The sequence below is a fragment of the Mobula birostris genome, chromosome 31, assembly GCF_030028105.1.
Source record: "Mobula birostris isolate sMobBir1 chromosome 31, sMobBir1.hap1, whole genome shotgun sequence".
Lineage (NCBI taxonomy): Eukaryota > Metazoa > Chordata > Chondrichthyes > Myliobatiformes > Myliobatidae > Mobula > Mobula birostris.
Window position 1 is genome coordinate 2970502 of NC_092400.1, and position 243793 is coordinate 3214294.

Here is a 243793-nt window from a genome sequence, read left to right on the forward strand (position 1 = left end):
CACACATACATACACCTATACATATGCATGTGCTCACACATGCAGTCACAAGTATGTGTGTACACAAAAACACAGACAATACACATTCAGACAGAGATTGATGGTGAGAGGTTGCTGGGGGGAGATTCACCAGGAGGTTGCCTGTATTGGAGCATTTCATTGACAAGAAGAGACTGGATAGGTGGGGACTGTTTTTCCTGGGGCAGAGGACTAGTGAGATATATAAAATTCTGTAGGGGTAGATGGTAAGGATATGTACCTATGGTGGAGGTTGTTCCGTATTTAATATTTAAGTAATATTTGAATAATCTTGTACATATATTGGTTGATTAAGCATTCTTATATCACAAATCATTACCGGTTATATGTATAAATGCATGAATTGCATATGTCATCACGCTACCACGGGGTACGTGCGTGCCTCGCTTAAAGTAAACCTAAAGTTAGACCTGAATTTTGGACTCCCATGTCTTCATTTTAAATAGTTTAAAGTTTTGAAGTTACATATCATAACATTATTAACAAGGTATTTTTCAAGACAAACCCGAGATGGCTACCGACCCATTCAAGTGCAGTGAGATGTTCGAGTTCACAGCAAGGAACAGTCAAATGTTTAAAAAAATGCAGCCAGCACATGCAGAGGTGTCGAGTTAAATGGAAAAATTCAGGGTTCATAAAGAGTATGTACCAGGTGATAATAATCATTTAAAAATATCAGCAAAATATTTTCATCATTTTAATCATTTCTTAATGCATGCATTACTAAATGACAATAAAAGGGGATTGCGTGTCCTCATAATCAGAAATGGCGGGCTGCATTGGAAAGATTGACAAGTTTGATTACACGGCGGATAATTGGGGCCACTTACCCACAGCTGGGGGATCTGGTTCACGAGCATTAGGGCGTGTCCACACACCGGTCGGCCTGCGTGCTACATGTTCAGGGGCCAGACCTCCTCTCTGTCCTCTGTAGTTCAGCCTGAGTCCGAGAGGAGTTCAGTTTCCTTGTGTTGAGAGGTTGTACACTAACAGAGAGAGACTTACATATTCAGCTCTGCTTTCTGCAGGGCTGTTAGCCAGTGGTGGAAGCTGAAAGTGAGAGAGACAAGCACTACCCACAACACTACCACACGACGCATCACAACAACCGTTTTGACACCATTGCAACAGTATCTACTCAGAAAAACTGCCTTTTCCAAAAGCTCCCTTCTGGAAAGCTTTATAGGACTATAAAAACAAAAACTTAACACCATTTTAAAAATTTCTTCCCCCAGGGAGTTAAACTGATCAAATATTCTAGTTTGCCCCCCCTCATCTATTACCCCATCACCGCACTGCTCTATAAACACTTTAAACCACATTTTATCATGCTGTTTACATTGTAAATACATGCTGGTATTGATGTATTTGCGCACATTTAATTCTATATCCATACGTTAACCTTTAACTTATATATATAATCCTTTTTTGTGCATAATTGTTGAATGTTGTTTTTTGTTGCATGTTGTATGAACACACAATTCAAATTGCTAATACATGTGAATATACATGGCAAATAAAGCTGATCCTCAACGCTCGGCAACAAGTGGGCCAGGACGTCAGCTTTGTGCCCAGCTTTGAGGCCCATTCGAAGAGCGGAGGCTCAGATCTGAGCAGTAGGTTAGAGATTCTTCTGCTATTACGAACTCATCTGGACACAGATATTAATTAAAGCGAGAACCAGTCTTCAGGAAATAACGTTTCATTAGTTAACTTCCACTGACATCTTAAAGCCATCAAGACCAACGTCAGGTGTGGGACATTCTGATCTGTACCGTTGCAACGACACAGGGGAAGGTCTCTGTTAATTGACACTCATTGAAACCTTCATGATGAATGGGATCGGGCAAGTGGGCATCACCTGATTAAAGGCATATCCTTGCTGCTTTATGCACAGTTCGGGACAGATCTGTTTTGACTATGTGTATGTTCAGGGAGCCATCCCCCAACGCACTAGCAAATCAGGTATAATTTGGGCACGCAAACTCGATGCTGGAAATTCAGGCAACACACATCTAAGTTGCTGGTGAATGCAGCAGGCCAGGCAGCATCTCTAGGAAGAGATACAGTTGACGTTTCGGGCCGAGACCCTTCATCAGGTCTTTTTTGGGCACCTGGAGTTTGTGCCCAGAAACTCTCAGACCAGCCATCAGTATTTGAACATTCACAGAGGTCCTCCGCTTGGGGAGTACCCCCATTGTAAATATGTAATTCTGACAAAGTTATCTATGTACACTCAAAAGGTGAAAGTTCCTCCGTTTTAGACATGATCGAGTATGAGATATTGAAGGACAGGCTGGAGGACTTGCCTGCTGAGGCTCCGTGGGTGGAAATGAGGAATAAGAAAAGGATAATCCAGGTGTGGGTTGATGGAAATAATAATTCAGCATAGATTAGATGGGCTGAAGGGCCTGTTTCTGGGCAATAGTGCTCTATGACCCTATTAAGTAGGGCAATTATAACAACTGAACCTGCAGACAACTTATTGTTGTCTTTGTAGTTAAAAAGGCATAGAACATTGCTTCGCTGTTCAGTTAAGAGTCAGGAGAAACAGATTCTCCAGAATGTATTGAATAAAGACCTTGGATATCTCTCTGCTAGGCTCCCTGTGTGAGTACTTCAGCAGTTGCCACACACTGCTACCTGGGTGATCTCCAGTGTGAGTGGCTTGCCTCACTGGAGGAGACAGCTGCTGTCAGGGGGCCAGGCAGCTGTTATCCAGGAGCTGACTGTCGAGACTGCCAAGGCTCCAGAGGATTTTGTGACAATGGTGAAGCTTGGGTCGCAGCGTACCCAGCCTCTGCCGTGGGAATCCGAGACTTTTTGGAGAGGTTGATAGTAAAGACCGCTCCCCTCTTCCCCTGCAGGCTCTCTTGCTGGTATCTCACGGATGGCAACCACACAGCAGCTAGATATTGCATGCAAATGGGCTCTCTAGCTTAGACATTGCTACCATCATCTACTCATTTACACTAATCCTGCATTAATCCCACATTCCTGAAAGCTGGCAGGAGGTCCTCCCAAGGCAAAAACTCCTCATGGCGTCCAATATGAAATCCCACCTTCGTCACCTTCCAATAGAAGGGGAGGTGGGAACAAGCAGCATTCACAAAGATTTTTGTAGCAGGGCAGTGAAACCTCAGAGCAAAGGAGAGGTATGAGTCTTCTGAGCAGACGATCAGTTTTTAAATTAAATTTATGTGTCTATTATCACTCTGTTAATGCACCAGCTGTAAGATCGGGGGTTCGATTCCCGCTGCTGTCTGTAAGGAGATCGTACAACTCAGTGGCCATTTTATCTTGCATCTAATAAAATGGCCACTCAGCGTATGTTTGTGGTCTTCCACTGCTGTATCCTGCCCACCTCAGGGTTACATGTTGTACTTACAGAGGTGCTCTTGGGCACACCACTGTTGTAAAGCGTGGTTATTTGAGTTACTGTCACCTTCCTGTCAGCTTGAACCAGTCTGGCCCTTCTCCTCTGACCCCTTCAATAACGAGCCACGTCTGCTCACACGACTGTCACTCACTAGATGTTTTTTTGTTGTTTTTCACACAATTCTCTGTAAACTCTAAAGACCGTCGTGTACGAAAATCCAAGGATACCATCAGGTTCTGAGATAGAAACCATAGAAACTACAGCACAGAAATAGGCCTTTTGGCCCTTCTTGGCTGTGCTGAACCATTTTCTGCCTAGTCTCACTGACTTGCACACGGACCATATCCCTCCATACACCTCCCATCCATGTATCTGTCCAATTTATTCTTAAATGTTAAAAAACAACCCACATTTACCACCTCGTCTGGCAGCTCATTCCATACTCCCACCACTCTCTGTGTGAAGAAGCCCCCCCTAACGTTCCCTTTAAACTTTTCCCCCCTCACCCTTAACCCATGTCCTCTGGTTTTTTTTTTCCCCTTGCCTCAGTGGAAAAAGCCTGCTTGCAGTCACTCTATCTATACCCATCATAATTTTATATACCTCTATCAAATCTCCCCTCATTCTTCTACGCTCCAGGGAATAAAGTCCTAACCTATTCAACCTTTCTCTGTAACTGAGTTTCTCAAGTCCCGGCAACATCCTTGTAAATCTTCTCTGCACTCTTTCAACCTTATTTATATCCTTCCTGTAATTTGGTGACCAAAACTGAACACAATATTCCAAATTCAGCCTCACCAATGCCTTATACAACCTCATCATAACATTCTAGCTCTTATACTCAATATTTTGATTAATAAAGGCCAATGTACCAAAAGCTCTCTTTACGACCCTATCCAAACACTCCATCTGACACCAGCAATCATTCCATGTTCAAAGACACTCAGATCACATCCCTTCCCCATCCTGATGTCTGGTCTGAACAACAGCTGAAACTCTTGATCACGTCTGCGTGCTTTCATGTGTTGAGCTACATGATTGGAAATGATTAGATATTTCTATTAATGAGAAGACGTACAGGTGTACCTAATAAAGTGGCCACTGAGTGTATGTTATCCCTGTGACCCCGTGGGATTGTTCCGGGTGACATGGTTTCCTCCCACATTCCAAAGATGTATGGTTAGGTTGAGTGTTTCATTTAAAACCATTCTCTTTGTTTCCCTGCTGGATAATACTCTGTCTATTTAAGTGTAATATCAGTAGCTGTGTAACCATTTCCATAGAGATGTTTTGAGGCAAAGCCCAGCTCGGTGGGAGGAGGCATATCATGTTTCAAGAGTGACACAGAATGAACCACAAGTCACTTTTCTTTCCGGGACAAGACAATTCTCATTCACTTGAAACAGTGGAGTTGCAAAGCCGTGAACAATCAGAGAATATGCAGACCTCACAATGGAAGTTATAGTATTCTATACCTCAGAACTATTTTCAGCAACGCATGTGGAAGTCACTTCTCAATGATAAAACTACTGGAATAACTTAAACCTAAATGAAAGTGAAATGTGAGAGCGTTGTGTCTGACCCAGTCTCACACACTCAGATGTATGGCAAAATTAAAAGTACCCTTTAAGTGCGGCTGGTAAGGGCGATGAATATTCCATCAGCAGCTACCTATGTCATAACTCGTTCATCAAATGTACACCTGATGCCTGAAGTGATGTACTCAGATCAAAAGGGACCAATGAGCTGTGCATCTTACCCCGACCTCTGTCTTCAAACTGAGTAGGATCAGAGAGCAGCCAAGCAGCGACTCTCAGCTTAGTCAGCTCTCAAACGTGTCAAGAACCTTGAATTGTCCTGAATGTCTCCTGCACTCACTAACATTCAAAGAACAATAACATTAGCAATCAACATATTATAGAAAATATAAAGGAAGAAATATTTCTAAATATATTGTATACAAAAACATTAAAATATAAACTCACTGAAGAACAATTAAATGCAGTTAAAGTTTGTTACAGTGATTAGCATTTGGAGAGTCTCAATGGACAAAGGGGAGATACTGGAGGTGTAGTGTAGAGTCACAGACTGACCGGTACTGGGAGTGGGGTGTAGTACCAGTGGCATGTTCTCCCCTCTCCGATACAGAGCAATAGATCAAAAGGCAACGTGTGCTCACCCTCTGCTCTCACTTCGATGTTTCAATCTCCCTTGTCGCTTTAATCGGTGGACAATGGAAGCTTTAATCAGCAAATGGGGTCAAACTTCCCATTTCGTTAAAATTATGCTGTCTTGTATCAGCATTTCTGTCCTGGGAATAAGGTGCTCGTGGTTGATTCGATCAATGCCTCTTAGAATCTTTACACCCCTCTGTCAAGTCAACTCTCATGCTCCTTTGCTGCAAAGAGAAAAGCCCCAGCTCCCTCAGTCTCTCTTCATAAGACATGGGCTCTGGTGCTGGTAGAGGCAGAGACATTGGGGAGTTCTACGAGACCTTTAGACGGGTCCATGTCTAAAATGGGGAATGGGATCATTGTGAAGTATTCAGACTCATTGACGATGTCAACAGGCTTTATACGTCATGGTTGTGAAAAGCGGAATGACTGGAGTTTGATACAGGATAGCCGATGTTGTCCTGTTCCACAGAGAGTGAGGCAAACCTTTGGAAGGGACTACCCAGGAAGGAGGTAGAACAGGCCAACTTCAGTGATATTTACAGGCAATTGACTCGCATCCCAAAAAAAAAATCGAAGCATCAGGAAATGAACTACTTTCTGCCTTTGATTTCTCAAGCCAACCAGATGAATTACAGTGGTCTTTTCCTGTCCTGTTCCCATTTGATTAGTGCAGGAAGGCTTTGAAAGGGTCTTGAGAGTGATGGCAGACTTGTTCCTTATTGATGTTTGGATAGTGTGGAGAAGCAGTCCATCTTTTCAATATTGGGTGTGCACCAGAATGTCCACCTGCAAAACCTGTTCTCAAGATCCGTCTATTTAATATTGGGTATGTACCAGTATATCCACCTGTAATACCTGCTCTTGGGGTGTACCACACTCTAATGGACATGTTTGATGTTAAAGACATCAAAGTATTTAATATGCTGCAGCACAGGTATGAATGTGTGATTGCATGATTTGGTCACTAGAACCTTACAAACTACCCCAAACACTTTCTGATTTTTATTTTAAGCATGACTATTTTAGAGATACACACAGTAACAGGCCCTTGTGACCCAGTGAGCTCACGCCACCCATTTACACCTTCATAGAGTCATAGAGAAGTACATCACAGAAACAGGCCTTTCAGCCCATCTAGTCCATGCCGAAACCATTTAAACTACCTCCTCCCATTGACCTGCACAGGGATCATAACTCTCCATACACTTACCATCCAGGTACCTATCCAAACTTTGCTTCACATTGAAATCGAGTTCGCATACATCAGTTGTGCGGGCAGCTTGTTCCACACTCTCACGACTCTCTAAGTGAAGAAGTTTCCCCTCATGTTCCTCTTAAACTTTTCACCTTTCACCCTTAACCCATGACCTCTGATTGTAGTCCCACCCAACCTCAGTGGAAAAAGCCCGCTTGCATTTACCTTATCTATGCTCCTTAAAATTTTGTATACTTCTATCAAATTTCCTCTCAGTCTTCTACATTCTAAATACAGTCCTAAACTATTCAATTTTTCCTTATAACTCAGGTCCTCCAGACCTGGCAACATCCTTGTAAATTTTCTCTGTAATCTTTCAACCTTGTTTTCATCTTTCCTGTAGGTAGGTGACCAAAAATCCACATGATGTTCCAAATTAGGCAATTAGGCCTCACCCACCGTATACAACTTCAATATAACATACCATCTCCTGTACTCAATACATTGTGCCAAAAGCTTTCTTTATGACCCTATCTACCTGTGACACCATTTTCAATGAATTATGGACCTTTGATCTATAACACTCTTCAGTGCTCTACCGTTCACTGTGTAAGACCTACCCTGGTTGGTCCGACCAAAGTGCAAATCCTTGTACATGTCGGCATTAAAATCTATCTGCCATTTTTCCAGCTGATGCAGATCCCTCTGCAAGCCATGATAGCCTTCCTCACTGTCCACTACACCCCCAATCTTGGTGTCATCCGCAAGTTTGCTGATCCAGTTATCCACATTATCATCCAGATCACTGATATAGATGACAAACAACAAAGGTCCCAGCACCGATCCCTGCTGCACTCCACTAGTCACAGACCTCCAGTCGGAGAAGCAACCATCTGCTAGCACTCTATGGCTTCTCCCACAAAGCCGATGAAAACTCCAGTTTACTACATCATCCTGAATGCCGAGCGACTGAACCTTCTTGACCAGCCTCCCATGTGGAACCTTGTCAAATGCCTTGCTGAAGTCCATGTAGGCAACATCCACTTTCCTGGTAACTTCCTCGAAAAACTCTCTAAGATTGGTTAGAGATGACCTACCATGCACAAAACCATGCTGACTCTCCTTAATCAGTCCATGTCCATCCAAATACTTATATATCCCATCCCGTAGAATACCTTCCAATAACTTTCCCACTACTGATGTCAGACTCACTGGCCTATAACCTCCTGGTTTCTGTTTAGAGTCTTTTTTAAACAGTGGGACAACAGAATCTGAGGGAACACCTAGTACATAGGTATCCACCCTGATTTGCCTCAGGGTAGCAAACACCCTTTCCTCTGTAATCTGTACAGGGTCCATGAAGTTGATGCCGCTTTGTCTCACTTCTATACACTCTGTATCCATCTCCTGAGCAAATACAAATGCAAAGAATGCATTTAAGATCTCCCTCAACTACTTTGGCTCCACACATGGATTACAATTCTGATCTTCCAGAGGATCAATTTTGTCCCTTGCAATCCTTTTGCTCTTTTCCCTAAGGATTCCCCTTCACTTTATCTCTGGAGCAGCTTCATGCCTTCTTTTAGCCCTCCTGATTTATTTCTTAATTGTTCTCTTGCATTTCTTATGCTCCATGAGCACCTCATTTGTTCCTGCTTGCCTATACATGCATCTCTGTTTTTCTCTTAACCAGGGCCTCAATATCTCTTGAAAACCATGGCCCCTACACTTGTTATCCTTACCTTTTATTCTGACAGGCACATACGAGCTTTGTACTCTCAAAATTTCATTTTTGAAGGCCTCCCACTTACCAGGTATGCGTTTGCCAGGAAACAGCCTCTCCTAAACCACAATCGCCAGATCATTTCTGATACCATCAAAATTGACCTTTCTCCAATATAGAATCTCATCCTCCAGACCAGACCTATCTTTTTGCATATTTACTTTGAAACTAATAGTATAGTGGTCACTGGATGCACAATGTTCCTCTACACAAACTTCTGATGCCTGCCCTGTCTCATTCCCTAATAGCAGATCCGGTAAAACACATCCCATTGGGACTTCTATGTACTGATGAAGGGAACTTTCATGAACACATTTGACAAACTCTATCACATCTCATCCTTTTACAATATGGGATTCCTGGTCAATATGTGGAAAGTCAAAATCACCTACTATTACAACCTTATGTTTCTTACAGAAGTCTGTGATTTCTTTACAAATTTGTTCCTCTAAATCCCTGGGAACGTTGGGTGGTCTGTAATGCATAGTAGCCCCATTAACATGGTTGCACCTTTCCTATTTCTCTGTTCTACCCACAATGCCCCACTCGTGTTCTCCAGTCTGCCCCGACTGAGCACTGCTGTGACATTTTCCCTGACTAGCAACACCACCCCTCCACCTGTAATCCCTCCCACTCTGTCGCGTCTAAAACAACAGAACCCCGGAATATTGAGCTGCCAGTTCTGCCCCTCCTGCGACCAAGTCTCACTAATGGCCACAATGTCATAATTCGACATGCCGATCCATGCCCTGAACTCGTCTGCCTTTCCTATGATACTTCTTGCATTGAAATATTTGAGGTTCAGGACACTAGTCACACCTTGCTCACCCTTTTGATTCCTGACTTTCTCTGAGGTCGTACCAACATTTTTCTCCACAGCCTCTCCATTAAGTGTTCTGGCACTCTGGTCCCTCCTCCCCAAACTCTAATTTAAACCTGCTGTGCAGCATTAGCAAACCTTCCTGCTAGGCTATCAGTCCCCCTCCGGTTCAGGTGAAAACCATCCCTTCTGTACAGGACCCACCTTCCCTAGAAGAGAGCCCAATGATCCAAAAATCTTCTGCCCTCCCTCCTGCACCAACTCCTTAGCCGTGTGTTAAATTGCATAATGTTCCTTGTTCTAGCCTCACTAGCACATGGCACAGTTAAATCACAACCCTGGAGATCCTGCCCTTTAACTTAGCACCTAACTCCCTGAACACCCTATGCAGAACCTCGTCACTCATCCTACCCATGTCATTGGTACCTACATTGTCCACGACCTCTGGCTATTCACCCTCCCACTTTAGAATGCTGAGGACTCAATCTGAGATATCCTTGACCCTGACACCCGGGAGGCAACATACCATCCAGGAATCTCTTTATCGCCACAGAATCTCCTGTCCAATCCCCTATCACTGCAGTACACCTCTGCTCCCCCCTCCCTTTCTCAGTCACAGAGGCAGACTCAGAACCAGAGATCTGACCACCATGACTTTCCTCTGTTAGATGATCCCCTCACCCCAACAGTATCCAAAGTGGTATACCTGTTCTTGAGGGAACTGGCCACAGGGGTACTCTGCACTGGCTCCTTAAACCTTTCCCCCTTCCGGTCTCACAGTTTCCTGTGTCCTGTGTCCTGCATGTTGGATGTAACTATCTCTCTATACGTCCTATCACCCCTCCAGCCTTCTGAGTGATCTGTAGTTCATCCAGTTCCAGCTCTGGCTCCTTAAGGTGGAGTGCTAGAAGCTGTAGCTGGATGCACTTCTCGCAGTTGTAGTCGTCAGGGACACTGGAGCTCTCCCTGCCTTCCCACATCCCGCAAGATGCACTATCCTGCCTGGCATCTCTACTGTCCCAACTGAGTAGATGTAAAGAAAGGAGGGGAAAGAAAACTTTACCTCCAGCTTTTCTTTTTTGCCTTCTCTGACTGAAGCCTCGAAGAGCTAAAGCCTCACCATCCTATCTCTGTCCACTCTGACGAAGACCACTGCAACAATGTCCGATACCCTACCTTCCTTTAACTTGCTCTTGCTAATCAATCCCAAATGTTGATTGGTCACTGGTCAGAGCTCAAATAAACTGCTGTGACCCGACACTGCCCTTTTCTACTCGGGCATTGGACCTGAGTGAAATCCCCTCCTTGCAAACTTCTGTTAGCCCAACCGCTCACTGGTCAGAGCTTAAAGAAAAAGTTCTCTGTTCTCTGATGTAGAGAAGTTAAAGGTCAGGCCAGAGTCTAGGCATTTTCTCTGCACTCCATGTTTGAAGGCTAGTGGCGTGGACAGGTGATGAAGGATATCTGGAGTCTCGGCCACTGCTTTGCACTTGAAGGCTAGTTATGTTGGCATTGCTGCTCCACTCTGTGCTCAAAGGCCAGTGATGTGGGCATGAGACGAAGGGCATCAAGGGAACAGAACTCTGCTCCGTGCTGGAAGGCCAGCAACGTCGAAGGACACCCGTGGATGTTGGGCTAACCCAGGATCAGATGTCCATGTGGGGAGGAGACACGAGGGCCGGTGAGTCCACAGGCCTGGAATTCGGGGCCCTGTGATTGGCTAGTCAGAGGGTTGATACGGAAGATTGACGATTGGAGTTTGAAGCCTGAACTCTGGAGAACGGAGGCCCGGAGGTCAGTAGTTGGAGGACTGTTCATGTCTTTGAGTGGATGGGAGGGAGGAAAGGGGCTTTTATTGCAGTTGTTATGTTTGCTGCTTGTTGTGTTCCTGGTTGTTCTGCTGAGTATTGTGGGCATGCTATGTTGGTGCCAGAATGTGTGGCAACACTTGTGGGCTGCCTCCAGCACATTCTCGGGTGTGATGGTTGCTTTTTTAAAAATATTTTATTTATGATTTTCTACAAACTACAGCATAGAAAAAAATCAATGGTATAAATGGAAGGATCATTGCAATACAGACAAAAATAGCAATAATACATAACTTAACAAATGAGCAAGTCACCCATATTAAAAATGAAAAATTAGAAAGGAAAGCACCCACCCCACCCACTGTCCAACTCCAAGCCAACCATTAAAGTATAAATACTTGAAAGGACATTTGAGATAAACTTTTATCACCCCAGAACTATATATTGTAGTAAAAAGAGAAATGAATAATAATAATAAAAAAAGCAGCCTGCCACCTAATCAAAGAATCAAAGAAAGCTGGAAATGCAGGATCTGACTATCAAGGGAAGAAAAAAAATACACCTGTCAATCTTGGTGAGAATTATGAAAATATTCGAGGAAAGGTCCCCACACCTTATGGAACTTTATGTCCGAATTAAAAAGTGATTAGTAAATCTTTTCAAGATCTAAACATTATCCCTAAGCCATTGAACATGGGTAGGGGGAACTACATCTCTCCACTACTGCACGTCTAGCTAAAACAGAGGCAGAATACCATGTTTGTCGTTTAGCCGGGATCAAATGCTTGTCAGAGTCTCGAGAAATACCAAAAAGATCGATCAAAGGATCAGGTTCCAAATGACAATTTGATATAGAAGATAAAGTTAAAAAAAAGAACCGTGTGATGGTTGTTAATGCAAATGATGTACTTCACAATAGACTCAGCGTCAACTTTATTAGTTACAGGAGCTGGCCGTTGAGCTTATGTCTTGATGTACATGTGATATATTAGCATCTGAATATCTGGGATTGGTGGTGTCTTTAAATATGTTGGCAGCTTTACTGAGGCAGCAGGGAGAGTAGCCATAGTCACAGGAGGGGAGGTGGTGGCTCTGTTCTCTATTACCTGCGGTTTCTTGTGGTCTCGAGCGGAGCAGTTGCTGTATCAAGCTGTAATGCATCTGGATAGGATGCTTACTATGACGTATCTATAAAAATACTTGACTGTCATTGGGGGAATGTTGAATTCCTTCTGAAGAATAGAGGCACTGATGTGTTTTCTTGGCTGTGGCATCAATGTGGCTGGACTAGGCAAGTTGTTGGAGGAATTTGCACCTCAGAACATGAAAGTCTCAACTATCTCCACCTCAGCACAATTGAAACCGACAGGAGTGTGACTCCACCTGCTTCTTGAAGTTAATGACCAGCTCTTTCCTTTTGCCAATACTGGTACCCAGGCAGAATGCGAGGGGCTATTGACTGCACCCTGGTAGTAGAGGAGCCTAAGGGTGGGAGTGGGGGAGGGGAATTAAAATAGTTTGTAACCAAGAGATCCAATTGGCCATGGTGATCTCTGAACTGCACAGAAGAACGGAGTTGAGCTGAAGACCTGTGTACCCAACAGTGCCTCCACTTTGGGGTGGATTGCTGATGGGGGGAGTGAAGTTACAGTAGCGAACACAATACAGTAACTGAGCTGTGCATCCCACCACATCAGACACCAACAAAAATAAATGAAGAAACCTGAAGACCTTTGTGATTCATCTGATAATTTAAATTACAATTGATTTCTTGACATTAAAACCTATTCTTAATGCTGATTCATCAAGAGGAAAGAACTTCCAAGGTCCATCTTGTAGTTTTAATTGAAAACAATTCTCAGGCATCATTATCACTAACAAATATCACTGGACAACAATATTTTTCAAAAGTGTTGCTTCCTCAGAATATTTCTTGGTTTATGATAGACCACTTGAAGCTGAGTACAAATATAATTTCAGTCTACTTGTCTCATGTAGGAATTTGGAGAAACAAGAAGTTAACTTTTAATAAATATAATGCATTTAATTGCTTTACAGTGCTGATGCTTGGCAATAGTTCAACTAAGCTAAAAATGCTTTGTTGATGATTTTCATTCGTACTCAGTGTCTGAGGCATCTCGTTTAAGTGTTCAACAATAATAACCAGCATTAAAGGATTCCAGTTGCCCTGATACCATTTCTCTATGACTGCAATGTCCTGGTGAAACCTTTCACCATGCTCGTCACTGACAGTGCCAGGATTTGTAGGGAAGAAGTCTAAATGGGAAAGTAGAAAATGAATCTTTGGTGACAAGTTACACTTCATGGTTTTGTTTGCTTGAAGCATGTTGTCAACCAGCTGCATGTAGATTGGTGCTGTTTAGTTGTCTAGAAAATTTTCAACAGTGTCCTTCAATGCCTTCCATGCGATTTTCTCTGGTCCCATTAGGAGTTCTTTGTGGACCAAAAAAAAATGCCTTCCTTAATCTTAGCATCAACTATTCTGGGAGACATCCGTCTTTTATATCGAAACCCTTCATGGTAATTTTTGTGCCTGGTGACAGCAGATTCCATCCTTGCAGTCTTGAATGTTATGCTTCTGCTTTTGACAAACCCAAGTCATTGATCAGGTAATTTAACTCAGATTGAGTTATCAGATGAGACTCACTCGACATAAAGGGTTCAGAATTTGTATCAATATCACTGTCGTTTTTTATTCCCAGTCCGTGCATCATGCCATCTTTGTCTGCCTCCTCTGGACTCCATATCCTGCTTTTCTAAAACTTGTCCTGCCATGCAGCATCTCCCCTGCCTAAGCACGCCCAGGCATGCCCGACAAGATAGAAAACTTTTCAGCTGACATTGTGGGCAACATTTTAATTGACTTAACTTATGAATTGAAATAACAAATATAGGTGATTTTTAAAAAATAGTGCGTGGTCGGTAAATTTCATGGTGACTTTCATGATTGGCAGTCCAAAATAATTAGGATACACCAAAAGGTATTCAGGAAGCAAAATCTTTGTTGTCCAGTGTATTTAATCTGTCTCACTTTTCTAAAGTTTTAGATTCCCTTGAGATGCTTCACGGTTCAGAAAGCTAGGATTCAAGGAGGAACCAGCAGGACAAATGGAATTATTTTCGGAGGAGACTTACGAGGATGCTGCCAGCCCTTGAGGGATGGTTGAGGGTGATCAGGCTGAGACTCTTTTTGCTGAAGCATAGGTGATTGAGGGGTGATCATATTGACGTGTCGTATAACCATAAGGGGCATTGACAGATTTAATACTCAGCCTTTTCCCCAGGGTTGGAGAATCAAGAACTCGAGAGCACAGGCTTAAGCTGAGAGTGGATAGATTTAATAGGGACAACTTTTTTATCCAAGAGTGTCAGTATACGGAATGAGCTGCCAGAGGCAGTGGCTGAGGCAGGTACATTAACAACATGTAAAAGGTACTTGGACAGGTAGATAATAGGAAATGTTTAGATAGATATGGGCTAAATATAGGCAAATGGGACCAGCTTAGGATGGAAATCTTCTAGGCATGGACCATTGAGTTGAAGGGGCTGTTCTCACATTGAACGACTCTACAACTCTGCTGTAGGAAGTGGATTTGGAAGATGTTCCAACATGAACCACTAACCACAACCCTAACTTGAACATCAAATTCTGGCCCAAATCTTCAGCCTTACTCTTAGGTGCCGATAAAGGCTTATTTCTACTCCAGTTCTGAAGGTTCTAAGGAGACCGATGAAGCCAACGTGGGACGCTCAGAATCCACCACAGTTAGGACAGGAGGTTACAGATGGGATGGGGGAATAGACACCTAAGCAGGACGCCTGTTCCCTTTGTGCTCCAACCTGATGTTGTTAGCAACAACCAGAATGCTCACTCCAACTAATCATGGGGCAGAGTTTCCCAGAGTCTGTGGGGATGCTATATTTCTTGAAGAGACTTCGAGCCCATCCTTGAATCATTTCTTTTGTCCACCTGCTTTTCTTTTCCCATGATAGTAGTCCGCATAGTGTGTGTGTGTGTGTGTGTGTGTGGTTAGCAAGTGAATAACATCTCCTGTCCAACAGAGCGGACTGGATGTAACACGTGCCCGAGTGTTGGGGACACCGGCCTGGGAGAGGCACTGACTTTGAATTCCTTACGCATTACCAGTGGATTTGGAAGATTTTACAGAAGGTTGATATTACTTCTCCAAAATCTTGAGCTACCTGTTATGGGTAATCCTGGTCTCTGAAGCTTACAGAAGGGAACGTGTAATGTATGCATCTATTTCTTTCAGTGTAATGACTCGCCTTATCACTATTTATTGACAGCGAACTTACCTATGCGATTGATCTGTTGTTCGCTCTCTCTCTCTCTCTCTGCAAAGTGAATATACCAGTTACCTCACCTCCGTGTGCGTGCTTTTATTTAATTGATATGTAGTTGTACAGACACAACAAATTGGCGTTGAATACGAACCTGGATGTCGGCAGATATCACCAACTACACTGACAGTTATGAGATGACAGAGTTTGGAGGAAGGGAGAGACAGCGGAAGGAAAAAGTGAATCAGTATGGAGAAGGCCATCACGGACGCGTAAGTAATTGTGCACGGTACTCAGTGAGCAACGCACAACGAGCAAAGTTAAAGTGCAAATAAAGTGATGATGGCCTTAGTCAGGAAAGTTGATGACTTTGATAGGGCTAACATGGATTGGGAATTGTACATTGAGACGGTTGAACTGTATTGTAATGTGAATGATGTGGGTGAGGAAAAGAAACTCTCCACGCTTCTTAGCCTAATGGGTACATTTATAGGCTTTCCCTCAACTTAGTAACTGCTGAAAAGCCAGCAAGCAAGATGTCTGACGAAATTGTTGCAATTTTACACAAACTCTTGAGCCCAAAACTGCTAGTAATAGCTGAGAGATTTAGATTTCACAAAGGAACCAGTCAAAGGATTAACGCATTTCTGAATGCATTGCAGGACTGCACAAACTTTCCTAGTGCTGTGACTTTAGAGATGGACTTTCTGATGCACTAAGGGACTGGCTTGTATGTGACATGTATAGTCAAAGCACTCGAAAAAGACTACTGTCAGAAAGACATCTAACCTTAGAACAGGCATTAACCATTGCAATATTGTTGGGGTCAGCAGAAAGAGACATGCCAGAGCTACAGAAAAATAGTTTAGAATGTGAAATGCACAAGAATGAAATCTCATATTGTGGACATGTCAGTGGCAAGCAGGGCTTCCATAAGTCACAAGAGAAGATTGAAGCTTTGCTGCAAGTACGCAATCTGGAAAGTGTGTCACAACTTATGTCATACTTGGACCTTATAAACATCTACCAGTGGTTTCCTCTAAATCTTGCTACAGTGCTAAACTCATTGAACACATTGTTGCAGACAAGAGCTAAGTGCAAGTGGTCAGAAAGATGGGAAAGAACATTTCAGGAAATAAAGAGACTATTAACATCAGATGAACCCATTATGACCCATCCCTGCCATCAGACTGGAGTGTGATGCGTCCCCTTATTGGATTGTAGCCGTTTTGCCACACACTATGAAAGCTGGATCTGCATGTCCGATTGCACTTACTTCGAGATCACTGACGAGCGTAGAACACAACTATTCTCAGATCGACTGGTGGCCCTTGGTTTAGTATGGGTAATAAGGAAGTTCCACCACTACCTCTACGGACAAAAGTTTACTTAAGTGACAGACCGTCACCCCCTTCTGTCCATTTTCAATCCCAAAAACGTAATCCCAGTGATGTCTGTAACCTGGTTGCAAAGCTGGGCACTTTTCCTAGGAGCCATCTCTTATGACATAGAGCTCAAGGGTACCAAACAACAGCAACACTGACGGCTTGTCACGTCTTCCACTGTTGGCAACTTAGGAAGAAAAGTCTTCATTCTGTGACCAAGCAGAAGTGTTTCACACCACATTGGTGGACTAGTTTCTGGTAAATTCTGAAACACAAAGGGAAACAAGGAATGATCAGACATTGTCAAAAGTCTATGACATCACCTTACAAGGATGGCCAGCTCGGGGTAATCCTGTGTTCCCAGAGTTCTCAGTCAGCTAGACCAACTGTCCGTATGTCAAAGAATGGTGATGTGTGGATCTCGTGTTTTGGTTCCCTCTAAACTGCACACTAGAGTGTTGGAAAATCTGCATGAAGGACACCTGGGTACAGTCGAGATGAAGAGTCTCGTCCAGAGCGACGTGTGTGGCCAGAAATAGGTACACAGATTGAGGACTTGGCCAAATGCTTTTTGGGATGCTACAAGATTCAAAATGCAACCCCACAAGCCCCATTGCACCCGTGGGAGTAGCCGTTCTCACCATGGCAAAGAGTACATATTGACTTTGCTGGACCATTCATGGACTCCATGTTTCTGATTGCTGTGGATACTCATTCAAAGTGGCCAAAGGTTATACCAATGAAGTCAATCACATCAAAAAAGGCTGTCTCTGCTTTGAGGGCCATCTTCGGCAGAAATGGCTTACCTGAACAAATTATGAGTGACAATATGTCAGAAGAATTCCGACTGTTCATGAAGAAAATGGTGTCAGACATTTCAAGTCAGCTCCTCACCACCCAGCAACGAATGGGTTAGCTGTAAGATATGTCACAAACCTTCAAGAAGTCTATTAAAGCTATGGACAAGGAGGACATTTCTCTTCAGCACAAGGTGGACAACTTCCTTTTTGTGTATCGGAACTCTGTTCATGCGACAACAAATCAAACACCTGCAATGCTGTTCATGAACAGGAATCTGAGATCTCGTGTAGACCTCCTGAAACCAGATCTACAGAGGGAAGTGCAGAATAAACGGCTCAGCCAGTTGCCAAGTAAATCAGCAAGGAGCTTCGAGGTTGGACAGGAAGTCTAGTGCGTGATTACTGAGAAGGCAAGTGGACACCCGGTAAGATAGCTGGACTACTGACGTACACAGTGGATGTTGGAGATCATACACGGAGACATCATGCGAACCACATATTGGATGCTCTGCCAAAGACACTTGGGTCGATTACATCCAACAAGACGGACACCTTGCAGCCACTAGGTGTACCTCTGGGTGATGATCATGTCACCAACAGCAACGCAGAGAAAACCGTCTTTGACAAGACACCTACCAAACTGACTGCTACACAGGTATATGGAGGAATTTAAGGTGGGGGGTTATATGGGAGGTCGGCACAACATTGTGGGCCGAAGGGCCTGTACTGTGCTGTACTATTCTATGTCCGGTGTTAAACCTGATGCCACTCCCCAGGTCCAGAGGCGCTATACTGAAAGTAACAGAGTACCACCAAAAGAATGGATCTTTAGTATAGTGAAGTTAGTTATGGACTGTTATTTGGAAAGCATGTCTATTTGAATACGGTTTGTTAAAGGGAAATTGAACGTTTTGTTACATATATAGCTTTATGTTAAATTAATCTAAAGGGGGAGGAAGTGTAATGCATGGATCTATTTCTTTTAGCATAGTGACTGCCCTTAGCACTAATTATTGACTGATAACATATCCATAAGAATGATCTGTTGTTTGCATTCTCTCTCTGGAAAGGGAATATACCAGTCACCTCACCTCTGTGTGCCTGCTTTTACTTAATTGATATCTACAGACACAACAGAAGGCATCATTGCAGTCCAGTTGACTATGAGCTCTGTATTGGGTTTGAGGTCTTGATCTACAAACAAACTTTTTTCCTCAGAGGCCAACAGTTGTGAATTTCACCAGCAGTATCTCCCTTCCAAGATGCACACCACTATAACCTCTAACTTTGACCCAGGTATTCCATAACACCTTAAGTCCCATCCTAATTCAATTCCTGTTAATAAAGATAAAGATTAGCTTTATTTGTCACATGTACATTAAGACATACAGTGCACTGCATCTTCTGTATCAAATCAAATCAGCGAGGATGGTGACAGGGCAGCTCGCAAGTGTCGCCAACTGGAGAGAACTCACGCAGTCATGGGGAGAATGCACAAGCTCACTCCAGTGGTGGGAATCGAACCCCAAGCTTACAGCACGTGCTGTGAAGTGATGCTCTAACCACTACACTACAGTGCTGCCCCAAAAATGAAAACCAGCACCTGACCAGCAACTCTCTATCCTGACTACCCACAATCTCACCGTGTCCTCTAATGGCTGAACCACCTATTCTAAATTAAAAGACTAACCTACACACGCTTTAACTTCAGACTAACCAAGCTGAGTGATGAGTCAAAATCTAGAATGCAGACAGATCACCACAGTCTGCTCCGGATTTGAACAGCCCTACCAGAGCTGAGAGGATTGTACATTTGTTTGGTGACTAAATCTCCTGATGGCAGTGTAATTCTCAGCCTGCCACCGAGAGCTCCCATCTGCTGACTGCTCCCATCGGGACTGAATGACATCTGACAACTTCGGTCAGTGCCTGCAGGAACTGACAGCAGGCTGAGAGAGTTATTACTCAGAAACAGATCTCCATCAGCACCTCTTCCCTGGAGACTGGATGACACTTGTCATCTGTGAAGCCGTTGCCCACTTGGTCTCCGCACAACGTACCAGGCATCAGAAAGGGTGCCCAGAAGTGCGTGTGCTGGTATCGTACCTCTGGCTGTTTCTCAGGCACTGATCAGTGAGGGCCATCAGTCCCCATGGGGGCCCTCCACGTTGTAATTGGACCCACCAACTCATGCGAGGGCTGGTGCAGGAAGGAAGGAAGGGGGGCCCCTCATTGAAAGAGAACTCAATCTCCTCATGGTGTCACAAAGCAAGTCCTGGCGCAGCACACAAATCATCCTACCTGGATGCATCACAGCTCAGCGTCACAACTTCTCAGTCCAAGACTGCAAGAACTTGCAGGGAGTTGTGAACACAAGCCCAGCACATCAGACAAAGCAGCCTCCGTCAACACTTCCCACTGCCTCGGGAAAACTCCCAACAGAATTCAGGAGCCCTTCCCAGTCCAGTCATTCTCTTACCTCCCCCCTTCCACTGAGCAAAGGATACAAAAGCTTGTGAACAGGGACCACCGGACTCACAGACAGTTATCAGACCTCTGAACAGACACTGTAAGCTGAATTCTTGATCTCCCAACCGACAGTACCTCATTATGGCCCTTGAACATTATTTACCAACTTCCACTGCACTTTCTTTGTCGTAACACAACAATCAGCAAATCATAAACTCGGCAGATTCAGCAGCTGCTGGCAATATAAAGGAACAACACAAAATGCTGGAGGAACTCAGCAGGCTAGGCAAGATCTATGGAACAGAATGAACAGTTGACATTTCTGCCTGGATAGAACACAGTGAAAAGCTTTTCACTGGATATAATACACCAATTCTGATTTCCCTTACACACCAGCTGGAGGTCCTGTGCACTAGGCCAGGGTGCCTAGAGATCACCAGGACTGTATTACGAGGATGGGAGGATCCCCACCCATCGAGCAAAGCAGAAATAGATTCCCATTCCTCACAAGCCCCATCGGTGTGAGGTACCTATCACAGCAAGCCTTGGTATGAGGTGCTTTCCGGTGGCGATCAGAGGCTGCTGCACGTACTCACGGCCCTGCAGTGCAGAGCGTGAGAGTCCGCCTGCTCTGCCCGGCTCTCCCAGTGGTTCACAGTTGAACTGCGATGGTGGCTGACAATCAGAATGTGGAGATGGTTATTTGTCCAGTCTCTTCATCAAGACCAGGCAAAATCAGGAAGGGGAAAGGAATGAGTTCAAGCTGACAGGTCCCAGTGGCCACACATTTTAATTCCACATCTCATTCCCATTCTGATATGTCTATCCACGGCCTCCTCTACTGTAAAAGTGAAGCCACACTCAGGTTGGAGGAACAACACCTTATATTCCATCTGGGTAGCCTCCAACCTGATGGCATGAACATCGACTTCTCTAACTTCCGCTAATGCCCCACCTCCCCCTCGTACCCCATCCATTATTTATTTATATACACACATTCTTGCTCTCTCTCTTCTTTTTCTCCCTCTGTCCCGCTGACTATACCCCTTGCCCATCCTCCGGGGTTCCCCCCCCCCTTTCCCTTCTCCCTGGGCCTCCTGTCCCATGATCCTCTCATATCCCTTTTGCCAATCACCTGTCCAGCTCTTGGCTCCATCCCTCCCCCTCCTGTCTTCTCTTATCATTTTGGATCTCTATCTCCCCCTCCCACTTTCAAATCTCTTACTAGCTCTTCCTTCAGTTAGTCCTGACGAAGGGTCTCGGCCCGAAAAGTTGATTGTACCTCTTCCTAGAGATGCTGCCTGGCCTGCTGCATTCACCAGCAACTTTGATGTGTGTTGCTTGTTAGGTGACAGGTGGAACCAGGTGAGGAGGAGGGCAGGCAGGTGGGCAAAGAAGCTGACAGGTGATAGGTGACAGGTGACAGGTGAGACCAGGTAAGGAGGAGGGCAGGGAGGTGGGTGAAAAAGCTGAGAGGGGATACGTAGACAAGGCAATACGCTGATGAAGGAAGAAAGAAAAGCAAAGAGGAGGGGAACCGGAGGGAGGTGATGAGCAGGTAAAGGTGAGAGAAGGGTTGAGAAGGGGGAATGGGGAATGAAACATCAGAGAAGGAGGGAAGGGGTGAAACCACCAGAAGTTAGAGAAGTTGATGTTCATGCCGTTGGACTAAAGGATACCCACATGGAATATAAGGTGTTGCTCCTGCAGGTTTGAGTTTGGCCTCATCACGGCAGCAGAGAAGGTCATGGACAGAAATGTCGGAATGGGAACGGGAATGGGAAGTCGAATTGAAAAGGGTGACCACCAGGAGAACCTGCCTGAGGTCCGTTATGGCCTGCGTTGTCAGGCAGCCCACAGTTTTGTCATTTGGTGATGAACGAGTGAGGCCACAGCTCCACCTAATGGTGTAGCAGAGTGAGGAGGCGGAACTCTGTGTAACAGTCAGTCTCAGGATGGGGTTCTGTGTGTAACAGCCAGGGTCAGGACAGGGTTCTGTGTGTTACAGCCAGGGTCAGGACGGGACTGTGTGTGTAACAGTCAGGGTCAGGATGGGACTGTGTGTGTAACAGCCAGGGTCAGGACGGGACTGTGTGCGTAACAGTCAGGGTCAGGATGGGGTTCTGTGAGTTACAGCCAGGGTCAGGATGGGACTGTGTGTGTAACAGCCAGGGTCAGGATGGGACTGTGTGTGTAACAGTCAGGGTCAGGACAGAGATGTGTGTGTAACAGCCATGGTCAGGATGGGGTTCTGTGTGTAACAGTCAGGGTCAGGACAGGGTTCTGTGAGTTACAGCCACGGTCAGGACGGGACTGTGTGTGTAACAGTCAGGGTCAGGACAGAGCTGTGTGTGTAACAGCCAGGGTCAGGATGGGGTTCTGTGTGTAACAGTCAGGGTCAGGATGGGGTTCTGTGTGTAACAGCCAGGGTCAAGACAGGGTTCTGTGAGTTACAGCCAGGGTCAGGATGGGACTGTGTGTGTAACAGTCAGGGTCAGGACAGGACTGTGTGTGTAACAATCAGGGTCAGGACAGGACTGTATGTGTAACAGTCAGGGTCAGGACAGGGTTCTGTGAGTTACAGCCAGGGTCAGGACAGGGTTCTGAGTGTAACAGTCAGGGTCAGGATGGGGTTCTGTGTGTTACAGCCAGGGTCAGGACAGGGTTCTGTGAGTTACAGCCAGGGTCAGGACAGGGTTCTGAGTGTAACAGTCAGGGTCAGGATGGGGTTCTGTGTGTTACAGCCAGGGTCAGGATGGGGTTCTGTGTGTAACAGCCAGGGTCAGGATGGGACTGTGTGTGTAACAGTCAGGGTCAGGACGGGACTGTATGTGTAACAGTCAGGGTCAGGACAGGTTTCTGTGAGTTACAGCCAGGGTCAGGACAGGGTTCTGAGTGTAATAGCCAGGGTCAGGATGGGACTGTGTGTGTAACAGTCAGGGTCAGGATGGGGTTCTGTGTGTAACAGCCAGGGTCAGGACAGGGTTCTGTGAGTTACAGCCAGGGTCAGGATGGGACTGTGTGTGTAACAGTCAGGGTCAGGACGGGACTGTGTGTGTAACAGCCAGGATCAGGACAGGGTTCTGAATGTAACAGCCAGGGTCAAGACGGGACTGTATGTGTAACAGCCAGGATCAGGACAGGGTTCTGAGTGTAACAGCCAGGGTCAGGATGGGACTGTGTGTGTAACAGTCAGGGTCAGGATGGGACTGTGTGTGTAACAGTCAGTCTCAGGACGGGGCTCTGTGTGTAACAGTCAGGGTCAGGACAGGGTTCTGACTGTAACAATCAGGGTCAGGACAGGTTTCTGAGTGTAACAGCCAGGGTCAGGACGGGACTGTGTGTGTAATAGTCAGGGTCAAGACAGGGTTCTGTGAGTTACAGCCAGGGTCAGGACGGGGCTCTGTGTGTAACAGCCAGGCTACTGAATTCCCAGGCACATGATCTTTCCTTGAAGGGTGGTCCAGTCAAGGTATTTAAACAATAGACAATAGGTGCAGGAGTAGGCCATTTGTCTCTTCGAGCCAGCACCGCCATTCACTGTGATCATGGCTGATCATCCACGGTCAGTATCCAGTTCCTGCCTTCTCCCCATATCCCTTGACTTCAGGACGGGGCTGTGTGTGTAACAGCCGGGGTCAAGACAGGCTTAGAGGACTAGTTAGAATAGTTAAGGAGAAATTACTTGCTCTGATTGGTTGACAAAATGGAAAGGTGGATTCGAAAATATGAAGGTGACTTGAAGGTTGGAGGTGTTGTGAATTGTGTGGAGAGTGATTATAGGTTGCAATGGGATATAGGTGGGATGCAGAGCTGGGGAGATTCCATCCGGAAAAGTGTGAAGCACTATACTTTGGAAGATCATACTTGAAGATGGAGTACAAGGTTAATGACAAGGTGCTTAGCAATGGGGAAGAACAGAGGGAACTGGAGGTCCATGATCATGGATCCCGCAGAGCTGCCATGCACGTTGGTAGGACGATAAGAAGGCGTAAGGTGTGTTGTCCTTTGTCATTCTGGGGACTGAGTTCAAGAGCCATGAGATAATGCTGTATAAGACCCTGGTAAAACCTGTTCTGTTCTAGTCACCTCATTATAGGAAGGATGTGAATCTTTAGAGGTGATGCAGAGGAGATTCACCAGGGTGTTGCCTGGATTAGAAAGCATGTCTAATGAGAAAAGGTTGGGTGAACCAGGGCTTTTCTCTTTGGAGCAGAGGAGTACGAGGTGTATAAGATTATGAGATGCATAGAGTAGAGCCAGTAACCTTCTCCCGGATAACATCTGTTTAAGGTGAGTGGAGGAGAGTGTAGACGGGATATCAGGTGTAAGTTTTTTACGTAGAGGGTGTTGGTAGGCACCTGCACTGCACTGCCAGGCCTGGTGGTAGAGGTAGGTACAATAAGGACATTAATGAAACTCTTAGGACATGACTGTAAGAGGCTTCCATAGTTTCACTGCCCTCTAGGTGAAGAAATTTCATCTTCTCTTGGTCCTGAATGGACATCTCCTGATTCTGACCATCTCAGCCAAGGAAAACGTCACCCCTAGATCTACCCTGAATGTTTGTTTCAATTTAATCACTGCTCACTCTTCTTAAGCTCCAGATACTATAGGCCTAGTCTTCTTAAAATCTGTTGAATTGACAAGCCCACCTTGCCAGGAATCAGCCTGGCCGAGTTTTGCTGCACTTTCTCCATGTGAGTATGTCTTTGCTCCAACAGGAAGACCAGATTTGAACTCAGTATTCTGCATGTGGTCTCACCAAGGCTCTTTCTAATTGGAATAGGGCGTCTCTGCTGTTGTACTCAATGAATTCCTTCAGCTGGAAGGTGGTGATTGTATGGAATTCGTTACCAGAGACGGTGGTGGAGGCCAAGTCAACGAGTGTATTTAGGGCAGAGGTTGATAGGTTCTTCACTGGTAAGGGGATTAAGGATTACAGTGGGAGAAAGAGGGTGAAAAATAAATCGAATGGTGCAGCAGATGATGGGACAAATGGCCTAATTCCTCTCATATCTTATGGTCTTATAATGTAGAACACAATAAAATCGAAGGAGTTTTCGGGCACTCAGCCCCTCCGTCCAGCTGCTCTGCTCCAGGCCCTATCTCCTCCTCTGTGTCAGATCCACACAGCTCTACATTAACTCTTCTGTCACAGATATACCTGCCTCCTCTTTAAAAAACTCCAGCGTTCCACAAGCCTCTGGAGTAAAGGGCTCTACAGATTCACATGCTCAGCAAGACAAAATTCCCGTACACCTCAGTCAAAGGTTTTGAAGATTAGCTTTATTTGTCGGATGTACATTGAAACATCCAGTGAAACACATTACCTTTGCGTCAATGACTAACACAGCCCCAGGTGTGCTGCGGGAAGCCTGCAAGGGTCGCCATGATCCTGCGCCAATGCACCTTGCTAACCCTCGCTGGTATGTCTGTGCAATGTGAGGGGGAACTGGAATCCCTGGAGGAAACCCATGAGGTCATGGGAAGAACGTACAGACACCGGGGGAATTGAACCTGGATCTTACAGATAACTGCTACACTACTGCAGCAGCTTCGAAGACCGTCCCACAAGCTGTCTGCTGGAGGAACTCAGTGGGTTGAGGAGCATCTTGACGGGGAAGGAACTGTCAGAACTGCCCTTCTCGTAGATAACACAGCCTTCAGCCCAAATCCTGCATGGTCCCATTTGCTTCAATTTGTCCCGTATCCCTCTAAACCCTTCCTATCCTATCCAAATATCTTTTACACCCAACTCTACCACTCTTTGTGGCGGCTTGTTTCATCTAAGCAGCACTCTCTGTGTGAAGAAGTTGTCCATCACGTCTCTTCTAAATTTTCTCTTCCCACCTTAAACCTTCTCCGATCTCACCACTCCCCTTCTCCTCTTTATATTGGCCAGCTCCCCTCTCCACTCCCGGTCCTGATGCAGGGTTTCGACCCGAAACACCAACAATGTCAGGTGCTGCTCAACCCACTGACTTCTTCCAGTGGATTGGTTTGAAGTTCAAAGTTATTTTTTTTCATCAAAGTCACCATATACTACCCTGAGATTCATTTTCTTGCAGGCATTCACGGAAGAACAAAAAATACAATAGAATCAATAAAAAACTACACACAAAGAAAGACTAACAACCAATGTACAAAAGAAGACAAACTACAAATACAAAAATAAATAAATAAATAAATAACACTGAGGACACGAGTTGCAGAGTCCTTGAAAGTGAGTCTGCAGGTTGTGGAATGAGTTCAGGGTCGAAGTGAGTGACGTTATCCATGCTGGTTCAGGATCCTGATGGTTGATGCAGAATCTAGGGGCCCTGCGCCTCCTTTCCGATGGTGACAGTGAGAAGAAAGTGTGTTGTGGATGATGTGGGTCCTTAATGATAGATTATTTTCTTGTGTCAGGGCTCTTTGCAGATGTGCCCGCTGGTGGGGAGAGCTTTTCTTGTGACGGACTGTGCAGCTCCAGATTCCAGCCTGCATAGTCCCTTGCGACCGTGCCTGTGCTCCTGTTCGGACTCTCCCTCACTACACATACTGAATGGAAGCACTTGCCTTTCTCACTGCTGTGTGTTGACTCTCAAACTCCTCCAAACTCCAAGACCTTCCGGTCTCTGTGACATATGAAAGAAAAGGGTTAGACAGCTGACCAGAGGGAGAGTGTGCAGACGCCACACAGGGATCAGGATAGAGCCCGAGTCCCCAGGCTTCGTGAGGCAGTGTCTCTACCGGCTGCTACACGGTGCCGCCCCATTGCTCAGCTCTCATCACGCTAGGTAACAATCCCTTCGGGTTTAAGCTTTCCACAGATTGCTGTAGCTAACGCAGTTTCTACACACAGAGTATTCACAACACTTTTACACGATGCTTTGTGTGTTGTATACATTAGAAATTCGGGCTCCATTTCGGGGTCCCCATTGTAACAGACGTTCAAGCACATGGGGAACTCCAGCCCACTTTATTTCAACAGTACTTTAATTTTAATTGTGTGCACTACCACCTACTGGACATTAATCTTCAATTCCTGAAAGCCCCGAAAAAGATTGGCATCTCTGTTGCTACCAACGCACAACGTGCTTCTGCCTCAGCCAGTCTTAAAGTTGTCGATTTAAGCAAAGAAAGCACAAGCTAACTCACCAACTCAAACTCAGTAACAAAATATGGCGAAGCACAAGTCATTGGGCCCTGTGGAACTTTTAGAACATCAGCGATGTGGCGCAGAACATGAATGGTTTCACATCACAAAAGCAAAGAGTCCCTTAGAGAATTCTCTAATCATTTCAATAAAACAAGTTTAGCAATAATAAAATCAGCAGTCAGTGAGAACCAGAGCAGCCTCTGATATGTCTAACAACATTAGGTTGTTTAATTTTCACTAAAGACATGAATCTAATCAAAAGTCATCTAATTATTTCTATTCAAGGGGTGGTTTGAAACAATATGCTAAAGGGTTGTGTGGAATAGGAGCTTGACTCTTCATCCGGTAGATCTTAGTCTGAAATATTTAAAAGAGCACATAATAAAGCAAAGGTCAAGTGAATCAAGGTGTGGCTTATTAACATTACCTAACCTCCAAGACCTCGCTGATTTTATCTGCTGACGTACACAGTTCCCCATCCCCCGACCACATGCCATCAATTTACATTTAGCTGCCTGCCTTTTCAAAGAGGCAAAGACCAAAAGAGTTTCCTCTTCGTTGCTCTTGACACGCAAGCCTTGAGCAAAAAGGGCAAACACTGCCTGCCAGTTATCCCCGACACAGATGAATCCAGATAAACGTAGACCTAACAGTCCAAGAAAATTTCCAAAATCATTCCCACTGGGCAGAGGTTGCAGTTGCCCCAACTTCAATTCTCCTTTGCAAGCTTCAGGATTATTTCTGCCCTCACAGTCCACTCTTACAGTGACCCTCTCCTGTCCCACTGCTGTGTAAAGATCCCTTGTATAGCAACCCTTTTCTATTCACTTAAACCCAACTCTGACCCCTCCCTGATGACAGAGCATCAGTTTCCTTCTCTTGGCCACTTCCACATCCCATTTATTTTCTTTGAAATACACATTTGCACTCCTGTTTTAAAAAATTGCTAAATGAATGAATGAAGGAACAGGACTGGGACAAAAGATTTATTGTTTCCTGAAGCCGAGAGGAATTCCGATTTGGTGGCAGCCCTGCTGGAGGTCTGACTGCCCCTACAGACATTTGTTGGTGATTAGCTGCTGCTGTGCATCAGGCAGCTTGATTCATGCACCGGCAACCTTGCTGCATTCCTGCGTGAAACTGCCGAGCTTCCTCACTCCCTTCTTGCCCCTGTCAAAGTATCATTCAAGATTCAAGAGTGTTTAATATCATTTCCTGTATTCGGGTATAAAGAGAACAAAATAATTTTTCTTCCAGAAAAACAGTACAAAACAGAACACAAAAGATAAAGAACACAGTAATAGTAATACAACTCAAATAGTTTATATACATTGACTGAGCGTATGTCCATAAAGTGAGGCTAGGCTGTACATGAGCTGACTGACAGGAAGTAACAGAGTGGGTGGAGGTGTTTGTTGATCAGCCTTACTGCTTGGGGAAAGTAACTGTTTTTCAATCTGGTGGCACATAGCCCCCTCCCTGATGGGAGAAGGACAAGCAGTCCATGAGCAGGGTGGGTGGGATCTTTCATGATTTTACTGCTCCAACGTGCACATCACTTGCTGCACACACACACACAAATCAATCACGTGCACATGTATGCAGAAACACAGGCATATAGTATACGCACCCACACAAAAAATGCATTTCCAAGTACAAAGAGTTACATCCAAAAATAGAAACACACACACACAACTTAAGCACGTGCAGAAACACAGGCATATAGTATACAATCACACGTAGACATGCATTTCCAAGTACAAACAAAGAGTAACACCCACACACAAACACAACCACAGGTTGCTGTGGACACAATACAATAACACACTCCATATGACAGGGGACGACAGATACTGTGCATATAATACAATAGCACACTCCATTATACAGGGGATAACAGCTACTATGTACACAATACAATAACACACTCCATATGACAGGGGACAACAAATACTGTGTACACAATGCATTAACACACTCCATACAATGGGGACAACAGATGCTGTGTATATAATACAATAATACACTCCATACGACAGGGGAGAACTGATACTGTGTACACAATACAATAACAGACCGTTTAAGACACTGGACAGCAGATACAGTGTAGACAACGCAATACCAAACTCCATACAACAGGGGACAACAGATACTGTATACACAACACAATAACACACTCCATTATACAGGGGACAACAGATATTGTGTTTCCAACCCAATAGCACACTCCATACAATAGATACTGTGTGTAAAATACAATAATACACTCCATACGACAGAGGACAACAGATGCTGTGTTTACAACACAACAACACACATCATTATACAGGCTTCAACTGTAACTGTGTATACAATACAATAACACACTCTATTATACAGGGGACAATAGATACTCTGTACAAAATACAATAAGGGACTTCATATGACAGTGGACAACAGTTACTGTGTACACAGTACAATAACACACCCGATTCTACAGGGGAAAACAGATATTGTGTATACAATACAATTACGCACTTTATTACACAGGGGATGACAGACAGACACAGTGTACAGAATACAATAATACACTCCATTATACAGGGGAAAACTGATACTATGTATATTATAAAATAACACAGTCCATTACACAGGGAAGGGCAGATACTGTGTAAACAATACAATCACACTCTGTTATACAGGAGACAACAGATACAGTGTACACAACACAATAACACACTCCATATGACAGGGGATAATATATACTGTGTATACAATACAATAACACACTCCATTATGGAGGGGCAACAGATACTGTGTATACAATACATTAACACACTCCATTCTACAGGGGATAACAGATAACTGTGTACGCAATAGAATAACACACTCCATTATACAGGGGACAACAGATACTGTGTATACAATACATTAACACACTCAATTATATAGGGGATGACAGATACTCTGTATACAGTATAAAAATACACTCCATATGACTGGGGACAACAGATACTGTGTACACAATACAATCACACACTCTATTATACAGGGTACCACAGATACTGTGAACACATTACAATAGCATACGCCATTATACAGGAGACAACAGATACTGCATACACTTACACACAGTCCATATGATGGGAACAACAAATACAGTGTATACAATACAATAACACTCCATTATACAGGGGACAACAGATACTGTGGATACAACACAATAACACACTCCATGCGACAGGGGATAACTGATACTGTGTATATAACATAATAACACACTCCATTATACTGTGGACAATAGATACTGTGTACACAATACACTCAATATGACAGAGGACAACAGACACTGTGTTTACAACACAATAACACACTCCATATGGTGGGGGACAACAGATACGTGTATACAATACAATAACACACTCCATTATACAGGGGACTACAGATACTGTGTATACAATACAATAACACACTCCATACGACAGGGAACAACAGATACTGTGTACACAATACAATAACACACTGCATTATACAGGGGACTACAGATACTGTGTATACAATACAATAACACACTCCATACGACAGGGAACAACAGATACTGTGTACACAATACAATAACACACTGCATTATACAGGGAACAACAGATACTGTGGACACAACACAATAACACACTCCATATGGTGGGGGACAACAGATACTGTGTATACAACACAATAACACACTCCATACGACAGGGAACAACAGATACTGTGTTTACAATACAATAACACACTCCATTATACAGGGGACTACAGATACTGTGGACACAACACAATAACACACTCCATGCGACAGGGGATAACTGATACTGTGTATATAACATAATAACACACTCCATTATACTGTGGACAATAGATACTGTGTACACAATACACTCAATATGACAGAGGACAACAGACACTGTGTTTACAACACAATAACACACTCCATATGGTGGGGGACAACAGATACTGTGTTTACAATACAATAACACACTCCATTATACAGGGACTACAGATACTGTGTATACAACACAATAACACACTCCATACGACAAGGAACAACAGATACTGTGTATACAATACAATAACACACTCCATTATACAGGGGACTACAGATACTGTGGACACAACACAATAACACACTCCATGCGACAGGGGATAACTGATACTGTGTATATAACATAATAACACACTCCATTATACTGTGGACAATAGATACTGTGTACACAATACACTCAATATGACAGAGGACAACAGACACTGTGTTTACAACACAATAACACACTCCATATGGTGGGGGACAACAGATACTGTGTTTACAATACAATAACACACTCCATTATACAGGGACTACAGATACTGTGTATACAACACAATAACACACTCCATACGACAAGGAACAACAGATACTGTGTATACAATACAATAACACACTCCATACGACAGGGAACAACAGATACTGTGTTTACAATACAATAACACACTCCATTATACAGGGACTACAGATACTGTGTATACAACACAATAACACACTCCATACGACAAGGGACAACAGACACTGTGTTTACAATACAATAACACACTCCATTATACAGGGACTACAGATACTGTGTATACAACAAAATAACACACTCCATACGACAAGGGACAACAGATACCGTGTATGCAACACAATAACACACTGCACAGCAAGGAGGGCAGGCTCTGTACATCGCAGTAATATACCCTTGGTGGCCACTTTATTCGCTACCACCTGTACATAATAAAGTGGCCATTGCATATATATTTGAGGTTTTCTGCTGCTGCAGCCCATCCACCTCAAGATTCAACGTGTTGTGTATCCAGAAATGCTCTTCTGCATACCATCATTGTAAGGGTCACTGCCCCCTTCCAGCATTCCCCTCTGCTCTCTCTCATTAACAAGGTGTTTGCACCCTCAGAAATGTCACTCACTGGATGTTATTTTTTTGTTTTTTGAACGCTCTCCGTAAACTCCAGAGACTGTTTTGTGTGAAAAGCCCTGAGATCAACAGTCCCTGAGATATTCAAACCAAGACTCCCGACAATCATTCCACATTAAAGGTCACAGATCGCATTTCTTCCCCATTCCAACATTTGGCCTGAACAACAACTGAACCTCTTGGCCATGTCTGCATGCTTTTATGCATTGCTCTGCTGTCACATGATTGGCTGATTAGATATTGGCATTAATGAGTGAGTGTACAGGTGTACCTATTAAAGTGGCCACTGAGTTTATAAGTCTGTTGCAAGGGAATTAACAGATCCCGTGTATTCAATCACATCAACTGCAGTAGAGGGAAAAACAGCTCTAGAATCAGAATCAGAATCGGGTTTAATATCACCTGAACATGTGGTGAAATTTGTTGCCTTACGGCAGCAGTACAATACAGCACTTCGTAATAAATTTATAAATTACAGTCAGAAGTATACTGAATATAAAAAATAAATTAAATAAGTAGTACGAAGAGAGAGAAAACATATTGAGGAACTGTTGATGGGTTTGTTGTCTGATGGTGGAAGGGAAGAAGCTGTTCCTGAAACAATGGGTGTGTGTTTGCAGGCTCCTGTACCCCATCCTTGATAGTAGCAATGAGAAGAGGGTATGCCCTAGATGATGATGGTCCTTAATGATGCTGCCTTTTGGAGGTGTCCTAGATGTTTGCCCCCATGATGGAGCTGGATAAGTTTACAACTTTTTGCAGCTTTCTTCCGATCCTGTGCATAGGCTCCTTTGTGGTGATTTAATATTTGAAAATATTATAAATATATTGTACGATTAAGTATGCTTTGTTGTTTAAATAATTCATTACAGGTTACATGTAAAAGTATGTGAATGGTATACGTCATTACGTCACCATGTAATATGCGGCATGCCTCACTACAGTAAAAATGAAGTAGACACATTATTCCCGCCTCCATGTATTTCTTTCAATTAGTTTTATGTTTTGGAGTGACAAAACGTAACAGTAGCAATGAGGAAGTTTTAAATAACCCAATATGACTACCTGCCTATTGAAGCGCAGCGAGACATTCAAGTTAAAAAGAAAGCACAGCTTGAGCTTCTTCAGGAAGTGACAGAGATGGTCAAGTTAGAACAAGGCAGAAAATGGACAAATTTCACGGGTCCATAAACAGTGAGTGCCAGGTGATAATGACCATAAATTTAAAAGAAAAAACAGAAATGGCTGGCTACAATGGAAAGACAGATGTGTTTGACTGCACAAGAGATACCTGGATATTGTATATGGAGTGAATTGAGCAGTATTTTAAAACAAATGAAACAACCAATGAAAACTGAGTGCCATTTTTGCTGAGTGCTTTGAGTGGAAAGGCATACAGCTTACATGAAGCTTGACTGCTCCAACCAAACCAGCTGAAACGAGCTTTGCTGGTAACATGAAAGTAATGCAGGAACATTTAGAACTGAAAGAGCTGTTGATTGCAGAACACTTTAGGTTTCATGAACAGAATTGAAAGGAAGGGGAACCCATTTCAGCGTACTTGGCTGAACTGAAGAGAGCGCCTGAGCATAGTCAGTTCAGTGATGGGCTTAATGATGCACTAAGAGATCATTCTAGTTTGTGGAATCTTACAAGAAGGCATTCAAAAACAACTCCTAATTGAAGCAAAACTCACATTTAAAAGAGCATTTGAAATCACTGTATCAATGGAAGCAGCAGACAGAGATGTTATTGAGTTGTAGTCGGGAATGAAAGTGAGCGTGAACAAATTGTGATGTCTGAACAGAAGCCTGCCTGGCTGAACAAATTGCACTACAGTTATGGCAGGGGCTCACAAACACCACACCAATGCAAGTTTAAAGGCAAAAATTGCAGAAAATGCAGCAAAGTAGAACAAATACAAAGAGCATGTCAGGTAGACAAAAATAAATGGCCTGCAAAGGAAGATAAAATGATAAAAAATCAAGTTGCAGCTTCAGAAAGAGCACTAATCTGCATGCTGTTGATGAAAAGTTTGGTAATGATGAGTGTGACACAGGACTGAGTAGTCTTGAGATTTATAATGTGAAAACTCACAAGAGACAACCAGTATGGTTTATACCAGAAGTGATTGGCAAATTAATTAAAATAGAATTGGACACTAGCTCAGCTGTTTCAATTATTCCTCAAAATGAGTTTGAATGCAATTTCAAAGATACTGAACTGAAGGAGATATCCGACTAAGGACTTACACTGGACGAAAAGATAACTCCTGAGGGAATGACATTCGTAACAGTGAAATACAACAACCAACAAGTCACACTGAGCTTGTATGTGGTAAAACCAGGACAGCCAACAAGTGGCTGACACAACTACAACTTGATTGGAGATCCATCCACCATTTGCACGGCCCCTGCTCTGAAACAGAATCAACTGAAAGTGAATTAAGAAAATTCCAGCAATCTCCAAGGATGGCATTGGAAAACTCAAACACATCAAGGGTAAAATAGTGTTAAATGAAAATGCCACACTCAAATTTCACAAAGAATGTCTAATTCCGTGATAAAGTACCCAGCGAGCTAGATCACATGGAGGCTGACTGAGTTTATTCCAAGGTTGAGGAAACCCACGGGCAATGCCAGTAACCAAGAAGGATGGTTCTGTTAGGATCTGTGGTGATTTTAAGGTCACCATCAACCCAGTACTGAAAGTACATCAATACCCTCTGCCCAGAATACAGGATATCTTTGCAAACCTTTCTGGAGAAAAACACTTTAGCAAAGTGGACTTAGCTGAGGACCATCTGCAGATGGAGATGGAAGAAGAGTCTCAGCATAGACACTCACAGAAGGATTTATCGCTATAATAGACTTTTTTTTGGAGTAGCATCTGCACCTGTACTGCACTCTGGCAGAAAGCTGTGGACCAGGTGCCACCAGGCTGCCCAGGCACTCAGTGTTACCTGGATGACATCACTGTTACCCGTGAAGATGACAAGGAACATCTCCATAATCTTCAAAACAATGTTAAAAAGATCAGAAGATCATGGGCTTAGAGCACAATGCAGTAAGTGTGAATTCTTTTAATCAAGCATCACTTACTGTGGTTACACCACTGACGAACAAGATTTTCACAAATGTGCTGAGAAATTTCAAGCAGTGGTGGATGCCCGAGGGCCAAAGGATATGTCATGGCTGTGGTCAATAGCAGATACCTGCCAAACCTAGCTACTGGGCTTCATCCCCTGAACTCATGAATACAGATCCGGAAGAAATGACAATAGATAAAGCAGTGTGAGATGTTTTTTAAAAAGACAAAGGAAATGGTGACATCAGACACTGTATTCACACATTATGATCCATGTTGTCTAGAGAAGCTTGCCTCTGACAATTGGCCTTAAGGTACAGATTCCGTCATGACACATGTTGGTGATGGAAGTGAATGCCCCACAGCCTTTGCATCATGTTCCTTTACTGGAGGAGAAGAAAATTATGCACGATTGACAGAGTCCTTGAGTCTGGCTTGGTGTGTAAAATGTTTCAACTACTACCTGTATGGGAGAGAGTTTACCCTCATTACTGATCACCAACTACTGGTGTCCATTTTCAATCCACAGAAGTTTGTCCCACTAAAATCAGCAGCAGGAATGCAGAGGTGGACTTTGTTTCTTGGAGGACACAGTCAAGATTAAATTCAATCATGGAAATGCTGAGGGGTTGTCCCAAAATGCCTGAAAAACTTACCAAAGAGGACTCTCCTCTTGACGTATTCTCCCTAATGCAAACTGACAGTGTCCCTATTAGGGCAGAGATGATCTAAAGGATGACCAGAAAAGGCCCACACTGTCTCGGGTCTATACGGCACCTTACAATGGCTGGAATGTGCAGCACAAATTCCAGTTCCCGCATTTTTACCAGCACCAGCATGAACTTGCTTTTGACAGTGGGGGTTGCCTTATGTGGGAAATTGAGAGTTGCTGTACCATCCAAGCCGAGAGCTTAAAGTGTTAGCGGAGCTACATGCTGGATACCTAGGCATGGTCAAAGTGAAAGCATTGACTCGAAGCTTTGTCTGGTGACCTGGAATAGATCAGCAGATCGAGCAGCTTGCCAAGGACTGTATGGGATGCCAACATGCCCAGAAGATGCCAAGAGCAGAGCCTCTCCATCCCTGGGAATGGCCTGCATTACCCTGGCAGAGGGTTCATGTGGATTTTGTCAGACCATTCATAGGCACAAATCTCTTGGTAGTAGTAGATGCAGCTACAAAGAGGGCAGAAGTGTTCCCAGTAGCCTCCACTACAGGCTTGCATACTGTTGAAGTTCTGAGAAGGACTGGTGTTCCACAACACTTAGTCAGTGACAATGGACCACAGTCGTGGAACAGTTTCAGTCATTCCTGAAAATGAATGGAATAAGTCTCATTATATAGGCACCACACCATCCAGGTAGAATTCACTCGTCAGAAAAGGTAACCGACTTCTATCTGATATACAAAAATACAGTGCACAGCACAGGGAAAGTTACAAAGTATAATGTATTAGAAAACTTCACGCCGCAAGCTCTGTACAATATAGAGGAAAAATACACTTCACAGCACAGAAAACAGACTCAGTTTACAATCTGCAAAAGCTCTCCAAACTATGGTGAACCGCCCCTGCATATAATGTACAGTGACATGCAGCACAGCATGGCTACCGTCCCTGCCTTTCTTATACAACATCACACTCCACAGCACAAGGAGGAACAGACTGGTGAAAAATGTACAATAACGTGATCCTCAGCCTGTCATTTCAAAGATCAATGATCGACTTTAATCACCATCTATATTTACATGTAGTATTAGAGATTTGCTGTGGTGTGTGGATGCAACGTACAAAAAAGCCCGACAACATTCAAAGTTCAAAGTAAGTGTATTCTCAAAGTACATACACGTTACCATACACAACCCGGACGTTCATTTCCTTGTGTGTACCACAGTAAATACAAAGGGACACAATACAGTCAGTGAAAGAACAATCCAAGGGACAAACAACAGTGTGCAAAAGACAATAAACTGCAAATACAAAACCAGAAAATAATAATAATAAATAAGCAATACATTTTGAGAAAATGAAATGAAAGGTTCTTGAAAGTGACTTCATAGGTTGTGGGAACAGTTCAGTGATGGGCGAGTGAAGTTGAGAGAAGTTATCTCCTCTGGTTCGAGAGCCTGATGGCTGAGGGGTAATAACTGTTCCTGGACCTGGCAATGTGTGTCTTGAGGCTCCCGTACCTTCCTCCTGATGGCAGCAGTGAGAAGAGAGCACGGCCTGGGTGGTGGGAATCCCTAATGATGGATACAACAGGAATTTTGCAGATGCTGGAAATTCAAGCAACACACACCTAATGATGGATGCTGCTTTCCTGTGACAACACTCCATGTAGATATACTCAATGGCGGGGAGGGCTTTACTTGTACTGGACAGGGCCGTATCCACTACTTCTTGTAGGCTTTTCCATTCAATGACATTGGTGTTTCCATACCAGACTGTGATGCAACCAGTCAATATACTCTCCACTACACATCTATAGACGTTTTTCAAAATGTTATACGACATGCCAAATCTTTGCAAGCTTCAAAGAAAGTCGAGGCACTGTCGTGCTTTTTTTTTGTAATGGCACTTACGAGCGGGAACCAGGACAGATCCTCTGAAATGACCCCCTGATGAGGACTGGATCTAGTACCTCCAGTTTCCTCCTCCTGTAGTCAATAACCAGGTTGTGGAGGAGATGGGCTTGCCAATCCAAAGGGAGGAAGTCAAGGATGCAGTTACACGAGGAGGTATTGAGACCTAGGTCTTGAAGCTTGCTGACCAGTTTTGAGGGGATGATAGCATGGAATGCCAAGCTGCTGCCAATGAAGAGCATCCTGATGTATGCATCTTCACTGTCCAGATGTTCCAGGGTTGAAATGGCATCTGCTGTGGACCTGTTGTGACGGCAGGCAAACTGGAGCGGATCCAAATCACTGCTCAGGCAGGAGCTGATGTGCTTCATCGCCAGCCTCTCAAAGGGCTTCATCACAGTGCATGTAAGCGCTACTGGACGGTAAGTCGCTGAGGCAGGTTCTAACCATTCTAAAGAATAAAAAATTATATAAAATAAGTATGGAGATTAAAGTAAAGATAAGGATAAAATGTGCATTGATGCATAAACACCAGCATGTATTGCAATATAATCAGCATTATAAAATGTAATTCTAACGTAATTGTAAAATGTAATGTATAGGGTTTGCAGTACAGTGCAGTGATGGGAGTTAATAGATAGAGGGGGCTTGGAGGGGGCTAACTAGAATGGTTGATCAGGCTGGAGGAAGAAACTTTATATTAAAATAGCATGAAGTTTTTGCTTTAATAGCCCTGTAGCACTTCCCAGAAGGGAGCTTTTCGGAAAAGACTGTTTGCAGGGTGGGTAGTGCCCATTTCTCTGTCTTGGACACATACAAGTCCTGCAGCGATGGTAGGCTGCAGCCAGCAACCTTTCCCGCTGTCCTGATGTTTCCGGGTAGTTTTCCATTCTGTGAGAGGATGCTGTGCCAAAGCAGACAGTAATAGCTGAGGTGAGGATGCTCTCTCTGATGGCAGTGTAGAATTGCACCTGTATGATCCAGGGAAGGTGGAATTTTAACAGCTTCCTGAAGAAGTCCCACCTTTTTTTTGTTAATGAAGGAGGTAGGACTCTCCCACACGGGGTCCTGCGAAATAATGGTGTCCAGGAATTTGAATGTTGAAATGGTGTTGAATGTTTAACGACATGGGAAACAACATGTAAAAAACAATGACACACTTAACAGCACGGGAATAGACCCTGATTACACTACACCATATTTCACCCTACAGCATAGGTAACTTTCCCATTTCTAACATCCAATAACATATCCACAGCACTGGACACAGTCCACCAACTGTATATTTTTATACAGCATCATACTCCAATACATAAGTCATTGAAACAGCATCTAGCACACAATAATGCATCACAGAACAGGGAAGATTAACACACCTATATATAATAAACAAGAAAACATTGCACAATAGGCAGTAGCCCCAGTGTACAATATATAAAAAATGCACTGCATAATGCTGGGAACAAACTATACAACAACATACTCTACGATGCAGGAAACGACAGTCTCTGTTACACCATACAGGAAGACCCTGAACAGAATCTGTGCAGGAAATACAACAAGTCACAGTTTGCATAAAATATGGCACACTCCACGGCTATAGGGACAGACCATGCACACGATACACAACAACACATTGCACAGCGCAGGGAGTAAGCCACACGTACTAAACGGCAGATTTCATCACACAGAGAACAGAAACTGTGCATACAATACTGTATCAGTCAGAACTAGCAGAAGATTCAGCATATACAGTAATGCATAAAAAACACAGTCCATTGCACAGGACTCAGATCCTGTATATAAAGCACCATAGTTCACTCCACTGAACAAAAGACCCTACACCTCTTAGCCATAGTGCAAACTACAGCTCAGATTATGTTTTATAATGTATTCCACAGCAAAAACAACAACAGATCCTGGTTGCCATATATAACAACTCTTCACAGCTGATTTATCCACCTTCACCTACCACCTCCCAACATCTCACTTCATCACTCCCTCCCTGCCCACCCAACCCCTCACCTGGTCTCACCTATCACCTAGCTACTTGTACACCTTCCCCTCCCCCCACCTTCTTATTCTGGCATCTTCCCCTTTCTTTTCCAATCCTGATGAAGGGTCTTGGCCAGAACGTTAACTGTTTGGGTCCCTCCAAAGATGCTGCCTGACTTGCTCAGTTCCTCTGGCATTTCATGACATTATTCACCTCAAGCAAGTGAAATTTTCCTCCCTTACAGCCCGTCCAGAATTGCAATCAGGTCTTGCCTCACGGTGATTCCAGCAACATTATTTTCCATGGTGAAAAATGATTCAAGGTATCTATTTAGTGTAGACAAATTTCCTTTTTAGTCTCTGACAGGCCCCAATTCTCTTCTTACAACCCTTCACCTGTTCATAACATTTTTGGACTCCTTTTTATGTTTACTGCAGGCTTGCTGCTCTCTGATTGGCTTCCTTATTTTGTGTTTTCATTCCCCTCTGAATTTTCTCGACCCAGCCTGGTTCTCACCAGCAGTAACGATCTAACATCTGCCACCAGCTCATAAACTCTCATAAATTTGTGGTCTTCTAAACCTCTGCTACTTGTGTTCAGTTCATGTCTAGTCCCGTTTACTCAGCAGTCCCATGCATACAAGCTTACACTTTCCGCACGTAAACAGTACCTCCACCTTTAAAGGTCTCCTTTTTCTTTCCGGTCCTTCCATGACCTTTTTTTTTGCATCCTACAGCCACAAGCAGAAAAATATCTGAGCTCCTCCAACCCTGAAATCTTCATTATCCCTGAATTAATTGCCTCACTGTTGGTGGTAGTTCTCTCAGCTGTCCAAGCCCTCTCTCGCATTCCTGCACTAAACCTTCCAGCTCTCAATCTCTCTCTCCTTCTTTTATACTTTCTGAAGTTTTTCCTCTTTGACCAAACTTTTGGTTATCTGCACAAATACTTTTATGAGACTTAATATCATATTTTGTCAGATTATTACTCCGAGAAGAGCTTTGAGATATTTTCCTCTAGCATAAATGTTACGTAAACACACTCGTATCTTTGCCTGTTCATGCTTGTGTACGTGTGTTTGCCAGCTTGTCAATGGATGTGTGCCTTTGTCGGATTAGCATGTGACTCTGTGTGTGTGTGTGTGTGCGTGTGTGTGTGTGTGTGTGTGTGTGTGTGTGTGTGTGTGTGTGTGTGTGTGTGTGTGTGTGTGTGTAAGTGTGTGTGTGACTCTGTGTGTGTGAGTTTGAGTGTGTATGAGTTTGTGTGTGTGTGAGTGTGTGTGTGAGTGTGTGTGTGTTTTCATTCATACATAAGTATAGAACACAGAACAAGTATAGAAATATACCTAAGTACAGAACGTAGACGTATCGGGGCCCTTCAGCCCCTTGACGTGGTGCTGACCTTTTATGTATGTGAGTGTGTCCCTCAGAGTGTCTGTGCCTACAGTATGTCTATCTGACGATGCACATATATCCATGTGCTTTGGGTTCTGTCTATCTATGTGTCTATGCCTGTGTGTAAATGTCTATATCGGTCTATGGTTTTGTCAGTGTTTTTGTGCATGTGTGCCCGAGCATATTTGTGTGTCAGTATTTAGATGGATGCTTGTTGTTGTAGTGTATGTGTATTATTGCTTATGTGTATCGATGTCTGTACATTTTTTTTTTAGATTATGAGGACACGCAGTCGTCTTTTATTGTCATTTAGTAATGCATGCATTAGGAAATGATACAATGTTCCTCCAGAATGATATCACAGAAACACAAGACAAACCAAGACTGAAAAACTGACAAAAACCACATAATTATAACATATAGTTACAACAGTGCAAAGCAATACCGTAATTTGATAAAGAACAGACCATGGGCACGGTAGAAAAAAGTCTCAAAGTCTCTCAAAAGTCCCATCATCTCACGCAGACGGTAGAAGGAAGAGAAACTCTCTTCCTGCCACGAGCTTCCAGCGCCGCCAACTTGCCGATGCAGCACCCTGGAAACACCCGACCACAGTCTGACTCTGAGTCCGTCTGAAAACTTCGAGCCTCCGACCAGCCCTCCGACACCGAGCACCGAGCACTATCTCTGCCAAGCGCTTCGACCCTGGCCCCGGCAACAGCAATTGGCAAAGCCGAGGACTCAGGGCCTTCCCCTCCGGAGATTCTCGATCGCACAGTAGCAGCGGCAGCGAAGCGGGAATTTCATAAGTTACTCCAGATGTTCCTCTGTGCTTCTCACGTCTGTCTCCATCAAATCAGGATTGTGCACGGTACCTACTTACAAATATGATATCATTTCGGAGCGGCCGCGCACGCTGCGTTGCGTCACCATCTTCTGCTCCCTTCCATTTATTTGTGCATTTCTCTCAATGTCTGCATGTGCTTCATTTTGTCTATGTGTATCGGTGGAGGTCCTTCAAGCCAGAAGGACTGGGAGGGTGAGCTCAATAGCCAGCAAGGTGTTTTGCAATGTTTTGTGGAGAGCAATGGGCATGACCAGGCACAGCAGAAGTCATGGCCATCCATCGCAACCAAGGAGGACCCCAGCTGTGATGACTCCTCGCACTACTGGACCCGGACTTCTGAGGTTGAGGGAGTGGGACTGCCTCAGCGCTATGCCTTTTCCACTTTAAAAACTCTCCCCCACTGGTGTGAAACTTTGAAGAAGCCTCCTTCACAGATTTGAAGGGGCTCCGTTTCCCTTCCTCTCCAGTCATGTTGAAGGGTCTCGGCCCAAAACAATGACTGATTATTCCCCTGCATAGACTCTGGCTGACCCACTGAGTTTGTCCAGCTTTTTGTGGGTGTGTGCGTGTGTTGCTCCAAAATTGTTATCGCTGGATACGAAACAACCAATCAATCTCTCAATCACCTACGGAAGGCATTACATGTACATGTGCACGTGTACTGAGTGTGTGCGTGTACGAGTGTGTGCGTGTACTGAGTGTGTGCGTGTACGAGTGTGTGCGTGTACTGAGTGTGTGCGTGTACGAGTGTGTGCGTGTACGAGTGTGTGCGTGTACGAGTGTGTGCATGTACTGAGTGTGTGCGTGTACGAGTGTGTGCGTGTACTGAGTGTGTGCGTGTACTGAGTGTGTGCGTGTACGAGTGTGTGCGTACTTACATGTATGTGCATGCGTATCACAATCAGAATCAGATTTATTATCTCTGATGTAAATGTTTTACAACAGCAGTACATCTGCCTCTGTCAGTCCATGCCAGGCTTGGTTTCTGAACGCTGCTGTCCTCGACGTGCACAAAACCTTAACACAATGTAAGTGTACGTCTCACTGCACTGGAGCCCTGCATGCATCCACAACTGAGTGACTGGCAAACCTTATTCTTTTTAGTGAGGAAAAGCCACAGGTTAGGTGTTACTTTAGTCAGAAAGAGACTTGGAGCATGAATTGTGATGCTGCATTTCTGTGATGGCTTTATTGTGTGGTGGGATGCTTATAGACTGACTAAAAATCTGCCAAGTGATTCTCCATACAGAGCAATAACGTGAATAAAATATTCAGTAAGTGTGTCCCTGCAAAACCTGGGAACATCCAAACCCGGGCAGGAAGTGTGAACTACCAGCATCCCAATGAAGAGGGGATATATAAAGTGTATAAATAACACCGAGCTTGCTGTAAAGGCAGAGAGAAGAAGCCTGGAAGTAGTTAAGAGGATTAAAATTCATCCAAGGAAATGGCCAGGCACTGGCAAGAGCCTGCTCTCTATCTAACCCTGCGCTCACAGGGTACCCTAAATCAAACCTCCCCGTGATTAAAGAAACTAGTGTTAGGTACGCTTTTTTCATCGAGAGGGAATGATCTCCTAGTGTACAAACACTCAATTCATAGATTATATTTGAGAAGGAGGTCAATCTAACATTAAATTCAACTCCATGCCTTTGCATCAGAAAGAGAGGGAGGGAAAAAGAATCAGCTGGGATTCCTGCTCCTAAATGCCATTTAATTACTGTTGTTACAAAGGTGGAGGTCGAGAGGGCAAGGGATTTCGTTCGCCTAATGATACTATCCAGACTCACCTCTGAAGATGGCCAGGCAGTCTGCGAGGCGGGGGGAGGGTGAGGCCGGAGCTTAGCGGGGCCGGGTGACGGAGGGGCAATTTTAATAGAAGAAACCAGAACTGGGAGAAACTAGGCGGTCTGGATCCAGAGAGACTCCAGTTGAGGGGCCTGATAGTGGAGAGGGTCCATCTGTAAAGGGGTTAGTACTAGAGAAGTTGAATGCCCAGGTCAGAGGGCAGGTGCAATAAGGAGAGGCTGGAGTGTCGGAGGCTGAGGGAAACCCTGGTAAAAGTTTGTAACAATATGAGAGGCAGAGATGGAGCGGACAGCTGGTACCTTTTTTCTCTAGGGCCGAAATGATTAATACTAGAGGCATGTACTTATGGTCAGAGGGCGTAAGTTCAAAGGAGATGTGCGGATCAGGCAACTTTTACGCAGAGAGGGCTGGGTCCCTGGAACGTGCTGCCAGGGGTGGTGGGGGGAGTTGGAGGTATTTAAGAGGCTCTTGGATAGGCACATGAATATGGAGAGGACAGAGGCATTAGTAATGATTTGGAGTCATTAGAATTGAACTTTCCAGAATCACCGGATTCTGGAAGACTGGAAAATTGCAAATGTCACTCCACTCTTCAAGAAGGGAGAGAGGCTGAAGAAAGGAAACTATAAACCAGCTCGTCTGACCTCAGTGATTGGGAAGATGTTGGAGTTGATTGTTAAGGATAAGGTCTCAGGGTCCCCTACTATCCAGCCTTGTCTTAAATATATTTACTAAGGTAAATTCGTTGGGCAGAGAATTCCACAGATTCACCACTCTCTGGGAAAAGCAGTTCCTCCTCATCTTCATCCTAAATCTACTCCCCCAAATCTTGAGGCTATGTCCCCTAGGTCTAGTCTCACCTACCAGTGGAAACAACTTTCCTGCCTCTGTCTTATCTATTCCTTTCATCATTTTATATATTTCTATAAGATCACCTCTCATTCTTCTGAGTTCCTGTGAGTACAGACCCAGGTGACTCAATCTCTCCTCATAGTCTAACCCCCTCATCTCTGGAATCAACCTGGTGAACCTCCTCTACACTGCCTCCGAAGCCAGTATATCCTTCCTCAAGTAAGGAGACCAGAACTGCACGCAGTACTCCAGGTGCGGCCTCACCAGTACCCTGTACAGTTGCAGCATAACCTCCCTGCTCTTAAATTCAATCCCTCTAGCCAACAAAAGGGATTAGATAATTTGTAGGTTGAGTCTGTGGTGAGGAAGGCAAATGCCATGTTAGCATTCATTTCAAAAGGACCAGAATATGGAAGCAAGGACTTTATTAAGCACTGGAGAGGCCTCACTTGCAGTATTGAGAGCAGGTTTGGGCCCCTTATCTCAGAAAGGATGTGCTGAAACTGCAGTGGGTTCAAAGGAGGTTCAGGAAAATTATTCCAGCATTGAGTGGCTTGTCATATGAAGAGCTCTGGGCCTGTATTCACTAGAATTCAGAAGGATGAGGGGTGAACTCATTGAAACCTACTGATGGTGAGAAGCCTTGACAGAGTGGAAGTGGTGAGGATTTTTCCTATGGTGGGAGAGTCTAAGATCAGAGGACACAGCCTCAGAATAGAGGGGGGCCTTTTAGAACAAAGATGAAGAGGACTTTCTATAGACAGAGAGATAGGAATCAGTGGAATTCTTTGCCACAGGCAGCTATGGAACCCAAGGTTTTATGTATGTTTAAGGCAGAGGTTGATAGATTCTTGACTGGTCAAGGCATGAAAAGATACAAGGAGAAGGCAGGAAATTGGGGCTGAGAGGAAAATTGGATCAGCCATGATGAAATGGTGGAGCAGACTCGATGGGCCAAATGGCCTAATTCTGCTCCTATATCATATGGTCTTGTGGATATGGACCATGTGCAGGTGGGAGGGATTAGCTGAACTGATGTCATTGGCTTAATGAGATTGGCACAACATTGTGTGCCAAAAGGCGTCTCCCTGAGCTGTTCAATGTGACTCAGAGTGGTGAGAGGATGAGTGAAAAAGTAACAGAGAAGGTCTGGTCTAAGGAAAGCATGGCGTCAAGGAACCTGATAATGGAGCAGATCAGGTAACTCAGGGCAGATGAGTAAACCTGAGCCTGGAGGGATCCTGCTACTGAGTGGGAATGGTCTAGAGTGTTTGATAGTGAGACAGCCTGCTCTAGCATGTCTGGTAATGAGCGGGTCTGGTCGAGGCTGACTGGTAGTGAGAGGGTTTGGTTGAGGGTGTCTGGTAGTGAGAGGGACAGGTCAAATGTGTCTGGAAGAGAGAGGGATTGATCTATGGTGTCTGGTAGTGAGAGGGACCGGTCGAAGGTGTCTGATAGTGAGAGGGTTTGGTTGAGGGTGTCTGGAAGTGAGAGGGACGGGTCGAGGGTGTCTGGTAGTGAGAGGGACTGGTTGAGGGTGTCTGGTAGTGAGAGGGTTTGGTTGAGGGTGTCTGATAGTGAGGGGGACCGGTCGAAGGTGTATGATAGTGAGAGGGTTTGGTTGAGGGTGTCTGGAAGTGAGAGGGACTGGTCGAGGGTGTCTGGTAGTGAGAGGGATGGGTCGAGGGTGTCTGATAGTGAGAGGGACAGGTTGAGGGTGTCTGGTAGTGAGAGGGACTTGGTCGAGGGTGTTTGGTAGTGAGAGGGACAGGTCAAATGTGTCTGGAAGTGAGAGGGATTGATCTATGGTATCTGGTAGTGAGAGGGACTGGTTGAGGGTGTCTGGTAGTGAGAGGGACCGATCGAAGGTGTCTGATAGTGAGAGGGTTTGGTTGAGGGTGTCTGGAAGTGAGAGGGACTGGTCAAGGGTGTCTGGTAGTGAGAGGGATGGGTCGAGGGTGTCAGGTAGTGAGAGGGACGGGTCGAGGGTGTCTGGTAGTGAGAGGGACTTGGTCAAGGGTGTTTGGTAGTGAGAGGGACAGGTCAAATGTGTCTGGAAGTGAGAGGGATTGATCTATGGCATCTGGTAGTGAGAGGGACTGGTTGAGGGTGTCTGGTAGTGAGAGGGTTTGGTTGAGGGTGTCTGGTAGTGAGAGGGACCGATCGAAGGTGTCTGATAGTGAGAGGGTTTGGTTGAGGGTGTCTGGAAGTGAGAGGGACTGGTCGAGGGTGTCTGGTAGTGAGAGGGATGGGTTGAGGGTGTCTGATAGTGAGGGGGACAGGTTGAGGGTGTCTGGTAGTGAGAGGGTCTGGTTGAGGGTGTCTGCTAGTGAGAGGGACGGGTCGAGGGTGTCTGGTAGTGAGAGGGACTTGGTCAAGGGTGTTTGGTAGTGAGAGGGACAGGTCAAATGTGTCTGGAAGTGAGAGGGATTGATCTATGGTATCTGGTAGTGAGAGGGACTGGTTGAGGGTGTCTGGTATGAGAGGGTTTGGTTGAGGGTGTCTGGTAGTGAGAGGGACCGGTCGAAGGTGTCTGATAGTGAGAGGGTTTGGTTGAGGGTGTCTGGAAGTGAGAGGGACTGGTCAAGGGTGTCTGGTAGTGAGAGGGATGGGTCGAGGGTGTCTGATAGTGAGAGGGACAGGTTGAGGGTGTCTGGTAGTGAGAGGGACGGGTCGAGGGTGTCTGATAGTGAGAGGGACCGGTCGAGGGTGTCTGATAGTGAGAAGGACTGGTCGAGGGTGTCTGGTAGTGAGAAGGACTGGTCGAGGGTGTCTGGTAGTGAGAGGGACGGGTCGAGGGTGTCTGATAGTGAGAGGGTCTGGTCGAGGGTGTCTGGTAGTGAGAGGGACTGGTCGAGGGTGTCTGGTAGTGAGAGGGACGGGTCGAGGGTGTCTGATAGTGAGAGGGTTTGGTTGAGGGTGTCTGGTAGTGAGAGGGTTTGGTTGAGGGTGTCTGGTAGTGAGAGGACGGGTCGAGGGTGTCTGGTAGTGAGAGGGATGGGTTGAGGGTGTCTGGTAGTGAGAGGGATGGGTCGAGGGTGTCTGGTAGTGAGAGGGTCTGGTCGCGGGTGTCTGCTAGTGAGAGGGATTGGTCGAGGGTGTCTGGTAGTGAGAGGGACGGGTTGTGGGTGTCCGGTAGTGAGAGGGACTGGTAGAGGGTGTCTGGTAGTGAGAGGGATGGGTCGAGGGTGTCTGGTAGTGAGAGGGACGGGTCGAGGGTGTCTGATAGTGAGAGGGTTTGGTTGAGGGTGTCTGGTAGTGAGAGGACGGGTCAAGGGTGTCTGGTGGTGAGAGGGTTTGGTTGAGGGTGTTTGGTAGTGAGAGGGACAGGTCAAATGTGTCTGGAAGTGAGAGGGATTGATCTATGGTATCTGGTAGTGAGAGGGACTGGTTGAGGGTGTCTGGTAGTGAGACGGACGGGTCGAGGGTGTTTGGTAGTGAGAGGCTTTGGTTGAGGGTGTCTGGTAGTGAGACGGATGGGTTGAGGGTGTCTGGTAGTGAGAGGGACCAGTCGAGGGTGTCTGGTAGTGAGAAGGTCTGGTTGAGGGTGTCTGCTAGTGAGAGGGACGGGTCGAGGGTGTCTGGTAGTGAGAAGGACTGGTCGAGGGTGTCTGGTAGTGAGACGGACTGGTCGAGGGTGTCTGGTAGTGAGAGGGACGGGTCGAGGGTGTCTGATAGTGAGAGGGTCTGGTCGAGGGTGTCTGGTAGTGAGAGGGACTGGTCGAGGGTGTCTGATAGTGAGAGGGACAGGTTGAGGGTGTCTGGTAGTGAGAGGGTCTGGTTGAGGGTGTCTGCTAGTGAGAGGGACAGGTCGAGGGTGTCTGGTAGTGAGAGGGACTTGGTCAAGGGTGTTTGGTAGTGAGAGGGACAGGTCAAATGTGTCTGGAAGTGAGAGGGATTGATCTATGGTATCTGGTAGTGAGAGGGACTGGTTGAGGGTGTTTGGTATGAGAGGGTTTGGTTGAGGGTGTCTGGTAGTGAGAGGGACCGGTCGAAGGTGTCTGATAGTGAGAGGGTTTGGTTGAGGGTGTCTGGAAGTGAGAGGGACTGGTCAAGGGTGTCTGGTAGTGAGAGGGATGGGTCGAGGGTGTCTGATAGTGAGAGGGACAGGTTGAGGGTGTCTGGTAGTGAGAGGGACGGGTCGAGGGTGTCTGATAGTGAGAGGGACCGGTCGAGGGTGTCTGGTAGTGAGAAGGACTGGTCGAGGGTGTCTGGTAGTGAGAAGGACTGGTCGAGGGTGTCTGGTAGTGAGAAGAACTGGCCGAGGGTGTCTGGTAGTGAGAGGGACGGGTCGAGGGTGTCTGATAGTGAGAGGGTCTGGTCGAGGGTGTCTGGTAGTGAGAGGGACTGGTCGAGGGTGTCTGGTAGTGAGAGGGATTCGTCGAGGGTGTCTGGTAGTGAGAGGGACGGGTCGAGGGTGTCTGATAGTGAGAGGGATGGGTTGAGGGTGTCTGGTAGTGAGAGGGATGGGTTGAGGGTGTCTGGTAGTGAGAGGGACCGGTCGAGGGTGTCTGGTAGTGAGAGGGTCTGGTTGAGGGTGTCTGCTAGTGAGAGGGATGGGTCGAGGGTGTCTGGTAGTGAGAAGGACTGGTCGAGGGTGTCTGGTAGTGAGAAGGACTGGTCGAGGGTGTCTGATAGTGAGAGGGTTTGGTTGAGGGTGTCTGGTAGTGAGAGGGACAGGTTGTGGGTGTCTGGTCGTGAGAGGGACCGGTCGAGGGTGTCTGGTAGTGAGAGGGTCTGGTTGAGGGTGTCTGCTAGTGAGAGGGACAGGTCGAGGGTGTCTGGTAGTGAGAGGGACTTGGTCAAGGGTGTTTGGTAGTGAGAGGGACAGGTCAAATGTGTCTGGTAGTGAGAGGGTTTGGTTGAGGGTGTCTGGTAGTGAGAGGGACCGGTCGAAGGTGTCTGATAGTGAGAGGGTTTGGTTGAGGGTGTCTGGAAGTGAGAGGGACTGGTCAAGGGTGTCTGGTAGTGAGAGGGATGGGTCGAGGGTGTCTGATAGTGAGAGGGACAGGTTGAGGGTGTCTGGTAGTGAGAGGGACCGGTCGAAGGTGTCTGATAGTGAGAGGGTTTGGTTGAGGGTGTCTGGAAGTGAGAGGGACTGGTCAAGGGTGTCTGGTAGTGAGAGGGATGGGTCGAGGGTGTCTGATAGTGAGAGGGACAGGTTGAGGGTGTCTGGTAGTGAGAGGGACGGGTCGAGGGTGTCTGATAGTGAGAGGGACCGGTCGAGGGTGTCTGGTAGTGAGAAGGACTGGTCGAGGGTGTCTGGTAGTGAGAAGGACTGGTCGAGGGTGTCTGGTAGTGAGAAGGACTGGTCGAGGGTGTCTGGTAGTGAGAGGGACGGGTCGAGGGTGTCTGATAGTGAGAGGGTCTGGTCGAGGGTGTCTGGTAGTGAGAGGGACTGGTCGAGGGTGTCTGGTAGTGAGAGGGATTGGTCGAGGGTGTCTGGTAGTGAGAGGGACGGGTCGAGGGTGTCTGATAGTGAGAGGGTTTGGTTGAGGGTGTCTGGTAGTGAGAGGGTTTGGTTGAGGGTGTCTGGTAGTGAGAGGACGGGTCGAGGGTGTCTGGTAGTGAGAGGGATGGGTTGAGGGTGTCTGGTAGTGAGAGGGATGGGTTGAGGGTGTCTGGTAGTGAGAGGGACCGGTCGAGGGTGTCTGGTAGTGAGAGGGTCTGGTTGAGGGTGTCTGCTAGTGAGAGGGATGGGTCGAGGGTGTCTGGTAGTGAGAAGGACTGGTCGAGGGTGTCTGGTAGTGAGAAGGACTGGTCGAGGGTGTCTGATAGTGAGAGGGTTTGGTTGAGGGTGTCTGGTAGTGAGAGGGACAGGTTGTGGGTGTCTGGTCGTGAGAGGGTCTGGTTGAGGGTGTCTGCTAGTGAGAGGGACAGGTCGAGGGTGTCTGGTAGTGAGAGGGACTTGGTCAAGGGTGTTTGGTAGTGAGAGGGACAGGTCAAATGTGTCTGGTAGTGAGAGGGTTTGGTTGAGGGTGTCTGGTAGTGAGAGGGACCGGTCGAAGGTGTCTGATAGTGAGAGGGTTTGGTTGAGGGTGTCTGGAAGTGAGAGGGACTGGTCAAGGGTGTCTGGTAGTGAGAGGGATGGGTCGAGGGTGTCTGATAGTGAGAGGGACAGGTTGAGGGTGTCTGGTAGTGAGAGGGTTTGGTTGAGGGTCTCTGGTAGTGAGAGGGACGGGTCGAGGGTGTCTGGTAGTGAGAGGGACTTGGTCAAGGGTGTTTGGTAGTGAGAGGGACAGGTCAAATGTGTCTGGAAGTGAGAGGGATTGATCTATGGTATCTGGTAGTGAGAGGGACTGGTTGAGGGTGTCTGGTAGTGAGAGGGTTTGGTTAAGGGTGTCTGGTAGTGAGAGGGTTTGGTTGAGGGTGTCTGGTAGTGAGAGGGACTGGTCGAGGGTGTCTGATAGTGAGAGGGACGGGTTGAGGGTGTCTGGTAGTGAGAGGGATGGGTCGAGGGTGTCTGATAGTGAGAAGGATGGGTCAAGGGTGTCTGGTAGTGAGAGGGACCGATCGAGGGTGTCTGGTAGTGAGAAGGTCTGGTTGAGGGTGTCTGCTAGTGAGAGGGACGGGTCGAGGGTGTCTGGTAGTGAGAAGGACTGGTCGACGGTGTCTGGTAGTGAGAGGGACGGGTCAAGGGTGTCTGATAGTGAGAGGGACTGGTTGAGGGTGTCTGGTAGTGAGAGGGTTTGGTTTAGGGTGTCTGGTAGTGAGAGAGACAGGTCGAGAGTGTCTGATAGTGAGAGGGACTGGTCGAGGGTGTCTGATAGTGAGAGGGACTGGTCGAGGGTGTCTGATAGTGAGAGGGTCTGGTTGAGGGTGTCTGGTAGTCACAGGGACTGGTCAAGGGTGTCTGGTAGTGAGAGGGATGGGTTGAGGGTGTCTGGTAGTGAGAGGGATGGGTTGAAGGTGTCTGGTAGTGAGAGGGATGGGTTGAGGGTGTCTGGTAGTGAGAGGGACAGGTCAAGGGTGCCTGGTAGTGAGAGGGACTTGGTCAAGGGTGTTTGGTAGTGAGAGGGACAGGTCAAATGTGTCTGGTAGTGAGAGGGTTTGGTTGAGGGTGTCTGGTAGTGAGAGGGACCGGTCGAAGGTGTCTGATAGTGAGAGGGTTTGGTTGAGGGTGTCTGGAAGTGAGAGGGACTGGTCAAGGGTGTCTGGTAGTGAGAGGGATGGGTCGAGGGTGTCTGATAGTGAGAGGGACAGGTTGAGGGTGTCTGGTAGTGAGAGGGTTTGGTTGAGGGTGTCTGGTAGTGAGAGGGACGGGTCGAGGGTGTCTGGTAGTGAGAGGGACTTGGTCAAGTGTGTTTGGTAGTGAGAGGGACAGGTCAAATGTGTCTGGAAGTGAGAGGGATTGATCTATGGTATCTGGTAGTAAGAGGGACTGGTTGAGGGTGTCTGGTAGTGAGAGGGTTTGGTTAAGGGTGTCTGGTAGTGAGAGGGTTTGGTTGAGGGTGTCTGGTAGTGAGAGGGACTGGTCGAGGGTGTCTGATAGTGAGAGGAACGGGTTGAGGGTGTCTGGTAGTGAGAGGGATGGGTCGAGGGTGTCTGATAGTGAGAAGGATGGGTCAAGGGTGTCTGGTAGTGAGAGGGACCGATCGAGGGTGTCTGGTAGTGAGAAGGTCTGGTTGAGGGTGTCTGCTAGTGAGAGGGACGGGTCGAGGGTGTCTGGTAGTGAGAAGGACTGGTCGAGGGTGTCTGGTAGTGAGAGGGACGGGTCGAGGGTGTCTGATAGTGAGAGGGACTGGTTGAGGGTGTCTGGTAGTGAGAGGGTTTGGTTTAGGGTGTCTGGTAGTGAGAGAGACAGGTCGAGAGTGTCTGATAGTGAGAGGGACTGGTCGAGGGTGTCTGATAGTGAGAGGGACTGGTCGAGGGTGTCTGATAGTGAGAGGGTCTGGTTGAGGGTGTCTGGTAGTCACAGGGACTGGTCAAGGGTGTCTGGTAGTGAGAGGGATGGGTTGAGGGTGTCTGGTAGTGAGAGGGATGGGTTGAGGGTGTCTGGTAGTGAGAGGGATGGGTTGAAGGTGTCTGGTAGTGAGAGGGATGGGTCGAGGGTGTCTGGTAGTGAGAGGGACAGGTCAAGGGTGCCTGGTAGTGAGAGGGTTTGGTTGAGGGTGTCTGGTAGTGAGAGGGATGGGTTGAGGGTGTCTGGCAGTGAGAGGGTTTGGTTGAGGGTGTCTGGTAGTGAGAGGGACGGGTCGAGGGTGTCTGATAGTGATAGGGACTGGTCGAGGGTGTCTGATAGTGAGAGGGTCTGGTTGAGGGTGTCTGGTAGTCACAGGGACCGGTCGAGGGTGTCTGGTAGTGAGAGGGTCTGGTTGAGGGTGTCTGGTAGTGAGAGGGACTGGTCGAGGGTGTCTGGTAGTGAGAGGGACAGGTCAAGGGTGCCTGGTAGTGAGAGGGACTTGGTCAAGGGTGTTTGGTAGTGAGAGGGACAGGTCAAATGTGTCTGGTAGTGACAGGGTTTGGTTGAGGGTGTCTGGTAGTGAGAGGGACCGGTCGAAGGTGTCTGATAGTGAGAGGGTTTGGTTGAGGGTGTCTGGAAGTGAGAGGGACTGGTCAAGGGTGTCTGGTAGTGAGAGGGATGGGTCGAGGGTGTCTGATAGTGAGAGGGACAGGTTGAGGGTGTCTGGTAGTGAGAGGGTTTGGTTGAGGGTGTCTGGTAGTGAGAGGGACGGGTCGAGGGTGTCTGGTAGTGAGAGGGACTTGGTCAAGGGTGTTTGGTAGTGAGAGGGACAGGTCAAATGTGTCTGGAAGTGAGAGGGATTGATCTATGGTGTCTGGTAGTGAGAGGACCGGTCGAGGGTGTCTGGTAGTGAGAGGGACGGGTCGAGGGTGTCTGGTAGTGAGAGGGTTTGGTTGAGGGTGTCTGGTAGTGATAGGGATGGGTTGAGGGTGTCTGGTAGTGAAAGGGACCGGTCGAGGGTGTCTGGTAGTGAGAGGGACGGGTTGAGGGTGTCTGGTAGTGAGAGGGATGGGTTGAGGGTGTCTGGTAATGAGAGGGACGGGTTGAGGGTGTCTGGTAGTGAGAGGGATGGGTTGAGGGTGTCTGGTAGTGAGAGAGTCCAAGAGGTCCAGTACTGGAGGATCCACTAAGAATGGAAGAAGTTTGGGTCTAGTACAGAGGGAACGTGTTGGAGCCTGGTTTTTGAGGATTTACCAACGAGGGGGTGAAAATATGTCTGAATATATTTCCTTATCGTAATGGTCAAAAGGGCAGTGCACTGATTTTTACCACAAGCTGTGATCTGGTGACACGTTTTCACACGTTTCACACTCAGATGCTTTCCATTTAGTTTAAAGAAAAATGGGTAAAAGATATGCCACACATGTTTCCAGTTGAAGGGTCATCCCTTTGAAGGGTGACGGTGCTGATGGGAGAATTTCAGCACTCCCTGTCAAAGCAGATTCATTGAATTAGATCTTAGTTCATTCAAAAGCTGGAGATCAGAGTGACGACCTACTGGACACTTTGAAGCCTGTGATACAGCAGGTCAGGCTGTCACACTGGCTGTCGGGTAATTCTTTAGTCAACTTCTGTCTGTTATCTGTAAAACCCGCTGTTTCACATTCCACATCGGCACTGATCCTGCCCCCGATAGCTGGACAATTAAGACCACCTCCCACACACAGCCGAACAGTTTGACCACATTAATGTCTCGGAGACTGCCTTTTCACTGGCTGACACAAAGATAAACACTTCCCAGGATGAAATGAGTTCCCCCAATTAATATCACATCTGTTTATAAGCAAAGCGATTTGGAAACCCAATAGCCCAGGTTTTCGAGGGAGAGAGAGAGAAAGGGAAATAAATGCACAGGGAATATTGTGCACTTCTTCCAGTGACTAATCCTCGTTTCAAGGCTGTTTGTTAGAAGACAAGATGAATGTATGGAGCGGTCACATTGTGTGAGCCTCTGTAAGTGCAGGTATGCAGATCCCCTGATGCGGGAAGCCGATGAGGCGCGATGGTGCTATTTAAGGGCCGTTTGAACTCCTTGCTTCTTTTCTCATCATGTGCACTGCCGCGGCTTCTCTATTTGTGCAAAAGAGGGAAGTTAACTATTAGAGGCCCTGACCTTTCACCCCGGGGTCAGTGCCCTGGAACTGAGCAGATGTTTCGCTCCGTGAGCAAGTTGAGAATGCCTGGAGTTCCCAGGCAGAGAGGCGCCAGGCTCAGGCCAGAGACCTACCCTGTAAACTACAAACACAGGTCCATACATTCAGGTTACAAAGGCATCTGCCCCCCCAACCCCTAGCTCCTTAATACTGATCAAACTGCACCCCCCCCTCACCACCCCGTTAAACACACACTCCCACTCTGCACAGCCACCCTGTGAATTCCTGCAGAAAGCATCATTGCTTGCGGGAACTAAATCATCCAGAAAACAAACGCTTGGATTCCCCAGACACATTCCCACACTTTTAAAGTCCCCTTTGGTTCTCACTCACACGAAAGTAGCCCTTTTGAAAAACTCGCCCTCACATAAACCATCACTTAAATCCCCAACACCCCTGCTCACAGTATTAACACCCTGGCAATCGTTAAAGACTCTCCCATTTACAGGTCAAAATGAGCTTGCACAGGGAGAGAGTGGGAGAGCTGAGAAGCACAGCCTCACACACCGAGCTTGATACATTCACACTCGGGAGTAATTGCTGTTACACACTGGTCACACCTCACACTTCTCCACACAATAACATACTGAAACTATCGGTGAGGTTAGCAGACACACGGGAGTATTCACAAACTCAGTGCTGATCTGCGATGTGGACATGTGTTCACAAACCGTACAAATACAATGCATAAAACACAAATACAATGAATAAAACACAAATACAATGAATAAAACACAAACAGCTCACAGACCCAACAACGTCAGGAATGCAAAAGCACAATATTACCTAAATGTGATTCCCTGGAATGCACTCTCCACCCTGCCTTCTGGTACAAAACAGTCACTCTCTGTCAGTCCTTCATTATAGAAACCATCCAATTTTCATACCTGCAGATACCAACAAAAAAATTAAGCCTGGACTGTTTCTATCAAATGGCACTGATTACATCTGATTGTACCAATGCTTCAAATTAAAAATGAACCCCCCCCCCACACGCACACAAGGCCAGGACACCCAGTCACTCAGTCACTCCCAGTGAGGGGTCATTTAATCCATCCCATTTATAAAAGCAACCCACCAACAAATCTTACATTCACAAATGCACAAGTATTCCCATTAACACTCCCAGTTCTCAGCTTTAGTCTCTCTCTCTCTCTCTCACACACACATGCACGCTGTAATACAACTGCCTCCACACACACATACCTGCCTGTACTCACACATACAGCATGCATGCTTTAACACGCTTTCTTCAACACACGCACCCACACACCAACTCACTCACATACTCAGTGCTGACACTCCCATTGAATCACGAGCACATACACGTGTACGCTCACAAACACTGAAAAATATTTAATTCGATGAACTTGCAGATTTTTCTTTAGAATTTTGGTTAACGCTCTTCATTATTGGACTTTTAGTAAATATTTGTATCATGTCTGGGAGATCTTGCTAGAGGTACCCAGTATGTCAAACCGCATCTGTGGGGAGAATGTACCTCCATATGATTTGATGGTGAATGCTTTTCCTGGTCAACAGTATAAGTTGCCCGTTGTTTCCGCTGATGACGTAACCAGTATGGGAGGAGGCTTAAGGTGAAAAAGCCATTGTACTGGGGCTGTTCCACTCTCCCGGCCTCAAAAATGTTGGTGCACTGGTACAAAAAATCATCATGTCTGGGCACTTGCTTGGCTGCAGTGGAAGGCCATGCTGATTTCGTCTGCCCAGTCCATCAGAACTGGGTTCACATGCTGGGGCAGGCATATCCCTATCTCACGGGGGTTGGAGATCCCTGGCTACCCTCATCTGGTTTAGCCAGCCTGTCGGAGTGACGTAGTGGGGTGTGGCCACTGTCGCATGCAGACAGTTACTTGGAGCCACAGGTGAGAGCTGGGTGGTGGGTGGGGAGCAAAAGTGGATGATCTGCCCCTGGGCAGAGCACAACAAGCCTGCCATCAGAGGTGCTACCCTTCCCTGCACACCCCATACACCCCTGGTCAACAGCGGCTCTGCTGTAAGACCGTAAGACCATAAGATACAGGAGCAGAATTAGATCATTTGGCCCATCGAGTCTGCTCTGCTATTTCATCGTGACTGATCCAATTTTCCTCTTAGCCCCCAATCTTCTGCCTTCTCCCCGTATGCCTTCATGCTCTGACCAATCAAGAATCTATCAACCTCTGCCTTAAATGTATATAAAGACTTGGTTTCTACGGTTTCCTGTGGCAAAGAATTCCACAGATTCACCACTCTCTGGCTGAAGAAATTCCTCCTCATCCCCGTTCTAAAAGGATACCCCTCTATTCAGGGGCTGTGTCCTCTGTGACACTGCCATATCTGAGTCAGACTGATTGTCAGGCTGTCCCGGGTCAATGCATGTCTGAGCGAGCGGGAGGCACGAGGACCAGCCAGTCAGCGTGCTTGGAGTTTGAGCTGCAGGATCCCGTTATTGGCTGGTCTGAGGGTCAGTACGGAAGACTGAAGCCCCAAGGTCAATCAAAAGTCTGGGAAACAGCGTAGCGATACATTAAGTTTCAGAGAAGGGGGAGAAATGGAGGGAATAAGGGGGACTGTGTTTGGGGTCCCACCATCAGCTAGTCCGGGGATCGATACCAAAAGTCAAAGCCTGAAGGTCGATCAGAAGTCCGGAAGTTGAAGCCCAATGGCTGGAGCCTTGAGACTGGAAGCCCAGAGGTCTGTCCTGGAGTTGGAGTACTGTCCATGTGTGAGTGGGAGGCAGGAAAGGGATTTATTTTGCTATTGCTGTTTTGCTGCTTGGTATGTTCTGTTTTGCTGTGCTGTGTTGTTCAGTTGAGCATTGCGGACATGCTATGTCAACATCTGAATGTGTGGTGACACTTGCAGGCGGCACCCGGCACATCCTTGTGTTCAAAGGTTCATTCATGATCAAAGTAAACAACTCTGAAATTCTTCTTCTCCGGATGGCCATGAAACCAAGAAAGAAAAGAAAGGAAAGATAGCGCGATCATCAACCCCCAAATATTACCCACCCCCCACAAAAAAAAATGAGAAAGATCGGGTGAAAAGCACAGAAAACAAAAACTCTGTAAGACCAAAACAAGTCTACAGTCCAAGTCCACATCCAAATCACACAAAACCTGGGCACCATTCTCCAGGCACAGTGACAGGATCTCCCCTCTCCGGTAGCATAGCAGAGCGATCCTGAGCAATCAAAAGGCAGGCAGCCCGCACTCACCATCAACCTCTCCTCGATGATTCGATCTCCCTCATCGCTTTAATCGGCGAACAATGGAAGCTTTAATTGGCGAAATGTAGTCAAAGATCGGCTTGTGCGTCATCCCGCAGCTTGCCCACCATAAGGTTTGTGCACACTGCCTCTCTCTCCTGGAATCCTCTCAGAGACTGCAGAGTGCTGAAACACCCAAACAATCTCCAAACAGCAAATCACAGACTCCACAACAGTTCCAGAATCACATCCAAAGCCAACAACAAACATAAAAGACATAAAAGAAGTGAAATATATTGTTTTGTGGTCTATCCAGAAGATGCCGTCTGTAGGAGTGTGATACGCAGGCACCATCTTGACCGGTGTGTTGGTTGTTAACACAAACAACTCATTTCACTGCATGTTTTGACGCTCATGTGATAAATAAAGGTGAATCTATCTGGAGGAGAGGACAAGGCAGAGTGAATGATACAGCTTGGTGTTGGCCGAATGTTTGTCAGTGACAGCTAACTTCTGAAGGAGCAGAGTGGTAAGTTGAAGATAAATGAGGACAAAGGAGAGAGGAGAGCTATACCAGAACAGTGAGGTGCACAGCACCAGAATGACTGGAATTACAGCGAATTCAGGACATGGCCAGTTGGGGTCTGCAGAGAGGAAATAAACACAAGAGAGTCTGCAGATGCTGGAAATCCAAAGCAACACACACAGAGTCCTGGAGGAGATCAGCAGGTCAGGCAGCATCTACGGAGAGGAATAAACAGTTGACATTTTGGGCCGAGTCCCTTCGTCAGGACTGGGAAGGGAGGGGGAACAAAGCCAGAATAAGAAGGTGGGGGAAGGGAAGGAGTTCAAGCTGGCAAGTGAAGCCAGGCGAGGGGCAGGTCGGTGGATGGATGAGGGGGTATGAAGTGAGAAGCTGGGAGGTGATAGGTGGAAAGGGTCAAGGACTGAAGAAGGAAAGATCTGATAGGAGAGGAGAGTGGACCGTGGGGGAAAGGGAAGGAGGAGGGAGGTGAGGAGAAGAGAAAGGGTAAGAATTGAGCTAGAATGGGAATGGAAAAGAGAGAAGGGGGAGGGAGGAGAAATTACTGGGTGAGAGAAATCAATGCCCACGCCATCAGGTCGGAGGCTACCCAGACAGAATATGAGGTTTTACTCCTCCAACTTGCGAGTGACCTCATTGTGGCAGTTGGGGAGGGCATGGGCTGGCACCTCAGAATGGGAATGGGGATTTGGAATGGTCGGCCACTGGGAAATCCTGCTTTGGTGAACAGATTGAAAGTGTTCGACAAAGCAGTTCCCCCAACCTACACCAGTTCTCACTGATGTAGAGGAGTCCGCACCAGAGACACTAGATGACCCCGACTGACAAGCAGGTGAAGTGTTGACATGTCGGAATGGAAATGGGATGTAGCCACCGGGAAAATAAATGTGTTTAACATTCCACATTGATGACTTCACATTAGAATTTTCCAGGTCTGACACAAACTGGAAGGGCTGGTTGGATTAATGCTGAGAGCTGAGGACTGTAACATAGCCAGACAGGGGTACCTCGAACCTGCACTGGACTGCTTACAGTGCAAAAGAGCGAAGGCATAGAGCTCCGAGTGACAGGATTAAAGTAACAGGCAAATGGACGCGTAGGGTCACCGCTGTTGGCTCAGCAGATTTGTTCTGCAGACGGGTCCCATTTTGTAAGTCGGAAGAAAAATCTCAGGAATAGTTAAACAAGTGATCAAAGGAATAGTAAATGGAATTTAACATGGGAAAACACAAAGTTGTCTATACAGAGGTAATTAGGAAAACTAACAACATTATAATTTATTGTGAGGAAAATTGAATGAACATTGGTAAGATCACATCTGGAATACTGCGCATGGTGCAGGCAGTGTAGGTGAAGAAGGATATAGATGCTGGAATTTGGACCAACACACAGAAAATGCTGGAGGAACTCAGGCAGGGACAATTCCTTTTCTTCCACAGTTGGTGTCAACCGGTTCAGTTCCTCCAGCAGATTGTGTGTTGCTGCAGATCCCTGTCTCCACACACGGAGGTGGACCATAGGCTAATCAACAGCACCAACCGGTGGAAACAGGCTGTAACAGCACCTTCACAATGCACAGTTTCAGTTTACCCACCTACTATGTAAAGTTTGCCCCAAGATGCATCGCAGGTAGTCAAACTGAGCCATGCTTCCGCTGATGAGATTGATAATCAGTGCTTTCAGACGTCCATTGATCTGCCCAAAGCCTCGAGAAACTACAGATAGTTGGGGACGCAGCTCAAAACATCATGGAAACCAGCCTCCGCCAACAGACTCTGTCTATAAGACCATATAGAAGCAGAATTAGGCCATTTTACCCATCGAGTCTGCTCCACCATTTCATCATGGCTGATCTGATTTTCCTCTCTGTCTCATCTCCTGCCTTCTTAAGGTATCTCTTCATGCCTTGACCAATCTATCAACCTCTGCCTCTGCCTTAAATATACACACAGACTTGGCCTCCACAGCGGCCTGAGGCAATGAATTCCACAGATTCACCACTCTCTGCCTGAAGAATTCCTCCTCATCTCTGTTCTGAAAGGACACCCTTGTATCCTGATCTTAGACTCTCCCATCACAGGAAACATCCTCTCCACATCCACTCTATCAAGGCCTTTCACCATTTGATAAATTTCAATTAGGTCACCCCTCATTCTACTGAATTTTAGTGAATACTGGCCCAGGGCCAACAAACGTTCTTCACATGACAAGTCATTCAATCCTGGACAACAGCTATCTCACAGCTATCTGGACTATTCCTTTTCTCACCCTGTCTCTTGCAAAAACGCCATCCCCTTCTCGCAATTCCTCCGTCTCCGCCGCATCTGCTCTCAGGATGAGGCTTTTCATTCCAGGACGAGGGAGATGTCTTCCTTTTTTAAAGAAAGGGGCTTCCCTTCCTCCACTATCAACTCTGCTCTTAAACGCATCTCCCCCATTTCACGTACATCTGCTCTCACTCCATCCTCTCGCCACCCCACTAGGAATAGGGTTCCCCTAGTCCTCACCTACCACCCCACCAGCCTCCGGGTCCAACATATTATTCTTCGTAACTTCCGCCACCTCCAACGGGATCCCACCACTAAGCACATCTTTCCCTCCCCCCCTGCTCTGCATTCCGCAGGGATCGCTCCCTACACAACTCCCTTGTCTATTCGTCCCCCCCATCCCTCCCCACTGATCTCCCTCCTGGCACTTATCCGTGTAAGCGGAACAAGTGCTACACATGCCCTTACACTTCCTCCCTTACCACCATTCAGGGCCCCAAACTGTCCTTCCAGGTGAGGCAACACTTCACCTGTGAGTCGACTGGGATGATATACTGTGTCCGGTGTTCCCGATGTGGCCTTTTATATACTGGCGAGACCCGACGCAGACTGGGAGACCGCTTTGCTGAACATCTACGCTCTGTCCGCCAGAGAAAGCAGGATCTCCCAGTGGCCACACATTTTAATTGCACATCCCATTCCTATTCTGACATGTCCATCCACGGCCTCCTCTACTGTAAAGATGAAGCCACACTCAGGTTGGAGGAACAACACCTTATATTCCGTCTGGGTAGCCTCCAACCTGATGGCATGAACATTGACTTCTCTAACTTCTGCTAAGGCCCCACCTCCCCCTCGTATCCCATCTGTTACTCACTTTTATGCACACATTCTTTCTCTCACTCTCCTTTTTCTCCCGCTGTCCCTCTGAATATACCTCTTGCTCATCCTCTGGGTCCCCCCCCCTTGTCTTTCTTCCCAGACCTCCTGTCCCATGATCCTCTCGTATCCCCTTTTGCCAATCACCTGTCCAACTCTTGGCTCCATCCCTCCCCCTCCTGTTTTCTCCTATCATTTTGGATCTCCCCCTCCCCCTCCAACTTTCAAATCCCTTACTCACTCTTCCTTCAGTTAGTCCTGACGAAGGGTCTCGGCCTGAAACGTCGACTGCACCTCTTCCTACAGATGCTGCCTGGCCTGCTGCGTTCACCAGCAACTTTAATGTGTGTTGTTCATTCAATCCTGGAATCATTTTTGTGAACCTCCTTTGAACCCTCTCCAGTTTCAGCACATCCTTTCTAAAATAAGGGGCCCAAAACTGCTCACAATACTCCAAGTGAGGCCTCACCACGGCTTTATAATACCTCAACGTTACATCCTATACTTCCCACAGCCTCGTTAAAGCCACCAGCGTAATCACCCTACCCACACCAGGCATTGTTGTTCCTCCCTCCTCACACAGAGCAGAAGATATAAAAGCCTGAACATACATACCAGCAGACTCAAGGAAAGCTTCTCACCCACTGTCAGAAAACTATTAAACAGATCCCTGGTATGATAAGATGGGCTCTTGACCTCACAATCTACCTTATTGTGACCTTGTACCTTATTGTCCACCTACATACACTGCACTTTCTCTGTAACTGTAACACTTCATTCTGCATTGTGTTATCATTCTCCCTGCTCTACTTCCCCTGTAATATCACAATGCACGGATGTGATGAATTGATCTGTGTACATGCATGCAGAACAGTTTTCCACTGAGCCATGGTAAAGCACGGTCAGAGATGGCCATGGAAATTGCATCCTAGGCGTCTAGATATGCAAGCCTGGCCAGCACGATATGGAGAGCAAGCTGTTGCCCATGTAGCAAGCTCTCCCTCTCCAGGCACCTGATGAACCCAAAGGAACGGCAGGGACTGAGTCAGTTTGGCACCAGCAGTGTCACAGGAGTTGCCAGTCAGTGTTGAACTCAGTGTAGGACTGCCTTAGGGACTGCAGTTCTGGATTTTTCCCTCAGGGTTTACTCCCGAACCTTTCCCCGTGAGTCGCAAGGCAACTGTGGCCTGAGATCAGAGTTTTCCTTCTCCTAGGTAGGCTGCCAAACACACAGTTGATGAGCCCCATCTTAAGGCACCAGTAACCTGCCTTTGCCCCTCTCCTGTCAGTAGAGATGGTTTCGCCGGGCTTCGTCGCTAAGCCACAGGTGAAGGCCAGGAGCTGGACTTGGTTGTCAGAGGCTATCTGAGGTGCATGCCATTGGGAGCATTGAAAAGGTGGTGGGAGCTCGTTCCCATTACCACCCCCGGCTGTAACAACATTGAGGAACCATGGTACCTGTGACAATAGTAATCAATTTATTAATTTGATCAGTTAGATTTCTATATTTCGGGACAGAGTTTTAAAGCCTCATTGTCTGCGTTTCTGTCACCAGTAGAGACAGGGTTGGGTCAGGCCTTCGACTTAATGTGAATTGCAATTTGAAGGAGACTGAGTTAGATTGTGACACTTCAACAGTACAACAAACTGGACTTATGTTAGACCTTTAAGTCAGCAAAATGTCTTCAGGTACTTCAGAGCCTGACTGCATTGGTTTGCTATAGTCACATGTACCAAGTTAAAGTGAAGAGCTTTTGTTTGCTGTTCATGATTACATCAAGGTAGCAAAAAGAAAACAGGATGCAGAAAATGGCGCTGCTATTACAGGACGCAGAAAATGGCGCTGCCATTACAGGACTCAGAAAATGGCGCTGCCATTACAGGACGCAGAAAATGGTGCTGCCATTATAGAGAAGATGCGGTGCAGGAAGTCAAATAAGGCACAAGGGCCACAACGGGGTACAACACACACAAAATGCTGGAGCAAGTCAGGGAAACAAACTGTCAATGTTTTGGACTGAGACTCTTCATCAAGACTGGAAAGGCAAGTGGGGTGGGGGTGGAGGGAAACGTACCAGCTAGCAGGTGACACGTGAGGACCAAGCCAGGGTGAAGGGGGTGGGGGGATGAGGTAAAAAGCAGGGAGGTAATCGGTGGGAGAGGTAAACAGCTGAAGAAGGCAGTGAGGACAGTGGAGCATAGAAGAGGGAGAGGAGGGGAACCACAGGAGGTTAGTGGGCGGGGGATAAGGGGTGACAGGGTGATCATTGTGGGGAATGCAGAAAGAGAGAAGGTGTGGGGGTGGGGGAGAAGTTAGAAGTATCAGTGTTCATGGCGTCAGACTGGAGGGCACCAGGACAGGTTGTTGCCCCTGCGACCTGAGTCTGGTCTGATCATGGCTGTAGAGGAGTAAGGGGCATGGACACACGTCAGAATGGGAATGGGAAGTTGAATTGAAATGGCTACCACCAGGAGTTCTGGCATTTTGTGGCAGACAAAACATCATACAAAACAAGGCATCATCCCCCCTCACCTGGTTTCACGCACTCAACACCATAATTCCATCCAGGCTCGACAGGAAGCTCAGAGACCTCGGCCTTGACCCTGCCTCATGCAGCTGGATCCTGGAGTTCCTGTCAGATCGCTGGCAGGTGGTAAGAGTGGGCTCCCTCACCTCTACCCCTCTGACTCTCAACACAGGAGCCCCTCAGGGCTGTGTACAAAGTCCCCTCCTTTACTCTCTGTATACCCATGACTGTGTCGCCACCCACAGCTCTAATCTGCTGATTAAATTTGCTGATGACACTACACTGATTGGCCTAATCTCAAATAATAATGAGGCAGCCTATAGAGAAGAAATCATCACCCTGACACAGTGGTGTCAAGAAAACAACCTCTCCCTCAATGTTGCAAAAACAAAGGAGCTGGTTGTGGATTACAGGAGGAATGGAGATGGGCTAACCCCTATTGACATCAATGGATCTGGGGTTGAGAGGGTAAACAGCTTCAAGTTCCTCGGCATCCACATCACCGAGGACCTCACGTGATCTGTACACACCAGCTGTGTGGTGAAAAAGGCATAACAGCGCCTCTTTCACTTCAATCGGTTGAGGAAATTTGGTATGGGTTCCCAAATCCTAAAATCTTTCCACAGGGGCCCAGTTGAGATCATCCTGACTGGCTGTATCACTGCCTGGTAGGAGAACTGTACTTCCCTTAATTGCAGGACTCTGCAGTGGTACAGACAGCCCAGTAGCTGTGAACTTCGCATGATTCAGGACATTTACAGAGACAGGTGTGTAAAAAGGGCCTTAAGGACTATTGGGGACCCGAGTCACCCCAACCACAATCTGTCCCAGCTGCGACCATCCGGGTAACGGTGCCGCAGCATAAAAGCCAGGACCAACAGGCTCCAGGACAGCTTCCTCCACCAGGCCATCAGACTGATTAACTCACGTTGATTTGAGTGTATTTCTATGTTACATTGACTGTTCTGTTTATTATAAATTACTATGATTGCACATTGCATATTTAGACGGAGACGTAACGTAAAGATTTTTACTCCTCATGTATGCGAAGGATGTAAGAAATACAAGTCATCTCAATTCAATCTCCTGACAGTTTGTGATGGGCCCTCCCTACACTTCCTTATTTTGGCTTCCTGCCCCCTTCCTTTCCAGTCCTTATGAAGGGTCTTGGCCTGAAACATCGACTCCAACCTCCCCTCCATCGATACTGCCCGACCTACTGAGTTCCGAGAGCATTTTGTGTGCGTGGCTCCAAATACAGTACAGAAGGGAATGAATATTTAAACGGAAATTCTTGAAGCACCAGTTCACAATACAAACAAAAACAAAGCACTGATACTGCTGGAAGTGATTTGTAACTGATGCTGACCTGTTAACAGCCACCAAACCTTGTTAGAAGCAGGGAGCTGAATATTTATTCTATTGTCTTTCTGAGTAAAATTGAATTGCCCACGTCCAGTCTCGGCCTGAGCTCCTGACAGTCTCAAATATGGCCCTCGCAATCTCCAAATAGTCACAACAGTCCAACACTACTGAGCATGCGTACATCCGGAGAGAGCGAGGCGTGCGGCAATTGGTTGCCGAGGTAACTATTCCCGGATGTGGAGGCTGGAGGTGCGGGCGGTGGAAAGGTAATGGGAGGTTCCGGGTGAGATGGAAAACGGGATGAGGAGCGGGGAAAGGGGGAAAGGGACGAAGGGATAGATAGACAAACGGAGGGGAGGGAACTGGGGCCGCGAAAGGGGATGGGGAGGAGAGAGTGGGGACCGAATGAGGCGGGATTGGGTAGCTGGGCAATGAAGTTGTTCTGAAACTAAACATTTCAGGGGCCCAGGATGTCTGAGGTACTGTGGACCGGGGAAACCAGGCTGGAGCTGGAATTAAACAGGGTTCATGTTTTAGACTTGAAAAAACAGGTGTCCTTGGGTGCCTGACTTGGCCAGGAAGAGTGACATCTATTGAAACTGCGGGGAACTGGGATGCAGGGAGGCAGTGAAGCTAGGACAGGAGGGAGCTGGGAGCCTGGGAAGTTCTGCACTGTACATTTTTGTACATTGAATACACAGGCCTGGGAATCAGAATAACTTTCCCTCAGGCAGAAGTAATGTCTATGTGTTGTGCTGCCCTATCTGTTATGGCCCATATTTCTGCCAATATTGTCTGTTGTAATAACGTATCACTTCTGTATGTTCTGATAGGAGAATGAGTTGGCCTCGAATGTCTTCAGTTTGCTTGTCATTCACTAAGATCGCGGCTCATGCTTAGCTATGATATACAGTGTATTCTTATTAATTGGGACACATTTTGGTACATTTTGGCCCAATTAACTGGCTGCCCCAGTTAGCTGAAGTTTCATAGAAATAGCTAAAAAGGTGGAAAAAAAGACAAACTACCATTTAATCAAGTAACGTGTTATGTATTTAAATGAAATACAGAACAAATTAGAACACAACCAATGCTACTGCAGTACTATAAACTATTAGTTCCTACAGTGTACACCGCCATGTTCTTTTGATTCACTGTAAATGAACAAAATTATTGGAGACACCTAGTGACTCCAGCCACTGAGGAGAACCAGGGTATCCCTGTTACCTCAGTTCCTGCAACCCAGCCATCGGGAACCAGGGTATCCATATTATCTCAGAGCCTGTAACCCCTGCCATCGGGAACCAGGGTATCCATGTTACCTCAGAGCCTGTAACTCCAAACTTCTGCTAATGCCCCACCTCCCCCTCGTACCCCATCTGTTATTTATTTATATACACACATTCTTTTTCTCTCTCCTTTTTCTCCCTCTGTCCCTCTGACTATACCCCTTGCCCATCCTCTGGGTTCTCCCCCCCCCCCCCGTCTTTCTCCCTGGGCCTCCTGTCCCATTATCCTCTCATATCACTTTTGCCAATCACCTGTCCAGCTCTTGGCTCCATCCCTCCCCCTCCTGTCTTCTCCTATCATTTTGGATCTCCCCCTCCCCTTCCCCCTTTCAAATCTCTTACTAGCTCTTCCTTCAGTTAGTCCTGACGAAGGGTCTCGGCCGAAACGTCGACTGTACCTCTTCCTAGAGATGCTGCCTGGCCTGCTGCGTTCACCAGCAACTTTGATGTGTGTTGCTTGAATTTCCAGCATCTGCAGATTCCCTCCTGCTTGCATTTTTAAATAATCTGTCACCAGAGCTCGCGGACATCCTGGACATAGAACACAGAGCACAGCACAGTATAGACCCTTCAGCCCATAACATTGTGCCAGCTTTTTAACCTACTCTGAATCAATCTAACTCTTCCTTCCTACATAGCCCTCCATTTTCTATCTTCTGTGTGCTTATCTAAGTGGTTCTGAATATCCTGTAGTGTACTCTCCATGTACTCACCACTCTCTGTGTGAAAAAAACTTACCTGTGCTATTTCCCACTATCCTTCAATCACCTTCAAATTACGCCCCCTGGTATTAGCCATTTCTTCCCTGGGAAAAAAGTTTCTGGCCGCCTTCTCGATCTATGCCTCTTATAATCTTGTGCACTTCTATCAAGTCACCCGTCATCCTCCTTCACTCCAAAGAGAAAAGCCTTAGACTGCTGGACCTGTCCTCATAAGATATGCAACGTTGTAGTGGTTCTGGTTGAAGAGCTTTCTGTACTCTTTTTGGGTCGGAGTCCATTTGCTGGGTTGAAGTTAGCAGCCATGACGTAAGCCTCTGTGTTAGTATACGCTCTGGTGCTGGTGGCCTACGGACTGTCAGCAATAACTGGTTTTGAGGTTTCAAATTAGATTGAAACCCATTACATCTGGCACAGCGGTAGTGAAATATAAAGGAAGTATAACAGCAGGTGAAGAGCTGATCTTCAAAAAGACTGCAGTGATCACTCCAAGCATTGCTGTTGTGGGCAGCTTGATTTCCAGCACCTAACTTAGGGAGGGTAAGGAAAGGTCAGGTTTTCCTTTATGATTATCCTCTCACCTCAGCCGCATTCTGTCAGCCAGCTCCATCAGGCCTCGGCCAGTAAAATTCAGAGCAGAAGACCTGAAGACTGGGTGGGTTTGGAATCCAGAGTAATTAAATGGGGTCACATTAGTGAGGAATATAAAAACAGACAGTAAGAGGATCTTTAAATATATAAGAATATTATATATTGTCTTATTTAAATATATATGAATAGAGAAATAATTAAATACCAGTATGTATTTACAATTGGAAATATGAGCTGATATGTATTTTCACACATTTATTTCATATCTATATTTCTAACTTTATTTTTACATAATTCTTTATTCTTTGCAGTTGCTGAATGTTTTTGTTGCATATCACACCAACACAGCACAGCAAATTCCTCATACTTGTAAATGGATATGGCAAATAAAGGTGTTCCTTGATTGCTGAATGATGGAAGAGGTCTGAGTGAGTGACTCTGGGGAGGTGGCTGAAGAGTTAAGCAGTTATTGTGTGCATCCATCTTTAAAGGATAGGATATTATGAATATTGCATTCAGAAGGAGTTAGATACCATTACCGTCACTCAGTATCAAACAAACTTATAGGGTAATGATTCCTGCAAACATAAGGAAATCTGCAGAAGCTGGAATTTCAAGCAACACACATGAAAGTTGCTGGTGAACGCAGCAGGCCAGGCAGCATCCCTAGGAAGAGGTACAGTCGACGTTTCAGGCCGAGACCCTTTGTCAGGACTAACTGAAAGAAGAGCTAGTAAGAGATTTAGTAAGAGAGCTAGTAAGACGATACTATGCTTAAATTTGGAGAAAATTAGAAGTAATCTTTATGATTCCTCACTTAAATTTGAACAGACCTGGAGATCTTTTATTCAATATTGTCATTTAATGTAATTTTTTTTCTCTTTTGTTCCATATTTATATTCCCTTCTTGCCTTTTTTTTAACTGTTTTTAATGGAGGTCAGGTTTGAGGACGTGATTTTAAGTTCTTTAACTCTACCTGTTTCCAAGTTAGTCCATTGCTTTGCTTTGCTTTTAGTTTAGTTGCACGGTGGGTTTTTTTTGGGTCTTTTTTTGGGGTTTTTTTTTTCCTTTTCTCTATTGATATATATAAAAAAATCAGTATACTATTATCTTACTATATTATTTCATGTTTAAATTGCACTGTTTGTATCAATTTTTTCTTCTGTATTAATAGCTCCTGTAATTTCTAACAGTGTATTAGTGCCTTTATGGTTTACCCTTTGTATACTTATTTAATAATAATAAAAAGATTTTAAAAGAGATTTGAAAGTGGGAGGGGGAGGGGGAGATCCGAAATGATAGGAGAAGACAGGAGGGGGAGGGATGGAGCCAAGAGCTGGACAGTTGATTGGCAAAAGGGATATGAGAGGATCATGGGACAGGAGCCCTAGGGAGAAAGAAAAGGGGGAGGGTGGGAAACCGAGAGGATGGGCAAGGGGTGTAGTCAGAGGGAGAAAAAGAGAACGAGAGAAAAAAAATTAATAATAATAGTAAATAAATAACGGATGGGGTACAAAGGGGAGGTGGGGCATTAATGGAAGTTAGAGAAGTCAGTCTTCATGCCATCAGGTTGGAGGCTACCCAGATGGAATACAAGCTGTTGTTCCTCCAACCTGAGTGTGGCTTCATCTTGACAGTAGAGGAGGCCGTGGATAGACATATCAGAATGGGAATGGGACGTGGAATTAAAATGTGTGGCCACTGGGAGATCCTGCTTTCTCTGGCAGACAAAGCGTAGGTGTTCAGCGAAACGGTCTCCCAGTGATTCCTGGCCTGGATGGCTGGTATCTTAGGATCCTAAAATAGCAATTGCCATTGACGTAACAGATGCATTAGTTATAATCTATCAAAAAATCTGGCTAGATGCCAGAAGATTGGAAATTTGCCAGTGTGACACTCCTGCAGAAAAGGGAGGGAGGCATGTAGTGACAGGCCAGTAAGGCTAACGTCTTTTGTCAAAAAACTGTTAGAATCAATTATGAGTGAAATAATATCACCACACTTATAAAGTTATCATTTGTATCATTCAAAGAGATCAGCATGACTTCATGAGGGGGAAATGGTGTCTGACAAATTTATATGAGTTTTATTGAGGAATTCTGGACCAGTGTGGATCAACAGGCACGAGTAGATATACAACAGCTTCTATCAGGTGCCTCACAGTACGTTAAGTCATAAGATGTTATTTATTTTATTTAGAGATACAGTGCGGAATAGGCCCTCTGGCTTTTCAAGCCGCACCACCCCAGCAACCCCCGAGAACCAAATTTAGCCCTAACCTAATCACGGGACAAGTTACAAATGACCAATTAACCTACTGTGGGAGGAAACCGGAGAACCCGGAGAACCTGGGGAACACCCACCCATTCCACGGGGAGGACATACAGAGACACCTTACAGGACTGAACTCCGAACTCCGAGCTGTAATAGCATCACGCTAGTTACTACGCGACTATGGTGCCTGTTGGAGGCAAGATGTTGGCGTGGAGAAGCAAGTAGGTAAAAGGGGATAATTGTTAGGTTGACAACCTGTAACCATTGGGGTATCACGGGATTCAGTGCTGGGACCACAAATGTTGACAGTATATATTGAGGCAATGTGTAGTGAGGAGAGGATGTTGATAGGACAACATCGCAGTCAATAGGATGAGTTGCAACGTAAAAAGCGGACAAAATCGAAAAGAGTGAATACAGGACTGAAAGTGTTACACTTGAATGTGCACAGTGTATGGAATAAGGTAGATAATCTTGCAGCACAGTTGCATATTGGTATGTATGATGTTGTAGGCATCACTGAATCATGGCTGAAAGCTTATAGCTGGGAGCTTAATGTCCAAGGATATACTTTGTATCAAAAGGACAGGCAGGAAGGCAGAGAGGGTGGTATTACTCTGTTGGTAAAAAAATTAAATGAAATCATTAGAAAGAGGTGACATAGGGTCAGAAGATCTTCAATCGTCGTGGATAGAGCTAAGGAACTGAAAGGGTAAAAAAGAGATCCCCAAACAGTGGTAAGGATGTCGTCTACAAATTAGAATGGGAGTTAGAAAGTGCATGCCAAAGGGGCAATGTTACAGTAGTCATGGGGCATTTCAATATGCAGGTAGATTGGGGAAAATCAGGTTGTTGCTGGATTCCAGGAGGGGGGATTTGTAGAATTCCTACAAGATGGCTTTTTAGAGCAGCTTGTGGTGGAGCCCACTAGGGGATCAGCTATTCTGGATTGGGTGTTGGACAATGAACCGGAATTGATTAGAGAGCTTAGGGTAAAAGAACCCTTGGGGGCAAGTGATCATAATATGATCGAATTCAGCAATTCAAGAAGGCATCTCATCACCACCTTCTCAAGAGCATAGGGATGGGCAGTAGATGCTGGCTTAGCTGGCAACACCCACATCCCGTCAATGAGTAACTTTAAAAAAGAGAGCCTTTTCTGGTTGGCTGCCAGTGACTAGTGGTGTTCCATGAGGGACTGTGTTGGGACTGATTCTTTTTGCATTATATGTGAATGATTTGGATGATGGAATTGATGGATTTGTTGCAAAGTTTGCAGATGATAGGTGGAGGGGCAGGTAATTGTGAGGAAGTAGAGAAGCTACGAAAGGACTTAAACAGATTAGGAGAATGGGCAAAGAAATGGCAGATGGAATACAGTGTCATGAAGTGTGTGGCCATGCACTTTGGTAGAAGAAATTAAAGACTTGACTATTTTGTAAGTGGAAAGAAAATACAAAAATATGAGGCACAAAGGGATTTAGGAGTCCTTGTGCAGGATTCGCTAAAGGTTGATTTGCAGGTTGAGTCTGGGTGAGGAAGATAAATGCAACGTTAGCATTTATTTCGAGAGGACTAAAATATAAAAGCAAGGATGTAATGCTGAGACCTTGTAAAGCATTGGTGAGGCCTCATATGAGTATTGTGAGCAGTTTTGGGCCCCTTACCTTAGAAGGGATGTGCTAAAACTGGAGAGGGTTCAAAGGAGGTTCACAAAAATGATTCCAGCATTGAATGGCTTGTCATATGAAAACTGTTTGATGTCTCTGGGCCTGTATTCACTAGAATTCAGAAGAATGAGCGGTGACCTTATTTAAACATATCAAATAGTACTTTATACTTTATTGTCGCCAAACAATTGATACTAGAACGTACAATCATCATAGCAATATTTGATCCTGCGCTTCCCGCTCCCTGGATTACAAATCAATAGTAAATATTAAAAATTTAAATTATAAATCATAAATAGAAAATAGACAAATGGAAAGTATGGTAGTGCAAAAAAACCGAGATGCAGGTCTGGATATTTGGAGGGTACGGCTCAGATCCGGCCTTAATAGAGTGGATGTGGAGAGGATGTTTCTCATGATGGAAGGGCCTAAGATTAGGGGACACAGCCTCAGAATAGAGTGGTGTTCTTTTAGAACTGAGATGAAGGGGAATTTCTTTAGCCAGAGAGTGGTGAATCTGGAATTCTTTGCCACAGGCAGCTGTAGAGGGCAAGTCTTTATGTATATTTAAGGCAGAGGTTGATAGATTCTTGATTGGTCCGGGCATGAAGGGATATGGGGAAGAGGCAGGAGATTGGGGCTGAGAGTAGAATTGTATCAGCCATGATGAAATAGCAGAGCCAAATGGCCTAATTCTGCTCCTAAATCTTATGGTTTTATATCAATCACTTGGAGGTTTGAACGGAGTATACAGTAGACAACTTTGTGAATGACACAAAAGTATATGGGAAGGTAAGCTGCAAGGAGGATGCAGTTTGCAGAGAAATGTTAATAATGGGCAAAAAATTAAATGGAAAAAGAAAATTTTGGAAGAAAGAAAAAAAATATTTAAATGGAGGAAAAACTACAGAAAGCTATGCTACAAAGAAATTGGAGGTTTTTGTGCATGAAATACTGAAAGCTGGCACACAAGGTAACAGCCAAGAGTTTCCAACCTGGGGTCCTACTATTAGCCTTTCAAAAGGCTGTAATGAGATGATATTGACAGCAATGCACACACATCTTTTGCTACTAGGAAGGAATTTAAACTGCGCACAAAAGGTTGTCACCCTCTACCTCATTGGCATGTTAAGTGTATTTCATGATTGTACACAATCACATTTGCTTTTCCAGTTTCTGGTGAGGACTGTGTTAACAATGCAGAGTTTGCAATGATTTGTCTTCAGATTTTGGAACTGGCTTATTTATACTTTTATTGAAACTATTGATTCACTGCGTTGAATTCCAAAGAACTGCTAGTTCACTTAAAGTGGAATGGCTTAATGAAACAGTAGAAACTGCTAAACCAAAAGCTCATGAGGTCAGGAACGTGCAGCTACGAGAAATATTTATGTACAATACAGAAGCTGGTGTTACCTGCGTGTATTGTCGCGATGCTAAAGTTGCTGGAGAATTTGCAAGTGGGAAGAAGTGGAGTGATATTTGGAAACTTAACTTTTTAAAATGTTATTTAGCAAGCAAATCACAGATGGACGGTATGTAAAAGCTCTGTTGAGGAAATCTTTCATTACCTGCAAAAGGCTTGCTACATATGTTTTGTGAGAGTGCAGATGAACGAGAGTGAAAACAATCAAACCCAGAGGAAATCGAAGTTCTTATTTACAGTTATTTTATTTCTTTTAAACAATGAACAACAAATTGGACTTGGTAGTTTATTATCCTTAGAATAGCTTCAGGTTTACTTCCACTTAAAAATTCATTGCATATGTGTTGTCACTGGGCAAAAAAATTGCACAGCACAAGGTTTTTGCGCACACTGGTCATTACAAATTAGAGGGAACATCGATCGAGAGGAATATAGACAATTTTGTTTCTCCAAATTAAAAAAAGATAATATTTCATTATAGGTGCTTGAGAAAAGCTTCACTATAATGATCCCTGAAATGAAGAGATTGTCCTACAAAGAGTGGTTAAACAGGTTGGGATTCTACTCATTGGAGCTTAGAAGTACAAGAGTCAATTGCAAAAGGGCTAAACCAGGTAAATGTTGACAGAGAGAGAGAGAGAGAGATATGCAGAATTTGGAGCAGGGACATTTGAGAGGGCTGTTATAAGTCAACAGTTGAGTTCTGCATTTGCTGTCACATGCGCCAGATGGCTAAAGATAGGTTCTTCCTTCTAATAGTAACATACCATGTATCGCTTTATTTTTTGATAAGCTGGTAAATTCATAAGTTTATTTTAATTCCTGCTACTTAATTATCCAATGTTAAATGTTCTATCTGCAGGATTTAAGTTCACATCTCTGGATCATTTACTCAACCATTATCAAAACGACCAATACACTAATAACACCTCACGTCCACTCAGGTCATGCTGGTTAGAATGAGATGACAGCTTGCAAATCCTGGCACAGCTCACAATTTAACACTCTAATGTCATATCAAGAAATCTTTTGTATTATTAATTAAAAAATTTAAAGCTCTTCTGGTAATCACTGTTTTAAAATAGATGTTTAAATAATGGTAATCCAGTGGCATTTTGTGGTGCTTTACTTGTCAGTTGGCTGTTTTGGCAGGTTGGCTGCATTGGAATGGTTACACCACCGCCCTCTACTTAAAGCAAGGTGTGTGGGGATTGTGCCTCTCATGGAGATTCTCAAGTTCCTTCATGTGAAAGCACGTGGTGAGGTGTATCCGGGCTCTGAAATCTGCCGTTTCCGTGTCCCTGATAATAAAGTGGGCTGGGATGTTCCGTGGACAGATTACAACCCGGTCGATTACACTGCCTCCTCCGTGTTGAAGCAACCACCCTGGGCAGACCCACCTTACAGGTACGCTGATACAATGGGTGTGATGAGTGATTGGCTTCCATTTCACACAGAGACTTCATACTACACCTGATTATTATCTCTGTTTTGCACTATTTTTAATCTACCTATTTTATACATACTCACACACACTTACTGTAATTGACTTACATATTCATTTCTATATTATCATGTAGTGCTGCCGCTAAGTTAAGAAATTTGATGACACATGCCGGTGATTATAAACCTGATTCAAATTCTGACCTAGGCAGGCTCGCTGTATTCTTGCATTGTCCACTTCACTGGGACAACTTACACTGATTCCACCTAGCCAGAGCTTATAGTTCAGCAGTGTTTTTTTTCTTCCCCCATCATAGTCTCCAGAGTTTTCAATTTGACCCATCCTTTGACCCTTTTCAATCTCTGATGTCCTGGTGACATTGTCCACAGGGGTGAGCACAGCTGTATCTTTGTGCTGATGATATCTAACTGTATCTATTCAGTCCTCTAGCACCGGACTGGTTTACGGCTGGGTTAACCTTAATTACTTCTCACTAAATATTAGGAAAATCAAAACTGTTGTCTCAGTATCTTAGCCACCCATATTTCTTTTCACTTCCCAGCTATATGCATAGACTGAAAAGACTGCATTTCTCTGATTCTTAAGCTGCGCTGTCAACTGGATCTACTCTTCATACAAAGAGCATCTAGATCTAGTTCTCTAATAAAGCTTGTCTTCAGTCTCTGTCCTATTGACATTCATTATCATTTGCAGATTATGCTATTTGCATGCTGAAATTGATACTAAGGAATAATGAACCAAGGCACATCGCTGGTACCAGAATTCAGACCAACCCTGATCTAATTAAACAAATTCAAGTGACCCACTGTTCCTATAATCCTGTTATTCTTCATCACTCTTGTTCAGCCACATTGGCATCACCTTATGGAATTCATCCCTAAATGCCTTCACTTACAACCCCCTTCTTCACATCCAGTTATAGAATCAAGTTGTTCAACACGGAAAATGGTCCTTCAGCCCATACTTGTCCATGCTGACCAAGATGTATTCTCACTTCCCAGCACTTGGTTCTTATCCCTCTTGTCATTCATATTCTTGCTCATGTACTTATTAAATGTTTCTAATGTACCTTCCTCAACCATTTCCTCTGGCAGCTGGTTCCACGTATTTGCCACCTGCAGTGTAATAAAAAAAAGTGATCCTTAGGGTCTTATTAAACCTTTCTATAACCATAAAACTACGTCCTCTAGCTTTAGATTCATTGACCCTGGATAAAAGACCACTCATCTTATCTATGGCCCTCATAATTTTAAATACGTATCAGATTAAACCCCTCCCACCCCCATTCTCCTACACTCCAAGAAGTAAAGGCCCAGCCTTTATAATCTCTCCTTATAACTCAGTCCCTCAGATCCTGGCAATATCCTTGTAAATCATTTTTGCAGCCTTTCCGGTCTTTGAATCTATCTCTGAACGAACTTCTGGTTACTGCTAACATCTCCTGCCTTTGTTTGTTGTGTGTGATAAGGAAGTGTTTCAGTGTATTTGTCCACATGAAAATTTAGTTGAAGTGTTATTGCATGCCAGCTATTGAAGAGACTGCTGCAATAATCTGAAAGGAAACAGATCCCATTGTTTTTTTACCAAAATTATAAGATTATTGAGTATGAATCAGTTTAAATGAATTTGAAATATTCCAAATGAATACATCTGATTGAAACCTGGAACCATATTTTGTATTGCCTCTTGTTCTACAATCTGACAGAGGGCAGGGTCTAAAATAAAAGATAATCATATCAGTTACCTTTGGAACAGCCACATGGTGTACTCTTGCTCCGGCATCTATGTTCTCTTGTTTTCTGGCTGTATCTGACTGTTGAATTGACCATCTGTGGTGACAAGCTTTGGATAATTAATGACTTGATTACCAGTTCCTTGTCCACAATATGCTGTTAAACACTTGTAACGCAGGCCATAGAGCTATCAACTGAAGAGGCATATGAGAAGAAGGAACTTGTTGAGAAAATCGTTTATATAAATACAAGACCTTCCAAAGCCTTTGTTTAGCTAATGAAGTACATTTGAAATAAAACAGGTCAGGAAACATCTGTAGGAAGAGATAGAGAGTTGATATTTCTGGTCAATGACCTTTCATCAGGACTGTTAAAAGTTAAAGGTGTCTTTGTAGTATAGTCACTGTTAAAAAGTTAGGATTGTGGCAACTGATTTCTCACAGCAGGGTCTCAGAGTTGGCAATGAAATGATCAGATAATCTGTCTGTTGAGACGGGGTTTGATGGATAAACATTAGCCAGGACTATGGGTAGGGCTCCTTGGTCTTCTGATGCCTTGAGATCCTTTGCATTGATTTGATGGACAAAGGCGGCTCTGACAGTGGAGTCATTTAGCATTGCACTTCCATGTCAGTCCAGATAATGTAAAGGGACTTGAATCTACACTGTATTTCTCAATAGTGTGGAATATCCACCCATCTGTGATTAGGACAGGTACGATCTTTTAGCTCAAAGTAAGATTTATCAGACTACATACATGTCACCACATACAATCCTGAGATTCTTCTTCTGCAGGCATACTTAGCAAATTTATAGAATGGTAACTGTAAAGAAGATCAATGAACAACAAACTGTGCAAATACAGATATAAATAAATAGCAATACATAACAAGAGCATGAAATAACAAGATAAGTAGTCCTGAAAGTGAGACCATCGGTTGTGGGAACACCAGAAATAGAATGAGTTCACTTACAAAGTGCAAAAAGCATCATAATAATACTAACTGGTATTAAATCTGAGGGTGATGTAAGGGTAACTTTGATATATAAATATGTGTATATCAGTTGTATAAATATGAAATAAGATTAATAATACTTCACAATGTGGGACATGGTACCAGACCTGTAGTGTTTCCATTATCATCCTCTTCGTCACTTCTCCCATTCATTCATTTCTTACCTTTGTACTGTAATACAACATAGAAGCTAGCCATTCAATGTATCTTGTCCATTGCCAACTGAAGTGTTTCTTTGAGCTAGTTCCACTTACAGAGATCTGGCCCATATCCCTCTCAATTTTTCCAATCCATATACCTGTGCAAATTTTTGCAATAAATGTGATGCAACTCTAACTCAGTTTCTTATCTTTCTTGTTTTAATTTACAGAAATGAAGGAGAATTGGTTAAGCCGCTGAAATTTAATCATTTGGATGGTGACGTAGATCGACGGTCCTATACAGGAAAATATGAAGTGATAAACGGGTTCCCAAGGTGTGACTTACTTGCTCACTGTTAACTAATGCAGATAGGTATATCCAGACCCACGTAATACTTCAGCCTACCCTTCTCTGATCTTACTCTCTTCTTTTGGTGAAACATGATGTCTTTTAGTTATTTTGCTCATGAAAAGCTGAATGTTAAGAGATTTAAGAGGAGGACTCTTTGCTCATAATTGTGTTCCTGTGTGTTAAAAAGCTGCATCTGCAACACAATGATGTTCCTGTACAGCCTCAATGCATTGGTTGGGAGGCCTGTTGCACTCTTCCCATTTTTTTATAACACTGGAGGAAGGCATTGAGGAAATTTGGTACAAACTGTCTCTTTCCGAATTACCCCTAACTGCTAATGCAACATGGCAGCTTGAGTGTACCACTTACAGAAGAATAATTCTGTAGAATGTGTAAATTGGGTAATGCAATACTTTAGTTCATTCCCAATTCATAACACCTTTTATCTTGATGAGAACTGCTATGTTTCAGTGTATTTCCACTGGAAGGCACTGAATGATGTTATACAAACTCTATTAGAAGAGAGAGGAGCCGTAAAGTCATTCCAGAAGTTGCTTATGGAGCATTGTGGAAATTGCTGTGACAGCAGGACACCTTTCTGTGGACTGTAAGAGGTTGAGTTAGGTAAGGGAGGGAGGAAAAAAGCAAAACAGTTTCACTTTAAAGAGGGTGCAGGGGGGATTTGCCTGGGTTAGAGTGCATGTCTTATGAGGAAAGGTTGTGCGAGCTAAAACTTTCCTCCTTGCACAAAGGAGGATGAGAGGAGTCTTTATAGAAGTGTGTAAGATGATAAGAGGCATTGATAGAATGGCAACGAGTGCCTTTTTCCATGTGAGGCAGTGGCTAACATGAGTGGGTGATTTGAGGAAAGTATAGGGGGAATGTTAGGTTAAGTTTTATTTTGCACAGTGGTGGGTGAGTGGAACGCACTGCCAGGGGTTGTGGTAGAGACAGATACCTTAGGGGCACTTAAGAAATTATTAGATAGGCAAATGGATGAAAGAAAACTGTTGTGTGGGAGGGAAACATTAGATAGATCTTGGTTTAAAAATTGTGGGCTGAAGGGCCTGTACTGTGCTGTATTGTTCTATGTTCAACGTTTTAAACAATACGTAACGGGTTACATAAGTGGAATAATTGATGGGAGTAAGAGGTGATTGGACTTCGTGTTCACTCTTTGTAAGTGGTAGGATGTCTTGGGCTGCAGTTAGATGAATTTATCCATTAATTTGTGCTAGTGTGGGGTTGCCCATTTAAACTGGCTGCCAGTGTTGGCTGAGGTGCTTAACTGGTGCTCCTCCATGTTATTCTGTGCCTCAGGAACCCTTGTGGACGGACTGGATTGAAAGGGCGAGGACTCCTGGGAAAATGGGGCCCTAATCATGCAGCAGACCCCATTGCGACAAGGTGTGTGCTACCTCATTTGTTTATTAAGGCACATTTTACAGATCTCTCTGTATTTCAGAATAACTGATTCTGAAATTAATGTAAAGCAATGTATTGAAATGTAACCTCCCAGTGCACTCACTCGTATTTGCAAAGATCCCTATTAGAACAGTAACAGGAAATTGACCCCTTGTGCCAATTCTGCCGTCCGTTCAATCTGAACTCCATTATAAGGTAATAGTTATGCTGATTAAACCTCTCACTTTGCTTCCAGTATTTGTTTTCAGAGTTTATTCAGCTCCATTGTGTCTGTTCTCCCCTCCCCCACCCTCCTTTCTCTCTCTTTTTCACTCTCTGTCTCCGTCTCTTATTTTGAGTTACACACTTTTAACATATACCAAGGACTCTTTCCTTACATCAGCTCTCCCATTTATGGCACTTCCCCATGCAACTGCAGGAGTTTCTGCATTTGCCCTTTTACCTCTTGATTTCCTACCATCCAGACACCCAGACACTGAAGTAGCCACTCACTTACACTATTAAATACTGTGTCCAGAGGATTGTGTTCTCCTCTATATCATTGAAAGCAAATGCAGATTGCCAGCCAGGCACAGTACAATTCTCGGGATTCCACACTGAATTAGACAGAAAACAATCCGCTGGAGGAAATCAGTGGGTCACGCAGAATCTCTCAGATGAAAAGAATTGTTGACATTTCAGGTCAAGACCCTGCATCTCAATAAGAACATCATTGAAGAGCTCATGAGCAGGTGAGAAGTAGAAACCACAGAGGTGGAGCAGTGTGAGGGAGGTCTCAGAACTACTGTTGGAGAGAGAGAAAACTTCTTCAAAGTGGGCATACTATGGACTCATTTTCAAGGACTCTACAACTCATGTTCTCAACAACAAGTATACCCCTCTGGATATTGCTGGGGGGGCGGGGGGAATGACCCGTCAGGGCACAGCAACAGCTGTCTGGCCAGTGGCTCTGAGTTTCAGCAGGAAAGGCTAAAGTCAGGGAGAACGACAGCGATGGGAGACTTGATAGTTAGATTTCTCAAGCTTTCGGTACAGCCCCCCCCCTTCACCATTCCCCATTCACATTTCCCTCCCTCACCTTATCTCCTTACCTGCTCATCACCTCCCTCTGGTGCTCCTCCCCCTTCCCTTTCTTCTGCAGCCTTCTGTCCTCTCCCATCAACTTCCCCCTTCTCTAGCCCTGTATCTCTTTCACCAATCAAACTTCTCAGCTCGCTACTTCACCCTCCCCGCTTCCTGGTTTCACCCATCACCTTGTGTTTCTCCCTCCCTCCCCCCACCTTCTTACTCTGACTCCTCGTCTTTTATCCTCCAGTCCTGATGAAGGGTCTCGGCTCAAAAGTCAACTGTACTCTTTTCCATAGATGCTGTCTGGCCTGCCGAGTTCCTCCAGCATGTAGTGTGTATTGAAAGGAAATTACAGGCCAGTTAGCCTGACTTCAGCGGTTGGGAAGATGTTGGAGTCTATTATTAAGGATGAGACTTTGGGATACTTGGAGGCACATGACAGAATGAGCTTGCCTGACATCTAACAGGCAGGTTAGACAAAGAAGAATCATTGGATGTTGCAAATTTGGATTTTCAGAAGGCCTTTGACAAGGTGCCACACATGAGGCTGCTTAACAAGCTAAGATATTACAAAAAGGATACTAGCATGAATAGGAGATTGGCTGATGCACAGGGTATTATGGTCCCCACCCTATCACAGACACTTTCTTTGTTTTCTTCCACACTGCAACTTAAAACATGTAATTTCTAATATTCCCTGTTCTGATGGAAGGTTTCCAACTTGAATCAATAATTTTATTTTGTCGTCTTCATGTCGCAAGATTGATTAAACTGCTAGATGTTACTGATGTGTCTGCTCTTAGCTGACACAACACTGGATGAAAGCTAGGACCTCACGGTACCACACCATGTAGCTAGGTAAGGGATGGGAGGTTCAGGGGGGATATTACAGAAAGGTTTTTCCTCAGACAATGGTTGGTACGTGGAATGCACTGCCTGAGTCAGTGGTGGAGGCAGATACACTAGTGAAGTTTAAGAGATTGCTAGACAGGTATATGGAGGAATTTAAGGTGGGGGGTTATATGAGAGGTAGGGTTTAAGGGTCGACACAACATTGTAGGCCGAAGGGCCTGTATTGTGTTGTACTATTCGATGTCCTATGTCCATTGTCCTCCAAACAAATGAAAGAAAAGTGTGTTTGCTCCTACATACACCAGTCTTCAATGAAAATACTTTGCAGGGTGGTGGTGTCTGATTTACAGTTTCGTCTTGCTTTCTGATAGAGATTCTAAAGACAGTTGTTTGTAATAAAGAGTATATTTTGGACTATAAATGTTTTTAACAGTATTACATAACTGTTGATTTGACAGAGCTTGCATTAACATGCAAATAGCTGTGGCCCAGTGCATGGTGATAAATTTTCAGTGTCTTGCTTCTGTGGTGCATCTGACTCTTCTTTGCCTCTCCCTGTTTCATGTCTCTCGCTCTCTCCTGCTCCTTTCCAGGTGGAAGAAGGAGGGTGGAAAACTGGTGACTCACAATTGCTCTGGGAAGCCAATCTTGCAGTTTGTGGCAATTTGCAGAAGAGACAACAAGGAGTGGGCAATTCCTGGGGTAAGCATGCGAGCTCTGGCTTCACCCACGTTCGAGGTATTCCGTGATGGCTTAGATTAACAACATCTTCTCAGCACTTCTGCTGCTGCCATTTTATGTCTTGCCTCCATTTTATGTTATCCTTCTGTGGTGAATGGTGGCCTATTTTCTGGCGTCGTTTCCATTACTCTAGTGTTCTTTCGGTACCTCACCTGACTGCTGTCTTATTTAGTGATATAGTATGGTAACAGGCCCTTCTGGCCCAATGAGCCCTCACCACTCCATTACACCAATGTAACGATTAACCTGCCAACCTGTATGTCTTTGGAAACTCGAGCACCCAGAGGAAAAACACGTGGTCACAGGGCACAAGCACCTTACAGATAGTGGCGGGAATTGAACCCGGGTCACTGGCGCTGTAATAGCGTTACGCTAACCACTGTCCTTATCATACCACTGATGTTCTTCAGGTACTTAGTGGGAATCGGCAGTTGTTTGACAGTCCAGATGACTGGAGTCTCTGCAGTCCCATGCTGCTTCTGTGAAAGGAGCTGGAGCCGAGCCTGCCCCCCTCAGTCTCAGGGTCAGGAGCGCCCAAGGACAGCTGATGTCACCATAGCTGAAGGCAGCTCACACCAACGAATAGAGTCTGTAGCTCACACAACAGAAATAAAATTCTCTTATGCTTCTGGCAAATAGCCTCAGTGGCTCAGGCAGCCCCAACCAATTCCCTGAAGAATGAGAGTCCTCAGCACAAGCTGGTGTTATGCTAAGAATCTCACCCATTGTTAAACTTGGCTATTATCATTTTGAGGTATAATCTTAGGGAAGAGAACATTTTAAACTGCTTTGAATGTAATGCTGAATCCAAGATCACTAGTTTAGAAACACTGGTTTCAGTCAGCCTGTCTGGAGACTGTTTATGCGGGGTGAATTAGTATTTTCAATAGTTGGATTAATATCTGATTCGAGACAGGAGCGAAAACTATAGACCCTTTCTGAGGCTGCATTTGCATTTTGTCTCCTGACAGGGAATGGTAGACCCTGGCGAGAAGGTGTCAGTTACACTCAGACGAGAGTTTGGAGAGGAAACGTTGGACTCCTTAAATCTATCAGAAGCCGAGAAGCAGAAAGTGAAAGAGTTAATCAACTCCCTGTTTCAAGCTGGAGAGATGGTTAGTGTTATAGTCTCTGATCTGACACATGGAAGGTAAACAGAGGGGAAGTCTATAATGCTGTCATTATATTGAGAGCACATTTATAAAATTGCATTCTCTATGGTCGTTTGGGAATTTTATGGGGCCTGTTATAGTAGACAGTTGAGCTTAGTTGGAAGGTCTTGACACGAAATCTAGGCTGTCCATTTCTCTCCACAGACGCTGCTTGGCTTGCTCCAGTGGCCAATGTTTGGACTGTTGGAAAGTTTGAACTATGGTGTTGGGGAAAGTTAGAGGAAATTGTTAAATCTGGACCAGTGTAGTTGATTCTTGCAAGGGTACAGCTCCATTGTGTTCCTGCCAGCTTCCATACCCTTTCCAGGCTGACCCAGTATACCAAACGTCAGCAGCTTCTTGAGATTGGCTGGAGACCAACCGTGGCCCCATCGAAGCATGGTGCACTGAAAGCCTATCAAGAACCAACCTTCCATTCAGATTACAGAGTGTGCGAGGGTGGCAGATCTACCATTTCTCTCCTTGATAATACACACAAACATAGGGATTGTTACATGAAATCCATCTGCTGGTCAATGATAAATGGTCATTGACTAATTGCAGTGACTAATCTGCATCAGTTATTCTTTAACATAGTGGACAGCCCTGCCTGGAGAGCCTTGTTTATTAAAGAGTTTCAAGTCGAGTCACTTTTTATTGTCATTTCAAGTCGTCAAGTCACCTTTTATTGTCATTTTGACCATAACTGCTGGTACAGTACAGAGTAAAAACGAGACGTTTTTCAGGACCACGGTGCTACATGAACAATACAAAAACTACACTGAACTACGTAAAACAACACAAAACTACACTAGACTACAGACCTACACAGGACTGCATAAAGTGCACAAAACAGTGCAGGCATTACAATAAATAATAAACAAGACAATAGGCACAGTAGAGGGCAGTAGGTTGGTGTCAGTCCAGGCTCTGGGTATTGAGGAGACTGATAGCTTGGGGGAAGAAACTGTTACATAGTCTGGTCATGAGAGCCTGAATACTTTGGTGCCTTTTGCCAGATGGCAGGAGGGAGAAGAGTTTGTATGAGGGGTGCGTGGGGTCCTTCATAATGCTGTTTGCTTTACGGATGCAGCGTGTGGTGTAAATGTCTCTAATGGCGGGAAGAGAGGCCCCGATGATCTTCTCGGCTGACCTCACTATCCGCTGCAGGGTTTTGCGATCTGAGATGGTGCAATTTCTGAACCAGGCAGTGATGCAGCTGCTCAGGATGCTCTGAAGACAACCTCTGTAGAATGTGGTGAGGATGGGGGGTGGGAGATGGACTTTTCTCAGCCTTCGCAGAAAGTAGAGACGCTGCTGGGCTTTCTCTGCTATGGAGCTGGTGTTGAGAGACCAGGTGAGATTCTCCGCCAGGTGAACACCAAGAAATTTGGTGCTCTTAACGATCTCTACGGAGGAGTCATTGATGTTCAGCCGAGAGTGGTCGTTCCGCTTCCTCCTGAAGTCAACAACCATCTCTTTTCTTCTGTTCACATTCAGAGTCACTCTGCACCAGTCCATTAGCTGCAGCACCTCCTCTCTGTATGCTGACTCATTGTTCTTGCTGATGAGACTCACCACGGTCATGTCATCGGCGAACTTGGTGATGTGGTTCGAGCTGTGTATTGCTGCACAGTCGTGGGTCAGCAGAGTGAACAGCAGTGGACTGAGCACACAGCCCTGGGGGACCCCGGGCTCAGTGTGATGGTGTTGGAGACCAGCCATTCCCCATTCTGGCTCCCCTCTTACCCCTTCTCTTCTCACAGGCCCTGCACCTCCCTCTTGTGCCCCTCCTTCTTCCCTTTCTCCTATGATGCATTCTATTCTCCTGTTAGATTCCCTCTTCACCTATCAACTCACAGCTTCTCACTTCATCCCCGTCTTCCTTTCATTGATTTCACCTGTCACCTGCCAGCTTGTACTCTTGGATTGTTCCTCCTCCTTCTGCAGACGCTGGAAACCCACAGCAACACACACAAGATGCTGGAAGAACTCAGCAGGCCAGGTAATGTCTATGGAGAGGAACGAACAATCAATGTTTTGGGACAAGACCCTTCATCAGAACTGGAGAAGAAGGGAGAACAATCCAGGAGTTCAGGCTCGCAAGTGATAGGCAATGTAATCAGCAAATGGAAAATTGTGCATCCTGATGCCTTCCCTATCATTGTGGGAGATTTCAACCAGGCCATCTTGAACAACTACCACCAACATATCACCTATGGAACCACAGGAGCCAACACACGATCAAGAATGCTTACTGTATCATCCCACGTTCACACTTTGGAAAGTCCGGTCACCTGTCTGTACCTCTACTCCCAGCATATAGGCAGAGATTAAAGACCGCAGCACCAGAGGTGAGAACCAAGAAGGTATGGTGAAGGGAGGCAGAGGAGTATTTACAGGGCTGCTTTGAGTTGGTGGACTGGACAATATTCACAGATTCGTCTTCAAGTCTGAATGAGCACCACAGTTCTCACTGACTTCATCAAAACCTGTGTGGGTGAGTGTGTGCCTTTGAGGAGATATCCAAATGAAAAGCTGTGGATGAACCAGGACATTTGTAGTCTGCTGTGGGCTACATCTGTGGCATTCAAGTGATCCGGAACTGTACAAGAAGTTCAGGTATGACCTATGGGAGGCTATCTTAAAAGTGACAAAACAACTCCAATTAGGTTAGAGATACAATCCAGTGCATGTCAGCTCTGGCAGGGTCTGCAGGCCATTTCTTGCTACAAAGCAAAACATAACATCATGAATGGCAGTGATGCTTCACTCCCAGGTGACCTCAATGCCCTTTATGCTCACTTTGAAAGGGAGAGTAAAACTAAATCTATACGAATACCTGCAGCATCCGGTGACTGTGATCTGTGTCTCAGAGGCTGATGTTAGAACATCTTTCAGGAGGGTGAAAGGTGTCAGGCCCTGATGATGTACCTGGTAGGCCTCTGAAAACCTGTGCCAACCAACTGGTGGGAGTGTTCAGGGACATTTTCAATCTTTCACAGCAGTCGGAGGTTCCCACTTGCTTCAAAATGGCAACAGTCATAATAGTGCCCAAGAAGAGCAGGGTGATCTGCCTCAACAACTATTGCTCTGCATCCAGGACATCTTCAAGGAGCGAAGCCTTAAGAAGACGGCATCCATCATTAAGGACTCCCCCCAATCATCCAGGATATGCCCTCTTCTCACTGCTCAGGGAGGAGGCACACATGCAATGTTTTAGGAAGAGCTTCTTCCCCTCTGCCATTGGATTTCTGAATGGACATTGAACCCATGAACATTACCTCACTACTTTTTGAACTACTTATCTAATGTAACTATTATACATATATACTGTAATTTATAGTTGTTATTACTATGTATTGCAATGTACTGCTGTCGCATAACAACAAATTTTACAACATATGCTGGTGATATTAATTCTGATTCTGGTCCTGTCTCCTGATCACCCAGTGGCATTCACATCTACTGCGATGAAGTGATGAAGTGCTTTGAGAGGTTGGCCATGGCTAGAATCAACTCCGGCCTAAGCAAGGACCTGGACCCACTGCAATTTGCTTATCACCACAATAGGTCAACAGCAGATGCAGTCTTACTGGCTCTCCACTTAATCTTGATCACCGGGACAATAGTAATACATATGTCAGGCTGCTGTTTATTGACTACAGTTCAGCGTTCAACACTGAGTTCTAACCAAAAATCTCCAAAATGTAGGCCTCTGTACCTCTGTACCTCCCTCGGTAACTGGGTCCTTGACTCCCTCACTGTGACACCGCAGTCTGTGCGGATTGGAAATAACTATCCACAGTCAACACTGGCGTACCTCAAAGATGCACGCTTAGTACACTGGCCTACTCCCTCTACACCCACGACTGTGCAGCTAGGCACAGCCCAAGTGTCATCTATGAATTTGCTGACAACACAACCATTGCATGCAGAATTTCAGATGATAACAAGGAGACATACAGGAGCAAGATAGATCAGCTGGTTGAGTGGTTTCACAGCAACAACCTTGCACTCAACATCAGTAAGACCAAAGAACTGATAGTGGACATAAAGAAGGGGAAGTTGAAGGAATATGCACTATCCTGATCAAGGATCAGAAGTGGAAGGGGAGAGCAGTTTCAAATTCCTGGGTGTTAACATCCTGGGCTCAACATATTGATGCATTTACAAAAAAGGCACGGCAGTGGCTATATTTCATTAGGAATTTGAGGAGAATTGGTATGTCAGCAAAGACACTGGCAAGTTTCTACAGATGTAACCACGGAGAGCATTGTAACTGGTTGCATCAGCGTCTGGTATGGAGGGCCATGGCACAGGACTGGAAAAAGCTGCAGACCTCACCAGCTCTTTCAAGGCCACTAGCCTCCGCCACCATTTCTGAATGGGTTATGAACCCATGAACACCTCTTCAGTATTTTTCCCTCTCTTTATGCACTACTTAATTAATCTTTTTGTATATTGTAATTTATAGTTTTTATTACTATGTATTGCATTGTATTGCTGCCACAAAGCAACAAATTTCAATCCATATGCCAGTGATACTATCCCTGATTCTGATAGACACTCACTCTGCTCCCTGTTGTTTCTTCACTGGTTTATCCACCCCTCACTTCACGTCCTGTTAAGTCAAGGATTTCATTAATTAATCTCAGTGCAATGGGCAAGTGAGACAGCGATGCTAGAATCCAAGCTAAATGTCCCTTTAAATGATCACTTCTCAAAATTGGAGAGAAAGTGGTGGCTACAGACCAGTCCATCACAGGTAAAATCCTCCTCACCATTGAGCACATCTACAAGGAGCGCTGTTGAAGGAAACCAGCATCCATCTAACCATTTAGGACATACAGTCTATGTGCTGCCGCCATCAGGCAGGAGATACAGGAGCCTTATGTCTTTTACACATTTGTTGTTTGTTGCTCTATATTTAGGTATAGTTTTTCATATATTCTATTGTATTTATTTTCTTGCAAGAAAATGAATCTCAAGGTAGTATGTGGATACATGTACACTACATACCTGGACAATAAATGTACCTTGACTCTGAGATTTCCATCTCTTTAGGTGTACAAAGGATATGTTGACGATCCTCGAAACACTGATAATGCTTGGATGGAAACTTTGGCCATGAATTTCCACGATGAGACAGGTAATTATTTCTGATTTGGCTGTGGTCCTTACAAGGAGTAAATTTAAATGTTTTTTTTATTGTGAGGACTTAGACTGCCTTGTTACTTGTGGAATTAGGTTCAACCACTGGACTTAGTTGCAACTGAAAGAACAGAGGTTTTAACTTCCAATTTTCTTCCTCCCGATTAGAACATCTCAAGTCATGTTGTAGTCAATGTTAGTAACACAGCAATATCATAGCTAATTGGATCACAATAGAGTCCTAGAGAAAGCAGTGATCTTAAGACTAGATCATTATTTTTGGTAATGTTTAGGGTTGTTTTCTTACAGAGAAATAAACAACCGATGTTTCAGGCCAAGGACTCAAGGTCCTGGTGAAGGGTCTTGGCTCAAATGTAACAGTTTATTCCTCTCTATAGATGCTGCCTGAACTGCTGGATTCCTCCAGCATTTTGGGTGTGTTGCTCGTTACAGTAAATGACTGACCCTGAACATGGTTCCAGTAACCACCTCCATTCTGAATACACTTACATAAACAAACCCACGCAGTCTGATTAATAACTTTCTCCGCATTAGTACGTAAATTAACAGACCACATAGTCAGTCTCACCACTCTAGCAGTTAACTCCTGATGACCTTGTAGTGTTACTTGGCTTCTGTCTTGCTTCAGGTGACAGTGTAGGAAAGCTCAACCTTCAGGCTGGGGATGATGCTGGTGCGGTGAAGTGGATGGATATCGAGCAGAAGCAGAAACTATACGCCAGCCACACACAATTCCTCCATCAAGTAGCAAGGGCAAAGAATGCTCACTGGTAAAGGGGAATACTATCCACCTTTAGACAGCCAGCAACAGCACGGTTTGCTCCAGCAGCTGTACGTGAAGTTAAAGGCGGTGACTTTCTCTTCCTTTCCAAACTCGAACACCATCAAGATCCCTACAGCAACAGGAGAAGGAGCCTTTCCAAGAAGGAATTCAGAGAGAAGCTTTAATTCTACTTTTTTGGTTCAAAGTTCATTGATGCCTTGGCTTTAGATTTTGTATTCTTGTGTGACACGGGCTGTTTTTATTTCTCTTTCTCTTGCTGGCACTGACCACTCACACACACCTACTCTCTGCAACTCACAGCCCAAAGGGCAAAGCAGAAAGTTCGATCCCAGCTCGTTATACACTAGGTGCCCATTGCACAGTGTGAGTGTCCCATAGTTCCTCCAGTAGATTGTTCCCGTTTTCACCACTAATACCCCCATGTCCTGCAGGAACATCTGGACAAAGTCAGTTACTCAAACTGGAGATCAAAAACATATACCTTCACCTCAGTTCTGGATGCACTGAGCTTCAGAATGTACTCAACATTTGGCTTGAAGGTGAATGCTAAACTTTTTGGGTGCAAGCATGGGTTTGTGAAAGAGCAGTTAATAATGGATGCAATGAACCGAACAGTGCTATCATTCTGTTGTCATTCTCTCTGTGACCACACGAGGTATCCTCTAATTGTTGTAGTTTCCTCCCATGTCCTTGAGACCATGTAGATGATAAGATAAGATTAAAGTTTATTTACCCTGAAGAAAATTATTGTTCCAAGGTTGTTCAGTTGGAAATATATACTTTAAAATACAAAATGTAAGCATTGAGGTATGAAAGAATACAAAATGTGCATTAAAAAGTAATAGTGCAAAATACAAATGTGTAATGAAACCATATACTTATATACTTAAGGAGGAGGAGTTGCAGAGTCTTACAGCCACAGGGAGAAAAGATCTCCTGTGGCAGTCAGTGTTGCACCTTGGTGAAATCAGTCTGTTACTAAAGGTGCTCCTCTGTTTGTCCAGTATGGAGGGGGTGAGAGGGATTGTCCATAATGCTCTGTAGCTTCTGCAGCATCCTACGCTCAGACACAACCACCAGGGAATCCAGTTCCACCCCCAGAACAGAACCAGTCTTCCTGACGAGCTTATCGATCTTCTTGGCATCAGCTGCTCTCGCCCTGCTGCCCCAGCAGACCACAGCATAGAATAGAATGCTGGCCACCACTGAGTCGTAGAACATCTGCAGCAAATTACTGCCAATGTTGAATGAGCAGAGCCTCCTCAGGAAGTAGGATGAGTGGTGGAATCTGCAGAGAGCTGGTGGGTTGTGGGAGAGTAAAATGAAGTTAGTGCGTGTTGACAATTGATTTGGACCATTATGTGCTGTATAACTAGCTGGGTAGAGCAAAAACTTTAGTTAGTTCTAGGCTTCCGCAGTTGCCATTTCCCCCCACTAGGTGGTAGTGCAATCACACAGGTCAGTACAGGATGGGGTGGGGTGGGGAGAATGGGGAAGTGGTGGGGACAGAGGCCAGAGGAGAGGCAATCGCTTGTGGCCTGGATTAATTGTCTAGACTGAGGGGAGACTATTTCAGCTCAGACAATGGTCAAAACATTGCTCACACTGGCTTACAACAGCTGGTGAACCTTTGTTTCTTGTCCACACTCGCCATTCCTGATGCGGGGACTTTGACCTGAAACATTAACAATTACTTCAGCCTCTCCCCACCCCACGGATGCTGCTCGACCTGCTAAGTTCCTCCAGCAGATTGTTTGTTGCCCCAGATTCCAGCATCCGCAGTCACCTTATATCTCCAAACATAATATCTTAAACACTTCTGAAAACCTTCACTTTGGGTTATCGTCATTGAGAACCTCCTACAGATGTTTCACTGCCCAGACGGGGGGCATGAGGGGTTACCCAGGCGGTTGCTCAGGATGAGTAGGGGATGATATTCCATTTCCCTGCCTGACCCTCTTCATCCTTTAAAAACTCTTAAGTAACCTAGGTTTAGTCAGTCAGATGTGAGAGTATTGAAGACCTCAGAGTACACGGAGTATAGAATAACCAGCTCCAGTTGGACATATTTGTGGAAGTCTGCAGCACAGAGCCAGTTGTGGCGATTCAGGGGATATTTGCTGTAACCAGTACAGGGAGAAGCACCTCGAGAAGTCTTGGACTCAAGACAGTTGTATGGCTGAGTGTGGTAACAAGCTTTACGGAGTTAAACCCTTTTTGAAATCATAGATTGTCTGTCACTAATAATGCCTTGAATAATGTGAACTCTTGTGTTTAGATTGGAGTACAAATTTGCTCCCAAACTGTTTCTCCTTCATTTTCTGTCATTCATTAAATGATTAAATGTACGTCCTCTCTGTGTCTGGAAATTTCTAAAATAATAATTGCAGGTTTCAGCTTTTAGATGACCAGAATTGTGATTTAAGTTAGCTCCATGATTGCTGGGCTGGAAAGTGGAAGTATCACTCTGAGTCTGTGCCTGAACTTGTTATCTAGTTACTGCCTGTTGAAAATTCAGATGAATGGTCTCTACTCAAAACACCAACTGTCCATTTCCTGCAGTAGCAAACCCTATTTACATGCAACGTGACCTGTTGCTCAGCCAATTGGAACATTAAGATAAACTGTCAATCCACATTATTACAGTAATAATTTTAACAGTTTAACTACTTGCAATGAGAGGGTCTGATTATTGCCATCTCCAAGCCCCTGACTCAATATCTAGAAAGTCAAATGAACCAATTATGTACAGTAAATACTCAGGCCACAAAAGCAGCTCAGAGTCTGGGTTATCTTGTAGCAAGCGACTCACCTCCTGACATCCCAAAGGCTTTCCAATGTCTGCATAAGTCAGGAGGACAACAGCTGCCTGTTGAGTGTAGCTCCAGCAGCTTTTAAGCAACTTAAATTCATTCAGGATGAAACAGTGCATTTGCTCGGCACTCTGACGATCACCTTGCTCGTTCACTCCTTTTGGCAGTTATGCATCGTAGTTGCAGTGTCTACCACCTACGAAACAGACTGCACTTACCCAGGCTTCTGCAGCAGCACTTCCCAATCCCATGACCTTGGCAGAGGTGAAGGGTAAGGACAGCAATCACTTGGGAACATCACTGCTTTCCAGATTGCCTCACCATCCTGACTTGGAAATATATCATTACTGGTCCTGAGAAACTCAGTTACAGAGAAAGGTTGAATAGGTTAGGACTTTATTCCCTGGAGCGTAAAAGAATGAGGGGGGATTTGATGGAGGTATATAAAATTATGATGGGTATAGATAGAGTGAATGCAAGCAGGCTTTTTCCACTGAGGCTAGGGGAGAAAAAAACCAGAGGACATGGGTTAAGGGTGAGGGGGGAAAAGTTTAAAGAGAACATGGGGGGGGCTTCACACAGAGAGTGGTGGGAGGGTGGAATGAGCTGCCAGATGAAGTGGTAAATGCAAGTTCACTTTTAACATTTAAGAAAAACTTGGACAGGTATATGGATGAGAGGTGTATGGAGGGATATGTTCCGTGTGCAGGTCAGTGGGACTAGGCAGAAGAATGGTTCAGCACAGCCAAGAAGGGCCAAAAGGCCTGTTTCTGTGCTGTAATGTTCTATGGTTCTATGGACCCGATAGGACCACAGAAGCACTTTCACCAGAAGAACTACAGTGCTTCGAGAAGGTGGTCCAGGACCTCCGTCATGGACGTTGAGCGATGGGTAATAAAAAATGGTCTTTTATTACCCATCCCTCGACATCCATGAAAAAGTGATCCAAAATGAATTCAAAGATGAATTTTAAAAGTTGCTGAAAACTCAGTCAAGTAGTGTCTGAGGAAGAGAAACCAATTAGATATTTAAGAAGGACAACCTTCCTCAGAACTGTGGGAGTAGTTCTCCCTCATTGTTAACTGTTATTAGGCTTATGTCCTTTTCACTTTCTTTCCACAAAGTGCCTCTAACTGTCAGTCCTCATGCTCCTTGCCACCTAATTTGTCGTAATTAATTTCCATATTGCTACTGCCCCACTTCTGTTCCAGGGAAGGTTCCCTGACCTGAAATGTTGACTGGTTTCTCTTTCCACAGATGCTGCTTGACTGGCTTAGTTCTTCCAGCACTTCTGTTTTTGTTTCATGTTTCTGCATCTGCAGTTTTATTTAGTCAGAGTCATAGAACACTGCAACACAGAAACAGGCTATTTGGCCCATCTAATCTGTGCTAATCTATTTATCTGCCTAGTCCCATTGACTTGCACCCAGACCATAGCCTTCCACACCTCTCTCATCCACATCCATATCAGAATCTCTCTTAAACGCTGAAATCAAACACACATCCAGCACTTTCGCTGGCAGCTCGTTCCACAATCTCATCACCCTCTCAGAAAAGAGTTTCCTCATGTTTCCTTAAACGTTTCACCTTTCACCCTTAACCTATGACCTCTAGTTCTAGTTGCACCCAATATTAGTGGAAAAAACCTGCTTACGTTTACCATCATAATTTTGTATACCTCGATCAAATCTCCCCTCATTCTCCTACACTCTAGGGAATATAGTCTTTGCTTATTCAATCGTTACTGATAGCTTAAGTCCACAAGATCTGGCAATATCTTTGTAAATTTTCTTTACACTCCTTTAGTCTTATTGGTATCATTTTTATAGATTGTTGACCAGAACTGCGCACAATATTCTAAATATTTTGCGAAGGCCAATTTATTTTTCAATTATGATGAGTTGGTCAAGTTTATTGTCAATTGCAGAAGGTCGTCACGGACATAAATGCAATGAACAAATTTCGTGCAGTAGCATTAGAGGCATAACGTTTAAAATAAAATTACGCAAGTACGAATTTCAAATAAATTTTACGAGAAAGTGGTCATAGTGTTACTATAACTGAGGAAATGATTAGGGCTGTACGTATATGATGTTATTTCATAACAGAGTCCCTACCTGGAATGAGGGATCTCCTATTATGAATAATTACAGTAATATGTCCATAGCATTGTCGGGCTCCGGAATCCTGCTCCAGCTCATCAGCTTTCACTGCTCCTGGGAGCGCATAGTTGGTGGGACCGGTTGGGTGACATTTGATTGGCGGATACGAGGAGCGGTGTGTCGGTGAACATTGACCGGAGGAAGAAAGGATCAAAGCGTCGGCGGGTGAGTGCCCTTTCGGAGCCGTGCACGGAGAGAGACGGCGGCGACCCAGGTTTCGGAACGCGGGGCGAATCGGAACCTGGAGCTCGTAACATTCACGCCGGACGGCCTGTGGGGAGGCTGGGGCTCCGCCCTCGCCCGTTTATCGGGACGGCCCGGCCCGGCCCCGCCTGCCTGCCCGCGGCACCAAAACATCCACTCCGTCTCCGTCTCCGTCTCCCTCACCCCTCCCACTGGCTCGGTCTCTTCACCTCCACCTGGTCCGTCCCTCCCTCCCCCAATCACCCTTCACCCGGTACCCCACCCCCAACCCTGCTGCTTCTCCCATTGACTGACCTCTTTGCCCATTTTATTTGTTTAGTGGGTTTTACGGAGCTTCAAAGGATGGGCAACACCAACAGCGAGCGTGCAGCGCTAGAGCGCCAGGGGGGTCACAAGGCCTCCCGAAGAGACAGCACTGGCAGCGCTATTAAGGAGCACGACCGTCCCAAGATTTTGATGGACAGTCCAGAAGATGCAGACATCTTTCACGCTGAGGAAATCAAAGTACTGGTATCTCCACAAAGGATTTTAATATTTTCTCCATCACGTACTGTTCTCCGTGTTCCCTGCTTTGCCCACTAAACTGCTATTTTGCAGAAGATAATTTCCTTTCTCCAACTCTCCCAAAGAGTGCCGGTGTGGTAGGAGGTGACAGGCAATAAAACCACCAGGTCCTTACACTTGCCAAAAGTACATGTGAGGAGCTGTCAATGAGCAACCTCAGGAGTTAGACACAGGCAGTGTTTGTATTCGTCCCAAAGCTGAGCCAGGTAGCAGGGAAAACTGCGGGCTGGAATTCGGCAAAGCACCAGCCATAATCTTCCAGTTGTCTGTAGATGCAGAGTGCTGCTGGAGGATTGGACAATGTTGAATCAGAGAGCAGGAATGTTCCTGGTTCTGCCTAGGCTCTGTTGATCAATGAATGGTCCAAAGAACAGAAGAAATAAAGAGTGGACCACTCGGCCCTTTAAGGCTGCCCTGACATTTTCCCTGACTGATCTACCCTGGCATCCACTTCTCTCCTATACCAATTCCTTATACTCTAGTTCTGAATTCAAAAACATATCAATCTCTCTCAATACCTCCAATGATCTAGCCTTTGTGACCCTCCAGGATAGAGAATTAGGTTCATTACCCTCTGTGAGAGAAGAACTTGCTTTTCATCCTTCTAACTTCTTTGTGGATTATCTTTATCACTGCCCCATTATGAGGTCGTCTATAGACACGCACAGTAATGTAATGCGGCCTCAGTTGCTTTTTAATTCGAAATAGGTGAATTCCATCCATAACCCTTTGATGACAACTTCTTTCTCCTCCCTTAGTCACTTCATTTGCCTTTCTCCTTATCCTCTGTCAACATGTTGTTTTCTGGAATGTTTGAATGTTTCGCACTCCCTTCTACAATGTCCTGGATCACAGCATCAGAAAAGGACAGTAACTAAAACATACACCTATCCTTTACTCTTCTACTTCTACTCTACTGTTCTGCCACCCCTCCCACTGAACAGTTGTTTCTTCTGTTGTGTTTTCATACCCTGGATTACCACTGCTACCCAAATACAATAAATGTTCTTTCAATAAGAAACTATTAAATTTAAATCTATAGCATGTAATCCTCATCATTAAAATCAATGGTATTGCTGCTTCTGTACCAGTTTTAATCTAGCCAGGTTGTTTATGCAGATTCCAAACTCTATGTGGCAGGGAATTGCTTCCCCCTTGAGTTCCTTTGCACATACTCCAAGCACAAAGGGGTTAACAAATCATGTGCACGTGTCCAGAAAAGTTAGAGCATTGTAAGTTGCCTGCTGCAACAGCAATGGGGCTCAGTGGTTTTCCAGAGATTTCCCCATAAGATGGGGGACACTCATTGGGACTGATGTGGCTGGTGTAGATCCCGGCCAGGAACTTGCTCATGCTGTAACCACAGGGCAGTAGTTGTCAGTCCTTCTGTGTGGAAGGAAGAGGCAGGGTAGAAGAAAGTCATCAAGATCTTCACACACCAATTCTGCAAGGAGATTACCTGCATTCATAGAATGTTGATTGTACTGAGTCTGTGCATTTTGCCAAGGTCTCCTGAGCAGTTAATTTGTCACAAGACTGTACTGAGACTGCCTAACAGATTTCACTAAATTCACACAGGTTTGCTCCGACTGCTGTACTGAAGCAGATTTGTTATCTGTTTGTAAGTCAGCTGTTCCTGGGTTTCCTTCCCTTGCGATGAAATGTAGTTAAGAAAGTTGAGTTTTAAATCGGCCAGTGATTGGGTTCATTTTCAGAGTTTTCTTCTGCCTTCAAGGGCCCAATGGAGAAGGATGAGTACCTTGCCTGGCAACAGGACCTGGAAGTGACTGACAAAATTTCCAAGCAGGCTCGCCCGACTGTGTTTCGATGGAAAGGGGGTGGGAAAGAAGTTTTTATCTCTGGATCCTTCAATGGCTGGACCAACAAAATCCCACTTACCAGAAGGTAGGTCTCCCTGAACCCCTCCTCGTAAGTTTGACAGGAGTGCTGGCTGCTCTCCGTGATGGTTACCAGAGACCTGCTGTGGGTGTGAGACAGATGACAAGCACTCTTTACAGAAAGACCAGACTTGACTTGGAGTAGTATATCTATGTAGGAAGACTATAGTTCAGAGGTTTAGTAAGTGCAGACTGATGCAAGAATAGTTTTCATTTATATTAATGATAATGGGTCCAATAATGTTGTATTGCTTCATCCAATCATTGGCACATGAGTACCTCAACTAGATAGTGATGCCTCGTAATAACCTCAATGGGGAGTTGTAGCATTAGGTTCAACCACTGTAATAAAGAGAGTTATACTTAATTGCAACGACAGATAGATGACCTTTTGGAAACAAGAACTGTGGCTCCTGAGCAGTAATCATGACAACTGCAGCACAAACCCGATGTGCAATATAATAATTTCCATGGGCTCTTTGACTTTCTGATACAAGTTTGACAGAGAACCAATGAGAAATCTTAGGAGCTACACATGGGTGTGTTGGTTGTTTTCCAAGGGTTTTGTTGAACTCCCAGTGGAGGAGGAGTACAAATGTCTCACAGTATGCCATCAATTGCACCATTTGGTGCATTTCATACTCAACTGCAATCAGGAGTGGATGGGCCCCAGGGTGCCAGACAGTTCTGTTCTTTCTAGTTGCATTTCGTTCCAGGTTTAGCTGCACAAGACCGTTTAACAAGCACTATGTGCCTCGTATTTCCATATGGTGTAGAAGGAAGCCATTTGGCCTGATGAATCTTGGAGCAATCCCCTAAACCCCATTTCCCTACTTATTTCCTTGTAGCCCATTCTGTCTCATGAGACCATTAAAGTTCGTGACAAAAATTTTACAGTAACCAATTAACCTAATGACCACCACATCTTTGAGATGTGAGGGTGGGAAAATGAGTCATCTGGGACAAATTTGTGTGCTCACAGAGAAAAGCGTGTAAACACCATGCAGGCAACACAAGAGGTGAGAATTGAACTTGGATCACTGGAACTGTGAGATGGAAACACCACCCATTTCACTGCCAGGGACATTATGAACTGACTTAGCAGCATCAGGCACATCTCATTTCATGAGCTTAATTACTGCTGTACCTTGCCTCTACAGTCAGAATAACTTTGTGGCGATTCTGGATCTCCCCGAGGGTGAGCATCAGTACAAGTTCTACGTGGATGGTCAGTGGACTCACGATTCATCAGAGGTATGAGATGGTTGCGTTCTGTAATTCATTAATGAAAGGGAGCCAGGATATGTGGGAACTAGTACACGTTGTGATCGGCCATGTTATAGGCACTGTTCAGCGTTCATTTATTGTCAAAGTATTTGTGTCATATACAACCTTAAGATTCACTTTCTTGCAGGAAAAACAATGAAACTCCAGTAGAATCACGGTAGCAGCACAATAGTGTCGCAGTTAGCATAAAGCTCTTACAGTGCCAGTGATCCAGGTTGCTGTCGTTACGGAATTTGTACGTTCTCCCTGTGAGCGTGTGAGTTTCCCCCGGGTTGCTCTCTGCACAGAGTTTGTACGTTCTCCCCGTGAGTGCATGGGTTCCCCCCGGGTTCTCCAGTTTCTTCCCATATTCCAAAGAAGTAGGGGTTAGTGGGTTAATTGGTCATGTGTGTAGTTGGGCAGTGCAGGCTTGTTGGGCCAGAAGGGCCTGTTACTGTATTGTGTCTCTAAATATAGAATCCACGGAACACCACACTATGACAAAAAACGCAAACGTCCGATGTGCAAAGGGGACAGATTGTTCAAATAATAAAAAAGTAAACAAGTAATACTGAGAATGTGAGCTGCCGAGACCTGGGGGGGGGGTGTTGCGGGCTGCCGAGACCCCGGGCGGGGGGGGGGCGCTGCCAAGACCCTGGGGGGGTGCCCGCGGGCTGCTGCTGAGTCACTTCAGCGCCGAGGTGAGTGAAGTTGGTCCAGGGGCCCAGTGGCTGCTGGGCAACAACTGCTACGGAGCCTGGCGGCACAGGCCCCAGGACTCTTGCGCCTCTCACCGGTGGCAGTAGCGAGTAGAGAGGGAGAAAGATCAAACGCAGGTAGACTGGACGGACTCGGGTGGGGCATCCTGGCTGGCACAGAGTGGTGGGGCTGAACTCTGGGTTGTTTACTACTTGAAACTTCAACCCCGCCATGGCTGTCTCTTCCAGTTTGTCAGTTTTTGTTGTGCGTGTTTTTTGTGGAATCGCAGGTGTTTCCGTTTTCCTGTGGGTGCTTGCAAGAAAATGAATCCCAATGTTATGTATGATACATGTACTTTGACTAATGGGCCATTTTTGTGGCATGGAGAATCTTCACCCTGGAATTTTTATGTCTAGTGTGGACAGAGTCTAGGAGCACTCAGTCTCACAGTAGGCTGGGCCAGAAAACCACTGCAGTACCAAGTCTTGCTCATTATTTTTCTTAAAGAATACTTGAATTTAATTTCAGGTTCTTATCACTTATAACCAGCTTTGTGTGGAGACCATTGATCAAAGGGATATTGCCTGCATATTTGATCCTTGGCCAGGCTGTCCTGGCATCCGCCTGACAATGTGGGAGGGTGTCCCTCCAGAAGCACGATTACCACTCCGTTAGTCTGTTCTCATCGGCAAAGAATGGAAGGGGTAATTAGTACTACAGTCAAACAACACTCACTTAGCAACAACCTGCTCACAGAACCTCGATTTGTGTTCTGCCAAAACCACTTGACTCTTGACCATTTCACAGTGGTGGTGCGAACATGGACAAAAGAGCAGAACTCTGCAGGTGAAGTGAGTAAACACCTTTGACATCAAGGCCATATTTGGTTAAGTATGGCTGCTAAATGTCAGTCAATGGGGATCAAAGAGGAAACCTTCTGCATTTCCTGCTACTTAGACAATGAAGTTTATTGTCCATATCCAAATGAAGCAAGACTTGGCCAATATCTAGGCCTGGGCTGATAGCAGACGAGTAACATTTGTATTACACAAGTGCCAAGCAATGACTATATCCACAAAAAGAAAATCCAACCCCTGACATTCCATGGCATTTCCTGAAATCCCCCTATAATAGTACACCGACCAGAAACTGAACTAGCATAGCCAAATACATGATGTAGCTGCAGGAGCAGGTCAGAGGCTAGGAATCCTGTAGTGGGTAACTCACCTACCATACCAAAGCCTGTCTGCCATCCACAAGGTTCAAGTCAAGAGTGCAATGGAATACTCTCCTGGCCTGGATTGAATGCAGCTTGAACAATACTTAAGAATCTCAAATTTAGATAAGGACATTGATAAAAACAGCCCATCCACAACTGTTCGCTCACTTCACCACCAACACACATTAGCAGCGGTCTGTACTATCCATTGGTTACACTGCAACAACTCAGACTCGGTAGACCGACTCCTTCTAAACCCACAACCTCTGCCAGTTCAGACATGGGCTTCAGAAGTATGGGGAATACCACCCCTCGAAGGTACTCCTCCGTCTTTCCCCCCACCCCATGAATTTGAAAATAGGAGAATTTTACAATCAGACTTTAACTGGGAGGCAGGTAGGTCAGCCAAAACAAGGCTTGTGAGTAAAGAGGATGGCGTGATTTGTTGGGCTGGTGGTGCACAGGCTCAGGAGGCATGATGGAGGTTACCAGATTGGGTGCATTCTGGCTGGGTTGAGGGATGTTCCAGGGACAGAAACCAGTACTCAGTTTTGTCTCAGGTAGACGGGGTCAAATACAACACAAGGATAATGAAGCAACTTCTGTAGCTTTGGAAAGATGTTGGTGCTAGAAGGCTTTGCAGTTTGCACGTTGATGTCTTGTGGTTGCGATGTGTAAGTTTTGAAATGTGCTGTCTCTCCAGCCTACCACCACCAGCCAGCTCGGCACCATCAACAATGTTATCCAGGTGCGGCAGACGGACTTCGAGGTGTTTGATGCATTGATGGTGGATTCGCAGAAATGTTCAGACATGTCGGGTGAGTCGGAAGTGTGAGAGGTGAATTGTGATAGGACTTGAAAAAGTGCTACATGCAGTGTTAGGGTGACAGGAGGAGGAGGAGCTGGCTGTTTGCTGAAGCTATCCGATGAACTCCACATGCCTACTCTGACACCACTTGGTCTTCGTTTATTCCATTTCCATCCTGTTAGATCTGTTTCCATTGCCCTTTCTGTAACTGGCCATCACAAGTGACTGTGTTTAAAACTGCTCCCTCAAGCTGATTGTCAGAAGACCCAGTGAGTTCATAATCTAGTATCCATCCAGCTCCCATCATTTCTGCCTGTAGTAAAATTAAATCTCCTCTGAACATTCTGTGCTGTGAGGATATGGCCAGCTTCTTTTCCCTCTCCACATAACTGAATTCCTGTATGCCTGGTATGTTCTGGTAACTTGTTCCTTTACCTACTCCAAAGCCTTAACAATTCCCAAAGTGGCATGCTTGTAGAGCTGCTAACCTGAACCCATTGATCCGGTTAAGGCCTATTGAGCATCTGGCAGACGCTCCTCAACTTCTTTTAACATTGTCCTTTTTGGGTTATTTGCCTTTTTTTTTATTAACAAAATGTATTTTTCACACATCCACTTTGAGCTAGAAATGCGTTAATGAAAATGATCTCATACTCATGAATTCCTGCCCCTTTTTCTCATTGATCAGTTTTGCTGCTACTACCCTTGTTTACATTAAGCATTTTAGCTACCGTCATGGCTTTTGTTATTGATATCAAAGTAGGGTTAATCTGGATGATTAATTTTTTTTAGATCTGTCAAGCTCTCCCCCTGGCCCGTATCATCAGGATCCTTACGTGTACAAGCCAGAGGAGAGAATTAAAACGCCACCTATTCTGCCACCACACCTGCTCCAGGTCATCCTGAACAAGGACACAGGCATTTCAGTGAGTTCAAGCCATTGCTCGTTCTCTGATTAATGACACGATGTTTGATGGGTTGAGGTTTAGCTTACTGGGAGCAATGCTTATACCAGCTGAATGACCAATATCCGATGAGGCAGCTTTTCATTGGGATACTGTACTTAGTTAATCAATTTTGAGAGCTGTTCAGGATTTGTGTGAGGATCCAGGGCATGCCTGTGCCTGTGATGAAATTGTGGCAGTGCTGCCTGCGGACGCACTATGTACCGGTGTCCTTGGGACAACCTGGTTTTGAGAGGATCTGAGTTCTCTTCGTAGGTCTCACAAGAGCACAAAAGGAGGAAAATAAATGTGCTTCTGGCTGTCTTTCACTGGGTGAGGGAACTCTATTAGCTGTGGGCGGCTGTTTATATTGTCATCCAGATGATCAGTATAGAATCACAGACATTAGGATGCCAGTGCTTTATAGCAGATAAACTAGGTGGTTTTAAAGCATGTTTTTCCACTATCTGAGTAGATGAGTTTGTATTTGTCCCTGGATTCTGGTACAGTTCTTGATTTATTATCGTCACTGATCGTGCTATACATAATTATATTGTGTACGTGTGCCTAGTTCTGCACACGAGAGATATTTTCCTTTTTTGCCGATGCGATGTACATACTGTGGAATACCACACATGTCCAGTGCTGTGAATGCTCATCAGTTGCCCAACGTCGTGAGACTGGGCACTCGTTCTGATACATATGAACTGAGTTGCCATACGTGTTATTATCCTATGACAGTCTGTTCGTTAAGTGTTTGTGTATATCATTCTGCTTCTAAGCCTACAAAGATGTACTTGAATATTTTTGTTGTGCCATTTGCACATAGCCACCGTCCTAACCAGTAAATTTGCAAAAACCCATCTGTTGTTTTATTTTAAAAGCTTATACTCAATGGATTCTTAATCTGTTAAAAACAGCAAACTTGTCTTCATTTTTTCACTCTATTAATTTGTTAGCCCAGAATGCAGTGGATGACCTTCACCCCCTGTTACTGCTTGACCAATGCCCCCCTAAAGTCGGCTGAGGACCCCAGCATCGTATCGACACACTGGGTTGAGCAATGCTGCAGAATGATAACCCAGTGCAAGCCTCCAGTATCTCATGGTCATGAGAGGCTGAAATGAAGAAGCATTACTAGGGCTCTTCTGTTTGGAATAAGGGAAGGTGAGAGGTGACTTGATAGAGGTGTATGAGATGCTAAGAGGCATAGACAGAATGGACAACCAATGTTTTTTCCCAGAACAGAAATGTCTAGTACAGGAGGGCATCATTTTAATGTGGTTGGAGGAAAGTATAGGTAGAATGGCTATCAGTGTTAGGTATCTTACGCAGAGTAGCGGGTGTGTGGAATATGCTGACCCGGTGGTAGTAGAGGCAGATACATTTGGGATATTTTAAGAGACTCTTAGGCACTTGGATGAAAGAATTTGTGAGAAGGAAGCATTAGATTGATGTTGTAGTGGTTTGAAGGACTGGCCGAAGGACCTGTTCTGTTCCATGTTCTGTACAGAGAGGGTCCCATTCTGATCCTGGTGTGTTTGCTTGCTCTTAGTGTGATCCTGCCTTGCTTCCAGAGCCAAACCACGTCATGTTGAACCACCTGTATGCTCTGTCCATCAAGGTGAGTATTGCTCTTTTTTAAAAATGTCTTTACTCTTCAATCTATCTGCTTGGCCAGAAGTACTAACCCTCCAGGTTCTCCTACTGACTGTTAAATTCCTCCAGTCAACAGTCTGTCCTGGACGGAATTTGCTTTAAGTGATAGGGAATGGGAGAGGTGGTTCGGTTACGAATTCACTGGAATGACTAACGATATTTAAAAGGATCTTTTCCTCAAACTTGAATTTTACAGAAAGATTCAGAAAACACCTTACTGCTTTATTTTGACTCTTTTTCAAATTAATAAAAAAGATGGGAAATTAAAAGGAAAAAAATGCAAAAACTGCACATCTAACTCCAATTGTGTGTTGCTGTTCTTTCAGTAACATTCACTGCTGTATCTTGACGTAAACTGAGAAGGAAAAGTTCAAGATTCACTGGTCAAATTGTGGAGCTCATAAGCTATGAGCTTTTATTTCTTTGTTTTCAGTCTTATAAGAGGGGTCTGATATTCAGATTGATTTAGTACATGTACATTGAAACATACAGTGAAATGCTTTGTTTGCATTAATGGCCAACACAGCCTAGCGATGTGCTGGGTGCAGTCCACAAATGCCACTGTGCATTTCGGCACCAACACAGCATACTGATGGTGCTTGGCAGAACAACACAGAACACAAAAACAACAAAACATTAACAGCAAAATAAGCAACAAAACAAGCCAGTCCCTCCCACCCATCCATTCTGATATGAAAAGTCAGCATTTGCACGACCTCTCCCATCCATTCCCCTTGCACTTTGCACTGCACCATATCGATTCTCCAACTTTTGTACCTAGCCCTCCTCCTCCCTTGTGAACCATCACTCCCGCACGCAAGCATCTTGCCCACAAGTGCCACCAGAACAAGGAAGTCACTCCCACTACATTCCTTTATCCTGATAATTCTTTAAAGATCCAACACGTCAAAGGAGCACATACTATCTATTAGAATAGATCCTTTTTTTTTAAAAAAAAAGGAACCTGTTGAGGAAGATAGGTTAATTCTTCCAGTTACCTAATTTTTATTCACCCAAAGATTTTTGATATCAATGCTCTTTGTTGGATCTTGCTACTCATGTCGTATGTACTGAGATACAGACTTGGTACAATGTTAACAGTTCATTTCTCTAAATGAACAGCTGCCTGTCAATCATTGGGAGCATCCTTTGTGACATCCCAAAGCAGTGAACTGCACTGCTTAAGTGGAATACGTGTACCCTCACTATCCCCTAGTTACCCACTCCAACTTTCACAGTTCTTACACCCCTATCCCTGCCATACACAGTTCTTCCCCACCTCCAGACATTTTCCAGTTTCTCCCACCCAGTTTTACCTCATCTTTCATAACCTTGGATTTCAGACATAGTGCACCTCATGTCTAAAGACTACTTGAAGTTCAACGCCAAGCCCTTTCTATTTATTAATATGTACACACAGAGACTATTCGGCCTATTGGGTCCATATTGGTTCCCAGTTCTGTTCTTCTCTTCCTGTTCCCCTGCAGCTTAATTTCTGTCTCATGCCCATCAGCTCCCTGTGGTTTCTTTGCCAGGGACCTACACTTTGGGATGTAGGGGGAAGCTGGGGTACGAGGGCAAATGTGTGGAACCGCAAACTCCACACAAGGAGCACTGAATGTTATGATTGGCCCCAAGTCCATGGAGCTGTGGGAGGACAACACCACCGTCTGATATTACACTTGCTGCATTTTGGTGTATAGCTCCCAGGTGTCAGCAAAGAGGAATTGCCACATTGAGTTCCCTGAGCTAATGCTGAGTCCTGTGCTGGAGATGGTGTAAGCTTATCCCATTGCTGCCGAAGTGCATTGTGCTTTATAACTGTGCAGTGGTGTTGGGTTTGCTCTTTGCTGAGTACTTGTCATTGTTCACAGGATGGTGTCATGGTATTGAGCGCCACCCATCGTTACAAGAAGAAGTACGTCACCACTCTTCTCTACAAGCCCATATGACCTGTAAAAGCGGCTCCATTCTCCCCCTCCAATCAGGAAGCTCCATTTTCTTCAGCAGTCGCTCGCCATTCGTCAGTCACTGTCCTGGACTAGCTCAGCAGGATCTTGATCTGATTGAATGGGGCAGTAACTGCGGGAGTCCGGGCGATCCTGTCTGTGTCTGCACACCTACTTCCTGCTCCAGAAAGGGAAATCTGGAATCGGCTGCCAGATAAAGTGCCTCTGATTCTCCCTCAGACTGTCACAGAGGTTCCCAAAGCTAATGACGGGCTGCACAGTCATTCCTTGCTGTGACACCTCCATTTCTATTCCATTCATGTTAGAGTTTCTTCCCACTCTGTTGGGAGGAGAGTACTCTGTGCTCATTTGTAACACAGGCTGGAATCGCTGTGAGTTAAGCAATCATGGTGCTACGACAGGGTACACTCTCCAACCTCACAGCGGGACAACATCATTTTCCAATTACTTTCACAAAGGAATCACTATCAGGGGAAAGCTGATAAATAAATGGAGCTCTGACTAGATCGGGGAAACCTGCACAAATGTAAGTAAGGGATCAAAAAAGCTCAAAATTTAATGTAATTGAAAACTGGCTGGAATTTCAGCCTGCTTTCTGTCTGTGCTCCACCATAACTATATTCACTGAGCTGTACTCCACAGTGATCAGTCTGCAGTCTGTACAGGCAGGGGCTGGCGTTCCGTGATCTCCATTCTGCCCCCGGTGTCGCGGGGACTGTACAGGTGCCTATGGCAAAGTGGGGATTTGGTGCTCTGTGAATCACTCCTGCGACACTGCAGTAATCTCAATTTCTCACTGCATTAAAGCTGCTGCATTCACTGCATCCTGCTGAACACTTCCAGCTACCGGAAGTTGCCATAGAATAGCAGCAGCCCTATAATCGTCTCTGGTTTAGTTTGTGCCCATTGCATATTTTAGTTCTTTTTTTCCCACTCCTGCTGTGAGATCTCACCCAAGGGACCATTCATCCTGTTTGACCCCAAATAGCTGGGGTTATCCCTCCCTGTTCGTAAACCCCATTAATTCCTGCAGGTCTGGCCCTGCCTCCTCATAACCACACAGATTCCAGTGGGCCTGCCCCTGCCTCCCCGTAAACTCCATTGATTCCAGCAGGCCTGACCTTTCTTTCTTGTAAATCCCACTGATCCCAGCCAGTCTGGCCCTGCCTTCTTGTAGTACACAGGTCCTAGCAGGCCTGTCTCTGCCTCCTAGTAAACCTTATTGATTCCAGCAGGCCTTACCCTGCCTCCTCATAACCCCATTGATTCCAGCAGGCCTGACCTGGCCTCCTCATAAACCCCATTGATTCCAGCAGGCCTGACCTAGCCTCCTCATAAACCCCATTGATTCCAGCAGGCCTGACCCGGCCTCCTCATAAATCTCATTGCTTCCAGCAGGCCTGACCCAGCCTCCTCATAAACCCCATTGATTCCAGTAGGCCTGACCCAGCCTCCTCATAAATCCCATTGATTCCAGCAGGCCTGACCCAGCCTCCTCATAAATCCCATTGATTCCAGCAGGCCTGATCTGGCCTCCTCATAAACCCCATTGATTCCAGCAGGCCTGACCCTGCCTCCTCATAAACCCCATTGTGTGTCTGAGCCCGTTGTATATCCTAGGCTCTCCATTACAGCCTGAAAGATGTGATGAAGAACCGGGCCTGGTTATTTGGGTGCCCTGTGCATCCTGTTTTACTAACTGAAGAATTTGGAGAGATCCAGGGAAATCGATTTCCTTGTAATAGCTATGGTTTCAGCAATTTTTTTTTTTTAATGACTGCCAGATTTTTCTCTCTCACAAGTCTCTGAAATATCATGTACATTGGATTTTGTATAGTTTGCCGGCTCATTGACCGGACAGTTACGAATGGTGCATGAGATTATTTCTGTATTTGTTGCACTCTAATGGTAATTGTGAACCTTTTATTGGGAGCAAGTCACCATGGAGTTCTTTGTTTGCGTGTGTCACCTGACAATCAATAAATATTCTGATGACACCTTTCAGTCCAATTAAGTTGCAGTGGATATTACTGAATTGTTTTAGGAAATATAATTGCTGTTGGATACTGAGGCACTGTTGGTTTCACAGGTTTTTACTATGCTATTAGAGTCCTTATTCCATTGAAGGGTGAGCGAAGGTCCAAGGCCCGTGGTTGGTATCTCTACTGATGGTGTTCAAACGACAGGAGGTTTTATTTGCTCCGTGAACAGGAACATATTCTGATAAGATATAATGAAGGATCTGTGTGGTACTATAGATATAGGATGATAATTCTCTCACTGTGGTACAATTACATCATAATGGGTGATTATAGGCCTGACCCAGTGCGTCAGTGTAGCAGTGATTGCTGCAATTTGGATGTTTCAGGTTCTTGTGTAAGTGTTAATCACAAGAGGGCACTTAGTACACAGACTCCCGTTATAACAATTATTTTTCTTTCTTGACTGAAAGCACTCATCTGTGACATAACTCAGAATATTGTGTTCTGGTCACCACATTTATAGGAAGGATGTGGATGCATTAGAGAGGGTGCAGAGGAGATTTACCAGAATGCTGCCTAAACTAGAGGACATAGCTTATGATGAAAGGTTGAGAGAGGGGGTTAGCCTACAAGGAGAGATTGAGTCAGCTCGGACCAGAAAGATTGGGTGAACCAGGGCTTTTTGGAGGGGGGAGGATGGGAGATTATAGAGATGTACAAGATGAAAAAAGGATAAATTGAGTGGATAGATACTATTTTCCCAATGTGCAAGTAGATAATACAAGGGGGCATAATTTTAAGGTGACTGGAGCAAGGGGGAAGTCAGAGGTGAAAAAAAAAGTGCTGGGTGTATATAATGCTCTGCCAGGGGTGGAGGTAGAGGCTGATACATTAGGGACATTTAAGAAACTTTTAGATAGCCACATTGGAAGATAGAAAAATGGAGGGCTATGTAGGAGGGGAAGGGTTAGATTGATATTAGAGCAGGTTAAAAGGCTGACACAACATCGTGGGCCGTAGGGCCTGTGATGCTCTATGTTCTCTCACTCTGCTGGTCACTAGTGTCAAGCAGGGCATCAATATCTTGTCCAACAGCCTGTTTAAATGTCATTCAACAGTTTTCAGGATCAGTTTTCTGATGTATGCTTTGCTGTCAAGGCTAGCGTATATTATTCATTCCTGTTGCCTTGGAGAAGGTTTTGGTGAACTGCTACAGTCCTTCTGGTGAAGGTTACTCCATTGTTGGCATTGAGTGGACAGTCCTAGGAGTTAGACAGCGATGAAGAAAAACTGATGGCATTTCCAAGTGTGGCTGGCATGCATTTCAATGGGGAACCAGTAGGTGGTGGTGTTCTGCTGTGCCTGAAGCCCTCATTTCTCTTAGTAGATTTGCCTATTATTTGCAGAAGATGCACTCTGCAGTTACTGCACTACTGGTGGAGGAAGTTAATGTTTACTGTGAGGTGGGACTCCAGTCAAGTGTGCTGCTTTGTCCCGGACAGAGCTTGAGCATCCTGAATGCTGTGCTTAACCTCTTCTGCTCTACTCTCTCTACACCCATGACTGTGTGACTAGGCACAATCCAAACGGCATCTATAAATTCACCGATGCCACTGCGGTTGTTGGCAGAATCGCAGAATGGTAATGAGGTAGGTAAGTTGGATTTGAGTGCTGTCACAACAGCTGCCTTGCATTCAACATCATCAAGACCAAGGAATTGGTTGTGGATTTCCAGAAGGGGAATTTGAGGGCTCACACATCCATCCTCACCGAGGAGTCAGCAGTGGAAATAACAAGCAGCTTCAAGTTCCTGGGCACCAGCATCTCAGAGCATCCATCATGGGCCTAACGCATTGATACAATCACAAAAAACGCACTTCAGCGGTTCGACCTCTTCAGAAGTTTGAGGAGATTTGTTATGTTATCAAAGACTAGCAAATTTTTACAGATGTACAGTGGAGAGCATTCAGACTGGTTTCAATGCACAAGATCATAGGAAGCTGCAGAAGGTTGTAGACTGAGTCAGTTCCGTCACTGACGTGAGCCTCCCCACCGAGAGGATTTCAAAAGGCCCTCAGGAAGGCAGCATCTGTCGTGAAGGAGGCATCCATCATGAAAGGGCAGGACATACTCTCATTATTACCATCAAGAGCCTGAAGGCCCACAATCAACATTTTAGGAACAGTTTCTTCCCCTTTGCCATCAGATTTGTGAATGGTCCATGAACACTACCTCACTGTTCCTCTTTAGAATTATTCTTTTCATTGTAATTTATAGTAAATATTTATGCTTTGTACTGCTGCCACAGAACATCGAAGTTCACAACATACAATACTATGTAATGGTCTCAGACTTTTGTACACCACTGTAGTAATTTCGAGTATTGCACTTAGTGATGATAAGTCTGATTCTGATCTGGGTCTCTATTGCAGACTGCGAGTGGGGAGGGGAATCACAGTTGGGAAAAGGGGAAGGAACGGGACGCACCACAGAGACGAGCTGCAATGATCAATAAACCAATTGTTTGGAATCAAGTGACCTTGCATGGTGTCTGAGGGCTGGATGTGTCTGCACCCGCACCAACCCACCCTGGTACACCTTCTCTGCTACTTGTCCCACACCCCTCCTGCCCCGCTCCACTCTCACCATTCCCAACATGCCTTACTCCTGCCCAAGGCTTTTGCACAGTACCGTACGTCAGTGACAATATACCTGATTCTGGTGCTTCATACATTCAGCCTCAGTAAGTGTAGAGTATTCCATCCTGCAGCTGATTTGTGCCTGGTAGGTGATGGAAAAGCTGTGCACTGTGGGGAGGTGAGTCACCCGCTCGGTCTCTCAGCTGCTCTTGTAGCCATGGCTGATCCAGTGGAGATTCTGGTCCGTGTCGATGTGAGGCACTTGGTGAGCAGAATAACTCCGACTGTGAAGGGTATGTGGTTAGATTCTCTTGCTGGAAATGGCCGTTGCCTGGCACTAATGTTACTTGCCACTTATCAGGCCTTGTTGTCCATACTCTGCTGCATTCAGGCATGGACTGCTCTTACAGAGGAGTTGTGAATACTGAGTGTGTAGGAAGCAGGAAAGTTGCTGACTTCAGAGAAAGGAATGCTTTTAAAATAGCTGAAAATGGTGGGACCCCTGCTTCTGCCTGGAGTAACTGCTCGTGCGATCAGTCTGTGTTACAAGATCACAGTCCAACAACCGCATCCATCTTTCCCTGTGCAACCTGTGTTTCCAACCATGGGAGTGATTTCCCTCTGACTTAAGTTGTATCAGTGCTCCTTGATTCTAAAGGCAGTCTCTCTCTTGCTTCATCTGTTCAATTCAGCGCTGTAGTCCATGTTTGAACAAGCCGTGGTCATATGTGGAGTCAAGCAGACCATAAGACATGAGAGCAGAATTAGGCCATTCGGCCCATTGAGTCTGCTCTGCCATTTCATTAGGCTGACCCATTTTCCCTCTCAGCCCCAATCTCCAGCCCTCTCCCTGTATCCCTTCATGCCCTGACCAATCAAGAATCTATCAACCTCTGCCTTAATTATACATAAAAATGCTGCCCATGGTACACAATTCCACAGATTCACCACCTTCTGGTGAAAGAAATTCCTTGTTATCTCTGTTCTTAGACACCCCTCTGAACTGAGGCTGCGTACCGTCAATTAATCATCTTTTCCAGTGTGGTCTTTCGGTGTTGCATCATTCAAGTAATCGTAAAGAAACCCAAGCAAGATAGCACTGAGCAAGGTGCTGGTTAAATGTTATACTTCTGGCTACACCCGTCTTCAGTAATTAGCTGTAATGGATTTGTCCTGCTGCTTATGAAGAAGACCTCATCAATGCTGTGGAAGTATTTTCAGCAGAAAGACTGCAGCAGTTGAAGAAAGTGGCTCATCCCTATGTTCTCAGCCAGTACAGATGGGCAGTAAATGTTGCCCTTTCCAGTGACATCTACATTACGCCAAATAAGGAAAAGGGTTGGTAAGAAGGGAAAAGCAGACAGATTAGTTTTTGAAAGCTGTGAGGTTTCATCGTGTAAACAAGTATAGTGGTAGGCTGTTCCTCTCCACTTCCCCAGAGTTCCTCAGTTAAAACCTGTTGCATTTGTGCTTATTCTAAGTACCACAGAATTCTGAAACTGACAGTCTTCCCAGACTTCCCCGTAAGGCTGCACTGGTGACTGCATTGAGAAACTGCTTATCGCTGAGGAGTCCCTCTGGGAAAGGGCAGTGTGGGGTTGGGGTTGGGGCAAGTTATCTACTCTACTGTTTCTTACCCCCAGCAGAACTGATGTTACTGTGAATCACATCGCTCAGCATTCTTGAGATATTACACAGTCAGCTGCAAAAGAGATAGCCAGCTTGCTTCAGTGATTCAGCTGTAGCCAATTAAAATAAACAAGTCATTGAACATTCGAAGTATTCAGCAGCAACCAACTTCTGTATAGAGTATGAAGGGATCTCTGAAATGGTCACCGGGGGGAAGGGATGTATTTAGACTCTTTGGTGAACTGTCAATTAATCATGTTTTGTGGTATGATGGTCTTTCAGTGTTACATGACTCAAGCTCTCAATTAGCACCAGGGTACAAGACAGAACTTGGGTGGAGATAATCCTACCCGCTTTAATTTTTCTTGCTCTTTGTACTGACCTTTTGACTGATAACAGAGGACGTTAAAATTAGCTTAGCTTGTACGAAACTCAGTGCATCAAGCCTGTTGTGTTAAAGTACCAATCAATGCGTCTCTCCTCATCCCAAGACCCATGAAGAGCTGGTTTGTTTACTAATGGATAGTAACATGCAAGGTTGCAGTTAATGCGTGCAAACAATTGATTCAGTTTATGAGTTGCAGAAATTTTCTTCACTGTGACACAATTTGCTATAGTTAGTTGAATCAGTGATAGGATTACATATCAAAATACAGATTTTAACATATATGCATGAAAGCACCTGTCTCTCCCCCTGAGCTCCAGTCACTGACACCAGCACACAAGCTGAGAGCAGCAGTTTTGCATCTGTTGTTGCCATTAACGGGAGCAGCTTGCAGGCAACAACACGCACTTCTTCAACACTTTAAGAACTTGCAAATTGATAAGCCACTGCCACTCAACCCAGTATATAAATATTCTCCATTTGCTGAATCCCACTGCACGGTTACTTTGGCAGACTGAGGTATCAGAGTGTCAGTGGTATCCTTTTTACTCCTGAGTCAGGGGGTCAGATCCAGTCCACAGACTTGCCCTCACAGTACTGGCACTAATGTTAAGGAATGATGAACTATCAAAGCTAAACTCATAGTACTGTGAGACTTCCAATGTAATATTATTTTAAAGAGAAGTAGTGCAGAGTTTCTAGTTTCCTTGCCAACATTTATCCCTCACTGAGATGATTTAGTCTGTAACTCGCGAGTATCAGATCTATTATCACTGACATGCCGTGAAATTTGTTGTTTTGAAGCAGCACTACAGTGCAATACATAAACAATTGTAAGCTACAATTAGAAATATATAAAAATAAATCATACAAAAAGAGCAGAATAGTGAGGTAGTGTTTTTCATGGACCGTTCGGAGTAAATCAGTGACTATGGAAAAGATGTGCATAATGAGCTGTTTTGCTTCCAATATTATGACTATCTGCATTTGAAAATGTTACTTGATTAAAGGAAGAGCTTTAGGACAACTTGAAATAATGGAAGGCATTATTTGAAAGTAAGTTTGTTTAATTTGCCTGCATTTGGTCCATACCTTTCTGAACCATCCTATTCATGTATCTCTCTAAATTCCTTTTAAGCTTTGCAATTGTATCACTTCCTCTGGCAGCTCATTGTATCAGCTTTTCTGTGTGAAAAGCTTGCCCCTCATGCCTCCATTTAAAATTTTCAGCTCTTACCTTAAACCTATGTCCCCTAAGTTTTGGACTTCCCTCCCTGGAGGGAAAAAGTGACCATTTACCCTACCTGTGCCCTTCTAGGTTTTAAATTCAAGATCACCTCTCAGCCGCTTTGGCTTCAGGGGGAAAAATGCCCCAGTTGTTCATAAGTTGAACCCTCCAGTCCTATTTTTGAAATGGCTATTAATAGAACTTTGGCCTGGGCCATTCTTCCTGTATTGGTGTACCATGTATGTGACCGTAAAGGAACAGAATTAAGCCTTTCGGCCCATCAAGTCTACTCTGCCATCTCATCATGGCTGATTTATTATCCCTCTCAACCCCTGTTCCTATTTTCTCCCTGTAACCTTTGATGTCCTTACTAGTTAAAAATCTATTAACCTCCACTTTAAATGTACCCACTTCCACAGCTGTCTGTGGCAATAAATTCCAGATATTCATTATCCACTGGTTAAAGGAATTCCTCCTCATCTCTGTCCTAAAGGGATGTTCTTGTATTCAGAGGGTGTGCCCTCTGATCCTAGACTCCCTCCACTATAGGAAACGTCTTCTCCACATCCACTCTATCTAGCTCCTTCAAAATTCGATAGGTTTCAATGAAAATTTCTCTAAGCTCCAGGGAGTAGAGGTCCAGAGCCATCAAGCACTCTGCATTTGTTAAAACCATACTGTTTGTGTGTGTTTCAGCATGTACAAACATATGGGTTTAACAAATGCAGCAAAAGTAGAGAAATGCAAAGATCTGCTGGAACATCTGTGACTGCTTTGTTCAGCTTTCCAAATACATCACCCAGTGCACATGAAGATTCCATATTTGCCTATATTACAGTGCATTTCTCTTTTTGCAAACATGTTTGCAAAGTAAAACCTTATTCATTCATTTTCTCTCTCCTTGATCGTAAAAGGATGGTTTCATTGGTATTGCATGAAATTCTTGGCTCACTTCAGCAGAACTTCATGCTGATTCTTCCAGTCACCACTGAATTCACATCTGGAATACAGTCAGCATCGCTTTGTGATAGATTCTTGTAGGAATGATACAATTTATGAGTATATTTACAATTTTATTTCCTTGGTTTCTACGCCTCCTCCTTCTATGGGGGAGGCGTGGGGGGAATGGCATGTGTGGAGATGCAGCCATTATCTGGTGCTGTCTGTGGAGTTCTCAGTTTCCCCCATGAACATGTACATTTCCTCCCATATTCCAAAAATGATTAATTTGTAACTGTAGATTGGTAGAATTAGATTAGGGAGGATCTAAAGCATTTCTTTTTACCCAGAGGGTGACTGCAGTTGGGAACACTTTGCTGAGGGGGTGGCGGGATCCACCCCATTTAAAAGGTATCCAGATGAGTCACAAAGGCATTGTGGACCATGGTGAGAGGGCCTGGTGGTCTGCACGGACACAATGAACTGAACACCGTGTCTCTCTTCTAGGGGCGGCTTCGGCTTCTCACTGGACAGGGTGGACTAATTCTCCACGCCCACCATTCTATGTGTGAGAGTCACTGGTGCCGGCCGTGAGCCCACTCACCACGCACGTGCGCCCTCCCTCTATTTTGCTGCCATCACTGTCTCCAACCACCTCTCTCTCTCTCTCTCTCTCTCTCTCTCAAGAGGGAGTTAGTTTATAAGGGATTGAGTGGAGCATCTGGCATTTTACAATGCAGCATTCTTTTTTAAAGAATCTAACTTGATTCATATCATTCAGCTATTCTGTAAACTGTGATGAAATGGCAGAGGAGACACGATGGGCCAAATGCCTTAATTCTGCTCCTTTTTCTTATGGTCTTATGAAGACACAAGATAAAGCAACAGTTGATAAACCCTAATACACAATATTGCTTGTAACTAGTAGAGTCGCTGCCTCACCAGAGAACTAGGTTCAATGCTGTCTGTGTGGAGTTTGCATGTTCTCCCTGTGAGTGCGTGTGCTTCCTCCCACTTGCTGAAGATAGGCTGGTAGATGAAATGGCTGCTGTAGTTGAGAGGTAGAATCTGGAAAAGTGTTGAGAATAAATGTGATGTGATGGTGGTTGGTGAAAGGTCTGTATCCATACTGTCTCTCTCGATAACTTCAAGGCAAACTCTTCACTCACATTTTCCACAAGCTCAGCAGATAATCCTGGACCTTGCATATCTTCCCCAGGAACTTCATGTTTAAAGAAAAGCCTTGAAGTATTACAGTCTCTTTATTTTAGTTGTGACAAAACTGTAAGTAACATAGACCAGAGTCACTGGTTTATTTACAAGTAACGCACAGAAAAGATAATGAAATTGTACTTCCTCAATTCTGGAAGAGAATTGAACCTGTAAGCAAAAATCAAGAATAGCACCCTCTGTTTCCACACCTTTCTTTGTTGCATGGTGTGAGAACTGGGCATACTGGGTAAACTAAATTACCAACAGCAGTTTATTGAGGTGGGGCTGAACATGTTCCTTTCAGCTCAGTCTGAAAGTCCAGCTGTACCGTATACTCACCAGCATGATGTTTTGAACCATTTTGAATTTCTAAAGCTTATTCCTCTGAGAGTTGTGTCAGGTGACAGTTTTTTCACTGTTTGGCGGGGGAGTGAATTGCTGGACCACTGATAGAAGTAGTAAGTTCACTGAATGGACTGCAGCAGTTCCAGCTGAGTGACTATCATCAAGGTGGATTCATAAGAGAATATAAGAGAATGTCATGGGGTTTATGCAATGATTTCTAGTCGATATTGACATTAATGCACTCATCAGAAACAGTGGATGGTGCACCACATTAAATCATTTCAACCATTAAACAATGAAATAAATGTAGACTTGTTTAAAACTGATCTCTTTTAACACACACTTACAAGATTTTAACATTTGCACCTGAAATATTGTCTTCATAGTAACATTTATCTTAAAAGGAGTTTCAATTTCTGTTAAAATACAGACAGAAACTTTGTACAACCAAGTCAAACATCACCTGTTATTGCTGGAGGGGTAACACAAGGGATTAGTTTCATATTAAAATCATACAGTTCTCAATCACAATTAAAGTATATATGGCATTAAATATAGGTCAAGTATTTTGATTGTCCATATAGGGTAGTTCTTAGATTTATTCTCGTGTTAAGTATATAAGAGATTTAATGTCTTTAGTATAATATTGCTAAATTATGTTGTTTCTCGTGTGTTCCTATGTTATCCAGCTTCCAAGTTTGATGGGGAAAGTGATTTCTGAGATTTCTATTGTTATAAAGTACTAAAATATAAATTTATCAAATTTTCCATTCCCTAATGATAGTAATCAATTCGTATTAAAACAAAGTAGATCTGAGCTCAAGTCAGCTTAAAAGGAGAAATCATATCAACTGCATAAACTGTATATGAAAGGCACAAATTACTCATAATTCCATTTTCATCAGGCCGCTGCTGGGGGATTTCCAAATCACTCAGTCTTTCTCAGTGATCGGCTGTTCACTGCTGCTGCAGAGGGAAAACAAACAAATAGGTTAAAAGTTGCCAACGCTGGAACAGAAAATGTCAGAAAGCCACAGCAATCAGTCATGGTGTGATGCAAGGTGATTAAGGGGTACGTGGATGACTGTCTAAAGTACTTGAATTTTCTCTTGAAGAGTCTTAAGGTGCAAAGTAATAGACCAAATGCTGGGAAGTGGGATAAACATAAAGTCCATCTTTGGTTGTCATGGACATTATGTGCTGCCCATTTCTCTATTTCTCTAATCTAATATAACCCAGCCATTAGATATAGAAATACATTGGTCTACATTTCCAGCAATATCTACTTACATTAAACTTCAACAAGCTGTTCAAATATTGTCATCAATAAAATGTGACAGTATTTAAGGCCAAACCAGATAGTTCATCCACCCACCAGACAATTATAAACTCGACATTCTGCAGATTCCAGAAATCTGGAGCAACACACAAAATTTTGGAGGAACTCAACAGGTCTGACATTTCTTTGGCATCCGTTAGTCTCATGAGACCATGGATTTGCGCCTTGGAAGGTTTCCAGGGCGCAGGCCTGGGCAAGGTTGTATGGAAGACCAGCAGTTGCCCATGCTGCAAGTCTCCCCTCTCCACGCCACCGATGTTGTCCAAGGGAAGGGTATTTGGACCCATACAGCTTGGCACTGGTGTTGTCGCAGAACAATGTGTGGTTAAGTGGCTTGCTCAAGGACACACATGCTGCCTCAGCCAAGGCTCGAACTAGTGACCTTCAGATCACTAGACGAACACCTTAACCACTTAGCTACACACCAACACGTCTGATATTGCCACAGATGATAAGACCATAATGTAACAATCAGTGCAGTAATGTGCAAAATCAGTGCAAAACAGAACGACACAAGGACTGTAATGCTCTCTGAAGTCCTGTGAAAAGAAATGTTAAAGTGACAATAACAGAACAACCGAGAAAGGTAGAATTAAGAGACCGACAATTTGGGGAGGGGGTGTGAAAAAGGTGATTGGTTCAAAAATATGATAGCAGCAGGGAAGAAGTTGTTCTTAAATCTGGACATCCGGGCTTTTAAGCTCCTGTACCTCCTCCCAGAAGGCAGAAGATAATGGCCTGAGTGGCAGGCGTCCTTGACAACACTGTTTGCTTTTCTGACGCCACACAGAGTGAGGATGGACTGGGTGGACGGAAGTGATGAGCCTGTGACAGACTGAGCAATGGTCACCACTCTCTGCAGGTTCCAACAGAGTAGAGTTATCGCCATACCCACTAAAATGATACCCTTGAGAATTGCTTTCTGTAGTGCATCTGTAGAAGCTTGAGAGGTCATGAGTTAAGGGTGAAAGGTGAAATGTTTAAAGGGAACATGAGGGGAAACTTCCTCACTCAGAGGGTGGTGAGAGTGTGGAATGAGCGGCTAGCAGAAGTGATGGATGCGGGTTTGATTTCAATATTTAAGAGAATGGCTATGGTCCGGGTGCAAGTCGATGGGACTGGGAAGAATAATAGTTCAACGGGGACTAGGTGGGTGAAGGGCCTCTTTCTGTGCCGTAGTATTCTATGATACAAGCTGAGTGTTCTCAGACACCTGATGTGCTTTCATGATCATAGCATCAGTATAGAGGGAGCAGGGGAGGTTGTTGGTGTGGTGGATATCAGAAACTTGAAGCTGTCAACCACCTTATTGTTAACATTCATTGCCTCAAAGAACCTAATAAAAGTTCTCGATTCTGCTGATCGGCAGATCTTGGCAATTTGTATTCCTGAGCATAATTCTCCAGTTTTCCCCAATCACCAAAACCTTTGTTGTGTTGGCTGCTGACAAAGCTAATGAACCTCTGGTTATATAGTTGAAAATCAAGACCACAGTGACACTAGCAAACCAGCTTCACCTTCTAAGTATAGAGTGACTTTCTCAAGACAATTATCAGCACATCTTTCATCCACTGGCATATATTTAGATTTCCGTCCTTCCTTCTTGTCAAGAGCATCGGAACAAGTGTTGTGGAAAATATCAGGTTCAGGTGTAGTATTTCCAGCCAAGCCTCACATTTCAAGAATCTTCTGTCGTGGATATTTCCAGGACATTAACAATCAATGTGTTAATAATTTAGCTGTAGTTTCAAAAGAAATGAGCTCTCTTTTGACTCTTGTGTGATGGTTTTAATCGAGTTTTCTGGCTGGTCTGGATTAGTGGATCTATTCTCATCTGCAGTTGCACCTTTCCTTTCTTGACTGATTTTGTATGAAAACATTGAACACTACACACAGTACAGGCCCTTTCAACCTACTGTAAGGTCAAACTAACTCTTCCCTCCTACACAGCCTTCCATTTTTCTATCTTCCATGTGCTTATCTCAGAGTTTCTTAAATGTCCCTAATGTATCTGCCTCTGCCTCTACCTCCACCTCTGCAGCCATTCCATGAACTCACCGCTCTCTGTGTAAAAAAACTTGCCTCTTATACTTTCCTCCAATCACTTAAAAGTTATGACCTCTAGTATTAGTCATTACCGCTTGATTTATTTAGTGATCAGAGACGTAGTGTGGTAGATTATGTGAAAAATCCAGCAGTACATTCTATTAAACATGACATCCCTGCTAAAAGCAGAGGAAGATCTGTTTACTTACACAGTTCCCTCTCAGAAATGGAACCTATGAGAGGTCTGAAAGCCAAACTCCCTGAATGTAATGAGGTCCAGTTCAATACAGGTGACGCTGACTCGACCTTCCTGCCCTGAGATGGGGTGGTGCCCTGCATGTCAGCCAGCCTCTGCTCTCCATGTGTGAGCCCAGGCAACAGGCATTGGTATTGTATGCACAGTGGTAAACTGCATTGCAAACCTTGTTCCTCTTAGAGCCATAGGGAGGCACAGCACACTCGGTCCGGGCTGTCCTCCAGCCACCCATTTAAACTGATCCTATCTTTATCCCATTTGCAGTTGCATCTTCCCTTTCTTGACTGATTTTGTATGAAAACATTGAACACTACGCACAATACAGGCCCTTTCAATCTACTCTAAGGTCAAACTAACTTTTCCCTCCTACACAGCCTTCCATTTTTCTATCTTCCATGTGCTTACCTCAGAGTTTCTTAAATGTCCCTAATGTATCTGCCTCTACCTCCACCTCTGCAGCCATTCCATGAACTCACCGCTCTCTGTGTAAAAAAACTTGCCTCTTATACTTTCCTCTGATCACTTAAAATTCTTTATCCCACATCAACTCCTCCCAGGTTCTGCCCCTCACTTACGCACTGGGGGCAATTGCCCTACCGACCTACACAGCTTTGAGATGTGGGCGGAATCCAGATGACCTAGAGCAGAGGTCCTTAACCTGGGGTCCGCGGATATACTCCAGGGGATCCGTGAACTTGGATGGGAAGAAGTAACATCTAACCTCTAGCTGAAATTTAGCATTTCCTTCAATTATGAATGTAGGCAGCAAACCCCAGCAGTATTTTAATAACTGTATTTCAATATAATTGGTTTCTTTTGTCATCCTTGGTATTTTATTTCATACGTTTAAATTCATTATTCTGAGAAAGGGTCCATGGGCTTTGCTGGACTGCCAAAGGAGTCCATGGCATAAGAAAGGTTGAGAACCTTTGACCTGTAGAGGAAAGCCATGTCACAGGGGGACGTGGAACCTCCATGCAGACAGCACCCCAGATCAGTATTGAACTGGGTTTTCTGATGCTGTGAGACAGTGGCTCTACTAAATATAATAATGCATCACCCACTATCCCTATCCCTCTTTAACTCCAAAATATTGCTTGAAAACTGTCAAAAAGAAATATGTTATTGACAGAATTGGCTGGCATCTTTCTTGTGACTGGATTGTCCCGTTACATTCTTATCCCTTTCCCCGAAGCCCAGATGATCGTAAGACCCTCGATTCCAGCTGCAACATTCTGGATCTGTGTGGCTCAGTTTTGCATTCAGCAGATTCCATACTTCACACAAGTAACAATGGGATATACTGGGAATACTTGGGGGCCATGTCATTGGATATATTTAAAGCTGAGGTTGAAAGGTTTTTGATTAGTAAGGGCGGCAAGGTTAATGGGGAGAAGGCAGGAGAATGGAATTGAGAGGGATAATAATCAGCCATGATGGAGCCCCAGGTTCAACGGGCCGAATTCTGCTCCTATGCCTAATAGTCTTATGGTCCACTCAACAATCAGGTTCTTTTGAACCACATTTGCACCTCGCACACCCCGCCCGGCCTCTTGGTGATTACTGCATCCCAACTGTGGAAGGTATTTCCAGCATGCACAGTAATCTCATTTGTATTTAACAGCTCAGTATCATGAGGTTTGCCTGCTAACTTCAGATCAAATCCTGTTCCTGAACCAATTGCTTTCGATCATCTACCCATTACACTCTCAGTCCAGGAGCAGGGTCCACACAGGTTTTAAATCGTTGACCATCGCTCTTCCTCCACAGATGCTGCCTGACCCACCAAGTTCCTCTAGCAGTTTTTTTTTAGCTTTATTACACTAGCTATTGGTTCTTTCTTATGGGAGGGAAGTAACCTTCAGTATATTTGTAGTGGAATACATCATTGACATGGATGAGTGCAGAGTGGGAAAGTTTAACAGCCTGCAGAAATTTATAAACTATTCAACAGGGTACTATCCCGTAAACTCTACGATATCAGATCTGGTTCAAAACCAGGCCAGGGTAAAAAGAATACGAAGTGAGAAGGTCCCTACCATTGAGAAGTGAACGATGCAGTAGATTGTGATCACTATTAATCCGGTGATAATCGCTGCAATGGAGACCAGCGTGGCCATGTGTCCCAGCTTCTTTCCTCCATCAACATCCCCCCTGTTGTAGCTGTGCAGGGCCTGAAGGACAGAAAGCCAGTGTCAGTGGAAAAACTCACCGTGCACTTTAACTTTGTGACCAGAGTGGAGCTTAATGCTGAGAATTTGTGGTTAAACCACGAAACGGTTCAAGGATCCTTCCTCAGAATGGAAAAACGGAGCAAACCTACCTTTGTTAAGTTGCAGAGAGGGAGGGCTGTGGATACGGAGAGTTGCAGCAGGGTGGAGGAAGAGAGAAAATTAATGAGTGGTTAGACAAAGCCATTAAGCGAAGCGTTCTGACTAACTGCATCATGACCTAGTACAGAAACTCCAGTGAATGACAATGCAAAGAGCACAGAGAGCGGTCGGTTCATCCTGTGGCATCATGGCTACAGCTCTCCCCACCTGCCCAGTGTTGTTGGAGTTCCACTCACCCACCCTGCTGGACAGTATCCCATTGCAGTTCTGACATGTGCCCTGCAGAGAGTTAAAAGGCTGGAGCAGAGAACTCTACAGAAAGTGGTGGACACAGCCCAGTCCACCACAGGCAAAGCCGTCCCCACCATGGAGCACATCTACATGAAAACAGCATCCATCATCAAGGACCCCCACCACCCAGGCCATGCTCTCTTCTCAGTACTACCATCAGGCAGGAGGTACAGGAGTGGGGATGATTAACCATTTATTCTTCTCCACGTATGTTGGCCTGACGTGCTGAGTCCCTCCAGCATTGTGTGTGTGTTACTCTGGATTTCCAGCATCTGCAGAATCTCATGTTTATGTACAGAACTGGTTTCCTAAACTATGGAAAGATTTTCTTGCAAAGGAGAGAATGGCAAAGATTCACGAGGTGTTTCCTGACTTTGATTTGTGAGCAGAGGTTAAGCAGACTGGACATATTCTCTCAAGTTTAGACAAATGAGAAGCGATTTTACTGAAATGTCTTAAATTCTCAGAGCTTCATTTCCCCGGCTATAGTGTCAAGGACCAGGCCAAGTCTCGAAGTAAAAGGTTTCTGAGTACATTCAGAAATGATATTTCAAAAGAACCATCTTAGCTATTAAGGAATTTAAGGATAAGTTGTTAGGCTGGGAATGTGGGACTGAGACAAATAAACAGCTGTTATCCTATTTAATGGAGAAGCAGAAATAAAGGATAGATTGGCGTTTTTAAAAAAGCTATCCTGATGCAGAATCTCAATCTGAAATGTCAACACTTCCTTCCTCCTCAACACAGATATTGCTTGACTTGCTGAGTTTCTCCTGAGATTATTTGTTACTCCAAATTTCAGCGCCTGCAGTCTCTTGTGTCTCCCTTTTTTTCAATATAATGTTCACCATTTGGCACTTTTGGAAATATATTCAAACTTCCCACCAAACTCTGCATGTGGCAGTTCTTCCTAACTGCATGGTGGAAAGTCTGACTTTGATCTTTGCCCCAGCTTCTCAACTATGAATAGAGTTTCTCTCTAACCACACACCAAGTTCATTACCACTGGCTTTTCCCAGAGCAACACCTCCCCAGGACTGACTTAAAGAGTTTGCTGTCAAACATAATCTTCTTCTGCACATTGGGTGAGGAAAGGTGAATTGCAGAAGGTTCAGATACCTTTTTTTCATGCAACAGTGCTGGTGAGCAGATCTCTACAATTTTATCTTCGGAGAGAACCTTATACATGCAGAATTTGTACTTATCATGTTGGGCCCTGAGAGCTCAATGTTGTGTTGGGTTTGGGAGGCACTGGAAATGGCTGCTGTTTGGAGGCTCTGCAGGATCTCAAAGGGCCTTTCCCCTTCACCCAGTACCTGAACAGGATGGGACGGAAGGCCTGCGATGGAAGGCCACAGGCGGAGCTGGAGGGCAGGTTCATGGGCACATTCTGATTGATGCTGGGCCAGTGCGGAGGCTGTGTGATGTCATACGCAGACCACAAGTACGAGGGTTTGCCATATGTTGCAGAGGGAGGTGTTAAAGAAATTGGGACAGAGGGATGCAAAGGGAACCGGATAAACCAGCAGGAAAAAGGGTAGGGATTCCAGGAGCAAGCACTCCATTCACTCCTAGAATGAACAGTGCTGGGAAAAATTACACACCTGGGCCTTTCCACTCTTCCTTCAGCTGACGGTTTCCTGAGACGACGGCTATTTGATCCAGAAGTCTGCTAAAATGTAAAGCATTGTCCTCATTAACACCCTTTGAGGAATGACCCTCCCAAAGATAGGTTCTGTCATCTCCAATACCCCCCAACCGTAATATCTGTTTGAGGCTGGATTTCAGGTTTTAACATGTGACACCATTCTTTGCAGACACAACCCACCCTACAAACTGTCTTGTTCAAGAGCTCCCTTCCAAAAAGTGCTATAGGGCTATTCAAACAAAAAAACTTCACACCATTTTAAACATCTCTTCCTCCAGGCAGTAAATCTGATCAATCATTCTAGTCAGCCCCCGTAAACATCCACTGTCTATTGCCTCAGCCACTGCACTGTAACACTTCAAACCACTTTTTATCAAGTTGTTTACTTTGTAAATACATGCTGGTATTGATGTATTTTATACATGGTATTCCATGTATACCTTGAGCACGTGGCCAAGTGGTTAAGGCGTTCGTCTAGTTACCTCAAGGTTGCTAGTTTGAGCCTCAGCTGTGGCAGCATGTTTGTGCCCTTGAGCAAGGCACTTAATCACACATTGCTCTAGTGTCTGTGCGAGGAGTGGTGCCCCACACAGACTTCCAATCTGTGTCTTGTAAGGCATGAAAATACCCGACGCAGGCCTCTCATGGTCTGAGTCGACGTTCCCTTCCCCTCCGTATCCATACCTTAACCTCTAACTTTAAGTTTTATATTCTTTATTCTTTGTTTTTCATTGTACAATGTACAAACACCACAGCAAATTCCCAATACATGAGAACGTATAGGGTGAATAAAGTTGATCCTGTAAGGGGTTACAGATTCCCCTGTTGTCTCCACAAGCTACAGTGGAAGCGTCAGTCTCCACTTGGAGATCAGTGGCGATGGGTGTGGTTGTGGCTTCTTCACCCCTCCTGAGTGCAGTAGTTGCTGTCAGTCACCAAAAAATAGGATCGGAAAAATGCTGCAGAGAGCTGTAAACTCAGGCAGCTCCATCACGGGCACTAGTCTCCCCAGCATCAAGGATATTTTCAAAAGGCGATTTTTCAAAAATGCAGCATCCATCATTAAGGACCACCACCATCCAGGAGATGCCCTCTCCTCATTGATAACATCAGAGAGGAGGTACAGGAGCCTGAAGACATACACTCAATGTTTTAGGAACAGCTTCTTACCATACACCATCAGACGTCTGATAGACAACGAACCCATGAAGACTACCTCATTATTTTTGCTCTCTTTTTGCACTACTTTTTATTTTTTTATTTTTTAATATACAGTATATATGTTATAAGTTATATATATATTTATGTGTTGCACTATACTTCCATCACAAAATAACATATTTCATGATATATGTCAATGACAATAAACCCAGTTTTGCTCCTGATTCTGACAACCCTATCCCATTGTGTCCGCACTTTGAGGGAGCTGTGGACTTGGACCCCAAGGTCTCTTTGTACATCAGTGCACTTAAAGTACTTGCAATTGATGCGTCATGACAGAATTTGACCTCCCATTACCTCACACTTTTTCTGTGAGCATTAGTAATGTAAACCTGCAGCCAGAAATGTACAACACTGACAACCCATCATCGGAAAAGTCAGGACCCATCTCCAGGGAAAGCAGAGGCAACAGCCTTAGATTCACAACAATGTCGCGAGGACTCTAGGGACTGAGAGGTTGGGAAGGCTGTGTCTTTATTCCTTGGAACACCAGAGACTGACGTGTATAAAATATTGAGAGGTGTAGATAGGGTGAATGCATATAGTCTTTTCCCAAGAAAGGGGAATTAAAAACTAGAGGACATAGGTTTAAGGAGAGAGGGGAAGGATTTAAAAATCAAAGCAAATTTATTTCACAGTGTGTACAATATGTCACTACATTGAGATACATTTTCTTGCAGGAAATTCACAGGAAAATGAAGAAATGCAATCCAGCCCATAACAGCTCTAGTTCATTCCATTCCCAACCTTCTCCCAAAACACTGCAAACTCTTTCAGGTACTCATGCAATGCCCTGTTGAAGACCACAAGGGGATCACCTCTCACCTCCCCCACTCTGTCCTAGTTTTGAATCACTGGTCTTGAATGTCACAGATCTAGCCCTCAGAAGACTACGAATCTCCTGGTACAACCACGGCTTTTGGATTTGTTATGTCCAGTATGTTCTTGAAGGCACAGACTCATCTACACAGGTCTTGGTGAAGCCAGTGACAACTGTGGCATATTCATTCAGATCTCAAGTTGAATCCCTGAATATTGTCCAGTCCACCTGCTCAAGGCAGTCCTGTGACCATATCTTCGTGGTCCTCACCACCAGTGCTGTGGACCTTATTCTCTGTCTACATGCAGGGAGTAGAAATACAAACAGGTGGGCGGACATTCTAAAGTGTGGGTGTGGGATGGAAGCTAAGCATTCTTGATGGTGGTTTAACAGTGGTCAAGTGTGTTGGCTCTTCTGGTTCCTCAGGTGATATGTTGGTGGTAGTTGGTCAGAGACTTCTTCAAGTCAGCCTGGTTAAAACCCTGCACAATGAAGGCGTTAGGGTGCACAGTTTCATGACTATTGATCACAGTGCTCAGCTCCTCCAGTGCCTGCCTGCTGTGGAATGTACACCATTACCAGGAAACTCCTTTGGTAGAAAAATAGGATGACACTTGGCCACTAGACATTCCAGGTCAGGTGGGCAGGACTGAGACAGAATTGTCACGCCTGAGCACCATAATGAGTTAATCATAAAGCATTCTCCCCCCTCCTCTGACTTTAAAAGACTCAAGTGGCTGACCTTTGCATAGAATGATGAAGCCATCAGGCTGCAGCGCTGCATCCAAAATGGTGGAAGTGAGCCATGTTTCCATGAAGCAAAGTACATAGTAGTACCAAGTGTCCCTCTGGTACTACAACCTTGTTCTGAGGATTTCATTTTTTTTCATCTGGAGACTGTACAGTACACACACAGCAGAAGTATCGGGAGTGGGGATTTAAGGGCTCTACGTTTCAATTGTACCCGTAGGCCAGCACATCTTACCTACTACCGTTTTCTTAAAGGGAAACTGCACTCATAACCCAAGTCTGCTGTCCAGAGTCCGTCGATTTTGAGGATTGATAGATTTTTTGAACGTCTTAAAACAACATTGCCTACTGAAGTACCCATGTCTGTGTCTCTGGATTTCAGTTGTAACAGTCCTAAATGATGAATCCAATTGAAGCTGCATGTAAAGGGTCACCACTTATTGGTGCCATTGTCTGGTTATCCATGCTAGTTCAGGAGCCTGATGGCTGAAGGGTAGTAACTTCCCTGAACCTGGGTTGGCGTAGGACCTGAGCCTCCTGTGCCTCTTTCCCAATGGCAGCAATGAGAAGAGAGTATGGCCTGGGTGGTGGAGATCTTTGATGATCTTTTATTGTGGCAGGGCTCCTTGGAGATGCGGCCAGTGGTTGAGGATGGCTTTTAAGTGATATACTGGGCTGTATTCACTACTGTTTGTAGGCTTTTCCTTTCTTGGGTATTGGTATTTCTATACTAAGCCATGATTCAACCAATCAGGATACTCTCTACTGTGCATCGATAGAAGTTTATCAAGGTTTTAGATGACATGCCGAGTCTGTGGAAACTTTTAAGAAATCACTCCTGCATCCTCTCAAAGTCTTTTACATCAGCCTTTGAGGAATCTAGAAAAGGGCACAACACCCTGTTGTAGCCAATCTGTATTTACAACAGTTGATAAGGACTCAGCTGAAGGACACAACATGACAGATGATTAATGCCAGACCAGAGTTAAAGATGCAGCCAAGGGCACAGAAAGGCAAGGGAAGGGTAGGGAGAAATTCCAATGCCTTGGCATCTAGGCACAGTCACCAATGGTGAGGCAATTAAAGTCAGCAATGATCACAAAGCCACAATGGGGAGACTGCAAACCTTCCAACAATCTGAAACCAGGAGGTGCTTAAAGAGAGGGGCCAGAGGCAGCCAACAGAGAGATGAAAAATAGGATGGATTTTTTTTGGTGGAAAGTTAGAAATACAGCTGGGATAATGGATGAACAGATCTTTTTTGAGCTGGAGTGCAGACAACAAAAGTTAACATGCATTTAGGAGATAGAGTGAGAAACTGCAGATGCTGGAAATCTGGAGCAACACACACACAAAATGCAGGAGGAACAGCAGCACGTATGGACGGGAATGAACAAGGTGGATAGGTCTGGGAAGTGGGGATGATGTGAGAAGTTGGGAGGTGATAGGCGGCAGAACAAAGAGCTGAACGAAATGGAATCCGATAGAAGAGGACAGTAGCCCATGGAATAAGAGGGAGCGATGGGCAAGTTGTGAAAGCAGCGGTGGGGAAGGAGAAATGAAGGGGCCAAAAGGAGAGGGGAAAATAAAATGGCGGGGGGAAGGGGGTGGTTACCAGATGTTAGAGAAATTGATCAAGTTCGAGATTACTGAGACAGGATAAGGGATGTTGCTCCTACAAGTAAAGGAGGCCGTGGACGGACCCGTCAGTGTGGCCACTAGGAGATTTTGGCTTTCACGGCAGACAGGGCGAAGATGCGTGATAAAGCAATCTCCTAAGCTGTATTTGGTCTCACTGAAGAGACCACATCGGGATACTGAATGCAATAGAATACCGAAATGCCTTATTTACTGGCGTCGTTCTCACCCCACCCAGGAGGTTCAAGCTGCACACAAGCCTGCAGTGTGGAGGAAGATGCCCTCACAATAGGCCGGGCAAGACTTTTTGCCGGCGAGCTCCCCGGTGTCGAGGCCACCATCCCTCGCCCGGTACAGGGCATGGGGTTCTGCCGGTGCGTTGCGTTGCCGCACAGTCGCCGGTGCCCTTGACTACACGGCACCGTCGCAATCCTTCCTCCAGCTGTAGCACCTGCTCTGAACGGTGGGCGGCCGTGAAATCCCCACTCACGAACCGAGATAGTGGTCACCCTCCGGCGAGCCGACAGAAAGCAGCCGGGTAATGTTTAGACATTCCAATAATTGGACGCGCGGACTCTTTTGCACTTGGAGATGGGTTTTACCTCAAGCCAAGATTAAAATATATCCCTCAGCTATTTATTGCCGGGGAGCACGTGAACTCGTAAGAGTTTAGCGATCTGCCACCCGTTGTAAAGCTCGCAATAACATGATCTGCGGACTCCCCCGGGACGGTCATGAAAACCGCTACAGTTCAATACCTCCACCCCACACACTTTTCACTAAAACACCCTGTACAGGTCGTTACGACATGACTCCGTAACCCAACAGTTCGCAAGCGGACCGAGTTCCCACTCGACAGGCGGTACCGGCAACCCCACAGCAGCCGTAAATCCAACCCACCCGGCGCGCAAGCCATCGTCCGTATGTACGGCCCGTACGTAAACCGGAGGTTCGTAACCTGGGGAGACGTTGTAATGGGAATCTCCGGTTTAAAAACGATCGGTAGCTGCGACTATCCCCTCCCCCCGCAGCCCGCTTCACCCCCCCCACCCCCCACGCACTCACCATCATTGCATACGCGAATGCCACAATGTTGACGGGATAGGACGGGCAGAAACAGGAGAGCATGGTGAGGATGAGGTATTTCCGCGGCATCTTCGCTTCTTGGGCTTCATTGTCGGTGTCGCAGACGGGGACCTCCTCCAACGATGGCTTTAAATCCGACTTGATGCCCGCACCAGACATGAGGGAAGTGAACGGGAGCTTTGGGCGCCGGACTCCGATTCACACTGGCTTGGTTGACAAACTCGGAGCAAATCGACGCTGACCTCGTTTTATCGGGTCATCCAGACGGGACAATTCGACCCCATCGCTGCCCAACCGATAACTACAAATCACTGAAGTTCCGGCGCGAGCTGAGTATTTAATTTGATTTAGTCTTCAGGAGAGGGTTCATAAACATCCATCCTCTAAAACAATTTTGTGTTAATCTATCACCTTAATTAATGAAGTTACTTTCCCCAATCACTCGGGTTCCCCAATCACTTCCACCCTTCCACAGCACCAACCACCACTACTTTATCATTTCCTCTCGGTCATTTTATATACAGACACTCCTGTCCTTGCGTCACTCTCTATGGACACGTTTAATCTAAGTATGCAAGCCACCTTCATATTTATATTTACTGTGCTTTTTATCACTGATTTTTTTCTTTATTGTGTTTTTGTGCTGCATCGGATCCCAGGTAAATTATTTTCTTCTTCACACTTGTGTACTGGAAATGACATTAAACAATCTGGAATCTCATTATTTGATTACCATCTGTAAATATTTCTTAAAGTATTTTCTTATTATATTCATTAACATTTTGCTCTCTAACAAGAATTGCTCAGGTATTCCTGAATTTTGTTTTGATAATCCCCCAAACCTTATTGAAAATGTTTAGTAAATATTTTCTCCCCAAACAGTGAAGTTTATCATCTTTTGTAGTGATTATTAATTCTATACTCCCTGCTGCTTGTGTTGACTTGCCCTCTACAAGATATTTTATTCTCTATCTTTTGGAATGATTGATTATTAATCCCCTGTCAGCAGACCTTACATCTCACTCTCTGTAATCTCCCACACTCAGTAAGCAGTGATTATTGATCTGCCACATGTGGTGACCACTGACCTCTCACCCTCAGTAACTAGGAAATATTGATCTCCCATCCTTTAATTACTGGCTATTGATCTCATATACTGAGCATCAATTTTCACACTTGACCACTGTGCTGAAGTACCAGCTAACACAAAATAATACACATTTATACAAAATGCTGTATTGCTGGATTTGATGGTACTACTGTTTGAGGTGTTGAAGGGGGTGATAATGGAGATGGTGGTTGTACTGTTTGAGGTGTTGAGATAGATGGTGGTTGCACTGTTTGGGGTGTTGAAGAAGAAGGAAGTGGAGATGGTGGTTGTACTGTTTGGGGTATTGAAGGAGAACGAGATTGAGATGGTGGTTGTACTGTTTGAGGTGTTGAAGGACGATGCCATAGAGATAGTAGTTATACTAGTTCTCATCTTCCAAATTTACACAAATTCTAAAACGATTCCAATGGATTGGAAGATAGCTGATGTAACCCCACTAATTAAGGAAGGCGAGAGATCTGTCAGTGGAGGGAGATGCTGTTATCTATTGCTAAGGAAGTGGTAACAGGCACTTTGAAATAACGTAGAACTGAGGCATACAACACTATTAAAAGTTATTTTTCCAATGTTAATCTTTTATTTAAATGGAAAAAAGCTATGAGAATTTTGTCTATTTCAATAAGTATTGATTAATCAGCCTGATGTTTTAGCAGAGTCAAAATAAACTTATGAAAGGGAAATCGTGTCTGATAAATCTGTTACAAAATTAGAGGTGTATCTAGTAAAATAGGCAAGGGTAAATGAGTTGATGTGATGTATTTGGGCTTTCAGAAATTATCAGTAAGTGGCACATTTGGGATTATCAAACCAAGTTAGAGTGCATGATTTTGGAGGTAATATACAGGTATGGATTGAGAATTGAAGACAGAAAAAGCAGTGAGATTAGGTGGGTTATTTTCAGGTTGGGAGACTGTGATTCTTGAGATCTCTAGAGTTTGCTATGGGTGAAGTCAGCTATTATGAGATAAGGGCAACAAAGAGGTGGTCGCAGGAGCAGGGGAGCGGCTAGGGATTACTTTGAGCAGTGGACTGGGCTGTATTCATGGACTCATCAGGGGATGTGAATGACTACGCCATGGTTGTCATGAAGTTTATAAAAAGCGTTGTAGATGTGTGTAACTCTCGGTTCGGCCAGCAGCTTAATCTAGAGGATGATAGCCCCCGGCCTGGCCAAACTTAAGAAATCTCCTTTGGGTGGATGCTGTGCGATGTGTTCCCTGTTACAAATCAGTACCACGACGTAACAGATAGTACACAATATGCAATTAAATGATTGAGCTTTATAATTCTTATTTTGACTATATGGTTAGTAAAGAAACAAAAAACAGAAAAGGGCCCATTCTCACAAAACAGTCTAATGTGCAATGTTGGAGCTCACTGATAAGGCCGGCCGTCCACCATCGACCTCCTCGGATCGTCTCTGACCATCGGACCCTCACACCAAGTCCACCCCATCCGGCGGTCTACCAACTCTCTCCATTCATGTCTTCTCACCTCATCTCTCCCTGGCCAAAGACTGTGAAATCCCTGCTCCCAGACACACAAGAATGAACAACATCCCTCTCATTGGATAGCCCCATGTTCCAAAGCCCCGTTATCTCTAGTCATAACCCAAACATTGCATTACATTAGCAGTGAAACCTTACAGCACATTACATGTGTTTTTGCTAACCGGATCCTCTGGATGAATTATGAGATACGCAATAGTTGAAGGCCAGATCAGTGCCATTCAGGTTTGCTGACCAAGTTAATTACTGGAGGTCCAGGTACAATTTCTGGAAAGCAATCTCATGTGTGAAGTGAGAATTCCAGACCAAATTTGAATCACTGAAGGATGCTCGACGGGTGTGGCAGGGCTTGAATGCCATCACCTCCTATAACGTGAAACCAAGTGACATATATGACAAGGCTTCGCTTCCAGAAGAACTCAATGCCTTTTATGCCCACTCTGACAGTCCGAACATGTAGGCACATTCATACACTTCCACAGGCCCTGATGACCTGGGGATTTCAGTCTCTGAGGCCAACATGAGGGCATCTTTCAGGAGGGTGAACCCATGGAAAGCATCAGGCCGAGACGGGGTACCCGGCCGAGCACTGAAGACCTATGCTGATCATCTGGCTGAAGTGTTCACTGAGATCTTTAACCTTTCACTTTGGCAGTCTGAGGTCAAGCAGGCTTCAATTATACCTGTGTCCTAGAAGGACCTGGTATTCTACCTCAATGACTATCGTCCAGTAGCACTTACATTCATTGTGATGAAGTACTTTAAGAGTTTGGTAATGAAACATATAAAACTCCTGCCTGAGAAGTGATTCAGATCCACTCCAATTTGATTACCATCATAACAGGTCAATAAAAGATGCCATTTCATTGGCTTTTTACTCAGCCCTGGAACATCTGGACAGCAAAGGTGCATACATCAGGATGCTCTTCAGTGACTACAGCTTGGCATTCAATACTACCATCCCCTCAAAGCTAATCAATAAGCATCAAGACCTAGATCTCACAACTCCTTGTGCAACTGAATCTTTGAGTTCCAGCATCTGTAGATTTGTGTGTGTTTGTGTGAGTCCTGATGAACGGTCTTGGCAAGAAACGAAGACTGTTTACTCTTTTCCATAGATGCTGCCTGGCCTGCTGAGTTCCTCCAGCATTTTGTGTCTGTGCTTTGATTTTCAGCATCTGCAGATTTCCTTGTGGATCCTTGATTTCCTCACTTGCAGACCCCAGTCCGTTTAGATTGGCAACAACATACCCTCACAATCTCCATAGCACAGATGCATCACAAAGCTGTGTGCTTAGCCCCCTGCACTTTATACTTTTGACTGTGAGGTTAAGCAGAGCTCCAATGCCTTACTTAAGTTTGTTGACAGCATCACTGTTGTTGGTTCGAATCAAAGGTGGCAAAGAAACAGCACATAATGTAGGAGGGAGATTGAAAATCTGGCTGAGTGGTGCCAGAACAAGACCCTCTCACTCAATGTCAACACCTTCCTTCACAGACATCCCATCCCCATCTTCCTTCACAGACGTCCCATCCCCATCTTACTTCACAGACATCTCATCCTCATCTTACTTCACAGACATCCCATCCCCATCTTCCTTCACAGACGTCCCATCCCCATCTTACTTCACAGACATCCCATCCCATCTTCCTTCACAGACATCGCATCCCCATCTTCCTTCCTTCTCATCCCCATCTTCCTTAAGAGACATCCCATCCCCATCTTCCTTCAGAGACATCCCATCCCATCTTCCTTCACAGACATCTCATCCCCATCTTCTTTCACAGACATCTCATCCTCATCTTACTTCACAGACGTCCCATCCTCATCTTCCTTCACAGACATCTCATCCCCATCTTCCTTCACAGACATCTCATCCTCATCTTACTTCACAGACGTCCCATCCTCATCTTCCTTCACAGACATCCCATTCCCATCTTCCTTCACAGACATCACATCCGCATCTTCCTTCACAGACATCAAATCTGCATCTTCCTTCACAGACATCTCATCCCCATCTACCTTCACAGACATCCCATCCCCATCTTCCTTCACAGACATCCCATCCCGATCTTCCTTCAGAGACATCCCATCCCGATCTTCCTTCACAGACATCCCATCCCATCTTGCTTCACAGACATCTCATCCCAAAATTCCTTCACAGACATCCCATCCCTATCTTCCTTCACAGACATCTCATCCCCATCTTCCTTCGCAGACGTCCCATCCTCATCTTCCTTCACAGACATCCCATTCCCATCTTCCTTCACAGACATCACATCCGCATCTTCCTTCACAGACATCAAATCTGCATCTTCCTTCACAGACATCTCATCCCCATCTACCTTCACAGACATCCCATCCCCATCTTCCTTCACAGACATCCCATCCCCATCTTCCTTCAGAGACATCCCATCCCGATCTTCCTTCACAGACATCTCATCCCAAAATTCCTTCACAGACATCCCATCCCTATCTTCCTTCACAGACATCTCATCCCCATCTTCCTTCACAGACATCCCACCCCCATCTACCTTCACAGACATCCCATCCCCATCTTCCTTCACAGACATCCCATCCCCATCTTCCTTCAGAGACATCCCATCCCGATCTTCCTTCACAGACATCCCATCCCATCTTCCTTCACAGACATCTCATCCCAAAATTCCTTCACAGACATCCCATCCCTATCTTCCTTCACAGACATCTCATCCCCATCTTCCTTCACAGACATCTCATCCCAAAATTCCTTCACAGACATCCCATCCCTATCTTCCTTCACAGACATCTCATCCCCATCTTCCTTCACAGACATCCCACCCCCATCTTCCTTCACAGACATCACATCCCCATCTTCCTTCCTTCTCATCCCCATCTTCCTTCACAGACATCTCATCTCCATCTTCCTTCACAGACATCCCATCCCCAACTTCCTTCAGAGACATCCCATCCCCATCTTCCTTCAGAGACATCCCATCGCAATCTTCCTTCACAGACATCCCATCACCATCTTCCTTCACAGACATCTCATCCCCATCTTCCTTCACAAACATCCCATCCCATCTTCCTTCACTGACATCTCATCCCCATCTTCCTTCACAGAAATCTCATCCTCATCTTCCTTCACAGACATCCCATCCTCATCTTACTTCACAGACGTCCCATCGCCATCTTACTTCACAGACATCCCATCCCCATCTTCCTTCACAGACATCGCATCCCCATCTTCCTTCCTTCTCATCCCCATCTTCCTTCACAGACATCTCATCCCATCTTCCTTCACAGACGTCCCATCCCCAACTTCCTTCAGAGACATCCCTTCCCCATCTTCCTTCAGAGACATCCCATCCCCATCTTCCTTCACAAACATCCCATCCCATCTTCCTTCACTGACATCTCATCCCCATCTTCCTTCACAGAAATCTCATCCTCATCTTCCTTCACAGACATCCCATCCTCATCTTACTTCACAGACAACCCATCCCCATCTTCCTTCCATCTCATCCCCATCTTCCTTCACAGACGTCCCATCCCCATCTTCCTTCACAGACATCTCATCCCATCTTCCTTCACAGACATCTCATCCCATCTTCCTTCACAGACATCCCATCCCCAACTTCCTTCACAGACATCTCATCCCATCTTCCTTCACAGACATCACATCCCCGTCTTCCTTCAGAGACATCTCTTCCCATCTTCCTTCACAGAAATCTCATCCTCATCTTCCTTCACAGACATCCCATCCTCATCTTACTTCACAGACATCCCATCCCCATCTTCCTTCACAGACATCGCATCCCCATCTTCCTTCCTTCTCATCCCCATCTTCCTTCACAGACATCTCATCCCATCTTCCTTCACAGACGTCCCATCCCCAACTTCCTTCAGAGACATCCCTTCCCCATCTTCCTTCAGAGACATCCCATCCCCATCTTCCTTCACAAACATCCCATCCCATCTTCCTTCACTGACATCTCATCCCCATCTTCCTTCACAGAAATCTCATCCTCATCTTCCTTCACAGACATCCCATCCTCATCTTACTTCACAGACATCCCATCCCCATCTTCCTTCCATCTCATCCCCATCTTCCTTCACAGACGTCCCATCCCCATCTTCCTTCACAGACATCTCATCCCATCTTCCTTCACAGACATCTCATCCCATCTTCCTTCACAGACATCCCATCCCCAACTTCCTTCAGAGACATCCCATCCCCATCTTCCTTCAGAGACATCCCATCCCATCTTACTTCACAGACGTCCCATCCTCATCTTCCTTCACAGACATCTCATCCCTATCTTCCTTCACAGACATCACATCCCCATCTTCCTTCACAGACATCCCATCCCCATCTTCCTTCACAGACATCCCATCCCCATCTTCCTTCACATACATCCCAATCCCATCTTCCTTCACAGACATCACATCCCCGTCTTCCTTCAGAGACATCTCTTCCCATCTTCCTTCAGACATCTCATCTCCATCTTCCTTCACAGTCATCCCATCCCTATCTTCCTTTACAGACATCTCATCCACATCTTCCTTCACAGACATCTCATTCCCGTCTTCCTTCACAGACATCTCATCCCCATCTACCTTCATAGACATCTCATCCCCATCTTCCTTCCATCTTACCCCCATCTTTCTTCACAGATATCTCATCCTCATCTTCCTTCTCAGACATCCCATCCCCATCTGCCTAACATCTGATCCCCATCTTCCTTCACAGACATCCCATTCCCATCTTCCTTCACAGACATCTCATCCCCATCTTCCTTCACAGACATCCCATCCCCATCTTCCTTCCATCTCATCTTCATCTTCCTTCACAGACTTCCCATTCCCATCTTCCATCACAGACATCCCATCCCCATCTTCCTTCACAGACATCCCAACCCCATCTTCCTTCACAGAGATCCCATCCCCATCTTCCTTCCATCTCATCTTCATCTTCCTTCACAGACATCTCATCCCCATCTTCCTTCAGACATCTCATCATCATCTTCCTTCACAGACATCCCATCCCCATCTTTTTTCACAGACATCCCATCTCCATCTTACTTCACAGACATCCCATCCCCATCTTCCTTCCATCTCATTTTCATCTTCCTTCACAGACATCTCATCCCCATCTTCCTTCAGACATCTCATCCTCATCTTCCTTCACAGACATCACATCCCCATCTTCATTCACAGACATACCATCTCCATCTTACTTCACAGACATCCCACCCTCATCTTCCTTCACAGACATCTCCTCTCCATCTTCCTTCACAGACATCTCATCCCCATCTTCCTTCACAGACATCCCATCCCCATCTTCCTTCACAGACATCCCATCCCCATCTTCCTTCACAGACATACCATCCCCATCTTCCTTCAGAGACATCTTATTCCCATCTTTCTTCACAGACATCTCATCCCCATCTTCCTTCACAGACATCTCATCCCCATCTTCCTTCACAGACATTCCATCCCCATCTTCCTTCACAGACATCCCATCCCAATCTTCCTTCAGACATCTCATCCCCATCTTCCTTCACAGACATCTCATTCCCATCTTCCTTCACAGACATCTCATCCCCATCTTCCTGCACAGACATCCCATCCCCATCTTCCTTCCATCTCATCCCCATCTTCCTTCACAGACATCTCATCCCCATCTTCCTTCCGACATCTCATCCTCATCTTCCTTCACAGACATCCCATCCCCATCTTCCTTCACAGACATCCCATCCGCATCTTCCTTCACAGACATCCCACTCCCATCTTCCTTCACAGACATCTCATCCCCATCTTCCTTCACAGACATCTCATCCACATCTTCCTTCCATCTCATCCCCATTTTCCTTCCATCTCATCCCCATCTTCCTTCACAGACATCTCATCCCCAACTTCCTTCACAAACATCCCATCCCCATCTTCCTTCACAGACTTCTCATCCCCATCTTCCTTCACAAACATCTCATCCCCATCTTCCTTCACAGACATCCCATCTCCATCTTCCTACACAGACATCTCATCCCATCTTCCTTCACAGACATCCCATCCCCAACTTCCTTCAGAGACATCCCATCCCTATCTTCCTTCAGAGACATCCCATCCCGATCTTGCTTCACAGACATCCCATCTCATCTTCCTTCACAGACATCTCATCCCCATCTTCCTTCACAGACATCTCATCCTCATCTTACTTCACAGACCTCCCATCCCCATCTTCCTTCCATCTCATCCCCATCTTCTTTCACAGACATTCCATCCCCATCTTACTTCACAGACATCTCACCCCATCTTGCTTCACAGACTTCTCATCCCCATCTTCCTTCACAGACATCTCATCCTCATCTTCCTTCACAGACATCCCATCCCCATCTTCCTTCACAGACATCCCATCCCCGTCTTCCTTCACAGATATCTCTTCCCATCTTCCTTCAGACATCTCATCTCCATCTTGCTTCACAGACATCCCATCCCCATCTTCCTTCCATCTCATCCTCATCTTCCTTCACAGACATCCCATCCCCATCTTCCTTCCATCTCATCTTCATCTTCCTTCACAGACATCCCATTCCCATCTTCCTTCACAGACATCCCAACCCCATCTTCCTTCACAGACATCTCATCCCCATCTTCATTCCATCTCACCCCCATCTTCCTTCACAGACATCTCACCCCCGTCTTCCTTAACAGACATCTCATCCTCATCTTCCTCCACAGACATCCCATCCCGATCTTCCTTCACAGACATCTCATCCCCATCTTCATTCCATCTCACCCCCATCTTCCTTCACAGACATCTCATCCTCATCTTCCTCCACAGACATCCCATCCCCATCTTCCTTCATGGACATCCCATCCCCATCTTCCTTCACAGACATCTCACCCCAGTCTTCCTTCACAGACATCTCATCCTCATCTTCCTTCAGACATCTCATCCCCATCTTCCTTCACAGGCATCCCATCCCCATCTTCTTTCACAGACATCTCATCCTCATCTTCCTTCACAGACATCTCATCCCCATCTTCCTTCACAGACATCCCATCCCCATCTTCCTTCGCAGACATCCTATCACGGACATCCCAACCCCTCCTTTTTTCTTACCAATAACCTACTGGCATCTCTCTTTCCTAGTTCTGACCCAAAGTGTTGACAGTTTCTCTTTCTACAGATGCAGATGCAGCCTGAGTTCTCTGTTTTTATGGCTGATCGAGTAATATGGAGCTGAGTTCATTATCAGGATGTTTCTTTAACATTTTCTTATTGTTGAGTATATTTGCATGTCTGTCTGTGCCGGGCCCGTATTTCCTTTCACTAATATCTCCATTTTTACGCTCCTGTTCATATAAGATATACAAGAACGGCTTGTATGTTTACCGCCATCTTCTATTTTCGGCATTCTACCTTGAGGTTTACGGCATCGACCACAGTCCCTGACGTGGATGACATGCAATCTCTTCTTGGCTACCATCCAACAAGATAGTGCTGACGCAGGGAGTCGCATTTCAGGCTGTTCAGGACAGAGCGGACTGCCACATGCCTGAGCTGCTGCCAATCAAGCGGCAGTGGGCCCTGACCAGCACATGGAAAACACTGCTGGATGTGAAAACACAACTGGAGACAGCATTTTGAACAGTGAAAAACCAGGAGCGGATGCTGGGATAAAAACAGAACTCGCTGGGAACACCGGGGCGTGTAGGGGAGCTGCGGCCTCACTGCACCAGAGACCCTGACCTTGGATGTTGTCTGTGTGGAGTTTGCACGTTCTCCTTGTGTTGGATTTCCCGCTTGCCGCTCCAGTTTTCCTCCCACATCTCAAAGATGTGTGGGCCAGCCAGTTAATTGGCCTTAAAATTTGGCCGTAGTCTGTAAATGAGTGGTGGAATCTGGAAGAGTTGTTGGGAACGTAGGGGAGAATGGGATTAGTTTAAATGGATTCTTGATGGTGAGCACAGACTTGGTGGGCCGAATGGCCTATTTCCGAGCTATAGGAATCTCCGATTCCGCAGGTCAGGTTCCACCCGTGGGAAATGGAAACAGAATTCGCTTCATCAGATGCACAGACTGTCCCCAGCATTTCCCATTTTCAATTTAGATTTCCAGCATCTTTTCATTTTCACTAACTGAAAGTAGTTATAACATTAATATATATATTGTAATCATATTTACATAAATGAAATAAATCCCAAAAACCTGAACAGCATTTCTCAGCAAATGCTACCCGACCCACTGATTCTTTACAAAATTATCTGTTTGAAGACGAGTTCTGGTGTTTTACACAAGCAAAGGAAGGACTGTACTTGGGGAATGACTTTGGAGAATATCAGTCTAACGCCCTACCGGTCGACCATCTTACAAATGTAGATGATCTACTTTCCGCTTCGGAAGATGAAGTGGGTCATTAAGGGGCGATGGCCAGTGTTTTAGAGAAACTGCGAGACGGGGGGTTTAAAATCAGTGCACAGATAGGAAAGCAAACTGTACGGTACCTGGGCTGCACCTTCTCCCAGCAGGAGGAAGGACATGTCAGATGACCGACGTTCGGCATTCAGCTTCATGCCCCGCCCAGTAGACGCAAGGGGAGTGAGGGGGGTAACGCGCCTGTTCCATGACTGCAGTCATTTCATACCAGGGTTCTCAGCACCAGCAGCCCCGATACAGGAGGCTATAATAACGCAGGACCATGGGGACTCGAGAAGGCCAGTGGCATATTATTCAGCGAAACAGACAGCCATTGCGGCAGCTTTAGACTGCGCCGCGAGGGCAGTGAGTGAGCAAGCCGGTCGTAATGATGGGAGAACTCACACTGCACACACCCCATACCACCGGCGAGCTCCTACACACGGGAAGGCGGAGGGCAGTCACCGGCAGCTTGGGAGGCGGTTCTCATCCCCAGAGATAAATCAGTGACGACAGTTCGGGACCCTGGAACGAATCCCGCGAGCACCACCCTAACAGAGAGGGAGGCACACAAGTGCCAAATGGAAAAGAGCAGGAAGATATCAACGTGAAGGAAACACTTCTGCAAAGGGAAACAGAGGGAATTTTTATAGATGGATCTCGGAGTTACATAGTTGGGGAAGCCACGGAGTGGGTGGGCCGCGGTGAAGGAAACGGGAGCTTCGGGGCACTGCCTGGCGGTTCCTCAGCTCGGGTGGTGGAACTGGCGGCCCTGATAGAAACATTGCTCTACAGTAAAGGCAGACGTATGAGTACATATACAGACAGCCGGTACATGATTATCCGATGGCAATTCACCACGACGAGGATTTGTAACTTCAACAGGGGCAGGTATCCAGCACGGGCACCTGATACAAGAAGTGCTGGAAGCAGTGAGCCTGCCTGCAGACGTGGCGGGAACTAAAGTAAAAGCTCACCTGAGAGGGGAGAGTATGGAGTAGGAAGGAGATGAGCGGGCAAACACCACCGTGTAGAAGGCAGCAGGGGAACAAGAGGCAATTGGAATTGCAATTTTGCAGGAAGAGAAGACAAAAGCCAGTTTAGTAAAAATGATATGAAGAGGTGGAAGCAGAAGAGAGGGAGAAATGGAGCAGAGAGACCAGATGGAGGAAGGCGCCATGATGGTCCCACCCTGTATTAGACAGATACTACTGAAGTTATATCATGGGCTGATGCACAGTATGATCACGACCCTCCGGCAGGTCTGGTGGTGTCCAGGGATGAGCGGGGTATTGAGAGCTACCGTCTAGTAATTATGGATCACTTCACCCGGTGGGTAGAGGCTTTCCCAAAAAGCGAAGGCACCGCCAGCACCGCTGCACGGATCCTAGTTCGGGAAATCCTCCCAGGATGGGGAACCCCATTTCAAGTGGACTCGGATCAGGCAGCACATTTCACAGGGAAAGTGAAGGAAATGTGCCGACTGTCAGGGATTCAACAGCGGCTTTCAGGAGTTCGGGAGATCAGGAATGGTAGAAAGGATGATCAAGAACACCTTGGCCAAAGTTATGGGTGAGACGGGAAAGACTTGGGTTGATGTACTACCAGGAATCCTGATGAGATTACGAGCAACCACAAACCGCATGCTGGGTCTCAGCCCCTACGAGTTATTAATGGGGCGTGCAATGCGACTCGCTTATGGGGTAAATACGGGTTGCGGTGAGCCTGGGGCTTATATGGACAGAGTACGTGAAAGACCTTTGTAACCAACTTAAGGTATTGAAGGGCCGAACAACACAACAGTAGCACATTGCTGATCAGAGAGAGAGAGCCGGAGAGAAAGGAGATAGTCCTCCCACAGCCGGGTGACCAAGTCATGGTGAGGCCGCTGCCTGAAAGGGCAGGACCTCATGACTCGGCGAGGCAGCCAGTGCAAACGCTGGCCGCAGGTCAAACTGTACGATTCACTTTCTTGTGGCTCCCCCTGACAGGGCGGGGGATCAAGTGTACCCATAGCCGTGTAATTACCGAGAACCTAGAGATGAACGCCAGCCAGCCACAGCAGACCTGACCACAGCAGATGGAAACAGACCCACAGCAAACGCGAAGGAGCGCGACAGAAGCCCGTGAATAGCACGTTAAAGTGAAATGGTAACGGTACTCTGCATGAAGGCTGGTTGCTGAAGGTAGATGATTAGTCGAATAGCGTTAAATAGAAAAGATATTGGGGAAAATAGATGCGGAGGGGTTTAAGTTACAGCTGAGGCATTAGTTTCCACAATTTCTGACTGAGAAAGATTGCACACAGCATCTGAAGGCAGTCACCCCGCCCCCGGCCCCATTCCGAATGGGGACTGAATACAAATGAGCTGGGCCCTTTCAGCAGTCGGGCCAGCGATCGACTGGGCAGTAGGGAAGGGGATGCCACTGGGGAGAGGTGCATGCAGTCATTCAAATGGAGACCACCCCAATCCTGTCCTGTGTATCGATGAGAGGGCCTGTGAGCCTGATGCATTTCCCTGGAAAGAGAGAGTGTTAGCTACCCGAGAATGAACGGGTGAAGACGAAGATTGTGATTAAGCTGCAGCGGGCCAGCGGGGAAAGAGCCCACAGGCATACGAACAAAGACGCATTTCGAAAATCTGTTCTTCAAATTTCTGGAACTATCTCTCCGCTTTGTAGGTAGCGATTAGGGACGATAGGGTAGGTGTAGATGCACATAAAATAATTGGGGAGGGGCTATTCCAAAGCAGAGCATTTTGCCGCCCTGTTTGAGTAAATCCTCCCTAAGGTTAGCTTTTCCCGGTACACATTTTATTTTGATCCCACAAACCCAGGAAGCACCACATAGACCTGATGTCCAGTTTTAATCGCAAGATTGGTGAATTAAGCTGGGAGCACATCACTTTTGAAGTAGGTTAGCCCTAGGATGGGGATAGGCTTAGTAGGAACGTCCCTGATCGGTATTTCTGTGTACAGGTATTAATACTGGGGATGCTGGAAATCTGAAATAAAGTCAGATGTTGCTGGAAATACCCAGCAAGTCAGGCAGCATCCGTGTAGAGATGCACAAGACCAGCTTGTGAAGATCCTTGTAATCAAGCCATTTAAAACTCAAAATCAAACTTTGAAAGGATTTGATTCATACTGCATGGGTGTGGGGAGAGGGTTAATGGGTGGGGCAGGCACTGGTTATTTAACGCTATGACATTCCCAGCACCTGGGTTCACTTCAAATGGAAATTTTGCTAACGCTGATCGTCATTATCCAAAAGTGCCTTGAGACATTTGAAATAAGCGACACTTTGACATTAAATTCGGACATTGTACAAATTGTGTTGCTTCTTGCACTTTTTCCTGTCACTAGGCCTATCGCAAGCATGCCCGACTGGCGGAGTTGGCGCCCAGCGTAGGCCAGTGTCTCCCAGCATGAACCTCGCCAGTGCGGTCGTTACTCCCTTCTATACGCGAGGGATTAATCTATTCCAGATCGGAAGACAAACCACGTGAACGTACATCCTCCACCACGGACAAATTTCTAAAATTGGCATGTTACCATGAAACCATGGTCAAAAAGCAACAATCTTTCTGTTGCCAAGGCATATTTCACAGGAAACAGAACTGCATATAGAATTGAACGATCAGAACGGATTCTCGAGCTTTTCACACTGGCTCACCAGGTAGTGATAGCCGTGAAGGGAACCGGGTTATTTTCTCCATGTGCCTGTTTACTTCGGGCTATCCATAACTCCCATTCACTGTGCACGATGAAACGTGAGGTGGGTCACCGCAGGGCGATGCTGACGGGCAGCTGGTCCATGTTCAGCCGCTGGGGTGGTCGGATGGCGTAGTACTGTAACGCAGCGACTTTACCACGCCTCACACAGACAGGGCATGATGTCTCTCTCTCTCTCTCTCTCTCTCTCTCTCTCTCTCACACACACACACACACACACACACACGCACGCACACCCGATAGCAGTATGTTTGATTACCACACTAAAATGTACGCCAAATCAGTCTCTCAACCAAAAACACAGGTTAAAAACTCGCAGCACACACTTCCCGTCCACATTATTCTTTATTTTTTCAGTAGTTCTGGGACAGATATACACTTCATAGAAATAATCTGTTTTAGGAGCTTCTCACGCTCCGTACAAGACATGACTATAAAAAGGCAGCAACGTTTTACTGAAAAATAAGCATTTGTATAATGCGTTTCTCTTCGTATACAAATTAACAGGAAACTTTTTCATTTACAAATATTCCATACTGCTATGAAACCTTTTCAATATAGAAAAAACCCAGACTTTGTGATGTACAGCAAATCGAAAGCACACTGTCACATTCATCACTTCTCAGCAGAGGTGCTCCAGACTGTCACCACAGGAGCTCTTTCGTCAGGACTGTGAACAGGGAGCCCTGCCAGCACTGCGGCTATTCCCTTTCACTGTCTGACACGGCGCTGGGCTAATAGCTCCCTTTGTCAGCAAGACAAAGTGCGTGCGGGGAGGTTTAGACACGATCGCCGTGACTCACTTTCGTCCAGGCGTGAGCAGCTCCCCCGTGTCTCTATAATGTAGAGATCACACTAAGGATCCCAGCAACGCTGGGATGTGCGCCTCTACGCAGGAGGTCAATGGGATGGATGGAAGTTCGTTTTTTCGCCGCTTGCCGGGATTGTCCTGCATCCGAACACCCCCCCCCTGCCTTCCCCCGAAAGCCACCCACGCCATGTCCCTTCAACAAGATGCACAGAAGGTGCAACAGACAACGATCCTAAACGGTCTCAGACCCCAGCGTGGAGGAGGAGGTGAAATAGCCGGATACCATTTCTGAACGCTCTATGTTGAACAGCCGGAGACTGCTACAAGAAATTGGATACGTTATGGGAATGATATCTGTACAATTGGAACAGTCGTGACAATTTCATAATCAACTAAACCTCCAAATACACTTGCTATTGCACAATCATAATTGACGTCGTTAGTGGCAGGGTCAGTCACCTTTTTGAGAGTCAAAGCTGCACCCTCCGTAGGTGATCTCGCATCCCTCTCTATCCCGCCAGGCCTAAACATTGCTTGGATTGTCACTGTTAATGATTGGGTTGGAGCCGTTGTGAGCAACACTGAATGGTGTCCATATTAATGCCCGATCAAATATCGTAATTTCGATCACACTATGCGGAGAATTAACCCACTCCATTCTGCTGGTCCCATTCCAAGTGCTGGCGGGTGATTATGAGGTACAATTCGGCCTGAATCGCCTGCCCAACAAGCCCATTTACCTACAGCGACAGTATTCGCAAATCCTTTCTACCTGCTTAATTTTAGTCTCTACGAACGGGTTAGCTAGGAGAACCTGTTGTCTTAAACGACACTCACAGGAACCACCCTCTCTGTGCGGCCCGATTTCACATCCAACAAGCAAAAGCTTCCTCAAGATCAAAGCCAACAGTAAATCTGCAGATGTTGGAAAGAGCAACACACACAAAATGCTGTGGGAATTCAGCAGGCCAGGCAGCATCTACGGAAAAGAGTATCGACATTTCGGACCGAAACACTTCCGCAAGTCCTGCTTGTGTCCCGAAACGTCGACTGTTCTCGTTTCCACAGATGCTGCCTGGCCTGCTGAGTTCCTCCAGCATCTTGGATGTGTTGCCAAAATCAAAGGATTCCATTACCAGCTCTCGGTAATGGCCCGCAGCGAGCGCGGAATTACTGGCGGATACACTGCGAATATCCAACGCATAGAGTAAAACAGCCGCACCCTTCACGGAAGGAGAATGATCCGCGCCCCAACTTTGGACACACCGACACGGTCTTTGGGATGTATCTCAAAGCGACCACACTGAAGACATCCAGAGACACCAGGTAATAGCGCTCTGCAGTACAGTGCCAAACTACAGTACTGTCTCAAACCGCCGTACACGTACACTTTTGACCTGCCCCAGAAGAACAGTCACTTTACACCAAGGGGATTTGTAATCACCAACTTTAAGAGCGTGGGCTACACCATGTTGATGTGTGGTGATGGAACTACCTCATGACGTTGGAGCCTTAAAGCTCGCCGATGTTCGAGTGGCCTTTGCTAGCCAGCACTCCCGAGCGGATTGCAGACAACAAAAGGGAGACGAAAGCTTGGACAAGCGACGGGAAGTCAGTGCTTCTAATGCAAGCAGCAGCATGAAGCCGAGCTCTCCAGCAGCAAGGCAGCGGGTCATGTCACAGCGAGAGGGGCAGCTTGCAGCACCGGCACGTCGAGGTGTATGTTATTAAACTGGGAGATGCCAGATTGCAGCACCATTTACTGTACTTCCAAGCTGTCTGCCATTATCTTCACGTCGTGTAATAAAGCAGGGGTGGTGCACATTGGTAACCACACCGCAGATGTTGAAGATCATGGCCTTGAACGCCCCGATTCTCCCGCCTATAGCCAGAGTGCATCTGGAAGGGGTTAAATTCGGTGACTTTCAGGCCACATCAGGTCTCCTTTTGGCGGGTTGTTTCCACTTCAACTCTAGATCCAAGCCATTGTCCAAGGTGCATCCACTGCTAAACATACTCGGCCTGTACACCAGTCCTGGGGCAGTTTACGGCCCATTTCATCTGCCTCGTGTTTCTGTATAGGACGGCACAGCTCTCCGCCTGCAGCCCAGATGGATTTCTACAAAGAATCTGAGCCGACCCCAGTGAACAGTACTGTCAAAGGCCATGCAGATGGCCTCGTTTACCATTAATTACAAAGGTCACCCGTTCACGCAGAGCCTGAGGGAGAACGAGCCTTTGCTGCGGAGTCACAAACAAGAGAAAATCCGCAGATGCTGCAGATCCAAGCAACACACAGAAAATGCTGGAGAACTCAGCAGGCCAGGCAGCATCTATGGAAAAAAGTACAAACAACGTACAGTACAGGACTGCCCGAAGGGTCTCGGCCCAAAACGACTCTACTTTGTTCCATAGATGCTGCCTAGCCTGCTGAGTTCCTTCAGTATTTTGTGTGTGTTGTTCTGCTGCGGAGTATTATTTCAGGCCTTGCAATTGCAGGCCTGCTCACCCGCTCCTCGCCAGAATCCATCCAACCCAACAGAGCTGAGGGTGGTGTTTGTAGAAGCCCTGATGGCTGACTCCCTAGCCCGACATTGCAGGCGTTCCGGATACCTGTGCACAAGGAGGCCGGGCATTAAACCGCTCCCACAGGTGGACTTTTAATGGCTTTCTTAGATACAAACAAAGCGACTGGTATTTTCACACCGAAACAATGACAATTCGGATGCGAGGAAACAGCTAATCCGTGTACCATTTGAAATACAATCCCAGCCACACCCCAACACACTGCGCCTGCAACATACAGTACAGTACAGCACGCAGGACATGACCACATCCCGTGGTTGTACAGTAGGTGGCGCTGCAGCTCGTTTCGTATCAAACCCCAGAAACCGCGTTCGATTACATTCCCTAATGTCACATCAAAAGACAAAACCATACGCAGTGATTTAGCAAACACGAAAGGCTTTATGTACATAATACACTAGCCCACACCACACAGGACATGCTAAGGACATCGTTCTACACATGCATGCACATGGTGGATGAATCACACCACGCACACACTGGAAAGGCACATGGTACACAAAATGGCACGGGTGCGGAGTGCACTTTTCCATGTCGGCAGATGATACTGCACACGGATCCGGCAATCATCGTCCTTAGTGCTTTGACCTACACCAGTTGTAGGAAACATACCACAGGTGTAATGTTATTATACAGGCTCATGTGCATTACCCATTAATGTATTGTACAGACATGCCATATACCACTGACATGGGAGAGAAATGGTACACTGACACTACAAGTACCCATTGTGCAGAAAGCTTCATAGGCACCTAATGCACAGCTCAACACTGTACCAAAAATGCTTCATTCATTCATACAGGCACATGGTGCATAGTCACATAATCTATTGCATCTGCAACAGATGTATATTAACATTGTGTATATAGTACATTCTACACAATTGTTTGCATTTTCACAGTTGCACAATATTACAGTGTCTGTATATTTACATTACCCCACACTACTCCTTTTAGACACAGAACAATCTCATTTTCAGGCACATGATTCATAACTCCAAGCTGTTGAATTGGGGCACAGTACACTACCTCCATTTTCAGGCTAGGGCAGTTTCCATAAGCACTAATCACCCAAATATACTTCACACATGGCACTATCTTACACAGCATTAACCATTCTTCTCTCCCAACCTCAGATCACTCTGCCCTATATAGGTTTACCATGATCCATACATTGTGCCATTTAAATACATCATGCATATCTCACACTGTACTTGCCCCATTCAACACCACCTTCGTCTATCACACAGGCAGAGTCTGCCACCTCAGACAACATCATAACTGGTACAACTTACATGAATCAGGCTATCAGCCTTCCATACTCGATATGGCTCTGTATCCAAAATTAAATTAAAATACACAAAATGTGTCTCAGTATCTGAAAGGAAAACAGAATGGTTAACATCTGACTTTGCGCTTAACTGATAAGAGGGCCTATTTGGGAAAGAAAAGGTGAGCAGCCAGAGATTTTCAGTCCATTGGAATCAGCCTTGGAATCATCATCTTTCAGCTGCTGAACCTCCATTGGGTTTAATCAACAGTGCTAAAATGAACCCAACTGAGCTGAAACTAAATGTTCCTGGACTGCTTTGTTGACTTTCTGGTTTGATGTTTTATGTTGTGTGTTTTTCACTTTTTTAACTGTTTGTGCGATTTACTTGTCTTTTTGAGCATTGGGGGTTTGATGTTTCTCTTTGGATGGGTTCCATGGTTTTCGTTTCATGGCTGTGGGAAGACAATTGTCAGAGTTGTATACTACATATATACTTTGATAATAACTGTACTTTGAATCTCTGTTCAAAGCATTAATTTGCCATTTTTTTCCCTTTCCAGATACTGGTAGACAAACTGTGTACTTTTGGCATTTCTGTATTTTTCACGCTCCCAGCATTTACGATTTCTGCACAGTATTAATTAGGATCCCACACTGTGCTGTAGAGGTATGGTGCAGCACACTGACTGTACTGCCTTAACACTATACACTCGCATGCCGCATTCATCTACTGAAGTGGCACCCAGTGCTGTTCTGTTGAGACTGACTTATTGAGCACTTTAAGTACACACACTTATGCACACGTATGGCAGACGGTGCAACACTGTACCAATGCACAGTGTACCATCTTACACTATATTGAACAGGCACGAGTTGCACAGACATTGCGTTGTACAGGCACACAGTGAAATGTCCACGCTACACATGCGCACGCCGCAATATTCCATATGCATCTCGACAGGTGCACTGTTCACAAGGTGCTGCATTGCTACTCATTGATATAGACAATTTGCTTTCTCACTAAATTCTTTCAAGGCAATCAGTCCATCCATTTCAAGTAATACTGTACAAACATTTAATCCTTCGCAGATTAGACATTCTTCAGTTCTTTTTTCTTGTGAAATTATCTTTTTTGTGAAAATAATAGATCAGTATGATTTGTTTTAACCCGTTATATACAGCATGTTCGTGCAATGTTCCACATACAGGAACCTTTGGCAAAGGGAACCTGGACACATTTTAACAGCAGAGAAAATCTCCAGTGACAAAGCTACCAAAGTTGGGCTGAACATCTCGAGTTTTCTCCACTGTTGTCTCTTTGCAGACAAATGGAAGCATCACCTGAGCCTGGGCAGGAAGAGTTTCCTTCCCGATTCAATGAAATTCTCTTTGTACAAAGAATCTCTTACAGCCCTCCCAACTCCACATTAGTAATTACAAAGGAAATTAATTCTTCTTGAAAAATGCGAAGAGACGTTTCCCTTCTGCCCCAATGGCCTCTTCTCGATTACATTCCAGTCTCACCGAGGAGCTGACTTTGTGCCTCAGACTGCAGCTGTTCACATGGGAGTGTGCTGGCAGGCGACACTCTTTCTGTTGTTTGTCCATTAGCTGCTGGTCAATGACCGTGTGCATGTCATCCTGCGGGCAAGGAAAGAAGAGGAGTCAGATTCAGCCGTATCTACACACGTAGCTGGACCACAGCGAAGCTCTGAATTACTTTAGGAAATATGAGTGGCCAAAAAAAAAGTTATTAGTGCTCTCACCTTTGGCTGAACAAATACAGAAAGCAGAGGGGCATTTACCACTTTTGGAACTTTAAAATTAATTTACGTAATGTAGAGCAATGTGACAATACCATAATGGTGATGATAATATGGGTGTGAGCTATAATGTGGAGGCTCTCCAGTCCTGTTGTCGATGGTGCTCTCACAGCGCCATTGTGTAGGCGGTTCCTGCATTTGGATCCAATGAAAGGCTGATGATAATATTTACATTAGGATGAGAGCAGAGGATGCATGTGTTGTTGTCCATGGCGGTAGAGATAGAAGGTTTGGGGGTGCTGTCAAAATAGCTTTAGTGAGTCACTGCAATATAGTTTGTAGATGGCTGGAGCTCCAAGTCTGCAGATCTCCACTTCCCGCTGGGGAAGCAGCAAACCCGAGGCCAGGGGTCTGCCGGAGACTGGACGATGAAGACAGCCTGTCCTGTGTATGGATGTGGCTGGGTGCGAGGGAGGGAAGAATGGGGTTTGTTTTGCAGTTGTTGTTTTGTCACTTGCTGTGTTCTGTGTTGTTCGATGGAGCATTGTGGACGTTCCATATTGACGCCGAAATGCGCAGTGACACTCGGTACATCTTGGGTGTGTTGGTTGTTAATGCAAACAATGCATCTCACTGTAGGTTTTGATGTACACATAATCATAAATCTTTTTCTGTAAAGATGGTAGACACTGCAGCCAGGGCGCACTGTGCTGGAGTGAGTGAGTAATTCAGTGCGATAGGGTTTAGTGTGGTAGTGTGTTTAGTGTGATAGAGGGTTGGCTGACTGGCAGGAGGCGAAGAGTAGGAATAAAGTGAGCATTTTCTGGTGGGCTGCTAGCGACTAGAGGTGTTCCGCAGGGGTTAGTGTTGGGATCGCTTTTTACGTTGTATGTAAATGACTTGGATGATGGAATTGATGGCCTTGTGGCCAAGTATGCGGACCATAGAAAGACAGATGGAAGGGCAGTTAGTTTTGAGGAAGCAGAGAGGCTGCAGAAGGACTTAGATGGATTAGGAGAATGGGAAAAGAAATGGTAGATGGAATGCAGTATCGGGAAGTGTATGGCCATGCTCTAAGGAACAAAAGTGTAGACTATCTTTTAAACAGGAAGAAAATTCAGAAGTCAAAGATGCAAAGGGACTTAGTACTCGTGCAGAATTGCCTGAAGTTAATTTTCAGGTTGAGTCAGTGGTGAAGAAGACAAATGAAATGTTAGTATTCATTTCGAGAGGACAAGAATAAAAAAGCAACGATGTAATGCTGAGGCCTCACTTGGAATATTGTGAGCAGTTTTGGGCCCTTATCTAAGAAAGGATGTGCTGAATTGGAGAAAGTTCAGACGGGGTTCACGAGAACGATTCTGGGAATGAAAGGGTATGAGAAGCTCTTGATGGTTCTGGGCCTGTACTCTCAGGGATTGAGAAGAATTGGGGGGTGGGGGTGGGGATCTCATTGAAACCTATTGAATGTTGAAAGGCCTAGATAATGTGGAAATGGAGAGGATGTTTCTGAGAGTGGGGGAGTCTAGGACCAGAGGGGACAGCCTCAGAATAGTGGGAAATCAATTTAGAACAGAGGCGAGGAGGGATTTCTTTAGCTAGAGGGTGTGAATCTGTGGAATTCGTTGCCACAGGTGGCTGTCGAGGCCAGTTCATTGGGTGTATTTATAGTGGAGGTTGATTGCTTCTTGATTAGTCAGGGCATGAATGGTTATGGGGAGAAGGCAACAGAATGGGGTTGAGAGGGAAAATGGATCGACCATGATAAAATGGCGGAGTACTTCACGGGCCAAATGGCCCAATTCTGCTCCTATGTATTACTGTGTTATTATTATTATTATTATTATTATTATTGTGGTATAGACTGGGCACCAGTGAGTTGACTGTTTTATTCTGAATGGTTTTAAGATGTTGCAGGTTGCAAAAGCTGCACCTCTCTAAGTAGGTGAAAAACGTGCTTTATAGGTGCTGAGAAGGCTGGAGTCAGGAACGGAATTACATGCTGTAGGATATCCAGTGTTTGACCTGCTCCTGTAGCCTGAAGATATCAAGCTGGTCCAATGAAGTTTCTGGCCAACAGGAATCCCCACGTTGTTGATAGTGGGGAACCGGTTACGATTATGCTATTGAATGTAAAGGGTTGTTCGTTAGGCTCTCTTGTTATAAATGATCATGAATTGACATGTGTACTGCATATGTCAGTGGCATGCAAGGGGCATATTGAAAACTAGGAAAGAGGGAAAAATGTTGTGTTTCACAGAGAGGGTCAGTGTAACATTACCAATAGTGAGGTATAGGAGAACTAATGAGAGGAAGGTGTCCTGTATGGAGAGGGGATTAGGGAGAACCATTAGTTATTCAGTGGGAAGGGACCCTAATGTAACTTCTACATTATGTAAGAGAGCAAGAAAATGGGTCAGAGTGAAGGCAGAAACTGGTTCATACTGATCTGGAATCAATGAAGAAGAGGTTGTGTGTGTGTGTGTGTGTGTGTGTGTGTGTGTGTGTGTGTGTGTGTGTGTGTGTGTGTGTGTGTGTGTGTGAGTGTGTGTGAGAGACAGAGAGAGAGAGAGAGAGTGTGTGAGTGAATGAATGTATGTGAGTGTGAGAGAGTGTGGGTGTGTGTGTGAGTGTGAGTCGTGTGTGTATGTGTGGTGTGTGTCTATGTATGTGTGTGTCGTGGAGTGTGTGTGTGTATGTGAGCGAGTGTGAGTGTGTGTCGTGTGTATGTGTGTGAGTGTGAGTCATTGTGTGTGTGTATAGTCTGCAGACATCAGTGCACACCCAGCACACCACCATTACAGGACTGACACACCACTCATTTCAGAGCCACAGGATATGAAAATGAACAACATCCTGAAAACAGCTATTAAACTAGATGAGCTCAGCAACAATTTCTACTCAGATTTTTATTTTGTTATGATAGGTTTATGCAATTCAGCAAAGACAAAAGATGACAAGTACTGTCCTGTAAATACCCACTGTTTCCAGTAGAGAAAAGAATCAAACACAAATATCTGCTGCATGTTTTCCCTTTTAGGTATAATTCATTGTTTGGTTGGTAAACACAACATCAGCCCCACGTTTCATACATTCTAAGTCACACACAGAATGAAAGGCTGTAGTTGGAAGTGTACAATCCGAGCCTAACCCCAGCCATGTTGAACCAGGACTTAAGGAAACATGGGACAGAAATGGCTTGTTGCAATTATTACTTTACATAGAAGTCCTTTGCTAATCAGAAGTGAGCTCGAGTGGAACTGACTGCTGCGAACTCCTAGATAATAAGGCAGCTGATGAAAAATAATGAATAACAATGGCATCATAAGCTACTGTTGTTATATTATAGCTGAGCAGGTCAGAAAGAACAACGATCATTCTTTTGGTAGTACTCCAAGCAATCAGTTGACCTTCTGTAATCACTGCCTGTATGAACTCCCTAAAGCCAGAATACACTCTTGCCTTCATCTGCCTTGCAGAGCTGGAAGCTTCATTCAGTGACACTTCGAAGATGGCGGATGAAGAATGCACATTACAAGGATGGGACAATAAAAAAGCAGCAACAACCAAAAGTAAAGAATGGATGGAATGTGGAAATATAATGAGCAGATGGGTGAGATGCTATAATTAAAGCTCACCTCAGAGGCAGGAGGGGGCTTACAATAGTCTGCTTGAACAGTAGCTGGGAGAAGCCACTAGATGAGAAACCAGAGGAGCCAGATAGTAAAAAGCCCTGAGGAAGCAAACTGTACCAGGAGAGAGGGAAGAAAACACAAGGCTGAAGCATCAAGAACATAGCATGCCTTTGTTGGATTACTTTAATACGAGGTTACTTGGGTGGAATACAATAGATCAGGTTGTACAAAACTTAATTCAGCATTCAATAAAATGATCCCATCATAACTGTTCACCTCAGATACCTATATCCACCGAGCTGATTCCTAATCCACACGGAGATAGTTATTGCTAAAGAATCCTGTGGATGTCAATACATTCATACTCAGAGCATTGCCACATATATACAGAAGCAATGGGAACATTATTCTACTTAAAAGAACCCCTTGACCCAACTCATAACCTTCACCTTTTCAAAGAATTTCTTTTTAAAGTATTTCCTCCACATTTACATAATTTATACCATGTTGTTCACAGGCAACCTGCACTCTTATACCTAGGAAAGTGCCAGGCAAAAGTAAAAACTATCATGAATTTAAATTGTGTATGATTCATGTAATAATTATAAATGCATACTTCAAGCACGTGTGTGGAAGAGATTTATTCATGATAATATTTTAAATATTTATTGAACAGCAAGAATCAAGAATTATGTTTAGCTCAAATTCATTATAATTTAATTACTTATCACAGGTTATTAAATATTTATGATTAACATTTAATGAGATATTTTAATGTTTCACCATTTTATTTTGTGGTCTTTTGTCTCGATCTTATCAAAAATGTAACTTGGAGTTGACCATAAATAAGCCCTTGTTAAGCGGATACATAGAGAAGTACAGCACATAAACAGACCCTTTGGCCCATCTAGTCCAAGAAAAAAGGTTTAAACTACCTAGTCCCATTGATCAGCACTGGGACCACAGCCCTCCATACCCCTACCATCTACCTATCTAAACTCCTCTTAAACGTTGAAATCAAGCTCACATGTACCACATATGCTGGCAGCTCATTCCACACTCTCACCACACTCTGAATAAAGAGGTTTCCTCTCATGTTCCCCTTGAACTTTTCACCTTTCACCCTTAACCCATGACTTCCAGTTGTAGTCCCACCCAACCTCAGTGAAAAAAGTCTGCTTGCATTTACCCTATCTATACCTCTCATAATTTCTCCTCAATCTTCTACCTTCCTAGGGATAAAGTCCTAACCTATTCAATCTTTCCTTTAAACTCGCGTCCTCCGGTCACGGCAACTTCCTTGTAAATTGTTTCTGTACTCTCTCAACCTTATTTACATATTTCCTGTAGGTAGGTGACCAAAACTGCACACGATGCTCCAAATTAGGCCTCAACGACACCTTATACAACTTCAAAATAACATCCCATCTCCTGTACTCAGTACTTTGATTTATGAAGGCCAATGTGCCAAAAGCTTTCTTTAATGACTCTATACACCTGTGACACCACTTTCAATGAATTATGGACCTGGATTCCTAGATCCCTTTGTTGTACTGCACTCCTCAGTGCCCTACCATTCACTGTGTGAGACCTACCATGCTTGGTCCTACAGGAGAGCAACACCTTGCACTTGTCTGCATTAAATTCCATCTTCATTCAACATTCAACAATATATTCAACTAAAATACTGGATTCATAATGAAGAAATATTTTGAGCATTTTTCTCAAAGGGTTCTGTATTTTTTTAATATGGGAGGACACATGTAGACAGGATGGAGAAGTGATGTGGAAGGTGGAATTTAACAAATTTACAGCCCTTTACAGTGGCCACCCATACATAATCTAGAGGTCATTGGACAGCAAACAGAAGCACAAAAACATCCTCCTCCAACTCTACGCTAATTGTTTTGCTAACCTAGACATTTATATAACCATGTGTTCAAAACAGCAGCTGATTTTGAAAGCTGCACTAGCATTCAATGACATTACTATCCAACTAACACCTAACACATTAAAATATTCTCCCAATCTCCACTGGAGAGCTAGCAATGATAAAGTCTACTTGGTGCACATCAAGAATCAATTCTACTGAAACAGGTGGGGGGCGGTGCATGGAGGCTTTGGAACTCAAGCAGCAAGGATGTCCTCCTATTATTGTACAGGGGCTTGTACTCTTTACTTACAAAATGAAGTACCTGCCGTAGAGGGAGTGATTCCAAAGTTCATTAGATAGGTTCCTGACATGGCAAAAGTATTGTGTGAAGAGGGTCAGCCCTGTACTCACTAGAGCTTAGAAGACTGAGAGGGGATACACAATGAAATACACAAAACTCTAACAAGGTTTGATAGATTGGCTACTCAGGAAGGGTAGATACCACCCTTCAAAAATCAAAGTCCCTGTGTTAGGATTTTAGGAAAGAAATGAGGAAAATGTCTTCACTCCAAAGTGATAATCCATGGAAATCTCTACACCAGAAGGCAGTAGAAGCCCAGTTACTGAACTGAAGGAAATAGTTACATTTCTGGATTCAAAAGGCATCAGGAGGGATGGAAAGAGAGCAGGAATAGGGTAATGAGGCTGATCAGCTAGTTTTGTTTGGAACAGTGGAGTGGGCACAAAGGCCAGGCAGCCTATTTCTCATTGCTTCTATGAGATTTCTCATTACCAGCGATAAGAATGAAAATTAGCCGCTTTTAATTACTTGTAACAACATCGGAAACCAAGGATATGATTTGGTAAGAAGCTGAAAGGATTGGATTATCTGTCTACTTTACACCCCAACAGTCATATCAATTAAAAGAGAAACCAAATGGGATGTAATCTGGGAAACCCATCTGCTTCTGATGATTTCCCGGCAGGTAGGTTCAATTACATTAACTCTGATTAGTCATAAGCACGGTCATTGCATATGTTACATGCTGAGGTCAAAACTCTTGTCTGCAGTAAGTTTCATTTAGAAACATAAACAATAATTCTTAATGAAGGTCTTTATCCTGATATATCGACTAACACGGAACCTGCCTGATATGGCATTTTCCGTTATTTTACACTTTAGCAATCTGCAATTAGTAATTTTAATTTGCGTTAGATCTAAATTTGCAGCTTGGATGTTTGGGCCCTGTATGTTTATAGGTTACCATGTCAGAGTAGGAAATGTTCTGGAACCTTTGTAGAAACAAACTCCCTAATATATAAAGACTTGGAAGAAGTAATTTATTCTGATCTTTTAAGATTAAAGAATGTATGTGAACTGCTATATAACTAGTTTAGCTGGGAGTAAGCTCACATTTCAAATGCCCTCATTCCATGCGCTACTGAGGAGATAACAGCAGTTTGGTTTACCATAGTCAGAGCCTGGCAAACTTTCTGGAAATGACAGAGAGAGATTTAATTGTATGTGTGGTATGGTTACGCTTAGTATTACCAAATATTCTGTACATGTTTTCAGAAAGCACATGTAAAGGTTGACAACTGTACAAAGTTGAAGACAGATTTATAGGGTGAGTTCCAGTTGGCAAGGACCACACATTAACTTGAAGGGGCTACAGCATGAATTGTGTCAGATGGATTTTTCTAAACAGATTAACCCTTACCAGCAATCTTATCTCAATATATAAAAAACTACCGAGGTAATAAAGAGATGGGTTTTCTTTTATGAGAAAGTTATCCAGTAGTTATTCCAGTAAATGGTGAAACAAACCTTCATATTCCATTCAAGAATGTATCACTCTTCTTCTGGTGACTTAATGATTTAAGATCTATTATAGAGACTAGTAATATGAATCAGTAAAAACTGGATTCACAACAAACACAATTAATTGGTGTTCGACCAAAGGGTTCATCCTGCCTTACCTGCCAAGCCTCCAGCTGTTGTGAGAGGTTGAGTTTCTGCTGGATTGCATCCAGGAGCTGGCTATTGAGTGACATCATGTCAATCTTACACTTGGCAAGTTCCATTTCCAGAGTATTTTTCCTGAAATACAAATTCAGTATTTAGCTTTTATTATAGCATATTACACGTTTTGTATCCACCTGTGTAGAATGTTGAATAAAGGACACCACACCAACTGGTGACTCAACGTTAACCTAAACCACAGCAACTAGTTTCATGATTCATAAGGGAATGATGACTGAACTCAAAAGTGTGGTTAGATTGCAGAAATTAGCTGCTTTTATTCCTACTCAGAATTCAGCATCATACACTAAATGCAGATGTGAATAGGCTACAGCTTAATACAGAACCTACCCAAGCCAATACTTTCTATATATGATTACAAGCAGTGATTGACTGGGGTACCAGAAATGTTTAGGTACAGGAATCAGGACTTTGAAGTGATTGGGAACAAAAAGAAAATGCAGCCCAATGGGTTAGTAGTCACAGCTCGGGTGGCCTCGATGCATTTTGGAAAGTCCAATCAGAGTAAGACTTATGTTACAAATGGTAGGCACTAGGGAGTACAAATCCACAGTTCACTGAAAGTGGTGTCATGGGTAGACAAGGTGCTGAAACAAGGCATTTGGCACGATGGCCTTTATCAGTCAGGGCATTGAGTATAAGGGTTGGGACATTCTGTTACAGTTTTACAAGTTGCTGGTGAGACCATGCTTAGGGGGCCTGAGTGATAGGGAGAGGTTAGCCAGAATAGCTCTTTATTCCTTAGAATGTAGGAGCATGAATGTAGAAAGATATTATAGAGGTGTGCAGATATTATGTTGCAGTTGTATAGGTCATTGATGAGGCCACGACTGGAGTAATGTGTACAATTTTGGTCATGCTGTATCAGAAAGACATGGTTAAACTGAATGCAGAAAGAAGATTTATGTGATGTTGCTAGGACTAAAGGACCAGGCTAGGGCTTTATTCATTGGACTGCAGGAGAATGAGGAGTGATCTTATAGAAGATTTTAACATTATGGGAGGCCTAGATAAAGTGGCTAGTAACAATCTTTTGTTTGAGGGGTCCTAAAGTAGGATGTGTAGAGGGGCAAAGTTTTCATGCAGAGGGTGGTGAGTATATGGAATGAGCTGACAGAGGAAGTAGTTGAGGGAGGTACAGTAGTATCATTTATGAAGAACTTGGACAGGTATGTAGAGGGAAGCAGCCTGGAGGGAAACGTGCTGAATGCAGGAAATAGAGAACAGCTAGGTGGACCACGTTTTCAGCATGGACTCATTGGGCGAAAGAGCCTGTATCTGTGCTGTATTGTGGAGGCAGAAATATTCATTACAATTAAAGGGTACCTGGATAAACATTTGAAATATGATAACCTACCTACACAGCTGTGAACTAAATTATCTGAAGTTGCTCCTTCTTTGTCCTGCATACACACAGGCCACAAATTTCATATGCTGCAAGGTTATGCACATTCGGTAAAGAATAAATAGGATGGGTTTATTTTCTCTTGAAAACAAACACAAAGGTGACCTCATAATATATATTAAATACTGACTTTTTTTCCCAGAATTTAAGAGTATTTTCAGCTCTGGGAAAGAGGTAATCTCAGTACGATAGTTTTGACTAGGACATTCAGAAAACAAATTGTTACTCAGAGTAGGAAAATGTAAATTTGCTATCACACATAGTAGTTGAAGAGAGTAGTATAGATTAACTAAAGTGCAAGATAGGGAAGGAAATGTGGGGAAAGGAAATGGCCTTTTGAGCTGACATAGGAAATATGGCAGCAGGCTTGTTTGGGGAGCAAAAGGCATCATAGAAGTATTTGCCAGTTTGAACTGTTCAATAAATTCCATGTGCTTCTGGATCAACATAATCCAAAGCTGTAGCTAGTCAATTGCTTTTAGCTTGGTGAGTCAGACAGCATGACTAACCACAATGGAGTTCCTTTCATAGATTTGCCTGATATACCGGGAGCTTATTCAGGCCATGTGCCCCTTTGAATGGAACTCATACCAGTATAAAGTACAATGGAAAAGGGATTATTTTAATCCTTGAAGTGTTTCTTTGGAAATCTGGCAGTTGGGACCAGTAGCTTGTCATCCTCTTTCAGATTTCTTCAAATAAGTTTCTTACCTTGCTATGGCTTCATCCCGGTCACTGAGAGCTTTCTGAAGCTGTCTGCCATGATCCTTTTCTTCAGTTGTTGCCTTCAGCTTGTCCCTCTCCTCTTTTATTGTATTCATTTCAACTCTTAGCAGCACCACCTGTCAGGAAGATTCATTCAACAGGAAGTTTTTACTGGGGTCTTACAGTTCACTAATCTTCATGCAGTGGGGTGGAAACTTTGCCTCAATTGCCTGCACTCAGATGGAGTTGCACTAAAATACATAGGACTACCTACAATGGAACTGAATTTCAGAAGCAAAGTACGACGGGCACTTACTGTACATAGAGTGGGCATCAAAAGTTGGAAAGGTGCATCAGTCTTAAGTTCTATAAAATTATACTAGAATTTATTATTGTGAAAAACAGGAAACAAATGTGATCACTTGACTTCTATTGCTAAATTTGGAAGAAAATTCACTGCCCTCTACATGAAAGAAGTCAAGAGAATGATGATGTACTCTCCTGTATGAGTCCAGCTTTAAAAATTTCTGTTTGATACCATTTATGGCAAAACAACCTTCTGACTGGCACTCCAGTGCTCATTCTAAATATTCGCCCACTCTAATCATGGCTACGTTGTGTCTCATTGTCAAAGTGAACTAGAGCAGCTTGTTAAGTCTCCATTAAGAGATCTCTCAAATCTGCATTCTTGACCACTTTAAAAGAAAATGGTAGCAGGACTATGGAAATATCACTATCTAGAAACTTCCCTCACATTATTAGGCCTTAATACTGGAACTCCCTACCCAATATGACTGTGGGAGTACCTTCATTAAATGAACAGCAGAAACACGATGGCTGCTGCTCACCATTTCTGATAAGCAAATAGAACAAGACAATTGCTTCCTTTCCTGTAGTGCCTACAGCTTGCAAATTAATTGCTAAAAAAAACCTTTAAATCCCTGTTGCTCTTTTGCTTACCATGCATTATAGTTATACGTTGTAGTTTCGCCAGGCTGCTAGTTCATTTTTATTTATGCTTGGTGATTTTTTTATACGCAAGGCAAGCAGCTTTGTGCAATGTTAATGGTAGAGGGAGTTTCCTACTGGGCTATGAGATAAATAACTGCAGTGGCTACAGCATCTCATCAATGCCACTTTCAAACCGTGAAAAAAGGAAATTACTCCACTAAGCCTGATGGTCACATTAACTAATATGATGGAGGATGGAAGGTAATTAGTTTTCTCCCTTCCCCAGTTGTGAGGAAGGGTTTTTGACCGAGATGTTAATTCCACAGATGCTGCATGGTCTGCTGTGCGTTTCCAGCATTTTGTATTTTCGGCCCAATCCTTCCTGTTGGCCTTCCCACTCCCTCCTTGAAAATGTGCCAGTCTCTGATCCCGAAACAGCCAGCCACATAGTGTGCTCCGATTTCCTATCACCCATTCTCAGCTCAGCTACTCGTCTACTCAAGCCCATGACTCTTAACTCCAAACCCAGAAGGGAGGAGGACTAAGTAGCACACTTGGAAGCACAAAAATGTGCAGTTCTCTAAAACTTGCAACCAACGCCAACTATATTACGATGCAGTTGGACACTGGCCAAAGTGGATGCTGTTCCACTCCAGCAACAGCAATCCAATGAACCCAGACAAGTAACATACCGTAGATTCATTTCCATCGAGAATGTTTTGGATTAGGCGTTTGAGCTCATGCAGTGCTGTGTGTAGGCTCCCTGTAGGGATATCTTTGGCAGAGGAGGTGTCAGAAGATTCATCCATGGAGGAGTCAGTAGAAAGTGCAGAGTCCGTGATGTCATTTCCTCTCAGGTGTGAGCAAAGTGAACGCACTTGACAGTAAGCCTCCCAGAGTTCTACTCTCAGCTGTAGTGAGACAAGAACAAAGCTGTCAAAGTCAAGATTGATTAACACACTTGGAAATTTCCTCCCGAAGATTCACTAACAACAGGCAATACAACTCTTCCTTGCTGTTTTCACCAATTGTTCTCATTGTCTATAATTCAACAACTGAAAGCTCTAAAATGATTTTCGGTGGGCTGTAATTATTGCGAGCAGTCACCTGTTTGGCTAAGGTGGCATAAAGTTGTAAAAGAGCACGGGACCTTTTGGGAGGCTGCAATCACAGCAATCTACTAGACACTCAGCAAAGGCCAATAAAAAGAAGTGCAATTTTAGTGGAGCAGCCATTGTGGGAGTGTGCCAGTGTTAAAGAGAACAGGCTTTCACACCACAAGCTTCAGCGAGATCGGGCGAGAACCAGCAAGTTTCTGGGAAGTTTTTTTTCTATTTCTTTGTCTATTAGTACATAGCTAGTGCGTTGAAAATGGTTCCAGAGTTGCTAGCATGGATACAAGATTGGCTGATTGGCAGGAGGCCAAGAGTGGGAGTAAAGGGGGCCTTCTGTGGTTGGCTGCTGGTGACTAGCGGTATTCTGAAAGGACCAGTGTTGGGAGTGCTTCTTTTCATGATCTATGTCAATGATTTGGATGATGGAAATGGTGGTTCTGTGGCCAACTTTGCAGATGATACGAAGGTAGGTGGAGGGGCAGGTAGTGTTGAGGAAGCAGGGAGTCTGCAGAAAGAGTTAACCTGTAGGTTGAGTCAGTAGTAAGGGAGGCAGATGCAAGGTTAGTATTCATTTCAAAAGGACTAGGATATAAAAGCAAGGATGTACTGCCAAGGCTTTATAAAGCATTGGTTAGACTGCACTTGGAGTACTGTGAGCAGTTTTGGGCTCCCTGTCTAAGAAAAGATGCTCTGCGATTGGAAAAGGTCCGGAGGACGTTCACAAGAATGATCCCAGGAATTAAAGGGTTAACTTACGAGGATAGTTTGATAGCTCTGGGCCTGTATTCACTGGAGTTTAGAAGAATGAAGGGGGATCTTATCAAATATTGAAAGGCCTGATGGGGAGAGGAGTGAGGGAGTCTAGGAACAGAGGGCACAGCCTCAGAATAGGGGGAGGCCCAGTTAGGACAAAGAGCAGGAGGAGGAGATTCTTAAGCCAGAAAGTGGTGAATCTGTAGACTTCATTGCCACAGATGGCTGTGGAGGTCAAACCATTAGGTATATTTAAAGTGGAGGTCCATAGGTTCTTGATTAGTCAGGGTATCAAAGGTTGTTGGGAGAAGGCAGGAGAGTGGGGTTGAGAGGGATAATAAATCAGCCACAATGGAATGGTGGAGCCAGATGGTGAAATTCTGCTCCTATGTCTTGTGGTCTTAAATCCTACTATCAACACAGGAAGCAACTGCTTAAATATTTTTCATTTTTATTCTTACTTTGTTCATATTACTGCACTATAATACCTGTTCCAACAAATTAACTAGGTGAAAAAACTAGTCACATCATTGAGGGAAATGTTATGACTTGAGTCTGGGAATGGATCAGAATATTTCAAGATGCAATTACTTTGTTTGGGAACATTAATACCTTCAGGCGATTCTAAAGTTTAGGGTTAAGGTACACAAACCACAGTTTACTCAAACATGCTGCTTGAAACATTAAAATCTCTGACCAAGTGGGCAGGTTTCACTCTGTAATTCAAAGGCTGAAAGAGAGACACAAAAACAGAGAGCAGAACTGTTCAGGGAAGGCATTTTAGAGCACTATGTCAGGATGAACAGAGTAAACAGTGGAACCTACAAGTGTAAAGCAACAAAGGAACAGGATTATAAAATAACAAGAGAACAGTTTACTGAGGTATTGACGAACTGTGTTGAATTAATGATAAAATAAGACAATGCATTATATATTACTGCGGAATTGCATCTTTTAGAGTTAATAGATGTTGTAATATGGGAACCTGAAAGTAATAACATTCATAATTTACATTCCTGATGGAAATGGGTAGTGGAGGTAAGGAGCCCTTTTGGATTCTGGGGGACAGGGATCATGACAAGACCAAGGTGGCACAATACCATCACTGAGCCAGTGGCCAGGGTTCTCTTCCTGAAGCTGTCTGTAAGGAGTCTGGACATTCTGTATATGATTGCTCCGGTTTCCTTCCCACATTCCAAGGATGTTTGCATCAGTAGGCTCACTGGTCACGTGGGTGTAATTGGGTGGCGTGGGCTTGTTTAGCCGAAAGAGCCCATTCCATGCTGCATCTCGAAATAAAATTTTTTAAAATAATGTTGCTTGTCCTTAATTTCCTTTCAGAAGGTGATGGGAGCTCCTCTTTGAAATGCAGCAGTCCCTCTTGAGAAGGCACTCCCACAGTAGTGTTGAGAAGGAAGTTCCAGGATTTAGATGTACTGACAATCAAGGAAAAGTGATACATTTTCAAGCCAGGATGTTGTGTGAATGGGAGTGGAAGCTGCAGAATATGATGCTCTCATATTGAGAGGTACTATTTGAGTAGCCTAGGCAAGCGACAACAGTCCATTTTGTAGACAAGACCCATTGCAGCAGTTGTATGAAGCTCATCAGAAAAATGAATGTTTAGTGTAGTGGATATGGTACCAGTCAAATAGGCCGATTTGTTCTAGATGGCATCAAACTTTCCGCATTATGGGAGCTGCACTCGTCCAGTTAATTGGAGAGTATTCTATTACAATCCTACTACCGGTTTTTAGATGGTGTAAAGAATTTTGGCTTCTAGAAAGTGAGTTAATCACTACCCGATACCCAGTTTCTGACCCACGCTTGTAGTCACAGCTTGTGTTGTTGATCCAGCTGAGTTTCCAGTCAAGAATGACATATGGTTTGTGGTATTAATAATGCCATTGAATGTCAAGAGTATGTAATCAGACTCTCTCTTATTGACCTCTTCTGCACCTAATATTTTTTGGTGCTTGTTAGCTCTTGCCTATGTTGACTTGGTCTTGCTGAATGCAAATAGGAGGTGCTTCATTTGCTGAGGAGCCGGGAACGGTACTGTAGATGCTGTAATCATCATCCAACATCTCATTCTGACTTGACGGTGGAAAAAGAATAACTGATTAAGCAGGTGAAGACAGACACTGTCATGAGGAACTAAGTGATGTTCTGGGGCTGGCATGATTGATCACCAGTAACCACAACTATCTCTCTCTTTGAGATACAACTTAGGCCATTCAGTGTCCACTGAACAGACCTTTTGGCTGTCATAGTCAAGTGCTGGCTTGGGGAATCACTTCCATCTTACCTTTAGAATTCAAAAAATATATCCAGTTTGGCTAGAGCTATGGCTGGTTCTCGAGTGCAGAACTTCAGCACAGATCTGCAATGTTTTCTGGTCTCACGGCCATCAAGTACCCTGATCTAGTTTTTGCTAGTTTATGTAGAGAATCAAATTGGCTGAGAACTGGATTTTGTGGAGATCACAGGAGAAAACAGAAACCATGGACTTCAATGCCACAAACAGTTGTGGAGGGCAAACCACTGGGTATATTTAAAGTGGAGGGTGATAGGTAGGTACCTGACATGGTAGTTGCAAACACTTCAGCTTTACCTTTAACATTCACAACCTGCCACTGCTGGCAGTGGGATATTGTTATACCTTCACCCTCCCATTGCTGGAGTCCACTATTCACTAGTATCTGTAGGAGAACTGCAGAGTTCTGATAGGATTTGCTTGCTCTGAGATTGCTTTTCCATGCTATTTTTATTCTTAAGCACATGTACTGCACTTCCTTTTGGCACCTCATATTCAACTATACCCAGTGCTGTTCTTGAATGTCCTTCTCCACAAAAAACTGCTGGAGGAATTCATAGGTCAGGCAGAGGGACAGTTGATACTTCAGGTCAAAACACCGCATTAGGGCACTTGTGTCTCCATGTCCTTCTCCAGCCTCAGTGAACTGGGAATGATTCTCCCTGGCTTGGCCATAATGATGGAGTGAGGGAGGTGCCAGGGCACAGATTGTGGTGCTGTACATTACTGCTGCTGGCATTCCACACTGCATTATATCGATGGAATGCTGATGTTTGAACTGTTAGATCTGTTTGGAGTTAACCCCATTCTGAGTGGCATGGAAGAACTGCAGGGAGGTAGTGCAGCCATCTCACAGCTTCAACTACTTGGGTCCAATCCTGACTTCTGCTGTTGTGCCTATGAAGTTTGCAAGCTCCCTGCGACCCTCGGGTGGTCTAGTTTCCTCTACATTGCAAGGATGTGTGGGCTGTTAAGTTAATCCCTGTTCTAAATTACCCCCGGTGCGAATGGCTGGTGGAAGAATCTGGTGGTGTTAATGGGTACATGTGTGAGGATAAATCACATGGAGTAAGAGGGAGAATGATTGCTTTAGAGCTCTCTCTATGTTGCAAGGAAATATGAGAAATATAAGAATATGATTACTGTGCCACAGAACACGGGAGGTGTCCTTATTATACCAAACATAGAGTTGACACGAAAGTTAATTCTGATATTTGGTGTGCATTCCTGTGTACCTGTTCTCTCTCCTGTTCCAGTTCCTCTGCCTCCATACTTTGCTCAATTTCAGACAATAATGATGTGCTCGTTGGACCCACACTATGCAAGCTGATCTCCTCATTCATTTCATCCACTTTCATTTGAAGCTGCCGGTGAGACATACGTACTTCGCGGAGTTCTATCTGGTTCTGGTGCAACTGTGAAAACAAAGCACAAGGCAAGATATTAGACCTGCTTCTGCTTAAATGGATGAACAAGTCAGTTCCAGTCAAAATCAAGTCTAGCCAACTCTGCTCTTGATGACATTCACTTACCTCCAAAACCAAACCCCTTTTGGTAACAAATACATCTTCACTGCCATGTCATGCCTTTAGTTATTACAAACATTAATAAAAGTGCAAGTAATTTTGAAAGGTGCAAGTTTTAGACATACCACTTTTAATATACTACCAGGCTTTTATAAGTGTGCATAAATATTGCAGAAGGCAGTATAAATATAGATTCTAATGGATCTGTGGAGTAATTACTTGTTCCATTTCCCTCTAATCACTCAAGACAACTTACTTCATAATATTGCTCTTCTGTTTTTGTCTACCACCTACCACCCTATGACCCTCCACATCCAACACGACACCCTGTGCAACCTTCACCATCTTCAATGGGATCCTACCACTAAACGCACCTTTACCTGCTCCCCCCCCCCCAACTCTCTGCTTTCCACTGGAGATTCCCCTGTCCATTTGTCCTTCCCCACCGATCTCCCTCCTGGCACGTATCTCTGCAAGTGACAGAAATGCTACACTTGCCCATTCACTTCCTCACTCACCTCCACTCAGAGTCCCAAACAGTCCTTCCAGGTGAGGCAACGCTGCCCCTGCAAACCTGTTGGGGCTTGTTGTACCTGGTGCTCCCAATGCAGCCTTCCCCACATTGATGAGACCTGATGTAAATTGAGGGATTGCTTTGTTGAGCATTTCCGCTCCATCCGCAAAAAGTGGAGATTCCTGGTGGCCAACCATTTTAATTCTGATTCCCATTCCCATTCTGACACGTCGGTCCGTGACCTCCTCTTCATTCTCAGGGTGGAGGAACAACACCTCACATTCTGAATAGGTAGCCTCCAACTTGATGGTGTGAACATAGATTTCTCTTTCCGGTAATTTTTTTCCCTGCCCCTTCCTCTATTCCCTACTCTGGCCTATTACCTTTTTCCTCACCTGCCTATCACCTCCTCCAGGTGCCTCTCCTTCTTCTCCTTTCTCCTGTGGTCCACTCTCCTCTCGTATCAGATTCCTTCTCCAGTCCTTGGCTTTTCCATTTATCATGTCCTAGCTTCTGACTTCATTCCCTCTCCCCCACCCACCTGGCTTCAGCTATCAATTTCCAGCTTGTACTCATTTCTCTCCCCCTTTTTTATTCTGACATCTTCCCCTTTCTTTTCCAGTCCTGATAAAGGGGTTTGGACCGAAACCTCAACTATTTATTCATTTCCATAGATGCTGTCTGACCTGCTGAGTTCTTCCAGCATTTTGTGTGTGTTGCTACGGATTGGCCCATTTAAAGAGCATTGCATCCCCCATCACACTAGCTGCTGTTTAGTTGGTGACATCACAGTGCCAGCAGAGTTTAAACCTAGTGTGTGGAAACCATGGACTCTCTCTTATTTCTCTCCAGGACGCCATGGTGCCGTAGGACCAGTAAACAGTGGAGGTGTGCTGCAGTAAAGAGGGCCCGGGTGCACACTTCAGATAAGCACTTGCAACTGCGTGCATGTTTAGTGTCTGTTTTGTCCTGCCACTTTGGGCATTCAGTTTAGATGAGCATTCGTAACTGAGTGAAACTTGGAGGGTTTACTGAATGTTTAGTGCATGTATTGCTCTGTAAATAAATACTTAACTTACTTACCTGTAGTGAGCGTCTTCTGTCCCCACTCACTGAACCCGCAAACCTGATTTCACTCAACAATTGGCAGCATCTGTCTTGTAAATAAATAGCTAACCTACTTACTGCTGGTGAGTGTGTCTTCTGTCCCCACTCACTGAACCCGTGAACCTGATTTCACACAACAATTGGCGCTGCGAGCAGGGTTCAATGATGGACCAGAAGATCAAGAAGACTGCAGACCCCAAGTGTGAGTAGTGCCAAGTCCTGGGGTGCGGCATTTGGGAGTCTTGCCAACCTATTGGCAGGTTATGGGAAGCCAGTAGACTGGTCAGGTAAGTTGGATTCCTGCGGGGTTAAAATGGGATACAACATCATGTCTATGCTTAATAAGAAAGGGCTCCCCTAGAGCAGGGGCTCCTAACTTTCTTTGTGCCATGGATCAAAACCATTGAGCAAGGGGTCTGTGGACAGCAAGCTATGAAACCCTGCCCTACAGCAAGGGGAGCCCGAGGGGCAGAGGGGTGACCTTTGGCCGCTGGCAGCCATAGTAAAGCAGCAGTACACAACAGTCTCACAGAAGGCAAAAGAGATAGAGTTTGAAAAATGAAGTGGAAGGGCTAAACCAGCAATGTGTCACCATGGGGGAGATTGCCCAGTCAGCACAAACTTCAGCTAAAGAGATAGGGGACAGGAGCATGGAGATGGCTAGTAAAGGTACAGTAGTTAGAGGCTGCTGCAGGACTAACTGGCAACCAGGCCTATTAAGGTCTGAGCTCTGAAGTTGCAGGAGGTGACACCGACACAGCGATGTGGGATGCAGACATTTGGTTACATTGTGAGGATGGGTAAAAGAGATTAGAAGAGAGCCTTGGGAATCCCCCTCTAAGTGAGCACCTTTTCCCCATGCAGCTGTACCAGTACAGGCCAGACCAGTGGCCACATCGTACCAGAACTGCCAAGGGGTCTGTCGGCCTAAGTTTCCACAGAACAGGGTGAGGAAGAGCAGCAGGCCGCGGGAGAGGGACCTGGGGTGGATAACACCGCGGGTCTCACTAAGGCGACTGCCGCCAGGGAATTCTCTGCTAAGGAACTGGCGGAGCAGGGAGACAGGTGTGGGCAGAAGCAAGGCGAGCCTCTGCCTAGGTGGTTGCTGAGGATCTGTGATGCAGGGAGTGCAGGAGGGAGTCTATCCAACAGGCAGGTGGGTGTTGGGGGTGTGGGGGATGGATTAACCATGCCCTGTGAGTGCCTCCTGCTTCCCACTAGGGTGAGGAGTCGCAAAGGGGCAGAGTGATAGCGGCAATTAAGGCCAGGTATCCCTCATCCTCGAGTGGGATCTACAGCCCCAGGAGGAGTGGAGTGCATTGGAGGAAGGGACCAGAGCCCTTCGCAGGTGGGCTGTCATCACAGGTATCTGTCATGGCAGTGACAACCCACTGGAGCATTACAGGCTAATCAGTACCATGGTAGGGTATTTAGTTAAAGCAGCAGCTCCCAGTTTAAAGGGAGTGAGACTGCCAACATTAGAGGGTACCACAGATGCCGTCAGATTATTGGAGGGATTAGAGTACGTGGGGGAAGGCCCCCTGAGTTGGATGTGCAGGTTAGTCATACAGCCTGAGGGTGAGGGGCCCTGTGTGACCTGCAAGGGAAAGCTTTTGGCTCTGCCCAGAGCTGGGGTCCGATAGCAGCAGGCAAATGGGGTTCCCACTGTTACGTGGAGTGAGCAATGCCAGGGGAAGTGAGGGCAGGAGGCCATCAAGGGAGAAGGGTCATTCTCCAAACCCTACCCCGATACGGGCTCCTTCCGTCCTCTGCAGGGTTCCTCACATCCCATTCAGGGTTCCCTGTATCTTTGCAAAGGGCACCCATGGTTCTTCAGTGGCAGCAGAAATGTGGCAGTGGGTGGCATCCTCCTGTGCCATTCCCTAAGGGAAGGGAGGGTTCATTCCCTCTGCACCCTCCCCCCATAATAAAGTATGAATTGTTTGAGTTTGGTGAAGTGTTTTTCTTTTTGTTCTTTGGAAAAAGTGTTAAAGTTTTCCACTGTGGAAATTAACTGTTCTAAGTTTTGCAGTTAATTGCGAAGGATGTGAAGGAAGAAAACTACAAGTATGGATTAAATTTGTTTTTGGAGGGAGATTGGAATCCTTAGGAGTGAACTGAAATGTTGCTTTTTTTAACAAGAATGTTCCACAAGGTTGAAAAATATTTTGGGTATTGTCAACACATTGAATTTAAGTTCTTTTGGAAAGAACTTTGCAAAGTTGAGACATGTTCACATTGTGAGTCTCATTAAACGCAAATGAGTAGCCAGGGTTCAGGTCATTCCTGTCTCTTAGAATGCAAATGCATAATGTGTTTGTTGTCCAACACGTGTCAGGTAAAATGCAGTCGAGAGTACACCATAAACACGAGAAAGTCAGTACATGCTGGAAATCCAAAGCGACGCAGGCAAAATGCTGGAGGATCTCAGCAGCTCAGGCAGCATCTGTGGGAAAAAATAAATAGTTAATGTTTTGGGCTGAGTTCCTTCATCAGGACCACAGAGAATCAGAGGGAGAAGGCAGACCAAGTGAGTCAGCCCTCTGACAATTTCCTTACAGGAAACTTAAATAACAACCATCAACCTCCTGACTGAAGACGACCTGTGAATGAAAAGTAAAGGTTACACAAATGCAGAAGACACTGACAGCACGACAGCAAGCCGTGAATAAAGCTGGTCATGGTTCGTCGTAATGAAGGCTCATTCTCAAAGGTAGGTGATTAGTTATACGGATTAGAATAGAAAGAGTTTGAGAAAGTAGACAGGAAGGATCTGAGTTTCTGTAGGGACATCTAGTCCCACAACACTGACGGCAAGACGGACTGAGAAAGAGAAGAAATTGCACACAGCATTTGAAGGCAGCCTGAACGCCTGAACGGGGAGTGAACAGAAGTGAGCCAGACTCTGAGCTGGACAGTCGAGCAGTGGATGCCACCAAGGCAGATATTCGAATTGAGACCACCTCAAATCCTCCTGTAGATTGATCAAAGAAACTGGTTGTCAAGCTCTTTCCGATCTGCCATGGCATGGAAAGTAAGCTGTTTACTCTGACTCTGATACAAAGTTATTTTGCTGTGCCCCTGCCCACAGAGTAACTACTGACAGCCAATACTGAAAGGTTTGGCTATCAGAAAATGAAGGGATGAAGAGGACGTGATCAAATTTCTGGAACATTTTATTGTCATCTCTGCTCAGTCTTGCAGATAGCCAATTAGGGATGTTAGATAGTGCACGACATGATAGATTAGTAATTGGGGGAGGGATTTGAGGTGAAGGGCATTTTCACTGCCCTGCTTAATCAGATCCTCCTAAAGTTTGGTCTTCCTGGGACAGATTTCTGTTCGGGGGCCAAGAGAAGGGTTTGCTTGGGAGTATTCCAGAGTTATATGAATATAACACTTATTAATTCAAACAAAAACCAGTTTTCAGTTCTTAATGTTGATTGTAAATTGCAAGCAGCAAGACATTCGCATTTGCATCAGCCAAACGTTGAGAGAATCAGGCACTGCAAGGTTGGTGGACTACTGTAGTGCACTGGGTAGCAATTGGTAGGCTGACAATTCTGGGCAGCGTTGTTTTATGTTTTGTGTATAGTACATTGAGGTAACCATATCGATTATACAAACCTGTGGACTGGGTGTCATGTCTTTTGAGGAGTGGTATGTTGCAGCAGGTGTCAATCTTACCTGTTCATTGAAAGCTGCTCCCGGGTACTAGCTAGGGATTGGCCCTCCCACTAGCTGATGATGTCATGGCGCAGGTAGAATTTATGTCTAGTGCGCAGTAACTTCGCAGCCTTTTTTCACATTTTCATCGCCACGGGCAGTTTGGCGTTGCCATGGAAACAGGAAACAGTGGAGGTGTAAAGAGGGCCCAGGTGCACACTTTAGGTCAGTATTTGCCACTGTGCGTATGTTTAGTGTCTGTTTTGTCCTGCCACTTTGGGCACTCAGTTTAGATGAATATTCGTAACCTAGTGTAACCTGAAGGGTTTTCTCAATGTTTAGTACTTGTCTTCTCCTGTAAATAAACAGTTAGCCTACTAAGCAGTACTGAGTGTCTTCTGTCCCCGCTCACTGAACCCGCAAACCCAATTTCACATACCAGCTTAAGAGTATACATTTTCATTTGCCTACCCGTCTCTCAAATTCATCCACAATATTTTAGCCACTGTACCACATATTTCTTTCCTCCAAGTTCAAGTGCCTTGCATACAATTGCCACTTTCCTCTTTTCTAGATTTTTCTGGATTGTTGCACACCCAACCTCGCTTCTGCATTGTATTTGAAAGAATGGGATTGAACCTCTAGACGTGAGGACTGAATCCCTGAAGCTGGAACTGAGAGCCACACAGACATCATCTTCTTTCATTTTAAAGATAAAATTGTATATTGTAGAAGTTATTTGTGATTCATCCATGACTCATTCACTGTTGCTGCAGATCTCTATTTTTATCCCCTTCCCCTGAACATCCTGCTCTCTCTTCATAAACTTGGCATCCCTTACCTCTGTTGTCGATTTCCAACTTGCTTTTCGAAGGCCTGTTTACTCCTGTGCTCATAATCTAATGTTGCCTTCCAGTTCAGCTCTGCGTTGAGATTCAAATTTACATCCCCACTTTTGACATTTTCCCATGGTATTGGTCCTCCAACACCTTCCAAGACTAAACTGATCCTCTGATTATATTATTTTGAATATCCTTGCCATGATCTCACCCATCACGTTTTGTAGTATTAAAAAACATTAAGCTAATTCAAAGTAAGACACGAGAGTCCAGGAATGTGGGTCTAACTTCGAGTTTACTTTAAGCGAGGTGTGCACGTATCACATGGTAGTGTGATGACATATGCAAATCACTTATATTTACATACAAGCCATAATTATTTACACAAACAAGAATGTTTCATCAATTACCCAAATGCTACAAAATATTAAATACACAACACTCCTCCCTGCTTAACTATAAACTCCAATGCAATGAAGAATGCATCACAGCTCTCTACACAGTATATTATATAATACAATCACTATATACAGACATCCATAGCATAGTAAAATTTAAATTGTCTCCTTCAGGTTTAAAGGTTTAATTACTGCAGAGGATTTTTTACTCTTGTGGGATAGCATCTTTCCTGACAAGGTAGGTCACTCTGCTTGGCAAATGAAACTAGTGGCTGTGCAACACCTCAGATCCTGGAGCCTCCTCAGTGGTGGCTGTAGCAGTTGAACCTGAGACTGCAGGAACTGGTTCTGACAGCAGTAACCGACTTTCTTCTCTAACCGTCTGCTCTGTTCTCCTCTCCTCAACCGATCGAAGACATCAGAGTGTGATCCATTGTGCAGGAGAGTGGTCCAGTTCTGTCCTTAATCTTTCTGGGTACCCACTTTCGATCACCTCTGTAGTCCCTCACCAGGACCGTTTGTCCAGGAGTGAAACACTGAACCTCCTTGTTTGAGGAGCGTTCAGTCTGTCCCAGCTGTTGTCCTGCAGACTCCTCTGAGATTGGGTTTGAGGAGATCCAAGCGTGAACGGAAAGGTGGTGTGTGTTGCATGATGATATGCAAGGAGGAAATTTGCGAGCTTCTGGTTCAGTGTTAGTGTAGTTCTGCTGATAGTGCTCGCAGAGCCTTCTTCAGACTCTGGATAAATCTCTCCACCAAGTGATTTGTAGCTGGATGTAATCAATCAAATCAATTATCATTCAAACCATACATAGATACAAATGAATGAGACAGCGTACCTCTGCAGCCAAGGTGCAAAACATTCAAAATAGCAAGCAAACATTCAAAAAGTGAGCAACATTCAAAATAGCGAGTAACATAATTCAAAATAATGAGCAAGAAGCATATTCACTCTTAAAAAAACATACATAAAGTCCAAGACCCTGAGTGACAATGTCCAGCAATCGATGGTATGGTCTCCCAGCAATGTGCAGCCACACGTAATCCAGGCTGTTATTCCACCGTTCGAACACCAATGGGAGAGACCAGGCCCCAGCTAAGCAGCCGCACGTAATCCAGCCTGTTATTCCACCGCTCGAACACCAATGGGAGAGGCCAGGCCCCAGCTAAGCACAGACGCCACGCTGAAACACTTCTGCGTCTTCTCAACTGGCCTAGTCCTTGTTACAACCAAGGTTACACAGCACCCGTCGCCTGTCCCTCCACCAAACAAGGGTAACAGGCCTGCGGAAACTTACATTACCACTATCCAACACAGTCTTGTGATCGCAAGTGAAATGTGTGAGACAACCTACCACGGTTACACTGCGCCAACTATGACACTTTCAAGCAGCCGGCAGCAACATGGTCTGTAGCCAGGGCAGCTCTATCAAACCCAGACTGGCTCCTCCAACATCCTGATGGGTTCCTTTCCCAATATCCTGGCCGGCCCCTTCTCCAGCATCCCAGAATATGCCTTATTTTATTCACTTTCAGGAGTGACTGAAACTGTCCCCCCTGTCACTAACTAAGTGTTCTTCAACACCAAACCTTCCGAAGAGGTTTCTCCATGCATCACCAGTGTGCAAGACTCTAGTGGAGGCTTTTGGGAACACTTCTGATCACTCTGTAGTTGTATCCACTATTACCAAGAGATTTGTGCCCATGAATGGTTTGGCAAAATCCACATGAATCCTCTGCCAGGACAAAGTAGGCTCTTCCCAGCAATGGAGAGGTGCTGTTCTTGGCATCTTCTGGATGTGTTAGCATCCCACACAGTGCATGGCAAGCTACTCAATCTGCAGATCTATCCCAGGCCATTTCAAACCAATACCTTCATTTTAGTCATGCCTAGATGACTGGCATGCAGCTCCTAAACACTTTAGCTCTCAGCTTGGATGGTACAACAACTCTTAATCACCACACAAGGCAACATCCGTCAAGGGAAGTTCAACCCAGTGCCAGTAAAAATGGGGAAACTGAAGTCTTTCTTGCAGATTCCAGCCACTTTTGGTGGCCACACAGACCTGAGACAGTGTGGGGTCTTTCCTGGTTTCCCTTTGGGTCATCTCTGCTGTAATAGGGAGACTTTTGATTTGTGTCGGGGAGAATACGTGAAGAGGACTGAGTAAATTTCTATGGTACTTCCTTTTCCAAGGGTAAACAGGGTCATCCATCAGCATTCCCATGATTAGTTGTCCTCTTGAACTCAAACTTGTAATTGTGTCCTCCAGGAAAGAGCCCATCTCTGCATTCCTACTGCTGCTGTTAGTGGAACACACTTCTGTAGAATGAAAATGGACACTAGGGGCTGATGATCAGTAACGAAGGTAAACTCTCCCCCATAAAAGTACTGTTTGAAATGCTTTAAACCCCAAATCAGACTCAAGGCCTCTCCGTCAACCTGTGCGTAATTTTGCTCTGCAGCAGTAAGGAAATGTGTAGCAAAGGCTGTTGGGCGTTCACTTCCATCACTCATAACATGCGACATGACTCCACCTATACAAGGTGAAGAGCCATAGGCAGGCTTCACTGGATGATGTGGATCATAATGTGTCAGTACTGTGCCTGCCATCAGTTTCCTTTCCCTTTTTGAAAACCATCTCAAAATGCTTCGACCATTGCTATTTCTTCACAATCTGCAGTATTAAGTTCAAGGGTTGGAAAAAAGCAGCAAGGTTTAGCAGAAACCTGTTATAGTAGTTGACAAATCCTAAAAAGGACCACAACTGTGACACATCTTTTAGCCTTGGGGAGTCCGCTACTGCTTGAATTTTCAGCGAGTTTCGCCTTTAAATCTGCATTGGTCTGTTGTGTGTGAGCCCCTGCCACGACAGAAACACAATTTTTTTCAGCCAAGCTAGTTTCTGTTTAGATGTTGCAATTTTGTTCACGCTCACTTTCATTCCTGACTGCAACTTAACTGCTTCTCTGTTTATGGTTTCCATTGAAACAGTGACTTCAACTGCTCTCTTAAATGTGAGCACTGCTTCCATTAGGAGCCGTTTCTGAATTTTTTTGTAAGATTCCACAAACTGAATGCTCTCTTAGCGTATCATTAAGCCCATTAGCAAACTGAAAATGCTCAATCACTTCAACTCAGCCATGTACGCTGAAATGGACTCCCCTTCTTCTTGATTCCACTGATATAACCTAAAGCATTCTGTAATCAACAATGGCTTCAGTTATAAATGTTCCTGCATTACTTTGATAATATCAGCAAAGCTAATTTCTGCTGGCTTGGTTGGAGCAGTGAAACCAATTGTATGGTTGAAGCAAATTGTATGTCTTCAAACTCAATGCACTTAGCAAAATTGGTACTCATTTCTCACTGGCTATTTCATTTACTTCAGATGAGGAATGAATATGATGGTGGTGGAACTCAATGGTTCAGGCAGTACCTGTGGAGCAAAATAGAAAGTCCATCTCAACCCAAAACTGTGAATGCTCATTCCCTCCATAGAAGCTGCCTGACTCATGAAGTTCCACCAGCATAATATTTGTTCCTCATCTGTAGTCTCTTGCATCTTCAATTTTTTTGCAACTTCCTGAACAAACAACAGATATGCTAAAGGGATGTTTAGAAGACAGTTCTTCCAACACAAAGGCAATCTTTTCTTGGTTCTGTACTGAAGATGCTATTGTGGTCAAGATCTGGAGTTCTCTACTCCAAAAACAATCTGTTATCAGCGAATCAGAAATGATAGTAAGCTTGACCACTGTTGATTATATTATATAATTAGCCCACATTAGAGGCAAGCTAAGGGCCCAATGGGTTAAAAAAAAACAACAAAACTTGTCAGTGGTTCAAGGTAGCATCTACGTGGGCCAGGAGTTCAAAGGTTCAATTTAATGTCAGAGGAATGTATACAATGTACATTCTGAAACGCTTTTTCTTTGCGAAACATCCACAAGAGCAGAGAGGTGCCCCCAAGAATGAACGACAGTTAAATGTGAGAACCCCAAAGTCCCCCCCCAGCTCCCCGCTCCTGCGCATAAGTGGCAGTGAGCAACAATCCCGCCTCCCCCATTATCAAAGTTTTCTGATCAATGCATCAGGACCAAGAGTGGAGAAGGAGGGTAGCTGGTATAAAGAGCATAGGAGACTTGAATGGGTACCCTGCAAGAATTATTCTATGACACTAAATAACTGATTTAATTCCAGTTGCAACACAACATCTGCTACATTTGTAAGGAATGATAGTTTCCCGTTTTTAAGCCAATAAAACTGTCAGAGGAATGGAGAGTGGCAGCACCCATATTGTGCATATTCTCTGTATTCATTCCCCTTATTATGCAAGTAATTCATGTGTTGTATAAATTCTCCTTGTACACACACTCCAGTCATTTAGGACACGCTGCTCCTGTTCGTTCCTCTGATGTACATTCTTTAACACTCCTCACCTGCAGATCCTTCTCACGACTCTGTCGCTCAGCCATCAACACTCGTTCCTGAAGTTCCTCAATCGTGCCCTGCAACAGTTCATTCTCCTCAATCACAGCACTGATACGCTGCTCCAGTTCACGTTTTCGTTCTGTTAGCATTTTTATCTGAGATCAGGAGGTAAAATTAGGCATCAGAATGCTGTAGACAGCCAAGCTATAGTGTGGAGACAAAGTGTGGCAGGTAAAGGAGGCATTGGCTATGGATATGGGGTAAATGAGGGTAGGGCAGGTAAGGGAAGGCCATAAAACTAGGATAAGGGCAACAAGAGGATGGGAAGTCAGGCAAGAAGCAACAGGCAAAGATGCTGCAGATAACATAGGCCAGCCAGAACATCTGAATATTTAAATCCCAGCTGGACACAGTAGGTGCTTTTAACCACCTAACCACATCAACATTGGTTGATTGCACCCAGTTGGATGCAATTGTACTTCTCAAGCTGGAGCACCACCACTAGTGACAATGAGAGCAAATTCACTGTACACTGAGGGCAGGAATGTTATCGTACATGCAGAATTATAAGCTGGTGTGTTTTTGTGATCAGAGGGGCAGCAGGTCACCAAATCCAGTGAAGGGATAAAGGATTTAGTTACAGTAATGAGCAATGATTGACAGATGTTGAAGTATTAGATAGAAAGTATTAAGTACTTACTTCTAGAATCTGCTGCTCCATGTCACCCCATAGATAAAACAGAAAAAAAACCAGAAAATGTAACAGTAATGAGCAGCATTTTTAACATTTGGTATTTTGTGTTCATCAAGTTAAGGGAAGAAAATTATTCTGTTTTTTTGTCCAGAGAGTAAGTATCTAGCATTTCTAGCTTAAATTCCAATGATCTGATTATCCAGATTGCATGTTGTATGTCAGCAGCTTCTCATATTTACAAATCCTATAGGAATCCTTATGATTCTTATTCACTGTGCTGGACAGATTGTTCCTAAATTACACATCGGAAAGTATCTATTAAAGTGCACTCACATAGTGTACACAAACAATCTTGCTCACTATCATATTAATTAAGCCAGCCATTTCTATGTATTACCCCCACTACTCTATATAAACCCTTCAAACATATTCACACTTTATGTAGCCAAGAGTAAACCCTCACCTCTCAAACATCCTATGCCATATAAAAAGGAGCCTGAGATTCATTCATACTCAGCATACAGTCACTATATACCAAAAGGTTCAATAACGCATCATCAATCCTTAGAACTGTTCACAATACTCTGCACATAATTTATCTTGGACACAGTCATAGAGCTGTAGGCACAAAAATGGACTCTTTGGCCCAACACACTGATCCCATTTGTCTACATTAGGCCTATATCTCTCTCCTCCTTCCCCATCAAAGTACCTGCTCAAACACTTCTTGTATATTGTAATTGTTTCTGCCTCTAGCAGCCTATTCTATATAACCACTATATTGGAAAAATTTGCCCTTCAGATCTTTAAATATTCTCCTCTTATTTTAAACCTGTGCTCTCTAGTTTCAGATTCCCTTACCCTGGAAAAAGACCATCTACCTACGCTTCTGAGAACTTTATAGACTTTGTATGTTATAGCATAAACTCCATCTTGACTTTAATTCTATAGATATATCAGCAATATATTTGAAAGGTATTCAAAATTATTCAAAACCTATGAAATTTTAATGACTTTTGTACATGAAAACATAATTTTAAGTTTGAAATGGACAACTGCATATGTTTGCATTGAAATTGATTTGCAATAGTTTTACTAATTTGTTTAATCTATTAACAACTTCTTTCTCCCATTACAATTCTTCCATCTAAACTGCTCATTTCCAAGGGCAAGTGCCTTTTTAAAAGTCTGTGAAATAGAACAAAGTTGTGTTTCTGCACCAATTCCTTGTTCATATTGTGCTTTCCATGCAAACCAGCTAAAACAAGAGGCTCCATGGGATTCCATTACTAGTTACTTTGTGGCTTTTAGCTTCAGAACAATTTGGGAACTGTACTCTACAAGTCTAATGTTTTTATACTTCCTATTTTTGGATTCTTCCTGTCCTATGTTCCAATGTCTATTTGTATGAATAATTATGACTATAAATTTAAGACTAAATATTACAATAATGTATATTTCACTATTCTAAGGAAACAGATATATAAGCAAACCATAAAAATCCTGGTGTTATAGGACAAGAGGATAAACAGGAGTCCTAAACAATGATTTAGAAACATAGAAAACCTGCAGCACAATACAGGCCCTTCAGCCCACAATGCTGTGCCGAACATGGACTTACTTTGGAAATTACCTAGGGTTACCCATAGCCCTCTATTGTTCGAAGCTTCATGTACCTATCCAGGAGTCTCTTGTAAGACCATATCGTATCCACCTCCACCACTGTCGCCAGCAGCCCATTCCACACACTCACTACTCTGCAGAAAAAAAAACTTACCTCTGACATCTCCTCTGTACCTACTTCCAAGCACCTTAACACTGTGCTCTCTCGTGTTAGCCATTTCAGCCCTGGGAAAAAGCCTTGACTATCCACACAATCAATGCCTCAATTCAATATCTTAATTCAGGCCATGTATTAGATTACTCACTGCAGGTCACAAGAGAATAGTTTGCTAACGGAAACTATTCTTTTGGTGCCAGCTTTATTTAAAATGCTGAGAGAGAATCTGAACCATAACACCCATTGAACCAGAATCTCCTGTGCCATCGCATAATTTCTGCTCAGAGACATCTGTGTACTTCGATAGGCACAGCTTTAAACATGGAATAAATACATTGATGCAATCCAACGGGATCTCACCTCAGCTTGCAAGGTCTCCAAGCGCACCACATGCTGATTTGTCGATATGCTTTTTTCCCGGAACTCGTCACGGAGGTTATGAACTTGCATTGAGAGTTGCTGCTCTATCTCAGCTGTCTATGGAAGAAGAAAGAAAGTCATGGGATGTAGTACAAGAACTATACACTGTACAAGTGTGGAAGACTAAGAACAAAAAAAAATTGTCTCAAAAGCCAAATATTTGGGAAACAAGGTGTGGATTTAATGATACCCTGACATACAATCATGAGCTGAGAAATGTTGCCATATGACAACAATAATCTTCTTACGCCAAAACAACACCAGCCACTGCCACTGGGCTAAACCTGGGCTCATGACCCCATGGACAAACAGTCGAGCTGCCCAATGACTTGCATTTGGGGTTTTATACAGTACAATGTGTTAATTTTCCCTTAAAACCAAGGGCCCGTGGGATTAACCTGACGCCTGCTTGGTCCTCAGGACTCCCCCGATGTGGCAACAGATGCCAGAGACTCGGGTATCATGAGCCGAATATCTGATCTTCTAATGCCATTTGTTATTTCTCCAAAGAATTCCAACAGATTTGTCAGGCAAGATTATCTCTTGCGGAAACTATGCTGACTATGGCCTACAGTCAGACAGAGATGGCACTCGGTACTTGGTGTCAGAGAGCTGATCGGAGCTCGAAGTTTTCGGACGACTCAGAGTCGGATTGTGGTCGGCATGGCAGAGAGAGTTTTTCTTCCTTCTCCCGTCTGCGTGAGATGTGGGATATTTGACAGACTTTGAACTCTTACTGTGCTCATGGACTTCTTCATCAAGTTATGGTATTGTTGCACTGTTGTAACTATATGTTATAATTATGTTGTTTTGTTAGTTTTTTCAGTCTCGGTTGTACTGTGTTTTGTGATATCACACCAGAGGAAATATTGTATCATTTCTTAATGCATGCATTACTAAATGACAATAAAAGAGGACTACGTGTCTTCATAATCTAATAATCTAATCTAATTTTACCATGTGCCTCCAAGTACTCAAGACCTCATCCTTAACAATCGACTCCAACATCTTCCCAAACACTGAGATCAGACCAACTGGCTTATAATTTCCTTTCTTCTGCCTCTCTCCCTTCTTGAACAGTGGAGTGACATTTGCAATCTTCCAGTCTTTTGGAACCATTCTAGAGTCCAGAGATTTTTGAAAGATCATTGCTAATGCCTCCATGATGTCTTCAACCACCTCTTTTAGACCATTGGGGTTTACACCATCTGGTCCAGGTATCTTATCTACCTTCAGACCTTTCAGTTTCCCAAGAAACCTCTCTCTAGAAATGGCGACTTCACACACTTCTGACCTTTGACTCTCTCGAACCTCCACCATACTGCTAGTGTGAAGACTGATGCAAAATACTCATTCAGTTAGTCCGCCATTGCCTTGTCCCCCATTACTACCTCTCCAGCCGCATTTTCCAGCAGTTCAGTATTCATGCTCGTCTCTCCTTTACACTTCACGTAACTGAAGAAACTTCTGGTATCCCCTTTAATATTACTGGCTAGCTTACTTTTGTATGCCATCTTTATCTTAATGAAGTCTTTCATTGCCTTCTGTTGGTATTTAAAAGTTTCCCAATCCTCTAACTTCTCACTAATTTTTGCTCCATTATGTGCTCTCTCTTTGGCTTTTATGTTGGCTTCGACTTCTCTTTTTAGTCATGGTTGTGTCATCTTGCCTTTAGAATACTTCTTCCTCTTTGGAATGTATATATCATGTGCCTTCTGAATTGCTTCCAGAAATTCCGGCCATTGCTGCTCTGCCATTATCCTATCCATTCTTTTCCAACCAATTTTGGCCAACTCCTCTCTCATGCCTTTACTTCAATGTAATATCGATACATCTGACTTTACCTTCCCCTTCTCAAATTTCAGAATGAATTTGATCAGGTTATGATCACTTTCCCCTGAAGGTTCTTTTACCTTAAGATCTCTAATCTATTCGTTTATTGCACACACCCACTCCAGAATAGCGGATCCCCTAAAGGGTTCAACACACATGCTGCTCTAAAAAGCCCTCTCATAGGCATTCTAGAAATTCCCCTGACTGGGGTCTAGTACTTGATTTTCTCAATCTACCTACATATTGAAATCCCCCATAACTATTGTAACGCTGCCCTTTTGGCATGCATTATCTTTCTCCCATTGTAGTTTGTAGACCACATCTTTACTACTGTTTGGGGGGGGCTGCATATAACTCCCACCAGGGTCAGAATCAGAATCAGAATCAGAATCAGGTTTATTATCACCAGCATGTGACGTGAAATTTGTTAACTTAGCAGCAGCAGTTCAATGCAATACATAATCTAGCAGGAGAGGAAAAAAATAAATAAAATAAAACATAATAATAAACAAGTAAATCAATTACACATACTGAATAGATTTTAAAAAATGTGCAGGAACAGAAATACTGTATATTATAAAAAGTGAGGTGGTGTCCAAAGCTTCAAAATCCATTTAGGAATCGGATGGCAGAGGGGAGGAAGCTGTTCCTGAATCGCTGAGTGTGTGCCTTCAGGCTTCTGTACCTCCTACCTGATGGTAACAGTGAGAAAAGGGCATGCCCTGGGTGCTGGAGGAGCTTAATAATGGACGCTGCCTTTTTGAGACACCACTCCCTGAAGATGTCCTGGGTACTTTGTAGGCGAGTGCCCAAGATGGAGCTAACTAGATTCACAACCCTCTGCAGCTTCTTTCCGTGCTGTGCGGTAGCCCCTCCATACCAGACAGTGATGCAGCCTGTCAGAATGCTCTCCACGGTACAAATATTGAAGTTTTTGAGTGTATTTGTTGACATGCCAAATCTCTTCAAACTCCGAGTAAAGTATAGCCGGTGTCTTGCCTTCTTTATGACTACATCGATATGTTGGGACCAGGTTAGATCCTCAGAGATCTTGACACCCAGGAATTTGAAGCTGCTCACTCTCTCTACTTCTGATCTCTCTATGAAGATTAGTATGTGTTCCTTCGTCTTACCCTTCCTGAAGTCCACAGTTAGTTCTTTCGTCTTACTGATGTTGAGTACCAGGTTGTTGCCGCGGCACCATTCCACTAGTTGGCATATCTCACTCCTGTATGCCCTCTTGTCACCACCTGAGATTCTACCAATAATGGTTGTATTGTCAGCAAATTTATAGATGGTATTTGGGCTACGCCTAGCCACACAGTCATGTGTATACAGAGAGTAGAGCAGTGGGTTAAGCACACACCCCTGAGGTGCGCCACTGTTGATCGTCAGCGAAGGGGATATGTTATCACCAATCCGCACAGACTGTGGTCTTCCAGTTAGGAAGTCGAGGCCCAGGTTCTGCAACTTCTCAATCAGGATTGTGGGAACGATGGTATTAAATGCTGAGCTACAGTTGATGAACAGTATCCTGACGTAGGTGTTTGTGTTGTCTGGGTGGTCTAGAGTCCTGTGGAGAGCCATGAAGAATGCGTCTGCCGTTGACCTAACGTGACAACAGGCAAATTGCAGTGGGTCCAGGTCCCTGCTGAGACAAGGGTTATTTTATTCTCGCATTTCCTTAGCTCTACCCCCAACTACTTAACATTTCCCGATGCTACATCACTTCTTTCTAATGATTTGATTTCATTTTTCACCAACAGAGCCACGTCACTCCCTCGGCCGTCCTGCCAGTCCTTTCAATACAGTGTGTATCCTTGGACCTTAAGCTGCCAGCTATAATCTTCTTTCAGCCGTGATTCAGTGATGCTCACAACATCATACATGCAAATCTGTAACTGTGCTACAAGTTCATCTACCTTATTCCATATACTGCACACAAATATATTCAAATATAATACATTCAGTCTTGTATTCATCCTTTTTGATTTGGTCCTCCTTTTACATTGCAACTCACCCTGTTGACTACAATTTTGCCCAATCATCAGCTTCTCCTTGCTAGGAGTCTCACTACACACTGCTTCTATTTGTAAATGAACTTCTTCACCCTTAGTACTGTCAGTCCAGTTCCCATCCCCCTGCCAAATTAGTTTAAACTTTCCTGAACAACTCTAGTAAAAGTGCCCGCAAGGATATTGGTCTCCCACCCCCTCCCCCTGGTTCAGGTGTAAATCATCCATTTTGTACAGGTCATACCTTCCCTTGAAGAGATTCCAATGATCCACAAACCTGAACCCCTGCCCCTTGTACCAGCTTGTCAGCCATGCATTCATCTGCCAAATCATCCTGTTCTTACTGGCACATAGCGCAGGCAGCTATCCAGAGATTACTCTCCTGGAGGTCCAGTTTTTTAACTTTCTACCTAGTTTCCTGAAATATCTCTTCAGGACCTCCTCACCTTCTCTACCCATGTCATTGGTGTCAATATGTATCCAGACTTCTGGCTGCTCCCCTCCCCACTGAGAATGCCATGGCCCCGATCCAAGACATCCCTGATGCTGGTACCTGGGAGATAATATACCATCTGGGTGATCTACAGTCTGTTCCCAGAGATGCAAACCAAGACCAAAGTCAAGTGTTGTGGGAAGATCATCAATTTCACCAAAGGCTCTCTTTGGATTGCTTGAAATTTGTTGGTCTCTAACAGATATCTGTAGGGGAGTGCTGTCAACTAACACATTCCAGGTTACAGGAATGCATCAGAATCAGGCTCAGGTTTAGTATCACCTTCATATGCCGTGAAATTTGTTGTCTTTGCAGCAACAGTACAATGCAATACATAATAATAGAGAAAAAAAACATGAATTACATAAAGTCCTCCTGAAGTGCAACACCTCACACTTGTCTGCATTAAATTCCATCTGCTATTTGCTGACCCAATTTACCACATATCATCCAAATCATTAATATGGAGTATAAACAATCCCCATGGCTCACTACTAGTCACAGGCCTCCAGTCAGAGAGGCAAACCACTCTTTGCCTTCTCCTGCTCAGCCAACATTGAATCCAATTTACTACTTCATTCTGAATGCCAAGCAACTGGACTTTCTGGACCAGCCTCCAATGCAGGACTTTGTCAGAGGCTTTGATGAAGACCAAGCATACAGCATCCACTGCCCTTCCTTCATCAACTTTCCTGGTAACCTCCTCGAAAAACTCTAAAGATTGGTTAGACAATAAGCCATGTTGGCTATCCCTAACCAGAATACTTAAACTGTATATCCCGTACTCAGAATACCTTTGAATAATTTGCCCACTACTGAGAACGGGCTCATTAATCTATAATTTCCAGGCTTATTCTTAGAGCACTTCTTGAACAACGGAACCTTAGCAATCCTCCAGTCCTCCGACACCTCAGCAGTAGCGAAGGATGTTTCAGGTACCTCTGCTAGGGCCCTGTCATTTCTGCACTTGCCTTCCACAAGGTACGAAGGGAGTCCTTGTCATGACCTGGGGACTTAGCCACCCTAATTTGCTTCAAGACAGCAAGCACCTCCTCTTCTGTAATCCGGATATGGCTCACGACTTCACTACTGTTTTGTTTCAGTTCTATAGACTGTGTCCGTAGTCCAGACGCTAAAAAAAAAACATTTCAGGTCACCCTGATCTCTTTCGATTCCATGCACAGATAACTATGCTGATCTTCAAGATGATCCCTTGCTATCCTTTTGTGCTTAATATATCTGTAGAAGCCCATGGGATTCTCCTTCACCTTGTCTGCCCCATAGTAACTTTTTTACGTCTTGCACTGTATTGCTGCTGCAAAATATCAGATGTCATGACATACATTAGTGGTAATAAACTTGATTCTGATCCTGCTTCACTTATGAAGAAGCAGCCACCAGAATGAGAACATGTTGGGTACGCCTCAGCTCGGCTCTCACCGTCCAGGGACTTGTGCATGATAACCCGTAGGACCTGTTACATCTTGGATATCCTGATGAACTGAAAGATGGCCAAGGTGATTGCCAGGCAGAGAAGCAGTGAATAGATCACCTCTGTTCCAGGTACAGCAACACAAAGATCACCTCACACCTGATGATGAGGTTCTCTCCAGTTACTTAAAATCAGCAAAACTCCTACAGTCCTAGTTTTTGCTTGGCTTTGACTATCTGTTCCAGCCTGTTTTTGTTACATACCTCGGCTCCTCTGAATCAGACGCACTGCACCTTCAGGTAGTCAGACTTGACCGTGAAGGAGATAACCTTCCTCTTGCTCCTCTCTGGCTCCCCTCCTTCTATTTATTCCTTGGTCCACTGTCCTCTTCTAATTAGTAGCTTCTTCCACCTAACATCTCTCAACTTCTTATAACATCCCACTTTCCTGCTTTGGGGCGAGACCCTTCCTCAGGACTCATTCAAGACAAACTTCATCCATTCCAATTTCATGACATAATTCATTCATTCTAATTTCATGACATATGTGAGTGATGATAAACCTGATTCTGATACGGGTCTCTATTGTGGACAGAGTGGGAAGGGGGCAGGGACAGGGGAATCATGGTTGGGAAAAGGGGAAGGGAGAGGGAGTGGGAAGCACTGAAGAAACATTCTGTCGTGATCAAAAAAACAAATATTTGGAATCAAATGTCCTTGTCTGGTGTCTCAGGGCTGGGTGTATCTGTACCTGTGCCACCATCCCCACCCCTGGCACTCCTTCTCTGCCACCTGTCCCACACACCTCCCGCAGCACAGCACCCTTGCCATTCTCAACATCCTTTGCACCCAGATTTACAAACTTGCTTTCTGCTCCATGTTGATAAATACAAAGTCTTTTGGCATCCTAGCTATATATATGTGCCTAACGCTTTTGAATAGTTCTGTAAAACCAGCATGGATGCAGTGGAATGAATGGCCCCTTTCCACATTGAAACTGTTATGTGTGTTTACAAAACCTTCAGGAAGTGTCTATGTATATACTGCACCCTAACGGGATCAACAATAAATGACTCAGATCAGCAGTACTGGAACAGAAACATGTTCAGTTTAAAAAAAATAATGTTCACAGAAAGACAGGAAAAAATGGTGCAGATCTGCATGGTTCTCTAGACTTTTGAGAATTTAGGTCTCTACTCTAATCAGGCCAAGATAAAACTCCACTCTAAAAATAATACCCAGGACCAATGGGAGCAACAGTGAAGGGTATTCCGAAAAGCACCTGTAATTAGGACATTAAGTCACCCCATTGTTGATCAGATACCGGAGGGAATTTCCTGTCAAATGCTGTTGGCATAGATCGACTCCCATTGCTTTCCCTCACTTGACAGATTCAGCTATTTTCCTGCCTGTATCACATGCAGCTGAGCACCTCGATTTGGGCTGCAATGTCTCATTGTCAATTAGGAAATCCTAAGAGGGGAAACCATGCTGAAGAGACTTGGTCACGTTGAGGTACAAATTTGTGCCATAAATTGCAAGCATGAAAAGCTGTTTACACAATAAGAGTCCTGTATAAAATAGATATAAAATAGCTAGAGAATTGGGTGCACTCACAGCACAAATGTTAAAGTATATTCATTGTTTATAGAATATAAAGAGATCAGCTAAGTGTTAATGTAGACAAATGTATCCTGAGAATGGGCGGTCCAGTTTGATAGAAACAAAACATTAGTGAGACAATAAATCATTCCTTTCTTCCTAGTGTGTCACACCAGACAGTCAGCCATTCTTGTCTGGAGCGTGGTGTCAGGATTGGTCTCCTTTCGGATTAACCGGGTCATGATATGAACGTTCCTGACTCAACCCTTGTTTTTTACGAGGCCGAGTGGCTAGCTCGACACTCAACCCGGCACAGGTGGAAAGCGAGCTCAAGGGTGGCCTGACTTGGATTCAAACTCGGAAGCCTTTGCTCCGAAGTCCAGCGCTGATGCCACTGCGCCACCAGCCGGTGCAATGAAACACAGGGCCAATGCAACAAGTGCTACTACAATATCAAATCAGAAAACCACAAACGATAGAAACCTGAAACAAAAAGGGACAAATACAGCTCATTGTTAGTTAGCATCTGCTGAGAGAAATAAAGTGGCATTTTACATTGCTGATTTTTAATGATAACTGGGAATAGAAATGAAACAGAAGAAAAGAGGAGAAAAAGAACAAAAAAGGGAAAGGGTAGAACAAACAGAATAAATGACAAGAAGGTTGATAGTGCATGCTAATTTAAGTCTACAGCAGATGTAAATCCCAAATAATTATCTGAATGTACCAAAGGATGCCACAAAACTGAAAATGAAACAAGAGTGCTGGAAATGCTCATTAGCAGCCAGTCAGCACCTTCAGATTGTAGAAGAGTGTCAGACATTTTAATGGAAGACGAGGTACAATTTCATGAGCTGGAACAACACAGGAAGCAGGGGACAGAGAGATCAGTGTGCAACAAGACGGAGAATTAAACTAAGATTACAAGAAGCCTATAGCAGGTCTGCAGACTGAACAGAAGTATTTCACAAAATTGTTACAACCTGTATTTAGCCTCTCCAATGTACGGAATGGTCTGTGAGCAGCAAATACAATATGTTAAATTTAAAGGAGTACATGTAGTGCAATTATTTCACAACTGTGTTTAGGGCACAGAACAATGAGATGGAGGGGGTTTGAAGTGGAAGTGCTACGTATCGTGCAGCTGCATGGAAAGGTGAGGAGGGAACAGAAGTGTGCAGAGGAGGAGTTGGAAGAGTGATCAAGAGCATCCTGGAGAAATAGGTGCCATCAAAATGCTGAAAAGGAAGGTAAGGAGATGCAACTAGATACGGTATCAGATTGGCAGTGTCAGAAATTGTGGAGGACGGTCTGTTAAATGCGAAGGCTTAATTGAGACAAAGATGAGAACAAGGGTGTTCTATCCTGATTCTTGGACTGGGAAAGGTGAAATGCCATAAAAGAATTCAATGTGATATCACTCAGATCCTCATCAACCTTAGTGGAAGGAAATCCATTTTTGTGCAAAAAGGATGCATGAAAGGTAACGTTAGAACAGATAATATCAAGTCAAAGAAACTGATAAAAATGGAATATTTACAGACACAGAGTGGAGGATGCATATGCAAGGTAGTAGTGGGAGTCAATGGGCTTACGGCAGATATTAGGCTCCATCCTGTCCATTGAAGTATTAGAGATACCCACGACAATTAATCTAACTGCCACAGTAATGTAACAGTTAGTGCAATGCTATCAACAGCTCAGGGTGCCTGAGTTCAGAGTTCAGTTCTGATGTCATCTGCAAGGAGTCTGTACATCCTACCCATGGAAACGCGTGGGTTTTCTCTGGGTGCTCAGGTTTCCTCCCACAGTCCAAAGATGTACTGGTTAGTAGGTTAATTGGTCATTGTAAATTGTCCCATGATTAGGCTAGGATTGATTGAGGGTTGCTGTATCCATGCTATATCTCAACCAATCAATAAACAAATGGATATGTATGATTAATTAAATAAAGCAGGGTTGAAATGGGCAGGAAAGGGAATGAAATACTCTAGTTCATGGCACAAGCAGCAATTAATAGTAACAGAGTCACCAATGCACCCGAAAAAGAGGTGAGAGAGCATCAAGCTAGAGAATGTTCGACATTTTCTACCAAAGAGGGAAGATACAATGAAAAAAAGAGTATAATAGGAATTCTATCCCATTTCTGGGAGTGGAGACAAGGATCAAGAGCAAAAGTGTAGCACTGCAAAGCTCAGGGCCACAAAGTGTTTCCATGGCAATATCTCTCACTTAGCGAAAGTGAATGTAGTCAAAGAAAAAGCTCATTACGGAAACAGTCCAGGTTGAGTACTCATTATCTGAAATGCTTGGGGCCAGGAGAGTTTTGGATTTTGGAATATATAATGAGATAGCTTGGGATTGCCATCATTTCCAACTCTGAATTTATGTGCTAGTGGTAAGCAATCCTTGTCCTACACTTATTCATCACACATAGGTACTTACGTACCATTAATATAATGAAAATATAATGTGTGCAGGGTAAATCAGCAGCATCAGGAGAATATCTGAATCAGCTGCTGAATAACAACAAACAACAACAGGCTTTCAGTCTCCACCTCTGATGATGTGTTTTGATTAAAAGCTTACAGTATACTGCATTTGTATTTTACATTTTTTTTAGGTCTACTTAAGGTATAATAACAATCAGCATTGTAGACTTGTTCTGGTGTTAGATGTTCATCAGTGACTATCTTCCCAAACTTATCAATGCTTTGTGATCAGCAGATGCTTTATCTTTAAATTATTTTACAAAGTTAACTTCTTAGAACAGTATGTGATGCATTGAGATCTGCGCATCGCCTGGGAGCGTGCCCAGAGCTTGTGGAATTTTCCATTTGTGATGTCATGTCAGCATTTGAGAAAGTTCAGATTTCAGAGATTTCTGGATTTTGGAATTTTGGATAAGGGGTACTCAACCTGTACAACCAGACACAACAGAACGTGATGGAAGGCAACAGCTTGGACCTTTGATCAAGAATCAAATAAAGGGCTTTCAAACTATCCTTGTGGAGGAATGGGAAAGGGGGTATAAGGGACTCACAGTGAAATGACACAGTTAGTGCTGGGAAACTCGGAATCATTAAAGTAATGGATGGCTTCAGAATTGTCACTATAGTGAATGGTAGGAAGCACAGGAAGAATGGAAAAGCAAATTTCAGATAGGATAAAATGAGTTCCACGGCTGAACATCTGTGTTTGGCAATCCTGTGTATGGATCTTCAGGAAGAGGTGGAAGTGGGTTAAGTGTGGTTAGTGGTATTTGCGTTTGGAGGTTGTAGAGGTAAAATTTCTGATGAAGTTTAGGTCAGTGACCATCTTGGAAGCAATGACCTCACACGTTGAAGTGGTGCCACAGCTGATGTTCAGTGTCTGCTTGGTAGAGATCAATTTGACAAACACAATCTGTAAAGAAGGGCGCTGCTGTTTAATGACAATTTAGCAGTTTGTCCGTTATGAACAAAATGTACAACACTTTGGAAACAAATGGCTGGATTAAATGGAACAACTGAGATTGTCTGTCACCCTGCTACCTACAATGAAAAGATGGACTGAGGTAAAGAGGCCAAAGGAAAGCCATCAGATGGATTTGAATTCTGAAGGTCAGAAACAGGTTCCATTAAATGAGATGACAACTTCTGGACAGTGACAATGATGCAAAAGTTAACGGAAGAAGACATCAATATCATGATGAGCTCAGAAATCATTGTTGAATATATAAGAGGGCATAAATGAAGCTAAAACATCTGTGTAGACTGATTATTCATTTGGGGAAAGATGAAGATTAGATGGAATAGTAAAAACATGGAGGAGGAGAAGAAAGCAGATAGAAAGAACGATTATGTAGTAGCATTTGTATTAAACATCTGTTTTAAGCTTGTGATTCTTGCTACATTAAAGGAAGGAGGAAAACGTCATTTGTGAAAATGCTGAAATAGGTGAAGCTTGAAATGGAATTGCTGACTAGGAGAGTTTTGAAAAAGATTGACGGTAAAGAGACAGGTTAAGAGTTTCATTGTAGCAGCATATAGCTTTAAGCATAATAGACCTATTGCAAAAGTCACGGCTGTTGTTCATTTGAAGCTTCCAAGAATGAAATCAATATTTTGTTATTATTTGTCCAGGATATCAAGAATTAAGACAAATAGCCAGCGTTCAAGAATAGACCAACGGTAATTTTATTGAAGGATGAAACAGCTTGAGGACTGATTTGTTTATCCCAAAATATTTATGAAAAAGTCACAAGGATGAATAAATTCGATTTGTGTTTTATTTATGGTTGATTTCTTTTGTGCAGAGGGGAGAGCTAGTCGTCACAAATTACCGGGTGCAGCACACTGGTTTCCAAACATTCCAGTTCGGGAACCGCGACCTCCTGTCTTGTCACAACCAGGCCATCTCGGGGTGGATCAGCACACCTCACGTTCTGTCTGGGTAGCCTCCAACCTAATTGGCATGAACATCAATTTCCCCTTCCTGTTAAAAAAAAATCCCCTCCCTTTTCCTCTTCTCCCATTCCCACTCTGGCCTTTTACCTCATCTTCTCACCTGCCTATCACCTCTCCCACAGTGTCTCTCCTTCTTCCCTTTCTGCCACTGTCCTCTCTCCTCTCCTATCAGACTCCTTCTCCTCCAGTCCTTTGCCTGGATCCACCTTCCATCTTCCAGCTAGACCTCCTTCCCCTCCTCCCACCTTTTCTTTTTCTGCCATCTTTCCCCTTTCTTTCCAGTCCAGTGGAAGTGTCTCACCCGAAAGATCAACTGTTTATTCATTTCCATGGATGCTGCCTGACCTGAGCTCCCCCAGCATTTTGTGTGTATTGCTCTGGTCTGCCAGCATCTGCAGGATCTCTAGTGTTGGTGAATCACAAAGCCTTCAATGAACTTTCTAACGAGGCCATAAAATCATCAACTAATTAGTGCAAAAATACATTAGTGTTCCCCTTTGAAAGTATCTAGATAACTGTGGCTGACTAGCCATTTCAGCAGTATAGCATAACCTATTATCAGTCACCAGTGGTGTATAATAATTATAGCCAATAGATGTTAAAATTAGCAGCCAATAAAATAATGAGATCAGATTTCTTACTGCAATTTTCAGATTTGCCCTCCACAGTACTAAGTATTCTCAAAATGTTTTAAATCAGCTCCCAATGACAGCGGCAGAACCTTATCTCACTTTTGTTTGTAGCACCACTGTGACATTGCAGAAACCTCTCACAAAATAGGCCCATTACAGGATGCATTTAAAGGAGTCTGTTACATAAACTTCAGTTCAAAATCTCAGTTTGGCACTCCTGGAGTAGACCGGACTTATGCAGATATTTCACTCTTGATCAATAAATTCTTCAGCCTGTCATTTTATAGACTCAGGTCAATTCAATCATGGATTTTTCACAATTTCAAGAATTTCTTTCTAATGAAGCAAAACTAGCAGGCATGTCCAAAAATTAAGGGAAATAATTATTCAAGTGCAAGTTCTTTAAATTTTATGCTCTCTATGTTATTAATCAGGATTTCAAATGTAGGCCAATGTGCTCTTTTGTGTAAATTAATGAATAGTACAAAGATGACAGAATATTTTTTCATTTTGTAATCCTTACCGCACCTTCTTTTACGAAATACAGTGAAAACATTTAGGGAAGTTCCATCCATCCAAGATAAAATGAATTTGGACCCGACCAAAAAATTATAATACAAATTAAAATTACACAGTCAAGTGTGAAACAAAAATATAAATACTGTTTATGAATACCGGTGAAGCCCAAAAATAAATTACCGGATCCATATGATGAATGAATTCACATTTACGAATGTTCGAAAAAGAAACTAGCCTCTAATGATTCTTCATCATTCGAGGCTTTCAGCCAAATGTATAATTATATATATTATAATTGCGTTGCTAATTATGAATAAAACTAACTGATAACCTGAATGAAATTCACATGGAATGGGGCTGATTAATTCCAGATTGTAATTTACTAACTTTTCTAGCATATACATGCCATATTGATGTGCAATGGAATGGTTTTCATTTGCCTGACTGGTTTCAGACTTAATAGAAAAGGGAACTGAATTCTACCAAGGACAAACAGTTGCTTGACTGGCATCCACTACTGAATATTCTTCCTCTCAATTAATGACACACCATGGTGGGAGTGTCCATGCCATCTATAAAATATACTACAGTAATTCTCTCTGGTTACTCTGACAACAGCTTTCACATTCACAATATCTACTAGCAAGAAAGAGCAGCACAGCAGTTTCATGCTGGTTCTGCACCTCCATCGGGTCCTCCAATTTGAATAGTGTCTTAACTTGGAAAAATATTGCTACTGCTTAATTGTTGCTTGACCCAAATCCTGGAAACCTAAACTCAAGAAGAATTACATCAATTCAAGCTGATAGTCTACCAGTTCTAAAAGATAATCAATGCCAAATTCATTAATGATGTTGCTTACAAGACTACATGCCAGACCATTTTACAGAATCTATCTTGAAAATTTTCAAGTATCGTAGGCATGCACAGAGAAAAAAAAATGTTACCTAGGATAATGGCAACAGCATCCAGATATGTTATAACGAATTCCTGTGCTCTGTTTGAAGGGCACCAGGGACAGGAAATGCAGCACTTTCTATATCCATCACCCACTCTGAGCACTAGGCACTCCCAGTGCAGCTGCTTCAGTGGTTATATATTCCGTACAAGCAATGTTCTTTAAACCAAAAAATAACCATAAATTGTCCAAAACATATTGGGGAATGGAAGGTGGATAGGATGTGTGCACAGCACATCAAACACAAACCCTTAAAAAGTCAGACTTATGAGTAGCTTGGACTGGAAACATGTAATGCTTTTGTAGTCAAGTGGCTGGTTGTGAGAAAAACAGCATGGGGCAAAGGAAAATTTTCATTGGTTTAATAATTAATCTCTAACTTGTAAAGCAGTAAATATGAAGTGACAAGATGCTGTTTGGATATAAACCCCTGTGGCATTTGCATCTGTAGAGCAGAGAATGCCCAAGAGTAACTTTACTTTTTAATACATAAAAAAATGAACCGTAATTCCCTACATTTTAAATTATAAACTATAATTCAGTTGTTTGTGCTGAAAGTAAATCTGAAAATTAATTCTTCTTCTAGTTATCCATCCCATAGGATGATGAGGGTTCCTTTCAGTCAGTTAGTCGGTTTGTGAGGATACCCCACCCCTCAGAAAAGAACAGCGTGTGCGTGAGTAGATTTTAGGTGAGTAGGGGGTTACACAGGTCCAGACCCACCCTCACGACATCCCCTCCCAGATCCAGCGGCATGGTGGGATCCAAGACGGCTGGGGGAAGTTCTGTTGCAGTGAATGGACAGACCAAGCTTCGATGCCCTTTCCGCGCTTCACGGCGCGTGTTTGCTAGATGGCCATTGACCCTACGAGAGGGCTCATCCGCCCTTTGACAGGACTTGTTTTTCATCCTGCAGGGTGTCCAGCCACTCTCCTCACCAGACAAGCCTGGTGGGGGAGCCAGTTTAGTCGCCGACCACCCGACCATGCAACAGGTAGTACCAATTTACATGGTACCAGGAGCACTCAGGTGAGTGACCTGACCTTATGAAAATTAATTAATATAATAGTAAATTGTATTTTCAGGTCCAAAACTAGATTTTTGCATTTTTAGTCATACAGTGGATTCCAGATAATTGGGCCATCAGTTAACCAGGGCAGCTGCTTACTTGGGACAACTCTTAAAGAACAAAAAGTAATTGAGAAAATAGCCAGGATTCCTTTCATTAATTTGGGACACTACACTGCTGAACTAGGACAGGAGATTGTTGCCAAACAGTTTCTAACTAGCATTAGTCGTGTGCACTTGTGTGACTGCTAGATCACTGTACTTAGAGAGAATAATTTTTAAACAGCATCAGTTGCGCATGTTTGTGTTCAAAAGCGATGATTTTTGTCACTGATGATTGGTGAGAAATAAATAGTAAGACAATTTGGAACTGTTTTGCTCACTGTGGTTTCAAGCATTCAGGCTTAGAGATACCAGAAACAGCTGGGAGTGAAAATGAAACAATTTTATTACTTCAACAAGGTAGGAACTATGAAGAATTTGAAGGTACCAACGATCATCTTGAACGTTACAATGAAAATAAAGATTTTGAAGATGCAGTCATCGAAATCATTGTATGAGGGTAGTCCGTTATCTGCACTAGATGCCTGCACTAATATTGTTTGGTTACAATCAATCAAAAGAACGAAGCAGCATACACTGGATTAGCTCTTCCGTCGATAACTATTAAGAATTATTACATAGTTGTATAGTACTGTAGTACTTTTGGCAGTGTTCTGATTTGATCTGTATTCCATTTAAATACATAATTTGTTACTTACTTAAACATAGTTTTTCTTTTTAAAACTATTTCTATGGATCTTCCACTAACTGAGGCAGCTGCTTAAATGGGCCAAAATGTATCCCAATTGACCATAGCCCACTGTATATAGTTAAAATAAAACATTCTGCACATGATTGACTCTCTTCAGTGACCTAAGCAATGGGTTTGTGATAAAGTAGTGAAGGAAATTGCTGAACTGAAGAAAAGCAAAGCCTGCAGAACCAAATTAAAGATCATCATCGTCGTCATGTGCCATGTCTGGATGACATGGGCGATCGTGACCTACATGACTATAATTAATCTTGGCAAATATTTCTACAGAAGTGATTTGCCATTGCCTTCTGGGCAGAACCATTATTGATACTCTTCAGAGATTATCTGCTTGACTTGTGATATGCACCAACTGCTCTTGAATGATCATCCAGCACCTGCTTCCATGGCTTCATGTGACTGATCAGGAGTCTAAGCAGATTCTACACCTCGCCTAAGGGTGACCTGTAGGCTAGCAAAGGGAAAGAGCACCTTACATCCCCACCCTGCCACCCAAAAATTTAAGGAAAGAACTGGAAATTCAGATCCAGTTTGTTTGATTGAGTACACAGTCACTTGTCTTGTTCACACAGGGTTTAGATCTATTGTACTGAAAAACAATTTTTAATTACTGTCGCATAGTGCTAGAATACATACAAACTCTCTGAGGAAGTGTCATTCATTTCCCACTGACAAAAAAAGACTAATTAGTTTGATATAAAGTTAAAAATTAAAATAATAAAGAACTTTTATCAATGTATTCTACAGCCAATTAAGAACACTTAAAATGTGTTCATGCACAATCATGTAGAAAACATAAAAGACAGACTGCATACAGCAAGTTCACAGAAACACATACCCGGTCATGACCATCTAATGCATTGGTTATAAGATAGACATTGGCCAAATCCCAGAAGAACCCATCTCAGTGAAATAATTTTATGGTACTTTTCATATCAGTTTAAAATTTCATCTGAAAGATATCTCTGCACTCTCTCGGTGTTGTGATATGGTACGAATGCCAGCATAATCTGTTTGTTGTGTGTCTAGATTATATTTTACATAACATCAGAAGTTTGCAGACTTAACAATCACGGGAACAAAAGCATGATTTTGTTGATATTGACTTGCTATTTTGTTGCTTAATAGAACTGTTTGCCAGGTAAAAACCCAAATGAAAATCTGCTGTAGTATCATTTTACTCAAGTAGTAAAAGCAATATATTGAAGTGATGAAAGATACTAATTAAATTCAGGCTATGACGAAGATTTGAGACACAGAACAAGGTGAAAAGTGTGACACAAATATTCATAAGTAATCAAGTCAACTCTTGATGTCCTGAATCAGGAATCAGGATCTTGACCCAATACATCAGCAATTCCTTTCCTCCTACAGGTGCTGCTTGAGCTGCTGAGTTCTTCCAGCAGATTGTCCGTTACTCCAGGTTCCAGCATCACAGTCTCTTGGGTCTCTAATGATTAGGGCTGTGCAGGTCAGTTGAAGAATTGAATGACTGAAGCAAAGTAGCTGTTCTTGAAGCTTGTCTGGGACTTCAGACTTCTATACTTCCAGACCAATGGTAGCTGCACAGAAATGGCACAACCCGGACGATGACACAGTGTCTGATGTAGATACTTCCAGGAGGGACGTGTCTGTGATGAACTGGGTTGAGTTCGCTACTCTCTGCAGATTCTTATGTTCCTGCATGTTTGAATGACTGTATCAGGCCATCATGCAATCAGTCAAGATACTATCACAAGAGATAGGAGCAGAATTAGGCCATTTGGCCCATCAAGTCTGCTCAGCCATTCCATCATGGCTGATTTAGTATCTCTCTCAACTGCATTCCTCTGCCTTCTCCCTGTAACCTTTGATGCCCTGAGTAATCAAAAGCCTATCAACTTCCACTTTAAATATGCCCAATTACTTTGCCTCCACAGCCATAGGTGGCAATGAATTCCAGAGATTTACCACCCTCTGGCTAAAGAAATTCCTCCTCATCACTTTTCTAAATGGATATTGCTCTATTCTGAGGCTGTGTCCTCCGGTCCTAGACTCATCCACTATAGGAAACATCCTCTCCACGTCCACTCTATCTATGTCATTCAATATTCAATAGGTTTCAATGAGATCTCCTTCTCCAGTACATGTGTAGAAGTTTGTTAGAGTGTTTGGTGCCATGCTGAACCTCCTTAAACTTCTAAGAAAGTAGAAATGCTAGCACACCTTCCTTGTAATTGTATCCACGTCCTGATCCCAGAACAGGTCATTTAATATGGTAATACCCAGGAATTTAAAGCTGCTGACCCTCTCCACCACTGGGCTGCTAATATAGTCTGGCACATATTCACCCATCCCTTTCTTGATGCAAGTAAATAGTTTATTAGTGTTACTGACTTTGAGTGAGAGGTTGTTACAGTACACTGACTCATCACCATCAATATCACTCCTGTATACTGACTCATTGCCATGTGTGGATTTGTCCAACAACAGTGGTGTCATCGGCAAATTTTTATATGGCTTTGCAGTTTGTTTAACCACACAGTTCCATTACATCTAAGTCTTGTGTTGAAAATATATGACAATGTCAACAATTTAACATAATACCATCTTCCATTATCAATGCTTACTGTGTCAAATAATATCATGACTACAACAACATTACCAACTAAAATTGCAGAAGAAGCAAACACATTGTCTAAATTAGCAATTAGAACCAACCTCTGAACATTTTGTATGGGGGAGTAAATAACACAACAATATGCAAAAAAAAAGAGAAGTAGATAATGAAACTAAAAATATTCACCACTAAGAATTTACAGATCCTTTATGGGCACTCAACACAAGGTAATCCAGGTCAATACACAGAGGAACAGGAACTATTCATTTAACTTTAACAAGAGCAATGAATTAGTAATAAACCAAATTTCTCATTCCATAATAGGATTATTCTAGCACACGTTTGCCCTTAATATCCTTCTTACTCATACACCTCTTTATGAGGCTTAATTCAATTGAATTCTATAATCAGACATGGAACACGTTTTAAATTTGTCTGTTTCACATAATATAAAATTGAATAATAATCAGGAGATTCTGCAGAGACACACACACAAAATGCTGGATGAACTCAGCAGGTCAGGCAGTATCTATGGAAAGGAAGAAAGAGTCAATATTTTGGGCTGAGATCCTTCTCCAGAACTCAGGATCATGGCTACAGTTAAATTGCAAATTTGTTTTGCTCATACAGGACTGGTGGCGACAGGTGAGGCAATTTGGAGGTAATTGAATTAAAAAGATCACTGGTGAGGTAACTAGCCAGAAACACTTGGATTAGAGTGAAAGTGTCCGAGAGCCATAAAAAAAAACAGATGGATAAACAGAGATTAATGACTGGATTCCTTCAGAACTTTTTTTTAAGAATATCAGTATTTTAAAAACTTTGCTTTGTATTGATCAAATTAATATAAATATTCTACAGCTAGCAGCAAATAAAATTCAAGCTTATGTAGTTTTAGTACACTGTGTCGTATGTCAGAATACAGGTTTGTAACCTACAATCCTCAAGTTATGGTTTTCAGCTATCTTACCACGGAGTCCCTGGAATAAATTCACTGACATAACTCTGAAGAAGGAAATATAATATAAACTATAATAATAATTCTTCAAGAGTTGGACGAGAAGGAGCAGAAAATAAAACAGCAGGCAGACACATTTATCGAGACTGGAGACTGGAATTTCAGAAACCAAGGTTTCAGTTTCTAGAAACCCAATCTCTATTTCTGCTTTTACTACAGATTTCCCAGAACCAGGAACTTGTTTTTACGTTCATTCTTGAAGTATGGTACGGTTACTTTTTCACTCAAATATCTATCTTCACATCTCTAGTGTGTACATCCACTTGTAAGGCCAGTGACACAGCAGGACGTAGCATTGGTGAGGAACACAGTCTTTACTTCCTCAGGAACAGAAGGTTGTAAAACTAAATGAGAAACACCTCATTTGGGGCAGCAAACAGCACAGACCAATAACATGCCTGTGACACAGCTTTTTTAAAGCTAATTGACAAGCTCCAGTGCCATGGTGATAGGCAGAACAGCAATCTATCTGAAGAGGATTGATACTTCTATATATCTCCAGAAATGAAATTAACTTTGTAATACAAAATGCAAATTTCCCAGGATTTAAATCTTGGTACACATTCATCCCCAACTCTCTCACGCTAAGTCTATGCACTGCATTTCTTCACCCTAGAAGAAATCACTTCACCGACACAACCTCACGTGTATCTCTGAACTCTGATGATATATATACACCTGCAGAGTCATTCTGCCCTCAGTTTTGTATTCCACTGAACACTCTATTACCCACATGCTACTGTCAGTAAAGTGCCATGCACAAATACTCCACTTATAGTATAGTATCTCTCTACCTTTATTTGGAGGGGTGAAACACCACATTGCTACTGGAATACATTCAAGAGTGTCACTCAGTACCATCCAATGCAAGACTTACCCTGGTGAGCTGCTCGAGGAGTCGCTGGTTCTGTTCAGATAGTTCCCGCAAAGCTATTACTTTCTCTTTGTTTGCCTCACGTAACTGGACCTGATGCCTCTCCAGCTCATCTTGAAGTTGCTTGAGATCACCCTCCAGCTCAGCAACACGACCCTCCCATTCTCCCTCACGGTTCTCAAATCTTCTCCGCAGTTCATGTTTTTCCTGTTCTAGATGCTGATGAGAAATGGGAAGATGTGTCACCATTGAACTTCCATTTTAAAAGCAACAAATAAAATATTATGGAAACAGGAGCTTGGAAATATGAACAATCTGATTTACTCTAAAAGCTTATAGCCACCTTCCACAGACTTTAAAGGCAACAACAGAACAGATGAACAAAAGATAATTGGTGGTTTTTTTTCCTCAGCACCATTTCATTATTCAGTGATCAAAGCTCAAAGGAAATTTATTATCAAAGTACATATATGTCATCATATACAATGCTGAGGTTCATTTTCTTGTGGGCATACTCAATAAAACTACAGAATAACAATAACAATCAATGAAAGACCACTCAACCAGGGTATTCAACCAGAGTGCGGAAGACAAGAAACTGTGCAAATAAAAGAAATCAAAAGAACTCATTGCATCTTGTTCATGTATATGTTACCTCAGAATATTCAATCAAAAATCTTGATACACCTTTTAAAATCAGCTTCATAATTTAGTACGTTCTCTTGCATACCATAAAGAACTCTGTACAGGATATTTTACTCTTCTCTTGGAACTCCTGCTCCATGGGTTCCATGTTTGCCAAGGAAGTTAACGTGGGAATGTATTCATTCGCGGTTGAGGCAGGATAGCGGAGTGGGAAATTTATTAAAATGGTAAGCACCTTCCTTCACTTTTGCAGGACTTTGGAACTCATCCTATACTATGTGTGACAACTATTTATACTAGTCATATGATTAAAGCATTTCAGATGCACTTTACAAAAGAAGAAAGGTATTAGCATCTACATTTTTACAAGAATTTAGATCTCTCTCTGAAAAGTTGTTCCAATAGGTTTTTGTAGAGGTCTGGGGAAAGCAAGTGAGAGGTAGGTCATTCACTGACCAGGTCCCATTAAACAGAGGGAAATGAATGCACAGGCTTAAGAACAATACAAAATTAGGCAAAACTACAGAAGTAGCAATACCAATATCATTTATAAGATCTGCAGGAAATACAGGAAAACTGGCAGTACAGAGTGGCCTTCGTGATTGGAGATGAATAATTTCCAGTGACAAAAACATGTGACATGAGGTGCGTAGGCAGAAGCGACAGCATGGGCAGAATTTAAAAAAAATAAAAAGACATTTAACACTGAATGAGAATCATGTTTAGGCCTGTTGGTGACAGCTGTAAGCTAACAGAATACATAAATAGAGATCACAGGAATGTTGCAAGCGCTGAGTAAATTTTAATGGAAAATTTAATGATCTTGAAGATTGCAATAGGCAGATGAACTCAAGGCAAAATTGGCAGCACATTATTGTGCTTGGTGCAGTTTTCAGTTTCCAGGGACAATTTCAACTTCCAGAAACAACAGGATCTAGGTCATATTAGATTTAATAATTGCAATAAGCCAGTTTTAACAAAGAAACATAGAAAATAGGTGCAGGAATAGGCCATTCAGCCCTTCGAGCCTGCACTGCCATTCAGTATGATCATGGCTGATCAACCATCTCAGAACCCTGTACTTGCCTTCTCTCCATACCCCCTGATCCCTTTAGCCACCAGGGCCATATCTAACTCCCTCTTAAATATAGCCAATGAACTGGCTTCAACTGTTTCCTGTGGCAGAGAATTCCACAGATTCACCACTCTCTGTGTGAAGAAGTTTTTCCTCATCTCGGTCCTAAAAGGTTTCCCCTTTATCCTTAAACTGTGACCCCTCGTTCTGGACTTCCCCAACGTCGGGAATAATCTTCCTGCATCTAGCCTGTCCAATCCCTTTAGAATTTTATACGCTTCAATAAGATCCCCCCTCAATCTTCTAAATTCCAGAGAGTATAAGCCTAGTCGATTCAGTCTTTCAACATATGAAAGTCCTGCCATCCCAAGAATCAATCTGGTGAACCTTCTTTGTACTCCTTCTATGGCAAGGATGTCTTTCCTCAGATTAGGGGATCAAAACTGCACACAATACTCCAGGTGTGGTCTCACCAAGGCCTTGTACAGCTGCAGTAGCACCTCTCTGCTCCTGTACTCGAATCCTCTTGCTATGAATGCCAGCATACCATTCGCCTTTTTCACCGCCTGCTGTACCTGCATGCCCACTTTCAATGACTGGTGTACAATGACACCCAGGTCTCGTTGCACCTCCCCTTTTCCTAATCGGCCACCATTCAGATAATCTGTTTTCCTGTTTTTGCCACCAAAGTGGATAACCTCACATCTATCCACATTAAATTGCATCTGCCATGAATTTGTCCATTCACTTAACCTATCTAAGTCACTCTGCATCCTCTTAGCATCCTCCTCACAGCTAACACTGCCACCCAGCTTCGTGTCATCCGCAAACTTGGAGATGCTGCATTTAATTCCCTCATCCAAGTCATTAATATATATTGTAAACAACTGGGGTCCCAGCACTGAGCCTTGCGGTACCCCACTAGTCACTGCCTGCCATTCTGAAAAGGTCCCGTTTATTCCCACTCTTTGCTTCCTGTCTGCCAACCAATTCTGTATCCACATCAATACCATACTCCCAATACAGTGTGCTTTAAGTCTGCACACTAATCTCCTGTGTGAGACCTTGTCAAATGCCTTTTGAAAATCCAAATATACCACATCCACTGATTCTCCCCTATCCACTCTACTAGTTACATCCTCAAAAAATTCTATGAGATTCATCAGACATGATTTTCCTTTCACAAATCCATGCTGACTTTGTCTGATGATTTCAGCGCTTTCTAAATGTGCTGTTATCACATCTTTGATAATTGACTCCAGCATTTTCCCCACCACCGATGTCAGGATAACCAGTCTATAATTCCCCGGTTTCTCTCTCCCTCCTTTTTTAAAAAGCGGGGTTACAACAGCCACCCTCCAATCCTCAGGAACTAATCCAGAATCTAAAGAGTTTTGAAAAATTATCACTAATGCATCCACTATTTCTTGGGCTACTTCCTTAAGCACTGTGGGATGCAGACCACCTGGCCCTGGGGATTTATCTGCCTTTAATCCCTTCAATTTACCTAACACCACTTCCCTACTAACATGTATTTCCCTCAGTTCCTCCATCTCACTAGACCCTCGGTCCCCTACTATTCCCGGAAGATTATTTATGTCCTCCTTTGTGAAGACAGAACCAAAGTAGTTATTCAATTGGTCTGCCATGTCCTTGTTCCCCATGATCAATTTACCTGTTTCTGACTGTAAGGGACCTACATTTGTCTTAACCAATCTTTTTCTTTTCACATATCTATAAAAGCTTTTACAGTCAGTTTTTATGTTCCCTGCCAGCTTTCTCTCATAATCTTTTTTCCCTTTCCTAATTAAGCCCTTTGTCCTCCTCTGCTGGACTCTGAATTTCTCCCAGTCCTAAGGTGTGCCGTTTTTCCTGGCTAATTTGTAGGTTTCTTCTTTGAAATTGATACTATCCCTGATTTCCCTTGTCAGCCACGGGTGCACTACCTTCCCTGGTTTATTCTTTTGCCAAACTGGGATGAACAATTGTGTAGTTCATCCATGCAATCTTTAAATGCTTGCCATTGCATATCCACCGTCAACCCTTTCAGTAACATTTGCCAGTCTATCTTGGTTAATTCACGTCTCATACCTTCAAAGTTACCCTTCTTTAAGTTCAGAACCTTTGTTTCTGAATTCACGATGTCACTCTCCATCTTAGTGAAAAATTCCACCATATTATGGTCACTCTTACCCAAGGGGCCTCGCACGACAAGATTGCTAACTAACCCTTCCTCATTGCTCAATACCCAGTCTAGAATGGCCTGCTCTCTAGTTGGTTCCTTGACATGTTGGTTCAGAAAACCATCCCGCATACATTCCAAGAAATCATCTTCCTCAGCAGCCTTACCAATTTGGTTCACCCAATCTATATGTAGATTGAAGTCACCCATTATAACTGCTGTTCCTTTATTGCACGCATTCCTAATTTCCTGTTTAATGCCATCCCCCACCTCACTACTACTGTTAGGTGGCCTGTACACAACTCCCACCAGCGTTTTCTGTCCCTTAGTGTTATGCAGCTCTACCCATATCGAATCCACATCCTCCCGGCTAATGTCCTTCCTTTCTATTGCATTAATCTCCTCTCTAACCAGCAATGCTACCCCACCTCCTTTTCTTTCATGTCTATCCCTTCTGAATATTGAATTTAGTTACGATGTTAACTATACATGGATTATTTATTTAATAGCAACCAAAGTACCATCACATTCGATGCAGCATTGTGAAGGAAGATTCTAATTTTAAGTAGGGTGACATTAACTGGATGAAGGAAAGACGGTAAAACTGGAAAATATCTTAATTGGTAAAATAACTGCATGGACATTGAAAAGAAAATACATTTAGCATCATGCTGAACATCTTTATAACTTTAAGGAATAAAGGTACAAAGGACAAAACTTGCTTCGGACAACATCAAACAAAGAAAAAACAAACAAAAATTCTAGTGGAAAATATATAATTAACAACAAATGATGCAACAAGCACTTCAGAGTCCTCATGCAGGATACCCTAAAGATTAACTTATAGGTTAAGTCAGTGGTAAGGAAGGCAAATATAACTTTAGCATTTATCTTGCGATAACTAGAATAAAAAAATGATGTAATGCTTAAACACAAATGCTTCTGCAGATGCAGGAATCCCAGAGCAACACACATAAAATGCTGAAGGAATTCGGCAGGTCAGGCATGGTAAGGAAGGGATATGCAATGTGAGTATTCATTTCGAGAGGACAGGAATATAAAAGCAAAGATGTAATACTGAGGCTTTATAAGACATTAATCAGATCATACTTGTAGTACTGTAAGCAGTTTTGGCTCCTTACTTAAGAAAAGATATGTTGGCATTAGAGAAGGCCCAGAGGGGTTCATGAAAATGATTCAGGGAATAAAAGGGTTAATGTAAGCTGACCATTTGGTGGCTCTGGGCCGTTACTCGCTACAGCTTAGAAGAATGAGGGGGGAACCTCATTGAAACCCACTGAATATTGGAAGACCTAGATGGAGTGGATGTGGAGAAGAGGTTTCATATAATGGGGGGGGGGGGGTCCAGGACCCAAGGGCACAGCCTGAGAGTAGAGGGACCTCCCTTTAGACCAGAGATAAGGACAAATTTCTTAAGAATTCATTGGAATTCATTTGCACAGATGGCTGTGGAGGCCAAGTCATTGGATATACAGTATTTGTTAATAGATTCTTGATTAGTAAAGGCATCAAAGGTCATGGGGAGAAGCCAGGAGAATGAAGTTGAGAGGGATAATAAATCAACCATGATAGAACGGCAGAGCAGACTCAATGTGTTGAACGGCCTTTTTTCTCCTGAAGACATCACTTAATTGGTAAATGAGGATAGTATTTATTGGACATGCAAGGCAGCTTGCAAATATATCTTTCATTAAAAAACTGTAATCCAAAGTTAACGCTAATAGGATCAAAGTCTAATTTTAGACTGTTTAGGAGATTAGCTAGGGAACAGCAGATAGAAAACAGTGTTAATATAAGGCTCTTAAGTTGGTAAGACGACAAGCAGGGTCTCACAGGAATCTGTGTTGGGATCTCTACTCATCATATCATGTATAAACAATTTAGAAAACTGGATATACAAAGCCACGTATTCTAAAATTACCAAGGTGGCATTGTAAATATAGAAGGTCACAGCAAAATTACAAAATGGCATTTAGAGATTAGTCAAATGGAGAAATCCAAGCATCCAATTTGGATACATAAATGCTTTTTAAATAATGAGAACAAAAATCAAAGCAGACTCTGCCACCACAAAATAATGACATGCTAATAACACAGAGGCCGTCATTTCTGAAAGGACTGGAGTAAAATGGGAAAGAAGTTGAGCTACGCAAGTTGAAATGCCAATCAGCCCACATCTAGAGTACTGAGATTAGCTCTGGAAATCAAATCTTAGAAGGCGTTTAACAGGGCGGGCTGGTGGCGCAACGACATCGGTGCCGGACCCAGGAGCGGAGGTTCCCGGGTTCAAAACTAGTCAGGTCCGCTCCCGAGTACGCTTTCCATCCGTGCTGGGTTGAGTGTCGAGATCGCAACTCGACCTCGTAAAATAAACGGAAAGTGCTGCGGGGATGTCTGTGTGGGGAGTGGCGCGCCACAGGGTCTCTCTTGTAAAAGCCATGAAAAAGACATCATCACGGATGCATGCACGCACACGCACACTCGCAGGCACACGCCAAAAAAGAAAGAAAGAAAGGGTTTAACAAAGAATAATGACATTTCCCTATGTGGCTTGAACTCTGAGAAAGTATATTTTAATTTTCCCCATAGGTTGTGATGAACAGATCGTTATGTGATAGACAGAGAGAATAGCCAAGAAATTCACCTGCAAGAAATTCACCTGCATGATACCTACGTTTGACCCACATAAGGTTGAGGTTATCCTTCATGCAGTCCCCATTTTGAACATTAATGACAAATTTGGTTTGGTTACCTTAGAAGCAACAATAAATACTAACATGGTGGACTGGGATTCCTTTTATCCTTCAACCTTTTAATTTCCCTATGACTCCCCCCTCCCAAACATTACTATGCTGTTGCTCCTGAGCTCAAAAATCCCAGGGTCTGATCCCTGATGACCTCAATTGCCCAATCCTCTGATGGCTCAATGATGCAGATAACCCAGCTCAGCTCCCCAAAGCCCTGATCTTTAAAGGCCTAGGCAATTCCACACTCAGTGATGCTGATCTCCACCAGTCCAATCACAATTCACTAAAAAAATCTCTTCCCACCACTCCCATTAGTCTGACTGCTGATCCAAATCATAAAGTCAGAGAAGTAAGCTTGATTCAATGTTTCTGCACTGGTCATTAATACCGATTCCATTTTCTATCAGTCAGCCCACAGCCTTCTACATACAGCATGCCATTCCAAACACTAGGCTGCAGACTTCATAAATGTTCTAAGAGTTTCTGCCTCCACTACTCCATCAGGTTGTGTGTTCAAGATTTCAACCACCTTCTGGATTCAAAATTTGCTTGCCAAAACCCCTCTAAATTTCCCATCTTATCTCTTAAAACATGTAAAAGGTTTCCTGCTATTTACCCTATAGAGATCTCTTATTACTTTGTGTAATTGGGTCATTACCCAACTGCAGTTTTCTTTGCTGCAAGGAAAACCTAGACTATCTAGTTTCTTTTCATAGCTCAAACACTCCATCCCTATTTAAACATCCTGATGAACTTCCTCTGCACCCTCTCCAGTGCAGTCACTTCCTTCACTGAGTGTGATGACCACAATTGCTCAGAGTACACCAGCTGTGGCCTGACTCATGCTTTATACAGTTCTGTCATTAACTTCTTGCTCTTATATTCTAAGCCCCAGTTAACAAAGAGAAGTATCCTGCATGCCTTTTTACACCTTTTCTACAGTGTGCCATCTGTTGGGATTCTTGAATATGCACTTCAAAGTGTCTCTTTCCTTAGGGCCCTGCTATTCATTGCATTTTTTTTATCCTCTCAAAATACTTCACCTCACAATTTTTCAGACTGAATTCCATTTGCCATTGTCTGTCCATCCTACTGATTCATCAACATCATTGAAAAGCTACACCCCAACAATGAACACCAATTAATTTGTAAATTTATTAAATTTACCTCCTAAATTTATATCGAGATCATCAATGTATGTTATAAACAAGAAGACCCCCCAACACTGAACTCTGGAGGTCAATCCTGTAAAACATATTCAGTAATCCCATTGTTCCCAGACCCAACCTTGGCAGAGCAAACATTTAATTTCCTAGCAACCTGAGTTCGTTTCTTCAGCCAGCAGGTCTGTGCAACCCCCACGTGGCACATCAAATACAAAGTGTTAGCTCCTGTCCACAACGGCTGAGGTGCTAATGACATCTCGTGCCCAGTGCATCATTACCTCACGTATCCATTTAGGTACACTGGAATCTTTAAACCACTAAATTTCAGGAGTGTTACAGAAGGAGCAGTCAACATTTGAATAAGGAATGAGCCAGAATTAGCTCACACCCCCAATGAAATGTGATCACTTATTACTGCATGATGAACCTCTCAAACGAATTTAGATAGTTTTAACAAAACAATTTTAATCGTTATAAGGTATGAGACATAGTATAACAATGAATGATTTTGACCTAACACATAATAAATAACAGTTTGAAATTACAATGTACTGATGAAGAGAAAGTTAAGCATTTAGACTATTTTACAGAAAAATTGTAATTAAATCATTAGTCAGGGCATTAAGTAGAGGAGCTGGGACATTATGTTGTAGTTGCAGGCCCCACTTGGAGTACTGTGTATAGATTTGGTCAATCCGTAATAAAAATATGGTTAAGCTGGATAGAGTACAGAAAGGATTTAGAAGGATATGGCCAGGAGTAGAGGGCCAGAGCTTTAGGACGGGCCTGGCCAGGATAAATTGTTATTCCTTGGAATGTAGGAGAATGAGTGGAACCTTATAGAGATGCTTAACATTATAAAAGGCATAAATAAGACAGATGGTAACAGTATTTTCCCCAGGATAGTGGAGACCAAAACCAGGAAGTACGGATTTAGGGTGAGAGAAGCAAATTTTAAAAGGGATCTGAAGGGAAACTCATCATGTAGAGGTGGGGAGTACATGGAATGAGCTGAGCTGCCAGAGGAAGTGGTTGAGTCAGGTAGAACAGTATCATAAGAAGTACTTGATTAGGCACATGGAGGGGCGAATACAGGAAACAGGGATTAGCTGTCGCCTGCACAGACTCATTGGGATAATGAGCTGAGCTGCCAGAGGTTGAGTCAGGTAGAACAGTATCATAAGTACTTGATTAGGCACATGGAGGGGCGAATACAGGAAATAGGGATTAGCTGTCGCCTGCACGGACTCATTGGGATAACAGGCCTATATCTGTGCTCTACTGCTCTATGACTAAAATGTTCAAACAAGACCTCCATGAATTGCAAGCAGTGCATACAAAGTGCTCTTGTAGAAAGGCACCTCTAATGTTGAAAAAAAAACCTATTCTACTTTCCTTTCTAAAAGCCTATCAATCCATTTCTCCTCTGCATTTCTCAATTCCTATTTTTCATGCACACGAAATATCACAAGACAGGATGGAGTTGCAAAATAAAACATTTCCCCTGATCAAGTTTATTCCTTTTTAAAAAAAATTCCTATCATACTCTAATTTGGTGAATTTTCAGTTTAATAGCCTTACATGGAATGAGGGCAAGTAATCCTCACATAAAATTACTTGTCTGGAATCTTGTTTATAATACAGGACTCTATAAAACTACTTTGATGCCCTCAGTAAGCTCAACACCATTCCTCAAAAATGTTGCAATCTTTTATATACAATAGAGACACAACTCCAATTCAGTGGAATAGTTGGGGTACCATAGTGGTGTAGCGATTAGCATGACACTCTTACGGCTCAGGGTGGAGATCACAGTTCAATTCCGGCATCCCCTGTAAGAAATTTGTACATTCTTCCCGTGTGCATATGAGTTTCCCCTTGGGGCTCTGGTTTTCTTCCACAGTCCAATGTGTACTGGTATGCACAGTAGCAGATATCCCACCCTGCAAAAACTGATTTCAGGGAGGTAGCACCATCAATTTGCAGGAGACTTCCAGGAGAGGTGGGATGTCTGCAATAGCGTAGCTCCTTAGCAGCCAGCCAGCTAGTTTAAATAACGTTAGCTATGCTAATGAACGAATGACACCTGTTAAACTCACCTCAACATGTCTTTTACAGTCTTAACCCACCATGGGCAATAGAAAAGTCACTGTTGCAAACAGTGCAGTGAGCAACACTGTCATTATTTTTTGACCCTATTAGGCAGGGTTACACTTTAGTGTAGTCTGGGGTGTCGTACGTTTTATATTTTTTTTGGAACACTCTGTCATGGGGCGGTCTCTCTCTCCCCCCCACCCCCCCCCCCCGTCGTTGCTCACGCATTTCCGCTTGCTTTCGCTCTTGCTTGCTTTTTCGTTCGCTCGCTCTCTCTCGCTTTCTCGCTCGCTCTCTCGTGGTCGCTCTGGCGCTCTCTCTTGCTTTTCTCTCATTCGCACTCAAAAAAATTGATTTCCGTGATATTGTATACAATTTACGGGCATCAGGGAGCCACTATTAATATGCAGGAGACCCCCGGAAGTTCCGGGAGAGGTGGGATGTCTGCAGTAGGTTAACTGCTCATTGTAAATTGTCCTGTGATTAGGCTGCGGTTAAATAGGTGGCAGAGCTCGATGGGGCAGCAGGGCCTGTTCCACTGTAAATAAAATAAAGTGCAACAGGATACTATATCCAAAGTAGAAGAATGAGTAACTCAAGCGCTAGTGTCAAGGGTGTTCAGACCACCACTCCTTTAACAACCCCATCAGATTAAACCCGACACAATCAGTGTTTAATCAGCCAAAAACAAATATTGACAAAGCAAGATTCTGAATTGATCACAAGCACAGTCTAAAACCATTTTATACCTAGCATAAAACCACAGTAAAAGCAATGAGATTTATTATGCAGGCCACTCAAATTATGTTTCACTTTGAAGAATAGGATTCTCAACACGTAGCTAAGATATAAATTCTTCACAGTAATAAAACTGATACTGGCCATGCAGTCCAAGGAATCTTTCTGCTTATTCATCTTGATCGGGTTCATACAGTTGCCTTAGACCAGCTCTATTTTTCTTTGCTATTGCTGTTGAATTTTTTTTCCCTGATCCATCACCATGACACATCTCCCACTCAAATCTGCATTAAGCATTGTTTTGTAAATGACTGTCAGTTCATTTCTCCAACAGAAGCTCCCTACAAATAGCAAACAACAAAAAAAAATCAAGCATGTTAATATGTCAACGATCTGTAAACCTGTTTTTGTTTACCTGGTAAATTGTGCTGTAAAACTCTGACAGCTAAGAATAACTGAATCAGGCTGAGGGACACACAGAAAATATTAGAAGAATTCAAAAGCTTAGGGAGCATCTATGGAGAAGAATAAAGAGTTGATGTTTTGGGCCGAGACCCTTCATCAGGTCCTGTCCTGAAATGACGCCTCTTTATTCCTCTCCATAGATGCTGCCTGACTTGTTGAGTTCCTCCAGCAATTTGTGCATGTTGCTCTGGATTTCCAGCATCTGCAGATTCTCTTATTCACCTTTACTGTTTTTAATAAAAAGGAAAGGCAATGTTATGAAGGCAGGAAGTAATAATTTGTTTGTTCAGTACAGTTACCTTGTTACGGACCAAATGAAACTAATAGGTTAAATTATACTAAGCATCCAATGTATGAATAAAAAAAAAACTGGTAATTTATCAGAAACAGACGATTTGAAGAACAGAGCAGAAATTGGAAGGAAGTGTAAAAGTTCAGTAGTTGTCCATGAATCAATACAGTTTTACAAAATCATAATAGTGAAGCAAAAACTTAAAAAGAAAGTACATATTAATACATCTTTGGACCACAGACTATACAATGCAGAATACAATTTAAATGAGGGGGACAATACAGTGATATCAAGCTAGACATTGTAAGCCCAACGAAGATGGAAAGAAGACAGCATAGAGAGCGCCAGCATTTGAGATTCAAGAAGGAAATGAATACATGAAGTATTCATTTGAATGCCATCAGTATGCTGGGAAGAGGACAAGCATGCAAAGCTATGGGCATTTTGAGTTTAGAAGATGCTACAATGGAAAATTCAGCAACCACATCAGAATTAATACTATATACAGAACTGTGCAAAAGTCTTAGGCACATAGAAATAAATTCTGTAAAGTGTTTTCAAAAATAATGAAATGAAATGTGTCTAAGTATCAAATAAAGGGCAGTAAACAATAAAACACTAAATCAAATCAATATTTGGTGTGACCACCCTTTGCTTTTAAAACTGCATCAATTCTGTTAAGTACATTGTTGTGCAGTTTTATATGAAATCCGACTGGTAGGTTGTTCCAAACATCTTGGAGAACTTGCCACAGTTCTTCTACAGACTTTGGCTGCCCTGCTTGCTTTTGTCTCTCCAGGTAATCCCAGACAGTCTCGATGATGTTGAGATCAGGGCTCTGTGGAGGCCATACCATCTATTGCAGAACTCCCTGTTCTTCTTTTCATTGAATATAGTACTTTATGATCTCGACCATGTTTGGGGTCAATGTCCTGCTGCAGAATGAAGTTAGGACCAATCAGATTGCGTGATGGATGAGAAATTGCTTGTACTTCTCAGCATTGAGGATTCCATTAATTCTGACCAAACCACCAACTCCATTTGCAAAAATGTAGCCCCAAACCTGCAGGGAACCTCTACAATGCATCAATGTCGGCTGCAGCCACTCATCCATGTAGTGCTCTCCAGCTCTTCTGTGGAAAAACAGACTCCTGTTTGAGCCAAAAATTTCAAATCTCGACTCCATCAGTCCAGTGCACTTTCTGCCATTGTTCAGCACCTCAGCCCTTGTGTTTTTGTGCATAGATGAATCTCTTGTCTCTTGGCTTTGTTTCCACTGGAGGAATGGCTTTTTGGCAGCAACTCTTCCATGAAGACCACTTCTGACAAGATTTCTCCAGACTGTAGAAGAGTGTACTTGGGTTCTATTGGCTTCTGTGAGTTCATAGCTGACAGCGGTGCTGGACTTCCGATTTAGAAGGGACATCAATTTGATGTATTTCTTGTCTATTGCACCTGGTTTCTGTAGCTGACCACTGCTTTCTTGCCCTCAACCTTGCCCATTTGATTGTGCTTCTTCAGAAAAGCTTGGACAACACATCTTGAATTTCCTGTCTGCTGCAAGATTTCTGCTTGGGAGAGACCATGCTGCAGGATGACCTCCTCCTGTCTTGTTGCTATGCTCACTCTTGTCATGGTGTAAGAATTGATGATTTGAAGGTTAAACTGTCACATCTGCCACACCCTTACCTTTTAGTTTGGTTGTCCTTCGCCCAGTTTGATTCCTGCGACACCAGTTTCTGTTAATCACTTTAGTTCAATGCAATATATCATTGATCATTAGCATTTGTTTATTATCTTTGTTTAATCATGCAGTGGACTACATACAAATACAAAATACTCAAGTTTTTATTTGAAAAGTTCTCTATTACTTAACATATTACTTTCTTTGATGAAATACAAAATCATCTCTAATATTTAAATTTTTTTGGAAAATAAATATTTAGAAATCTAACTTTTGCTCTTTTCTACTAACACACTAATGGAGAAGACAAAAAGTAAACATCTAAAACAAAACTTATGTAAAAATTCTAGCATGCCTCAGACTTTTACACAGTACTCTGGCTGCTGAATTTTTCATTGTAGTATCCCCTGAACTCAAAATGCCCATAGATTTGCATGCTTGTCTTTTTCCCAGCATACTGATGGCAGACAAATGAATATCTTCATCGACTCATTTCCTTCTAGAATATCAAATGCTGGAGCTCTGTATGTTGTTGTTTTTCGATCTTCTTTGGGCTTACAAAGAATACCCCACCTAAACAAGAAGAATCACATATTAAACTAGTCATATTGTGATTAATTTATACATTTTTTTTTCCATTTGTAGAACAATCCTCCTTGTATTTGCAGCAACATCATTGCCTTGATATTTTATTCATTGCTTGTTTGCAGAGGTGGGTGGATGTGTAATGAGGGGAAAGAGAAGGTTATTGTTTTAATAAAAGAAAATTTATCTATTTCGCAAACACATGATAACGTGAACCACAACTACCTCCGCCACGTGGATTCTATAGCATTATCAGTAGATGGAAATATAAATTATAGTCATTCTTACAGAACTCTTATTTGGGAACATGAACTTGACAATGAATACAACTCAGATTTGGTAACAATTACAAGCACAAATCCAAAGAATTCCTAATTCAATAATTTACAACTCTGCCAAAAGTCACTAACATAATTTAAAAAAACATTATATTGCAGCATTTCAACTTCAGGATCATAATGCACTTAGCTACAAAAAAAGGAACATTGATATAAACTAAACTCATAGTCTAACCTGGGCATTGTTGTTCGTCCATCGTTGACGTCGATGAGGACCTCGACACCATTATGATGGTGTCGAGACTAGCGCGTGATTTGGATTTAAGTGAGGGAGAGTTGCGCAGCGTCAACCTCACTCTCTCTTCCCAATTCCCATCTGGATCCAGTGGCAAGACAGAGTCTAGACGGCTGGAGACGGGACTAGGTGCAGTGGATGACCAGGACGTCTTCTGTGTCTTGTCCTGCTCTACAGATTCCACGATGTTTGCAGAGATTGCCTTCTTGACCATTGGACCTTCCATAGGTCTCGTCCGTTCAATCCGCCGGAGTCTGTCTTCACATGCTGGGATAGACAACTCCCTATCACACCGAGGGTTTGAGACCCGTCGGCTACCCTCACCAGGTTTAGCCAGCTTGTCGAAGCCATTGCCCGGGATGTGGCCGCTGTCGCATGTAAACAGCTACGGGGAGCCACAGGTGAGAGCTGAGTGCTAGGTGGGGACCAAAGGTGGACTAACCGCCCTGAAAAGGACACGACATATTCCCCCACCAGAGGTGCTACCCCTCCCTGACACCCCATACACCCCAACCTGGGCATAAAAGAAAATCCACAACCAAAATAACAGTTGATGTTTTCTGCATTAATTTGGGACAAAACAGCACTTGAATCATTAGGCTAGCTTTCAAACTCTATTTGCATTACAACACAAGCTATATGAGAGATGCCATTGAACCTAACAAGGCTTGCTTATTATGGCAGCTACTGTCTTCAGACATGGCAAATAATCAGAGATGAGGACATCGATTCTACAAAGAAGATTATTAATGTTATGGCATCGTATCCCCAATGATAATGATATTTTTTCTAATACAATCGTTTGGCATGGAATCAATTTAATTATTTCAACAATCATTTCACAAGTTTTCTTAAAATAGAAATCAAATGCTATAGTACAGAATCCTAAGCAAATTAAACAAATATACAAATCTATATTCATTCAATAACTTATTTAGTAATGCAATGATCCTCTACATTGCTTCAGTGATGGCTCTATCCAATTCATTCATGTCCAATATAAATCTTTAGCATGTATGAAATTTTATTAGCACATGTATTCAATTTTATGTATGGACACTATAGTTGAATTAAACAATTCTAATGTTTGACATTTTATATTATACACATAATACACACTGGGAAGAAATGAGGTTTCCAAGTGTTATGCTACACAACTTGCCCACAGTGGTGCCTCTGATGTAAGCAATGGTATTGAAATCCCATTAGCTGGATTTTAGGTATTCATAATTAATTAGTACAGTAAATAGTGGGAGGTTCCAATCCACTTAGACATTTAATGCAGGAACACATATAAAGAAAAGATATGCTTGTTCTCCCATTTCCCACTCACCAACAGTTTAGTGGTAGTGCACTCAGCTCTGAGTTGATAGGATGTGTGTTTTAATACTATTCCTGAAAATGAAACACCTAAATCTGAGATAATAATGGAGTACCAAACGGAGGGTGCTGGGGTACTGGAGTTGCTGCCCTTAAAATAACACATTAGACTAGGTCCTGCTTCTCCTTTTAAGGTGGCCACAAACATTCCTACAGCATCGTACAGAACATGGGAGAGCTTCAAATGCATTGGCCAAATTTTACCTTCAATATAAACATCAGTAAAACAGATTGTCCAGCAATCTCACTGAGATTAATGGGATCTTTCTGTGCACAAACTGACCATCACACCTGCTCATTAACAATGACTACATTTCATCACTACTGTGTGCAAAGATTTCATTAAAATATTACACGTTAATATAAAATATAAAACATTAAAGACTTACTGCTACAATGTGGTTTTAGCACATATTATAGCTGACCCTAAAAAAAAAGACAACGTTTTTTCTTCACCACCCTCTTAGGAATGAATTATATACTGTATTATCAATCTGCTTATTATCAACTGCATCTCTTCCATTTCACGCATGACTGCTCTTACCCCATCCTCCCGCCACCCTACCAGGGATAGGGTTCCTCTTGTCCTCACCTCCCACCCCACCAGCCTCTGCGTCCAGCACATATTTCTCCGAAAACCTCCAGCGTTTTGTGTGTGTTGTGTGTATATATTATCAATGCTTAGGTTGCTGCAATCATGTTATAATTTAATTCTATTTGGACTTTGATTCAATAAAACTGCATTTGAATTTCAGAATGAGATTTATTAAAGTTTTACCTATTGTATCACAGAACCTGGCAGATTTTTTAGTAAATTTACATAATCATGAAAATCTCAGTTATTTTAAAGATCTGTTTTTTCAACACATAACTCTAAATTTTCTCCAATTATATTAATTCCCACCATTGAAACCAATATGGGAATGCTTAATTTTAGATGTTAATTTTGGAAATGATTTGTTATATTCTAGTCTCTGTCTCTGACAGCACAGAAACTATTCAACACAATCCTCCTAAACTTAAATGTTAAAGGAAAAATTTATTTTGCTCCCACTATAATCACCATAAGTGTTCAGTATGATCAGCTGCAAACATAAATTATAGCTCTATTAAGAGAAGCAGTGTAGAGCGTGCTGGACTACTCACTATATTCCTGATCATTGTGCAATTACTTCTGCACATTCTGGCACTAATGCATTCATTTGTATGCATTCATTTGGAGAATAGAGATTAGATGACAAACAAGTCAAATATCAAGTAGTCCACACAAAACACTGGAAGCTATTGCATTGACCAATCATAGGTTCATTGGTCAATAGAAAAACTCACAAAAATTCCAAATCTGTTTGACAAGCATATGGGTACACTGTACATGTAATTGCGTGCAACAGCATACTGTTCACATTGCAAGAAACCCCTTAATATAGATTGGGAGAGATACTTGCTCATACTTGAAGGAAATAAAATATGGAGGAACAGTTCACCTAGTATGTACTTAACTGAAATATGGTAAGCCTGTTGTAAGACCATAGAAACGAAAGAGATGAAGGAAGCATGATGAAATTCCCAGTATTCAGTAAGGGAATGGAGACACATTCTATCCCATTTAACCTTTTAACTGCAAATCCTGATGTAGTTAAACACATGGTATAATTATGCTCTGAGCTTTTTTCTGTGATAGCCATCAGAATTAAATGTAGCCACAGTTCTCTTTTCTACAAGGCTGTCCACTTGGTCCTTTGACAGGGGACTATTTAGTTGAAAATTGCCTTCCAAGTATTCATTTTGGACGCTCATAATTGCAAATAGTTCCTAATGTCTTGTGCAGTCTCTGAGTCTTCACTCAAAACAACGTGGCAGACTTCCCTCTTGCAATCTCTGGGATGGACCACCTAAAGTGCACAATGGAATAGAATAACCCGTGGAGTCCTCAACACAGACTCCAGATTCCATGAAGCCGTATAGTTAACCTGGTGCCATGTCACAAAACTCTCCTCCTGATTATCACCTCTCATCTTTCCTTACCTGATACATCAGGGCTCTTTCACTTTGAATGAAAAACATGGAAAGAAGCAAAATCACAAAGTGCATGGAAATTCAATGTCCATCACCAAAAACAGCACCACTTCAAACAAGCTGGTTGAGTCCTGAAGGACAATCTGCCATCCTGTGTAGATACGTTTGTCTGTGACAACATTGTTAGAAATGGCCACCATATAGTCTTTGTGGTGTCAAAGTCTAACTTTAGACTGAGGACACACTCCATTATGTTGAGTGGTCTCCATGAGACGTGGTATATCAACAGCATCAGCAGAAGTGTGTACCACCACAATCTATAACCTCAGAGTCTTGTGTATCTTTAACTCTACTGTCTTTATCAGGCCATGGGAATAACTCTGGTTCAACTGGGAAATGTGCAATTTGATAGGAACTGCTGCAGAAAATAATGAACTCTCTGTGCAGCATTATATGTATGCTGACAGCAAATACAACATATAATAGACAAAGTTAACGAATCTTAAAGCTGATGTATCAGTTTGAAGTTCTGTAGTCCTCCAAGATCGAATCATAAAAGTGATGTACAATAGAGAAAGCTTAAGAATATATTCACCATCACAGAAGTCAATACCTAATCATCTTGATTCATGGCACACCTTAACAAGACATGGCTGAGAGCAGTGCATATAGAAGTACTGCAGAACCAGATTACATCACAGCTACCGTACTGAAGACCCATCTTCTGGAACTAACTCTAAATCCAGCTAAGCTGTTCCAGTGCAGTTACAAAGCTGCCATCACCCTGACAATGTGAAAAGTGCCCAGATATGTCCTATTTGCAAAAAGTAGGACAAATTCAGTCCTGATAATTACTACTTAATTAATCTACTCTCAATCATCAGCACTGTAATGGAAGTAAGTGACACTTACTCACCCATAACCTACTCACCAATGCCTATTTTAGATGTCACCAGGTCCACCCGGAATCAGAACTCATCACAGCCCTGGTCCAAACATAGACTGAAGTGCTGGGAGCAATTGCTCTTGATGTCAAGGGAGCACTTGACCAAGCATAACATCAAATTACTCCTGTCAAACTGAAGTAAATTGTCACCAAAAGGATGAAATTATACCTCACATTAAGGGGAATAGTTGCAATCATTAGTGGGCAATCACCCCACACTAGACCATCACTTCAGGGATTCCTCAGGGCAGTGTAGTACACCTAACCATCTTCAATGGCCATCTGTCTCTCATAAGATCAGAAGTGGGAATGTTTGCTGACGACTGCACAATGTGCAACAACTCAGTGTGCTAATTAACCCATATAAGAATGCAGACAACTTCAGGCACTGACCATCTCCAGAAGAGAATCCAACCACTTACCCTTGACATTCAATGACATTATAGTCACTGAGCCCTCACACCCCCACCATCAATTCTTGAGGTCACCATGGACCAGAAACTCACCTGGGTAGGCCACATGAATATCATAGCTACAAGAACAGGTAACATTTGTGTTATCTTGATGGTAGATTACTCACCTCTTGCCATCCAAAGCCTTTTCCATCAGACATGATAAGAGCATGATATGATACCTTCCACTTGTTTGGATGACTACAGTGCTAACAACCTTCAGGAAGCTTGACACCTTCCAAGACAAAGTAGCCAATTTTATTGGTACATTAACCATCCAAACATTAATTTCCTCCACTTTTGGTGCAGTAGCTGCAGTGTATGCCATCTACAAAACTTACAACAGTTACTTACTCAGGTTATTCTGACAGAACCCAGCATACCCTCAGAACCAAGAAGGTTCTGAGATTACCCTCAGAACCAAGAAGGACAAGGCAGCAAGTGCACAGGAGCACCACCATCTGCAGATTCACTTCCAAGGTGCACACACCATTGTGACTTGGAAATACATTGATGATCCTTCACCATTGGTAGACCAAAATCCTGGTAGACTCTCCCAGGTAGCATTATGAAATTATCTTCACTAAAAGGACAACAGCAGTTCTAGCCATCAGTTTACCACTTCTTCAAGAAGAATTAGGAGATGGTAGTAAATACTGGCAGAGATCTCAAAAAAGAATTAACAAAAAATAATGACCCAAGAATGGCTTTCCTTAATGAGAAACTGATACTGATTGAAAGGGGATTGAGTGCCATTTCTGAACCTCACCTCACCTCTAAAGAGCTCCCTGTGATAGTGAAGATATTTTCAAAACTAAATTGAACTGTTTCTACCTACAGTCCAAAACCAAAAACACCCTAGAATAGATCACAATGACTCATTTACCTTAAGAGAATAGGCATTATACACAACTGAAGGACAAAGGTCCTTAGCCAAGTTGTCCTCTCTCTGCACAGCGCTGCCCTCTAACAACAGCAGCTCACAGCGAGACCATGGAAAACACAGACTACATTCCATATCTTGGGAGCTAACTCTTGATAGTAGCAGGTATTAATGCTGAAAAGGGCTAGCAGAGCCTTCGACATAAAAGAGTACTTGAAGATCATTACCTCAGCCTTGGCACAAGGTTCATGTCAACTGTCCTCTTATATTCTTTTAAGACCTAGACTACCTATTGCAGGCACCTCGTGATTGAAAAGATACCACCAACACTTGCTCCCTAGAAGACTCCAAATTTAAATGCATGATAACAAAACCAATGTCAGTGTCTCCTTCTCAGCCATCATCTCTAGGACTGAGTTACATTTAGTTGCTTCTGTTATGCAAGTTACGTTGCTAGTGCGGCCAGCCAGACTCCTGAAACAGAGCAGAACTCTATTCTGAGCTCTGTCAGGAGGAGAGACTAACAGGTAGAGGAGATTCAACACATCCTTAAAAAATGGACCATCTCCATTGGGTCAGCAATTCAAAGAGAATGAGTATTTGGTATGGTACTGAAAAGCACAAAGAATCCCTGCATAATCGGCAAAAGGAATACACCACCTGACAAATTACCAACCCTGTCCCATCTGTGAAAGAGCCTGTTGCTCCCATGTTAAATTCAGCAATACTCAAATACCAGAGTTGAAGAAATTGCTCTTTAGTCCCAAGGAACTACCTAAATTGGGAAGCTATTTTACAATCACAAAGTTAGTTTTGAAGTTTATTAAAATTTTCTATTCATAAACATAGGATTCTCTTTGTAAGCCATCTGTTCTTTTTCCTTCAGCAAATAAGTTCCCAGCTCCATAATAGAATTTTCCAAAGCCACCTCTTAAACTTACAAGGTATACCAAAGGCAATAATGCAGCTGTATATTTCAAAAAATATACGACTTAATTAAGATAGGTATGGATTTGCAGATGTGCTGCAGCTGGAATATGTAGAAGCTGGTGGGTGTGAGGACAGGCCATAGTGACCACATTGGCTGTAATGTCTCCAGCTCAAGGAACTTCAGTTAAGTGCCGATGAACTGGAATTTGAGAGTTGGATACTGCTAAACACAAGAGGGGGTGAAAATATTAAATTTCTATCAATGTGTGGGGAAGGGCATTCTATTAGCTGCTTCATAGCCTGCTATACATTATTCCATTGCATCAAATCACAAGAGGCCACAGAGAGGAGCAGACTCATCACGGGCACGCCCTTCCCCATCAGCAAGGACATCGCAAGAAGCAGTGTCACAAGACAGTAGCATCCATCATTAATGACCCCCACCATACAGGACATGCTCTCTTCTTTATAGGACCATTAGTAAGGATGTAGAATCTGAAGCCTCTCACTCAATGATTTTCCCCTACACCATCAGATTTCTGAATGGCCTATGAACAATACCTCATTTTACAACTATTTATTCATTCTACAAGAAGTCCAGATACCACCTGGACTTACGATAAACACCTGGAATTATGATATTGTAGCCACCAGTGAGACTTTATTGCAGGAGGGGCAATATTCTGGAGTTTCGTTGTTGCCGGGTCTGCAAGACCCGAATTATTTGGAAAGATTAAATAGGTTAGAACTTTATTCCTTGGAATGTAGAAGATTGAGAGGATATTTGATAAGAGGTATACAAATTTACAAGGGGTATAGATAGGGTAATTGCAAACAGGCTTTTTCCACTGAGGTTGGGTGGGACTACAACTAGAGGTCATGGGTTAAGGGTAAAAGGTGAAAAGTTTAAAGGGGAACATGAGGGGAAACTTCTTCACTCAGAGGGTCGTGAGAGTGTGGAATGAGCTGCCAGTGCAAGTGGTGCATGTGAGCTCAATTTCAACATTTAAGAGAAGTTTGGATATGTATGTGGATGGCAGTGGTGTGTAGGGCTATGGACCTGCTGCAGGTCCATGGGAGTAGGCAGTTTAAATCGCTTGGCATGAACGACATCAGCCTAAGGGCCTGTTCCTGTGTTGTACTTTTCTATGACCTATGGAAGGCTATCTTAAGTATGAAAAAGCAGTTTCAAAGGAAGCTAGAGACAGAATCAGACGCACCTTAGCTTTGGCAGAGTTTGCAGGCTATTACTTTCTACAAGGTGAAACCTAGCATCATAAATGGCTGAATTAAAATGAATGTCTTTTATGTACACTTTGAAAGGCAGAATAAAATTATACATGTGTAATTCCCTGCAGCATCTTATATTTGTCTCAGAGGTTGACATCTGAACAGCTTTCAAGAGGGTGAACCCTTAGAAGGCTTCAGGCCCAATGGTGTACCTGGCAAGGCACTGAAAACCTGTGCCACCCAACCAACCAGCTCTATCGGGAATGAATCTTATTGGCACCGAAAACCTGTGCCACCCAACCAACCAGTTCTATAGGGAATGAATCTTATTGGCACTGAAAACCTGTGCCACCCAACCAACCAGCTCTATAGGGAATGAATCTTATTGGCACTGAAAACCTGTGCCACCCAACCAACCAGCTCTATCGGGAATGAATCTTATTGGCACCGAAAACCTGTGCCACCCAACCAACCAGTTCTATAGGGAATGAATCTTATTGGCACTGAAAACCTGTGCCACCCAACCAACCAGCTCTATAGGGAATGAAGCAACACACATCAAAGTTGCTGGTGAACGCAGCAGGCCAGGCAGCATCTGTAGGAAGAGGTGCAGTCGACGTTTCAGGCCGAGACCCTTCATCAGGAGTAACTGAAGGAAGAGTGAGTAAGGGATTTGAAAGTTGGAGGGGGAGGGGGAGATCCAAAATGATAGGAGAAGACAGGAGAGGGAGGGATAGAGCCAAGAGCTGGACAGGTGATAGGCAAAAGGGGATACGAGAGGATCATGGGACAGGAGGTCCGGGAAGAAAGACAAGGGGGGGGGGCCAGAGGATGGGCAAGAGGTATATTCAGAGGGACAGAGGGAGAAAAAGGAGAGTGAGAGAAAGAATGTGTGCATAAAAATGAGTAACAGATGGGGTACGAGGGGGAGGTGGGGCCTTAGCGGAAGTTAGAGAAGTCGATGTTCATGCCATCAGGTTGGAGGCTACCCAGACGGAATATAAGGTGTTGTTCCTCCAACCTGAGTGTGGCTTCATCTTTACAGTAGAGGAGGCCGTGGATGGACATGTCAGAATGGGAAAGGGATGTGGAATTAAAATGTGTGGCCACTGGGAGATCCTGCTTTCTCTGGCGGACAGAGCGTAGATGTTCAGCAAAGCGGTCTCCCAGTCTGCGTCGGGTCTCGCCAATATATAAAAGGCCACATCGGGAGCACCGGACGCAGTATATCACCCCAGTCGACTCACAGGTGAAGTGTTGCCTCACCTGGAAGGACTGTTTGGGGCCCTGAATGGTGGTAAGGGAGGAAATGTAAGGGCATGTGTAGCACTTGTTCCGCTTACACGGATAAGTGCCAGGAGCGGAACAAGTGCTGCACATGCCCTTACACTTCCTCCCTTACCACCATTCAGGGCCCCAAACAGTCCTTCCAGGTGAGGCAACACTTCACCTGTGAGTCGACTGGGGTGATATACTGCGTCCGGTGCTCCCGATGTGGCCTTTTATATATTGGCGAGACCCGACGCAGACTGGGAGACCGCTTTGCTGAACATCTACGCTCTGTCCGCCAGAGAAAGCAGGATCTCCCAGTGGCCACACATTTTAATTCCACATCCCTTTCCCATTCTGACATGTCCATCCACGGCCTCCTCTACTGTAAAGATGAAGCCACACTCAGGTTGGAGGAACAACACCTTATATTCCGTCTGGGTAGCCTCCAACCTGATGGCATGAACATCGACTTCTCTAACTTCCGCTAAGGCCCCACCTCCCCCTCGTACCCCATCTGTTACTCATTTTTATGCACACATTCTTTCTCTCACTCTCCTTTTTCTCCCTCTGTCCCTCTGAATATACCTCTTGCCCATCCTCTGGGTCCCCCCCCCCCCGTCCTTCTTCCCGGACCTCCTGTCCCATGATCCTCTCATATGCCCTTTTGCCTATCACCTGTCCAGCTCTTGGCTCTATCCCTCCCCCTCCTGTCTTCTCCTATCATTTTGGATCTCCCCCTCCCCCTCCAACTTTCAAATCCCTTACTCACTCTTCCTTCAGTTAGTCCTGACGAAGGGTCTCGGCCTGAAATGTCGACTGCACCTCTTCCTACAGATGCTGCCTGGCCTGCTGCGTTCACCAGCAACTTTGATGTGTGTTGCTTGAATTTCCAGCATCTGCAGAATTCCTGTTCTATAGGGAATGAATCTTATTGGCACTGAAAACCTGTGCTACCCAACCAACCAGCTCTATAGGGAATGAATCTTATTGGCACTGCACTGACCCTTGGACCACTTGGACAACAGAATGCCTACGTCAGGCTACTGTTTACTGATTATAACTCAGTGTTCAACATCATCATTCCTTCATTACTAATCAACTAGCTTCAAAACCTGAGCTTCTGTACCTCCCTCTGCAACCAGATCATTGACTTCCAGATTGGGAGATGAAGAATAACATCTCCTCCTCCAAGACAATCATCAAAGACTTATTGTAACTTATAGTTATTTTGTTTTATGTATTGCAGCCACAAAACATCAAATTTCACAACATATGCCAGTGATAATAAACTTGATTCTGATTTTATAATAAAGGTCCATGAACAATCCATCATTATTCATTTTTAAGCACAATTTATTTTGAAATTTGTAGCAATTTACTGTCTTTGGGCTGTACATTTGCACCTTTGCACTTTACAGTTGCTGCAAAGCAACTGATTTCCTGTCATATGAGACAGTATTAATGAACCTGGTTATGGTGTCACTGGAGACTTTGCTCCAGGAGGTCATCATGCCTTTAACGATAAGCACTGCAGAACTGGTGAGCAAGGCGAACAAATTGTAATTACAAATGAGGCTAGTACGTGGATCCAGACACCACCAAGGAAACTCCAGTCCTTGTATCTATTCAAGAGACTGCCGAAAGGATGAGCAAAATTACCATAGTACAATGGTACAAAGAATACATTTTCCAAAATCCCACCCCCTTCTTCTTGAGGTACAGCGCAGTTCTCCTCAACTGGAAGGAAGTAAATGTAACCCCATTATTTAACAAAGTTGGGAGAAAACAATTGCAGAGAAAATATTTAAAGTATATGATTGAATAAGTGGCAACAGCACACTTAACAAAGCAGGACTGATCAGAATTGGCATGTATATATTAAAGTTAAATTACTTTTGATAAACTTGTTCGAGTTTGCTGAGAATTGATAAAGAGGAAGCCAGCTATGCTGCTCATTAGACTTTCAGAAGGCCTTGAATAAGGTGCCACAGAAGAAATTATAAAGCACATGGGATTGAAGGAAATATTCTTGTCTGCATTGAGGATTAGTTAATAGACAGAAAATAAAAACTAGGAATAAATAGGTCACTTTGAGATTGGGAGGTTGTGACTAGTGTTGCAGAAGTTGATGTTGGGCTCTAGTATTCAGTCAATATCAGTGACCTGGTTGAGAGGGTTTACAATAATATATCCATGTTTGCTAAGGATACTAAGTTGGGGTCGGTATGGCTTGTAATGATGATGCAGAGAAGTTTTAAATGGATATACCCACAAAATGCTGGAGGAAATCAGTAGGTCAGGCAGTATCTATGGGAATGAATAAACAGCCGATGTTTTGGGCCAAGACCCCCTATCAGCGCTGGAGAGGAAGGGAAAAATGCCAGAATGTGAAGGTAGGTGGAAGGGAAGCAAGACAAGTTAGGTATAGGTGAAGACGAATGGGTGGGTAAGAGGGAGGAATGAAGTAACAAGTTTAGAGATGATAGGTGGAAAATGCAAAGGGCTGGAGACTGGACCATGGAGTTAGGGAAGGAGGAAGGGCACCAGAGGGAGGAGAAGTAGTAAGAGGCTAGAGTGGGGAATGGAAGGGGAAAACTTACCGGAAGTAATTCAAGTAAGAGAAATCAATGTTTATGCCATCAGGTTGAAGACTACTTAGTTGGAATACGAGGTGTTGCAGTGTGGGATAAGGGAACTATGAGGTTGGTGGCAGTGGATGTGAGATCTCCAGAGTTGATGAGGTTGCTGGTGATATTAGAGAAAATATCTTGATGGTCCCAAGTGAGGTCCTTTTCAAGGGGTAAGTAAGAGGAGGTGTCTAGAGAATTGACACCTGGTCCCAAGATTCACAAACCTGAATGGCCGGGTAGGCCCATTGTTTCTGTCTGCTCTTGCCCCACTGAACTCCCGCCCACATACCACAACTCCATTTTATCCCTCTTGGTTCAGTTGCGTCCCACTTACATCTGCAAGTCACCTTAGCTTTTTACTTCATTCCCCCCCTCCCCCATTCACTTGGCTTCACCTATCATCTTCAAACTTGGTCTCCTTCCCCTCTCCCTACATTTTTATTCTGGCATCTTCCCCCTTCCTTACCAGTCCTGATGAAATGTCTCAGCCTGAAGCGCCAACAGTTTATTCATTTCTATAGATGATGCCTGACCTGCTGAGTTCCTCCAGCGTCTTATATGTGTTGTCCTGGATTTCCAGCATCTGCAGTATCTCTTGTGTTTTAAATGGATATATGCAGGTTATGTGAACCTGCAAGGTCACAGCTGATAGAATGTAATGTGGGAAAGTGCAAGAGGAAATTTGGTAGGGAAAAATAGAAAAGTAGAGTATTTAAATGATGAGAGACTGTAAGGAGTTGGTGCTCAGAGTGACCTGGGTGTCATTGTACGTGAATCACTGCTGCCAAAATACAGCAAACAATTAGAAAGGCAAATGGTTTGCCAGTGAAGAATGAGTACAAGAATAATAACATTTAAGTGCAATTATATAAATACTTGTTAAGATTGTGCCTGGAATATTGTAAAGAGATCTGGTATATCTAGCTAATAAAGGATATGAAAACAAATGAGACTATAGATTCTGGAATCTGCCAGCTAAAACAAAACTCTGAAAGAACTCAGCTCATCAATTAGCATCTGCAGAGAAAGAATACAAGTTGATATTCCAGGCTGAGACCTTGCATCAAGAGTGGTCTGGGTGTGAATAAATGATATGCAGTGGATTCTGGTCAGTTAGTCCATCGGTTAAACGGAACAGCCGGTTATTTGGGACAACTCTTAATGAACATAAACTAATCAAGAAAATAGTCAGAACTTCATTCACTTATTTGGGACACTATGCCTCTTAATTGGGACAGGAGACTATTGCCAAACAGTTTCTAACTAGCGTCAGTTGTGCGCACTTGTGTGCCATTAAATACTACACCATGCTTAGAGTGAACAGTTTTTAAATATCATCCGCTTGTGTTCAAAAAAACAGTGGTTTATGTCAGTGATAGGCAGCCAGAAATAAACAGTAAGACAATTCAGAACTGTTTTGTTCATTGCGGTTTCAAGCAGTCAGGCTTGGAGATACTAGAAATGGCCAGGAATGAAAATGAAACGATTTCACTACTTCAGCAAGTTAGAAACCATGAAGGAAGTTAAGGTATTGACAATCACCTTGAATGTCACAATGTAAACAAAGATTTGGAGAATGCAACATTTTCTAACTAGCATCAGTTGTGTGCATGTGTGTGGCCATTAGACACTACACCGTGCTTAGAGCAAATACAGTAGTTTTTAAATAGCATCAACTGCGTATGCTTATGCTATGTTATTCATTTGGGCCTACTAATGCCAAATGACAAAGTAGCAATTTTTGACACCACTTCATGCAGGAAGGCAACACTGATTTTGTTCATTTACAGTCAATCAGAAAGAACAGAGCAACGTACTCCTCTGAACTCCTCCGTCGATAATTATTGTGTGTTATAGTACTGTAGTAATATTGGTAATATTCTAATTTGATCTGTATTTCATTTAAATACATAATTTGTTGCTCAGTTAAACATAGTTTGTCTTTTTAAAACTATTTTCATGAAACTTTGGCTAATTGTGGCAGCCACCTAATTGGGCCAAAATATACTGGTCCTGATGTGTCCCCATTAACTCGAATCCACCATTCTGATAAATGGATGTAGGGTTAGTAAGGTAGAAGATCAGCCATGATTGTACTGATTAGTAGGGCATAGATGAGTAGGCAAAACGACCTACTTCTGCTTCTATTTTTTTAAATGACATCAAAAGAACGGCCAAGATCAATGAGTCTATCTTCAAAAGCCATATTCCATTAACTGCACCAACAGCCTAACTAACTACTTAAATAACCGGTTTTGCATCCGACTATAAATCAGGCCTTATATATAACATTAGAGTACTTCACCTGCTCTATTCATGCACCAACAATTGACCCCCCACATCCAAATCTCACAGGTTACACTAACTGCTTGTTTCAACCAAGATAGCCATGTCAACCAGGTGACACTTACAGACAAATTTTATTCTCCCTTGCAGGACAGGATGGTCTAGAATGAGAAGTACTGGGTGCTTACTAAATGGGATAGGTGGATCACTGCAGAATGAAAGCATCATGACTGCATTTAGTACGCTGGGCACTGACCTACATGGTTCACTGCCAATGGTCATGTCAACTGGATTTTGAGGAAATGGTATGACCTTCTTAAATATGCCAGTGTTGCCTGTAAATTATGTGCATGCAGTTTATTGTGCCCTGCACCCTAGTTAAGCTTGCCACTCCAGTGAAATTACTGTACATTCTCAGTCACTGGCAAAAGAAAATGAAATATTGTAAATTTGAACAGTGTTAATATCTCTTACACAGCGGTGGACAACATACTGTGAGTTATTGGAAACAATTCCAATCTGAGAGAAGCCAAATGCTAAGTGTTTGTCACCACATTAACCTTCAGAGCCCCGGGCAATGCTGTTCTTTCTCTGCTGTTGTAATTGTAGCAGGTGACTCATTTCAGTGAGGACTTTGTGTAAGGCAACCTCCACCTCCACTAGGTATCGGACTGAAGTTCAGAAAGGAGAATGTTCCATAAAGATTCTGGGCATATCCACTTCCCCCTCATGTCAGGCTGTGTAGCTGTCCCAGCTCTGCTTGGCCCCTGTTATTAGTCATAGAACTGTACAACATGGGGACTTCGGGCATTTGACCCATTGTGTCTGTTCTATCAAAGAACACATTTACATTAATCTGGTTTCTTGTTATAATAATCAACTAACCTAGTAACTGGCACATCGTTTGAGTGTGCCTCAGCAGCAGCACAGCAAGTTCCTAATGGAAATGGATGCCCCTGAAGGAAACCCGTGGGATCTCAGAAAGAGTGTGTAAACTCCACAGACAACACTAGAGATCAGAAAGGAAGCTAATGCTTGTACCACGCCTCCAAGGTAATCAGTTTCTCTCTCTTCGATCCAGTACCACTCCCTACTACCATAACACCATTCTCCTCCCTTCCAACCCACCATTACAACCTTCCCTACAACTTGTCTACTTTGACTCTCCTTCATTTAAGAAAACCCAAGACAAAATATTAATTTGCATACAAGAAATATTTTGCTGCTAATCATTCCCCCACCGTGCTGCATATAAATAGCGCCCATCCCGCACACTGAGCATTGAACCAAGTTTGAATGAGTGAGACATGCCTATTTCGCTTGTTTGACTGAAAGTGATAAAATGGAGCGGGGCCTCATGCAGCTTTCACGTATCTGTACCAGTCTGGCCATGGGCACCAGGCAGACAGAAACTAGCTCAGTACAGACATTGCCGACCTCCGGAAGGCGCCGAACAGCAAGAACTAACGCTACATTGGTAGTCTAACCACGTCAACAACATTTTTCTGAGTTGCAGCCTTTAATAGCCCTTGCAACGATCAATGCACACCGAACCCAGGACTGACCCTGTACCTCAAGATGGAAAGGGGGCTAACTACTTTTCTTATACACACTATGTAATATTATTGCTATTAAACTCATATTTAACAATATATTCAACATGTCTCAATAGCATTTTCCAGATTAATCATGAAACATTAAAGCGTGGACACAAGAGGATTTCCAAATATCACCAGTTTTTGACGTTCTTGGATTAGGTTCCGGGCCAATGTAATGACGTAAGATCATCAGAACTCAGGCGTCACGGCAGCATTAGGGCGAGTCTGGGAGATGTTAATGAAGTAGACGCGATATATTAGGGTAAAAATGGGATGCAATGGTATGGGAAGCGGTGGAGTCCAATGACATAGTTCTGGTTACGAATAAGAAGGATGACAAGTTGGGGTACTGATGGTTAATGAGCCTACCAAATTGGGCAGAGATACGAATGCGATGTGAAACAGGGTCAAAGAAGCTTGGATAGGGGAGGTGAGCAGGATGAAAGGATTCCCTTATATTTGCCACAGTATCTTACCTCTAGTTTGTCAGTGAGCTCTCTCTGCATTATCTCGTACTGATTGGTAAGCTCTTGGTTCTTCTCCAGCAAGGCTTTGCCGAGCTTAGCCGCCAGGATGAGATCGTTATCCTTCTGCCGAAGCTGGGAGAGCAGGTCCTCGATGCCGGGGCTACCGGCTGCCACTTCCTCGCTGTAACCCTCCTGGCGGCTGGTCGCCAGCACAGGGAAGTGTTCGTCGAACAGCAGGTTGGCGCTGCCGCCGCCAAGCCCAGGAGGGGTTAGGAGTGGAGAAAGGGGCGGCAGTCTCGGCAGATTGCTAGCCTGATGGCGCTCGGCCTCCTCAACGCCAAACGAGTGGTGGGGCTCGTCACCCTGCTGAAACTCCTGCAGCCATAACGCCGCCATAGTTCCACTAGCGCTGGGCAGATTACAATCGGCTCCGATCCCGGCTCAGCTCACGGATTGCACCGAGTCCCATCGACCTGCCTCCCGTGCCCTGGCCGGGGATCGGGATGGTGTGACCCAGTCCCCTTGCTCGCAGCACTCGGTGTCTAGTAGTGTCCAGTTGCAAAAAGCAATCGTTCGAGATCTCTCGAGTGATTGCGGCGGTAGCCGGCCGCTGTCCCGGGACTAAGTCGTTGTTGTCCGCCTTGATAGTCGCTTTCTTTCTGCTGCCCCGCTTCGCAGGGGACGATGAGCCCATTCTTTACAAGGATGCAGCTGGACACATGATGCTGCGGATCGCAAGCAAAGCTGAAACTGATACCCAACGCGCGTCCACACCCCTCTGACGGAATCTGACACCTGTACATTGCACGGCGCTCATTGGTACAAAGCCAATGTCCCCATCCCTAGCAGACAGACAGGCGAGGAGACTGGGAGAGGTAAATAGAAGAGAACCGGATACCAAGGAAGAGATAGAGAAATAAGTAGAGCATCTGAAAGTATGTAGAAGGAATACTCGGGCTGACAAATGGATGGTATGGCATAGAGAGAAACTTTGAAATTAATGTAAAAAGTCACGCAAGACCAACTAGAGTTTGAGCTAAATACAGAAAATTCGCAAATAGAGCGATAAAAATGAAAAGGGAAACAGGAATGATTTTACTAAATGGAGGTTAGAATTTAAAGGAAGGAATTGGGTGCGCCAATGAGATAAAGGGAGACAAATATAGATGCAGTGACAGCGAATGACACACATAAGGATAGAATATAGATACATTCGGAATGGAATGGAGTGGGAAGCCATCCAGGGATGGAAATTAGAGAAATACTTACACGGAAGAGATAAAGAAAGGCAAGATGTAAAAATATGTAAAGACAAAAAATCAAATCAAATAAAGAAATAAGAACTGTATTGAATGTACACAGTGGGAGAAAGCACAACGTGAGTTATAAACAGAAACAATAAAAAAACTCCAGAAGTAATGAGAGTAACCTGCACAGAGAAAGTGAAAGAAGTACATGGAGCAGACAATGTGAGATGAATAAAAGGTGAAATATTGATACAAAAGAAGGAGAATAATACATCAGTGAAAAGGGAGATAGATTCAGAGAGTGAATGATAAAACATATACAGAAATAGCAAGAAATATTTATAAAGAAAAAAAGACAATGCTGTAATCATTCTGAATGATATAACATCTGAGAATGTAATAAAGAGTGGCGAGAAGTAGAACCAGCCATCATAAAGAAGTATAAAGGGAAAGAGAATAGTAACAGTTTACTGTCAGGTAAATCTACACTTTTACATGAGATGCATATCTTTAATATGCCTTTCAGATGATCCAAAGTGACTTACAACTGACTAACAACTAAGTAGACATTAACAGTGTTGTAATGTAGGAATGATTGAATGAAATTGTAAGCAAATAAAATGCAGAAGCAACGAAGGCACACAAATCTAAAACTTAATAACACCCATATGTTTGACATCCAAGGTATTACCTCTGAACTGTAATTGTTTTTGTAATATTGAAAACACAATAGCCAGTTTCAAGGTGTCAAAAACTAATAATGACCATATGGTTTGCTCTACTTATCATGAAAAGGGGATAATTATCACTTAGGCTATTGAAAACTGGACTGCTGTTTAGTGTATCATGGGATGTATAAAAGTGTCAAAGTAATAAAATATTCCCACATAATTATCAAACAAAATTACTCAGTGACTAAAAGAGATGTGAGGTGATCAACTGCCTATTTCAAAGAGGCTTTAAGGAGTGTCTTAATAGAGAAAAGAGAGGTAGAAAGGTTGTTGAAATTCCATATCAAAGCAAACTGAAGTTAATTTTGTGGATCATGAAACCAAAACTGAAAGAGTGCAAAGATTTCAAAACGCTGCAGAATCTTTTAAATGGAGATGTTAACGGATTGTGGAGTCAGCAGCATTATGAATGAAACTGTTTCAGCTAGGGTACAAGCAGAAAAGTTTTGAATGAGCTCAGATGTATGGCGAATGAAAAATGTAAGGCTAATATGATAATGTTAGAATAATGGCACAGACAATGGGTTTCAGTGAGAGCAGGCTAAGATGGGGATGCAACTGGATGATGCCAAACTGGTGGAAGTAGGCAGTCTTGACAACAAGATTTGAATGGGCTCAGGAGCTCAAATCCTGGTTAAATGTGATGCCAAGTTTGTTAGCACTTTGGCTCACCCTCAGTCACAGGGCAAGGAATGGAGTCAGTGTCTGAGGAAAAGAATTTGTGACGCATATCATGGCTCAGTTTTCCCAATATTTAAATCAAGGAAATTCTTGCTAATCAGATAATTACTGAACAAGCAACAATCCAAGTCTCTGCAAGAATTTAAAATCTGACATAAGTCTGAGCAAAGCTCAAATCTCTCCATATATTATATGTAACACATGCAAAATGCTGGAGGAACTCAGCAGGCCAGGCAGCGTCTATGGAAAAAAGAACAGTCAACGTTTCAGGCCAAGACCCTTTGGCAGGATTGGAGAAAATAAGATGAGGAGTAGACCTAAAAGGTGACGGGGGTGGGGGGGGGGGAGAGAAACACAAGGTGTTGGGTGAAACCAGGAGGGGGAGGGATGAAGTAAAGAGCAGGGAATTTGATAGGTGAAAAAGGTGGAGAAGGGGGAATCTAATAGGAGAGGACAGAAGGCCATGGAAGAAAGAAGAGGGGGGAGTAGCACCAGAAGGAGGCCATGGGAAGGCAAGGAGATAAGGTGAGAGAGGGAAAAGAGGATGGGGAATGGTGAAGAAGAAGGGGGACACTACAGGAAGTTCAAGAATTCAATGTTCTACAGCCAAATATTATATGATTTGGGAGACTTGTTTAAGAGTGGCAGAATACAAGATAATAATGAAGCATCATTATTTTTATGCAACACTAACACTGATTGTGTTTGTTTTGTCTCATTTAGGCAAAGTTCACATTTTTATAGATCATTGGCAGACTAAAACATTTTTTTTCTTTTAGTGAATTCTCATTAAGTAGAACACACTGCTTACAAGGTTAGGAAAAGGAAATTCATAATAACTTTCAAAACAGAATTAGATAAATATTTGCAAGGGAAATATTTACAAGGATACAGAGGAAAAGGACATTAATTGGATGCTTTTTCAGAGGTAGAATGTGCCTAATGGATAGAATAGCTACATCTTGTTTCGTAACATTTCTTAATTTTAAATATGCTTTTTTCTCTCATTTCACCAAGATTTGTTAAGAAATTTCGTATTTTTGATTGTCCAGGTTCGTCTCTCTTTAAAAATACATTTCCCTCTAATTAAAGGGAAATTGAAGTTAAAGATGTCAATTTTATATCTTAACTTTGGAACACCTAATCATATATGTCCCATTTCTGGAATCACAAGCAGCCAAATCATTTGAGTCATTTCTGCTTTAATATTCCTAAATAGCACTGATAGTGGTTGAGGGAGCCAAGTTTGCACTCTTGGCAATAGTACCATAAAATTTGATTTGATTGGTACCAAACTTAGATTTGGACAGGAGCCCATTGCTGGACGTACTGATAGTTGGAACCTGTGAACGCTAACTCATTTGTTTTACTTCTGTTTTTGCGCTACTATTTTAAATTTAACAACTTAATATACGTATATTTACTTACTGCAATTCATTTACTTATTTTTTCTATATTTATTATTGTACTGCTACTGCTAAGTTAACAAATTTCACGACATATGCCGGTGATAATGAAACTGGTTCTGATTCCGAGTGCAAATTTCGTCGAAACATAGACAAAACCTACAGCACAATACAGGCCCTTCATCCCACAATGCTGTGCCAAACATGTACCTAGAAATTACCTAGGATTGCCCTCTATTTTCCTAAGTTTCAGCAATATTTGGCTGATCAGGTGCTTTGGAGATTCCAATTCGTTGAGATAATTTATTTTAATAAAATATTGTATTTGAAAAGAATTGACAATGGAATCAATAATCTTTTCAGATATACTGTATAATCCTGCACATTTAAATCACAGAAATGGTTATAGCATGAGAGGTGGCCATTCAGCCTGTTGAATTTTTACATCTCTCTAAGAGCAATTCAGCTAGTCCCCTCCCTTGGCCTCTCCCACATTCCTTTCAGATACTTGCCTAGATCACTCCTGAATGCAGCAATTGAATCTGACTTCACCACTTCCCCCTGTGGTACATTCCAGACACTAACCACTCACTGTGTAACATATTTTCCCTCGTTTCACGTTTGGTTCTTTCATTCTACTTCTTCTAATTCTTGACCCCTCCACCATGAGAGCAAATTATATCTATCTACTTGGTCTGTACTACTCAGGTTACTAAATACCTCTATCAGATCTCCTCACAGTTATCTCTGTTTCAAGAACAACCCCAGCTTCTCTGGTCTGTCCACATACCAATGTACCTTGTTCCTAAAACCATTTTAGTAAATTCCTTTTGCATCCTGAAAGTATGTTGAATCCTGTCAGTCATTCCTTAGGTCTGCCATCCAGAATGTAACAGTATACTATTTGTGGCCAAACAAGTGTCTTATAAAAATTCATTATGATTTCCTTGATCTTAGCTTCTATTTAGAAAGCCAAGATTCAGCATGCTTTTTCAATTACTCTTTCAATCTGTCCTGCCATTTTCAATGAACTATATTCTTGTATCCCTTTTAGAATTATGTAATACATATTTCCTCTCATTATTCTTACAATCAACCTGTAAAAATTAACACTACTTAATGTTAACTTTTATCTGTATATTCCAACAGCTAGTCCATATTTCCTTGAAGTCTATCGCTATCATCCTCACAATTCATAAGGCCTCCAGGTTTTGTGTCTTTTGCAAAATGGAAACTGCCATGTTCACCCAAAACTAAATCATTAACATAGATGAATAAAAACAGCAGTCCTATCACTAATTCTTCTTCCGAGACAATCTTGGCAGGAACAAAGATGACTTGCCCTTAATTCAGTTCTCTGGGTTCTCTGGTTAATGGTAAGCCCAATGTGTGGCCACAGAATCTGCCACAGCGGGGAAAAGAGATACTTGATGGATTCAGGTTGCTAGGTAATTAGGGATCCTTCAGCTGTTTAAGCTGGGTTCTTGTCTGCTCCCAATGTTCTTGGTATCCATCCAAATGCTCCTTCTACCCATCCAGTGGTCACAGGTTTGCAATTCCCAGTGGTCTGTGGTAATGTTGCACTTCTTAAAGAAAACTTTGAAAACATCCTGGAATTGAATCTCTCGTTATGACAAAGCACAGAATAAAGCACTATTTTTTGGAGTGTGGTCTGGGGCATAAAATTGACATAGTCTGCTTAATTTGAGTGTTAGGGAATAGCTAGGGAATAGTCATAGTCATACTTTATTGTACCTGGGGGAAATTGGTTTTCATTACAGTTGCACCATAAATAATTAAACAGTAATGAAACCATAAATAATTAAATAGTAATATGTAAATTATGCCAGGACCAGCCTATTGGCTCAGGGTGTCTGACCCTCCAAGGGAGGAGTTGTAAAGTTTGATGGCCACAGGCAGGAATGACTTCCTATGATGCTCTGTGTTGCATCTCGGTGGAATGAGTCTCTGGCTGAATGTACTCCTGTGCCCAACCAGTACATTATGTAGTGGATGGGAGACATTGTCCAAGATGGCATGCAACTTGGACAGCATCCTCTTTTCAGACACCACTGTCAGAGAGTCCAGTTCCATCCCCACAACATCACTGGCCTTACAAATGAGTTTGTTGATTCTGTTGGTGTCTGCTACCCTCAGCCTGCTGCCTCAGCACACAACAGCAAACATGATAGCACTGGCCACCACAGACTCGTAGAACATCCTCAGCATCGTCCGGCAGATGTTAAAGGACCTCAGTCTCTTCAGGAAATAGAGACAGCTCTGACCCTTCTTGTAGACAGCCTCAGTGTTCTTTGACCAGTCCAGTTTATTGTCAATTCGTATCCCCAGGTATTTGTAATCCTCCACCATGTTCACACTGACCCCCTGGATGGAAACAGGGGTCACCGGTTTGTTGTATGTTGACATTAGTTTTGTTTCTCCTGCCTGTGAATTTCGGTTGAGCAGTATTTTTCAAAGGATCTGTGGTGCTTATCCCAATCTCAGAAGAGCATAGGAGGCAAGAATCAGGAATCAAAAGGTTGAGTATAGTGCAACTAATGTTCTGAGTTGTGTATATTTCAGTGCAAGAAGTATTGTAGGAAAGGCAGGTGAGCCCAGGGCATGAATCAACACATGGAATTAGGATATTGTAGCCATTAGTGAGACTTGGTTGCAGAAGGGGCAGGAATGGCAGCTCAATATTTTGGGTTCTGTTGCTTAAAATGCGATAGAGTGGGAGGGATTAAAGGGGGAGGAGTGACATTACCAGTCAGGGAAAATGTCACAGCAGTGCTCAGTCAGGACAGACTGGGGAACTTGTCTTGTGAGGCTTTATGGTTGAAACTGAGGAATAAGAAAGGTATGACCACATTAAAGGGGCTATATTATAGAGTTTATAATATAGACCACCAAACAGTCCACAGGATTTAGAGGAACAAATTTGTAGAGAGATCGCAGACTGTTGCAGGTAACATAAGATTGTGATAGTAGATGATTTTAACTGTTCACGTATTGACTGGGACTACCATATTGTAAAAGGACTAGATATGATAAAGTCTGCTTAATTGGTATATAGAAGTCCTAACGAGTCTGTGCTATACTTGATCGCCTATTAGGGAATGAGACCGGGTAGGTGACAGAAGTTTGAGTAGGGGAACACTCTGCATTTAGTGATCATAATGCCATTAGTTTCAAGTTAATAATGGAAAAAGACAAGTCTGGTCCTCAGGATGAGATTCTAAATTGTAGAAAGGCCAATTTTGATGGCATTAGAAAGAAGCTGGCAAATGTGGATTGGGGCGGGCTGTTTTCTGGTAAAGATGTGCTTGGGAAGTGAAATTTTTGGAGTACAAAACTTGTATGTGTCTGTCAGAATAGAAAGCAAAGATAACAGGTTTAAGGAACCTTGGTTTCTGAGAGATATTGAGACCTTGATTAAGGAAAAAGAGGTGCTGCATAGCAGGTATAGGCAGGTAGGAACAAATGAGGTATGAGGAGAATAAGAAGTGCAAGAAACCATTTAAGAAAGAAAATAGGAAGGCTAAAAGAAGGCATGCAATTGCCCTAGCAGACAAGGTGAAGGAGAATCCTAAAGGCTTCTGCAGATATGTTAAGAGCAAAAAGGTTGCAAAGGATGAAATTGGTCCTCTGGAAAATCAGAATGCTAATCTATGCGTAGAGCCAGAAGAGTTGGGGGAGATCTCAAATGGATTTTTTGCATCTGTATTTACTCAGGAGATGGACGCAGAGTCGATAGAGGTGAGGCGGAGGAGCAGAGCAGTCATGAAATCTATACAGAATACAGAGGAAGAGTTTGCTGCTCTGTGGCAAATTAGGGTGAACAAATCCCCAGGGCCTGACAAGGTGTTCCCTTGGACCCTGTGGGAGGTAAGTGCAGAAATTGCAGGGGCCCAAGCAGAGATTTTTAAATCATCCTTAGCGACAGGGGAGGTACCAGAGGATTGGAGGATAGCTAATGTTGTTCCGCTGTTTAAAAATAAACCAGTAAATTAAAGGTTGGTGAGCCTGACATCAGTAGCGAGAAGGTTATTGGAAGGTATTCTAAGGGACCGGATATATGAGTATTTGGATAGACATGGACTGATTAGGGATAGTCAGCATGGCTTTGTGCGTGGGGTAGGTCGTGTCAAACCAATCTTATAGAGTTTTTTGACGAAGTTATCAAGAAAGTTGATGAAGGCAAGACATGGACTTCAGTAAGGCATTTGATGAGGTCCTGATGGGAGATTAGTCAAGAAGGTTCAGTTGCTTGGCATGAGGTAGTAAATTGGATTAGACATAGTCTTTGCGGGAGAAGCCAGTGAGTGATAGAAAATGGTTGCCTCTCTGACTGGAGGTCTCTGACTAGTGGAGAGCCACAGTCAGTTGTTGTTTATTATCTATATCAACTATCTGGATGATAATGTGGTTAACTGGATCAGCAAATTTGCAGATGACATCATGTTAGGGGGTGTAGTGAACAGTGGGGAAGACTATGAAAGCTTGCAGTGGGATCTGGACCAGCTGGAAAAATGGGCTGAAAATGGCAGATGGAATTTAATGCAGACAAGTGAGAGGTGTTGTACTTTGGGAGGACCAACCAGGTTAAGTCTTATCCAGTGGGTGTCAAGGCACTGAGAAGTGTGGTAGAACAAGGGGATCTGGGAATACAGGTCCTAATTCATTGAAAGTGGCTTCACAGGCAGATAGGGTCGTAAAGAAAGCTTTTTGCGCATTGCCCTTCGTTGTTCAAAGTATTGAGTACAGGAGTTGGGATGTTATGTTGAAGTTGTATGAGATGGTGAGACCTAATTTGGAGTATTGTGTGCAGTTTTGGTCACCCACCTACAGGAAAGATGTGAATAAGATTGAAAGTGTACAGAGAAATTTATAAGGATGTTGTTAGACCGTTGGACCTGAGTTATAATGAAAGATTGAATAAGTTAGAACTTTATTCCCTAGAGTGTAGAAGATTGAAGGCAGATTTGATAGAGATATACAAAATTAATAGGAGTATAGATAGGGTAAATGCAAGCAGGCTTTTTCCACTGAGGTTGGGTGAGACTACAACCAGAGGTCATGGGTTAAGGGTGAAAGGTGGAATGTTTAAGGGGAACATGAGGGGAAATTTCTTCATGCAGAGGGTAGTAAGAGTGTGGAACAAGCTGCCACTGAAGGCAGTGGATGTGATTTTGATTTCAACATTTAAGAGAAGTTTGAATAGGTGCTGTACATGGATGGGAGGTGGACTGGAGAGCGGTAGTCCAGGTGCAGCCGATGGGACTGGGTAGTTTAAATAGTTCAGCATGGACGAAATAGGCAGAAGGGCCTGTTTCTGTGCTGTAGTTTTCTATGACTCTAAGAATCATTGCTGTCTAGTAGAAATAAGCTTTTTTGTAAGGTTTGAGGTCTTGAACTTACCATACTTATTTCTTCAGACGGCCAATGGATATGCTAACCTACTGAAAGCAATGCGCATTTCACTGATAGCTACTATCAATGTGGTGGCTCCTGACATAAGAGATAAAATCAGGATGAGGCTAGTCACCCCCTGAGTTTATTCTGCCACTCAGTTAGATCGTAGCTGATTCAATCTCAGCCTCACTACTACTCTCCTGGTGTCTCCCAATAACCCTTGATTCTCCTGTGGTCTTTGCGTTGAACATATTCGAAAATTCTACTTCTCAAGCTTTCTAAGTTAGAGAATTTGAAAGATTAGTAAGCCTCTGAGTGAAGAAATCACTGCCTGAAAAATGAGACCCATTATCCTGAAACAATGCTCCCTGGTTTCATAACACCCCCATTAGGCGAACATCTTCCCAAAATCCACCTTGTCAATTCTTTCCCAGTACTTTGTAATATTACAAAAAGATTATGTCGTACTTAGCTCCAGAATTAATGTAATTAACCTTCGCTACATTGTATCCAATGCAACAACATCCTCCCTTAAATATGGAGGCTACACATGGAAAGAAGTCTGTGTTTTCTATGGTCATGTCATCAGGGATCGTGCAGAAGGAAAGGCTGGCAGTGGACCTTTGTTTTCTGCATGCTGAGTATAAGGCCAACCATCTAAAATGATTTGGTATGCAAGTGGATGAAAACCTGGTGTTGTCTCTCAACAACTAAATTTATTTCAGTAACAATTATTTAATTCTCCTTTACACTTGTGCACTGCAGAATAACAATGAACAATCAAATGCTGAATTATTGCAGCTTGATTGATTAGATTGGAGTGATGTGGGTTAATAGTTGTGAGTTAGCTCTACTTCAGCAAGAAATGTGTCAGATGTGAGTTGCTGCAATATGGCAAGATTGAAAATATCAGGAGATGAGGAGTAAACACTCAGATTTAATGTGCTATGGATTTGTTGGTTAGGATCACAGTTTGCATGCCATCATGTGACAACCATAAGATGGAGATGAATTTCTTTGAGAAGGCAAATTTCATAACGATGCTCCGCAGCACCTCCCAACTGGTAGAGTCAAAGGCATTATAGTAAGATGGAAAAAGGCCAATTTTAGTGGTAGATACTGCTCCTTACAATTATCTTACAGTTGTCACATAGTGAAGACGAAGTATACTGTGTCGCTGGATGGATGGAATCCATATTGTTATTTGGAGATCAACTCTTCTGTCATTATGAGTAGGCAGTTGAGGAGGACTCTGGCAATATCATAAAAACATTAAGGAAGCAGCAGTCTTAGCACTGAATCCTGTGCAGCTGCACTTTCCACCGGTCAACTAACAGTCTTTCATCCCTAATCTGTTTCCTGTTACTTTGCCAATTTTCTATATATTTGTCTTTATGTACTTCAATCTTGATGACAACTATTAAGTTGCACTTAATCAAATGCCTGTTGGAAATCCATGTACAAAATAGAAACTGTATATTCCTCATCACCCCTCCCCAATACTTGTTCAAGAATTCTAATTAGTTAGATACAATTTACCTTTAATTGTTCATGTTACTGTTAATTCTATCTCTGATTATTGTTTCCAGAACTTTCTTCATCTCCCCTTCATAACATATTATAAAAATTTGAAAAGTGGAAAAATTAGATTTGGATCATATGTGTTGGATCACATTTCATCACTTAAATCGTGTTTTATTCTGTCACATTCTATCCCTCTCCTATTCAGTGTCCAGGGTTTCAACAGTCTTTAGATTTTATTGGAAAGGAAGAATAATGTCTCAATGTCAGAATAAAGTTCCATTTCTGCACATTGTGATGTTACTTACTGAAAGTGAGTGATGCTTGGAGAACTTTCTTCATGGGGTGAAAGTTTGAAACTCCAACTGGGAGACCTACCCGGTCTTGGACTCATGATAATGATGCCATATTTCTGTTTCCTCCCCTTTTCTGAGGGAACCTCTATTGCCGTGGAGGCCCGTAATTGTAAACTGAAACTGGTCCTGACAGTTTCATTTTCACCATGATGTCCAGTCCCGTCCCTATGCACTTATATCCCAATCAAGAAGGCATTAAATCTCTCCACCTCTTTGAACTAAAGAGCTGACCCTCTAACAGCACCCTCCTCTGTCTGACAGAACTGGTCCTCACCCTCAGTAATTTCTCCTTTGTGTCCTCCCACTTTCTCAAACTCAAGGGGAAGCCATGCTATGCCTGCCTTTTCATTGACTTCATGGAACAGTCCATACTCCAAGCATTCCCTGGTAATGCTCTCCAACTCTGTGCTACTTTGAAAACTACATTGGTGCTGCTTCATGTACCTATGCTGAGCTTGTTAAATTCACTTGTTCCATTTCTGACGCCTCTCTTCCCTTTCTCGATCTCCCTGTTTCAATTTCTGGAGCCAAACTTACTACCAATATCTTTTCTGAACCTACCAATTCCCAAGGCTATCTTGACTATACCTCTTTCCACCCTGTCTCCACTTCCCTTCCCTTTTCTCCACCACATCAGCTCCCAGAATGAGGCTTTCCTTTCCAAGACCTCAGTGATGTCTTTCTACTTCAAAGAATAGGGTTTCCCTTCTTCTACCATTGATGTTGCCCCTACCAACATCTCCTCCGTTTCCCAGACATCCATGCTCACCACATCTTCCTGCCACCTT

At 43.8% G+C, this 243793-nt stretch overlaps 4 protein-coding genes and 1 long non-coding RNA gene across 11 annotated transcripts; 2 read left to right on the forward strand and 3 right to left on the reverse strand.

Annotated features, from left to right (window-relative positions):
- Positions 1 to 37129: 37129 nt before the first annotated feature.
- LOC140190807 (uncharacterized) lies at positions 37130 to 60333 on the reverse strand. Of its 2 annotated transcripts, XR_011883688.1 has the most exons (4): positions 60314 to 60333; positions 58185 to 58361; positions 55751 to 55851; positions 37130 to 38401 (listed from the first exon to the last, which is right to left on the reverse strand). It is a non-coding gene; the product is annotated as an uncharacterized lncRNA (long non-coding RNA). The 2 variants fall into 2 exon arrangements; XR_011883687.1 differs by lacking the exon at positions 60314 to 60333 and having other exon boundaries at positions 58185 to 58511.
- A 5642-nt stretch (positions 60334 to 65975) lies between these two features.
- LOC140190967 (ADP-ribose pyrophosphatase, mitochondrial-like) lies at positions 65976 to 91977 on the forward strand. 5 transcript variants are annotated; one of them, XM_072247976.1, is made up of 9 exons: positions 65976 to 66024; positions 70558 to 70853; positions 74881 to 75135; positions 78312 to 78416; positions 79754 to 79840; positions 82372 to 82480; positions 83491 to 83634; positions 88738 to 88822; positions 89474 to 91977. In XM_072247976.1, the coding sequence occupies exons 2-9, from the start codon at positions 70813 to 70815 to the stop codon at positions 89617 to 89619; spliced, it is 972 nt and encodes a 323-aa protein (XP_072104077.1). In that variant the 5' UTR covers positions 65976 to 66024; positions 70558 to 70812; the 3' UTR covers positions 89620 to 91977. The 5 variants fall into 5 exon arrangements, with proteins under 5 accessions (XP_072104077.1, XP_072104079.1, XP_072104078.1 ...); XM_072247977.1 differs by lacking the exon at positions 65976 to 66024 and adding an exon at positions 68669 to 68785; XM_072247978.1 differs by lacking the exon at positions 70558 to 70853 and having other exon boundaries at positions 65983 to 66024.
- A 2586-nt stretch (positions 91978 to 94563) lies between these two features.
- On the forward strand, positions 94564 to 107845 carry prkab1a (protein kinase, AMP-activated, beta 1 non-catalytic subunit, a). 2 transcript variants are annotated; one of them, XM_072247980.1, is made up of 8 exons: positions 94564 to 94769; positions 95128 to 95318; positions 97108 to 97277; positions 98431 to 98524; positions 101158 to 101272; positions 102055 to 102188; positions 103762 to 103830; positions 105740 to 107845. In XM_072247980.1, exons 2-8 carry the CDS (start codon positions 95151 to 95153, stop codon positions 105815 to 105817), a joined length of 828 nt encoding a protein of 275 aa, XP_072104081.1. In that variant the 5' UTR covers positions 94564 to 94769; positions 95128 to 95150; the 3' UTR covers positions 105818 to 107845. The 2 variants fall into 2 exon arrangements, with proteins under 2 accessions (XP_072104081.1, XP_072104082.1); XM_072247981.1 differs by having other exon boundaries at positions 94565 to 94769; positions 95128 to 95312.
- An 8086-nt stretch (positions 107846 to 115931) lies between these two features.
- On the reverse strand, positions 115932 to 130093 carry LOC140190942 (transmembrane protein 233-like). The gene is made up of 3 exons (XM_072247922.1): positions 129602 to 130093; positions 121875 to 122009; positions 115932 to 117160 (listed from the first exon to the last, which is right to left on the reverse strand). Exons 1-3 carry the CDS (start codon positions 129779 to 129781, stop codon positions 117152 to 117154), a joined length of 324 nt encoding a protein of 107 aa, XP_072104023.1. The 5' UTR covers positions 129782 to 130093; the 3' UTR covers positions 115932 to 117151.
- Positions 130094 to 145382: 15289 nt separating this feature from the next.
- On the reverse strand, positions 145383 to 232525 carry LOC140190840 (BICD family-like cargo adapter 1). The gene is made up of 9 exons (XM_072247723.1): positions 231658 to 232525; positions 201295 to 201510; positions 180928 to 181044; positions 178102 to 178248; positions 166844 to 167023; positions 162116 to 162334; positions 160479 to 160609; positions 158299 to 158419; positions 145383 to 150688 (listed from the first exon to the last, which is right to left on the reverse strand). The coding sequence occupies exons 1-9, from the start codon at positions 232042 to 232044 to the stop codon at positions 150494 to 150496; spliced, it is 1713 nt and encodes a 570-aa protein (XP_072103824.1). The 5' UTR covers positions 232045 to 232525; the 3' UTR covers positions 145383 to 150493.
- Between the last annotated feature and the right edge of the window lie 11268 nt (positions 232526 to 243793).

Excerpts from the sequence above, each read along its gene's own strand:
- LOC140190840 (XM_072247723.1), bottom strand. The coding sequence starts at position 232,044 with ATGGCGGCGTTATGGCTGCAGGAGTTTCAGCAGGGTGACGAGCCCCAC. Across the intron at positions 201,511-231,657 it reads AGCTCACTGACAAACTAGAG|CATCTAGAACAGGAAAAACA; the intron begins GTAAGATACTGT and ends ATTTCTCATCAG. Across the intron at positions 167,024-178,101 it reads GTCGTGAGAAGGATCTGCAG|TTGCACCAGAACCAGATAGA; the intron begins GTGAGGAGTGTT and ends TTGTTTTCACAG.
- LOC140190942 (XM_072247922.1), bottom strand. The coding sequence starts at position 129,781 with ATGTCTGGTGCGGGCATCAAGTCGGATTTAAAGCCATCGTTGGAGGAG. Across the intron at positions 122,010-129,601 it reads CATTCGCGTATGCAATGATG|GCCCTGCACAGCTACAACAG; the intron begins GTGAGTGCGTGG and ends TCTGTCCTTCAG.
- LOC140190967 (XM_072247975.1), top strand. The coding sequence starts at position 68,984 with ATGAAAGTTGCTGGTGAACGCAGCAGGCCAGGCAGCATCCCTAGGAAG. Across the intron at positions 82,481-83,490 it reads AGGAGTGGGCAATTCCTGGG|GGAATGGTAGACCCTGGCGA; the intron begins GTAAGCATGCGA and ends GTCTCCTGACAG. Across the intron at positions 88,823-89,473 it reads GAATTTCCACGATGAGACAG|GTGACAGTGTAGGAAAGCTC; the intron begins GTAATTATTTCT and ends GTCTTGCTTCAG.
- prkab1a (XM_072247980.1), top strand. The coding sequence starts at position 95,151 with ATGGGCAACACCAACAGCGAGCGTGCAGCGCTAGAGCGCCAGGGGGGT. Across the intron at positions 98,525-101,157 it reads GGACTCACGATTCATCAGAG|CCTACCACCACCAGCCAGCT; the intron begins GTATGAGATGGT and ends CTGTCTCTCCAG. Across the intron at positions 102,189-103,761 it reads ACAAGGACACAGGCATTTCA|TGTGATCCTGCCTTGCTTCC; the intron begins GTGAGTTCAAGC and ends GCTTGCTCTTAG.